Here is a 288,358-nt window from a genome sequence, read left to right as displayed (position 1 = left end):
GTGCACAGCCTTTCAGCGCTTTCTGGGCGGCCCTTCAGTGAAGCACCCAGGGACAAGGCGACAATGCCAGGTTGGGCTCCAGAGACCCCTGGCTGCAGGCAGGGCAGGGAGAATTACATGGGGGTGCCTAGGTCTCGCCTCCTCAAAATCATCCACCCAGGGCTACGGTCCCCCTGGCCTTCCCCACTCTACACCCCTGCTCCAACCACTACCCCGTCATTCAAAACACAAGCCCACTCACCCCTTTGTGTGTGGCGACACTGTGGGACAGAGGAGGCTTATCTTGGCCCCCAACGTGGGAATTCAATCTGCTATGCCCTTCTTGATAGCCATAGGAGGCTTGAAGCCCCTCCACCCATCAGGAACCAAATCTTAGCCTACTTTGGCAAATGTGGCTACAGGCTGTGCCAGGGGCAGTGCTGATAGAACCGCCAGTGGGCTTCTCTCCTATACACCCCTTGCCCATTTAAGCAGCCAGCAACTGAGGCTCAGCTTGCTTGTTATTGCGCTGGGCTGACTTTACCTTGGCTACAGTGGTTGCCATTATTCAAGGGGCCTGGTAGGAAATTGCCCACCAGGGTAATTGGCAATGACCCAGTGGTTTTGCCTACCTTTATAGCACTTATCACAACTGGTTGGGCATTGGGGAAATCCTTTGTTCTGGATGGAGGGGAGGTTGTAGTCTCCACCTGCCACTCCAAATGCTGGGGTATCCCATTAAAGGGATCCGGGGGGAGTAGCCATGTCTGTGTGCCTAGGCAGGGCCAAGGCTGAAGGCACTCTCCCAAACGATGGTCCCTGCAGGGGTCACCCTATTTGATGTACGTCTTAGGAACCCCCGCCAGGATTGACCACGCATCCCTTCCAGTGGTTGAGCCAGAAGTATTTTGATTGCCCCATGCCTAAGTCATACCTTGTTCATCTGTATCTAGTAAAGTTGTGGCCTGTTTTGACCCAAAGTCCAGTCTTATTGGTTTCTTATTATACAGGTTGGGGTATGGGAAGTTCGATGCCTGGTCCTGCAAGAAGAGTCTACTGGATCTGGCCCGGGGCCCTTCTTGCTTAGCATTCTGTTCTCGCAGTGGTCCACCAGATGCCTGCAGGAAGCCAGGATTTGAGCGCAAGAGCACTCCCCACCAACTGTGGCTTCCAGCAACTGGTATTCAGAAGTATTGCTCTCTCCAGCTGTGGAGACAGAGCACAGCCATCATGGATAACTGCTCTCATTAGCCCTCTCCTCCACGAAGGTTGCAGGTTCAGTCCCTGGCATTTTCAGGTAGGGCTTGCAGAGACCCCTCTCTGAAACCCTGCAGAGATGCTGACAGTCAGCTTAGACAGCAGAGTCGTACCTTGCACCTCGAATGCCTTGCTACTCGAATGTTTTGGCTCCCAAACTCCACAAACCCAGAAGTGAGTGTTCCAGTTTGTGAACATTCTTTGGAACCTGAACGTCTGACACGGCTTCTGTGGCTTCTGATACAGTGCAGGAAGCTCCTGAAGTATACCTGAAGGAGCATCTCCACCCTCTTCGTTCAGCTATTGACCTTGTTTAGAAACTCGAACCCGGATAATAGAAAATTGGCAACCAGTGCATCTCTGAGCAGCGTAACATGTTGTCCCCAGTAGCTGCTCCTGTGTGGCGTCTGGCTGCTGATTTCTACTAGTTTTATCAACTCTGTTTATAAGGTTTAGCCTCACGCAAAAACCAAAACATAACTCATGGTGGTTATAGGGTATATGCTGGGGGGGTTGCCACACCTCCCTCCCCATTTTGTCATATTTCACTATCCTCATTGTGGCTCAACAGACTGTTTGGGGGGGATCCTTTCTCCTTCTAGGGTTCTTTTCTACAGATCTGCTCTGCTTCTGCACAATCGTGCTGGTTGAAACCTCTGTCTCATGAGGGCAAGGTGCTATTTTGGCTGCATAAGCAAGGACGGATAACTGGAAACTGGAAAGAGAGGGAACATGGTTTTTTAATTTGCTTTTATTGCAAGGGACAAGCTGGTATAATCATGGAACATTTTGCGATGGCTTATTCTTTCGATCCACATGTTTTGGTGAAGAGGCAGAAGGTGTCTCTAACTGGGTATCAAGCGGCAATCCAGTGGCTCTTAAAAGATCTTGGGTAAGCAGGACTCCTCCATCAGTCTAACCTTTTTGAAAACAAAGCAAAATATACAGCAGTTATTTCCATTTCACCTGGAATCAGATGTCAAAATGATGAAGATAGGAAGGCGGAGCCTTGCAGGCAATGAATGAGCTAAGGCAATCAACAATAAGTATTGAAAGGAAATATGAACTCCTTTGGACAAGAACAAATACGTTTCTGAGCACAATTCAAAGTGTTGGTGCTGACCTTTAAGGCTCTAAACGGCCTTGGCCCAGTATACCTGAAGAAGCATCTCCACCCTCATCATTCAGCCCGGATACTGAGGTCCAGCGCCGAGGGCCTTCTGGAGATTCCCTCCCTGCAAGAAGTGAGGTAACAGGGAACCAGGCAGAGGGCCTTCTCGGTGGTGGCGCCCGCCCTGTGGAACGCCCTCCCAACAGATGACAAGGAAATAAACAACTATCTGACTTTTAGAAGACATCTGAAGGCTGCCCTGTTTAGGGAAGTTTTTATGTTTGATGTTTCATCGTGCTTTTAATAATCGGTTGGGAGCCACCCAGAGTGGTTTGGGAAACCCTGCCAGATGGGCAAGGTATAAATAACAAATTGTTGTTGTTGTTCTTTTCTTGTCATGGTTTTCTGTATATATTTGTATTGTTCTAGAAAAGATCCCCAGCTCATCTGAGAGCTGAACAAAAACAAAAAATTACCATTGAAGGAAAATGGACGATATAGGCAATATAAACAGGCAAAAGAAAAGAAAAGTGAGGCATGCCTAGGACTCTACTGTCAGATTCTGATGAAGAAATGAGGACAGATTCCAGTTACAGAATCAAGTCTGAGATATTGACATGAGTTTTCAGAATGAAGGATGAAAAGAGTTAGTTATATGAGGAATATGGGGAAATCCTGGTACTAAATTTGAGTCGGATCTTTTCTCTTTTGCTCTATGGGAAAGCAAAGAATGGCACCATGATTTAAAGGATATGTTAATAAGTTGTGGAATGTAAGGCAGATGGCAATTCCATCAGCCCTACAAGGCCAGTGGAAGTGATGATATTCCAGCTGAACTATTTAAAATTTTTTAAAATGATGCTGTTAAGGTGTTACACTCAATATGCCAGCAAGTTTGGAGAACTCACCCATGGCCAGTGGATTGGAGAAGATCAGTCTACATCCCAATCCCAAAGAAGGGCAGTGCCAATGAATGCTCCAACTACCGCACAATTGCACTCATTTCACACGCTAGCAAGGTTATGCTTAAAATTCTACAAGGAAGGCTCAAGCAGTATGTGGACCAAGAACTCCCAGAAGTGCAAGCTGGATTTCGAAGGGGCAGAGGAACCAGAGACCAAATTGCAAACCTGCGCTGGATTATGGAGAAAGCTAGAGAGTTCCAGAAAGACATCTACTTCTGCTTCATTGACTATGCAAAAGCCTTTGACTGTGTCGACCACAGCAAACTATGGCAAGTTCGTAAAGAAATGGGAGTGCCTGATCACCTCATCTGTCTCCTGAGAAATCTCTGTGTGGGACAAGAAGCTACAGTTAGAACTGGATATGGAACAACTGATTCAAAGCTGGTTCAAAACTGGGAAAGGAGTACGACAAGGTTGTATATTGTCTCCCTGCTTATTTAACTTATATGCAGAATTCATCATGTGAAAGGCTGGGCTGGATGAATCCCAAGCTGGAATTAAGATTGCTGGAAGAAATATCAACAATCTCAGATATGCAGATGACACAACCTTGATGGCAGAAAGTGAGAGGGAATTAAATAACCTTTTAATGAGGGTGAAAGTGGAGAGTGCAAAATATGGTCTGAAGCTCAAAATAAAATAAAAAACTGGTCCCATCACCTCCTGGCAAATAGAAGGGGAAGAAATGGAGGCAGTGAGAGATTTTACTTTCTTGGGCTCCATGATCACTGCAGATGGTGACAGCAGTCATGAAATTAAAAGACGCCTGCTTCTTGGGAGAAAAGCAATGACAAACCTAGACAGCATCTTAAAAAGCAGAGACATCACCTTGCCAACAAAGGTCCGTATAGTTAAAGCTATGGTTTTCCCAGTAGTGATGTATGGAAGTGAGAGCTGGACCATAAAGAAGGCTGATCGCCAAAGAATTGATGCTTTTGAATTACGGTGCTGGAGGAGACTCTTGAGAGTCCCATGGACTGCAAGAAGATCAAACCTTTCCATTCTGAAGGAAATCAGCCCTGAGTGCTCACTGGAAGGACAGATCGTGAAGCTGAGATTCCAATACTTTGGCCACCTCAGGAGAAGAGAAGACTCCCTGGAGAAGACCCTGATGTTGGGAAAGATGGAGGGCACAAGGAGAAGGGGACGACAGAGGGCGAGATGGTTGGACAGTGTACTCGAAGCTACCAGCATGAATTTGACCAAACTGCGGGAGGCAGTGGAAGACAGGAGTGCCTGGTGTGCTCTGGTCCATGGGATCACGAAGAGTCGGACACGACTAAAAGACTAAACAACAACAACATCAGCCCTACATGTTAAGTATATCTGAGCAAGGGCTACAACACTAGAAGATAAGAAGAGGCTGTAATATTTGCAAAAGGAGATGGGGAAAAACTCAGGTGTGTTTCCTTGGCTGTAAGTCCCATTGTGGTTCACAGAAATGAGTCATTAGTCAAGTGATTGTGGAGAGAAGCCTGAAGACCCTGAAATCAGAGGCTGCTTGACATGCTCAGCCTGGAGGGTTTGGGCCGTGGATGCTATTTGTGAGATTACGCTTACCTCTGGCAGGTTCTTCAATCTCTCATTTGGGGAACCGAGATTACTTCTATTTACAACACTTCATGTTCACCCACCCCTTGCATTTTCCAATCTGAGTCATGTGGAGACATGTCATAGGCAAAGACCCCCTTCAGCTTTGCATTCTTCTTTAGTCTGTGGTGTCTTCTGGGGTTCTTGACTCTGTGGTGTCTCCTGGGGTTCTTGACTCTGTGGTTTCTCCTGGGCTTCTTGACTCTGTGCTGTCTCCTGGTCTTCTTGACTCTGTGGTGTCTCCTTAGAAAATCCTGCACAACGAGAGAGAGAAAATATCACTGTACACTGCAGAAAGCAAAATGTTATAGGTTAGAAAGGCTGTTCCAGATGAACCAGCCCAGACTCTGTGATCACCATCTGAGGCCCTTCTTAATTTGCACCCTCCACGAGAGGTCTGGAGGGTGGTAACATGGGACTGGGCTTTTATCTGCTGGTCCGTGTTTGCAGAATGCTCTCCCCAAGGAGGCTCACCAGGACTCAACCCAGGTTCGGTGCACCCTGGTTTGATTCCAAATGTAAGCAAGCTAGACTCTCTCTCTGTTGTATCTACAACAGATATAAATCTTCTGGAGCTGAAACTCTTCCCCCAGAGTACTTGCAGGCCAAAATTGCTTACAAACAGGCACAGAAGTCAGCCAAGCATGAATGGCAGCTAAGACGTTGGCAAGCGCTGATTGCTGCCTCTAAGCTTCGCAGCTCTCGTGGTTTTTGGAATTTAATCAACAAAAGATCGAGGAAATACCCATTGACGGTTATACCAGCCCCGACATGGGAACAATTTCTAAGAAAATATTTCTCCCAGACAGTTAACTCTAACATTCATTCTGATACTCTTTCATGTCACTTGCCCATATGGCCAGATACTGACCCGGAGGAAATAGTTGAATTAATTGCTAAACTGAAAACTGATAAAGCCCCAGGGCCCGATCTGATCCCGGCGGAAGCTATTAAACAACACCCAGCATGGTGGGCCAAAATTCTTGCAAAAATCTTTGATGCAATTAATGCCACGGGCCATATACCCAGATCATGGAAGGAGTCCATCATAATTCCGATATATAAAAAAGGACCACCAGAGGACCCAGGAAACTATCGTAATATCAGTTTATTATCAATCATCGGAAAAATCTATACTCGCTTCCTGCTAACCAGACTAACCCAATGGGCCGAAGATTCCAATCTGATAGGCCATGAACAGGCCGGGTTTAGACCAAATCGTGCTTCTATTGACCATGCAATAATTCTATATCATTTGGCGCGGAAGTATTCTTCCCCCACTCATGGTCTTCTATGTGCCGCTTTTATAGACCTGAAGGCGGCTTTTGACAGTATCTCTAGAGAGCTGCTATGGGAAAAATTGGCAAAGTGGGGCATAGATAAAAGGCTGTTGTGGCTTATGATCAAATTACATGAAGGGACGGCCGCTAGGGTGAGGTTAACACCTGAGGGCGATCTCACAAACTCAGTACCAATAAATAAGGGGGTACGACAAGGGTGCATCCTTGCCCCCTATCTCTTTAACCTCTATATTAGTGACATGAGAACTCCCCTAGTTGAGGCCCAAACCACCATTCATGCACCTAGGCTTGCAGACTATCGCTGCCCCTTACTATTGTACGCTGACGATGCGGTGATCCTCTCATATTCAAGAATCGGTTTGAGGAGGGCCTTTAAGATCTTCGCGTTATATTGCCAAACAAATTTACTTACTATTAACCACTCCAAATCTAAAGTTCTAATTTTTTCCAGGAGTCGTAAATTGTATAGGTGGGAACTCGAGGGGAAGCCAATTGAACAAGTCTACAAATTTCAATATCTAGGAATTTACTTCCAGCATAATATGGGATGGAAAGCGCATATCACATACTTACAAAATAAGGGCAAAGCCCTTATCTACGCTCTATTACGCTTTTTCTTTACAGAGGGGGCTATGCATATTCCATCTGCCCTAAAAGTTTATAGTGCAAAAGTGGTTGCAACTATGGCCTATGCGGTCCCTTTATGGGGCGCTTTTGTAAACCTCATGCCTCTGGTGACATTGCAAAATCTTTTTCTCAGACGCCTTTTGAAACTACCCTCCTGTGTAAGCAACTCGGCTATTCGCCTAGAACTTAAGACCCCCTCCTTAGAGATCCTGATGTGGAGACATGCCTTTAATTACTGGCTGTCCCTTTGGCATAAATTGCCCCATTACCATCTTATTCAGTGCCTTTGGAGAGATGAATTCACCAGCCCATGGGCAACAAAAATCCATTCCAAAATGTTGTCTTATGGAATCTCTCCTTCCGATATACTAAAATTAGATCTAATTACTGCAAAAAAGGTCATCAAACAAAGATTGGAGGAGGTTGATTTGCAACAAAATCTTACTACAGGTGGAGGTACATGTTCCCCGATAAATCAGGGCATTACATTTATGTCCCAGATACCTCAATATCTGTCTACCTTATCGGTTGCGTCGCATAGATTCGCTTTTGTTAGAGCCAGATTTAATGTGTTCCCCTCAAATGTGCTGAGCAATAGATTTTCCAACGGTAAAACCTCTGTTTTATGCGCATGTGACAACAAATCAATAGAATCCCTTTATCATATCTTGTTTAATTTTCCTTTATATATTGTTCCTCGATCAAGGATTCTGAGTTCAATCATTTTGGAAACTGTTGCTAAACCACCTGAATTACATCTAGCCTACCTACTCCAAGACATTGACTCTTATAGAACATTACAGGTTGCCAGATTCCTGAATTCAGTTCTTTCATATAAAAGACTTCATGGAATGCTGCATGACTATTAAAAATCTAGTAAACTTTATCCACCATCTTTATATTCAAGGCCACAATATGGTACATCTAGAGATTGAATGTAACGTGAAGGTGATTATGCGTTGAAATATTTTAGTTGATATTTTAGAATGTAAAATGCTATTTTATTTATTGATTGGTTTTACCTTGTGGGCTTATAGCCGAATAAAGTATTATCTATCTATCTATCTATCTCACCAGGAGACATCATTACATATATTTGTGCACCAAGCCAAAGCTTTCCTTTATAACCAGGCCTTTGACCTTGAACTAACAAATTTGATAATACAATAAAATAAGGAAGTGTTTATAGTTCTGAGTAGTGCTCTCCTCTCCATTCCATTCTCCCTCCCCAGTTTTACACCCACACACCCATACACACCCCTTTACAGACCTCTTTAGGATATGGGATTATTTGAAGGGGGGCTGTCCCTAACATTTACTGAGGTTTTCCCTGCCCTAAAGCTTCTTGGAACTACTGCAAATTTTAAGGCGCTCCTCAACCCTTGTTGATATGTCCCTCTTCTGCTTGTGTGCTGTTGCTTTGAACAATGCAGGGAATCCCGCACTTGAGCTCTCCAGTAAGGATCTACAAATGTTTAGCTGAAATCTAAACTCCTGTAACTTAGGCCAGTTATAGATCTAATTTCTCCCTCCAGGGCAGCAGAAAACAAACATTTCCAGCCTTTCATGGAGCGCACCAGCATCAACCCAGTATCTCCAGGCTGTGGCTCTTTCCCTGAGAGCCACTGTCAGTTAGTGTAGACAGTTTTAAGCTAGATGGACCAGTGGTCTGACTTGGTAGAAGGCAGATGGTAGAAGGCAGTTAAAAGTACTGAGTTGTTCTCAAAACCTTTGACTAGTGCTGTTTCCCAGCCCCACTATGCAGGACCTGAAGACAACTGCCTTCTTCTTTATCACTTACCAGATGTAGCCAGGAGCAGCAAAGACAGAATAGCCAAACATAGCTGGAGGATCTTTATGGCTCTGTTAGGATAGACGGTGCAGGGCCACAGGCCAGCAGGTTGTCAGGGGAGAGCCTATCGATCCATATTTGTAGGATCCTTGGCGAACTGTTTCCTTCCACTTCCTTGCAAAGTCCAGCAGTCACCATGCCCTGAAGGATAGTGAGGCTGCATGTTCTGCCATCAGCACACTGTCTTCCCCAGAATGACATGTAGAGATGGCCCATTGTGAGACCTGGAGGTTGCAAAGACATGAAGAACCACCCAGTTATTGAGTACCTACTTTTAGAACAAAAGCCTGTGTACTGGAAGAGGCAAAGGTCACCAGTGTCAAAGCAATGATTCTTCAAGATCAACATCATTGGACTGGTCATGTTGTTCAGCTGCTTGATTAGTGGTCAACAAAATAGGTTTAAAGATTCTCTGAAGGCAAATCCAAAAATAAGTAGTATAAACACCAAAAAAGGGGAAACACTGGTCTGTGAGCACTCCAATTGGAGAATAGCCTTTATCAAAGGTATTATGGTCTTTGAAGACGCTCAAACTCAGGACAAAGGGAAGAAACATGCTATGAAGAAGGCACGCTTGGCAAACCCTCACCATGATCAACTCCCACCTGGAAACCTATGTCCCCACTGTGGAAGGACACGTGGATCCAGAATTGGCCTCCACAATCACTGACAGACTCACTGTTAAGACCGTGTTTATGGAAGACAATCTTACTTGGCTACGAGTGATCGCCAAAGAGGAAGGAGGAGGAGGAGGCTGTTAGATCCATGGCTGAATTGCAATAGGCCAATAAGGACCTTTCACTCTCAATTGTTTAATGGGGCAGCAAAAAGCCTTTTGCCTCTCCGCTCCCCCTTCTATTCTAAATTATATGCCTAAAATAAAGGAAAGCTTGGGAGGAACCAGGAGTGGGATTTTGTGTAGAAAGACAATGAACTCCACTCATTTCAGATACCGAAACCCAGTTCCTGTGGGTGGGTTATGTTCACATGAGCTCCTTGAAGCACCTTGGAACACAGTGGCATTGCGTCTTTGGTTGGCACCCGGGGCAGGACCAGCGGCTTCACAGAGGGTGGACAAAACATAATGTGCCAGCCCAACCCTTGCCACTTCTGCTGGGAGGGCTTGGAGCACAGAGGTTTCATGGGGCCATGCTGCAATGCTCTTGCCCAGAACAGCCCAGTCGACCATCACGAACTTTGGCGTACACATCCTTCCAGCACTTGCTGGGCGGCCTTTCAGTGAAGCACCCAGAGGCAAGGTGACAAGGCCAGGTCGGGCTCCAGAACCCAAAGACCCCTGGCTGCAGGCAGGGCAGGGCAGGGAGAATTGCCTGGTTCTCGCCTCCTCAAAATCATCTACCCAGGGCTACATTCTCCCTGGCCTTCCCCACTCTACACCCCTGCTCCAACCGCTATCCATTCAGAACACAAGCCTGCTCACCCCTTTGTGTGCAGCAGCATTGTGGGAAAGAGAAGTGAAAGGTCGTTATTAGTCTATTGCAAATCAGCCATGGATCTAATAGTCTTCTTCTTCTTCTTTGGCGATCACTCATAGCTGGGTAAAATTGTCTTCCATAAACTCGGTATTAACAGTGGAGGCCAATTCTGGATCCTACTTTTTTTAGATTTGCCTTCAGAGAGTCTTTAAACCTCTTTTGTTGTCCACCAGCATTACACTTCCCATTTTTAAGTTGGGAATAGAGTAGTTGCTTTGGAAGATGATAATTAAGCACAACAATATGACCAGTCCAATGATACTGATGTGGAAGAATCATTGCTTTGACACTGTTCACTCATGAGACAGAGGTTTCAACCAGCATGGCTGTGCAGAAGCAAAGCAGATCTTTAGAAAAGAACCCTAGAAGGTGGAAGGATCCCCCAAAACAGTCTGTTGAGCCACAATGAGGATAACGAAATATGACAAAATGGGAAGGGAGGACTTCCGGTCAGCGCCAGCAGATGAATGGCGGATTCCCTCCGAGCTCCGGAGGGAATCGGCTTCGTGGAGACAGGGTGTGGCCGCTGCGGCGAAGCGGAGACCTGAAAAAATCACAGGCGGTGAAGCCTGTGAGCTTGGAGGCTCGGCGGGCTCCATTTGCGCCCCCCCGATGTGAAAGAGCCTTTTTAAAGGCTCTGGAACGGAAAGGGGGTGTGTGGCGCGGAGCTGAGAGCCGTCTACCTTCTTCGCGGAGTGAAGCCGCAAGCCATAGCCGGAGAGCGCTGATTCCTTTCTGGACAATTGGAAGCTAAAACAACTACCCGTGAGTAGGACTAAGTAAATATTTGGAAGAAAATCCTATTAAATTCGGCCGAAACGGGAAAGGTACAAACAGGAAGTCTGCCTTTCCGGTCTTGTAAATAGATCAAAGCAAAGAGACTGTAAAGCTGTAACTTTGAAAGACGTTATTAAAGACTTAAAATCCAGCACCAAAAAGGCGATCCCCCCCCCCCTGTTTGCAGGGACAGAGGGGTGAAATTGAGTAACATTCATCCTGCAAGAAAAAAAAAGGAGAAAAGGTTTATCTGCTGTCTCTAAAACCTGGGAACAGACTGCCTATGAGAGGGAAGCCGTTTATTGGGATGAACTGTCAACACTTTAAGGCTAAAGAATTCTGACTTAACTCTGAAAGAAAGTTACAGTGTCTCCAGTACTGTTACTAAAAGTAACTTATTTAGGACATTGAAAGTGTGACTTTTAAGAGATATTGGAGACTTATAAGGATTATTTGTTTGGAAAGTTACAAAGTGAAATTGGAAGTGTATCCCCCTAGAGGAGACTATGTTGCAATAACAACTAAGCCAACAAGTAACTAAGCTGTGGAAAATTCCTCTTCAAAATAAATTTCTTCAGGCGTGTGATTGACCTTGGGTTGTGCTTGAGAGTGTTATGGCAGATGGAAAAGGGAAGATAGAGCTGACACAGAAAAAGACCACTAGGTCTGGTAGACAATACAAGACAGATATCACACACCAGAGAAGGCCTTCAACATCCGGAGCAGCAGGCACAGCAGGAGCTGCTGCTTTGCAAGTAAGGCCAAAAGCTATGTCATCTGAAGAGTTACTAGCTCAAGCACTTGGCAAGATTGATGCATCTTTGGAAAAATTAGCTAACCAGGTTGCAGAGACAAATAAACAAGTAGCTGAGGCCTCAGCAAAAATTGATTTGAACACTACAAGTATTAATGAACTGGGAAAGAAGGTAAATTCTAATACACAGTCCATCGAAAAATTATTGGAGGAATCGGCCTCGACTCGAAAGATAGCAGAGGAAGCCAAGGAAATTGCAACCGTTGTTCAAGAAAAGATACCACCGGTATATAAGAAATTAGAAGAACATGACCTGACATTGACTATGATAGAATTACAGAGAAAGGAGAGAAATCTGAGAATCAGAGGAGCATCTGAAAGCGAGAAAGATAATCTGATAGATTTCCTTACAAAGGAACTAACAGACTTTTGGCAACAGGACCTGGGGAAAGAAGAATTCAAGATAGTGAGTGCATTTAGACTTGGTAAAAGACAAGGAAAGAATAAGGCAAGAGATTGTTTGATTACCTTAAGAACAAAAGAAGAAAGAGACAAAATTTTAAATTTGCACTACCAAAGAACGCTGGAAATTGAAGATACATTGTGGAGATCTTTAAGGATATACCTAAATATATTTTGGATGTAAGGGCCTACTACAGAGACTTGGTGGCTCTACTGAGAAGAAATAAAATACTCTTCAGGTGGGAATTTCCCCAAGGTTTGTCTTTCAAATACAGAGGAAAGAAAGTAAGAATAAGGACAGTAAACGATAAAGACAAGTTTTTGAAAGATCACGAGGAGAACTTACAGAAGGAAGTGGAGTCTGGCGAGGAGCCATACGCATCAGGAAAAGGAATTTTAGATATAGCAAACTTATCATTTGGATTTCCTAGTCCAGGGAAAGACAAACCACCAACAGAAGAAGAACAACAACTTGGAGCAGTTGGAGGGAAAACTAAGTAATGTATAATGGCGTTGCAACTCTTAAGTTGGAATTGTAATGGACTTAACTCCCCTCGAAAGAGAAAAGGTGTTTTTCATATTTTAAGAAAAGAGCAATTGGACTTGATATGTTTACAGGAAACACATGTAATGAGGCTTCACAGGAAAATATTTATCAATAAAAGATTGGGACAAGAGTTTATTTCGTCTGACAAGGTCAAAAAGAGAGGAGTGGTGATATATGCAAAGGAGAAATTTTCACCGAAACTAATCTTTAAAGATGAACAAGGAAGATATTTGGCAATTGAAATTCAACTTCAAGGAGAGAAATTTTTGATTGTAGGGGTATATGCACCGAACGAGGGGAAATCTGAATTTTTTAAGAAGTTGCATGAGACTCTTTTGGACTATATGGACTACAATATAATCCTGATGGGGGATATGAATGGAGTTGTATCTACAAACATGGACAAGGCACAAAAACAGGTAGTTACTAAAGATGGTAGACTACCAAAAACTTTCTTTGAAATGACTGACAATATGGACTTGATTGACATTTGGAGAACTAAGAACCCCCTGGAGAGAGAGGGAACTTTTTTCTCTGAAGTCAAGATGACATGGACTAGAATTGACCAAATTTGGATTACTAGAGGAATGGCACCAAAGATAAAAAAAGTGGAAATCTGCCCTAAAACCTGCTCTGACCATAATGCTGTAAAGATGGAGATGAAGCAAACAACAACCGGCACCTTTAGATGGAGGATGAATGATGCCCTATTTAGAGATGAAGAAGTATACAGGAAGGCCCAAAAAACTTTGAAAGACTATTTTGAAATAAATATGCCAACAAATGTTGAAAAAAGAGTAATTTGGGACGCAAGTAAAGCTGTGATGAGAGGGTTTTTGATACAGCAGAATGAGAAAAAAGATAAAATTCTGGAAAAAATAAAAGAAGGGGAGAAAAAATTGAGAGGAAAGCCAAAGTCGCAGGAGATTTTGAGAGAAATAAAACTTTATCAAGTACAATATATGGAACTGATGAATCAGGAAACAGAATGGAAAATTAAACAAATGAAACAGAAGACATTTGAATCAGCGAACAAATGTGGGAAACTTCTGGCTTGGCAACTGAAAAAAAGACAAAAATTAAATACCATCACAAATTTGGAAGTAGAAGGAAAAGATATACATAATCCAAATGAGATTAGAAATTGCTTCCAGAAGTACTTCAAACAACTATATGCACAAGGGCCACAGAATGAAATGGACATTGATTGTTTTTTGAAAACAAATGGATTACAAAAAATCTCACAAGAAAGTAAATTAATGCTGAACTGTAAAATATCAGACCAGGAGATAGAAGGTGCCATTCAAAATATGCAATTAGGCAAGTCTCCAGGACCGGATGGGCTGACCTCCAGATATTATAGATCTTTGAAAGGGTGGCTACTACAACCTTTGAAGGAAGTCTGCAATGAGATTTTGGAAGGAAGAAGGGCACCAGAATCGTGGAAAGAGGCTTATATTACACTAATACCGAAAACGGAAACTGAAAAGAATCAACTTAAGAACTACCGTCCGATATCCTTACTAAATGTGGATTACAAAATCTTTGCTGATATTTTGGCCAAGAGATTGAAAAAAGTTTTGATGGAAGAGATTCATAAGGACCAAGCGGGCTTTCTCCCGGGAAGACATTTGTCTGACAATTTGAGGAACGTAATTGATATTTTGGAAAAATTAGAAGTGAATATAAACACCAAAGCAGTTCTGATATTTGTGGACGCGGAGAAAGCCTTTGACAATATTTCTTGGAGTTTTATGAAAAAGAACTTACAGGGTATGGGGGTAGGCCAAGGTTTTGAGAATGGTATAGGTGCAATATACTCTGAACCAAAGGCCAAATTAATTGTAAATAATGTGGTTACGGAACAATTTAAGATAGAGAAAGGGACACGACAGGGATGCCCAATTTCCCCATTGCTTTTTATTTCGGTCCTGGAGGTCCTGCTGAACATGATTAGAAGGGACCGGTTGGTTAAAGGTATACAGGTCGGAGCTAAACAGTATAAACTGAGAGCATTTGCAGATGACCTAGTTTTGACCTTACAGGAGCCTGAATCTAGTACTAAAAGAGTTTTAGAACTAATTCAAGAATTTGGCCAAGTGGCAGGATTTAAACTGAATAAGTCGAAAACTAAGGTTTTAGAGAAAAACCTAACACCGATTGAAAGAGAGAAGTATCAGAATGAAACAGGTTTAACTGTTGTGAATAAAGTGAAATACCTGGGGATCAATATGACAGCTAAAAATGGGAATTTGTTTAAAGATAACTATGAAAAATGTTGGATGGAAGTGAAAAAAGACTTAGAAATTTGGTCAAATTTGAAGCTTTCCTTGTTGGGTCGAATCGCAGTTATAAAGATGAATGTATTGCCTAGAATGTTGTTTTTGTTTCAAACATTACAAATTGTGGACAAGATGGACTGTTTCAAGAAGTGGCAGAAAGACATTTCTAAATTTGTCTGGCAGGGCAAGAAGCCAAGAATAAAATTTAAGATATTAACTGATGCAAAAGAAGGGGTGGATTTGCCCTGCCAGACCTTAAACTTTATTATGAATCAGCAGTGCTTTGCTGGCTGAAAGATTGGCTACTTCTTGAGAACACAGACATTTTGGATTTAGAAGGTTTTAACAATGTTTTTGGGTGGCATGCATATTTGTGGTATGACAAGGTTAAAGCACATAAGGCATTTAAAAACCATATTGTCAGGGGAGCATTGTTTAATGTTTGGGCAAGATACAAAGACTTATTGGAAAATAAAACTCCAAGGTGGTTGTCACCAATGGAAGCAAAAGCTCAGAAAAAGCTCAATATGGAGGCCAAATGGCCGAAATATTGGGAGATTTTGGAACAAGAAGGAGATAGATGGAAACTTCAGAGTTTTGAGAAATTAAAAAATAAAGTGCGAGACTGGTTACATTATTTTCAGATAATGGAGGCTTATAATTTGGACAATAAAATTGGCTTCAAGGTGGAAAAAAATCCAAACTAGAAACAGAACTGTTAGAACCCAAAACTAAGATTTTGTCAAAAATGTATAACTTGCTGTTGAAATGGAACACTCAGGATGAGTCACTTAAATCTGCTATGATTAAATGGGCACAAGATGTTGGACATAACATTATGTTTGCTGACTGGGAACAGTTGTGGACCACAGGTATGAAATTTACGGCATGTAATGCCTTAAGAGAAAATATTATGAAAATGATATACAGGTGGTACATGACCCCAGTCAAGCTTGCAAAAATTTATCATTTGCCCGATAATAAATGTTGGAAATGTAAAGAAAATGAAGGTACATTTTTTCACCTTTGGTGGACATGCCCTAGGATTAAGGCTTTCTGGGAAATGATTTATAATGAATTGAAAAAGGTATTTAAATATACCTTTGTGAAGAAACCAGAGGCCTTTCTCTTGGACATGGTCGGCCAATTGGTGTTAAAAAAGGATAGAACTTTTTTATGTATGCTACAACAGCAGCAAGAATACTCATCGCAAAGTATTGGAAGACGCAAGATCTACCCACTCTGGAAGAATGGCAGACGAAGTTGATTGACTTTATGGGATTGGCAGAAATGACTGGCAGAATCCGTGACCAGGGAGAAGAGTCGGCAGAAGAAGAATGGAAGAAATTCAAGGACTACTCACAAAAATATTGTAATATTAATGAATGTTGAGTGATGTTGGATTGAAATTAAGTGGTTTCTAGCTGTAATGGTACACAAGAATATGAAAAAATGGTCCTTTTTTTTCTTTGTATATAAGTAAGAGTTTAAGCTACAATAATTTAAGAAGATGGATAGAAAATAAGGGGTTTAATTGTAATGCTAGGAGATAAGGATTTGCTGGATAAACAATTTGAACTGGAATACAAGAAGGGGAGGCATGAGGAGGTCAGGGAAACATGTTATTGAAAAATAAGTTATGAACTTTATGTGTTTTTATTATTTTTTCTTTTTAATTTTTCTTTGTTTGTATAAAATGGAAAATTCTAATAAATATCTTATAAAAAAAACCAAAATGGGAAGGGAGGTGTGGCAACCCCCCTAGCATGTACCCTATAACCACCACAGGTTATGTTTTGGTTTTTGCGTGAGGCTAAACCTTATAAACAGAGTTGATAAAACTAGTAGAAATCAGCAGCCAGACGTCACACAGGAGCAGCTACTGGGGACAACATGTTACGCTGCTCAGAGATGCACTGGTTGCCAATTTTCTATTATCCAGGTTCGAGGTTCTAAACAAGGTCTATAGCTGAATGAAGAGGGTGGAGAAGCTCCTTCAGGTGTACTTGGGCCAAGGCTGTTGAGATTATTAAAAATCTTTCTAGACAGTGGTTTTCTTTAAAAAAACAACAACCAAGCATGACAGTAAACAATTTGCAACATTATAGTCACTTTGATAACAGTAAACCTGAATTGATTTGAAAGCATTTATAAACCAGTTAACATTTTAAAAATCTGTAAGCAGCACACAATATTAAAAGCAAAGAATGCCATTAAAACAGCAATATATCCTACATCTTCCATAAACACAGTATTAACAGTGAGACCGTCAGTGATGGTGGAGGCCAATTCTGGATCCACATGTCCTTCCACAGTGGGGACACTGGTTTCCAGGAGGGAGTTGATCATGGTGAGGGTTATCAAGCGTGCCTTCCTCGTAGCACGTTTCTTCCCTTTGTCCTGAGTTCGTGCATCTTAAAAGACCATGTTACCTTTGATTAAGACTGTTCTCCAATTGAAGTGCTCACAGCCCAGTGTTTCCCATTTTTCAGCGATCGCACTGGTGACCTTGCCTCTTCCAGTACACAGGCTTTAGTTCTAACAGTAGGTTCTCAGTGACTCATCTGGGTGCTTCTTCCAGTCTTTGTGTCCTCCAGATCTCACAATGGGCCAAAACCTCTAATCTTTCCATCTCTACATGTCGTTCTCGGGAAGACAGTGTGCTGATGGCTGAACCAGCAGCCCCACTTTCCTTCAGGGCATGGTGACGACTTGCTGGACTTTGCAAGGAAGTGGGAGGAAACAGCTTCCCAAAGATCCTGCAAATATGGATCACTCGGCTCTCCCCTGACAACCTTCTGGCCTGTGGCCCTGCACCCAGTCTCACTGCACCGTTTATCCTAACAGAGCCATGAAGATCCTCCAGCTATGTTTGGCTATTCTGTCTTTGCTGCTCCTGGCTACGTATGGTAGTGATAAAGAAGGCAGTTGTCTTCAGGTCCTGCACAGTGGGGCTGGGAAACAACACTATTCAAAGGTTTTGAGAACAGCTCAGTCCTTTTAACCCTTCTGCTTTCTACCAAATGAAGTTCCAAGGTGCTTCAAGGTGCCCATGTGAACATAACCCACTCCCAGGAATTGGGTTTCAGTATCTGAACTGAGTGGAGTTCATTGTCTTTCGACACAAAAATCCCACTCCTGGTTCCTCCCAAGCTTTCCTTTATTTTAGGCATATAATTTAGAATAGAAGGGGGAGCGGAGGGGCAAAAGGCTTTTTGCTGCCCCATTAAACAATTGAGAGTCAAAGGTCCTTATCAGTCTACAGCAATTAAGCCATAGATCTAACAGCCTCCTCCTCCTCCTTCTTCCTCTTTGGCGATCACTCGTAGCCAAGTAAGATTGTCTTCCATAAGCACGGTATTAACAGTGAGTCTGTCAGTGATTGTGGAGGCCAATTCTGGATCCACGTGTCCTTCCACAGTGGGGACATAGGTTTCCAGCTGGGAGTTGATCATGGTGAAGGTTTGCCAAGCGTGTCTTCCTCATAGCATGTTTCTTCACTTTGTCCTGAGTTTGAGCGTCTTCAAAGACCATGATACCTATGATAAAGGCTGTTCTCCAACTGGAGTGCATACAGCCCAGCGTGTCCCATTTTTCTGTGTTTATACTACTTTTTTTTTGGATTTGCCTTCAGAGCATCTTTAAACCTCTTTTATTGACCACTAATCAAGCAGCTGAACAACATGACCAGTCCAATGATGCTGATCTTGAAGAATCATTCCTTTGACACTGGTGACCTTTGCCTCTTCCAGTACACAGGCTTTAGTTCTAACAGTAGTTGCTCAGTGACTCATCTGGGTGCTTCTTCCTGTCTTTGCGTCCTCCGGGTCTCACAATGGGCCAAAACCTCCAATCTTTCCATCTCTACATGTCATTCTGGGGAAGACAGTGTGCTGATGGCTGAACCAGCAGCCCTACTTTCCTTCAGGGCATGGTGACGACTTGCTGGACTTTGCAAGGAAGTGGGAGGAAACAGCTTCCCAAGGATCCTACAAATATGGATCACTCAGCTCTCCCCTGACAACCTTCTGGCCTGTGGCCCTGCACCCAGTCTCACTGCACCGTCTATCCTAACAGAGCCATGAAGATCCTCCAGCTATGTTTGGCTATTCTGTCTTTGCTGCTCCTGGCTACGTCTGGTAAGTGATACAGAAGAAGGCGGTTGTCTTCAGGTCCTGCTTATTGGGGCTGGGAAACAGCACTATTCAAAGGTTTTGAGAACAGCTCAGTCCTTTTAACCCTTCTGCCACTTGTCCACCTAGCTTAATACTGTTTATACCAACTGACTGTGGCTCTCAAGGAAAGAGCCACAGCCTGGAGATACTGGGTTGATGCTGGTCTGCTCCATGAAAGGGTGGAAATGTTTGCTTTCTGCTGCCCTGGAGGGAGAAATTAGATCTAACTGGCTTTAGTTATAGGAGTGTAGATTTCAGCAAAACATTTGCAGATCCTTACTGGAGAGCTCAAGTGCTGGATTCCCTGCATTGTTCAAAGCAACAGCACTCAAGCAGAAGAGGGACATATCAACAAGGGTTGAGGAGCAGCTTAAGATTTGCAGCAGCTCCAAGAAGCTTTAGGGCAGGGAAAACCTCAGTAAATGTTAGGGACAGCCCCCCTTCAAATAATCCCATATCCTAAAGAGGTCTGTAAAGGGGTGTGTGTGGGTGTGTGGGTGCGTGCATGTAAAACTGGGGAGGGAAAATGGAGTGGAGAGAAAAGCACTACTCAGAACTATAAACACTTCCTTATTTTATTGTATTATCAAATTTGTTAGTTCAAGGTCAAAGGCCTGGTTATAAAGCAAAGCTTTGGCTTGGTGCACAAATATATGCAATGATGGCTCCAGGTGTGCCACCTTGGGGAGAGCATTCCGCAAACAGGGACCAGCAGATAAAAGCCCAATCTCTTGTTACCACCCTCCAGACCTCTCGTGGAGGGTGCAAATGAAGAACGGCCTCAGATGGTGATCAAAGGGTCTGGGCCGGTTCCTCTGGAACAGGTTTCTCAACCTGTGGGTCTCCAGATGTTGTTGAACTACGTCTCACATCACCCCTAGCTAACAAGGCCAGAGCTCAGGGAAGATGGGAATTGTAGTCCAACAACATCTGGGGACCCACAGGTTGGGAAGCGCTGAGAGAGAGGAAGACCTGGAGGTATTGCAACCCTGAGCCATTTAAGCCTTCATAAGTCAAAACCAGAACATTGAATTGGGGCTGGAAATTAATCGGTAGCCAGTGCAGTTGGGCCAGGAATGGTGTAATATGCTTGGGCCCTCTTGGCCAGGTGAGCAACCAGGCCACCAAATTCTACATCAGCTAAAGTTTCCAAACTGTCTTCTGAGGCAGCCTACATATAACGTGTTGCAATATTCTTGAAGGTCCCATTTCTATGGATTCCAAAGCAGGGATGGAGAACATGTGTCAGGGACTGGCTGGACGAGGAGGAGTGGTGTTGAGGTGCCAGCTGGGAAGCCCCAAATGGAAATCCCAGAGGAGGAAGGCTCACAGCCTGGGGACTGGTGGTGGGACACTGAGGAGAGGTCAGAGGGAGAAGATTGGGAGGAGGTGCAGGATGCCGAAGGGGCAACCAGGTTTAGTGAGCAGGAGAAACCTGTGACAGGGAGCAGTTCAGACTCCAAGGCTGAAGCAGAGGAGGGGTCGTGGTGAAGAGGTTGCTGAAGAATGCTGGGATTCTTTGTCTCAAGCTACGACAAGCTTCCCTCCTCACTGGTCTCCAAGAAGGTGCAGGACAATGAGTATGGCAAATGGTTGAAGGAACTCGAGGTGGGAGTTGGAATGCCACTGTATCCTGATGTGCCAGTGAACTTGTACCCCCCTTTTCTTCCTCTTCTGAATTTTCTTTGCCTTCTGAAAACCCATAATATTACTTTTCTCTCTGCAGTGTACAGTGATATTTTCTCTCTCTCTCTCTTTGTGCAGGATTTGCCCAGGAGACACCACAGAGTAGGGAAGCATGCAAGGCTCAAGGTGGTAGTTGCTTACCTCGTACGTGCATCAATTTTCCTGAGATTGGAAGCTGCGGGGGGAAGATTAAGTGTTGCAAAGAAAAGTAATCTTGATTTGGCAAACAAGAGATCAAACATATTGCCAGAGGTAAGCGTAATCTCAGAAACAGCATCCACTGCCCAAACCCTCCAGGCTGAGCATGTCAAGGAGCCTCTGATTTCAGGGTCTTCAGGCTTCTCTCCACAGTCGCTTGACTAATGACTCATTTCTGTGAACCACAATGGGACTTACAGCCAAGGAAACACACTTGGGTTTTGCCCCATATCCTTTTGCAATTACTAAAGCCTCTTCTTATCTTCTAGTGTTGTAGCTCTTGGTCAGATATACATAAAATGTAGGGCCAATGGAATTGCCATAGGCCTTACATTCCGCAACTTATTAACATATCCTTTAAATCATGGTGCCATTCTTTGCTTTCCCATAGAGCAAAAGAGAAAAGGTCCGACTCAAATTTAGTACCAGGATTTCCCCATATTCCTCACATAACTCCTTTCATCCTTCATTCTGAAAACTCATGTCAATATCTTTAAAGAGTTTGTACAGTCGCAGACTTGATTCTGTAACTGGAATCTGTCCTCATTTGTTCATCAGAATCTGACAGTAGAGTCCTAGGCATGCCTCATTTTTCTTTTCTTTTGCCTGTTTATATTGCCTATATCTTCCATTTTCCTTCATTCATCATTTTTTGTTGTTGTTCAGTTCTCAGATGAGCTGGGGATCTTTTCTAGAACAATACAAATATATACAGAAAACCATGACAAGAAAAGAACAACAACAACAATTTGTTATTTATACCTCGCCCATCTGGCGGGGTTTCCCAAACCACTCTGGGTGGCTCCCAAGCGATTATTAAAAGCACGATGAAACATCAAACATAAAAACTTCCCTAAACAGGGCAGCCTTCAGATGTCTTCTAAAAGTCAGATAGTTGTTTATTTCCTTGTCATCTGTTGGGAGGGCGTTCCACAGGGCGGGCGCCACCACTGAAAAGGCCCTCTGCCTGGTTCCCTGTTACCTCACTTCTTGCAGGGAGGGAATCTCCAGAAGGCCCTCGGAGCTGGACCTCAGCGTCCTGGCTGAATGATGAGGGTGGAGATGCTCCTTCAGGTATAGTGGGCCAAGGCCGTTTAGGGCCTTAAAGGTCAGCACCGACACTTTGAATTGTGCTCAGAAACGTTTTTGTTCTTGTCCACAGGAGTTTACATTTCCCTGAAATACTTGTTATTGATTGCCTTAGCTCATTCATTGCCTGCAATGCTCCGCCTTCCTATGTTCATCATTTTGACATCTGATTCCAGGTGAAATGGAAATAACTGCTTTATATTTTGCTTTGTTCTCAAACAGGTTAGACTGATGGAGGAGTCCTGCTTACCCAAGATCTTTTAAGAGCCACTGGATTGCTGCTTCATCCCCAGCTAGAGACGCCTTCTGCTTCTTCACCAAAGCATCTGGATTGAAAGAATAAGCCATCGTAAAATGTTCCATGATTATACCAGCTTGTCCCTTGCAATAAAAGCAAATTAAAAAACCACGTTCCCTCTCTTTCCAGTTTCCAGTTATCCATCCTTGCTTATGCAGCCAAAATAGCACCTTGCCCTCATGAGACAGAGGTTTCAACCAGCACAATTGTGCAGAAGCAGAGCAGATCTGTAGAAAAGAACCCTAGAAGGAGAAAGGATTCTCCCAAAACAGTCTGTTGAGCCACAGTGAGGATAGTGAAATATGACAAAATGGGAAGGGAGGTGTGGCAACCCCTCCAGCATATACCCTATAACCACCACGGGTTATGTTTTGGTTTTTCCGTGAGGCTAAACCTTGTAAACAGTGTTGATAAAACTAGTAGAAATCAGCAGCCAGACGCCACACAGAAGCAGCTACTGGGGACAACATGTTACGCTGCTCTGAGATGCACTGGTTGCCAATTTTCTATTATCCGGGTTCGAGTTTCTAAACAAGGTCTATAGCTGAATGAAGAGGGTGGAGATGCTCCTTCAGGTATACTGGGCCAAGGCCATTGAGATTATTAAAACTCTTTCTAGACAGCATGCAGAATGCTGGAGAAGAGGACGAACTGGGGAGGTAGCAGGTGGAAGGGGCTGGGGGTAAAGGGTGCATTTGCAGTGCTGTGGATGAACAAGATGGAGCACTGGGATGAAAGAAAGGGGTTGTGGGTAAGGGGGATGGAGATTTTGGAGGGTAGTCATGTCTGTGGTAAGTGGCTGAGGGAGGTTGAAAGGAAAGACTGGAATGGAAGGAGAGTGTTTATGACACTTTTAGGCAATGCTTAGCTAAATGGACTCAATATGAGGTAGCTTCCTATCTTCTAAAACACACACCCTACCTCTGGCCTCCTTTGGAAAAACATGGCGGGTCTCAGACACCCAGAGATGGAAACCCTCCCATAGTAACTTGATATATTTCAGAAGTCATTGCTGGAAAGGATATTGGAGACAGCCTGGTCCAACCTTCAGCTCAGGGAAGAATCTCCATCACAGGTTGGAACTGCAGCATCCTTAAGAGATGACTATTCAGCCTCTGCTTATACCTCTTGGGCTTGCCGATCAGATCGGCGGTTTGAATCCCCGTGACGAGGTGAGCTCCAGTTGCTCTGCCCCAGCTCTTGCCAAGCTAGCAGCTTAAAAGCATACCAGTGCAAGTAGATAAATAGGTACCGCTGCGGCGGGAAGGTAAATGGCGTTTCTGTGCTCTCTGGTTTCGGTCACAGTGTTCCGTTGCACCAAAAGCAGTTTAGTTATGCTGGCCACATGACTCGGAAAGCTGTCTGTGGGCAAACACCTTCTCCCTCAGCCTGAAAGCGAGATGAGAGCTGCAACCCCATAGTCGCCTTTGACTGGACTTAACCATCCAGATGTCCTTTACCTTTTACCTTTTACCTGTACCTCTAGTAGAGAAGACCTCCTACATCAGACTGATCAACACAAAACCTCCTTGCATGTAGAATACTAGCTTTCAGAAAGGAAGGCTACAGAATGATGGGAACTGCAGCCACATTGGCTACTCCAGGTTTTGGATGTCTTGAAAAACACTAAAGCATTCTGCAGCTGCCAATTACGTATCTGTTTTTCTCTTTGGCTTGATGGTATTCCAATCTTTGGATTAATTTGTAGTTTGAAACCCCCTTTGCTTCATCTTCAAAGTGCCTAATGTACACTATGAGCCTATTCATTTTTTCAGTTTGTGTTTTAAATCTCCAAACTTTTTTGTTGTTGCTACACTGTATATTCCTGCTCTATTGCTTGTTTTAAATACTTCTATTTAATTTCTTTTAAAAAAACCCACATTGTCCTAAGATAGGTAGGCAATTTTTGTTTTGTAAGAATAAGGAAATGCTGAGAGAGGAAAGAGGCAACTTGAAACTGTCCTTAACGTTTGTGGTCTGTAGCTGGGATGCTGTCTTTGTGGAAACTGCTCTGACTGACAGACTGTAGCAATACCTTTCCAACGGCCTTTGATTTTGGCAAGTTTCCCTTCAACCGCTCCCGGTGTCACAACGTCCCAAGGATCCTATAAATATTGAAACCTCTGTCTTGCCCTGGAAACCTTTGAGACTTGGCCTTGTTTGTAAGACTGAATCCAGCTTTCCCGCATTGCTCCATCCCAGCTGAGTCATGAAGATCCTCCAGTTGTGCATGGCAGTTCTCTCTTTGCTGCTCCTGTCCTCCTCAGGTAAGGGAGAGGGACACTTGTCAGCCAATGGGAAGGGGAAGAGGAATCAAGATGTTGTTCTGTGGCCCTGCAAAGGGAACAAGCGTTTCTCTCTAACTTTTATACCATAGAAGGAAAGTGGCTTGGTCCTTCCATCAGAAATGGGTTTCCCCAGAAGCTGCACCCTGCACCATCCGCTGCAACTCCCATTGCACACTTGCGCAGAACTGTAGCAGCTTCTGCTCTGTTTTGAGATTTCTAAACCATTAAGCTGCTTGTAAATGCTTTTAAATAAATAAAATAAATAAAAATAGCTAGAGATGTTTCTTTAGTAGACACTGACAGCCAGATGATACTTGCTTGAACTAGCACTGGTGGCCTTCTAGCTAAATTTCAGGCAGAGGCATGGCCCAGTCCGTGATCTACCTGGCTCAATACAGTCTACACATCTGGCAGTGGCTCTCTGGGGTGCTAGGCAAGAGTCTCCCTGCAATATACTCAGAGTCGCAAAGTGATTTCATGCTCTTTATTCAGCTCATAGTGGTGAGGAGGAATGAATGAAAGTCCCCTCAAGGTATCTGCTTTATATACATTATTTACACAATGGGCTGCACATGATTGGCTAATTCCGGAATTCTACTGTAAGCCAATCAGGTTGTGGATTCACTTCTATCTGGAGCATGATTGGGTGGTTCCTGCCAACCAATCATACTGCTGCATTGTTCTAGGACCAATCAGACTGCTGCATTCTGAATCCTATTGTTCTAGGACCAATCAGAACACTGCCTTTTGGATCCTATTGTTCTAGGACCAATCAGACTGCTGCAGTTTGGATCCTATTCAACTCAATACATAACACCCCTCCCCTCTAAGTTCCAGTCCTGCCCAGGAGGTCGCATTCATAGTCCTCAAGGTACGCCGGCGGCCTACGTGTGCGTTGCGGCCTGGGGTGTTCCCTGGCCCGGGGTTCAGGTTCTGGCTCGTGTTCCAAGGATGCTGGCTGTGATGGGGCTGTATGGTCTGGCGCAACTGGCTCGCTCAGTCGTGGTTCTGGTTCCAGTGTCCTTTCGGCCTCACGGGTCCTCTCTGTATTTACTGATTCTGCCTCTCCTGCTTGCCCCTGCTGCTCTATGGGCCTCACTGCCCCACTGTTCCCTTGGGACTCCTCTGACCTGTCCTCCTCCTCCTGGTTTTCTCCCGGGAATCGTCGCCGTATCTGGTCGCAGTGGCGGCGCCAGCATTGCCCCCCATCTGTTAGCACCTCGTACGACACGGGGCCAGTGACCCTGGTGACTGTGGCGGGTACCCATGCAGGGCCTGCCCCAAAATTCTTTGCATACACTGGGTCCTGGGCCTCAAAGGTCCGGGGGTTCCTGCCTTCCCCCACCACTACCTCATCCTGAGCTCTATCGGGGTGAAGGCGGTCCAATCTGATTGCAAGGCGCTGACCCATTAGTAGTTCAGCGAGGCTCCGGCCAGTCATTGAGCTGGGGGTGCTGTGCTAGAAGGAATGTGGCAAGGCGGTACTCCCAATCCCTTTGCGTCATGCGGCAAAGGGTGTCCTTGGTGGTCCGCACCATGCGTTCTGCTTGGCCATTGGTGGCAGGGTGGAATGGCGCCGAACGGATGTGGCGGATGGCGTTCTGCGCTGTGAAGGTTTGGAATTCTCCTGACGTAAATGCAGTCCCATTGTCTGAGACGAGAGTGTCAGGGAGCCCGTGGGTTGCAATCAGCCTGCGTAGTACCCGGATGGCTGCAGACGTAGAAGTGGACGGTACCAGTGCGACTTCCAGCCATTTGGTGTAGGAGTCCACCACTATGAAGAATGTTTTCCCCTGAAAGGGGCCAGCGAAGTCCACATGCAGGCGTGACCATGGTGCTCGGGCGGACTCCCAGGACTGGACTGGGGCCCTTGGGGGATCTGGGCGGGATTCTTGGCAGGCCTGGCAGTGTTTGACCCAGGCCTCTATCTCTCTGTCGATCCCCGGGCACCACACATAACTCCTGGCAAGGGCCTTCATTCTTACTACCCCTGGGTGTGTCTCGTGTAGGGCTGTGAGGACCCTTTTGCGGAGGGGCTGGGGAACAACGACCCTGCTTCCCCATAACAGGCACCCCTTGTGGGCCGACAGTTCATGTTTGCGGGTTGTGTAGCCGGCGAATTCTGGCCCGGGGCTGCTGCTGGGCCATCCCCTCCACACCCAGTCCAGGACCCGGGAGATGACCCTATCTTTCTTGGAATGGTGTGCAACTTCTTGTGCCTGAATGGGACGGTCGGGAAGCAGCTCCAGGCTCATAAACTCTTGTGCAGGTGCTGGGTCGGGGCCTGTTTCCGGTAGTGGTAGCCTGCTGAGGGCGTCCGCATGGCCCATCGCCTTCCCAGGGCGGTGAATCAGTGCATACTGGTAGCTGGCAAGGAAAATTGACCACCTGAGGACGCGAGGAGACAGCACTTGGGGGGTCTGCTTTTCAGGGGCAAACAAGCCAAGCAACGGCTTGTGGTCAGTCACCACGGTGAAGGGCCGCCCGTACAAGAAATCATGGAATTTTTTTACTCCCTTCACGATTGCCAGACCCTCCTTGTCGATTTGCGAGTAGTTCCGCTCGGTTGCGTTGAGTGTCTGGGAAAAGTATGCCACCGGTACCTCTCTTCCATCCGGGAGTTGGTGTCCCAGGACAGCGCCAATGCCATAGGGCGAGGCGTCGCATGCTAGCACCACTGGCAGCCTCTCGTCGAAGTGTGCCAAGACCGAGTTTGAGACAAGCAAGTCCTTGACTGCCTGGAATGCGGCCTCCTGGTGCTGGCCCCACACCCAAGGGGCCCACTTGTCCAGGAGTCTGTGTAGGGGCTCCGCTACCGCCGCCTTGTGGGGAAGGAAGGAATGGTAAAAGTTCAATAGTCCCAAGAAGGCCTGAAGTTCAGTCTTGTTCTTGGGCGCTGGGGCATCACAAATGGCCCGTACCTTGTCCCCAGTTGGGTGGACCCCTTCTGCGTCCACCATAAATCCCAGAAAGTCCACCTGAGGCACTCCTAGTAGACATTTTTCCCGCTTCACCTTGAGACCCGCCGTCTGGAAATGGTGCAGAACGGTGTGGAGGCGGTCCTCAAACTCCTCTGGTGTGGGCCCGGCAATCAACACATCATCAAAGAAGGGGGTGACACCAGGAATCCCTTTAAGGAGAGAGTCCATTAGATTCTGGAATATGCCTGGTGCCACGCTGACACCGAATTGCAGCCGCTTTACCCTGAACGCTCCTCTGTGCGTCACAATCGTCTGTGCCTCTGCTGTGGCCTCATCTACTGGCAGCTGTTGATATGCTTGGGCCAGGTCCAGCTTGCCAAAAATTTTCGACCCAGCCAGGGTAGCAAGGACATGGCTGACCACTGGCACTGGGTATGCATGGGCCGCGAGGGCCTTGTTTATGGTACATTTGTAGTCTGCACAGATGCGGACCGAACCATTAGGCTTGACGGGTGTGACGATTGGGGTTTCCCAGGGGGCATTAGGCACCGGCTCCAGCACTCCTTGCTCCACGAGTCGGTCCAATTCCTCGTCTATACGGGGTTTCAGGGCGAACGGGACCCGGCGGGCCTTGAGCCTGACCGGTCGTACTGCGGGGTCAAGCTGTAGAGCAATGGGGGGGCCCGTATACTGTCCCAATTTCCCATCGAAAACCCCTGGAAATTCCTTGCATATGGCATCCACGTCCACTTGTAAGGTAGTGTGGTTCACCCCGGTGACGGCTAGCCCCAGTGGTCCAAACCATGCCAATCCCAGTAAGCTAATGTAGGGGCCCTTGACCACAAGGAAGTCCAGTTGCCGCCTCCGCCCTCGGTACTGCACCCTGAAGGTCCCCACCCCCATTGTGGGGACCTTACGTCTCTGGAAGTCCCGGAGGGTGAATGGGGCTGGCCTGAGTTTGGGACCCCCAGTAGGACACAGTTTCCTTAAGGTCCTTGCCGAGATTATGGATAGAGTTGAACCCGTGTCAAGCTCCATGCGGCATGGGGCCCCCTCTATCTGTACCTCTACATAAATTTTCTCTACGTTGGGGTGGGGCAACTGGTATACCTGGAAGTCCGTGAGCTTCGTCGAGTTGCCTTGGTGCGTTGGGCCCCGGGACCTGGGGCTCTTGGATTGGTCATCTGGTGTCGGGTGGGCCGAGCCCGACACACCCGGGCGATGTGTCCCAATTTTCTGCACTGCCTGCACTCTGCGTTGTGGAAACGGCAGGTCCTCCTCTCGTGACTTTCTCCATAGCTTGCGCAGTTCCCTCCTTCTCGTCGAGGCAGCTGTGGTATGTGGGCTGCTTGAGTGCGCTGCTGTACTCGGTGCACCTCCTCCCTGTTGGATCCTGAGTCGTCGGTGAGGTCTTCGTGGTGGACCCTCGGTTGGGACGGCTGGCTCGGCCGTGCCTCTTGCGTCGACCTCTCGGCAGCTTCCGTTGCCAGGGCCTCCTCCAGAGCGACCTGGAACGTTAGGTCCTTCTTAGCATAGAGGCGTCGTTGCAGCTTCTCATCCTTCAGGCCACCGACGAGGCGGTCCCGAAGCATGTTCTCCAGCTCTGAGAAGTTGCAGAACCGGGCGGCTTGGCGGAGAGAGGTCACAAACCCAGTTATGGTTTCCCCAGGAGCTTGCCGCTTTGCGTAGAAGGCATTTCGACGAGCCACCACTGAGGGCTGTGGCGAAAAGTGCCCCTTCAGCTGTTCCATTATTGTTTTGTATGGGACAGTAGCAACGTCTTCAGGCGCAAGGAGAGCCCGGGCGATTTCAAATGTCTCCTCTCCGCAGACGCTGAAGAATATTGCCCTCTTCTTGGCGTCTTCTTCATCGGTGACCCCTTTGGCTTCTAGGAGGAAGGTGAAACGGGAGGCGTACGCTTCCCAGTCTCCAGATGCTGGGTTGAACGGCGAGAAGCTGCTGTCGGTTGCCATTCTGAGTTCCTTGTGTCCCGGAGCTGAAGCCTGGATACACGGTGCGAGGCAGCGGTGCGGCAGGTGGCGGTGCTGCGGTGCTGTGTGTGGCAGTCAGCTCAGCAGGATCCCACCTTCGTCGCCAGTGAAATATACTCAGAGTCGCAAAGTGATTTCATGCTCTTTATTCAGCTCATAGTGGTGAGGAGGAATGAATGGAAGTCCCCTCAAAGCATCTGCTTTATATACATTATTTACACAATGGGCTGCACATGATTGGCTAATTCCGGAATTCTACTGTAAGCCAATCAGGTTGTGGATTCACTTCTATCTGGAGCATGATTGGGTGGTTCCTGCCAACCAATCATACTGCTGCATTGTTCTAGGACCAATCAGACTGCTGCATTCTGAATCCTATTGTTCTAGGACCAATCAGACTGCTGCCTTTTGGATCCTATTGTTCTAGGACCAATCAGACTGCTGCAGTTTGGATCCTATTCAACTCAGTACATAACACTCCCCAAACCCTCCTTGGAGATGATGAGTTGATGCTTGGCTGTTTCACCAAAGAGGGAAAATACTTGCTCTCTGCTGCCCCAGAGGGCAGGACTATTTGGATCAAGTGATGCATAGGTTTCAGTTGAACATTAGAAAAACCTTCCTGATGGTAAGAGCAGCTGTGGTGGGCTCTCGCTCACTGAAGAGCCATCTGTTGGGGGAAGCTCATGTTCTGGATTCTCTGCATTGTTCACAGGGTGGAGTAGATGACCCAGTGACGCCCTCCATCCTCTCCTATAAACCAATAGGAAACTCACTTGGAATCCTGGTTTCCATGAAGGCAAAACAATGCCATCCTTGCACAAAAGGGATGCTTGGGGGAGGACCTCAAGCACAGCAGATATGAAAAAAAATCTTAAGGGTGAGGGACTCAGGAAACCTTCTCCCACCCAAAAAAGTAGCCCACAGACTAATGAGGCCCATTGTCTATTTGTGGGGGTGGGGACTGGAGAGGAGGGTGCATGGAATGGTGTACCAGGGATGAGGGCATGGCCAGCTGAGACCATGAAAAGGAGCACTCTGAACTATAAGCACTTCGTTGAAGGTCCCATTTCTGATGAAGTGATTCTGAAGCAGGAATGGGGAGCAACTTCAGCTAATGGCTGAGAGGTGCTGGGAGTGGAACACCCCAACATCCAGAGAGTCGCGGAATCCCCCATTCCTGAACTTGTGCCCCCCTTCTTCCTCTTTTGAATTTCCTCTCCTCTCCCCAGTGGACAGTAACCTATTTTTCTTCCTCTGTGTAGGATCTGCCCAGCTAACAGCAGGGAATAGTCAACAATGCGGTGGTGTTTGCAGATTTAGAGGTTGTATCTATCCCTTCATTCAGAGGGGGAGATGTGGAATTCTGAGGATATGTTGCGTAAGGTAACTTCAGCTCACCAGACAAGAGATCAAATGAGTAGCCAGAATGTAAGTGTCATCAAAGTTTTTTTGATGTTTGCTAGACTTAACCAGATGTTTCTTTAGATGTCTGAAGGCAGACCTTTTAAGGGAAGCTTTTAATGTTTAATAGAATATTTTATTTTAATATTTTGTTGGAAGCCGCCCAGATGGGCGGGGTTGTTGTTGTTTTGTCGTTTAGTCGTGTCCGACTCTTCGTGACCCCCTGGACCAGAGCACGCCAGGCACTCCTGTCTTCCACTGCCTCCCACAGTTTGGTCAGACTCATGTTGGTAGCTTCGAGAACACTGTCCAACCATCTCGTCCTCTGTCGTCTCCTTCTCCTTGTGCCCTCCATCTTTCCCAGCATCAGGGTCTTTTCCAGGGAGTCTTCTCTTCTCATGAGGTGGCCAAAGTATTGGAGCCTCAGCTTCACGATCTGTCCTTCCAGTGAGCACTCGGGGCTGATTTCCTTAAGAATGGATACGTTTGATCTTCTTGCAGTCCATGGGACTCTCAAGAGTCTCCTCCAGCACCATAATTCAAAAGCATCAATTCTTCGGTGATCAGCCTTCTTCTTTCTTTTTTCCATTTTATTTTATTTATGCAACAAGAAAAACAACAACAACAACAACAAAACACAAATACCAAATTACACACAAATTACAAAAATAACCATAGACACAAAATTTTCTTAGCAAACAATAAAACATCTATTGGTCTTAACACTAAAGACCCAACCTCCCGTCTATTCCATATTTCAAATTCATATTACTCATTGCCAATACACATTTTTTTCATAATTAAACTTATTCTCAATAAATCTAATTTCTTATATCTACCTTGCAACTATTACTGAAGTTCCTCGAATGCTGCAACAGAATTTAAACTACTATATTTATTTTTCAGATATTCTTTGAAAACCTCCCATTTAGAAACAAATTCCTGTTTTGATTTATTCTTTATTTTTTCTGATAAACCATCTAATTCGGCATATTCTGTCAGCTTTTGAATCCAATCTTGCGCAGAGGGGACCTCATCACTCTTCCACTTTCCTGTGATCAAAACTCTTGCTGCCGCTGTCGCATATAAAAAGATAACCTTCCTCTTTTGTGGAATATCCAAATCTGTTATTCCGAGGAGGCAGGCCTCTGGTTTTTTATTGAAAGAGATCTTTAGCATTTTTTGCAGTTCTGCATGTATACTCTCCCAGAATACCTGTATTTTCCTACATATCCACCACATATGGTAGAATGTTCCTGAGTCTCCGCATCTCCAACAATTACTTGACACATTTTTATACATTTTTGAAAGTTTCCATGGTGTTAGATACCAACGATGTTGCATTTTCTGAAAGTTCTCTCTAATCGTGTAACAATTTGTAAATTTCCAATTGATCTTCCATAAATTTTCCCATTGGGCCATGGTTATTGAATGGCCAAAATCCTGGGACCACCTCACCATTGCCACTGTTACCTCCTCCTCCTTGACTGTCCAGTCAAGGAGGAGTCAGTAAGTTTTGGAAAGAGTTTTTCTTTTAGAATTTACAAGATCAGATTCGGATCAGGAAGTTTCTGTTGAGAACCCCTTTTGTTTGTCAGATTTAAATTTTTCAAATAGCTGATGGTATTGGAACCAGTCTGAAATGTGTTCTCTTATTTCCTCAAAGTTTTTAAATTTTATTTGGTTATCTTCATTTTTTAGAAGTATTTTATATGTTGGCCAGCTTTCCTGAGTATTTTTCCGTTTTACTGCTATGGCTTCTACAGGAGAAGTCCACCACGGGACTTTAGGCTCCATCAGGTCTTTATATTTTTCCCATACAGCAAAGAGTGACTTTCTTATTATATGGTTGGTAAAATTTTTATGAATTTTCGCTTTTCCATATATTAGGTAGGCGTGCCATCCCCAACGGTTGTCAAAACCTTCCAGGTCCAGGAGGTCTGGATCCTGCAACGTGCACCAATCTTTTAGCCAGGTGAAGCAGGCTGCCTCGTAGTAAAGTTTTAGGTCGGGTAGGGAAAAGCCTCCTCTCTCTTTTATGTCTGTTGAGATCAGGTGTTTAATCCTAGGTTTCTTCCCTTCCCACAGGAATTTGGAAATTTCTCTTTGCCATATCTTGAGACAACCTGCTTCGCCCAGTATTGGAATCATTTGAAATAAAAAGATTAATTTTGGAAGCACATTCATCTTTATAATGGAAATCCTACCCAGAAATGTTAATTTTAGTTTACTCCAGGTTACCAAGTTTTTTCTAATCTCTAACCAAGTTTTGGTGTAGTTATCCTGAAATAAGTTTATGTTCTTGGGGGTGATCCAAATACCCAAGTATTTCGCTTTTGAAGAGATTTTCAGGCCCAATATTTTTTCTAAGTCATCCTTTTCTTCTGTGGTTACATTTTTAACAAGCATTTTTGTTTTTGTTATATTCAGCTTAAAGCCTGCCACTTCTCCAAATTCTTTAATCAATTCCAGCACTCTTTTCAGACTTTCTTTAGGGTTTTCAGTCATAACAAGTAAATCGTACGCAAAAGCTTTAATTTTATATGTTTTGTTTCCCAGAGTGATACCTTTAAGAAGCTGATTGTTCAAGACTTCCATCACCAAGATAAATATCAGTGGTGATAGCGGGCAGCCCTGTCTGGTTCCCTTGTTTATTTTGCACTCCTCAGTAATTCTTCCGTTGATGATCAATTTTGCATATTGTTCCGAATAGATGGCATTTATTCCTTTACAAATATTTTCTCCCAGTCCGATTTCTTCCATTAATTTTTTCATAAACTTCCAGGACACGTTGTCAAAAGCCTTTTCAGCGTCCACCAACATAATAGCTGCTGGTTTATCAATTTTAATATCCAAATATTCTAATACATTAATCACACATCTAATATTGGATTGCATAAATCGTCTGGGAAGAAATCCGGTTTGATCTTTATGAATTATCTCTTTCAGCACCATTTTTAATCTATTTGCAAGAATGTCTGCGAATATCTTGTAATCGTTATTTAGCAGTGCAATGGGTCTGTAATTGGCCATGTTTGAGGCATCTGTTCCCTGTTTGTGGATAAGAGTAATAAAGCTGTCCTTCCAGGTTTTCGGTAGCTTTCCATTTGCCAGAAGATTATTCATTAGGTCTTTCATGGGAAGAAATAATGCTTGCTCTAACTTTTTATAGTAATTAGCTGGGAGACCATCTGGGCCCGGTGTCTTTCCTAATTTTGATCTCTGTATAGCTTGTTGCGCCTCCATAGCTGTTATTGGTGAATTCAAGATTTCAGTTTTTTCCTTAGGTATTATTGGTAGTTTATTTTTGCCCAAATAATCCATTATTTTTTCTAGAGTCTCTGGATCTTCTTTATATAGTTTTCCGAAAAAACTAGGAAAGTTTTTACTAATTTCCTTCGGTTCTTGAATCCATTTGTCTTCAATTTTAATTTTATTGATAATTCTATCTTCCTTTTTCTTCTTTAATTGCCAGGCCAGAAGTTTGCCAGGTTTATTTGCAAACTCAAAATTTCTATGTCTCAACCATTTTATCTTCCATTCTATCTCTTCATTTATTATCATGGAGAATTGCGTCTGTAAAATTTTTATACTTTGCTTAATTAGTTCATCCTCTGGTTTTTGGAAAAGGATCCTTTCCTTTTTTCTAATTTCCTCCCAGATCTCCATTTTCTTCTTCTCCTTTATTTTCCTTTGGAATGCGTTTTGTTGGATAAAGAAGCCTCTTATGACGGCTTTACCCGCGTCCCAAACCGTCTCTAGATCTACTACTTGATTTAAATTAAACTTAAAATACTCTTCTAAGATTTGTTTGGCCTTCTGTACAGTTTTTTCCTCGTTTAGCATACTCTCATTAAGTTGCCACCTTTTAACCTTTTCTTATTTTCCTTTAAAGTTAACCCAGACTGCGCTGTGATCTGAAATTGTCCTTGGATGGATTTCTGCTTTTGTAATATTATTTAATAAATCCATTGTTGTCCAGATCGCGTTGATTCGTCCCGCCGATTTATGTGGCTCTGAATAATGTGTAAATTCTTTCTCTGTTGGATTCTTAAACCTCCAAGCGTCAAACAAATTCAGGAGTTCTATTAATTGGAAAAATGTAGTTGGGAGTTTGTTCTGCCTCTTTTCTTTCTTCTTTATTGTTCTGTCCATGTTTGGATTGACTACTCCATTAAAATCTCCTAATAATATAATCCCCCCCCCTAAATATTCTATGACTTTTTCTTCTAGGAATTGATAGAATTCGGATTTTCTTTCATTTGGTGCATAAATTCCAATAACTATCACTTTTTCATTATTGATCTCAACCTCTATAATCACTGTTCAACCTTTTTCATCATTGTAAAGCAGTTTTGGCTCCAGCTGAGGTTTTACATAGATTACCACCCCTCTCTTTTTTTCTTTACTTGATGCAATAAACTCAAGCCCCAATCTTTTATCTATTAATACTCTTTTATGTTTTTCCGCTACATGGGTTTCTTGCAGACAGATTAGATCATATTTTTGCTTAACCAGAATATGTTCCACCTTGTTCCTTTTTGATTTTTCATTTAAACCATTTACGTTCCAAGTAATAAATTTACAATCCGTACTTTATTTCTTATGATACGTCAACGGGTTTTAAAAAAACAACACACATTCAAGGTCTCAGTATACATTTAATAAATTCCCTTCTTAGATCTGTCTCCTAACTCTCAACTGTTTGTTCAATTTCCTCTGATTCTCCCAACAATTGCCTTTTTCCTCCGAGCTCCTTCCGGTACTTTCTCCAGAACTTGTCTGCATCTAATGCTGACAAGCACTTTCTACATTTCCCTTTAAAGAAAAAGGAGATGCCTTCAGGGTACTCCCACCTATAGTCCGCTGCCTTTGCCTTTAGTGCCTCGGCCAGAGGTCTGTAAGCTTCTCTCTTTTTTATCAACCGATTTGGGATAATCTTGTGGACGATAATATCATTTCCTTCCGATTGGAATTTCTTCTTGTTACTAGCTTGTAAAATTCTATTTCTGAAATCCATAGAGTTAAAAGAGACTAAACAGTCAGCCGGCCAGTTATTTGCTTTTGCTACATTAGATTTGACTCTGAATGCTTTTTCTATTTTTTTGTGCTACTTCTGCTTCTTCTAGGTCTAACCAAGCTGCTAGCTCTTTTGAGATTTTTTTCTCAATTATTTCCTCTGCGTCCTCTGTTAGTCCTCTGAATCTTAGGGTATTCTCCCTTCTCTGCACTTGCAACATCGCAATAGAGTCCAAAGTTGAATCCTGCTGCGCTTTCAGATCTGCTGTTTCTTTCCTTATCTTATCACATTCCCTTTTCAACTCTCTATTTTCATTTTGTATTTTTTTTCTGAGCCTCCTCTAGGTTCTGTGTTTTACCTTTAAGGTCTAGCACTATTTTCGTCAATTCTGAATTTTTTTGTACTAAATTGTTGACCTGAGTTGATAACTCAGCTGCTATTTTCACATTTTCATCTGTTTTAACTCCCATTGAAATAAGTTTTTCTTCTGTCTTGGAGCCTCAGCTTCAGGATCTGTCCTTCCAGTGAGCACTCAGGGCTGATTTCCTTCAGAATGAAGAGGTTTGATTTTCTTGCAGTCCATGGGACTCTCAAGAGTCTCCTCCAGCACCATAATTCAAAAGCACCAATTCTTTGGCGATCAGCCTTCTTTATGGTCCAGCTCTCACTTCCATACATCACTACTGGGAAAACCATGGCTTTAACTATACGGACCTTTGTTGGCAAGGTGATGTCTCTGCTTTTTAAGATGCTGTCTAGGTTTGCCATCGCCTTTCTCCCAAGGAGCAGGCGTCTTTTAATTTCATGACTGCTGTCACCATCTGCAGTGATCATGGAGCCCAAGAAAGTAAAATCTTTCACTGCCTCCATTTCTTCCCCTTCTATTTGCCAGGAGGTGATGGGCCCAGTGGCCATGATATTCGTTTTTTTGATGTTGAGCTTCAGACCATATTTTGCACTCTCCTCTTTCACCCTCATTAAAAGGTTCTTTAATTCCTCCTCACTTTCTGCCATCAAGGTTGTGTCATCTGCATATCTGAGGTTGTTGATATTTCTTCCAGCAATCTTAATTCCGGCTAGGGATCCAGCCCAGCCTTTCGCATGATGAATTCTGCATATAAGTTAAATAAGCAGGGGGACAATATACAGCCTTGCCGTACTCCTTTCCCAATTTTGAACCAATCAGTTGTTCCATATCCAGTTCTAACTGTAGCTTCTTGTCCCACATAGAGATTTCTCAGGAGACAGATGAGGTGATCAGGCACTCCCATTTCTTTAAGAACTTGCCATAGTTTGCTGTGGTCGACACAGTCAAAGGCTTTTGCATAGTCAATGAAGCAGAAGTAGATGTTTTTCTGGAACTCTCTAGCTTTCTCCATAATCCAGCGCATATTTGCAATTTGGTCTCTGGTTCCTCTGCCTCTTCTAAATCCAGCTTGCATTTCTGGGAGTTCTTGGTCCACATACTGCTTAAGCCTGCCTTGTAGAATTTTAAGCATAACCTTGCTAGCATGTGAAATGAGTGCAATTGTGCGGTAGTTGGAGCATTCATTGGCACTTCCCTTCTTTGGGATTGGGATGTAGACTGATCTTCTCCAATCCTCTGGCCACTGCTGAGTTTTCCAAATTTGCTGGCATATTGAGTGTAGCACCTTAACAGCATCTTCTTTTAAAATTTTAAATAGTTCAGCTGGAATATCATCACTTCCATTGGCCTTGTTATTAGCAATGCTTTCTAAGGCCCATTTGACTTCACTCTCCAGGATGTCTGGCTCAAGGTCGGCAACCACACTACCTGGGGTATACGAGACATCCATTTCTTTCTGGTATAGTTCCTCTGTGTATTCTTGCCACCTCTTCTTGATGTCTTCTGCTTCTGTTAGGTCCTTTCCACTTTTGTCTTTTATTATGGAAATCTTTGTACGAAATGTTCCTTTCATATCTCCAATTTTCTTGAACAGATCTCTGGTTTTTCCCATTCTATTGTTTTCCTCTATTTCTTTGCATTGCTCGTTTAAGAAGGCCTTCTTGTATCTCCTTGCTTTTTTTTGGAAATCTGCATTCAATTTCCTGTATCTTTCACTATCTCCCTCACATTTTGCTTGCCTTCTCTCCCCCGCTATTTGTAAGGTCTCGTTGGACAGCCACTTTGCTTTCTTGCATTTCCTTTTCATTGGGATGGTTTTAGTTGCTGCCTCTTGTATAATGTTACGAGCCTCCGTCCATAGTTCTTCAGGTACTCTGTCCACCAAATCTAAATCCTTAAACCTGTTCCTCACTTCCACTGTGTATTCATAAGGGATTTGACTTAGATTGTATCTTACCGGCCCAGTGGTTTTTCCTACTTTCTTCAGTTTAAGCTTGAATTTTGCTATAAGAAGCTGATGATCTGAGCCACAGTCAGCTCCAGGTCTTGTTTTTGCTGACTGTATAGAGCGTCTCCATCTTTGGCTGCAGAGAATATAATCAATCTGATTTCGATGCTGCCCATCTGGTGATGTCCATGTGTAGAGTCGTCTCTTGTGTTGTTGGAAAATAGTGTTTGTGATGACCAGCTTGTTCTCTTGGCAGAACTCTATTAGCCTTTGCCCTGCTTCGTTTTGAACTCCAAGGCCAAACTTGCCAGTTGTTCCTGTTATCTCTTGACTCCCTACTTTAGCATTCCAATCCCCTATAATGAGAAGAACATCCTTCTTTGGTGTCATTTCTATAAGGTGTTGTAAATCTTCATAGAACTGGTCAATTTCAGTTTCTTCAGCACCAGTGGTTGGTGCATAAACTTGGATTACTGTGATGTTAAAAGGTCTGCGTTGGATTCGTGTCGAGATCATTCTATCATTTTTGAGATTACATCCCAGTACAGCTTTCGCCACTCTTTTCTTGACTATGAGGGCCACTCCATTTCTTTTACGGGTTTCTTGCCCACAGTAGTAGATGTGATGGTCATCTGAACTGAATTCGCCCATTCCCGTCCATTTTAGTTCACTGATGCCCAGGATGTCAATATTTATTCTTGCCATCTCATTTTTTACCACATCCAACTTACCAAGGTTCATGGTTCTTACATTCTAGGTTTCTATGCAATATTTTTCTTTACAGCATTGGACTTTCCTTTCGCTTCCAGGCATATCCGCAACTGAGCGTCCTTTCGGCTTTGGCCCAGCCGCTTCATCAGCTCTGAATCTACTTGTACTTGTCCTCCGCTCTTCCTCAGTAGGATGTTGGACGCCTTCCGACCTGAGGGGCTCATCTTCCAGCATCATAACTTTTATATGCCTGTTGTCTTTGTCCATGGAGTTTTCTTGGCAGGGATACTGGAGTGGCTTGCCGGTTCCTGCTCCAGGTGGATCACGTTTGGTCAAAACTCTCCACTATGACCTGTCCATCTTGGGTGGCCTTGCACAACATAGCTCATAGCTTCTCTGTGTTATTCAAGCCCCATCGCCACGGCAAGGCAGTGATCCATGAAGGGGATGGGCGGGGTATGAATATTATTATTATTATTATTATTATTATTATTATTATTATTATTATTATTATTATATTGTGTAAAGTATGCCTGTTTGCATGCATTATTGTTGGCCCATCAAAAAGAGTTTCCCCAGGGCAACTTCCCAATGGCAATAAAAGATGATCCATAAAGGGAGAAAATATTAAAATGGTTTGTAGTGCAAGTGCTGCCTCTGAAATGGGAGTAACTCTGGTATTTTTCTTTTCCAGATTTTTCGGGAAGGAATGATTGCTGCCTGCTTACCCAGGATCCTTTGAAAAATGGGAGATGTTCCCTCACCTTGAGAGCCACTGGATCCTGCTTAATCCCTTGCTGGAGACGCCTTCTGCTTATTCCCCAAAGCATCCAGATAAAAATTAATAAATGAAGACTTCAGAAAAATTCCATCAATTGTATGAGCTTATTCCTTGCAATAAAAGCAAAATAAAGCACTCCATCCCCTCTGTTTCCTATTTTCAGGAACGAGTGCTGTTGCTTTTGAAGCCAAAATGGCACTTTTCACCTACGGGGAGGAATCGCCCCAAACAGCTCCAAGAGAAGGACTGAATGACAAGGAGGAGAAGAAAGGAGGAAGGAATGGGAATTAAGGAGAAGCAATTTTGTTCACTTTTAAAGGCAATCCAACCTTATTTGCACTTTCTGAAGCAGCAGGTGAACTGAAACAGAATGTGAATACAGTGGTACCTCAGGTTAATTCGTTCTGGAGGTCCCTACTTAACCTGAAACTGTTCTCTTTTTTAAAAAAATAATTTTTATTAACTGGCCAATCACATCAAATTAAATCACATCACATAGATTCCAAATTACAAAGCCAAATTTTTAAATTTTGTTGGGGGAACCCATACTTCAAGATCCAAAGGGGGATTCAGATCATCTTCTTATTACTGAGTTAATGTCCAAATCAGTCCCAATCAGTCCAAACAAAATTCATAATTCTATTCAGTCTTATCTTGGTGTTTCCACATCATATCTTGTTCATATAATTTCTATTTTTCCTTTACGATCTCTTCTGTTAGTCTCCTTAAGCTGATAAGCAAAATAATAATCCTGTGTGGATTTCCCGTTCCTCCACTAAGTCCAGATGGTTTCCATATATCTCCTTCGTAGATAACATCGCTCTTTCCATCATAAATTTGGCATTTTTCGCTCTTGAGTCCCACCGAGACGTATGTAAACACCTCTATTTCTCTCTTTCTCCTCCCAGACCCAAGAGCTCCAACAATGCCTCCCAAAATGGCGACGGCATTTTTAACTGCGTCATTCCAAAACTCTTAGCTTTCCAGCTTCGTCTTGAAACATTGCTTTGGTTCGAAAGTTTATCTCCACACAGCCTTAAATCCACAGCTTAAGTCCTTAGTTCCTGACTCATTTGGGGAGGGGATTCTTGTTAAATCACATAATGAAAGGCAGGTTTTTTTACCCCCTCCCCCCTCAAGTCATACCGTATCTTGACGTATCTTCTCATATTTTATTCTTGTCTTGTTATCAGAGATCTCTTCAGTCAGCAGTCTTTACTCCCCTTTTTCCTTGAAGCATGTGCAATTTATCTCGTCCAAATTGTTTCTTTTGAAGATGCTTGCAACTAGCAGCGCGAATCAGGGACGGCGTCGAGGAGTGCCGAAATCCCACAGGAGGGCTTTGTGCCTAGTGCCCCCACCCCCACAAATTCGGGGGTGGTATAGGGCACAGCAGGCAAGGGCCGTCCCCCCCACCATCCTGGGGGGGTTAAGGAGGCTAATTAAACCTGAAACTGTTCTTAACCTGAAGCACCACTTTAGCTAATGGGGCCTCCTGCTGCTGCCGTACCACTGGAGCACGATTTCTGTTCTCTTCCTGAAGCAAAGTTCTTAACCTGAAGCACTATTTCTGGGTTAGCAGAGTCTGTAACCTGAAGGGTATGTAACCTGAAGCGTATGTAGCCTGAGGTACCACTGTACTCTGTGCTCTGAATTTTTCAGTGCAGTTCTCCAACCACACAACTTGGGGGGAAATGCGTGCAATTGGGGAAAGTGTGCCTAAGTATGCATATATTAATGAAAACAAATGTGCATTATATCGGGGAAAATTTCTATATCGGGGAATATTTATTTGCAGAAATATGTCTTTTGGGCAAGGTTTCATACAAACAGGAAATTGCCACTGAAATGTTGACTTATTTATTTTTATTTAAAAAACACAAATTTATGTGGAAATGCGGAGAACTGGATTTAAGATTGGAAAAATGAGAAGCCAAGAGAAACCACAAGGGAGAGATTCTCCCATCCCTAGAAGGAAGGGATGAAAGGGAAAGTCCTAGAGACGGGCATGGCTGGCTTGTTGGAGCAGAGAACAAAGGCACCTCCCCATAGCAACATTTTATTTTGCACGTTGGTCATGAAATCTCTAACCCACTCTTCTTCTCTTATATACGCTGGAGTATGGAGAAAGTAGGAAGCAAACAGCGGAGTCTCTCCCAATGCTTGGAAAATGTTCTTGCTTTCTGTTTCTTTACACTTCCAAGCCACAGTTTCTGGGTTCTCCAGTAAGGGCTGACAAAGACTTCCTTGGCCCAAGGTAGATGATAGCCAGCTTGCTGATATTTGTAGTTTTGCCTTCCTTCCAAGAGGTGGAGTCAGAGAATCGCTTTCCTTTGCGAAAAAGGCAGAAGCAGAAGGAAAGGAAAGGTTCTCCTTTGGTGGGTGCATTTCAGTAAACGGTAAAAAAAGAGAAAAAGAGACACAGGGACAGAGAGAAAGCAGGGGAGCGCTGGGGTCTGGTTTTATTCTCTGTGTTACTCAGAGATGTTTAACTTGAACAACAACGAGTCTTTTAAAGGCTTGAGTTGTTAATATGGCATAAGCCAGGCTTCCCCAAGCTAGTGGCCTGGGTGGGCCTTATCATCCAGGAATTTATTTATATAATAATAATTTTATAATAATTTATTATTTATACCCGGCCCATCGTGCTTGGTTTTTCCCAGCCACTATTGGCGGCTCCCAACAGAATATTAAAAATACGATAAAAGACCACACATTAAAAGCTTCCCTAAACAGAGCTGCCTTCAGATGTCTTCTAAAAGTCAGATAGGTCTTTATTTCCTTGTCATCTGATGGGAGGGCGTTCCATAGGACGGACACCACCACTGAGGAGGCCCTCTGCCTGGTTCCCTGCAACCTCACTTCTCGCAGGGAGGGAACTGCCAGAAGACCCTCAGAGCTGGACCTCAGTGTCTGGGCTGAACGATGGGGGTGGAGAAGCTCCTTCAGGTATACTGGGACAAGGCCATTTATATTATTAAAAGTGCAGGTAGGTAGCCGTGTTGGTCTGCCGGAGTCAAAACAAAATAAAAAAATTCCTTCCAGTAGCACCTTAGAGACCAACTTAGTTTGTCATTGGTATGAGCTTTTGTGTGCATGGACACTTCTTCAGATAGAAGAAGACACATCTTCAGTATTGAAGGAAGGCATTTTTTTATTTTACTTATATTATTAAAAATCTTTATAGACAGTGGTTTGTTTTTTTAAAAAAACAGCAACAACCAAGCAACACAGGAAACAATTTACAACATTAGAGTGACTTTGATAAAAGCAAACCTGAATTGATTTGAAAGCATTTATAAACCACTTAACATTTTTAGAATCTGTAAGCAGCACACAATATTCAAAACAACTAATGCCATTAAAACAGCAATACATCATAAATTAAGTACCTAATACATACTAAATTAAGTACAATTAAGTACCAGTATAAAAAGATCTTTTGGGGGGGGGGGAGTGAAATGAAATGTAACAAAGCAAAGCAAGCAAAACAAAATCATGGGATTCCAGGAGAGAAAGAAAGGGTTTTTTTAAACACAAATGCCTCAAAGCTGAATTAAAAATATGTGAAAAACAAGGGGAAAATGAGAAAAAACAGTCAAATGGGGGGAAACCCCATAAAATGTTGTCTTATGCGAACAATTTCAACGTGATCCATGGATTGACTATTCAGCCAACCATTTGATTTAATCTAATGGTATTTTTTAAAAAGCATTTTACTAGAAGGCAACAGTTTATCTGATAAACCTGAATTTCGGCATCTTGTCAAAGATATTATTGTTCTTTGTTGCCTACCCTAAGATGGTTAAACAATGTGACCTTTTTACGATGAAAATTACTTACTAGTTCTATTGTGTTGTCTGGGAATATAGGAACAAAGGACACTGATCATGTTGGATCGATCTATCTAACTCAGTACAGTCGTTCCTTGTTGTCATACTAAATCCATTCCGGAAGTCTGTTCGACTTCCAAAACATTCGGAAACCAAGGTGCTGAAGCATATCAACCTACCTTCACTTGCTTCTCTCCGAATCCTACATTGTCATACTGTTTTCTCAGAGCATCCTCATCCCACTCCTGCCTTTAGAACCTTGGGAAAGCAGCCAATGAAAACAGAGTGACGCTGCCTTACAATTTTATTCTATAGTAAGAGATATAGCAGTATCCTGTACCTCCTGTGAAATATGCCCATTCCTCCTGACCCCATCTTATCTTCACAACAACCTCAAGGGTAACAACAACAACAACAACAATAATAATAATAATAATAATTTTATTCCTTGCATCCCACCCATCCGACCAGGTTGCCCCAGACTCTTGGGGCGGCTTCCAACAAATTTATTGCACCATTCCCCCACTGAGCTCAAGGCACTGTACATGGCTGATCCCCAGCTGATATCCTCACAATGTGCTGGCTGGGTTGAGAGATGGCGACTGTCCCAAGGTCCCCCTAATGTGCTTCATGGCTGGGCAGAGATTGCAACCTGGATCTCTGCAGCCCTCGCTTCTCATCACCATGACACAGTAGCTCTGGCAGAGAATGTGCGTGGTCCAAAGTCATCTGGTAAGTTTCATGGCCATGTGTGGATTAGAACTCAGGCCTTCCTGGTCTAAAGCACCCTGCCCATAGATCACCATGCCCTTGTGATCTCTGGAAAGTATAAATAAAGATAGTACATTAAAGTCCTAATAAAAACTCGAAAAAGAAAAAGAAAAAAACTGGAAAGAGAGGGAACACGACTTTTTAATTTGCTTTTATTGAAAGGGGCAAGCTGGTATAATCATGGAACATTTTACGATGGCTTATTCTTTCGATCCAGATGCTTTGGTGAAGAAGCAGAAGGTGTCTCTAACTGGGTATCAAGCGGCAATCCAGTGGCTCTTAAAAGATCTTGGGTAAGCAGGCCTCCTCCATCAGTCTAACCTGTTTGAAAACAAAGCAAAATATACAGCAGTTATTTCCATTTCACCTGGAATCAGATGTCAAAATGAAGAACATAGGAAGGTGGAGCATTGCAGGGAATGAATGAGCTAAGGCAATCAACAATGAGTATTGAAGGGAAATGTAAACTCCTGTGGACAAGAATAAAGATCTTGTCATGGTTTTCTGTATATATTTCTATTGTTCTAGTGCATGTCCAGCTCATCTGAGAACTGAAAAACACTACAAATGACAAATGAAGGAAAATGGAAGATCTAGACAAAATAAACAAGTAAAAGAAAAGAAAAGAAAAGAAAAGGGAGACATGCCTAGGACTCTACTGTCAGATTCTGATGAACAAATGAGGACAGATTCCAGTTACAGAATCAACTCTGAGTCTGAACAAACCCTTTAGAGATATTAACATGAGTGGAACACGCTCCCATCAGATGTCAAGGAGATAAACAACTATGTGACATTTAGAAGACATTTGAAGGCAGCCCTGTTTGGGAAGTTTTTAATGACTGATTTTTTGATGTATTTTTAATCTTTTATTGGAAGCCACCCAGAGTGGCTGGGGAATAAATTATTATTATTATTATTATTATTATTATTATTATTATTATTATTATTAAAATGGAGGATTACAGAGATCTTCCTTAGTAAAAAAGAGAACCAAAAGAAGCCAAAATTACAGTGGTATCTCAAGTTACAAACGCTTCAGGTTACAAACTCCGCTAACCTGGAAGAGTTACCTCGAGTTGAGAACTTTGCCCCAGGATGAGAATGGAAATCGTGTGCCGGTGGTGCAGCGGCAGATAGAGGCCCCATTAGCGAAAGAACGCCTCTAGTTGAGAACAGTTTCAGGTTAAGAACAGACCTCCGGAACGAATTAAGTTCGTAACTCGAGGTACCACTGTACAGATCTAAAAGAAAAGGGAGACACGCCTAGGACCAGTGCTTTTTTGTGGGGTGGGGTGCCGCAGGGGTACAGGTACCCCTAAACATTTTTGTTGACATGCTTTCTGCGAATAAGCAAAGCCTCTTCCAGCCACAGGAAGAGGTGTCTTGGGATCTGGCGTGATCGTCTATGCCATTTCCATGGCCTCCTCCAGCAGCAACAGCAAAGGCAGGAGGGGGGAGAGGCGCAGCCCGGGTTTCCTTGCCGCTACGGGAACCAATCACAAAGCAGAGCCTTCCCCGTAGCTTCTTCCCCCTTCCCTCAAGGCCCATTTGCGCCTGGAAAACTCCGCAGGGCTGTCCTGGAAGCACTGTGTAGCTGCAGCTATAGACGAATTTTAAAAGAAACATTGAAAGATGCAACACCAGTTTCCCATGTGGTTTCCCCCTCCCGCGCACACAACAAAACGTCGTAACAAACGGCAAGGTGCTCATGCTGTTTTTGCATGTGGGTCTTATTAGCGTTTTGAAAGCTGCCCTACACTCGTTATAGGTGAACTGTCAGCTGTGTAATATGAGGTAATGCATGTCCATTTACTGTATTTATTTTCTGTTAAAGCTATGGTTTTCCCAGTAGTGATGTATGGAAGTGAGAGCTGGACCATAAAGAAGGCTGATCGCTGAAGAACTGATGCTTTTGAATTATGGTGCTGGAGGAGACTCTTGAGAGTCCCATGAACTGCAAGAAGATCAAACCTATCCATTCTGAAGGAAATCAGCCCTGAGTGCTCAATGGAAGGACAGATCCTGAAGCTGGGGCTCCAATCCTTTGGCCACCTTAAGCGAAGAGGAGACTCCCTGGAAAAGACCCTGATGTTGGGAAAGACTGAGTGCACAAGGAGAAGGGGACGACAGAGGATAAGATGGTGGGACAGTGTTCTCGAAGCTACCAGCATGAGCTTGACCAAACTGTGGGAGGCAGTGGAAGACAGGAGTGCCTGGCGTGCTCTGGTCCATGGGGTCATGAAGAGTCGGACATGACTAAACGACTATACAACAACATTTGAACTATAAAATAGTGATTTTCTTGAGTCAACATGAGAGTACCCCTAAACATTTTTTAAGAAAAACCCGCGCGGCCTAGGACTCTACTGTCAGAGTCTAATGAACAAATGATGGCAGATCCCAATTACAGAATCAACTCTGAGACTCTACAAACTCTTTTAGAGATATTAACATGGGTTTTCAAAATGTTCAAAAGAGTTAGTTGTGTGAGGAATATGGGGAAATCCTAGTACTAAATTTGAGTTGGACCTTGAAGCAAAGAATGGCACCATGATTTAAATGATATGTTAATGAACTGAGGAATGCAATACATATGGCAATTTCATCAGCCCTACATGTTAAGTATATGTGAGCAAGGGCTACAACACTAGAAGATAAGAAGAGGCTGTAGCATTTGCAAAAGGAGATGGGGAAAAACTCAGGTGTGTTTCCTTGGCTGTAAATCCCATTGTGGTTCACAGAAATGAGTCATTAGTAAAGGGCCTGAAGACCCTGAAATCAGAGGCTCCTTGAAATGCTCAGCCTGGAGGGTTTGGGCCGTGGATGCTATTTGTGAAATTATGCTTATGTCTCATAGCTTGTTTGATCTCTTGTTTGGCAAAACGAGATTACTTTTTGCAACACTTCATCTTCCCCTCACAGCTTCCGATCTCAGTAAGATGGAGACACGTCACAAGTACACATTTACCACCTTCAGCCTTGCAGGCTTCCTTACTCTTTGGTGTCTCCCAGGCAAATCCTGCACAAAAAGAGAGAGAAAATATCACTGTTCACTGCAGAGAGCAAAGTAAGGTTATGAGTTTTCAGGGGGCAAAGAAAATTCAGAAGAGGAAGGAAAAGGGGGTACAAGTTCACTGGCACCTCAGGGTACGGTGGCATTCCAGCTCCCAACTCCAACCATTGACCACACATATTGTCTGAGCTGGAGTCAGATGCCGGTCATCACAAAGAAACAGTTGTCAGTGAAGTTTAATTTTTATTCAAGGAATCGGCATACAACTCAAGTCACACGTCCCAGTAACTCTTGTCCCTACTGAGCAGTTACCAGGACTGAAGGTCCCTGTCTTCCACTCCTTCGAACGCTCCTCCTCTTCCAAACATCTCCCAAGCCTTATCTAAAGTCGTCTGCCCACCTCTGACCTCTGTTCTGCTTTTCTCAGTGCCCTGCACATTATTGGGGACCAGTGGTCAGGGGATCTTGTCACAACCGGAAAGGGAGACTCCAGGCATTCTTCAGCAGCCTCTTCACCACCACCCCTCCTCTGCTTCAGCCTTGGAGTGTGAACTGCTCCCTGTCACAGGTTTGTCCTGCTCACTAAACCCTGTTGCCCCTTTGGCACACTGCACCTCCTCCCAATCTTCTCCCTCTGAACTTTCCTCAGTATCCCACCAACAATCCCCGGGCTCTGAGCCTTCTTCCTCTTGGATTTGCATTTGGGGGTTCCCAGATGTCACCTCAACACCACTCCTCCTCGTCCAGCCAGTCCCTGACACATGATCTCCATCCCTGCTTTGGAATCCATTGAAATGGGACCTTCAAGATTACTGCAACACATTATACGTAGGCTGCCTCCAAAGACAGTTTGGAAACTAACTGATGCAGAATTTGCTGGTCTGGTTGCTCACCTGGCCAAGACGGCCCAAGCATATTATACCATTCTTGGCCCAACTGCACTGGCTACCAGTTAATTTCCAGCCCCAATTCAATGTTCTGGTTTTGACTTATGAAGCCTTAAATGGCTCAGGGCTGCAAGACCTCAAGGTCTGCCTCTCTCCAGATGAACCAGCCCAGACACTATGATCATCATCTAAGGCCCTTCTTCATTTGCCCCCTCCATGTGAGGTCTGGAGGGTGGTAACACGAGAATGGCCCTTTCTGTGGTGCCTCCCTGTTTGTGGAATGCTCTCCCCAAGGAGGATCACCTGGAGCCATCATTACATATATTTGTGCAGCACGTCAAAACTTTCCTTTATAACCAGGCCTTTGACCTTGAACTAACAAATTCAATAATAAAACAAAATAAGAAAGTGTTTATAGTTCTGAGTAGTGCTCTCCTCTCCATTCCATTCTCCCACCCCAGTTTCTCTCTCTCTCTCTCTCTCTCTCTCTCTCTCTCTCTCTCTCTCTCTCACACACACACACACACACACACCACTGTCAGTTAGTTTACACATTATTAAGCTAGGTGGACCAGTGGTTTGACTTGGTAGAAAGCAGAAGGGTTAAAATACTGAGCTGTTCTCAAAACCTTTGAATAGTGCTGTTTCCCAGCCCCACTATGCAGGACCTGAAGAGAACCGCCTTCTTCTGTATCACTTACCAGACGTAGCCAGGAGCAGCAAAGACAGAATAGCCAAACATAGCTGGAGGATCTTCATGGCGCTGTTAGGATAGACGGTGCAGTGAGACTCGGTGCAGGGCCACAGGCCAGGAGGTTGTCAGGAGAGAGACGAGTGATCCATATTTGCAGGATCTTTGGGAAGCTGTTTCCTCCCACTTCCTTGCAAAGTCCAGCAAGTCGTCACCATGCCCTGAAGGAAAGTGGGGCTGCTGGTTCAGCAATCAGCACACTGTCTTCCCCAGAATGACATGTAGAGATGGAAAGATTAGAGGTTTTGGCCCATTGTGAGACGTGGAGGACGCTAAAACCGGAAGAAGCACCCAGGTGAGTCACTGAGCACCTACTGTTAGAACTAAAGGCAGTGTACTGGAAGAGGCAAAGGTCACCAGTGTGATCACCGAAAAATGGGAAACACTGGGCTGTGAGCACTCCAAGTAGGATCTTCATGGCTCTCTTATGATAGACGGTAGAGGGCCACAGGCCAGAAGGTTGTCAGGGGAGAGCCGAGTAATTCATATTTGTAGGATCTTTGGGATGCTGTTTCCTCCCACTTCCTTGCAAAGTCTAGCAAGTCATCACCATGCCCTGAAGGAAAGTAGGGCTGCTGGTTCAGCCATCAGCACACTGTCTTCCCCAGAACGACATGTAGAGATGGAAAGATTAGAGGTTTTGGCCCATTGTGAGACGTGGAGGACGCTAAAACCGGAAGAAGCACCCAGGTGAGTCACTGAGCACCTACTGTTAGAACTAAAGGCAGTGTGATCACCAAAAATTGTGAAACACTTGGCTGTGAGCACTCCAATGGGAGAACAGCCTTTACCAAAGGCCTCATGGGCTTTGAAAACTCTTAAACTCATGCCTAAAATAAAGTTATGCTTGTGGGAACCTGTGGGGGAGGGGACCAGGGGCTGCACAGATGGTGAACAAAACATAATGTGCCAACCCAACCATTGCCACTTCTGCTGGGTGGGCTTGGAGCACAGAGGTTTAATGGGGCCACTCTGCAATGTCTGCCAATGCAGAGGGCACTCCAGTCGGCTGACATGACCCTTGGCACACACACCCTTCCAGTGCTGGCCAGGCAGCCATTCAGTGAGGCGCCCAGGGCCAAGGCAACAAGGCCAGACTGCGTTCTGGAGCCTAGAGACCCCCAGCTGCAGGCAGGTTGGGGATTCTTACATGGGGGTGCCTGGCTCTCCCCTCCTCAAATTTATGCACCCAGGGCTATGGCCCCCCTGGCCTTCCCCACTCTACAGCCCTACTCCAACCACTACCCATTCATTCAGAACACAAAACCCATCCCCCACCCCACCCCCCGACTTCCCTCAGTTCCAGTCTTTGGTTTCTCCAATAATGCTATTTTCTGCATGTTACAGAGTTGTATAAATCCTCCAACTATTTAGCTAATTATTATCAGTAAAAAAATAAATAAATGTGGATGTTTATTCAAAACCTGCCAAGGAGTCCAGTTCGTTTTGTTGTGTCTTCAAATACTTTGTGAAAGGTTCCCTTTCATCCTTAAAGTCACAGTTATCCTTGTCCCGTAGCTTATGTGTCAATTTTGCCAGTTCTGCATAGTTCATCAATTTTTCTTGCCATGATTCTTTAGTTGGGATTTCTTCAGTCTTCCATCCTTGTGCTATCAGAATTCTCGCTCCCGTTGTCGCATACATGAAGATGTTTTTCAACTTTTTTGGCAGGTCTTTCCCTACAATCCGCAACAAAAATGCCTCGGGTTTTTTAACAAATGTTAAATGCTCAATGGTCTCTTATTATACGGGTTTGCTGGAGGAGACTCTTGAGAGTCCCATGGACTGCAAGAAGATAAAACCTATCCATTCTTTAGGAAATCAGACCTGAGTGCTCACGAGAAGGACAGATCCTGAAGCTGAGGCTCCAATACTTTGACCACCTCATGAGAAGAGAAGACTCCCTGGAAAAGACCCTGATGTTGAGAAAGATGGAGGGCACAAGGAGAAGGGGACGACAGAGGACAAGATGGTGGGACAGTGTTCTCGAAGCTACCAGCATGAGTTTGACCAAACTGTGGGAGGCAGTGGAAGACAGAAGTGCCTGTCATGCTCTGGTCCATGGAGTCATGAAGAGTCGGACACGACTAAATGACTAAACAACAACAACAACATTATACGGGTTGGGGTATGGGGAGTTCGATGCCTGGTCCTGCAAGAAGAGTCTACTGGATCTGGCCATCTAGCATTCTATTCTCACAGTGGTCAACCAGATGCCTGCAGGAAGCCAGGATTTGAGTGCAAGAGCACTCCACCAACTGTGGCTTCCAGCAACTGGTATTCAGAAGTATTGCTCTCTCCAACTGTGGAGACAGAGCACAGCCATCAGGGATAACTGCTCTCATTAGCCCTCTCCTCCACGAAGGTTGTAGGCTCAGTCCTTGGCATCTCCAGGTAGGGCTTGGAGAGACCCCTGGAGAGATGCTGACAGTCATCTTAGACAGCAGAGTCGTACCTTGGATCTCGAATGCCTTGCTACTCAAATGTTTCGGCTCTCGAAGAAACCAGAGGCCTTTCTCCTGGGCATGGTTGGCCAATTGGTGCCAAAGAAGGACACAACTTTCTTTATGTACGCTACAACAGCAGCAAGAATACTTATTGCAAAGTATTGGAAGACACAAGATCTACCCACCCTGGAAGAATGGCAGATGAAGGTGATGGACTATATGGAACTGGCGGAAATGACTGGCAGAATCCGAGACCAGGGAGAAGAGTCGGTGGAAGAAGATTGGAAGAAATTTAAAGACTATTTACAGAAATACTGTAAAATTAATGAATGTTAGAATGATGTTGGAATGAAGTTAAGCGGTTTTAGCAGTAATGTTACAAAGGAGTATGTAAAAATGGATTGTTAACAGGTGAGAATGTAAAGTTATAATATATTAAGATAAAGGATTAAGATAAAAACAAAGAGGGAAAGGATTTGCTGAATTAACTAACTGAACTGGAATACAAAAAAGGGAGGTGTGAGGAGGTCAGGGAAACAAGTAAATGAAAGACAAGACATGGAAAGATTGATTTGTTTTTAATTGTTTTTATTTTTCTGTATTTTGTATTTTTTGTTTCTTTTTTGTTTCTTTTTCTTATTTTTGTAATCTTTTCTGAAACTTTAATAAATATCATTAAAAAAAAAAATCAAATGTTTTGGCTCTCGAACACCTCAAACCGGGAAGTGAGTGTTCCGGTTTGTGAACATTCTTTGGAACCTGAACGTCTGACACGGCTTCCGTGGCTTCCGATTGAGTGCAGGAAGCTCCTGCAGCCAATCGGAAGCCATGCCTTCATTGTCAAATGTTTTGGGTAGTCGAACGGACTTCCGGAATGCATTTGGTTCGACAACAAGGTACGACTGTACTGAGTCAGATAGACCCATCTGATATGATCAGTGTCCTTTGCTCCTATGCTCTGTAGTAAGTAATTTTCATCATAAAATGGTACCATTGTTTAACCATCTTACGGTAGGTAACAATAATATCTTTGACAAGATGCAGAAATTCTGGTTTGTCAGATAAACTGTTGCCCTCTAGTAAAATGCTTTTTAAAAAATGCCATAAGATTAAATCAAATGGTTGCCTGCATAGTCAATCTATGTATTAGCAAAAATATGTTGAAATTGTTCACATAAAGCTTTGCCAACCTAAGTTCTTGCCTCTAGGTTATTTTAAGACAAAGTTTTATGGGAGGGGGTACCCCTCGGACTGTTTCTTTCCTCATTTTTGTATAGTATTTGGCATATTTTTAATTCAGCTTTGAGGCATTTTTTGCTTGATAAAACCCTTTTCTTCATCTCCTGGAATCCCACGATGTTTTGTTTGACCCCCCCCCCACTTTTTATACTGCTACTTAATTATTTTTTGGAAAAATTGCTGTTTTAATGGCATTATTTGCTTTTAGTATGGTGTGCTGCTTACAGATGTTTAAAATGTTAAGTGGTTTATAAATGCTTTTAAAATCAATTCAAGTTTGCTTTTATCAAAGTGACTCTAATGTAAATTGTTTACTGTCATGTGGGTTTTTTAAAAAAATAAAAAAGCAAACCACTGTCTAGAAATATTTTTAATAGCAAACAAACAAATTCCTGGATGATGAGGCCCACCCAGGCCACTAGCTTGGGGAAGGCTGTTTTTTGCCATATTAAGAACTCAAGCCTTTAAAATAATCATTGCTTTTCAAGTTAAACATCTCTGAGTAACACAGAGAATAAAACCAGACCCCAGAGCTCCCTTGCTTTCTCTCTGTCCCTGTGTCTCTTTTTCTCTTTTTTTACCGTTTACTGAAATGCACCCACCAAAGGAGAACCTTTCCTTTCCTTCTGCTTCTGCCTTTTTCGCAAAGGAAAGCGAGTCTCTGACTCCACCTCTTGGAAGGAAGGCAAAACTACAAATATCAGCAAGCTGGCTATCATCTACCTTGGGCCAAGGAAGTCTTTGTCAGCCCTTACTGGAGAGCCCAGAAACTGTGGCTTGGAAGTGTAAAGAAACAGAAAGCAAGAACATTTTCCAAGCATTGGGAGAGACTCCACTGTTTGCTTCCTACTTTCTCCATACTCCAGCGTATATAAGAGAAGAAGAGTGGGTTAGAGATTTCATGACCAACATGCAAAATAAAATGTTGCTATGGGGAGGTGCCTTTGTTCTCTGCTCCAACAAGCCAGCCATGCCCGTCTCTAGGACTTTCCCTTTCATCCCTTCCTTCTAGGGATGGGAGAATCTCTCCCTTGTGGTTTCTCTTGGCTTCTCATTTTTCCAATCTTAAATCCAGTTCTCCGCATTTCCACATAAATTTGTGTTTTTTAAATAAAAATAAATAAATCAACATTTCAGTGGCAATTTCCTGTTTGTATGAAACTTTGCCCAAAATTCATATTTCTGCAAATAAATATTCCCCAATATAGAACTATTCCCCGATATAATGCATTTTTGTTTTCATTAATATATGCATACTTAGGCACACTTTCCCCAATTGTACACATTTTCCCCCAAGTTGTGTGGTGGGAGAACTGCACTGAAAAATTCAGAGCACAGAGTACAGTGGTACCTCAGGCTACATACGCTTCAGGTTACATACCCTTCAGGTTACAGACTCCGCTAACCCAGAAATAGTGCTTCAGGTTAAGAACTTTGCTTCAGGATGAGAACAGAAATGGTGCTCCAGCGGCACGGCAGCAGCAGGAGGCCCCATTAGATAAAGTAGTGCTTCAGGTTAAGAACGGTTTCAGGTTAAGTAGGGACCTCCAGAACGAATTAAGTTCTTAACCTGAGGTACCACTGTATTCACATTCTGTTTCAGTTCACCTGTTGCTTCAGAAAGTGCAAATAAGGTTGGATTGCCTTTAAAAGTGAATAAAATTGCTTCTCCTTAATTCCCATTCCCTCCTCCTTTCTTCTCCTCCTTGTCATTCAGTCCTTCTCTTGGAGCTGTTTGGGGGGATTCCTCCCCGTAGGTGAAAAGTGCCATTTTGGCTTCAAAAGCAACAGCACTCATTCCTGAAAATAGGAAACAGAGGGGATGGAGTGCTTTATTTTGCTTTTATTGCAAGGAATAAGCTCATACAATTGATGGAATTTTTCTGAAGTCTTCATTTATTAATTTTTATTTGGATGCTTTGGGGAATAAGCAGAAGGCGTCTCCAGCAAGGGATTAAGCAGGATCCAGTGGCTCTCAAGGTGAGGGAACATCTCCCATTTTTCAAAGGATCCTGGGTAAGCAGGCAGCAATCATTCCTTCCTGAAAAATCTGGAAAAGACAAATACCAGAGTTACTCCCATTTCACCTAGAATCAGATGTCGAAATCGAAAAGAGAGTAAAGGAAGGTGAAGCACTCAGAAGAATATGAACTGATGGTACGGGGAATCAATGGGCCAAAACAATTAAAGGAAAGTAGTGAAAGGAAATGGGACGCAGGTGGCGCTGTGGATTAAACCACAGAGCCTAGGGCTTGCCGACCAGAAGGTCGGCAGTTCGAATCCCCGCAATGGGGTGAGCTCCCGTTGCTTGGTCCCTGCTCCTGCCAACCTAGCAGTTCGAAAGCACATCAAAGTGCAAGTAGATAAATAGGTACCACTCTGGCGGGAAGGCAAATGGCATTTCCGTGCGCTGCTCTGGTTCGCCAGAAGTGGCTTAGTCATGCTGGCCACATGACCCGGAAGCTGTACCCTGGCTCACTCGGCCAATAAAGAGAGATGAGAGCCGCAACCCCAGAGTCGGCCACGACTGGACCTAATGGTCAGGGGTCCCTTTACCTTTACTGACAATGAACTTTGAAACAAGAAGATATTGTATTGGTTTTTTGGTATCTATTGCACGGACAGGTGGAGAACACCCGACCCTGGGCAACACTCGCATGGAATAATGACTCAAGACAACGTGTTATGGGATTAAAATTTGGTCACAACTTTATGAAAACTTCAGATGTAGGGAGACCTTGGCATTTATCCCTCCCAGTCCCCGGCTGGGGATCTGGGGAACATCAGGGTTATCCAGAATATGTGGGGATTGGGCTGGCTCTGGAGAACGTCTGTTCAAGCAGAGAGCCCACCCCCCATTTCGCCACTGACGCAGGGGAGAGCAATGACAACCTCTTGGCGTATGGCCAATGCCTCCCCTCAAAACAACCCCTTTAATGGGGAACCCTGGATCACTGCCACAAGGGGGGGCGTGGGTCACCGATTCAGGGCCCCTCCCCCATATAGGGAAGAGAAACTAAAGGATTCCGCCCAAGACCTGAAACTGCCAAAGTTGTGACGTTTTGCTACGGGAAAGGCAAAACCTGCCAATGCAGGAAAATTCCTTTCCGGCCCTTCAACAGCGACCATAACGTAGCAGCACCTGCGTACTGGTGAAGAAGATTTTAACCTGCAAAAGAAGGCTTAACTAAGGGAGGGCAGGGTGGGAGAAGCTCTGAAGCCGACTGAGAACTCCCAGGTAAGTTCCGCCCACTGTTGTGTGGGCTGGTCGATCCCTCCCCTCACCTGGCCAGCTCTCTCCTGGGAACGCCCCCCCTAGCCAGGATTCGGTATCTGGCAGAGACAGGCAGCTACCTCCAGGCGTCCAGCTTGGGGGTGCGATATATCCAGGCTGTACTGCTGGGAGCCGCATGGGATCGGGTGGGGGGAGGATGACTGTGTGCGACAGTGCAAAAGGGGCCCCCACATTTTGGTGTGGGGAGCGGTCATTTATATAGCGCAGGGCAGGTCCCACCTCAACTTGGCACAATAGCAAAACAGAACTGAATGGGAAGTGGAGGATTGAAGATATGGGAATTAAAGGTGAAGGGTAAAGGGACCCCTGACCATTAGGTCCAGTCGTGGCCGACTCTGGGGTTGCAGCGCTCATCTTGCTTTATTGGCCGAGGGAGCCGGATTGCAGCTTCCGGGTCATGTGGCCAGCATGACTAAGCCGCTTCCGGCGAACCAAAGCAGCGCATGGAAACGCCGTTTACCTTCCCGCCGGAGTGGTACCTATTGATCTACTTGCACTTTTATGTGCTTTCGAACTGCTAGGTTGGCAGGAGCAGGGACTGAGCAACAGGAGCTCACCCCGTCACGGGGATTTGAACCGCCACCCTTCTGATCGGCAAGTCCTAGGCTCTGTGGTTTAACCCACAGCGCCACCCGCGTCCCGCTATATGGGCATTGGGAGTAGGTTAAATAGAATTAGGATCATAGGCCTAAAAGAAAAAGTAGAAGGGGAAGTTTTAGGATGTTATTTCCAAGATTTCCTAGTAGTGTAAACTCAATATACTATGCCAGCACCCTGCACTGGTTGCAGATAAGAAATTGGGCAGGTGGGGTTGCTAGATTGAGGTTAGTGGGACAGGGAGACATTTCCCCCAATAGACGGGTCTCCACAATCTTTTAGCTGTTTTTTTATCTGAGGAATTGTTTTTAACAGATCCCGTTCGCAATCAGAGGTACCACTGTATCTTATAGCTCTATGGAGCTATATAGGATTGCTGCCAGAGACAGCACTTGAACTACAAACCATTTTAATATTTTGGTGTAGTGGTTAAGAGCGGTGGACTCATAATCTGGTGAACTGGGTTCGATTCCTGGCTCCTCCACATGCAGCTGCTGGGTGACCTTGGGCTAGTCACACTTCTCTGAAGTCTCTCAGCCCCACTCACCTCACAGAGTGTTTGTTGTGGGGGAGGAAGGGAAAGGAGAATGTTAGCCGCTTTGAGACTCCTTAGGGTAGTGATAAAGTGGGATATCAAATCCAAACTCTTCTTCTCTTCTTCTTCTTTATGGATCAAATTTTATTGCCATTTGGAAGTTGCCCTGGGGAAAGTCTTTTTGATGGGCCAACTATAAATCTTAGAATAATGCATACAAACATGCATACTTTACACAATACCGTAATAATAATAATAATAATAATAATAATAATAATAATAATAATTTATTATTTATACCCCTCCCATCTGGCTGGGTTTCCCCAGCAGCCACTCTGGGCACCTTCCAACAAAATATTAAAATAAAATATTCTATTAAACATTCAAAGCTTCCCTAAACAGGGCTGCCTTCAGACATCTAAAGAAACTTCTGGTTAAGTCTAGCAAGCATCAAAAAAACTTTGATGACACATATTCTGGCTACTCATTTGATCTCTTGTCTGGTAAGCTGAAGTTACCTTATGCAACATCTCCTCAGCCATCCACATTTCCCAAACTCAATGTTGGGTGAGCGACACTTTCTAAATCTGCAACGACCACCGGAGGCTCTGCATTGATGACCATTAACTGGTGATAGCTGGGCAGATCCTACACAGAGGAAGAAAAATAGGTTACTGTCCACTGGGGAGAGGAGAGGAAATTCAGAAGAGGAAGAAAGGGAGGCACAAGTTCAGGAATGGGGGATTCCGCAACTCTCTGGATGTTGGGGCGCCAGCACCTCTCATTAGCTGAAGTTGCTCCCCATTCCTGCTTCAGAATCACTTCATCAGAAATGGGACCTTCAACGAAGTGCTTATAGTTCAGAGTGCTCCTTTTCATGGTCTCAGCTGGCCATGCCCTCATCCCTGGTACACCATTCCATGCACCCTCCTCTCCAGTCCCCACCCCCACAAATAGACAATGGGCCTCATTAGTCTGTGGGCTACTTTTTTGGGTGGGAGAAGGTTTCCTGAGTCCCTCACCCTTAAGTTTTTTTTTGAATATCTGGTGTGCTTGAGGTCCTCCCCCAAGCATCCCTTTTGTGCAAGGATGGCGTTGTTTTGCCCACATGGAGACCAGGATTCCGATTGAGTTTCCTATTGGTTTATAGGAGAGGATGGAGGGCGTCACTGGGTCATCTACTCCACCCTGTGAACAATGCAGAGAATCCAGAATGTGAGCTTCCCCCAACAGATGGCTCTTCCGTGAGCGAGAGCCCACCACAGCTGCTCTTACCATCAGGAAGGTTTTTCTAATGTTCAACTGAAACCTATGCATCACTTGATCCAAATAGTCCTGCCCTCTGGGGCAGCAGAGAGCAAGTATTTTCCCTCTTCTGTGGAACAGCCAAGCATCAACTCATCATCTCCAAGGAGGGTTTGGGGAGACTCTTGCCTAGCACCCCAGAGAGCCACTGCCAGTCAGTGTAGACTGTACTGAGCCAGGTAGATCACGGACTAGGCCATGCCTCTGCCTGAAATTTAGCTAGAAGGCTACCAGTGCTAGTTCAAGCAAGTATCATCTGGCTGTCAGTGTCTACTAAAGAAACATCTCTAGCTATTTTTATTTATTTTATTTATATAAAAGCATTTGTAAGCTGCTTAACAGTTTAGAAATCTCGAAACGGAACACAAGCTGCTACAGTTCTGCACGAGTGTGCAATGGGAGTTGCAGCGCATGATGCAGGGTGCAGCTTCTGGAGAAACCCATTTCTGATGGAAGGACCAAGCCAGTTTCCTTCTATGGTATAAAAGTTAGAGAGAAACGCTTGTTCCCTTTGCAGGGCCACAGAACAACGTCTTGATTCCTCTTCCCCTTCCCACTGGCTGACAAGTGTCCCTCTCCCTTACCTGAGGAAGACAGGAGCAGCAAAGAGAGAACTGCCAGGCACAATTGGAGGATCTTCATGACTCAGCTGGGATGGAGCAATGCGGGAAAGCTGGATTCAGTCTTACAAAAAGGCCAAGTCTCAAAGGTTTCCAGGGCAAGACAGAGCTTTCAATATTTATAGGATCCTTGGGACGTTGTGACACCGGGAGCGGTTGAAGGGAAACTTGCCGAAATCAAAGGCCGTTGGAAAGGTATTGCTACAGTCTGTCAGTCAGAGCAGTGTCCACAAAGACAGCATCCCAGCTACAGACCACAAACGTTAAGGACAGTTTCAAGTTGCCTCTTTCCTCTCTCAGCATTTCCTCATTCTTACAAAACAAAAACTGCCTACCTATCTTAGGACAATGTGGAGGTTTTGTTAATTTTTAAATAGAAGTATTTAAAACAAGCAATAGAGCAGGAATGTACAGTGTAGCAACAACAAAAAAGTTTGGAGATTTAAAACACAAACCGAAAAAATGAATAGGCTCACAGTGTACATTAGGCACTCTGAAGATGAAGCAAAGGGGGTTTCAAATTACAAATTAATCCAAAGATTAGAGAAAAACAGATAATTGGCTGCTGCAGAATGCTTTAGTGTTTTTCAAGACATCCAAAACCTGGAGTAGCCAATGTGGCTGCAGTTCCCATCATTCTGTAGCCTTCCTTTCTGAAAGCTGGTATTCTACATGCAAGGAGGTTTTGTGTTGACAGTTGATCAGTCTGATGTGGGAGGTCTTCTCTACTAGAGGTATAGGTAAAAGGTAAAAGACCTCTGGACGGTTGGGTCCAGTCAAAGGTGACTATGGGGTTGCGGCGCTCATCTCGCTTTCAGGCCAAGGGAGCCAGTGTTTGCCCACAGACAGCTTTCCGAGTCATGTGGCCAGCATAACTAAACTGCTATTGGTGCAACGGAAGACTGTAACAGAAACCAGAGAGCACAGAAACTCCATTTACCTTCCCACTGCCGTGGTACCTATTTATCTACTTGCACTGGTTTGCTTTTGAGCTGCTAGGTTGGCAAGAGCTAGGGCAGAGCAATGGGAGCTCACCTCGTCACGGGGATTTGAACCACCGATCTGATCGGCAAGCCCAAGAGGTATAACCAGAGGCTGAATAGTTTTCTCTTAAGGATGCTGCAGTTCCAACCTGTGCTGGAGATTCTTCCCTGAGCTTAAGGTTGGACCAGGCTGCCTCCAATATCCTTTCCAGCAATGACTTCTGAACAGTGGCGTAGCGTGGGGGGTGCAGGGGGGGCCGGCCGCACCGGGCGCAACATCTGGGGTTAGGGCAAATCCACGGGTTAGGGGGCGCAAATCCACGGGTTAGGGGGCGCAAATTACTTGCCTTGCCCCGGCTGCTGACAACCCACGCTACGCCACTGCTTCTGAAATATATCAAGTTACTATGGGAGGGTTTCCATCTCTGGGTGTTTGAGAACTGCCATGTTTTTCCAAAGGATTCCAGAGGTAGGGCGTGTGTTTTAGAAGATAAGAAGCTACCTCATATTGAGTCCATTTAGCTAAGCATTGCCTAGAAGTGTTATAAACACTCTCCTTCCATTCCAGTCTTTCCTTTCAACCTCCCTCAGCCACCTACCACAGACATGACTAGCCTCCAGAATCTCCGTCCCCCTGACCCACAACCCCTTTCTTTCATCCCAGTGCTCCATCTTGCTCATCCACAGCACTGCAAATGCACCCTTTACCCCCAGCCCCTTCCACCTGCTACCTCCCTAGTTCCTCCTCTTCTGCCCTACGTCACCATCATTGGGGACCTAACATTACCACACACCTCTCTCCCTCTCTCCCCCTCCAAATGCCCCCTAGTGAGGTCCACCTGCCCTCCCAAGTTCCTTCTCTTTTCCTCCTGCCAATCACCAGAGGGCTAGAAAGGTCGTAGCAACCTGCCCTCATTTGCTTCTCTCTCAATCCTGCATTGTCACACTGTTTTCTTAGAGCATCCTCATCCCACTCCTGCCTTTAGAACCTTGGGAAAGCAGACAATGAAAACAAAGTGACGCCGACTTACAATTTTATTCTATAGTAAGAGATACAGATATACTGCACCTCCTACGAAGTTTGCGCTCTCCTGCTGACCCCATTTTAACTTCACAACAACTTCATGAGATAAACCTAATTACTACTACTACTACTTAATTTGTATCCCACCCATCTGACTGGGTTGCCCCAGCCTCTCAGGGCAGCTTCCAACAAATTTATTGCACCTTTCCTCCAATGGGCTCAAGGCTGATCCACAGCTGATATCCTCACAACAACAGAGTGTGCTGGCTGGGTTGAGAGATGGTGACTGTCCCAAGGTCACCCCAATGTGCTTCATGGCTGGGCAGAGATTGCAGCCTGGATCTCTGCAGCCCTCGCTTCTCATCACCATGACACAGTAGCTATGGCAGAGAATGTGCATGGTGTAAAATCATCTAGTAAGTTTCATGGGCATGTGTGGATTAGAACTCAGGCCTTCCTGGTCTAAAGCACCCTGGCCATAGATCACCATGCCCTTATGGTGTAATGGAATAAACATTGCAGTGTTCCTGTGTGGGGTGTGACGTTGGAGATCCCTTGGAAATTTCAGCTGGATCAACCTGGTGGCCTTCAACTGTGTTGGATGGCAGCTCCCTTCAGCCCCAGCCAGCATGGCCTGGAGATAACAGTTGCTGTAGTGCAACAACAACAAATTCTGGAGAGTGCACCAGGTTGGCAAAGACAAAAATGTCAAGAGGGTATTGTTTTGGGTGGACCTCTAAATTAGCAAAGGATTTCTTGGAGCTGATATGTAATGAAATGAAGAAAATGCTTAAAAAGACCAGAAATCTTCTTATTAGGAATATTAGGTATGGGTGTCCCCACATTTTTATTTCTCTACAGAACCATGGCAGCGGAAATGGTTTACTCTCAGAAATAGAGAGAGAAAATAATACTAACAGAGGAGGAGCGGCAGGTGAAAATGATGGAATATATGGAATTAGGAAAGCCAACTAACAGAATAAGGGCTCAAGAAGAAGGAATCTTTAAGGAAGGATGAAAAATGTTTTCAGAATAACTGAACAATTATCTTAAATCAGTTAAAAGGTTAGCAGGGTTGGAGTAAATTCAGTAGATGTAAGTATTGAAGTTATAGGGAGCAAGGAGAAAATAAAACACAAAGAGTAATTAGAATATGCAGTTGTAATTCATAAATAAATGAAATCGTGGAAGAGGAGAAGTCAATGATTATTAATGGTTATATTGATTGAAATGAAAAAAAATGTAATGGAAAGTATAAATAAAAATATTACATTAAAGTCCTAATAAAACTCAAAAAAGAAAAAAGTGGATATTGTTCAGGAGTTGTTGCTGGGGCAAGATTCATCTTCCGAGGTGCTTTTTTTGTCCTTAATCTGGGTTCAATTCTTCTTTCTCTATTGCCAGAACTTACTGTCAATTTTCTGTGGAGATTTGTTAATATGAACTGTTTCCATTGTTTCGTTTAAATTTTGTAATGCCCTGTAACTGTTAGTGTAGTCTGCAAAACGGCTTGATGTTGCAAGGAACTTTAAATTTTGTAATGCCCTGCAGCCGTTAGTGTTTTCTGCAAGATGGTTTGATGTTGTGAGGAACTTTGATCACACCAATAAGGGATGATTATCCCCTGTGGATTTGTCTAATTCATTTTTAAAGGCTTCCAGGCTGGTGGTCATCACAGTGACTTGTGGCAATGAATGGAGTGCTGTGACTATTCACTGGATGAAAATGGACTTCCCTTTTGTCTGTCCTGAACCCCCCACCATTCCCCAACATCCAGCTTCATTCAGTCCCCATTGGGTTCTTATATTATGGGAGAGGGAGAGAACATTATGGGAGAGGGGTGCTCAGTCCTCCTCATTGGCCTATTTTTTGGGGTCCTCCCTCCCTCCCTTCAGGGTTTGCTTTCTGATGATAGCAAGGCAATATTATTCAAGCAAAGACACCCATGCCTGAAAAACAGACATTGAGGAAATGGAGTTTTTGAATTTGCTTTTATTGCAAGGAATAATCTCATATACTCAATGTGCAAGCTCATGATGCTTGGGTGAAGAGGGTCAGGGCTGCTGGGGAGTGGGCCACAGCCAACAGAATGGCTGGGGCAGGTTCCACAGGGTGTGTGTGTGTGTGCGCGCGCGTGCGCGTGCTGGAACACCCGATCTTGGTGATCACGGGTAGGAGGAGGAGTTATGCTAATTCCAGACCATGTCATTACTGAGGAGGCAGGTTTAGTCATTGTTTGAAGTCTATTCCTGCCTCCGGGTCGGTCTTGGCCGGATGGATACTGGAATCAATAAGGGAGACCCACATGACCTGAAGGTGCTGCTGTGCAATGCCAGGTCAATGATGAATAAGACCACTACCATCCACGACCTGATTGTGGATGGAGGACTTGACCTGGCATGTGTGACAGAGACCTGGTTGGATGAAGCAGATGGGCCTGTCCTTGCCGCTGCTTGCCCACCAGGTTTCTCTTACGCACAGCAACCCAGGTCATGTGGGCGTGGGTGGGGGTTGCAGTGATTTTTAGGAAGTCATTAGTCTGCACCAGGCGTCCTATTGGGAAGACCCAGTTTTCTGAGTGCATGTTCTGGAAGTTGGGCAATAGGAGCAGTACAGGATTCCTTTTGGTGTACCGACCTCCCCGCTGCACCAAGGATTCCCTGCCCAAGCTGCTTCAGGTCGTGGCGGATGTGCTACTGGAGACACCTAGTTTGGTTGTCCATGGGGATTTCAACATACAGATCTGCTGCACTTATGTTTCAGAAGGAGACAGCTTAGATCAAATGAAAAGGGCAATCTTCACCTGTCTCCTCCTCCTCCTTCTCCTCTTCCTAACTCATCACCACCATATCTCTCAGACACCTTTTTCAAACAGGACTCATATTTTAATACTGGAGGGGCTGTGCTTCTCTGCTCCCTCCACCTGCCATGTCCACCCTGCACCCCATCATAATTGGCCAGCCTGTCCTTCCCTTTCTCTTTTCCACCCTAGAAGATGACAAACTCCCCTTTCTCCTTCCCAACCCTGTTTCTGAAGCAGCTTCACTCTTCTGTTTAAAACCCTCTGGAGTCGCTGTCAGTATGGCTGTAGATTGGGGGTGATGGCATTTCCAGATCAGAAACATCCAAAGGGCAATGGGTTGGGGTCTAGCCCTGGTACTTTCATGCCAAAGGTGCTTGGATCTGAATGTGGGATACCTTACATGGAATATATGGGACCGAATCCTGAGCTATTTAAGCAAGGTAGAGGGGAGATTTTCTGTGCCTCTGCACAACCATGCCTGCTGACACCTCCTTCTCATACAAGAAGTGAAGCATGCATGACTAAATTAGTTATAGAGAAACTAAAGCCTGTAATTGTAGTCATCAGAAACTCAAGGACTACCCAGAATAAAAGGCTCTATATTGCATCAAAAAACCTTTCCCACTAATTAGACGCTACATGCGCCAAATTTCTTGAGAGACTTGTGGAAGAGACAAATCTAAATTTTATTTTTAAAAACATATTCTGTAAAATTAATAATAATAATAATAATAATAATAATAATAATAATAATTTATTTATATCCCACCCTCCCCAGCTGAAGCCGGGCTCAGAGCAGCTAACAACAGTAAAATTATACAGCATTCTAAAATCAATTTATTGTAAAATCAGTTCAAATCAAATTAATGGCAACCATTGGGCTAGAGTTCTGTGAGGATTACCAAAGGAGGGGGTCAGGCTGTGCCTTGGCCAAAGGCCTGGTGGAACAGCTCTGTCTTGCAGGCCCTGTGGAAAGACGTCAAGTCCCGCAGAGCCCTAGTCTCTTGTGACAGAGTGTTCCACCAGATTGGAGCCACAGCCGAAAAAGCCCTGGCTCTAGTTGAGGCCAGCTCTGTGGCCTGGGACCACCAAGGTGCTTTTGTTTGAAGACTGTAAGGTCCTCCGTGGGACAGACCAGGAAAGGCGGTCCCATAGGTACAAGGGTCCTGGGCCGTAAAGGGCTTTAAAGGTTAAAATTCCATAAAATCCAACAAAACTGAGAAAAAAAGAGGCTAACTTTGGTTTTCCTTACCAGTTTTACATGCAATGCAGTTTTCCATATATTGCTGCACATTAATGGTCAATATGTGAACCAAACGCGAGCCATCCTTTGAAAGGCAGTTCTCCCTCCAAGTAATGTGTTTATAAAATGTACAGGGAAAAGAATAACTTCATGAATTGGAAGACACAAGATCTACCCACCCTGGAAGAATGGCAGATGAAGGTGATGGACTATATGGAACTGGCGGAAATGACTGGCAGAATCCGAGACAAGGGAGAAGAGTCGGTGGAAGAAGACTGGAAAAAGTTTAAAGATTACTTACAGAAATATTGCAAAATTAATGAATGTTAGAATGATGTTGGATAAAAGTTAAGTGGTTTTTAGCTGTAATGCTATAAAGGAATATGAAAAAATGGATTATTAACAGGTAAAAATTTAATGTTATAATACTTTATGATTAAAGACTAAGATAAACAAAGAGGGAAAGGATTTGCTGAACTAACAAATTGAATTGGAATACAAAAAAGGGAGGTGTGAGGAGGTCCAGGAAACAAGCAAATGAAAGATAAGTAATGGAAAGATTGAATTGTTTTTAACTATTTTTATTTTGTATTTTTCTTTTTTCTTTTTGTAATAATTTGAAAATCTCAATAAATATCTTTTTTTTAAAAAAAGAAAAACTTCATGAAAATAGCATGAAAATATGGGTTATATTAGGGGAAATTGCATAGCAATGAAGGGCGTAATAGGGAAAATTCAGCAACACAGTGCATATTTCCCCTAATAGACACACTTTTGTTGGCAATTTTGTCCGATATATACATTTTTATGCAAAGAATTCCCACTAAAGAGATTTCCACTAAAGAAACATCTCTAGCGAGAAAAGTGAGCTTCCTTTGCAAGGCCACAGAAGAGCAACTGGACACCTCTCCTTCTTGCGCCCCACAATTGGCTGGCAGGTGTCCCTCTGTCTTCTTCCTCTCCATCCCTTACCTGGGCAAGCCAGGAGCAGCAAAGAGAGAACTGCCAAGCACAGGTGAAGGATCTTCAGGGCTTCCTGACGTGGCAAAGCTGAATGCCAGCTTGTAGGCCAATTGGAGCCCCAAAGGTTGCCAAGAGAGGGCAGGGAGGGAGAGGGAGATTAAATAATTGTAATTTCTTTGGGACGTTGTGTCTTAGGCTGACATGGAAGAGAAGATGGCCAAAATCACATGCCTCTCCCTTCAGTCTGGTAGTCATAGCAGTTTTCACCGAAGTGAGATCCCAGTTACAGATCACAAACATTCCTTTCCCTTTTCAACCTAGAAGATGACCAAGTCCCCTTTCCCCTTCCCACCCCTGTTTCTGAAGCCGTTTCCCCTACCCGGTCCAGCAACACTCAAGGCTGCAATCCTCCCTTAATATACCTGGGCGCATGCCCCATGGAAACCAACAGGAGTTCCTTCTGAGTGGGCCTGTTTTAGGACTGCACTTTAAGATGCCACAACCAGAGATGGCACTCCTGCCTAAACCACTGTCCATACAAATACTTTCCTTAAGTCACGTAAGCCAAGCAGGGTCCCAGGGAAGGCAGCAAGGCCACCAGGAGGAGAGGGCCAGGGATGTGCAGCCAGGCAACGACCTTAAACATCTTGGAGACCTTCTTGGCTGTGAGTCCTGGAAGCTCTGCTGCTTGCTCACAGGCCTTTTCCCACCTGGGTTCATTTAGCCCAGCTGCTAGTTACTCTGCAAAGTCCCAGAGCAAAAGTCTGCAACCTCAGATTCTTTTTTTATTTATTTTAGTGAAGGCGTTTGGAACTGAATGTGGGACACTTTGCATGGAATATATGGGACCGAATCCTCAGCTATTCAAGCAAGGTGGGGTAAAGAAAATCGCAGTGAGCAAATGCCCAGCAGCTATTAAAGCTTCAGGATGGACAATTATATCGATCCTTTATCCAATGAGAAAAACAATGGATGAAACTGCATATTAATCTAAGCATGCAAATAAAGTGTGGTTTAAGGATTGGACCAAGAGGAATTGGCAAAACCTCACAGAGCAAAGCAACCAAAGACAGGGCTGATCCCAGAGCCGGACAAGCCTTGAGGCAGGTGAGGACGCTGCTTCAGGTGGCAGAAGCCCCCAACCAGGCAGAATGCCCATGGGTGCCCCTCCTGCCCTGCTGCTTCTGCCAGTGGAAGAGAAGCACCAGCATCATCAGCACTGATTTTGGGCTGCCATTTGGGGGAATAAGGGATGTGCCGCCCTAGGCTGATTCTGCCATAGGTGTCTTTTGCAATGGACAAAGTATGAAAACAACTGGCTGCGCAACAAATTAAGCTTGCAATCAAAGGACGATGTATTCAGGGACCACTCAAGTAATTGATGCCTTGTGTAACAAATGGAACAGGTAGCTAGTACTCACTGCTCTATGAAAATGACATTCTGTGTAATAAAAAGGTTGCATTAGAGATACTTTGTACTGCCAGTGGTTGTTTAATTAATGAAAAACATAATTAAGACAACTGTAAATCTTGCAGGCTGTATAACCAACCTATATAATGACTATAATGAGTTTTATTTTGGTTATTTCTGTTTCTGAAGAAATAGAATGGCTCTAAGGCACAGTAGGGAGAAAGAGAGGAGAAATGAGTTTGTACTGATGAGGTTTTTTCATAATGGAGGATATAAAAAAGGTTTAATGGAAAAGTCAAATGGATTTTAACCGTGGATAAATGTTGTATTAAAGAGGTTAAATTGGAATCAGATAAATTATCATCAACTTGTAAAGAAACCTATTGATCATCATAAACCTTTTCCAAGTTATATGTAATTAAGCTATCTTCTCAGTTCACTGGGTCCCTTAGCCTAAATCCAAGAATGGATGTCCATTCAGGGTGGTAGCCTAAAGCTACTCAGATCATTCCTCAAAATGATCTGTCCAGAAAATGCTGTGAGAGGGGCAGGGCATGCGGAGGAGAAATGATCACCTGCTCTGGCCACCTGTTTGAATCTCATTTGCCAAGATGAATCTCCCTTCTGTAAAAATTGTACAATGGTGGAAAGCTCCCAATGTCAGTGAAGCCAGCAGGACACAAGAACGGGAGTTTGTCCCAGCCCAGGAGGAAACAGGAAGTTTATTTACTGGCTGGACAAACATCCCTTCTCATGTGTAAACATGTCCACTCTAGGAATGTTGTATTTGACTGCTTTGTGTTTCACACCCCACATACCCCTTCTCAGGCAATACAACATGCACAAACATAAATAACTTTATTCAACCACCCAGAGTCCCAGCTTGACATGTAGGTTCTGGAAACTCTCTTGGCAGGGGTTTCGTCAGGATGTCAGCAGTCATCTCCTTGGTGCGGCAGTAAGACAGTTCCACAAGTCCGTCCTGGATCATCTCACGTACATCATGGTACTTCACGCCAATATGTTTTTTCCTCACATAGAACTTCTCACTCTGTGTCAGCTTCAGGCAACTCTGATTGTCCTCTAGCAAGCTGACAGGTTCCTTTCTCACCAACCCAAAGTCCTTGATGAGTCGATCGAGCCAGGCAACCTCTCTGCATGCATCTGTCGCTGCAATGTACTCTGATTCTGTGGAAGACAATGCTACACAGCTCTGTTTATAACTACCCCATGCAACAGGTCCATCCCCAAACATAAAAACAAATCCACCTGTGGATTTATACTGAGCATTGTCCCCAGCCCAATCCGCATCAGTAAACCCAACCAACTTAGGGTTTCTGACAGCTGGTAACCTTAACTTACAATTCATGGTACCCTTCAAATACCGCACCACCCTTTTTACACCTGCCCAATCATGCTCAGTGGGAGAATTCACTTTTCTACTAAAAATCCCCACAGCATTTGCTAAGTCAGGTCTACATGTGGTAACTAGATACAAGAGTTTACCAATTGCCGACCTGTATTCACTGTTGTCTGGCAACAGCTTTGAATCCTGCTGATTCTTCAAGAAGTTCGTGGTCATGGGTATTGCAGCCGGGTGTGCATCTTGCATCTGCGGATCTTTTTTCTCTGATTGAGAAGAAATGAGCCATCTTCTTCTTAAAAGATTTAACTATGTGGTTTTTTTTTTGGGGGGGGCTATTCAGTGCCTTTTTATTCTTATTAGGTATTTTGTGGTATTACTGTATACTGTAACTTGAACAATAGGTTTCTTTACAAGTTGGTGATCATTTTTTCCACCTTCGCCGCATCAAGCAGTTGGTCCCTTACCTTTCCCACCCCGACCTGGCCACAGTGATCCATGCGATGGTCATATCCAGGCTTGACTACTGTAATTCTCTCTAAGCGGGGCTGCCCTTGAAGCTGTCCCAGAAACTCCAGCGGGTGCAGAATGCTGCAACGAGGCTCCTCACGGGGTCCCTGCCATGGGAGCATATTCACCCAGTGCTTTTCCAGCTGCATTGGCTCCCGGTGCAGTACAGGGTCAGATTTAAGGTGCTGCTTTTGACCTTTAAAGCCCTTCACGGCCTAGAACCATCGTACCTACAGGACCGCCTCTCCCGGTCTGCCCCACGGAGAGCCTCAAGGTCCATAAATAGCAACACCCTAGTGGTCCCGGGCCCTAAGTAAGTTAGATTGGCTTCAACCAGAGCCAGGGCCTTCTCAACTCTGGCTCCGGCCTGGTGGAACGCTCTGCCTCATGAGACCAGGGCCCTGCAGGATCTGATTTCTTTCCGCAGGGCCTGTAAGACAGAGTTGTTCTGCCTGGCCTTTGGCTTGGAGCCAATTTGATTCCCTCACTCTCTTTCTTTTTTTTTCTTTCCTTCTCCTCCTGCGTTGAGGCTACATTTTATTTTAATGTTGTAATATTTTAATGTTGTATTTTAATTTTGTTTTTAAGTTGTAAACATTCAACTTGTTTTTATTATTGCTTGTAAGCCGCTCTAAGCCCGGCCTTGGCTGGGGAGGGTGGGGTATAAATAAAAAATTATTATTATTATTATTATTATTAATATTAATATTTATCTGATTCCAGTTTAACCTCCTTTAATATAGCATTTCTCTGCTGTTAAAATCCATTAGAGTTTTCCATTAAAACTTTATTATTTCCTCCATTATGTAAAAACTGCATCGATACAAACTCATCTCTCCTCCCTCCCTCTTCCCTCCCTTCCGTGTCTTAGAGCCATTCTATTCCTTCAGAAACAGAAATAACTAAAACAATACTCATTATAGTCATCATATAGGTGGGTTATACAGCCTGCAACATTTACAGTTGTCTTAATTAGGTTTTTCATTAATTAAACAACCACTGGCAGTACAAAGTATCTCTAATGCAACCTTTTTATTACACAGAATGTCATTTTCATAGAGCAGTGAGTACCAGCTACCTGTTCCATTCGTTACACAAATTACTTAAGTGGTCCCTGAATACATCGTCCTTTGATTGCAAGCTTAATTGGTTGCGCAGCCAGCTGTTTTCATACTTTGTCCATTGCAAAAGACACCTATGGCAGAATCAGCCTAGGGCGGCACTTCCCGTATTGCCCCAAATGGCAGCCCAAAATCAGTGCTGATGATGCTGGTGCTTCTCCTCCACTGGCAGAAGCAGCAGGGCAGGAGGGGCACCCATGGGCATTGTGCCTGGTTGGGGGCTTCTGTCACCTGGAGCAGCATCCTCACCTGCCTCAAGGCTCTGGGATCAGCCCTGTCTTTGATTGCTTTGCTCTGTGAAGTTTTGCCAGTTCCTCTTGGTCCAATCCTTCAGTCACATGGTATTTGATTGTTTAGATTAATTGCAGTTTCATCTATTGTTTATCTCATTGGATAAGGGATCACCATAACTGTCCATCCTAAAACTTCAATAGCTGCTGGACATTTGCTCACTGTGATTTTCTCCCCTCCATCTTGTTTGAATAGCTGAGAATTAAAAGATAAACCTAAAGGGACCCTGACAGTTAAGTCCAGTTGCGAACGACTCTGGGATTGCGGCGGTCATCTCGCTATACTGGTCGAGGGAGCCGACGTTTGTCCGCAGACAGTTTTTCCGGGTCATGTGACCAGCATGACTAAGCTGCTTCTGGTGAAATCAGAGCAGTGCACGGAAACACCGTTTACCTTCCCTCCGGAGTGGTACCTATTTATCTACTTGCACTTTGATGTGCTTTCGAACTGCTAGGTTGCCAGGAGCTGAGACCGAACAACGGGAGCTCGCCCCGTCACGGGAATTTGAACCACCGACATTTTGATCGGCAAGCCCAAGGCTCAGTGGTTTAGACCACAGCGCCAACTGTGTCCCTTAGCTGAGTATTAGGTCCATGCAAAGTGTCCCACATTCAGTCCCACATGAAAGCACCAGGCCTGAGCATGAAAGCTCAAATGAAACCTCAAAGCAGAGAAGGTTAACTCATTGGCCTTTGAATTTTTCTGATGTGGAGATCCCTGATCTTTAGTCACAAATAATAGCAACTCCATGGAGCGCAGGACAGAAGAGCGAAGCGGCTTCAGAAACAGGGTTGGGAAGGGGGAAAGGGGGCTTAGTCATCTTCTAGGGTGGAAAGGAGAAAGGAAAGGACAGGTTGGCCAATTATTATGAGGTGCAGAGTGGACATGGCAGGTGTAGCAAGCAGAGAAGCAGACCCCCTCATGTTTGAAAATATTTTTGTAAGTGGCTTTGAGTCTAGTTAGAAAAAGGTGTCTGAGAAATAGGATGATGATGATGATTGCAAGAATATATTATCTCTCGCAGCACTCTTGGACAATCCCCTGCAGCCCCCCTGGGGAAACAGATGCTCTCTTGATCCTATAACAAATGCGTCGGGGAGGCTGATGGCCCAATTGGCCATGGAAAACGATCTGTGCATCGCGAATGGTAACATCACTCCCGTGTCCTCGCAGCAGTTAACGTGCATCACTTCCCGGGGAACCAGTGTTGTCGACTACATTTTATTGATGCCGGAGCTATTCTCAATCTCTACAAAAATGGAAGTGGCTGAATATTTTGGTGGTGACCACCTTCCATTGACTCTATTGTTAAACCTAATAGAGCCATTTTCAGCCCCCTCAAACTATAGTTTCACGGCACAAAGCCACCCTGTATACAAAACAAAGAAATGGACAAGCCTCAGTTCCTCTCTTGCCCTGGACATACAAAAATCATTTGATATGTATGTAGTTCCTTCTGACCCAATTCTGCCCGCTGACCAATATCGGAAATTAATTGATGCTTTCTGAACAACTTACACAACCACCACCTCGCCTACCCACCAACGCCTCTTCTCTGAATCACCTTGGTTTGACAAGGAATGTAAAGCCCTAAGAAGGCGAATTAGGAAAATTGTCAGAATCATCAAATTTTCCAACGACCCCCAAACCCATGCAAAGTTCAGAGATATTAAAAGGACATACAGAAACATGATTCATTGTAAGAAACAGCAGCACATCCTTGAGGCTTGGTCCACTCTTCGTTCGGCTGTAGAGAGGCATGACTCCCGCTCCTTCTGGCGCTTAGTTAGACCTTCGACACCACTCAATTCAGCTACCCAGATTTCCGCTGATGAATGGATTGCCTACTATTCAACCAGTTTCGCTTCTCCAAATCATCTTACGGATCTCCTTCACCCCCCGTCAGACTTCTGTTCCTGTTCTCTTAGTCCCACTTCTTCAATAAACTTTACCCCAACTCGCATCTTCAACATCATAATGTCCATGCGAAGGAATAAGGCCCCCGGCCCAGACATGGTCCCGTTGGACCTTTTCCTGACTGATCCTCTTTGGTGGAGCGAACAGCTGACTCCTGTATTCACCGCTATCTCCTCCGCCCTAGACATCCCCGACTCCTGGAGAGAAGCTATAATAGTTCCGATCTTCAAAGGCGGCCAGCCAAACATCCCTAGGAACTATCGCCCCATCAGTTTATTATCTATCCCGGGGAAAATATTTGCCGCTGTTTTACTGTTTCTTTCATGGGTCCAGGAGAGGAACATTCTACCGGTAGAACAGATTGGCTTCCGAAAGTCAGCATCAACCATGGACCACTGTCTAACTCTTTATCACCTTACCAGTAAATACTCCGCACCAAGGCAAGGCCACCTATTTGCCGCTTTCATGGACCTGGAGGCCGCCTTTGATTCCATTCCTAGGCAGAGATTATGGTCCAAACTTGCACATCTGGGAATTGATCTGCACCTCCTCTCCCTAATTATTTCCCTTTATTCAAACACCACAGCTTGCGTCCGAAGTGGTCCCAACGGCTCCCTTACCACTCCATTCCCAACGGCCAAGGGCGTCCGACAAGGTTGTCTCTTGGCCCCTTTACTGTTTAATCTCTATCTTCATGATGCAATTTCCCCTTTGAAATTAGCAACTAAGTATCCTCCTCACTTAGCAGGTCACCCCGTTGCCTCCCTTTTCTATGCAGATGATGCCGTCATCTTATCCAGAACAGCTGCGGACCTGGCAAATGCAGTTAATGCATTTATTGCCTATTGTAAGGCGGAAGCTCTTAATATTAATTATAAAAAATCGAAAGTCCTTCACTTCACTCGTTCCCGCAAACTCAAGCTGGAGCCGCTTAAGATCACAGGTGGCTACTTAGAAAAGGTAAAAGCCTTTAAATATCTAGGCTTAATATTCACTTATAATCTCTCCTGGACCACCCATCTACAATCTGCCTTTCTCGCCGCAACCACGACTTCCAATGCCATTGTCCGATTTTACCACCAGAAGGGCGGCAAACACCTTCCAGCAGCAATTCAAATATTCAATGCCAAAGTTGTTCCTAAATTATTATATGGCTGTGAAGTATGGACTACAGCAATATCAGGTAACTTGGATCGCCCACTTCATATGTTCCTGAGATCTCTTTCCGGTGTCCTGAGATGCGCCTCAGGTGCAGCCCTACGACTTGAGTTCGCCCAGCCCTCAATTGTAAAACGAGCATGGAGTCGAGCCATTTCCTATAGCTCCCATCTACTAGCATCGGATGCTCGAATTAGAGGTGGTTTTTCCAATCTGATCCTAAGAGATATTCATAATTCCCCTTGGAAAACTACAATTAACCTCAAACTCCGCTCTCTTTCCAATCTGAATTGCAAAACTGGTCTTAAATTAGAGTGTATCAGTCCGGCGGCCCTACCTTCAATTAAAAAGAAGCTATAGCAACTTGACTTCTCTAACACAGCTGCCGATGCAAGAGGGCCGTGTTCAGGCCTAGCCCTAGCTATTCCTCCCCCTGAAGGGATCCCTCTATACTGCTTCACAATTTCTTCGGAGGCTAAGCGAAGGGCCTTTACCTGTGCCCGTCTCAACTGTTTTCCTACAGCAATTCTGTCGGGTCGTTATTCCAGAGTCCCCATCGCAAACAGAACATGCACCTGTAATGACACAGCTCTGGAGACTATGGAACATGTAATGTTCTTCTGTCCCAACTGGACAGATGAAAGATCTCGGTTTTTAACTCCTCTCATGAACAAGCTTCATCTCCCAATCCAGCCTTGGATAGTGTCCCTTTTTTTGCAGGATTCTGATTGTTGGATTACCGAGATGACAGCTAACTTCCTGCTCAGTGTGATGAAGAGGAAAGCGGCACTAACTTCTTTTTAACACCACAGCTGCAGTCGTTACGCTGCACAATCGAACGAAGTTCCAAGTAGCTTTATTGTACAAGGTCAATGGAGCTAGGACAAATCTGAGGAGCTGAAGGACCCCTTTAACGATCCTCCTCTACCCTCAGCAGTTTTTTGTCTTTCTGTTTTTGTATTATCGGTCACTCGATGTTTTAAATCTCTTGTCGCTTCTGTTATCTCTTTTTCTTTCTTTCTTTCTTTCTTTCTTTCTTTCTTTCTTTCTTTCTTTCTTTCTTCCTTCCTTCCTTCCTTCCTTCCATCCTTCCTTCCTTCCTTCCTTCCTTCCTTCCTTCCTTCCTTCCCTGTAAGTATTTGCCCAGGACGATATCTACCTTTACCTCCCCACCCCCATTTTATGTTGTTATTTCTATGTATATCATGCTATGGCCACACGGCTAATGCAATAAAATCTATTGATTGCAAGAATGAGAAAAAGGACAAGAGAGCATGTGAAGATTGCCCTTCCTTCAAGTAAGCAAAGAGTCCATCATTTCACCTTTGAAATCTCCTTGCCCTGCATGTCCCACTCAACCTCTTCAATCAGTGGACTTGAATTTTCTTTTTCTTTTTTTGGAAGAACTGTTTGAAGCTATTACTACTAACAGTGCTATTTCCTGGGGGGGGGGGGATGCAGCGGTAATGCATACCCCTAAACATTTTGTGAATCTAAGTTTGGCCAGATTGAGGAGCAATATTTCAATATGAGTAGGAAAATGAGAGTAACCCTAAACATTTTTTAGGGGGGAAAGCATGGGCTACTACTAAGAATAATCATTCTGGGAGGTGAGCATGTGAAAAGTGCCCTTCCTTCACGTAACCGCAAGGGTCCAGCAATGCGATGGGGACAGGTGAGGGGTGAGTCATTTACCTGAGGGATACATCCCCCTAGCACTGCCTATGTGGGGCATTGCATTCTCAGCATAAATGTTTCGTTTGATTCAAGCTATCTCGCTCTGAAACATGAATACAGCACATCTGAATGTTTGTGATCTTACTTCTGTGGAAACTGCTATGACTGACCGAATGCAGGAATGCCTTTCCAGAGGCACGTGATTTTGGCAACATTCTCGTCCACGTCAGCCTAAGTCACAACGTCCCAAAGAAATTAAAATTATGCAATCTGCTTCTCCCTCCCAGCCCTCTCTTGGCAAGCTTTGGGGCTCCATTTGGCTTAAAAGCTGGCTTTGCCTGGCTTTGCCACCACAATTCATCCTGAGCCATGAAGATCCTTCACCTGTGCTTGGCAGTTCTCTCTTTGCTGCTCCTGGCTTCCACAGGTAAGGGATGGAGAGGAAGAAGGCAGTGGGACACATGCCAGTCATTTGTGGGGTGGAAGAGGGAGAGGAGTACAGTGGCTGTTCTGTGGGCTTGCAAAGGAAGCTCACTTTTCTTGCTAGAGACATTTCTTTAGTGGTAAAATTAGCATAAAAATGTATATATCAGACAAAATTGCCTACAAAGGTGCATCTATTAGGGGATATATGCCCTGTGTTGCTGAATTTCCCCCATTACGCTCATAATTGCTATACAATTTCCCCTGTTATAACCTATATTTTCATGCTATTGTCATGAAATTACACTTTTTCATGTACATTTTTTAAACACGTTACTTGGAGGGAGAGCTGCCTTTCAGAGGACGGCTGTGCTTTGATGTTCACATGTTGACTTCATTATGGCAGAGTAATATAAGGAAAAGGGGACGTGAGTGGCCCTGTGGTTTAAACTACTGAGCCTCTTGGGCTTGCTGATCAGAAGGTTGGTGGTTTGAATCCCCACGACGGGGTGAGCTCCCATTGCTCGGTCCCTGGTCCTGCCAACCTAGCAATTCGAAAGCACATCAAAGTGCAAGTAGATAAATAGGTACCGCTCCGGTGGGAAGGTAAACAGCGTTTCGGTGTGCTGCTCTGTTTCGCCTGCAGCAGCTTAGTCATGCTGGCCACGTGACCCGGAAGCTGTCTGTGTTCAAACGCCGGCTCCCAGAGTTGTCTGCAACTGGAATTAACTGTCAAAACAGTCCTTTACCTTTTTATTAATATATGGAAAATGGCATCGCATGTAAAACTGGTGAGGAAAAACAAAAGCAGCCTCTTCTTTTCTCAGTTTGGTTAGATTTTATGCAATTCTATGCAAATTTATGGAATACGTTTTAGAAAATAAAATTTTGATTTGTCTTTTCCACAGGTCTGCCAATAAATTTGGGGTATAAAGTTTCTAATTAGTGGGAAATGTTTCTTGATGTAATATAGAGCCTTTTATTCTGGGTAGTCCTTGGGGCTCTGATGGCTTCAGTTCCAGGCGTTAGTTTCTCTATAACGTATAAGCCATGTGTGCCTCACTTCTTGCTGTCGTGTTTCGTAGACTGACACCCTCCACTCATGAGCAAATATCTGGATAAGCAGATTGACCATTTCTTCTTGTGAATGTAGCAAGGGTGGTAAACACCAGTGGCCAGTGGCAGGGGTGGGGTGGGAGGTAGGAGTTGGGATTCCACAGCACCCAGAGCGTCACAGAGCCACTCCTGTTCAAAGGGCTGTGGTGTTGTTCCTCTCTTTCATTCTATTGTGATTTAACTTCCTTCTCCCCACTTATGTTTGTTTCTCTCTTTGCACAGGATCTGCACAGGACCAGGAAATTAAGACTAGGATTCAATGCTATAAAGCCAATGCTATTTGCTTCCCTCTACCTTGTCCCAATAATAAAACGATTGGAATGTGTAGTCATCATCATTACTGTTGCAAAAGGTAATTTCAGCTTACCAAAAGAGAATTACACCTCCTGCCCCTCTCCCATTACCCCCTGGATTGATCATTTTAAGTACCCAATGCAGAGTCCCCTAAACTGATCATCCTTTGCCTGCAAGCACAAGTGCTCCATTGCAAAAATAAAAATAAAAATACCTATGCCAGAATCAGCCAAGGGTGGCACATCCCATTTTGCCGCTTGATGCAAAATGCTAATTGCTGCTTTGCCATTCTGCCAGCACGGCTCCTAAGCCCATCTACCTGCTCCTCCTGCCATGGCCTGATCTGCCGCTGACACACACCATACCCTGTTGGTTGCAGGCACAGAAGCGGCACAACCATTCTTGCCCATTTTAAGCAAGATGGTGCTGAGTTCTTTCACCATAGGCAGAACCAGCGGGGCAGGAGGGGCACCAATGGGTTTGTTGTCTGAGGGGCTTCTGCCAGCAGAAGCAGGGTCCTCACCTGCCTCATGGCTGGTCCAGCTGTCTTTGGCCCCTTTGCCCTGTGAGCTTATGCCAGTTCTCCTTTGCCAAATCCCTAAACCACACCAGATGGGCACATTTAATTTGTTGTGCAGCTTCATCCATTGTTTATCTCAGGGCCTAAGGGATGTCTATTCTGCAGCTGTAACAGATGCTGGGCACTTACTCTGTGTGGTGTCCTGCCCTCCACCATTTAAGATTACCTCAGTATCACATGCCGTACATTCCATGCAAATCTCCCACTTTCAATTCCAAGCAGATTCATTATTATTTTATCTTTTAAGGAAAGAACCTGAGGCAGTAGACTTTTGTCTTGGGTGCATACAGAGAAATTAGCAACTGGACTGAATGAACCCAAGGGTGCCAGTTCTCCCGTGTTTCTCAAAACACTCTCACAAAATGGGGTGCAAGCTTCTTGTTTCCCCAGAACTCTTCCTCAGGGTCACAAAGACAACAAATCCCTGCTGTGCATAACATCCAGTCTGCAGGAGAATATTGGAGACCTTGCAAGCTCACTCACTATTCCGTGACATATTTAATTGTACCTAGAAAAGAAAGTCCCCCAGCGGTAAGGATGTCTCAAAGACTGCATTCAATTCTCATCGAAAGGGGAATCTATGTAATTCATAGTTTCTGGAAATGAAAAACTGAAACAGACCTATCCCTACCCAATGGTTTATTATCATGAAAACTTTCTTGTGGTCCAACATGCCTTGCTTTCTATTTTTGTGTCTCAAACATGGTCACTTTGCTATGAAACTGAGTTAACTGTTGTCTTTTTGTTGCTGGTTTCTATGTTTTAGACCGGGGGAGTGATAGATGCCTTTGAAAAGTGGAAGATGCTCCCTCTCTTTGAGAGCTGCTGGATCCCGCTTCATCCCCAGCTAGGGACTTCTTCTCCAAAGCATCCAGATTGAAAAAAGCAACATTTTCAAGGCTTACCTGAGCTTGTGCCTTGCAATAAAAGCAGATCCAAAAGCCTTTTCCCTCTGTTTTTCATTTCTAAGCATGAGTGTTCTTGCTAGTGAAGCCAAAAGGGCACCTTACGTCCATGAGAAGGAGGTGTCAGCAAGCATGGTTTGTGGAGAGGCCCAAAACGTCATAAGAAAGGAAGACTAAAAGGGGATGAGGATCTCTCTATACAGTCTAGCGAGTAGGACTGGGCCACAATGTGGAAAATGGAGAGTGGTAAAATATGGAGGGTGGAATGGGAGGGAGAAGAAGAAGTTTCCTTTTAAATAGGAACCAATCTGAGTTGTACCCTTTGAAAAAGTATGCCAGTTGAAATTTAGTCATCCTTCCAAATTCACAGGTCTCTGAATTTTGGGGTTATTGAACTGACCAGACCAGATCTGGAAGTTTCCTCTTATAGATTCTAGGCCCCTCCAGCTAAAGGATTACAGGATGGGAAGTAGCCCAGGCTTTTACAGAAATTAGCCCCACAAAGCCCACTCATTACAGTATATTGGGCATAATTGCATGCACATGTGCCTACCTGGAAGAATTCTTCATCCTAGGATCCCATGGCTTCCAGTTGGGTGAGATAAGAGAAGGCACATCCATTCCTCTCTATGGCAACAGAGCTCACTCTTTTAAGATGTGAATGGTGGGTACTTAGCTGAATGGCTATATACCTCCAGACATAATTTTATTGGAGTGGTGCCTTTCCATAGTTCATACCATGCTTGAGGTGGCTTGCAAGATGGAAAATAATAATAATTACAACATAAGAATTTAGTCTTAAATCATTCAAAAACACACAAACTGAACAAATTAGACATGATTTATAGGATCCGAAATAAAGATACTAAAAGGTTTGCTTCTGGAGATCTGCAGACATCCTGACTACACTTAAGATGGGTGGGGTGTAAATACAGTGGTGTAGCCTTATTAGACTTTACCGATTGGTGGGCTCTGCGTTGCTCCCGGACAGGAGGAAGGAAGTCAAATGACACCGAGGGTTGGTTCAGAGAAAGCGTTCTTTATTTCTGCTCTCCGGAAAAGCAGAAAGGCACTTGCGTGGTCAGTCCACAGCATGTCCAAAGAAATGAGAAATTTCATGCAGTATATATATCCTCCAGGCACCCTCTCCCTCCTTCCCCGGGAATCCAACCACGTCAGCCTATACACGCAGGTTGACATCACATACGTGTTGAGAGAGTCAGAACTTACAGGGTTAAGAAGTTCTGAGTGACGCTTCACATTCCTAGAGGTGTGTTTAGAACACGGAAGTGGGAGTGGTCAGTATCTCTGAGAGAGAGAGAGAGAGAGAGAGAGAGACACGCAGTTTGCGACGTACCGGGAAGATGAGCTGTATGTCACCGGGAGATTTACGATTTGTTGTTTTTGTACGAGATTAAAGCTACTTGTAAGCTAAGGAAGACACCGAGCGTCTGCCTGAGTTATTGAGCACACAGAGGCTTGTTTCTGACACTGTGCTAAGCTCTGCTAACTGGTAAAGCTGGAAGCCCGGAGGGAGCAGAGGCGCCACGGAAGCGTGTGGACTCCAAATGGGGCAAGCTGCCAGTAAAGGTTCCCAAAGGTTATGGGTATCTGCTGACGCTGTGAAGCAAGCCAAGTTCGTGCCGGTGTGTGCTGTGTGATCTCCTGCCAAGGAAGAGGGCAGTGGAGAAAAAGCCGAAAAGCCGAGACGCTGAGAGGAAAGCCAGCCAGCTGGGGAGCTGTGCCTTTGATCGTGAGACAAGGAGCTCGCTGGGAGGTGCTGTGCTGTACCGGGTGCCGGGAGCTACTACTGGTCGTAAGTAAGCTGGGCCCCGGGGGAGAAGATGGCAGACAGCCATGAGTCGCGTGCAGTCCTTTTGAAGAGATGGACGGGAAGGAGCCCTGGGTCGAGTGGCAGGCACTGATGAAAGTGGGAGCCAGACCAGAGGGGGCTAGGAGCCAGCCTGAGGGACGCCCAGAAGAAGGGGCCAGATGCTGCACAGACGCTGCAGAAGCTGGGGATCGCCCAGAGAGTCCAGGAGGGGCTGTGGGTCGCCCAGGAAGCCCAAGGGGGGCTGGAGCCGTGTCAGGAAGCTGCTGCGATGCTTTGACACGCCAACGTGATGGGCAGCCGTGTGCTGGAAAGCAGCTGAAAGCTGGGAAGAGGAAAGCAGTGGCTAGCTGTTCCTCTGGAAGATATGCACCCAAGTTTGGGGGTGCAGGCCAGAAAGGCCAGTCCAAGGGTCTTGAGTGCCAGGCTGTTTGGCAGGAGCTGGAGAAGGTTTGCAGAGAAACCACAGAGCTGGAAGCCAAAGGCCACGTCCCCAAGCCTCAATGCAGAAAAGCCTCAAGGAGAGCTGCTGGCAAGAGTGGGGGGGCACTGACGTCCAAAGGCAAGTTTGAAAAGTTTTCCATTCGTTGCTGTTTTGTTTGCGGTTCTCCGGAGCACCTGCGCTGAAGCTGTCCACAGCGAGACAAAGGGCAGGAAAGTCCCAAGGACATTTCCCATGGGAACCAGCCCGGGAGAAGAGGCCAGCGTGGAAAGTCCCAGGGTCGGCCGGAAGGGGAAGGAGGCGCTTATCAGATGTTTGCGTCGATGGCTGTTTTGAAAGACTCCTGTAAAGGCCCTAAGGAGGGGGGCAGAAGGAACTCTGTTGCAAAGGCAACGAAGGACAATGTGTTACGTTGGGTCGTTGACTCTGCTGCAAATAGACATCTTGTGCCTGAGTCACCTGATGCCCAGTTAAAAAACTGCAGAGCTGTTTCAGCTGAGAAAACAGTGTGTTTTGCTGATGGGTCACAAAGGCTTGTAAAAAAGTCTGGGAATGTTTACCTTGTTTTCCTACAGGCGCAGCTGGAAGTCTACGTGACGCCGGGACTGAATTGTTGTCTTTTGTCTGTACCGTGTCTTTTACAGGAGGGGTATATGGTTTGTTTTGAGAACAATGTCTGTACAATTTCCAGAGGGGGGAAGCAACTGGTACGTGTTGAGAAAAATCAGAACAACCTCTTTGTTCTGGAAACAATACCTCTGGAGGAAAAGGGAGTGGGGAACACTCATGTTTCATGTGCATGCGTGTGGCACAAGAGGATTGCACATGGGTCTTGTGATGACTTGCAGATGTTATCAGAATGCACCAAAGGGTGCAAGGTAAGAGAATGTGGTGCAACACTAAATTGCAGGGCTTGTAGAAAAGCCAAGAACAAGGGATGCAGTTATCCCAGGGTAGAGAGGGTAACCACAAAGCCTTTTGAGCTTGTGCACGCAGACCTGTTTGGGCCTATGCCTCAGCCAAGTCTGGGCAAAGCCAGGCATCTGCTGATTTTGATCGATGATTTTACTAGGAACTCCTGGTCTTTTTCTCTGCGAACGCAGGAGGAAGCAACGCAACTGATCAAAGATTGGGTTGCGGCAGTGGAACAGAGGTTCTCCACCAAGGTGCAAGGTTTCCAGTGTGACCGTGGTTCAGAGGTCACTGGGTCTGCTCTAAAGAGTTTCTTTCGCCAGAGGGGGATACGTCACAAGGTGACTTCGCCTCAGAAGAGTGGCGTGGCAGAGCTGAGGAGTAGAGCTCTGGTCCAAGTTTCAGAAGTCCTATTGAGTGACTCTGGGTTGCCTCACAGTTTCTGGGGGGAGGCAGTAAAAACGGCCAATTTCACGATGAACAGGTGCTACAATGCAGTGGTAGGTGACACCCCATATTTCTTGCTCAACGGACAGAAGCCGCAGGTGCATTTCTTCCGTTCGTTTGGTTGCAGGGCCATGGTGCCTGTACCAAAGTGGTTGCAGCAAGAGGGTGGTCCAAGGTACCAGGAAATGATCTTCTGTGGGTATGAACCCGCGACAAAGGGGTGGAGATTTGCGTACCCAGAAGGTGATCAGACCAAGCTTCTGGTCAGTAAGCATGCTGAGTTCAAAGAACAGCAGGAAAGTAGCTCAAGGCGCAAAGTCAGCCATGACATTGTCTCAGATTGTTTGTCTGAATCTGAGGAGGAGGGAGAGCCAGGTAATGGTGATCTGGTCGATGATCAGGATCAGGACCAGGGGGAGGCGTCTCCACAGGTTGTGAAAGGAGTGTCCAAGAGTGAGCCCTCATCTCCTGTTAGAGTGATGGAGAAAGCTCACAGACGGGTCAAGTCAGAGGGGGAGGAGTCTGATGAAGAAGACGCTCTTGCTGGCCCCAGTGGGTCAGGAGAAGAACTCCAGTTTGTGCCCAGGCGGTCTTCACGGGCAACAAAGGGAATTCCACCTGAGAGGTTTCAAGTCACAAATGCGTGGGTTGGTCTAGCACAGTGCGAACCAGAGATTTGTGAGGAGACTCAACAGGCAGGTGGGAAGGTGTGGGACACACAGAGGTCTGTAAAGGTGTGTTCACAAGTCCTCTCAGAATGTGATGCGAGAGGGGGTGTTGAGAGAGTCAGAACTTACAGGGTTAAGAAGTTCTGAGTGACGCTTCACATTCCTAGAGGTGTGTTTAGAACACGGAAGTGGGAGTGGTCAGTATCTCTGAGAGAGAGAGAGAGAGAGACACACGCAGTTTGCGACGTACCGGGAAGATGAGCTGTATGTCACCGGGAGATTTACGATTTGTTGTTTTTGTACGAGATTAAAGCTACTTGTAAGCTAAGGAAGACACCGAGCGTCTGCCTGAGTTATTGAGCACACAGAGGCTTGTTTCTGACGCTGTGCTAAGCTCTGCTAACTGGTAAAGCTGGAAGCCCGGAGGGAGCAGAGGCGCCACGGAAGCGTGTGGACTCCAAATGGGGCAAGCTGCCAGTAAAGGTTCCCAAAATACGTTCCTGCTCCGGTATTTTTAACCATAAAAGGGTATTCCTTCCTGTACTTCTGACCATAAAAGGGTATTTCTGTTCTTATACTCTTAACTTGGAGCAAGAGGTCACCAACTCCAAGAACACACTCTGGCGCTGTTCCCGGACTAGGTCTGTGCATCGTTGTGGTCTTTGTGGGCAGGATGTAAGATAAGGCCCAGAGTGTCATCCCTGTTCCACTTTGGAATGGACAAGGCCATCCGTCATTACCAGCCTTCATAGACTGATAAGGGAGAGAACTTTGAGCACTTGTTTATACAGCTGGGTTTTGGCTCAAGAGCTCAAGTTAAAGCATTTTAGCTAAGGAAAAATGGGGATTTTGGTGCAGTTTCAAACTGCCTGCACAGTCAGTTTTGGGTTTGGGAAACCCATTCCTTCAGTGGTACCTCTAGTTACAAACTTAATTCGTTCTGGCGATCCATTCTTAACCTGAAACTGTTCTTTTTTTAAAATAAAGATATTTATTAAGATTTTCCACCATAATACAATAAAAAATCAAAATAGGAAAAAACACACAAAAGAAAAAAGTTTAAAAACACATAGAGTTCACAATCCTTATTTTCTATAACATATTTCCCTGACTTCCCCACACCTCCCCCTCTTGCATTCCAGTTCAAATTGTTGGTTCGACAAGTTCTTATCCCTATTTTTAAACCTTTTTATATTTAGTTCATTTAAAGAAGCCAATTTTGCCTTATAAACTTCATATTTATACATCATTGCTTATTCTTTAAACCTTTTTCTAAGGTCGGCCTAAGTTCCCTTCCACGATTTCCCCAATTTTCATACAAATATCCAAACAAAACAAAACAAAACAAAAACACAGGTTAAATTATACACCCTTTGGATTCCCAGACTCCACCCCCCCTTTCCCGGTTTCAATCCCGAACAAACGTCCATCAGCAATCTACTATCAGCCTGGAGATCTCACGTCCGAGGCTCTTAATTCTCTCTCAATTCCTCTCTGCCGGGTTTTTTTATAGTCCTTGGTATTAAACACCAAATCTCGGAGAAGCTCTAGCCCAATAAGGCCCATGTTTCTTCCAGCCAGACCTCCATATTTAAAAGTGGAGCCTGAATCTTGTTTCTTACTCCTTTCAAGTCCAAATGTCCCCAAAGCTCCACCTTCCACCTTAATCAATTTTGTAATCCTTAGGTCTTCAGATCTCCACATGAGGAGATCCCTCCATTCTTCAGTTTCCAATTCAAACCAGATTTTCTCCATCAAGTTCTTATTTTCCTTTGTAACCATCATGTCAGGCCTCTGGCCCTCCTTTGTATTCGGCAACATTACAGCTCCTCCTTCCTTTTCCTCAGGAACAACATATATCTCTTTCTCCTCACTCTCAAATCTCTCAAGTTTCTCTTCTTGTCCAGCTGCATAAGCCTCCTGAGTCAAATCCTTATCAAATTCAATGAATTTGTTTACTGTTAAGTCCAGAGTTGCAACATTTGTAGCCAAAACATCAACTTGGCCTTGTAGCTTTCCCAAGAGAACAAAGACTCTGTCCAACTTAGCTTGAATTTTCCCTCCTTCAGCCATTCTTGTAATGTCCCAAAAACCCCCCAGAGGGATTTTGGTTACTTAGTATTCCTTCCAGTTCAAATCCAAAAATCAAATTAGTTTGTATCAGTTCTTCCTTATTTTCAACAAAGTATAATCAAATTGTAACAGATATAGCCAGCAGAAGCAGTAGAAACAAAGTTCTCTTTTTCCGTCTTGACAGCTAATTTGACAGCTGTCAAATTCTTCGATACCTTTTCAACAGGCTCTCTCGCGGATCACTCCCGGGTTCGAGGGAGGGTGGCACCTCATCCCAAAATTAGCTCTTATCCTCCAGTACAATTACTTGAAGTGCCAAATCGTGAAGTTAATGTCTTTTGCCCGATAAAAAGAAAGGATTCTCTCGACCTTAGTTAGCAGGTCCTTGTTTTAGGTTGTTTACAGGACGGGGAGACGGACTTCCTGTTTACGCCTTCCCCGATCGTGCCTAATTCAAAAAAGATTTTCTTTGCAAATCCAAATTCCGTACTACTCACAAGTTGTTGTTTTAAAGTCCAATTCACAAGAAGAAGTCAGCGCTCTCCGGCCATGGCAGCGCGGCTTCACTCCGCAGGAGAAGCAGTCGACTCTCAGCACCGCGCCACTCACCCCGTCCCCCGTTCCGTAGCCTTTAAAAAGGCTCCTTCGCGGGTCGGGGGGGCGCTAATGGTGCCCGCCGAGTCACCAAGTTCACAGGCTTCACCGCCTGTGATTTCTAAGGGTCCCCGCGTCGCCGCGGCGGCAAGACCCAACGCGTATGAAGCCGATTCCCTCCGGAGCTCGGAGGGAATCCGCCATTAGCTGATGGCGCTAACCCGGAAGTCGAAACTGTTCTTAACTAGAGGTGTGCTTTCGCTAATGGGGCCTCTTGCTGCCGCTGCGCTGCCGGCACACAATTTCCATTCTCATCCCGGGGCAAAGTTCTCAACTCGTGGTAACTCTTCCAGGTTAGCGAAGTTTGTAACCAGAAATGTTTCTAACCTGAGGCGTTTGTAACTGGAGGTACCACTGTAGTAAAATTATTATTCATAATAAAACAGGATGTCCCTATTTTCATGGAAGGAATTTGGGAGGATTTCTTGAGAACAGCAAGGGACCCTATATGGAGAAAGCAATGGGGAGACTCCATCTGTTTCTCTTCTTCTAAGAATCACAACTATAATTCAGTGTCCCCAACTCTTCCCCCTTGTGTCCTGCCCTGAAGGCCACAGCCTGCTGGCCTCTCTTGCCCATCTGTGCTCTGGCTGGCCTGTTTCTCCTTTGATCTCCTAGCGTAGAGTTTGGAGGTGACTTCTAATCCTAAAGTCCAAGAGAGAGAAGTGTAAGGAGGAGCAGGAAGATGTAAAACAGGGTGAAAGCTAAGATGTATCAGCCTAAACAACAAAGAGATTCAGAGGTCCGCTGAGAGTGGAGGAACCACACCACTCTAAGGGTGAATCTACACACAGGGGGAGAGATGTCGGGAAATCTACTGTTGAGAAGTGGAACTGTTATTTTTTCAACTCTGAAGCACATTTTTTTAACCTCTGAAGCACATCTTTCATATGATGTATATGCTGTTCTTGATTCTCTGAATAAATCAAAATGTTATCAAAACAGTCCACCAGGACTCTGAGTATGTAGCTGATGAAATCTTAGAACGTTGCTGCTCCTGACTGAAATGTTATCTCCCTCTCTCCCCCTGCCTTCTCTTGGCAACCTTTGGGGCTCCATTTGGCTTAAAAGCTGCCATTCAGCTTTGCCACGTCAACTCATCCTGAACCATGAAGATCCTTCATCTATGCTTGGCAGTTCTCTCTTTGCTGCTCCTGGCTTCCCCAGGATTTTTAGGAAGTTGTTAGTCTGCACCAGGCCTCCTATTGTGAAGACCCAGTTTTCTGAGTTCATGTTCTGGGAGTTGTGCAATAGGGGCAGTACAGGATTCCTTTTGGTGTACTGACCTCCCCGCTGCACCAAGGATTCCCTGCCTGAGCTACTTCCTGGAGACACCTAGTTTGGTTGTCCTAGGGGATTTTAACATCCAGATCTGCCGCAGTCATGTTTCAGAACGAAATAGCTTGGATCAAATGAAAATTTTATGAGGAGGATACAATGCCCAGGGGATTTATCCCTCAGGTTAATAACTCACGCTTCACCTGTTCCCACCAGATTGCTGGATCCTTGCAGTTACCTGAAGGAAGAGCATTTTCACAGGCTCATATCCCAAAATTATTATTAGTTGTAGTCATAATAGCATCAAACAGTTCTTCAAAAAAAAATCCAAGTCGACCAATTGAGGAGGTTGAGTGGGCACATGCAGGGCAAGGAGATTTCAAAGGTGAATTGATGGACTCTTCAGCTTACTTGAAGGAAGCGCAATTTTCACATGTCTCCTCCTTCTCCTCTTCCTAACACACCGCCACCATATCTCTCAGACACCTTTTTCAAACAGGACTCAAGACAACTTAAAAAATAATTCAAAACTGGAGGGGCTCTTCTTCTCTGCTTCCTCCACCTGCCATTTCCCACTCTGCACCCCATAATAATTGGCCAGCCTGTCCTTCCCTTTCTCCTTTCCACCCTAGAAGATGACAAATCCCCCTTTCTCCTTCCCAACCCTGTTTCTGAAGCCGCTTCACTCTTCTGTTCAAAACCCCCTGGAGTCTCTGTCGGTATGGCTGTAGATCAGGGGTGATGGCATCTCCAGATCAGAAACATCCAAAGGGCAATGGGTCAGTGTCCAGTCCTGGTACTTTCATGCCAAAGGTGCTTGGAATTGAATGTGGGACACTTCACATGAAATATATGGGACCGGATCCTCAGCTATCTAAACAAGGTGGAGGGGGAACGTTTTGTGCCTCTGCACAACCATGCCTGCTAACACCTCCTTCTCATGGGCGTAAGGTCCCATTTAGGCTTCAATAGCAAGGGCGCTCGTGCTTGAAAATAAACAAGAGAAGTAATAGGGCTTTTGGATCTGCTTTTATTGCAAGGCACAACTCATGTAAGCCTGGAAAATGTTGCTTTTTTATAATCTGGATGCTTTGGGGAAGACGTCTCTAGCTGGGGATGAAGCGGGATCCAGCGGATCTCAAAAAGAGAGGGAGCATCTTCCATTTTTCAAAGTCAGCCATTTCTTATCTACGTCTGCAACATAAAAACCAGCAACAAAAAGACAACAGTTAACTCCGTTTCATAGCAAGGTGACTATGTTTGAGACATGAAAATACAAAGCAAGCCATGTTGGTCCATAAGAAGCATTTCTTCAACAAAAACAAATCTATATTGTGGCCATAGACCAGCATAAGGAGGGAGAGATACAATCATTTAAAATCTTTTTCAAAAAATGTTTTGAAAAACTAAAATAAGTTAAAACTTATAAGATTCTATAAGAATCCAAAAGAAGATAAGAGAACATTAGACAAGTCCGTAAGAGCAGAAAAGGTTAGTAGTATATAGGACTACAGCTATCAGTCTACCAAGCACTCTAATACGAGTCCTCATTATATCTAGTTTGTGGTACAGGTCATCATCCGACCAATTTTGAGCACTGCTGTGCAGAATCTGGCAACGATGTCCGTTGCAGCAGGGTTTGTATCTGAAGGCAGCAGGGAGTTACTGAATTGTCCTGTGCACTGGCAATAACAGTTGAGGTCCTGGCTAGATCCAATTGGCGCTCAGTGTCTACAACATTTCTCCCCCTGTTTGTTGATTCATCCTTAGAGCGGTGTGGTTCCTCCACTCGCAGAGGACCTCTGAATCTCTTTGTTGTTTAGGCTGATACACCTTAGCTTTCACCCTGTTTTACATCTTCCTCCTCCTCACACTTCTCTGTCTTGGAGTTTCAAAGGAGAAGCAGGCCGGCCAGAGCACAGATGGGCAAGAGAGGCCAGCAGGCTGTGGCCTTCAGAGCAGGACACAAGTGGGAAGAGTTGGGGACACTGAATTATAGTTGTGATTCTTGGAAGAAGAGAAACAGATGGAGTCTCCCCATTGCTTTCTCCATATAGGGACCCTTGGTGTTCTTAAGAAATCTTCCCAAATTTCTTCCATGAAAATAGGGACATCCTGTTTTATTATGAATAATAATTTTACTATTTATACCCCACCCATCTTAAGTGTACTCAGGATGTCTGCAGAACTCCAGAAACATACTTTTTAGTACCTTTATTTCAGATCCTATAGTTTATGTGTAATTTGTTCAGTTTGTGTGTTTTTGAATGATTTAAGACCACATTTCATATGTTGTAATTATGTTGCCCCCCTCATCTTGCAAGCCACCTTAAGCATGGTATGAACTATGGAAAGGCAGCACTCCAATAAAACTATGTCTGGAGGTATACAGTGGTACCTTGGTTCTCAAACGCCTTGGTAGCCAAACAACTTGGAACCTAAACACTGCAAACCCAAAAATAAGTGTTCCAATTTGCAAACGTTTTTCGGAATCTGAATGTGCTCCATTTTGAGTGTTACGCTTGCATTACGAGTGTTATGCTGAGGACTGTCTGTTTTTCCTATTTATTTTCCCTTTTTGTTTTTGTGGCTCTTTTGTGTATTGTTTTTCTGACTGTTTGGAACCCAGTTCAGCCACTGATTGATTGATTGTGGGTTTGCAGTACATTGTTGATTGTTTTCACGTTATGGGTCAATGGTCTCATTAGATAGTAAAATTCATGTTAAATTGATGTTTTAGGGGTTGTTTTTAAAAGTCTGGAATGGATTGATCCATTTTGCATTAATTTCTATGGGAAAGCACACCTTAGTTTTGGAACGCTTTGGTTTTGGAACGCACTTTAAGAACGGATTAAGTTTGAGAACCAAGGTACCACTGTATAGCCATTCAGCTAAGTACCCACCATTCACATCTTAAAAGAGTGAGCTCTGTTGCCATAGAGAGGAATGGATGTGCCTTCTCTTATCTCACCCAACTGGAAGCCATGGGATCCTAGGATGAAGAATTCTTCCTGGTAGGCACATGTGCATGCAATTATGCCTAATATACTGTAATGAGTGGGCTTTGTGGAGCTAGTTTCTGTAAAAGCCTGGGCTACTTCCCATCCTGTAATCCTGTGGCTGGAGGGGCCTAGAATCTATAAGAGGAAACTTCCAGATCTGGTCTGGTCAGTTTAATAACCCCAAAATTCAGAGACCTGTGAATTTGGAAGGATGACTATATTTCAATTGGCATACTTTTTAAATGAACGCAACTCAGTTTGATTACTATTTAAAGGGAAACTGAACAGAATTTCTTCTCCCTCTTGTACCACCCTCCATATTTTGTCACTCTTCATTTTCCACATTGTGGCCCAGTCCACCTCACTAGACTATTTTGAGGGATCCTCACCCCCTCTTAGTCTTCCTTTCTAGTCTTTCCTTTGCTGTTTTGGGCCTCTCCACAAGCCATGCCTGCTGAAACCTCCGTCTCATGGATGTAAGGTGACATTTTGGCTTCAGTAGCAAGAACACTCATGCTTAGAAATGAAAAACAGAGGAGAAAAGGCTTTTGGATCTGCTTTTATTGCAAGGCACAAGCTCAGGTAAGCCTTGAAAATGTTGCTTTTTTCAATCTGGATGCTTTGGAGAAGAAGTCCCTAGCTGGGGATGAAGCGGGATCCAGCAGCTCTCAAAGAGAGGGAGCATCTTCCACTTTTCAAAGGCATCTATCACTCCCCCGGTCTAAAACATAGAAACCAGCAACAAAAAGACAACAGTTAACTCAGTTTCATAGCAAAGTGACCATGTTTGAGACGTGAAAACAGAAAGCAAGGCATGTTGGACCACAAGAAAGATTTCATGATAATAAACCATTGGGTAGGCATAGGTCTGTTTCAGTTTTTCATTTCCAGGAACTATGAATTACATAGATTCACCTTTCGATGAGAATTAAATGCAGTCTCTCAGACACCCCTACCCCTGGGGTACTTTTTTTTTTTTTAGTTATAATTAAATATGTCACAGAATAGTGAGTGAGCTTTCAAGGTCTCCAATATTCTCCTGCAGACTGGATGTTATGCACAGCAGGGATTTGTTGTCTTTGTGGCCCTGAGGAAGAGTTCTGGGTTAACAGGAAGCTTGCTCACCATTTTGTGACAATGTTTTGAGAAACACGGGAGAACTGGCACCCTGGGGTTCATTCCGTCCAGTTGCTAATTTCTCTGCCAGGACCCAAGACAAAAGTCTACTGCCTCAGGTTCTTTCTTTAAAAGATAAAATAATAATGAATCTGCTTGGAATTGAAAGTGGGAGATTTGCCTGGAATGTATGGGATGTGAAACTGAGGTAATCTTTAATGGTGGAGGGCAGGACACCACACAGAGTAAGTGCCCAGCATCTGTTAAAGCTGCAGAATAGACATCCCTTAGGCACTGAGATAAACAATGGATGAAGCTCCACAACAAATTAAATGTGCCCATCTGGTGTGGTTTAGGGATTTGGCAAAGGAGATCTGGCATAAGCTCAGAGGGCAAAGGGGCCAAAGACAGCTGGACCAGCCATGAGGCAGGTGAGGACCCTGCTTCTGGTGGCAGAAGCCCCTCAGACAATAAACCCATTGGTGCCCCTCCTGCCCCACTGGTTCTGCCTATGGTGAAAGAACTCAGCACCATCTTGCTTAAAATGGGCAACAATGGCAGTGCCGCTTCTGTGCCTGCAATCAACGGGGTATGGTGTGTGTCAGCGGCAGATCAGGCCATGGCAGGAGGAGCAGGTAGATGGGCTTAGGAGCCGTGCTGGCAGGATGGCAAAGCAGCAATTACCGTTTTGCATCAAGTGGCAAAATGGGATGTTCCACACTTGGCTGATTCTGGCATAGGCATTTTTATTTTTCCAATGGAGCAATTGTGCTTGCAGGCAAAGGATGATCAGTTTAGGGGACTCTGCATTGGGTACTTAAAATGATCAATCCAGAGGGTAATGGGAGAAGAGCAGGAGGTGTAATTTTCTTTTGGTAAGCTGAAATTACCTTTTGCAACAGATATAACCAATAATACAGCTTCCAATCCTTTTATAACCATTGGGACAACGTCCAAAGCAAGTACCATTGACACTATGGCATTGCAAAATATTCTTAGGTTCCTGGTACTGTGCAGATCCTGTGCAAAGAGAGAAACAAACATAAGTGGGGAGAAGGAAGTTAAATCACAATAAGATGAAAGAGAGGAACAACTCCACAGCCCTTTGAACAAGAGAGGCTCTGTGACGCTCTGGGTGCTGTGGCATCCCAACTCCTACCCCCCACCCCACCCCTGCCACTGGCCACTGGTGTTTACCACCCTTGCTACATTCACAAGAAGAAATGGTCAATCTGCTTATCCAGATATTTGCTCATGAGTGGAGGGTGTCAGTCTACGAAACACGACAGCAAGAAGTGAGGCACACATGGCTTATAAGTTATAGAGAAACTAAAGCCTGGAACTGTAAGCCATCAGAGCCCCAAGGACTACCCAGAATAAAAGGCTCTATATTACATCAAGAAACATTTCCCACTAATTAGAAACTTTATACCCCCAATTTTTTGGCAGACCTGTGGAAGAGACAAATTAAAATATTATTTTGTAAAACATATTCCATACATTTGAATAGAATTCCATAAAATCTAACCAAACTGAGAAGAGGCTACTTTTGTTTTTCCTTACCAGTTTTACATGCAATGCCATTTTCCATATTTTTAAAAAAAGGTAAAGGACTGTTTTGACAGGTAAGTCCAGTTGCAGACAGCTCTGGGGTTGCGGCACTCATCCCGCATTTCAGGCTGAGGGAGCTGGGATTTGACCACAGACAGCTTCTGGGTCATGTGGCCAGCATGACCAAGCTGCTGCAGGCGAAACAGAGCAGCACACCGAAACGCTGTTTACCTTCCCACCGGAGTGGTACCTATTTATCTACTTGCACTTTGATGTGCTTTCGAATTGCTAGGTTGGCAGGAGCTGGGATCGAGCAATGGAAGCTCACCCTGTCGCGGGGATTCAAACCGCCGACCTTTTGATCGGCAAGCCCAAGAGGCTCAGTAGTTTAAACCACAGGGCCACCCACGTCCCTTTTTCCTTATATTACTCTGCCATAATGAAGTCAACATGTGAACATCAAAGCACAGCCGTCCTCTGAAAGGCAGCTCTCCCTCCAAGTAACGTGTTTAAAAAATGTACATGAAAAAGTGTAATTTCATGACAATAGCATGAAAATATAGGTTATAACAGGGGAAATTGTATAGCAATTATGAGCGTAATGGGGGAAATTCAGCGACACAGTGCATATATCCCCTAATAGATGCACCTTTGTAGGCAATTTTGTCTGATATATACATTTTTATGCAAAATTTACCACTAAAGAAATGTCTCTAGAAAGAAAAGTGAGCTTCCTTTGCAAGGCCACAGAACAGCAGCTGTACTCCTCTCCCTCTTCCACCCCATAATAGGCTGGCAGGTTTCCCTCTGACTTCTTCCTCTCCATCCCTTACCTGGGGAAGCCAGGAGCAGCAAAGAGAGAACTGCCAAGCCCAGGTGAAGGATCTTCATGGCTCAGGATGAATTGTGGTGGCAAAGCCAGGCAAAGCCAGCTTTTAAGCTAAATGGAGCCCCAAAGCTTGCCAAGAGAGGGCAGGTAGGGAAAAGTAGATTGCATAATTGTAATTTCTTTGGGACGTTGTGACTTAGGCTGACGTGGAAGAGAACGTTGCCAAAATCACGTTCCTCTGCAATGCCATTCCTGCATTCTGTCAGTCATAGCAATTTCCACACAAGATCACAAACATTCAGATGTGCTGTATTCATGTTTCAGAGGGAGATAGCTTGAATCAAACGAAAAATTTATGATGAGGATTCACTGCCCCACATAGGCAGTTCTAGGGGGATATATCCCTCAGGTAAATGACTCACCCCTCACCTGTCCCCATCGCATTGCTGGACCCTTGTGGTTACATGACGGAAGGGCACTTTTCACATGCTCACCTCCCAGAATGATTATTCTTAGTAGTAGCCCGTGCTTCCCCCCCCCCCCAAAAAATGTTTAGGGTTCCTCTCATTTTCCTACTCATATTGAAATACTGCTCCTCAATCTGGCCAAACTTAGATTCACAAAATGTTTAGGGGTATGCGCACTCCTGCATCCCCCCCAGGAGATAGCACTGGTAATAGTAATAGCTTCAAACAGTTCTTCCAAAAAAAAAAGAAAAAGAAAGAAAATTCAAGTCCACTGATTGAAGAGGTTGAGTGGGACATGCAGGGCAAGGAGATTTCAAAGGTGAAATGATGGACTCTTGTGCTTACTTGAAGGAAAGGCAATCTTAACATGCTCTCTTGTCCTTTTTCTCATTCTTGCAATCATCATCATCATCATCCTATTTCTCAAAAAACCTTTTTCTAACTAGATTCAAAGCCACTTACAAAAATATTTTCAAACATGAGGGGCTTAGCTTCTCTGCTTGCTACACCTGCCATGTCCACTCTGCACCCCATAATAATTGGCCAACGTGTCTTTTCCTTTCTCCTTTCCACCCTAGAAGATGACTAAGCCCCCTTTTCCCCTTCCCAACCCTGTTTCTGAAGCCACTTCACTCTTCTGTCCTGTGCTCCCTGGAGTCGCTGTTATTTGTGGCTAAAGATCCGGGGTGATGGGATCTCGAGAACAGAAACATCCAAAGGCCGATGAGTTAACCTTCTCTGCTTTGAGGTTTCATTTGAGCTTTCATGCTCAGGCCTGGTGCTTTCATGTGGGACTGAATGTGGGACACTTTGCATGGACCTAATACTCAACTAAGGGACACAGTTGGCGCTGTGGTCTAAACCACTGAGCCTTGGGCTTGCCGATCAAAACGTCGGTGGTTCAAATTCCCGTGACGGGGTGAGCTCCCGTTGTTCGGTCTCAGCTCCTGGCCACCTAGCAGTTCGAAAGCACGTCAAAGTGCAAGTAGATGAATAGGTACCACTCTGGTGGGAAGGTAAATGGTGTTTCTGTGCACTGCTCTGGTTTTGCCAGAAGCAGCTTAGTCATGCTGGCCACATGACCCGGAAAAACTGTCTGCAGACAAACGTCAGATCCCTCGACCAGTATAGCGAGATGACCGCCGCAATCCCAGAGTCGTTCGCAACTGGACTTAACTGTCAGGGTCCCTTTAGGTTTACCTTTTAATTCTCAGCTATTCAAACAAGATGGAGGGGAGAAAATCACAGTGAGCAAATGCCCAGCAGCTATTGAAGTTTTAGGATGGACAGTTATGGTGATCCCTTATCCAATGAGATAAACAATGGATGAAACTGCATATTAATCTAAGCATGCAAATAAAGTGTGACTTAAGGATTGGACCAAGAGGAACTTGCAAAACCTCCCAGAGCAAAGCAACCAAAGACAGGGCTGATCCCAGAGCTGGACAAGCCTTGAGGCAGGTGAGGACGCTGCTTCAGGTGGCAGAAGCCCCCAACCAGGCAGAATGCCCAAGGGTGCCCCTCCTGCCCTGCTGCTTCTGCCAGTGGTGGAGAAGCATCAACATCATCAGCACTTATTTTGGACAAGGTCACTGCCATTTGGGGGAATAAGGGATGTGCCGCCCTAGGCTGATTCTGCCATAGGTGTCTTTTGCAATGGACAAAGTATGAAAACAACCAGCTGTGCAACCAATTAAGCTTGCAATCAAAGGACGATGTATTCAGGGACTACTTAAGTAATTCATGCTTTGTGTAACAAATGGAACAGGTAGCTGGTACTCACTGCTCTTTTAGAATGACATTCTGTGTAATAAAATTGTTACATTAGAGATACTTTGTACTGCCAGTGCAATTAATCTAAACAATCAAATACCATGTGATTGAAGAATTTGATTAAGAGGAATTCGCAAAACTTCACAGAGCAAAGCAACCAAAGACAGGGCTGATCCCAGAGCCTTGAGGCAGGTGAGGATGCTGCTCCAGGTGGCAGAAGCCCTCAACCAGGCACAATGCCCATGGGTGCCCCTCGTGCCCTGCTGCTTCTGCCAGTGGAGGAGAAGCACCAGTATCATCAGCACTGATTTTGGGCTGCCATTTGGGGCAAAACGGGAAGTGCCGCCCTAGGCTGATTCTGCCATAGGTGTCTTTTGCAATGGACAAAGTATGAAAACAGCTGGCTGCGCAACAAATTAAGCTTGCAATCAAAGGACAATGTATTCAGGGACCACTCAAGTAATTGATGCCTTGTGTAACAAATGGAACAGGTAGCTGGTACTCACTGCTCTATGAAAATGACATTCTTTGTAATAAAAAGGTTGCATTAGAGATACTTTGTACTGCCAGTGGTTGTTTAATTAATGAAAAACATAATTAAGACAACTGTAAATGTTGCAGGCTGTATAACCCACCTATATGATGACTATAATGAGTATTGTTTTAGTTATTTCTGTTTCTGAAGGAATAGAATGGCTCTAAGACACGGAAGGGAGGGAAGAGGGAGGGAGAAGAGATGAGTTTGTATCGATGCAGTTTTTACATAATGGAGGAAATAAAAAAGTTTTAATGGAAAACTCTAATGGATTTTAACAGCAGACAAATGCTATATTAAAGGAGGTTAAACTGGAATCAGATAAATAATAATAATAATAATAATAATAATAATAATAATAATAATAATAATATTTTTTTATTTATACCCCACCCTCCCCAGCCAAGGCCGGGTTCAGAGCGGCTTACAAGCAATAATAAAAACAAGTTGAATGTTTACAACTTAAAAACAAAATTAAAATACAACATTAAAATATTACAACATTAAAATAAAATGTAGCCTCAACGCAGGAGGAGAAGGAAAGAAAAAAAAAGAAAGAGGGGGAGGGAATCAAATTGGCTCCAAGCCAAAGGCCAGGTGGAACAACTCTGTCTTACAGGCCCTGCGGAAAGAAATCGGATCCTGCAGGGCCCTGGTCTCATGAGGCAGAGCGTTCCACCAGGCAGGAGCCAGAGTTGAGAAGGCCCTGGCTCTGGTTGAAGCCAATCTAACTTACTTAGGGCCCGGGACCACTAGGGTGTTGCTATTTATGGACCTTGAGGCTCTCCGTGGGGCATACCGGGAGAGGCGGTCTCGTAGGTACGAGGGTCCTAGGCCGTGAAGGGCTTTAAAGGTCAAAAGCAGCACCTTAAATCTGACCCTGTACTCCACCGGGAGCCAGTGCAGCTGGAAAAGCACTGGGTGAATATGCTCCCATGGCAGAGACCCCGTGAGGAGCCTCGCTGCAGCATTCTGCACCCTCTGGAGTTTCTGGGACAGCTTCAAGGGCAGCCCAGTGTAGAGCGAATTACAGTAGTCAAGCCTGGAGATGACCATCGCATGGATCACTGTGGCCAGGTCAGGGCGGGAAAGGTAAGGGACCAACTGCTTGATGCGGCGAAGGTGGAAAAAATGATCAGCTGGGGAGAGTGGGATATAAATAAATTATTATTATTATTATTATTATTATTATTATTATTATTATTATTAATTTTACGGAATACTTTTTAAAAATAAAATTTAGATTTGTCTCTTCCACAAGTCTCTCAAGAAATTTGGCGCATGTAGCGTCTAATTAGTGGGAAAGGTTTTTTGATGCAATATAGAGCCTTTTATTCTGGGTAGTCCTTGAGTTTCTGATGACTACAATTACAGGCTTTAGTTTCTCTATAACTAATTTAGTCATGCATGCTTCACTTCTTGTATGAGAAGGAGGTGTCAGCAGGCATGGTTGTGCAGAGGCACAAAAAATCTCCCCTCTACCTTGTTTAAATAGCTCAGGATTCGGTCCCATATATTCCATGTAAGGTATCCCACATGCAGATCCAAGCACCTTTGGCATGAAAGTACCAGGACTAGACCCTAACCCATTGTCCTTTGGATCTTGATGATCTGGAGATGCCATCACCCCCAATCTACAGCCATACTGACAGCGACTCCAGAGGGTTTTAAACAGAAGAGTGAATGCAAGTCTCCTACATTCAATTCCAAGCAGCTTCATTATTATTTTATTTTTTTAAAGAAATAACCTGAGGCAGTAGGCTTTTGTCTTGGGTGCATACAGAAAAATTAGCAACTGGACTGAAGGGACCCCAGGGTGCCAGTACCTCCTGTGTTTCTCAAAACACTGTCACAAAATGGTGTGCAAGCTTCCTCCTTCCCCAGAACTCTTCCTCAGGGCCACAAAGACAACAAATCCCTGCCATGCATAACATCCAGTCTGCAGGAGAAGTTTGGAGACCTTGAAAGCTCGCTCACTATTCTGTGGCATTTGTAATTGCTCCTAGGCAACACTTTCCCCCAGGGGTACATTTTCAGTTTCTGAAAATGAAAAACTGAAACTGAGACCTATCCCAACCCAATGGTTATGAGAGCCAAAGCTCTCTTAAAACAACGTGTTGTAGACACTGAGCGCCATCTGGATCTAGCCAGGACCCCAACTGTTATTGCCAGTGCACAGGACAATTCAATAACTCCCTGCTGCCTTCAGATACAAACCCTGCTGCAACGGATATCGTTGCCAAATTCTGCACAGCAGTGCTCAAAATTCATCAGATGATGACCTGTACCACAAACTAGATATAATGAGGACTCGTATTAGAGTGCTTGGTAGACTGATAGCCGTAGTCCTATATACTACTAACCTTTTCTGCTCTTCCGGACTTGTCTAATGTTCTCTTATCTTCTTTTGGATTCTTATAGAATCTTATAAGTTTTAACTTATTTTAGTTTTTTTAAACATTTTTTTGAAAAAGATTTTAAATGATTGTATCCCTCCCTCCTTATGCTGGTCTATGCCCACAATATAGATTTGTTTTTGTTGAAGAAATGCTTCTTATGGACCAACATGGCTTGCTTTGTATTTTCATGTCTCAAACATAGTCACCTTGCTATGAAACGGAGTTAACTGTTGTCTTTTTGTTGCTGGTTTTTATGTTGCAGACGTAGATAAGAAATGGCTGACTTTGAAAAATGGAAGATGCTCCCTCTCTTTTTGAGATCCGCTGGATCCCGCTTCATCCCCAGCTAGGGACTTCTTCCCCAAAGCATCCAGATTATAAAAAAGCAACATATTCAAGGCTTACATGAGCTTGTGCCTTGCAATAAAAGCAGATCCAAAAGCCCTATTACTTCTCTTGTTTATTTTCAAGCACGAGCGCCATTGCTATTGAAGCCAAAATGGGACCTTACGCCCATGAGAAGGAGGTGTTAGCAGGCATGGTTGTGCAGAGGCACAAAACGTTTTCCCTCCACCTTGTTTAGATAGCTGAGGATCCGGTCCCATATATTTCATGTAAAGTGTCCCACATTCAATTCCAAGCACCTTTGGCATGAAAGTACCAGGACTGGACACTGACCCATTGCCCTTTGGATGTTTCTGATCTGGAGATGCCATCACCCCTGATCTACAGCCATACTGACAGAGACTCCAGGGGGTTTTGAACAGAAGAGTGAAGTGGCTTCAGAAACAGGGTTGGGAAGGAGAAAGGGGGATTTGTCATCTTCTAGGGTGGAAAGGAGAAAGGGAAGGACAGGCTGGCCAATTATTATGGGGTGCAGAGTGGGAAATGGCAGGTGGAGGAAGCAGAGAAGAAGAGCCCCTCCAGTTTTGAATTATTTTTTAAGTTGTCTTGACTCCTGTTTGAAAAAGGTGTCTGAGAGATATGGTGGTGGTGAGTTAGGAAGAGGAGGAGGAGGAGGAGGAGGAGGAGGAGGAGGAGACAAGTGAAAATTGCCCTTCCTTCAAGTAAGCTGAAGAGTCCATCAATTCACCTTTGAAATCTCCTTGCCCTGCATGTGCCCACTCAACCTCTTCAATTGGTCGACTTGGATTTTTTTTTTTAAGAACTGTTTGATGCTATTATGACTACAACTAATAATAATTTTGGGATATGAGCCTGTGAAAATGCTCTTCCTTCAGGTAACTGCAAGGATCCAGCAATCTGGTGGGAACAGGTGAAGCGTGAGTTATTTACCTGAGGGATAAATCCCCTGGCATTGTATCCTCCTCATAAAATTTTCATTTGATCCAAGCTATTTCGTTCTGAAACATAACTGCGGCAGATCTGGATGTTAAAATCCCCTAGGACAACCAAACTAGGTGTCTCCAGGAAGCAGCTCAGGCAGGGAATCCTTGGTGCAGCGGGGAGGTCAGTACACCAAAAGGAATCCTGTACTGCCCCTATTGCACAACTCCCAGAACATGAAATCAGAAAACGGGGTCTTCACAATAGGACGCCTGGTGCAGACTAACGACTTCCTAAAAATCCTGGGGAAGCCAGGAGCAGCAAAGAGAGAACTGCCAAGCATAGGTGAAGGATCTTCATGGTTCAGGATGAGTTGACGTGGCAAAGCTGAATGCCAGCTTTTAAGCCAAATGGAGCCCCAACGGTTGCCAAGAGAAGGCAGGGGGAGAGAGGGAGATAACATTTCAGTCAGGAGCAGCCACGTTCTAAGATTTCATCAGCTACATACTCAGAGTCCTGTGGACTGTTTTGATAACATTTTGATTTATTCAGAGAATCAAGAACAGCATATACATCATATGAAAGATGTGCTTCAGAGGTTGAAAAAATGTGCTTCAGAGTTGAAAAAATAACAGTTCCACTTCTCAACAGTAGATTTCCCGACATCTCTCCCCCTGTGTGTAGATTCACCCTTAGAGTGGTGTGGTTCCTCCACTCTCAGTGGACCTCTGAATCTCTTCGTTGTTTAGGCTGATACATCTTAGCTTTCACCCTGTTTTACATCTTCCTGCTCCTCCTCACACTTCTCTCTCTTGGACTTTAGGATTAGAAGTCACCTCCAAACTCTACGCTAGGAGATCAAAGGAGAAACAGGCCAGTCAGAGCACAGATGGGCAAGAGAGGCCAGCAGGCTGTGGCCTTCAGGGCAGGACACAAGGGGGAAGAGTTGGGGACACTGAATTATAGTTGTGATTCTTGGAAGAAGAGAAACAGATGGAGTCTCCCCATTGCTTTCTCCATATAGGGTCCCTTGCTGTTCTCTAGAAATCCTCCCAAATTCCTTCCATGAAAATAGGGACATCCTGTTTTATTATGAATAATAATTTTACTACAGTGGTACCTCCAGTTACAAACGCCTCAGGTTAGAAACATTTCTGGTTACAAACTTCGCTAACCTGGAAGAGTTACCACGAGTTGAGAACTTTGCCCCGGGATGAGAATGGAAATCGTGTGCTGGCAGCGCAGCGGCAGCAAGAGGCCAAATTAGCGAAAGCACACCTCTAGTTAAGAACAGTTTCAGGTTAAGAATGGATCGCCAGAACGAATTAAGTTTGTAACTAGAGGTACCACTGAAGGAATGGGTTTCCCAAACCCAAAACTGACTGTGCAGGCAGTTTGAAACTGCACCAAAATCCCTATTTTTCCTTAGCTAAAATGCTTTAACTTGAGCTCTTGAGCCAAAACCCAGCTGTATAAACAAATGCTCAAAGTTCTCTCCCTTATCAGTCTATGAAGGCTGGTAATGACGGATGGCTTTGTCCATTCCAAAGTGGAACAGGGATGACACTCTGGGCCTTATCTTACATCCTGACCACAAAGACCACAAAGATGCACAGACCCAGTCTGGGAACAGCGCCAGAGTGTGTTCTTGGAGTTGGTGACCTCTTGCTCCAAGTTAAGAGTATAAGAACAGAAATACCCTTTTATGGTCAGAAGTACAGGAAGGAATACCCTTTTATGGTTAAAAATACCGGAGCAGGAGCATATGTGATGTCAACCTGCGTGTATAGGCTGACGTGGTTGGATTCCTGGGGAAGGAGGGAGAGGGTGCCTGGAGGATATATATACTGCATGAAATTTCTCATTTCTTTGGACTTGCTGTGGACTGACCACGCAAGTGCCTTTCTGCTTTTCCGGAGAGCAGAAATAAAGAACTCTTTCTCTGAACCAACCCTCGGTGTCATTTGACTTCCTTCCTCCTTTCCGGGAGCAACGCAGAGCCCACCAATCAGTAAAGTCAAATAAGGCTACACCACTGTATTTACACCCCACCCATCTTAAGTGTAGTCAGGATGTCTGCAGATCTCCAGAAGCAAACCTTTTAGTATCTTTATTTCGGATCCTATAAATCATGTCTAATTTGTTCAGTTTGTGTGTTTTTGAATGATTTAAGACTAAATTCTTATGTTGTAATTATTATTATTTTCCATATTGCAAGCCACCTCAAGCATGGTATGAACTATGGAAAGGCACCACTCCAATAAAATTATGTCTGGAGGTATATAGCCATTCAGCTAAGTACCCACCATTCACATCTTAAAAGAGTGAGCTCTGTTGCCATAGATAGGAATGGATGTGCATTCTCTTATCTCACCCAACTGGAAGCCATGGGATCCTAGGATGAAGAATTCTTCCAGGTAGGCACATGTGCATGCAATTATGCCCAATATACTGTAATGAGTGGGCTTTGTGGGGCTAGTTTCTGTAAAAGCCTGGGCTACTTCCCATCCTGTAATCCTTTAGCTGGAGGGGCCTAGAATCTATAAGAGGAAACTTCCAGATCTGGTCTGGTCAGTTCAATAACCCCAAAATTCAGAGACCTGTGAATTTGGAAGGATGACTAAATTTCAACTGGCATACTTTTTCAAAGAGTACAACTCAGATTGGTTCCTATTTAAAAGGAAACTTCTTCTTCTCCCTCCCATTCCACCCTCCATATTTTACCACTCTTCATTTTCCACATTGTGGCCCAGTCCTACTCGCTAGACTGTATAGAGAGATCCTCATCCCCTTTTAGTCTTCCTTTCTTATGACGTTTTGGGCCTCTCCACAAACCATACTTGCTGACACCTCCTTCTCATGGACGTAAGGTGCCATTTTGGCTTCACTACCAAGAACACTCATGCTTAGAAATGAAAAACAGAGGGAAAAGGCTTTTGGATCTGCTTTTATTGCAAGGCACAAGCTCAGGTAAGCCTTGAAAATGTTGCTTTTTCAATCTGGATGCTTTGGAGAAGAAGTCCCTAGCTGGGGATGAAGCGGGATCCAGCAGCTCTCAAAAAGAGGGAGCATCTTCCACTTTTCAAAGGCATCTATCACTCCTCCTGTCTAAAACACAGAAACCAGCAACAAAAAGACAAGAGTTAACTCAGTTTCATAGCAAAGTGACCATGTCTGAGACACAAAAATACAAAGCAAGGCATGTTGGACCACAAGAAAGTTTTCATGATAATAAACCATTGGGTAGGGATAGGTCTGTTTCAGTTTTTCATTTCCAGAAACTATGAATTACATAGATTCCCCTTTCGATGAGAATTGAATGCACTCTCTGAGACATCCTTACCGCTGGGGGACTTTCTTTTCTAGGTACAATTAAATATGTCACAGAATCGTGAGTGAGCTTGCAAGGTCTCCAATATTCTCCTGCAGACTGGATGTTATGCACGGCAGGGATTTCTTGTCTTTGTGGCCCTGAGGAAGCGTTCTGGGGAAACAGAAAGCTTGCACCCCATTTTGTGAGAGTGTTTTGAGAAACACGGGAGAACTGGCACCCTTGGGTTCATTCAGTCCAGTTGCTAATTTCTCTGTATGCACCCAAGACAAAAGTCTACTGCCTCAGGTTCTTTCTTTAAAAGATAAAATAATAATGAATCTGCTTGGAATTGAAAGTGGGAGATTTGCATGGAATGTATGGGTTGTGATACTGAGGTAATCTTAAATGGTGGAGGGCAGGACACCACACAGAGTAAGAGCCCAGCATCTGTTAAAGCTGCAGAATAGACATCCCTTAGGCACTGAGATAAACAATGGATGAAGCTGCACAACAAATTAAATGTGCCCATCTGGTGTGGTTTAGGGATTTGGCAAAGGAGATCTGGCATAAGCTCACAGGGCAAAGGGGCCAAAGACAGCTGGACCAGCCATGAGGCAGGTGAGGACCCTGCTTCTGGTGGCAGAAGCCCCTCAGACAAAAAACCCATTGGTGCCCCTCCAGCCCCACTGGTTCTGCCTGTGGCGAAAGAACTCAGCACCATCTTGCTTAAAATGGGCAACAATGGTAGTGCCGCTTCTGTGCCTGCAACCAACAGGGTATGGTGTGTGTCAGCGGCAGATCAGGCCATGGCAGGAGGAGCAGGTAGATGGGCTTAGGAGCCGTGCTGGCAGAATGGCAAAGCAGCAATTAGCATTTTGCATCAATCGGCAAAATGGGATGTGCCACCCTTGGCTCATTCTGGCATAGGTATTTTTATTTTTGCAATGGAGCAATTGTGCTTGCAGGCAAAGGGTGATCAGTTTAGGGGACTCTGCATTGGGTACTTAAAATGATCAATCCAGAGGGTAATGGGAGAGGGGTAGGAGGTGTAATTTTCTTTTGGTAAGCTGAAATTACCTTTTGCAACAGATATAACCAAACATACAGCTTCCAATCTTTTTATGATTATCGGGACAACGTCCAGGCAAGCAAATACCATTGGCATTATGGCATTGGAAAACATTCTTATGTTTCTGGTACTGTGCAGATCCTGTGCAAAGAGAGAAACAAACATAAGTGGGGAGAAGGAAGTTAAATCACAATAGAATGAAAGAGAGGAACAACTCCACAGCCCTTTGAACAGGAGTGGCTCTGTGACGCTCTGGGTGCTGTGGCATCCCAACTCCTACCTCCCACCCCACCCCTTGCCACTGGCCATTGGTGTTTACCACCCTTGCTACATTCACAAGAAGAAATGGTCAATCTGCTTATCCAGCTATTTGCTCATGAGTGGAGGGTGTCAGTCTACGAAACACGACAGCAAGAAGTGAGGCACACATGGCTTATACGTTATAGAGAATCTAAAGCCTGTAACTGAAGCCATCAGAGCCCCAAGAACTACCCAGAATAAAAGACTGTATACTACATCAAGAAAATTTCCCCACTAATTAGAAACTATATACCCCAAATTTATTGGCAGACCTGTGGAAGAGACAAATCAAAATTTTATTTTGTAAAACATATGCCATAAATTTGCATAGAATTCCATTAGATCTAACCAAACTGAGCAAAGAAGAGGCTACTTTTGATTTTCCTTACCAGTTTTACATGCCGTGCCATTTTCCATATATTTAAAAAAAGGTAAAGGACTGTTTTGACAGTTAATTCCAGTTGCAGAGAACTCTGGGGTTGTGCGCTCATCCCGCTTTACAGGCTGAGGGAGCCGGCGTTTGACCACAGACAGCTTCCGGGTCACGTGGCCAGCATGACTAAGCTGTTTTCCTTCCTGCCAGAGCGGTACTTATTTATCTACTTGACTTTGATGTGCTTTCGAATTGCTAGGTTGGCAGGAGCTGGGACCGAGCAATGGGAGCTCACCCCGTCGTGGGGATTCAAACCGCCAACCTTCTGATCGCTAAGCCCAAGAGGCTCAGTGGTTTAAACCACAGGGCCACTCACGTCCCCTTTTCCTTATATTAGTGTGCCATAATGAAGTCAACATGTGAACATCAAAGCACAGCTGTCCTCTGAAAGGCAGGTCTCCCTCCAAGTAATGTGTTTAAAAAATGTACATGAAAAAGTGTAATTTCATGACAATAGCATGAAAATATAGGTTATAACAGGGGAAATTGCATAGCAATGATGAGCATAATGGGGGAAATTCAGCAACACAGTGCATATTTTCCCCTAGTAGACACACTTTGGTAGGCAATTTTGTCGGATATATACATTTTTATGCAAAGAATTCCCACTAAAGAGATTACCACTAAAGAAACGTCTCTAGAAAGAAAAGTGAGCTTCCTTTGCAAGGCCACAGAAAAGCAACTGTACTCCTCTCCCTCTTCCACCCCATAATAGGCTGGCAGGTGTCCCTCTGTTTTCTTCCTCTCCATCCCTTACCTGGGGAAGCCAGGAGCATCAAACAGAGAACTGCCAAGCACAGGTGAAGGATCTTCATGGCTCAGGATGAATTGTGGTGGCAAAGCCCAATGCCGGCTTTTAAGCCAAATGGAGCCCCAAAGCTTGCCAAGAGAGGGCTGGGAGGGAGAAGTAGATTGCATAATTTTATTTCTTTGGGACGTTGTGACTTAGGCTGACGTGGACGAGAATGTTGCCAAAATCACGTGCCTCTGGAAAGGCATTCCTGCATTCTGTCAGTCAAAGCAGTTTCCACACAAGATCAGAAACATTCAGATGTGCTGTATTCATGTTTCAGAGGGAGATAGCTTGAATCAAATGAAACATTTATGAGAAGGATGCAATGCCCCACATAGGCAGTGCTAGGGGGATGTATCCCTCAGGTAAATGACTCACCCCTCACCTGTCCCCAAAACATTGCTGGACCCTTGCGGTTACGTGAAGGAAGGGCAGTTTTCACATGCTCGTCTCCTACAATGATTATTCTTAGTAGTAGCCTGTGCTTCCCCCCCCCAAAAAATGTTTAGGGTTACTCTCATTTTCCTACTCATGTTGAAATACTGCTCCTCAATCTTGCCAAACTTAGATCCACAAAATGTTTAGGGGTATGCGTGCCCCTGCATCCCCCCCCAGAAATAGCACTCGTAGTAGTAATAGCTTCAAACAGTTCTTCCAAAAAAAGAGAGATTCAAGTCCACTGATTGAAGAGGTTGAGTGGAACATGCAGGGCAAGGAGATTTCAAAGGTGAAATGATGGACTCTTTGCTTACTTGAAGGAAAGGCGATCTTCACATGCTCTCTTATCCTACTCCTTATCCTTCTTGCAGTCATCATCATCCTATTTCTCAGACACCTTTTTCTAACTAGACTCAAAGCAACTTACAAAAATATTTTCAAACATGAGGGGCTCTGCTTCTCTGCTTGCTACACCTGCCATGTCCACTCTGCACCCCATAATAATTGGCCAACCTGTCCTTTCCTTTCTCCTTTCCACCCTTGAAGATGACTAAGCCCCCTTTCCCCCTTCCCAACCCTGTTTCTGAAGCTGCTTCACTCTTCTGTCCTGCGCTCCTTGGAGTCACTGTTATTTGTGACTAAAGATCAGGGGTGATGGGATCTCCAGAACAGAAACATCCAAAGGCCGATGAGTTAACCTTCTCTGCTTTGAGGTTTCATTTGAGCTTTCATGCTCAGGCCTGGTGCTTTCATGCGCAAGGTGCTTGAAACTGAATGTGGAACCCTTTGCATGGAATACATGGAACCTAATCCTCAGCTAACAGACGTGGGTGCGCTGTGGTCTAAACCACTGAGCCTTGGGCTTGCCAATCAAAACGTCAGCAGTTTGAATCCCCATTACATGGTGAGCTCCCGTTGTTCGGTCCCAGCTCCTGGCAACCTAGCAGTTCGAAAGCACACCAAAAAATGCAAGTAGATAAATAGGTACCGCACCTGCGGGAAGGTAAAAGGTGTTTCCGTGCACTGTTCTGATTTCACCAGAAGCGGCTTAGTCATGCTGGCCACATGACGTTGAAAAACTGTCTGCGGACAAATGTAGGCTCCCTCAGGCAGTAAAGCAAGGTGAGCTCAGCAACTCCAGGGTCGTCCGCGACTGGACTTAACTGTCAAGGGTCCTTTACCTTTTAATCCTCAGCTATTCAAACAAGATGGAGGGGAGAAGATCACACTGAGCAAATGTCCAGCAGCTATTGAAGTTTTAGGATGGACAGTTATGGTAATCCCTTTCCACTGAGATAAACAATAGATGAAACTGCATATTAATCTAAACAATCAAATACCATGTGATTGAAGAATTCGACTAAGAAGAATTGGCAAAACCTCACAGAGCAAAGCAACCAAAGACAGGGCTGATCCCAGAGCCGAACAAGCCTTGAGGCAGGTGAGGACGCTGCTTCAGGTGACAGAAGCCCCCAACCAGGCACAATGCCCATGGGTGCCTCTCCTGCCCTGCTGCTTCTGCCAGTGGAGGAGAAGCACCAGTATCATCAGCACTGTTATTGGAAAAGATCACAGCCATTTGGGGCAATACGGGATGTGCTGCCGTAGGCTGATTCTGCCATAGGTGTCTTTTGCAATGGACAAAGTATGGAAACAACTGGCTGCGCAACCAATTAAGCTTGCAATCACAGGACGATGTATTCAGGGACCACTTAAGTAATTGATGCTTTGTGTAACGAATGGAACAGGTAGCTAGTACTCACTGCTCTATCAAAATGACATTCTGTGTAATAAAAAGGTTGCATTAGAGATACGTTGTACTACCAGTGGTTGTTTAATTAATGAAAAACCTAATTAAGACAACTGTAAATCTTGCAGGCTGTATAATCAACCTACATAATGACTATAATGAGTTTTGTTTTGGTTAATTCTGTTTCTGAAGGAACAGAATGGCTCTAAGACACAGAATGGAGGGAAGAGGCAGGGAGGAGAGATGAGTTTGTATTGATGCAGTTTTTATATAATGGAGGAAATAATAAAGGTTTAATGGAAAACTCAAATGGATATAGCAGAAAAATGCTATATTAAAGGAAGTTAAACTGGAATCAGATAAATGATCATCAACTTGTAAAGAAACCTATGGTTCATGTTAGCAGGCATCATAAAAGTTTTACGTAATGAAACTATTTTCTCAGTTCACTGGCTCACTATGCCTAAATCCGAGAAGGGATGTCCATTTAGGGTGGTAGCCTAAAGCTGCTCAGATCAGAGGCTCCTGAAAATGATTGATCCAAAAAATGCTACAAGAGGGGCATGGTGCAGGGAGGAGAAATGATACTTTCCTCTGTACACTTGTTTGATTCTCCTTTGCTAAGCTGAAGTTCCCTTCTGCAACAATTATACAGTGGTGGACAGCTCCCAATATCAGTGAAGACAGCAGGACAAACGAATGGGAGGCAGATACAATCAGTTTGTGATAGGCCATATCCTGTGTAGAGGGAGCACAAATACCATGGTCCACAAGTACAAGGAAAGTTCATTGAGAAGAGGAAGAAACGGAGGCACAACTTCATAGCCAACCCCCCTAAAATAAATCTTGGCTGCACCCATGCTTCCCATATTTTTAATTTGTTTGGAATATTTTGACTTAGGCTGACATGGAGGAGAATGTTGCCAAAATCACATCCTTGTGGGAAGACATTGCTGAAATCTGGTAGTCATAGCAGTTTCCACAGAAGTAAGATCCCAACTACAGATCGCAAACATTCGGATCTGCTGCATTCATGTTTCACAAGGAGATAGCTTGGATCAAACAAAAAGTTTATGAGGAGGATAGGCAGTGCCAGGGGGATGTATCCCTCAGGTCAATAACTCACCCCTCACCTGTTCCCATCACATTGATGGACTCTTGCGGTTACCTGAAGGAAGCGCACCTTTCACAATAACAATTGGCCAACCTGTCCATTCCCTTCTCCTTTACACCATAGAGGATGACTAAGCCATTTACTTACTTACTTACTGTGGCGACCACACAGGGCCCCCGGACGTTTGACGGTCTATTGACCCTGTGCCACCACTGTGATTGCTTTCTTCGCCTCCACCCCCCCGCTTCTCATGGGGACACACGGAGTCCAGACAGTTGTTAACATTAACAAATAATCAAGTTTATTTTTAAATGCAGGAACAAGCGTATGGTTTCAGTTTATTTTTCTCTTGTCAGTTTCTTAATCTTAGTTCCTAACAACTCCAAACTGATTATTCCCAACTATCTATCTGACTCCACCTGACAATTCCTCTCACAATACATCTCTACCAACCCACACCTAATCCTCCCTCTTCCTTCTTCAACTCCCAAACCTCAACTGACTTTCAAAGCCTCCCACTCTAACTTTTACTCCCCCCTTGCATTCTCACTGGCCAATCACATCACACTCATTTTAACCCTTTCCTATGACGCATCCTAGGAGGCAAACGCCACATTCCTCCCCCCTTAAGAAGATTGACTCAGGAAGGATAACTTAACCTAGTTATTCTCCTGATCAATCAGCAGTACATCTTTATGGCAAATAAACATTTCCTAACCTGTCATTTCACCCTTCACATCACACCTAACATTTGTACATCAAATACTGTGTTCTGGTAAAATATACATATATACAAAAACCTGCTACATCTTAAGCATTCACTTAACTTTCAATTGCAGGTCTTCTGGATAAGGCGTCTGCAACGGTGTTCAGGGTCCCTTTCACATTTTTAACCGTAAAATTAAAGTCTTGCAGTGATAGGGCCCACCTCATCAGCTTACTGTTGGTCTTCATGGTTCTCAGCCACAGCAAGGGTGAATGGTCAGTACATAAAGTAAAAGTTCGGCCCCAGATGTACGGCTTCAGTTTCTGTAATGCCCACACGATGGCAAGGCATTCCTTCTCGATGGTCGAATAATGTCTTTCCCTTGGTAGTAGTTTCTTGCTTATGAAGGTGATGGGATGCAGGTCGTCCTTCTCTCCCTGTTGGCACAGCACGGCCCCGATCCCGGCATTAGATGCATCGGTGAAGACGGTGAACTCACGATCATAATCAGGAGCAACAAGGACTGGATTTGATGTCAAGGCGCTTTTTAAGGCGTCAAACGCCTGCTGACATGCTGCTGTCCAGTTAACCTTGTCTGGCTCCTTCTTCTGCGTTAGGTTAGATAAAGGCACTGCTATCTCGCTAAATTTCGGAATAAATTTGCGATAATAACCGGCTAGTCCTAGGAAAGCTCTGACTTTCTTCTTGGAGGTAGGGGTAGGCCAGTTTGAAATGGCTTCTACCTTTGTCTCTAAAAGTTTCATCACTCCTCCTCCCACCATGTGTCCCAGGTATTGAATAGTCAAGCCCCCTATCTGGCATCTGCTAGCTATGATGGTTAAGCCCGCCTCTTTAATTCGCTGTAGCACTATCCCTAAGTGCTCTTTGTGTTTCTCCCAAGTTGGACTGTACACAGCCATATCGTCCAGATAAGCAACTGTGAACTCTCTTAATCCGTTCAGGATTTTGTCCACCAATCGCTGAAAAGTTGCTGGCGCATTCTTTAAGCCAAAGGGCATTACTTTAAACTCAAACAGCCCTAAGGGACTTCTGAACGCAGTTTTCTCCTGGTCCCTAGGGTCCATTTCTACTTGATAGTACCCCTTTGTTAAGTCTAGGCAGGTGATGTAATGACACTGGCCTATAGCTTCGATCAGGTCATCTAAACGCGGCATTGGATATGCATCTGCTTTAGTGACATGGTTCAGCTTCCTATAATCCAGGCAAAATCTAATAGATCCATCAGGTTTGTCTAATAACACTATGGGTGCCGCCCAGCGGCTTTCCGAAGGGGTTATCATCCCTGCCTTCAGCATCGCCCTTACCTCATTGTTAACTTTCCCCACATACTCTCCAGTTATTCTGTAGGGGTTGACAGGAATAGGCTTAGCATCCCCAGTGTCGATATGATGTATAACTCCTTTAGCTCTACCTGGAGTGTTATTGAAAATGTCTTTAAAATCTTGTAGGTTCTGCTTAACCTCCACCTGCTGATTAAGGGTTAATGTAGGAGCTCTCTTTATTTCTTGTAGATTGCACAGTTGCTCCCCTCCCCCTTCCCAGCATGTTATATCGGCTTCATCTGATTTGTCTGCCTCAAAACAATTAACTAAATCAGCATCTTCTTTCTGTTCTTGGGCAAAACTATGTTTTTGGCTTTTTACAAAAGGGACTAGCAGGGCTTGGTTTTCTCCCCTCAGAGTTCTGTTCCTCAGCTCTGTCTCCTTGGGTAACAGTAGCATTCCCCTCAGCATCGGGTGACTGTTGACCCCCCTTGGAGCGAGTAACTACAAAAGAACTCTGTACATGCTCTAAGAGATCCCATCCGATCAGCACAGTAGTAGGAATCTCCTCAGAAATAGCAACCTGACACTTCCCTGACCAATCTTGGAATTTAATATGGATTTCTGCAACTGGTAATACCTCAGGGTATTTAGAAATTCCTTTTAATTTCATAACTTTCCCTGGAATTATTTTGGTGGTGAGGCATCTGATCATAGCCTGCATTTTTAATCAAGGCTTATATTTTGATCAGATTCCTGTATTCTAAAAATGACCTTAAAGAAATATATTTGTAAATGTTTGTATCTCTCATGCCAGGCAGAAACCATACTCTGGCAGCTGTTTATCTTCTTGATCAAGGGCCCCCCTGATCTATAGCAGTGTCTCAGGGTTGTAAAAGGAAATTACAGGCTGGGAACAAAAGGTCACACTGACCATACAAATTATAGAATCATAGAAGAGTTGGAATAGACCATGAGGGCCATTGGGTCCGGACCCCTGCCAGACAGAGAGACGCCATCGGAGCACTCCTGACGTATGGTTGTCGAGCCTTTGCTTAATGACCTCCAAAGAAGGAGATCTTTCATTGATAATGTGTGGGGAGATGAACAAAAAGATATGTTCAGATAAAATTAGCCATCATCTGTTTTGGAGTGAATAGGGCAATAGGGCAAAAGATGAAATGTTAGTTAAGGCGCCTAGTCTAGGGCAAAAGGTTGGTAATTAAGGTGCCTGGTCGAGGTAAATGTAAGATATATGACTACTTATTTGCCAATTATAAATAGAAGGAAATATAGCTCTTTGTCTCCCATAAAAGGTAATAGGAAATGGGTGTATCTTTTATGATTGGTTCTAGCAAACAGCCAATAGGAATTTTAACCAGGCTGATTGGACAGAGGCAGCCAAAGGAGGAGCAAGGGGGCTGAGCTGAGGGAATATAAGTGCTGGCCATAATGGCAGAAGGGCAGGCCAGAGCTTGGTAACCATATACCACTGTGCCTCTTATTTATTTGTCCGACAAATAAATTATTTTAATTTCTCTATTGCTGCGTTGAATATTTCATTCCAGCTAAGCGTTAACCACAAGCAGGGTGCTACATTTTATGGTGCCTCTGTGACTCGGATAAGTGGTCTGCTGGAACGCAGCCCCTTCGCCTTACTGGGCAGGGTACAAGAGGGAGGACCACTGACTGCTTACCCAGCGCGCACTGGAACATTTTTCCAGGGGAACGCAGAAGTCTCGTCTGTCTGATACCCTGCCCACCGACGGCGACGGACCGGGGGGAACCAGAGAAATAAACTGGGAACCAGCTAAGGGTAAGTGCACAAAGGGTTTGGCCCTCCAATTAATTAGGAGGAAGAGAAGTCCTGATCAAACTTCTGCGTCTCAGTAAGGGGAAACTGAGTACGCTACATGGCTGGGTACATCAGATGGTGATCTGGTGTAGGGAAAAGGGAAAGGTTGGGAGGTAGAGTGTGGTGAAGTATCCAGTGCATTGTATGTGTGAGAAAGTACAATCTGTAAGTGTGGAGTGGGTACTACTTTGTTTCTCAGTAAGGCGAGTGTGTGAGTGACTGAGTGGATACTTCACAGGCCCATATAATGGGAGTTGGAGGTTCAAAGGGGGGAAATACACCTCTTGAATGTATGTTAAATAATTTTAAGAAAGCCTTCTCAGGGGCATATGGAGTCAAAATGACGCCAGAGCGCTTGAGAACGTTATGTGAATTAGAGTGGCCGAAACAAAATACTGAATGGCCATCTCAGGGAACCTTTGATATAAATTTAGTAAGCAAACTTTGGACTAACATCGCCAAAGAAACTGGAGGGTGCCCAGAACAATTTTCATATATAGATTCTTGGCTGAGCACATTAAATAAAAATCCTCCATGGATAAGGGAATGCAAAGTCCAACGATGCAAATTATTGGCTGTAAAAGCCGAAGCTAGGAAAGGAATCTTGCCAAATAAACTCAAACCCATTTTTGAGGGACCAGAGGAAGAGGTGCTTCCACCTCCACCCTATGCTCCACATCGAAGGGAGCCTAATCCAAATACTCCACCAGTTGTAACCCCAAGGCAAGAAAGTGGAACGAATAATGGGGGTGGAGTCACAGAACTTGATTCCTTGATAGATTATGATAAATATCTTCAGGAGGCATTGGAGTTCTATAATAAAGCCCAAGCAGAAGTGGTTATTCCACCTGTGAGTCCCAGTAGAACTCCATCTACAGTCTCCTTTAGTGGAACAACTAATTGCCCACCCCAAACCCCTGTACATCCAAATCCTAGAGAATTATTACAGGAGTTACAGGGAGACCTTGATCGGTCAGCAAGCAATACAGCAAGGCGTATAAAGCTGCTAAAAGAACGCCTTGGGACAGATACCATCCCCTATGATTTGAGGCCCCTAGAGCAAAGCGAAGAGAAAGGTCACGTAGTAGCCCCTCTTAGAAGAGTATTTGATGCACTTGAGGAGCCTGTGCTGGTTAACGGGCAACCCGGACCACGGCCACCTCGAACTTCGACCCTCCAGTACATTCCATTCACAACTACGGATCTGATGAATTGGAAAACACACACCCCATCTTTCGCAGAAAAACCTCAGGCTATGATGGACTTGGTGACTTCAATAGTAAATACTCATAGTCCTACTTGGACAGATTGCCGCCAACTCCTGAATACTCTGTTCACCACTGAGGAAAGAAGAGACATAATTGAAAAGGCACAGATATATTTGCGTGAGCAAGCCAGAGTGGGAAATATTTTTAATATTGACCGTCATCTCCAGGATAACTTTCCTTTGGAAGATCCTAATTGGGATCCAAACAATGCAATTCACCTGGCCAGGCTTACCACCTACCGCCAGACGCTCGTGCAAGGTATCCGCAGGGCATGCCAGAAGCCCACTAATATGTCTAAAGTCTCAGAAGTAGAACAGAAACCTAATGAGAGTCCGGGAGACTTTTTAGAGAGGCTGCAGGAAGCCTATCGTATATGGACTCCTTTTGACCCTGAAGCCCCTGAAAACAGCAGAATGATTACTGCTACATTTGTGGCCCAGTGTGCTTCTGATATTCGTAAGAAAATTCAGAAATCAGAAGGATGGGAAGGGATGCTGATGAGCCAAATTATGGCCATTGCACGCCGAGTTTATCGGAATAGGGATGAGGCTGAGAAACAAGAGAAGAAGAAGTGTCATAAGGAAAATATGATAATGCTGGCCACAGCAGTGATGTGTTACCCATAACACTGTTTCGTGTTCGGTGTGCACCCACAAAAGACTTAAGTTGTCACCTTTTGAGCTCCTGTATGGGAGGCCACCCTCCTTTGTTCAGGATATTCCAGCTGACCTCAAACAAATAGGAGACTATGTGACACAGGGACAAGTGCAATCTCTCTCCCGTGTTGTTTTTTGTTTCTCTTAACAGGTGGGCCCTCAGCGCACGCCGTGCAGCATTGCCGAGCCGATTCATCAGTTCCAGGCTGGCGATAGCTATGGGTGAAAGAGTGGAAACGCGATCCACTTGCACCTAAGTGGCGTGGACCTTACACCGTCTTGCTCTCTACTCCAACAGCGGTGAAGGTAGCTGAGGTGACCCCCTGGATTCATCACTCCCGTTTGAAGAAGTCCGAAGGCAGTTGGATGTGCAAAGGTGACCCCTCTAATCCTTTAAAACTGACTCTCTCCAAAAACCCCTGTATCTAGCCCTACGGGGAACGGGCTAGGTCACGGGCAACATTAGACGACCGGCCTGCTGCAGCCACAACCTGGAAGCTGGCTGACCTGCGCACGCCTGAAGCTTGAGGAGCATCTGAACCAGCAATTGTGAACGGGAAGATTCTCTTATACAATTGATTGACTGCCCCCCCCTGTGGAACAAATTATCAGAGATATTACTCATTGGGGATCCTTGGGACATATGTTTTGGTCTTGGTGGTTCCCCATTTCTGTCACTGGAGGAATTATATTGGGGCTAATATTTTTTTGTTATCACAATAAGGTAATCTTTTGTGGAAGGAATGCATATACTAGACATCAACATGATTTTATTATTAATCCTGATCCCTTGGGAAGGGGAAGGGTCCTTGAATTTGAGCAAATTTGCTAAATATGGATTCCGCCATGACCACAATATGTGGGTAGGCTTAGCTGAGATGGTAGCCAATGTTACAAATAGGACCAATTGTCTTGTTTGCTCTCTTGGGCCAGATGATTCAGAGGGAGGTATGCCCTTATTACCAATACCATTAAATGCCATTGGTATGGTAAGCGAAATGCCACAACAAACAGAAGTACAGAATTTCCCCGGATGGAACTCAACTAAACCAATACGAGTTATACCTGTACAAGGGGAATTCTGTGTACATAAATCATCAGAGGCAGCTGATTCTACCATGATAGGCTCTTCTCATTGCCACTATACTTGGGATTATATTAAGAATAGTCAAACCTGGGCAAATGGTACTACCTATCGAACTCGGAATACCTTGCCCTGTGCACCTCCTTTTATTCATGCATGGAAAATGGTGTGGAACATAACTATGACAGAAAAAGGCAATCTAACATACTGCACTGTGAGCTCTATGCCCCTTTTGATATTTCGCCTTATGCACTCCACGTACCAAAAACCTCAGACCCGATGGTTGTGGTGGATATGTGGAGAATGGGCATACAAGAAACTCCCTTCCAAATGGAGTAGGACTTGTTTCCTGGGATGGGTATTACCACCAATGTGGATTATGCCCACTAGTTCAGCCAAGCGTACACGAAGAAACGCTGATATTTCTCATATAGCAGGAGGAAGTACCCAAAGTTGGAGCGATACTGATGATTGGCCACCAGAGCGCATTATAGCCTATTATGAACCTGCCTCCTGGAATCCTGATGAGCTCATACAAGGGGCTCGGGATCCTATTTATAATCTAAACAGAATAATTCGATTGCAAGCAGTAGTGGAACTTGTAACCAATGCAACGGCCCAGAGTTTGAGACTTATTGCACAACAGTTGGATGAAAGTAGAGCCGCCATTTTGCAGCTGAAAATGGGAATGGATTATGTACTTGCCAGGCAGGGAGGCCTATGTGGAGTCTTGAACTTGACAGGGAATGCCTGTTGCTTTAACATTTCTGATAATGGTGAGGCAATCCGTGTGTTGGCCACAAAGATGGAGAATATAGCACATGTCCCAGTACAAACATGGGAAGGATGGGATATGGGATGGCTCACCAATTGGTGATACTATTGTCTTGCTTGTTTTTCTTGACGGTAGTAGTAATGGTTTTGTGTATGGTGCCATGTATCATTTCATGTTTTAGAAGTACAATTAGCAAGATGATTTCAAATGAAACTCTACCTCATATCATGGCCCTATACAGAGCTTTACCTCAGGAATATGATGAAGGTCAAGCTATCAAGGACACTTGGGAAGGTCCTTGAGCTTGAAAGGGGGGAATGAGGCATCTGATCATAGCCTGCATTTTTAATCAAGGCTTATATTTTGATCAGATTCCTGTATTCTAAAAATGACCTTAAAGAAATATATTTGTAAATGTTTGTATCTCTCATGCCAGGCAGAAACCATACTCTGGCAGCTGTTTATCTTCTTGATCAAGGGCCCCCCTGATCTATAGCAGTGTCTCAGGGTTGTAAAAGGAAATTACAGGCTGGGAACAAAAGGTCACACTGACCATACAAATTATAGAATCATAGAAGAGTTGGAATAGACCATGAGGGCCATTGGGTCCGGACCCCTGCCAGACAGAGAGACGCCATCGGAGCACTCCTGACGTATGGTTGTCGAGCCTTTGCTTAATGACCTCCAAAGAAGGAGATCTTTCATTGATAATGTGTGGGGAGATGAACAAAAAGATATGTTCAGATAAAATTAGCCATCATCTGTTTTGGAGTGAATAGGGCAATAGGGCAAAAGATGAAATGTTAGTTAAGGCGCCTAGTCTAGGGCAAAAGGTTGGTAATTAAGGTGCCTGGTCGAGGTAAATGTAAGATATATGACTACTTATTTGCCAATTATAAATAGAAGGAAATATAGCTCTTTGTCTCCCATAAAAGGTAATAGGAAATGGGTGTATCTTTTATGATTGGTTCTAGCAAACAGCCAATAGGAATTTTAACCAGGCTGATTGGACAGAGGCAGCCAAAGGAGGAGCAAGGGGGCTGAGCTGAGGGAATATAAGTGCTGGCCATAATGGCAGAAGGGCAGGCCAGAGCTTGGTAACCATATACCACTGTGCCTCTTATTTATTTGTCCGACAAATAAATTATTTTAATTTCTCTATTGCTGCGTTGAATATTTCATTCCAGCTAAGCGTTAACCACAAGCAGGGTGCTACAGTGGGACAGATGATCTCTGGGTGGACAATAGTGACTTGAGACCCGGTGTCTTTTAACCCCAGAAATCTCTTCTCTTCAATCCAAATATCTTCCCCAGCATTTTTAAAAAGAAGATTATCTTGTTTTATAGCATAGCAATGTGCCACTTTAGCCTCCACTACTTCTGCAGGCTTCGGCCTATCCTGACTAGCTTGGCTCTCCTCAGCTTCTTTGATACAAAAGGTTCTTCTCTGAGGGCTTATATTACCAGACTTTTCTCCTCCAGATCTACAATTAAATCTTTTGTGGCCAAATTTTCGACATTCCCAGCATTGAACTTCTTTGGGATTTCTATAGTTTGTTTTCCACCCTTTCTCCTCAGTGAGACTGGCGTGGGCTTGGGCCTTGTCATTTTGCCCTTTTGACAATGGCCTATCTCCCTTGTCTTTCTCTGAAGAGGGGTTTCCCTTTGCTTGTTGGAATTTATTTCTGTTAGTCCCCCACACTTTCCCACCAAAACTTGGTTCATCAAACCTATGGTCCCTTATTTTGTTTATTTGGTCAGCTAAGTTAGCGGCTTCTTGAAGTGATTGAGGGTGTCCTTCCTTTATAAGATATTTTAATCGGTCTCCGACATTTGAGAATAAATTACAGCTAATGACCCACTGATCCTGGCTCTAAGGATCGTCATCTTGTCCTCATCTTTCACTTGAAAGTCTTGACAAGCTCTTTCAAATGGTATAATGAAAGCCTCAGGGCAATCTTTTTCCTTAAACTCAGGAAAGCGCTTTAAATCTACCTTCACTTGAGTTGGACTACTGGTGCTATTACTATTATTTTGATTCTCCATAGCTGCTAATTCCAGTTTCCTCATTTCCAACTGAAATTGCATTCTTTCGCTCTCACTTTCAGCCCTAATTCTTTCGCTCTCCTTCTCAGCCTTAAGTCTTTCACTCTCCTTCTCAGCCTTAAGTCTTTCGCTCTCAGCTTTAATTCTTTCTATTTCTTGTGCAGATCTAATCTTTTCTAATTCCAATTTATATTCTTGTTCTAACTTCCATTTTACAAATCCTTCAGTGAATTTTGGATATTCTGCCTCAGGTTTGATATTAGTTACATTTTCTAAACTCTGCTCTACTCTCTGAGGATTTCCATTCTCCTCTCCTTCAGAGCTTTCATAAGTTGTTTCCCTCACAGGGTTTCTTATCTTTTTGGGTGGCATATTGTGTGAGTGAGAATTATCAATAAATTAACAAAATACGGGAAATTTCCTCTCAGTACTGTTCTTTCTGGCTAGGCTTCTCTCAAGACTCTGGTCCCAAAGGTCTGCTATGGGTTTTCTCTCTAACCCTTCAAGCTCTACTTCCTCTGACCACGAGCCTAAACCCTCTACCAGAACAGACTTTGAGCTCTCTTTCTCTTTGTTATCTTGACTTCGCTGATCAGAAGGTCGGTGGTTCGAATCCCTGCAACGGGATGAGCTCCCATTGCTCAGTCCCTGCTCCTGTCAACCTAGCATTTCTAATACACGTCAAAGAGAAGTAGATAAATAGGTACCACTCTGGCGGAAAGGTAAACGGTGTTTCCGTGCGCTGCTCTGGTTCGCCAGAAGCAGCTTAGTCTTGCTGGCCACATGACTCGGAAGCTGTATGCCGCCTCCCTCGGCCAATAAAGCGAGATGAGCGCCACAGCCCCAGAGTCGGCCACGACTGGACGTAATGGTCATGGGTCCCTTTACCTTAAGTAAGTAAGTAAGTAAGTAAGTAAGTAAGTAAGTAAATGGCTTAGTCATCCTCTACGGTGGAAAGGAGAAGGAAAAGGACAGGCTGGCCAATTATTGTTGTGAAAGGTGCCCTTCGTTCAGGTAACCGCAAGGGTCCAGCCAAGATTTATTTTAGGGGGGCCTATGAAGTTGTGCCTCCGTTTCATGCTCTTCTGAATGAACTTTCCTTTCACTTGTGGACCATGGTATTTGTTCTCCCTCTACACAGGATTTGGCCTGTTACAAACCGATTATATCTGCCTCCTGTTGATGATGTCCTGCTGTCTTCACTGACATTGGGAGCTGTCCACCACTGTATAATTGTTGCAGAAGGGAACTTCTGCTTGGCGAATGAGAATCAAACAAGTGTAGGGAGGAAAGTATCATTTCTCCTCCCCACGCCCTGCCCCTCTTGTAGCATTTTTTGGATCAATCATTTTCAGGAGCCTCTGATCTGAGTAGCTTTAGGCTACCACCCTAAATGAACATCCCTTCTCGGATTTAGGCAAAGGGAGCCAGTGAACTGAGAAAATAGTTTCATTACGTAAAACTTGGAAAACTTTTATGATGCCTGCTAACATGAACAACAGGTTTCTTTACAAGTTGATGATCATTTATCTGATTCCTGTTTAACCTCCTTTAATATAGCATTTGTCTGCTATATCCATTTGAATTTTCCATTAGAACTTTATAATTTCATCCATTATGTAAAAACTGCATCGATACAAACTCATCTCTCCTCCCTCCCTCTTCCCATCCATGTCTTAGAGCCATTCTATTCCCTCAGAAACAGAATTAACCAAAACAAAACTCATTATAGTCATTATGTAGGTTGATTATACAGCCTGCAAGATTTACAGTTGTCTTAATTAGGTTTTTCATTAATTAAACAACCACTGGTAGTACAACGTATCTCTAATGCAACCTTTTTATTACACAGAATGTCATTTTCATAGAGCAGTGAGTACCAGCTACCTGTTCCATTAGTTACACAAAGCATCAATTACTTAAGTGGTCCCTGAATACATCGTCCTGTGATTGCAAGCTTAATTGGTTGTGCAGCCAGTTGTTTTCATATTTTGTCCATTGCAAAAGACACCTATGGCAGAATCAGCCTAGGGCGGCACTTCCCGTTTTGCCCCAAATGGCAGCCCAAAATCAGTGCTGATGATACTGGTGCTTCTCCTCCACTGGCAGAAGCAGCAGGGCAGGAGGGGCACAAATGGGCGTTGTGCCTGGTTGGGGGCTTCTGCCACCTGAAGCAGCATCCTCACCTGCCTCAAGGCTCTGGGATCAGCCCTGTCTTTGATTGCTTTGCTCTGTGAAGTTTTGCGAATTCCTCTTAATCAAATTCTTCAATCACATGGTATTTGATTGTTTAGATTAATTGCAGTTTCATCTATTGTTTATCTCAGTGGAAAGAGATCACCATAACTGTCCATCCTAAAACTTCAATATCTGCTGGACATTTGCTCAGTGTGATCTTCTCCCCTCCATCTTGTTTGAATAGCTGAGGATTAAAAGGTACAGGACCCTTGACAGTTAAGTCCAGTCGCAGACGACTCTGGAGTTGCGGCGTTCATCTTGCTTTACTGGTTGAGGGAGCCTACATTTGTCCGCAGACAGTTTTTTTGCGTCATGTGGCCAGCATGACTAACCCGCTTCTGGTGAAATCAGAGCAGTGCACGGAAACACCGTTTACCTTCCCACCGGAGTGGTACCTATTTATCTACTTGCACTTTGACGTGCTTTCGAACTGCTAGGTTGGCAGCAGCAGGGACCAAGCAACGGGAGCTCACCCTGTAACGGGGATTAGAATTCCCAACATTTTGATTGGCAAGTCCAAGGCTCAGTGGTTTAGACCACAGCGCCACCTGCGTCCGTTAGCTGAGGATTAGGTTCCATGTATTCCATGCAAAATGTCCCACATTCAGTTCCAAGCACCTTGCGCATGAAAGCACCAGGCCTGAGCATGAAATGAAATGAAATCTCAAAGCAGAGAAGGTTAACTCATAGGCCTTTGGATGTTTCTGATCTGGAGATCCCATCACCCATGATCTTTAGCCAAAAATAACAGCGACTCCATGGAGCGCAGGACAGAAGAGTGAAGCAGCTTCAGAAACAGGGTTGGGAAGGGGGAAAGGGGGCTTAGTCATCTCCTAGGGTGGAAAGGAGAAAGGAAAGGACAGGTTGGCCAATTATTATGGGGTACAGAGTGGACATGGCATATGGAGCAAGCAGAGAAGCAGAGCCCCTCATGTTTGAAAATATTTTGTAAGTTGCTTTGAGTCTAGTTAGAAAAAGGTGTTTGTGAAAAAGGATGGACTTGAATCTTTATTTATTTATTTTTTTGAAGAACTGTTTGAAGCTATTACTACTAGTAGTGCTATTTCCTGGGGGGATGCAGGCGTGCGCATACCCCTAAACATTTTGTGAATCTAAGTTTGGCCAGATTGAGGAGCAGTATTTCAATATGAGTAGGAAAATGAGAGTACCCCTAAACATTTTTTAGGGGGGGGGGAAGCACTGATTACTACTAAGAATAATCATTGTGGGAGGCGAGCATGTGAAAAGTGTCCTTCCTTCCGCTAATTGCAAAGGTTCAGCAATGCAATGGGGACAGGTGAGGGGTGAGTCATTTACCTGGGGGATACATCCCCCGGGCACTGCCTATATTGGGCATTGCATCCTCAGCATAAATGTTTTGTTTGATTCAAGCTATCTCGCTCTGAAATATGAATACAGCACACCTGAATGTTTGTGATCTTCTGTGGAAACTGCTATGACTGACCGAATGCAGTAGTGCCTTTCCAGAGGCACGTGATTTTGGCAACATTCTCGTCCACGTCAGCCTAAGTCACAACGTCCCAAAGAAATTAAAATTATGCAATCTGCTTCTCCCTCCCAGCCCTCTCTTGGCAACCTTCGGGGCTCCATTTGACTGAAAAGCCGGCATTTGGCTTTGCCACCACAATTCATCCTGAGCCATGAAGATCCTTCACCTGTGCTTGGCAGTTCTCTCTTTGCTGCTCCTGGCTTCCCCAGGTAAGGGATGGAGAGGAAGAAGACAGAGGGACACCTGCCAGCCTATTATGGGGTGGAAGAGGGAGAGGAGTACAGTTGCTGTTCTGTGGCCTTGCAAAGGAAGCTCACTTTTCTTTCTAGAGACGTTTCTTTAGTGGTAATATCTTTTGTGGGAATTCTTTGCATAAAAATGTATATATCTGACAACATTGCCTACCAAAGTGTGTCTATTAGGGAAAATATGCACTGTGTTGCTGAATTTCCCCCATTATGCCCAAAACTGCTATGCAATTTCCCCTATTATAACCTATATTTTCATGCTATTGTCATGAAATTACACTTTTTCAGGTACATTTTTTAAACACATTACTTGGAGGGAGAGCTGATTTTCAGAGGACAACTGTGCTTTGATGTTCACATGTTGACTTCATTATGGCACAGTAATATAAGGAAAAAAGGAGGTGGGTGGCCCTGTGGTTTAAACCACTGAGCCTCTTCGGCTTGCCGACCAGAAGGTTGGCGGTTTGAATCCCCACGACGGGGTGAGCTCCCATTGCTCGGTCGCAGCTCCTGCCAACCTAGCAATTCAAAAGCACATCAAAGTGCAAGTAGATAAATAGGTACCGCTCTGGCGGGAATGTAAACGGTGATTCTGTGTGCTGCTCTGGTTCACGAGAAGCAGCTTAGTCATGCTGGCCACGTGACCCGGAAGCTGTCTGTGGTCAAACGCCGGCTCCCTCAGCCTGTAAAGCGGGATGAGCGCACAACCCCAGAGTTGTCTGCAACTGGAATTAACTGTCAAAACCGTCTTTTACCTTTTTTTAAATATATGGAAAATGGCACCGCATGTAAAACTGGTAAGGAAAAACAAAAGTAGCCTCTCCTTTGCTCAGTTTGGTTAGATTTTATGGAATTCTATGCAAATTTATGGCATATGTTTTACAAAATAAAATTTTGATTTGTCTCTTCCACAGTTCTGCCAATAAATTTGGGGTATATAGTTTCTAATTAGTGGGGAAATTTTCTTGATGTAATATAGAGCCTTTTGTTCTGGGTAGTCCTTGGGGCTCTGATGGCTTCAGTTCCAGGCTTTAGTTTCTCTATAACGTATAAGCCATGTGTGCCTCACTTCTTGTTGTCATGTTTCGTAGACTGACACCCTCCACTCATGAGCAAATATCTGGATAAGCAGATTGACCATTTCTTCTTGTGAATGTAGAAAGGGTGGTAAACACCAATGGCCAGTGGCATAGGTGGGGGTGGGGGGTAGGCGTTGGGATGCCACAGCACCCAGAGCCTCACAGAACCTCTCTTGTTCAAAGGGCTATGGAGTTGTTCCTCTCTTTCAACCAGTTGTGAATTAACTTCCTTCTCCCCACTTATGTTTGTTTCTCTCTTTGCACAGGATCAGCAGATGAGGGACCTACCGATGCTGTTGAATGCGGTCAAGCCAAAGGTCTTTGCTACCGTAAACGTTGTCCCAATAATTATGAAATGGTAACCAACCTGAGTGGCACTCTTTTAAAAAGTATGCCAACTGAAATATAGTCATCCTTCAAAAACCACAGGTGTCTGAATTTTGGGATTACTGAACAGACCAGATCAGACCAGGATGACTATATTTCAACTGGCAAACTTTTTAAAAGAGTGCAACTCAGGTTGGTTACCATTTAAATGGAAGCAGAACTGAACTTCTTCTCCCTCTCATTCCACCCTCCATATTTTGTCACTCTTCATTTTCCACATTGTGTCCCAGTCCTCCTCACTAGACTGTTTTGGGGGATCCTCACCCCCTTTTAGTCTTCCTTTCTAATGACGTTTTAGGCCTCTCCACAAACCATGCCTGCTAACACCTCCTTCTCATGGACGTAAGGTGCCATTTTGGCTTCTTACTAGCAAGAACACTCATGCTTAGAAATGAAAAACAGAGGAAAAAAGGCTTTTGGATCTGCTTTTATTGCAAGGCACAAGCTCAAGTAAGCCTTGAAACTGTTGCTTTTTTCAATCTGGATGCTTTGGAGAAGAAGTCCCTAGCTGGGGATCAAGCGGGATCCAGCGGCTCTCAAATAGAGGGAGCATCTTCCACTTTTCAAAGGCATCTATCACTCCTCCCGTCTAAAACATAGAAACCAGCAACAAAAAGACAACAGTTAGTTTCATAGCAAAGTGACCATGTTTGAGACAAGAAAATACAAAGCAAGCGATGTTGGACTATAAGAAACATTTCATGATAATAAACCATTGGGTAGGGATAGGTCTGTCTCAGTTTTTTATTTCCAGAAACTATGAATTACATAGATTCACCTTTCGATGAGAATTAAATGCAGTCTCTCAGAAACTCCTACCCCTGGGGGACTTTCTTTTTTAATTATAATTAAATATGTCACAGAATAGTGAGTGAGCTTGCAAGGTCTCCAATATTCTCCTGCAGACTGGATGTTATGCACGGCAGGGATTTGTTGTCTTTGTGGCCCTGAGGAAGAGTTCTGGGTTAACAGGAAGCTTGCTCACCATTTTGTGACAATGTTTTGAGAAACACGGGAGAACTGGCACCCTGGGGTTTGTTCAGTCCAGTTGCTAATTTCTCTGCAATGACCCAAGGCAAAAGCCTACTGCCTCAGGTTCTTTCTTTAAAAGATAAAATAAGAATGAAGCTGCTTGGAATTAAAAGTGGGAGATTTGCATGGAATGTATGGGATGTGAAACTGAGGTAATCTTAAATGGTGGAGGGCAGAACACCACACAGAGTAAGTGCCCAGCATCTGTTAAAGCTGCAGAATAGACATCTCTTAGGCACTGAGATAAACAATGGATAAAGCTGCACAACAAATTAAATGTGCCCATCTGGTGTGGGTTAGGGATTTGGCAAAGGAGATCTGGCATAAGGTCAGAGGGCAAAGGGGCCAAAGACAGCTGGACCAGCCATGAGGCAGGTGAGGACCCTGCTTCTGCTGGCAGAACCCCCTCAGACAGTAAACCCATTGGTGCCCCTCCTGCCCCGCTGGTTCTGCCTACAGTGAAAGAACTCAGCACCATCTTGCTTAAAATGGGCAACAATGGTAGTGCCGCTTCTGTGCCTGCAACCAACAGGGTATGGTGTGTGTCAGCGGCAGATCAGGCCATGGCAGGAGGAGCAGGTAGATGGGCTTAGGAGCCGTGCCGGCAGAATGGCAAAGCAGCAATTAGCATTTTGCATCAAGCGGCAAAATGGGACCCTTGGCTCATTCTGGCATAGGTATTTTTATTTCTATTTTTGCAATGGAGCAATTTAGCTTGCAGGCAAAGGATGATCAGTTTAGGGGACTCTGCATTGGGTACTTAAAATGATCAATCCAGTGGGTAATGGGAGAAGGGCAGGAGGTGTAATTCTCTTTTGGTAAGCTGAAATTACCTTTTGCAACAGAAATAATTATGAAGACACCTTCCAATCTGTTTATAATTATTGGAACAAGGTATAGGGTAGCAAACACCATTGGCCCTAATGCATTGCTTAGTATTCTTAGGTTCCTGGTACTGTGCAGATCCTGTGCAAAGAGAGAAACAAACATAAGTGGGGAGAAGGAAGTTAAATCACAATAGAATGAAAGAGAGGAACAACTCCACAGCCCTTTGAACAGGAGTGGCTCTGTGACGCTCTGGGTGCTGTGGCATCCCAACTCCTACCCCCCACCCCACCCCTTACCACTGGCCACTGGTGTTTACCACCCTTGCTACATTCACAAGAAGAAATGGTCAATCTGCTTATCCAGATATTTGCTCATGAGTGGAGGGTGTCAGTCTACGAAACACGACAGCAAGAAGTGAGGCACACATGGCTTATACGTTATAGAGAATCTAAAGCCTGTAACTGAAGCCATCAGAGCCCCAAGGACTACCCAGAATAAAAGGCTGTATACTACCTCAAGAAACATTTCCCACTAATTAGAAACTTTATACCCCCAATTTTTTGGCAGACCTGTGGAAGAGACAAATCAAAATATTATTTTCTAAAACGTATTCCATAAATTTGCATAGAATTGCATAAAATCTAACCAAACTGAGAAAAGAAGAGGCTGCTTTTGTTTTTCCTTACCAGTTTTACATGTGATGCCATTTTCCTTATATTAATAAAAAGGTAAAGGACTGTTTTGACAGTTAATTCCAGTTGCAGACAACTCTGGGAGCCGGCGTTTGACCACAGACAGCTTCCGGGTCATGTGGCCAGCATGACTAAGCTGCTTCTCGTGAACCAGAGCAGCACACGGAAACGCCGTTTCCCTTCCCGCCGGAGCTGTACCTATTTTTCTACTTGCACTTTGATGTGCTTTCGAATTGCTAGGTTGGCAGGACCAGGGACCGAGCTATGGGAGCTCACCCCGTCGTGGGGATTCAAACCACCAACCTTCTGGTCGGCAAGCCCAAGAGGCTCAGTGGTTTAAACCACAGGGCCACCCACGTCCTTTTTTCCTTATATTACTGTGCCATAATGAAGTCAACATGTGAACATCAAAGCACAGTTGTCCTCTGAAAGGCAGCTCTCCCTCCAAGTAACGTGTTTAAAAAATGTACATGAAAAAGTGTAATTTCATGACAATAGCATGAAAATATAGGTTATAACAGGGGAAACTGCATAGCAATTATGGGCATAATGGGGGAAATTCAGCAACACAGTGCATATATCCCCTAATAGATACACCCTTGTAGGCAGTTTTGCCTGATATATACATTTTTATGCTAATTTTACCACTAAAGAAATGTCTCTAGCAAGAAAAGTGAGCTTCCTTTGCAAGCCCACAGAACAGCCACTGTACTCCTCTCCCTCTTCCACCCCACAAATGACTGGCATGTGTCCCTCTGTCTTCTTCCTCTCCATCCCTTACCTGGGGAAGCCAGGAGCAGCAAAGAGAGAACTGCCAAGCACAGGTGAAGGATCTTCATGGCTCAGGATGAATTGTGGTGGCAAAGCCAGGCAAAGCCAGCTTTTAAGCCAAATGGAGCCCCAAAGGTTGCCAAGAGAGGGCTGGGGAGAAGCAGATTGCATAATTTTAATTTCTTTGGGACGTTGTGACTTAGGCTGACGTGGACGAGAATGTTGGCAAAATCACGTACCTCTGGAAAGGCATTCCTGCATTCTGTCAGTCATAGCAGTTTCCACACAAGATCACAAACATTCAGGTGTGCTGTATTCATGTTTCAGAGGGAGATAGCTTAAATCAAATGAAACATTTATGAGGAGGATGCAATGCCCCACATAGGCAGTGCTAGAGGGATGTATCCCTCAGGTAAATGACTCACCCCTCACCTGTCCCCACCACATTGCTGGACCCTTGCAATTACCTGAAGGAAGGGGACTTTTCACATGCTCACCTCCCACAATGATTATTCTTAATCTGGCCAAACTTAGATTCACAAAATGTTTAGGGGTATGCGTTACCCCTGCATCCCCCCAGGAAATAGCACTGGTAGTAGTAATAGCTTCAAACAGTTCTTCCAAAAAAGAGAGATTCAAGTCCACCGATTGAAGAGGTCGAGTGGGACATGCAGGGCAAGGAGATTTCAAAGGTGAAATGATGGACTCTTTGCTTTCTTGAAGGAAAGGCAATCTTCACATGCTCTCTTGTCCTTTTTCTCATTCTTGCAATCATCATCATCAGCCTTTTTCACAAACACCTTTTTCTAACTAGACTCAAAGCAACTTACAAAAATATTTTCAAACATGAGGGGCTCTGCTTCTCTGCTTGCTACACCTGCCATGTCCACTCTGCACCCCATAATAATTGGCCAACCTGTCCTTTCCTTTCTCCTTTCCACCCTTGAAGATGACTAAGCCCCCTTTCCCCCTTCCCAACCCTGTTTCTGAAGCTGCTTCACTCTTCTGTCCTGCGCTCCTTGTTATTTGTGACTAAAGATCCGGGGTGATGGGATCTCCAGAACAGAAACATCCAAAGGCCGATGAATTAACCTTCTCTGCTTTGAGGTTTCATTTGAGCTTTCATGCTCAGGCCTGGTGCTTTCATGCACAAGGTGCTTGAAACTGAATGTGGAACCGTTTGCAAGGAATATATGGAACCTAATCCTCAGCTAACAGAGTCGGGTGCACTGTGGTCTAAACCACTGAGACTTAGGCTTGCCAATCAAAATGTCGGCAGTTCAAATCCCTGTTACATGGTGAGCTCCTGTTGTTCGGTCCCAGCTCCTGGCAACCTAGCAGTTCGAAAGCACACCAAAAAATGAAAGTAGATAAATAGGTACCGCTCCTGCGGGAAGGTAATGAGGCATATGGTAGCCATATAATCAGTTATCAGTAATCAATATATTCATATATGCTCACACATAATCAGGGCTTACAGTATTTTATAATCCATTTTGAATCAAAGGGAAACTGTGCCTTAGCTAACTGCATATTGCTTGAAACAGCAAAATTAGGAGCCGACCTTTCCCCTACAAACATCCGTGTACCCTGGACATGGGCAAGACGTGAATCAGAGATTCTGGTACAAAATCCCCTCAGATACAGGCTAAATGAATCCACAGAACAGGAAGAGCAAAACCGCAAAATCTCCAAACTCCCTGTCCTGTCATAACTAGGGAAGAGGTTAGACAGAGCGTCACTGCGAGCATCGGAAAGCAGAACTAGAACTCCGTGCTTGACCAGTGCTTGATCAGGAGCTGGTAGCATGGCAAGAAGCTTGCTAATTGGCTAACTTTTGCTGACGATATCGTGACTGTCTCATGGTTGTCTCATGATCTATGATTTGCTGTGATCTGCTCAGGTATAAGACCTCTGGATTTCTGTCAATCGGGGTCCCAGTTCCTTTTGGAAGAGATTCCAAACTGGGTCCTTATTGCCTGGCAATAAACTTCACCTTCTTATTCTCCATTGCTGAGTCTGCCTGATCCTTATTTAACACCAAGCAAGTTCCTGCTTACGTTCACGTGCTTCATTTGGTGCCGTGCTCGGATCATACAGGCCAGTAGGGTATTTTTTTTTACCCAAAAAGAGCCTTGCCCAGCTCTTGGGCGGGGGGACACGTCGGGGGACCTTGTTTCACCTCCCGGCGCCAATCGGACATCATTTCCGAAGGAGAGAGGCAACCGCCTTCGGCGTGGACTCCCGTCAGGAGCGAAAGCAACAACCGAGGGAGAATCTGAACGTGAGCCAACAGGAAAGGCGCGCCACGAAAGGAACTCACGGTGTGTAAAGATAATAATGAGTGCTTGATCACCACTCTGAGCGATCCATCAGTAACCTCCCGTTAAAGGGGAAAGGATCCCAAAAGGGAAGGGAGGAGAAGCTGGGTCAGCCAAGGAGGAATAAGGTTCTGCAGAAAAAGGTTTGGGGAGAGAAAAAACAGCTGTGGGGTGTGTGTGAGATTTTAAAAAGTGTTGTGTGTGTTTTTTGCCAAGTGTTTTCGCCGCAAGCAAAGGGGGGCGAAAGGGCTGTGTGTATGATCGAATGAAAGAGCGTCCCGGGACTTGTGGTTGAATGAGTAAGGACTGTGTTAAAAAGGAAGAGTGTTGAAGAAAAAAAAAAGGGATTGTGAGTAATCGGAGAAGGGCTTTAGGAAAGTGAGGGGAAGTGTGCTGTGGGTTTCCGAGAAGGGATGTTCATTTAGGGTGGTAGCCTAAAGCTACTCAGATCAGAGGCTCCTGAAAATGATTGATCCAAAAAATGCTACAAGAGGGGCATGGTGCGGGGAGGAGAAATGATACTTTCCTCTGGACACTTGTTTGATTCTCTTTGGCCAAGCAGAAGTTCCCTTCTGCAACAATTATACAGTGGTGGACAGCTCCCAATGTCAGTGAAGACAGCAGGAGATCATCAACAGGAGGCAGATATAATCGGTTTGTAACAAGCCAAATCCTGTGTAGAGGGAGAACAAATACCATGGTCCACAAGTGAAAGGAAAGTTCATTCAGAAGAGCATGAAACGGAGGCACAACTTCATAGGCCCCCCTAAAATAAATCTTGGCTGGACCCTTGCGGATACCTGAACGAAGGGCACCTTTCACAACAATAATTGGCCAGCCTGTCCTTTTCCTTCTCCTTTCCACCGTAGAGGATGACTAAGCCATTTACTTACTTACTTACTTACTTAAGGTAAAGGGACCCCTGACCATTACATCCAGTCGTGGCCGACTCTGGGGCTGTGGCGCTCATCTCGCTTTATTGGCCGAGAGAGGCGGCATACAGCTTCCGGGTCATGTGGCCAGCATGACTAAGCCGCTTCTGGCGAACCAGAGCAGCGCACGGAAACACCGTTTACCTTTCCGCCAGAGTGGTACCTATTTATCTACTTCTCTTTGACGTGCTTTAGAAATGCTAGGTTGGCAGGAGCAGGGACCGAGCAATGGGAGCTCATCCCGTTGCAGGGATTCGAACCACCGACCTTCTGATCAGCGAAGCCAAGATAACAAAGAGAAAGAGAGCTCAAAGTCTGTTCTGGTAGAGGGTTTAGGCTCGTGGTCAGAGGAAGTAGAGCTTGAAGGGTTAGAGAGAAAACCCATAGCAGACCTTTGGGACCAGAGTCTTGAGAGAAGCCTAGCCAGAAAGAACAGTACTGAGAGGAAATTTCCCGTATTTTGCTAATTTATTGATAATTCTCACTCACACAATATGCCACCCAAAAAGATAAGAAACCCTGTGAGGGAAACAACTTATGAAAGCTCTGAAGGAGAGGACAATGGAAATCCTCAGAGAGTAGAGCAGAGTTTAGAAAATGTAACTAATATCAAACCTGAGGCAGGAGATCCAAAATTCACTGAAGGATTTGTAAAATGGAAGTTAGAACAAGAATATAAATTGGAATTAGAAAAGATTAGATCTGCACAAGAAATAGAAAGAATTAAAGCTGAGAGCGAAAGACTTAAGGCTGAGAAGGAGAGTGAAAGACTTAAGGCTGAGAAGGAGAGTGAAAGACTTAAGGCTGACCAGGAGAGTGAAAGAATTAGGGCTGAAAGTGAGAGTGAAAGAATGCAATTTCAGTTGGAAATGAGGAAACTGGAATTAGCAGCTATGGAGAATCAAAATAATAGTAATAGCACCAGTAGTCCAACTCAAGTGAAGGTAGATTTAAAGCGCTTTCCTGAGTTTAAGGAAAAAGATTGCCCTGAGGCTTTCATTATACCATTTGAAAGAGCTTGTCAAGACTTTCAAGTGAAAGATGAGGACAAGATGATGATACTTAGAGCCAGGATCAGTGGGTCATTAGCTGTAATTTATTCTCAAATGTCGGAGACCGATTAAAATATCTTATAAAGGAAGGACACCCTCAATCACTTCAAGAAGCGCTAACTTAGCTGACCAAATAAACAAAATAAGGGACCATAGGTTTGATGAACTAAGTTTTGGTGGGAAAGTGTGGGGCACTAACAGAAATAAATTCCAACAAGCAAAGGGAAACCCCTCTTCAGAGAAAGACAAGGGAGATAGGCCATTGTCAAAAGGGCAAAATGACAAGGCCCAAGCCCACGCCAGTCTCACTGAGGAGAAAGGGTGGAAAACAAACTATAGAAATCCCAAAGAAGTTCAATGCTGGGGATGTCGAAAATTTGGCCACAAAAGATTTAATTGTAGATCTGGAGGAGAAAAGTCTGGTAATATAAGCCCTCAGAGAAGAACCTTTTGTATCAAAGAAGCTGAGGAGAGCCAAGCTAGTCAGGATAGGCCGAAGCCTGCTGAAGTAGTGGAGGCTAAAGTGGCACATTGCTATGCTATAAAACAAGATAATCTTCTTTTAAAAAATGCTGGGGAAGATATTTGGATTGAAGGGAAGAGATTTCTGGGGTTAAAAGACACCGGGTCTCAAGTCACTATTGTCCACCCAGAGATCATCTGTCCCACCAAAATAATTCCAGGGAAAGTTATGAAATTAAAAGGAATTTCTAAATACCCTGAGGTATTACCAGTTGCAGAAATCCATATTAAATTCCAAGATTGGTCAGGGAAGTGTCAGGTTGCTATTTCTGAGGAGATTCCTACTACTGTGCTGATCGGATGGGATCTCTTAAAGCATGTACAGAGTTCTTTTGTAGTTACTCGCTCCAAGGGGGGTCAACAGTCACCCGATGCTGAGGGGAATGCTACTGTTACCCAAGGAGACAGAGCTGAGGAACAGAACTCTGAGGGGAGAAAACCAAGCCCTGCTAGTCCCTTTTGTAAAAAGCCAAAAACATAGTTTTGCCCAAGAACAGAAAGAAGATGCTGATTTAGTTAATTGTTTTGAGGCAGACAAATCAGATGAAGCCGATATAACATGCTGGGAAGGGAGAGGGGAGCAACTGTGCAATCTACACGAAATAAAGATAGCTCCTACATTAACCCTTAATCAGCAGGTGGAGGTTAAGCAGAACCTACAAGATTTTAAAGACATTTTCAATAACACTCCAGGTAGAGCTAAAGGAGTTATACATCATATCGACACTGGGGATGCTAAGCCTATTCCTGTCAACCCCTACAGAATAACTGGAGAGTATGTGGGGAAAGTTAGCAATGAGGTAAGGGCGATGCTGAAGGCAGGGATGATAACCCCTTCGGAAAGCCGCTGGGCGGCACCCATAGTGTTATTAGACAAACCTGATGGATCTATTAGATTTTGCCTGGATTATAGGAAGCTGAACCATGTCACTAAAGCAGATGCATATCCAATGCAGCGTTTAGATGACCTGATCGAAGCTATAGGCCAGTGTCATTACATCACCTGCCTAGACTTAACAAAGTGGTACTATCAAGTAGAAATGGACCCTAGGGACCAGGAGAAAACTGCGTTCAGAAGTCCCTTAGAGCTGTTTGAGTTTAAAGTAATGGCCTTTGGCTTAAAGAATGCGCCAGCAACTTTTCAGCGATTGGTGGACAAAATCCTGAACGGATTAAGAGAGTTCACAGTTGCTTATTTGGACGATATGGCTGTGTACAGTCCAACTTGGGAGAAACACAAAGAGCACTTAGGGATAGTGCTACAGCGAATTAAAGAGGCGGACTTAACCATCATAGCTAGCAAATGCCAGATAGGGGGCTTGACTATTCAATACCTGGGACACATGGTGGGAGGAGGAGTGATGAAACTTTTAGAGACAAAGGTAGAAGCCATTTCAAACTGGCCTACCCCTACCTCCAAGAAGAAAGTCAGAGCTTTCCTAGGACTAGCCGGTTATTATCGCAAATTTATTCCGAAATTTAGGGAGATAGCAGTGCCTTTATCTGACCTAACGCAGAAGAAGGAGCCAGACAAGGTTAACTGGACAGCAGCATGTCAGCAGGTGTTTGACGCCTTAAAAAGCGCCTTGACATCAAATCCAGTCCTTGTTGCTCCTGATTATGATCGTGAGTTCACCGTCTTCACCGATGCATCTAATGCCGGGATCGGGGCCGTGCTGTGCCAACAGGGAGAGAAGGACGACCTGCATCCCATCACCTTCATAAGCAAGAAACTACTACCAAGGGAAAGACATTATTCGACCATCGAGAAGGAATGCCTTGCCATCGTGTGGGCATTACAGAAACTGAAGCCGTACATCTGGGGCCGAACTTTTACTTTATGTACTGACCATTCACCCTTGCTGTGGCTGAGAACCATGAAGACCAACAGTAAGCTGATGAGGTGGGCCCTATCACTGCAAGACTTTAATTTTACGGTTAAAAATGTGAAAGGGACCCTGAACACCGTTGCAGACGCCTTATCCAGAAGACCTGCAATTGAAAGTTAAGTGAATGCTTAAGATGTAGCAGGTTTTTGTATATATGTGTATTTTACCAGAACACAGTATTTGATGTACAAATGTTAGGTGTGATGTGAAGAGTGAAATGACAGGTTAGGAAATGTTTATTTGCCATAAAGATGTACTGCTGATTGATCAGGAGAATAACTAGGTTAAGTTATCCCTCCTAAGTCAATCTTCTTAAGGGGGGAGGAATGTGGCGTTTGCCTCCTAGGATGCGTCATAGGAAAGGGTTAAAATGAGTGTGATGTGATTGGCCAGTGAGAATGCAAGGGGGGAGTAAAAGTTAGAGTGGGAGACTTTGAAAGTCAGTTGAGGTTTGGGAGTTGAAGAAGGAAGAGGGAGGATTAGGTGTGGGTTGGTAGAGATGTATTGTGAGAGGAATTGTCAGGTGGAGTCAGATAGATAGTTGGGAATAATCAGTTTGGAGTTGTTAGGAACTAAGATTAAGAAACTGACAAGAGAAAAATAAACTGAAACCATACGCTTGTTCCTGCATTTAAAAATAAACTTGATTATTTGTTAATGTTAACAACTGTCTGGACTCTGTGTGTCCCCATGAGAAGCGGGGGGGTGGAGGCGAAGAAAGCAATCACAGTGGTGGCACAGGGTCAATAGACCGTCAAACGTCCAGGGGCCCTGTGTGATCGCCACAGTAAGTAAGTAAGTAAATGGCTTAGTCATCCTCTATGGTGTAAAGGAGAAGGGAATGGACAGGTTGGCCAATTGTTATTGTGAAAGGTGCCCTTCCTTCAGGTAACCGCAAGGATCCAGCAATGTGATGGGAACAGGTGAGGGGTGAGTTATTGACCTGAGGGATACATCCCCCTGGCACTGCCTATCCTCCTCATAAACTTTTTGTTTGATCCAAGCTATCTCCTTGTGAAACATGAATGAAGCAGATCCGAATGTTTGCGATCTGTAGTTGGGATCTTACTTCTGTGGAAACTGCTATGACTACCAGATTTCAGCAATATCTTCCCACAAGCATGTGATTTTGGAAACATTCTCCTCCATGTCAGCCTAAGTCAAAATGTTCTAAACAAATTAAAAATATGGGAAGCATGGGTGCAGCCAAGATTTATTTTAGGGGGGTTGGCTATGAAGTTGTGCCTCCGTTTCTTCCTCTTCTCAATGAACTTTCCTTGTACTTGTGGACCATGGTATATGTGCTCCCTCTACATAGGATATGGCCTGTCACAAACTGATTGTATCTGCCTCCCATTCGTTTGTCCTGCTGTCTTCACTGACATTGGGAGCTGTCCACCGCTGTATAATTGTTGCAGAACGGAACTTCAGCTTAGCAAAGGAGAATCAAACAAGTGTCCAGAGGAAAGTATCACTTCTCCTCCCCGCACCATGCCCCTCTTGTAGCATTTTTTGGATCAATCATTTTCAGGAGCCTCTGATCTGAGCAGCTTTAGGCTACCACCCTAAATGGACATCTCTTCTCGGATTTAGGCATAGTGAGCCAGTGAACTGAGAAAATAGTTTCATTACGTAAAACTTTTATGATGCCTGCTAACATGAACCATAGGTTTCTTTACAAGTTGATGATCATTTATCTGATTCCAGTTTAACCTCCTTTAATATAGCATTTTTCTGCTATATCCATTTGAGTTTTCCATTAAACCTTTATTATTTCCTCCATTATATAAAAACTGCATCAATACAAACTCATCTCTCCTCCCTCCCTCTTCCCATCCATGTCTTAGAGCCATTCTATTCCTTCAGAAACAGAATTAACCAAAACAAAACTCTTTATAGTCATTATGTAGGTTGATTATACAGCCTGCAAGATTTACAGTTGTCTTAATTAGGTTTTTCATTAATTAAACAACCACTGGTAGTACAGCGTATCTCTAATGCAACCTTTTTATTACACAGAATGTCATTCTAAAAGAGCAGTGAGTACCAGCTACCTGTTCCATTAGTTACACAAAGCATCAATTACTTAAGTGGTCCCTGAATACATCGTCCTGTGATTGCAAGTTTAATTGGTAGCACAGCCAGTTGTTTTCATACTTTGTCCATTGCAAAAGACACCTATGGCAGAATCAGCCTAGGGCGGCACTTCCCGTTTTGCCCCAAATGGCAGCCCAAAATCAGTGCTGATGATACTGGTGCTTCTCCTCCACTGGCAGAAGCAGCAGGGCAGGAGGGGCACCCAGGGGCATTCTGCCTGGTTGGGGGCTTCTGCCACCTGGAGCAGCGTCCTCACCTGCCTCAAGGCTCTGGGATCAGCCCTGTCTTTGGTTGCTTTGCTCTGTGAGGTTTTGCCAATTCTTCTTGGTCAAATTCTTCAATCACATGGTATTTGATTGTTTAGATTAATATGCAGTTTCATCTATTGTTTATCTCAGTGGAAAGGGATCACCATAACTGTCCATCCTAAAACTTCAATATCTGCTGGACATTTGCTCAGTGTGATCTTCTCCCCTCCATCTTGTTTGAATAGCTGAGGATTAAAAGGTACAGGACCCTTGACAGTTAAGTCCAGTCGCAGACGACTCTGGAGTTGCGGAGTTCTTCTTGCTTTACTGGTTGAGGGAGCCTACGTTTGTCCGCAGACAGTTTTTTTGCGTCATGTGGCCAGCATGACCAACCCGCTTCTGGTGAAATCAGAGCAGTGCACGGAAACACCGTTTACCTTCCTGCCGGAGTGGTACCTATTTATCTACTTGCACTTTGACGTGCTTTCGAACTGCTAGGTTGGCAGCAGCAGGGACCAAGCAACGGGAGCTCACCCTGTAACGGGGATTAGAATTCCCAACATTTTGATTGGCAAGTCCAAGGCTCAGTGGTTTAGACCACAGCGGCACCTGCGTCCGTTAGCTGAGGATTAGGTTCCATGTATTCCATGCAAAATGTCCCACATTCAGGTCCAAGCACCTTGCGCATGAAAGCACCAGGCCTGAGCATGAAATGAAATGAAACCTCAAAGCAGAGAAGGTTAACTCATAGGCCTTTGGATGTTTCTGATCTGGAGATCCCATCACCCATGATCTTTAGCCAAAAATAACAGCGACTCCATGGAGCGCAGGACAGAAGAGTGAAGCAGCTTCAGAAACAGGGTTGGGAAGGGGGAAAGGGGGCTTAGTCATCTCCTAGGGTGGAAAGGAGAAAGGAAAGGACAGGTTGGCCAATTATTATGGGGTGCAGAGTGGACATGGCATATGGAGCAAGCAGAGAAGCAGAGCCCCTCATGTTTGAAAATATTTTTGTAAGTTGCTTTGAGTCTAGTTAGAAAAAGGTGTTTGAGAAAAAGGATGGACTTGAATCTTTATTTTTTTTTTTAAGAACTGTTTGAAGCTATTACTACTACCAGTGCTATTTCCTGGGGGGATGCAGGCGTGCGCATACCCCTAAACATTTTGTGAATCTAAGTTTGGCCAGATTGAGGAGCAGTATTTCAATATAAGTAGGAAAATGAGAGTACCCCTAAACATTTTTTAGGGAGGAAAAGCACTGATTACTACTAAGAATAATCATTGCGGGAGGCGAGCATGTGAAAAGTGTCCTTCCTTCTGCTAATTGCAAAGGTTCAGCAATGCAATGGGGACAGGTGAGGGGTGAGTCATTTACCTGGGGGATACATCCCCCGGGCACTGCCTATATGGGGCATTGCATCCTCAGCATAAATGTTTCGTTTGATTCAAGCTATCTCGCTCTGAAACATGAATACAGCACATCTGAATGTTTGTGATCTTACTTCTGTGGAAACTGCTATGACTGACCGAATGCAGGAGTGCCTTTCCAGAGGCACGTGATTTTGGCAACATTCTCGTCCACGTCAGCCTAAGTCACAACGTCCCAAAGAAATTAAAATTATGTAATCTGCTTCTCCCTCCCAGCCCTCTCTTGGCAACCTTCGGGGCTCCATTTGACTGAAAAGACGGCATTTGGCTTTGCCACCACAATTCATCCTGAGCCATGAAGATCCTTCACCTGTGCTTGGCAGTTCTCTCTTTGCTGCTCCTGGCTTCCCCAGGTAAGGGATGGAGAGGAAGAAGGCAGAGGGACACCTGCCAGCCTATTATGGGGTGGAAGAGGGAGAGGAGTACAGTTGCTTTTCTGTGGCCTTGCAAAGGAAGCTCACTTTTCTTTCTAGAGACGTTTCTTTAGTGGTAATCTCTTTTGTGGTAATTATTTGCATTAAAATGTATATATCTGACAACATTGCCTACCAAAGTGTGTCTACTAGGGAAAATATGCACTGTGTTGCTGAATTTCCCCGATTATGCCCAAAACTGCTATGCAATTTCCCCGATTACAACCTATATTTTCATGCTATTGTCATGAAATTACACTTTTTCAGGTACATTTTTTGAACACATTACTTGGAGGGAGAGCTGATTTTCAGAGGACAACTGTGCTTTGATGTTCACATGTTGACTTCATTATGGCACAGTAATATAAGGAAAAAAAGGAGGTGGGTGGCCCTGTGGTTTAAACCACTGAGCCTCTTGGGCTTGCCGACCAGAAGGTTGGCGGTTTGAATCCCCACGACGGGGTGAGCTCCCATAGCTCGATCCCAGCTCCTGCCAACCTAGCAATTCAAAAGCACATCAAAGTGCAAGTAGATAAATAGGTACCGCTCTGGCGGGAATGTAAACGGTGATTCTGTGTGCTGCTCTGGTTCACGAGAAGCATCTTAGTCATGCTGGCCACGTGACCCGGAAGCTGTCTGTGGTCAAACGCCGGCTCCCTCAGCCTGTAAAGCGGGATGAGCGCACAACCCCAGAGTTGTCTGCAACTGGAATTAACTGTCAAAACAGTCCTTTATCTTTTTTTAAATATATGGAAAATGGCACCGCATGCAAAACTGGTAAGGAAAAACAAAAGTAGCCTCTTCTTTGCTCAGTTTGGTTATATTTTATGGAATTCTATGCAAATTTATGGCATATGTTTTACAAAATAAAATTTTGATTTGTCTCTTCCACAGGTCTGCCAATAAATTTGGGGTATATAGTTTCTAATTAGTGGGGAAATTTTCTTGATGTAATATAGAGCCTTTTATTCTGGGTAGTCCTAGGGGCTCTGATGGCTTCAGTTCCAGGCTTTAGTTTCTCTATAACGTATAAGCCATGTGTGCCTCACTTCTTGCTGTCGTGTTTCGTGGACTGACACCCTCCACTCATGAGCAAATATCTGGATAAGCAGATTGACCATTTCTTCTTGTGAATGTAGAAAGGGTGGTAAACACCAATGGCCAGTGGCAGAGGTGGGGGTGGGGGTAGGAGTTGGGATGCCACAGCACCCAGAGCCTCACAGAACCTCTCTTGTTCAAAGGGCTATGGAGTTGTTCCTCTCTTTCATCCAGTTGTGAATTAACTTCCTTCTCCCCACTTATGTTTGTCCCTCTATTTGCACAGGATCAGCAGATGAGGGACCTACCGATGCTGTTGAATGCGGTCAAGCCAAAGGTCTTTGCTACCGTAAACGTTGTCCCAATAATTATGAAAGAATTGGAAGGTGCTACTTTTTGCCTAACTGTTGCAGAAGGTAATTTCAGCTTACCAAAAGAGAATTACACCTCCTGCCCCTCTCCCATTACCCTCTGGATTGATCATTTTAAGTACCCAATGCAGAGTCCCCTAAACTGATCATCCTTTGCCTGCAAGCTCAATTGCTCCATTGCAAAAATAAAAATAAAAATACCTATGCCAGAATCAGCCAAGGGTGGCACATCCCATTTTGCCGCTTGATGCAAAATGGTAATTGCTGCTTTGCCGATCTGCCGGCACGGCTCCTCAGCCCATCTACCTGCTCCTCCTGCCATGGCCTGATCTGCCGCTGACACACACCATACCCTGTTGGTTGCAGGCACAGAAGCGGCACTACCATTGTTGCCCATTTTAAGCAAGATGGTGCCGAGTTCTTTCACCATAGGCAGAACCAGCGGGGCAGGAGGGGCACCAATGGGTTTATTGTCTGAGGGGCTTCTGCCACCAGAAGCAGGGTCCTCACCTGCCTCATGGCTGGTCCAGCTGTCTTTAGCCCTGTGAGCTTATGCCAGTTCTCCTTTCACAAATCCCTAAACCACAACGGATGGGCACATTTAATTTGTTGTGCAGCTTCATCCATTGTTTATCTCAGTGCCTAAGGGATGTCTATTCTGCAGCTTTAACAGATGCTGGGCACTTACTCAGTGTGGTGTCCTGCCCTCCACCGTCTAAGATTACCTCAGTTTCACATCCCATACATTCCAGGCAAATCTCCCACTTTCAATTCCAAGCAGATTCATTATTATTTTATCTTTTAAAGAAAGAACCTGAGGCAGTAGACTTTTGTCTTGGGTGCATACAGAGAAATTAGCAACTGGAGTGAAGGAATCCCAGGGTGCCAGTATCTCTCGTGTTTCTCAAAACATTGTCACAAACTGGTGAGCAAGCTTACTGTTTCCCCAAAACTCTTCCTCAGGGCCACAAAGACAACAAATCCCTGCCGTGCATAACATCCAGTCTGCAGGAGAATATTGGAGACCTTGAAAGCTCCCTCACTATTCTGTGACATATTTAATTGTACCTAGAAAAGAAAGTCCCCCAGGGGTAGCGGTGTCTGAGACACTGCATTTAATTCTCATCGAAAGGTGAATCTATGTAATTCATAGTTTCTGGAAAAGAAAAACTGAAACAGACCTATCCCTACCCAATGGCTTATTATCATGAAATCTTTCTTATAGTCCAACATCGCTTGCTTTGTATTTTCTTGTCTCAAACATGGTCACTTTGCTATGAAACTGAGTTAACTGTTGTCTTTTTGTTGCTGGTTTCTATGTTTTAGACGGGAGGAGTGATAGATGCCTTTGAAAAGTGGAAGATGCTCCCTCTCTTTGAGAGCCGCTGGATCCCGCTTGATCCCCAGTTAGGGACTTCTTCTCCAAAGCATCCAGATTGAAAAAAGCAACAGTTTCAAGGCTTACCTGAGCTTGTGCCTTGCAATAAAAGCAGATCCAAAAGCCTTTTCTCCTCTGTTTTTCATTTCTAAGCATGGGTGTTCTTGCTAGTGAAGCCAAAATGGCACCTTACGTCCATGAGAAGGAGGTTTCAGCAGGCATGGTTGTGCAGAGGCCTAAGACGTCATTACAAAGGAAAACTAAAAGGGGGTGAGGATCTCTCAAAACAGTCTGGCGAGTAGGACTAGACCACAATGTGGAAAATGAAGAGTGACAAAATATGGGGGGTGGAATGAGAGGGAGAAGAAATTCTGTTCAGTTTCCCTTTAAATGATAACCAATCTGAGTTGCACTCTTTGAAAAAGTATGCCAATTGAAATATAGTCATCCTTCAAAACCCACAGGTGTCTGAATTTTGGAATTATTGAACAGACCAGACGAGATCTGGAAGCTTCTTCTTATAGATTCTAGGCCCCTCCAGCTACAGGATTACAGGATGGGAAGTAGTCCAGGCTTTTACAGAAACTAGCTCCACCAAGCCCACTCATTATTATTAATATTATGCATAATTGCATGCACATGTGCTTACCAAGAAGAATTCTTCATCCTAGCATCCCATGGCATACAGTCTGGTGAGATAAGAAAATGCAAACAATAACAATAACAATAAAACAATAACAATAATTTATTATTTATACCAGACCCATCTGACTGGGTTTCCACAGCTACTCTGGGTGGCTTCCAACAGAATATTAAACTACAATAACCTATTAAACATTAAAAACTTCCCTAAACAAGGCTGCCTTCAGATTTCTTCTAAAAGTTTGGTAGCTGTTTTTCTCTTTGACATCTGGTGGGAGGGCGTTCCACAGTGCGGGTGCCACTACCGAGAAGGCCCTCCGCCTGGTTTCCTGTAACTTGGCTTCCCATAGCGAGGGAACTGCCAGAAGGCCCTCAGCACTGGACCTCAGTGTCCGGGCAGAACGATGGGGTGGAGATGCTCCTTTAGGTATACTTCACTGAGGCCATTTAGGGCTTTAAAGGTCAGCACCAACACTTTGAATTGTGTTTGGAAATGTACTGGGAGCCAGTGTAGGTCTTTCAAGACCAGTGTTATATGATTTTGGCGGCCGCTCCCATTCACCAGTCTAGTTGCCGCATTCTGGATTAGTTGTAGTTTCCGGATCACCTTCAAAGGTAGCCCCACATAGAGCACATTGCAGTAGTCCAAGCAAGAGATAACTAGAGCATGCACCACTCTGGTGAGACAGTCTATGGCCAGCTAGGGTCTCAGCCTGCGTACCAGATTCTTGGGCAAGGTGATTGAGAGAGTGGTTGCTGAACAATTCCAGGCATGCCATTTGGATCCCTTCCAGTCAGGATTCAGGCCTCATCATGGGACTGAAACTGCCTTGGTCACAATGGTCTAGGATCTCCGGCGGGCTAGGGACAAAGGTGAGAGCTGTTTCCTAGTTCTCCTGGATCTCTCAATGGCTTTTGACACCATCGACCATAAGATCCTTCTGGACCGTCTAGAGGGGCTGGGAGCTGGGGGCACTGTTATACAGTGGTTCTGCTCCTTCCTCCTGGGCAGTGTTCAGAAAGTGGTGGGGCTGAATGAGTGTTCAGACCCCTGAGCTCTCACTTGTGGGGTGTCTCAGGGTTCTGTCCTCTCACCCATGCTTTTCAACATCTACATGCAGCCGCTGGGAGGGATCATCAGGGGGTTTGGGCTGGGTGTTCATCAGTATGCGGATGATACCCAGCTCTAGCTCTCTTTCAAATCAGAACCAGTGAAGGCAGTGAAGGTCCTGTGTGAGTGTCTAGAGGCGGTTGGAGGATGGATGGCGGCTAGCAGATTGAGGTTGAATCCTGACAAGACAGAATTACTGTTTTGGGGGGACAGGAGGCGAGCAGGTGTGGATGACTCCCTGGTCCTGAATGGGGTAACCGTACCCCTGAAGGAACAGGTGTGCAGCCTGGGAGTCATTCTGGACTCACAGCTGTCCATGGAGGAGCCAGTCAATTCTGTGTCCAGGGCAGCTGTATATCAGCTCCATCTGGTACGCAGGCTGAGACCCTAGCTGGCCATAGACTGTCTCACCAGAGTGGTGCATGCTCTGCTTATCTCTTGCTTGGACTACTGCAATGCGTTCTGTGTGGGGCTACCTTTGAAGGTGATTTGGAAACTTCAACTAATCCAGAATGCGGCAGCTAGACTGGTGACTGGGAGCGGCTGCCGAAACCATTTAACACTGGTCTTGAAAGACCTACACTGGCTCCCAGTACATTTCCAAGCACAATTCAAAGTGTTGGTGTTGACCTTTAAAGCCCTAAACAGCCTTGGTTCAGTATACCTAAAGGACCGTCTCCACCCCCATCGTTCTGCCCGGACACTGAGGTCCAGTGCTGAGGGCCTTCTGGCGGTTCCCTCACTGCGAGAAGCCAAGTTACAGGGAACCAGGCGGAGGGCCTTCTCGGTAGTGGCACCTGCCCTGTGGAACGCCCTCCCACCAGATGTCAAAGAGAAAAACAACTACCAAACATTTAGAAGACATCTGAAGGAAGCCTTGATTAGGGAAGTTTTTAATGTTTAATAGGTTATTACATTTTTATTTTCTGTTGGAAGCCGCATAGAGTGGCTGGGGGAACCCAGTCAGATGGGATGGGTATAAATAATAAATTATTATTATTATTATTATTATTATTATTATTATTAGTAGTAGTAGTAGTAGTAGTATTTGCATTCTCTTATCTCACCAGACTGGGTGCCATGGGATCCTAGGATGAAGAATTCTTCCTGGTAGGCACATGTGCATGCAATTATGCCTAATATACTATAATGAGTGGGCTTGGTGGAGCTAATTTCTGCAAAAGCCTGGGCTACTTCCTGTGACGTTAACATATGAGAGTGCTGGAGGTGAAATAGTTAAACAGGTTACCCTATCAGAACACAGGGGGGTGGTGTCAGAGGGATTATAAAACCCTAATAACTAGAGCATGCACCACTCTGGTGAGACAGTCTATGGCCAGCTAGGGTCTCAGCCTGCGTACCAGATAGAGCTGATATACAGCTGCCCTGGACACAGAATTGACCGGCTCCTCCATGGACAGCTGTGAGTCCAGAATGACTCCCAGGCTGCACACCTGGTCCTTCAGGGGTACGGTTACCCCATTCAGGACCAGGGAGTCATCCACACCTGCTCGCCTCCTGTCCCCCCAAAACAGTAATTCTGTCTTGTCAGGATTCAACCTCAATCTGTTAGCCTGGGCTACTTCCTGTGACGTTAACATATGAAAGTGCTGGAGGTGAAATAGTTAAACAGGTTACCCAATCAGAACCCAGGGGGGTGGTGTCAGAGGGATTATAAAACCAGCTCCGGGAGGGGCAAAGGGAGGAGTTCATTGGGAGTGGGGTGGTTGGTGGGAGTGGGAGTGATTTGGGATAGAGTCTGTGGGTAGGTTGAGTTAGTGTAGTGAAATAAGGAAGACAAGTAAATATTTGAGAGGTGGTTTAGTGAGTGAGAGCAGGTAGCAGAAGTTATAGGTCTGGATAGGCACCCCATGACTGTAATTCACTGAGACCGTTTATGAAACCACACGCTTGTTAAACTGCAATAAATAAACAGAAGTTTATGTTCCAACTTAACCCTGACTGGACTCAGTATTTTACCAGGTAGGGCCTGGGTGGTGGTGGCAAGAAATAAAGTGGTGGAACAGGGATCAATAGATGGTGAAATGTCCGGGGACCCTGTGTGATCGCCACACTTCCCAACCTGCAATCCTGTGGGGGGAGGGGGCAAGAATCTATAAGAGGAAGCTTCCAGACCTGGTCTGGTCAGTTCAATAATCCCAAAATTCAGACACCTGTGGGTTTTGAAGGATGACTATATTTCAACTGGCAAACTTTTTAAAAGAGTGCAACTCAGGTTGGTTACCATTTAAATGGAAGCAGAACTGAACTTCTTCTCCCTCTCATTCCACCCCCCATATTTTGTCACTCTTCATTTTCCACATTGTGGCCCAGTCCTCCTCACTAGACTGTTTTGGGGGGATCTTCACCCCCTTTTAGTCTTCCTTTCTAATGACGTTTTGGGCCTCTCCACAAACCATGCCTGCTAACACCTCCTTCTCATGGACGTAAGGTGCCATTTTGGCTTCTTACTAGCAATAACACTCATGCTTAGAAATGAAAACAGAGGAAAAAAGGCTTTTGGATCTGCTTTTATTGCAAGGCACAAGCTCAAGTAAGCCTTGAAACTGTTGCTTTTTTCAATCTGGATGCTTTGGAGAAGAAGTCCCTAGCTGGGGATCAAGCGGGATCCAGCGGCTCTCAAATAGAGGGAGCATCTTCCAATTTCCAAAGGCATCTATCACTCCTCCCGTCTAAAATGTAGAAACCAGCAACAGAAAGACAAGAGTTAACTCAGTTTCATAGCAAAGTGACCATGTTTGAGACACGAAAATACAAAGCAAGGCATGTTGGACCACGAGAAACATTTCATGATAATAACCCATTGGATAGGGATCTGTCTCAATTTCAGTTTTTCGTTTTCAGAAACTATGAATCGCGGAGATTTACCTTTCAATGAGAACTGAATCCAATTTCTGGCCCATTCTTACCCCTGTAGGACTTTGTTTTCTAGGGGCAATTAAAAATAACAAGAAATAGTGAGCGAGCTTTCAGGGTCTCCAAAATTCTCCTGCAGACTGGATGTTATGCCTGACAGGAATTTGTTGTCTTTGTGGCCCTGAGGAAGAGTTCTGGGTTAACAGGAAGCCTGCTCACAATGTTGTGACAATGTTTTGAGAAACATGGGAGAACTGGCGCCCTGGGGTTCGTTCAGTCCAGTTGCAAATTTCTCTGCAATGACCCAGGACAAAATTCCTTCTTTCAAATTCTTTATATCTAAAAGACATGGCTGATTGCAGAGCTGGACCAGCCATGAGGTAGGCGGAGACCTCCAGGTATCCCACCTGAGGGAAGGCAAAGCCAAGCCTATGCTGATGGAGCCGCTCCAGATCTAGGGGCTGCACGCGTCCACGCAAAGGGCGCCCCCCGTTTTAAGCGGGGAGCGGTCATTGTGGCCCTAAGGAAGAGATCTGGGGAAATAGGAAGCTTGCTCACAATTTTGTGACAATGTTTTGAGAAACACGGGAGAACTGGCACCCTGGGGTTCATTCCGTCCAGTTGCTAATTTCTCTGTATGCACCCAAGACAAAAGTTTACTGCCTCAGGTTCTTTCTTTAAAAGAGAAAATAATAATGAATCTGCTGGAAATTGAAAGTGGGAGATTTGCCTGGAATGTATGGGATGTGAAACTGAGGTAATCTTAGACGGTGGAGGGCAGGACACCACACAGAGTATGTGCCCAGCATCTGTTAAAGCTGCAGAATAGACATCCCTTAGGCACTGAGATAAACAATGGATGAAGCTGCAGAACAAATTAAATGTGCCCATCCGGTGTGGTTTAGGGATTTGGCAAAGGAGAACTGGCATGAGCTCAGAGGGCAAAGGGGCCAAAGACAGCTGGACCAGCCATGAAGCAGGAGAGGATCCTGCTTCTGGTGGCAGAAGCCCCTCAGACAACGAACCCATTGGTGCCCCTCCTGCCCCGCTGGTTCTGCCAGTGGTGAAAGAACGCGGCACATCTTGCTCAAAATGGGCAAAAATGGTAGCGCCGCTTCTGTGCCTGCAACCAACAGGGTATGGTGTGTGTCAGCGGCAGATCAGGCCATGGCAGGAGGAGCAGGTAGATGGGCTTAGGAGCCGTGCCGGCAGAATGGCAAAGCAGCAATTAGCATTTTGCATCAAGCGGCAAAATGGGATGTGCCACCCTTGGCTCATTCTGGCATAGGTATTTTTATTTTTATTTTTGCAATGGAGCAATTGAGCTTGCAGGCAAAGGATGATCAGTTTAGGGGACTCTGCATTGGGTACTTAAAATGATCAATCCAGAGGGTAATGGGAGAGGGGCAGGAGGTGTAATTCTCTTTTGGTAAGCTGAAATTACCTTCTGCAACAGTTAGGCAAAAAGTAGCACCTTCCAATTCTTTCATAATTATTGGGACAACGTTTAAGGTAGCAAAGACCTTTGGCTTGACCGCATTCAACAGCATTGGTAGGTCTCTCATCTGCTGATCCTGTGCAAATAGAGAGACAAACATAAGTGGGGAGAAGGAAGTTAATTCACAACTGGATGAAAGAGAGGAACAACACCATAGCCCTTTGAACAAGAGAGGTTCTGTGAGGCTCTGGGTGCTGTGGGATCCCAACTCCTACCTCCACCCCCACCCCTGCCACTGGCCATTGGTGTTTACCACCCTTTCTACATTCACAAGAAGAAATGGTCAATCTGCTTATCCAGATATTTGCTCATGAGTGGAGGGTGTCAGTCCACGAAACACGACAGCAAGAAGTGAGGCACACATGGCTTATACATTATAGAGAATCTAAAGCCTGTAACTGAAGCCATCTGAGCCCCAAGAACTACCCAGAATAAAAGGCTCTATATTACATCAGGAAACATTTCCCGCTAATTAGAAACTTTATACCCCAAATTTATTGGCAGACCTGTGGAAGAGACAAATCAAAATTTTATTTTGTAAAACATATGCCATAAATTTGCATAGAATTCCATAAAATCTAACCAAACTGAGCAAAGAAGAGGCTACTTTTGTTTTTCCTTACCAGTTTTACATGCGGTGCCATTTTCCATATATTTAAAAAAAGGTAAAGGACGGTTTTGACAGTTAATTCCAGTTGCAGACAACTCTGGGGTTGTGCGCTCATCCCGCTTTACAGGCTGAGGGAGCCGGCGTTTGACCACAGACAGCTTCCGGGTCACGTGGCCAGCATGACTAAGCTGCTTCTTGTGAACCAGAGCAGCACACAGAATCACCGTTTACATTCCCACCAGAGCGGTACCTATTTATCTACTTGCACTTTGATGTGCTTTTGAATTGCTAGGTTGGCAGGAGCTGGGATCGAGCAATGGGAGCTCACCCCGTCGTGGGGATTCAAACCGCCAACCTTCTGGTTGGCAAGCCCAAGAGGCTCAGTGGTTTAAACCACAGGGCCACCCACCTCCTTTTTTCCTTATATTACTGTGCCATAATGAAGTCAACATGTGAACATCAAAGCACAGTTGTCCTCTGAAAATCAGCTCTCCCTCCAAGTAATGTGTTCAAAAAATGTACCTGAAAAAGTGTAATTTCATGACAATAGCATGAAAATATAGGATATAATAGGAGAAACTGCATAGCAGTTTTGGGCATAATGGGGGAAATTCAGCAACACAGTGCATATTTTCCCTAGTAGACACACTTTGGTAGGCAATGTTGTCGGATATATACATTTTAATGCAAATAATTACCACAAAAGATATTACCACTAAAGAAACGTCTCTAGAAAGAAAAGTGAGCTTCCTTTGCAAGGCCACAGAACAGCCACTGTACTCCTCTCCCTCTTCCACCCCATAATAGGCTGGCAGGTGTCTCTCTGCCTTCTTCCTCTCCATCCCTTACCTGGGGAAGCCAGGAGCAGCAAAGAGAGAACTGCCAAGCACAGGTGAAGGATCTTCATGGCTCAGGATGAATTGTGGTGGCAAAGCCAAATGCCGTCTTTTCAGTCAAATGGAGCCCCGAAGGTTGCCAAGAGAGGGCTGGGAGGGAGAAGAAGATTTCATAATTGTAATTTCTTTGGGACGATGTGACTTAGGCTGACGTGGACGAGAATGTTGCCAAAATCACGTGCCTCTGGAAAGGCATTCCTGCATTCGGTCAGTCATAGCAGTTTCCACAGAAGTAAGATCACAAACATTCAGATGTGCTGTATTCATGTTTCAGAGCGAGATAGCTTGAATCAAACAAAACATTTATGCTGAGGATGCAATGCCCCATATAGGCAGTGCCCGCGGGATGTATCCCCCAGGTAAATGACTCACCTCTCACCTGTCCCCATTGCATTGCTGAACCTTTGCAATTAGCGGAAGGAAGGACACTTTTCACATGCTCGCCTCCCACAATGATTATTCTTAGTAGTAATCAGTGCTTTTCCTCCCTAAAAAATGTTTAGGTTTACTCTCATTTTCCTACTCATATTGAAATACTGCTCCTCAATCTGGCCAAACCTAGATTCACAAAATGTTTAGGGGTATGCGCACGCCTGCATCCCCCCAGGAAATAGCACTACTAGTAGTAATAGCTTCAAACAGTTTAAAAAAAAAAATAAAGATTCAAGTCCATCCTTTTTCTCAAACACCTTTTTCTAACTAGACTCAAAGAAACTTGCAAAAATATTTTCAAACATGACAGGCTCTGCTTCTCTGCTTGCTACACCTGCCATGTCCACTCTGCACCCCATAATAACTGGCCAACCTGTCCTTTCCTTTCTCCTTTCCACCCTAGGAGATGACTAAGCCCCCTTTCCCCCTTCCCAACCCTGTTTCTGAAGCTGCTTCACTCTTCTGTCCTGCGCTCCATGGAGTCGCTGTTATTTTTGGCTAAAGATCATGGGTGATGGGATCTCCAGATCAGAAACATCCAAAGGCCTATGAGTTAACCTTCTCTGCTTTGAGGTTTCATTTCATTTCATGCTCAGGCCTGGTGCTTTCATGCGCAAGGTGCTTGGACCTGAATGTGGGACATTTTGCATGGAATACATGGAACCTAATCCTCAGCTAACGGACGCAGGTGCCGCTGTGGTCTAAACCACTGAGCCTTGGACTTGCCAATCAAAATGTTGGGAATTCTAATCCCCGTTACAGGGTGAGCTCCCGTTGCTTGGTCCCTGCTGCTGCCAACCTAGCAGTTCGAAAGCACGTCAAAGTGCAAGTAGATAAATAGGTACCACTCCGGCGGGAAGGTAAACGGTGTTTCCGTGCACTGCTCTGATTTCACCAGAAGCGGGTTGGTCATGCTGGCCACATGACGCAAAAAAACTGTCTGCGGACAAACGTAGGCTCCCTCAACCAGTAAAGCAAGAAAAACTCCGCAACTCCAGAGTCATCTGCGACTGGACTTAACTGTCAAGGGTCCTGTACCTTTTAATCCTCAGCTATTCAAACAAGATGGAGGGGAGAAGATCACACTGAGCAAATGTCCAGCAGATATTGAAGTTTTAGGATGGACAGTTATGGTGATCCCTTTCCACTGAGATAAACAATAGATGAAACTGCATATTAATCTAAACAATCAAATACCATGTGATTGAAGAATTCGACCAAGAAGAATTGGCAAAACCTCACAGAGCAAAGCAACCAAAGACAGGGCTGGTCCCAGAGCCTTGAGGCAGGTGAGGACGCTGCTCCAGGTGGCAGAAGCCCCCAACCAGGCAGAATGCCCATGGGTGCCCCTCCTGCCCTGCTGCTTCTGCCAGTGGAGAAGAAGCACCAGTATCATCAGCACTGATTTTGGGCTGCCATTTGGGGCAAAACGGGAAGTGCCGCCCTAGGCTGATTCTGCCATAGGTGTCTTTTGCAATGGACAAAGTATGAAAACAACTGGCTGCGCTACCAATTAAACTTGCAATCACAGGACGATGTATTCAGGGACCACTTAAGTAATTGATGCTTTGTGTAACTAATGGAACAGGTAGCTGGTACTCACTGCTCTTTTAGAATGACATTCTGTGTAATAAAAAGGTTGCATTAGAGATACGCTGTACTACCAGTGGTTGTTTAATTAATAAAAAACGTAATTAAGACAACTGTAAATCTTGCAGGCTGTATAATCAACCTACATAATGACTATAATGAGTTTTGTTTTGGTTAATTCTGTTTCTGAAGGAATAGAATGGCTCTAAGACATGGATGGGAAGAGGGAGGGAGGAGAGATGAGTTTGTATCGATGCAGTTTTTACATAATGGATGAAATAATAAAGTTCTAATGGAAAACTCAAATGGATATAGCAGAAAAATGCTATATTAAAGGAGGTTAAACTGGAATCAGATAAATGATCATCAACTTGTAAAGAAACCTATGGTTCATGTTAGCAGGCATCATAAAAGTTTTACGTAATGAAACTATTTTCTCAGTTCACTGGCTCCCTATGCCTAAATCCGAGAAGGGATGTCCATTTAGGGTGGTAGCCTAAAGCTACTCAGATCAGAGGCTCCTGAAAATGATTGATCCAAAAAATGCTACAAGAGGGGCATGGTGCGGGGAGGAGAAATGATACTTTCCTCTGGGCACTTGTTTGATTCTCCATTGCTAAGCTGAAGTTCCCTTCTGCAACAATTATACAGTGGTGGACAGCTCCCAATGTCAGTGAAGACAGCAGGAGAAACGAATGGGAGGCAGATACAATCAGTTTGTGACAGGCCAAATCCTGTGTAGAGGGAGCACAAATACCATGGTCCACAAGTAAAAGGAAAGTTCATTGAGAAGAGGAAGAAACGGAGGCACAACTTCATAGCCAACCCCCCTAAAATAAATCTTGGCTGCACCCATGCTTCCCATATTTTTAATTTGTTTGGAATATTTTGACTTAGGCTGACATGGAGGAGAATGTTGCCAAAATCACATGCTTGTGGGAAGATATTGCTGAAATCTGGTAGTCATAGCAGTTTCCACAGAAGTAAGATCCCAACTACTGATCGCAAACATTCAGATCTGCTGCATTCATGTTTCACAAGGAGATAGCTTGGATCAAACAAAAAGTTTATGAGGAGGATAGGCAGTTCCAGGGGTATGTATCCCTCAGGTAAATAACTCACCCCTCACCTGTTCCCATCACATTGCTGGATCCTTGCGGTTACCTGAAGGAAGGGCACCTTTCACAATAACAATTGGCCAACTTGTCCATTCCCTTCTCCTTTACACCATAGAGGATGACTAAGCCATTTACTTACTTACTTACTGTGGCGATCACACAGGGCCCCTGGACGTTTGACGGTCTATTGACCCTGTGCCACCACTGTGATTGCTTTCTTCGCCTCCACCCCCCCGCTTCTCATGGGGACACACAGAGTCCAGACAGTTGTTAACATTAACAAATAATCAAGTTTATTTTTAAATGCAGGAACAAGCGTATGGTTTCAGTTTATTTTTCTCTTGTCAGTTTCTTAATCTTAGTTCCTAACAACTCCAAACTGATTATTCCCAACTATCTATCTGACTCCACCTGACAATTCCTCTCACAATACATCTCTACCAACCCACACCTAATCCTCCCTCTTCCTTCTTCAACTCCCAAACCTCAACTGACTTTCAAAGCCTCCCACTCTAACTTTTACTCCCCCCTTGCATTCTCACTGGCCAATCACATCACACTCATTTTAACCCTTTCCTTTTTTTATAGAATGTTTATTGAAATTTTCAAAAAATTTAAAGAAAAACAAAAAAACAAGGGAAAAAAACAAAAAGATAGATAGATAGATAGATTCTTTATTGTCATTACACACGTGCAACATTGCACAAGTGCAACGAAATTGGATGCCATCCCTTAAAAACAACAAAAGCAAAACAACAACAACAACCCACAAACCACATTCCAGCCACACCCACACCCACACCCATCAATCTCCCAAGTCACACTATCGAGTTACAGCATTCAAAAGGGCCACAGCTCTCGGGTAGAAACTGTTTTTCAGTCTATTTGTCCTTGACTTGATGTTTCTATATCTCCTGCCAGACGGCAGTAGTGCAAACAGACTGTATCCCGGGTGAGATGAATCCTGCAGGATGTTGTTTGCTTTCCTAAGACAACGGGAACCGTACAATTCTTCCAAGGATGGGAGAGGTTGACCAATAATCCTTTGTGCTGTGGTTATGACCTTCTGGAGCACCTTCCTCTCCCTAGCTGTACAACTGGAGAACCAAGCACAAATACAGTATGTAAGAATGCTCTCTATGGAGCCTCGGTAGAAGGACACCAGCAGTCTCTCACTCAGATTGTTCTTCTTTAAAAGTCTGAGGAAATAAATTCTCTGCTGGGCCTTCTTCACCAGAGCAGTGGTATTTGCGCTCCAAGTCATGCCCTGATCGATAGTTACTCCCAAAAACCTGAATTCCGCCACCCTCTCCACCCGTTCCCCATTGATATGCAAGGGCTGAATGTCCGCCTTTTTTTTCCTGTAATCCACCACTAATTCCTTGGTCTTAGCCGTATTAAGAGCCAGATTGTTCTCTCCACACCAAACACAGAGCCGCTCCACCTCGTCCCGATAGGCGGACTCATCCCCTCCTGAAATGAGCCCTACCACCGTAGTGTCATCAGCAAACTTGATGATTTTGTTGCTGGAATAGATGGCTGTACAGTCATACGTATAGAGAGCATAGAGCAGGGGACTCAACACACAACCCTGTGGTGAGCCGGTGTTAAGGCTAAGGGCTGTGGACATATGTGACCCTACTCTAACCCTCTGAGAACGTTCTGACAAAAAATCCAAAACCCAGAGACAGGTGGAGTTGGAGAGTCCAATCGCCTCTAGCTTGGACACCAGTCTATGGGGGAGAATAGTGTTAAAAGCTGAGCTAAAATCCACAAACAGCAGCCTCACATAACTCCCCGGCTGCTCCAGATGGGACAGAGCAGCATGGAGAGTGGTGGTGATAGCGTCCTCTGTGGATCTATTTGCCCTGTATGCAAACTGGTAGTTGTCAAAAGTTGATGGAAGACAGGAAATAATATGACGGCGCACCAGTTTCTCAAAACACTTCATGATGATTGGAGTCAGTGCAACTGGTCTGTAGTCGTTCAAACTACTGATTGTGGATTTTTTGGGCAGAGGGACAATAGTTGACGACTTCAGGCAGGGTGGGACAATAGACTGGTGTAAGGACTTGTTGAAGATCTTAGTAAAGACCCTCGCCAGCTGATCCGCACAGCCCTTCAACACCTTTCCAGTGATGCCATCAGGTCCAGCCGCCTTCCTCGGATTCACCATCCTCAATACCTTTCTCACCTCATGCTCCTCTACCGTGAATGAGGGGCCCCTAAGGGCTGGTGGCTGTAATACCGGCGTCTCAGGTGGCTCCTTCTCGAAGCGAGCAAAGAAGAGGTTAAGCTCCTCCGCCAGCAAAGGGTCACCGTCGACAGCACCAAGGTTAGGTTTGTAGTTGGTAATGTGCTGAATCCCCTGCCACATCTGTCTTGTGTTGTTGCTCCTTAAATTATCCTCAATCCTCAGCCTATAATCCCGTTTTGCCTGTCGAATACCCCTCTTCAAGTTTGCTCTTGCCACACTGTAAAGCTGCACCTCGCCTGACCTGAAAGCCCTGTTCCTTTCCCGCAACAGGCCCTGGACCTCTCTATTCATCCAGGGTTTCTGATTGGGATAAAACCGGATGGATTTGTTTACTGTGACAGTGTCTGTGCAGTGATTGATATAGCACAGAACTGCCGCCGTGTGCTCCTCCAGGTCTGAACGATCGAAAATATCCCAATTAGTTCTCTCAAAACAGTCCTGCAGCTGGTGAATAGCACCTTCAGGCCAGATTTTAACAGATTTTAATATTGTGGGAGCCCGTTTCCTGAGTGGGATATATGCTGGTACCAGGAACAAAGACATATGGTCGGACTGGCCCAAGTGTGGCAGCTGTAAAGCCCTATAGCCGTGATTTACATTCGAATAAACTTTATCTAGTGTCTTGTCCCCTCTTGTGGGACATTTCACATGCTGATAGAGCGTTGGGAGCACTGTTTTAAGTTCTACATGGTTGAAGTCTCCCGCAATGATGTGCACAGCTTCAGGATACTTGTCTTGCTGGCTGCTGATAAGGCTCTGCAGGCGTCCCAAAGCCAAGTTGGCATTGGCATCTGGTGGCACGTACACACCAGTTAACATAACAGCTGTAAACTCCCTAGGGAGATAGGCTGGTCTACATTTAACAGCCACATATTCCAAATCCGGTGAACAGTGACTGCCCACAGTCTTAGAATTATTGGACCAGCATTTGTTCACATATACGCACAGCCCCCCTCCTCTAGTTTTTCCGAAGTCCATGCCTCGGTCATGACGATGTACCACCCAGCCTTCCAACTGAATAGCTGTGTCTGGTATGGACGGTTGAAGCCATGTCTCAATGACAAATAAAACGCAGCAATCTTTTACAAGGCTGTTCTTTGCTGCCTGCAACCTCAATTCATCCATCTTGTTGGCAAGAGATCTCACATTGGCAAGAAATATGCTGGGGAGTGGTGGTTTAGATGGACTCCTCTGTAATCTTACCAGGACGCCAGCCCGACAACCCCGCCTTTGCCTCCTGTCTCTACGCCGCCTTCGCCTCCTCCCTGGAGGCATAGTAATCCATGGAGAGCCCGGCGGCCTGGCTACTCCCACCGGAACGTTATCTAGGCGAAAATAATCAGCTCTTACAGCTTGTTCACACTGTAATCCGACCTTCAGAAGTTCCTGCCTGCTGTAAATCTTTCTTGCCCGGTCAGACATACTCGGACCAAGTAAAAATAATAAAAACAAAACAAAACGCTAAGGGAGAGCACTAAGCCGCAGCGTCTATGCGCGCCGCCATTTGCAAAAAGATGTACACACATATAGTTACAATCCTTTCTTTCAATAACATATTTCCTTGACTTCCCCACATCTCCCCTTCTTGTATTCCAATTCAGTTTTTAATTCAACAAGTTCCTATCCCCAAATTTTACCTTATTATATTTAAATCCTTTTAATTAACCAATTTTAACATAAACCTCAATCTTTATGCATCAAAACTTATTCTTAATACCTTTTTCTAAAGTCGACCCCAATTCCATTTCACGAATTCCCCATTTTAGTCTAAGTAGCAAAACAAAATATTTACAAGAAAAAAACAAAATATATTTGTACCGCCTTTGGATACCCAAAACCCCACTCCCCGCCTTTCCTGGTTTCAATCTCCAACCGATGTCCATCAATCTATCTGGTGTCAGCCTGGTGACCTCACATCCGAGGCCCTTAAATCTCTCTCCTTTCCTTTCTGCCGGTTTTTTTGATAGTCCTTTATAATAAGCACCCAATCTCGGAGAAGCTCTGTCCCAATAAGGTCCATATTTCTTCCTGCCAGGCCTCCATATTTAGAATTGTAATCCAAATCTTGTTTTTTACTTCATTTAAGTCCAAGTGTCCCAGAAACTCTTACTTCCACTTTAATCAGGTTTGTCTTTTCCTTTATATCCATCTTTACAGGCCTTTGGCTCTCTTTAATCCTATGCAGCATTATAGCTCCTCCTTCCTTTCCCTCTAAATTGTCATGTGTATCTTCTCCCACTTTCTCAAGTTTCTCAAATTTCTTTTCTTGTTCAGCTGCAAGAGTTTTTAGCTCAGATGCAAAGTCTTTTTGTTCTGGTACAGAGGCTTGAGTCAAGTCCCTTCCAATTTCCGCAAGTTTATTTGCTTTTTCATTCAATGTTGTAACATTTCTAGCCAAAACAATGCTTTGTTCTTGAAATTTTCCCAGACGAAGAAAGATCTTCTCCAGTTCAATCTGTATTTTTCCACTTACAGCCATTCTGTAATATCCCATAGCCCCCTCTAGGGGAGTACTGGCTACTTAGTATTCCTTCCAGTTCTAATCCAAAAGTCCTTTATTTTCCTTTGTTTTCGACAATTTGTTACCTAAATGTAACAAATATAACCAGCCGAGGCAATAGAAACAAAGTTCTCTCTCTTTTTTTTCCTCCCAGCTTTGACAGCTAGTTTGACAGCTGTCAAAGTCTTCTATATCTCTTCAACAGGTTCCCTCACGGATCGCTCCCGGGTCCTGGGGGGGGGGGGCTGGCAATTCCACTCTCAAAATTAACTCTTATCCTCCAGCACATTCACTTATACTGCCAAAACGTGAAATTAATTACTTTTAATTTCTCACGAAGAAGATGTTCTTTTCAACCTTAGTTATCTAGTCCTTGCTTTAAAATGTTTACAAATGGGGGAGACGGACTTCCTCTTTGCGCCCTCCCTGCTCGTGCCGAATCACAAAGGAGATTTTTAATATCCAATTTCCGTATTACTCACGGGTTGTTACTTTTAGTCCAAATGTTCAAAGGAAGAAGTCAGCGCTCTCCAACCATGGCATGCGGCTTCGCTTCGCGGAGACGGGTAGACAGCTCTCAGCTCCGCGCCGCTCACCCCCGGTCTGTTCCGGAGCCTTTAAAAAGGCTCCTTTGCAGCGGGGGGGGACGCAAATGGAGCCCGCCGAGCCTTCAGTTCACAGGCTTCCCCGCCTGTGATTTTTTTCGGGTCCCCGCTTCGCCGTAGCGGTAGAACCCTAACTCCACGAAGCAGATTTCCTCCGGAGATCGGAGGAAATCCGCCATTACAGTTGCTGGCGCTGACCGGAAGTCCTCCATTTTAACCCTTTCCTATGACGCATCCTAGGAGGCAAACGCCACATTCCTCCCCCCCTTAAGAAGATTGACTCAGGAGGGATAACTTAACCTAGTTATTCTCCTGATCAATCAGCAGTACATCTTTATGGCAAATAAACATTTCCTAACCTGTCATTTCACCCTTCACATCACACCTAACATTTGTACATCAAATACTGTGTTCTGGTAAAATATACATATATACAAAAACCTGCTACATCTTAAGCATTCACTTAACTTTCAATTGCAGGTCTTCTGGATAAGGCGTCTGCAACGGTGTTCAGGGTCCCTTTCACATTTTTAACCGTAAAATTAAAGTCTTGCAGTGATAGGGCCCACCTCATCAGCTTACTGTTGGTCTTCATGGTTCTCAGCCACAGCAAGGGTGAATGGTCAGTACATAAAGTAAAAGTTCGGCCCCAGATGTACGGCTTCAGTTTCTGTAATGCCCACACGATGGCAAGGCATTCCTTCTCGATGGTCGAATAATGTCTTTCCCTTGGTAGTAGTTTCTTGCTTATGAAGGTGATGGGATGCAGGTCGTCCTTCTCTCCCTGTTGGCACAGCACGGCCCCGATCCCGGCATTAGATGCATCGGTGAAGACGGTGAACTCACGATCATAATCAGGAGCAACAAGGACTGGATTTGATGTCAAGGCGCTTTTTAAGGCGTCAAACGCCTGCTGACATGCTGCTGTCCAGTTAACCTTGTCTGGCTTCTTCTTCTGCGTTAGGTCGGATAAAGGCACTGCTATCTCGCTACATTTCGGAATAAATTTGCGATAATAACCGGCTAGTCCTAGGAAAGCTCTGACTTTCTTCTTGGAGGTAGGGGTAGGCCAGTTTGAAATGGCTTCTACCTTTGTCTCTAAAAGTTTCATCACTCCTCCTCCCACCATGTGTCCCAGGTATTGAATAGTCAAGCCCCCTATCTGGCATCTGCTAGCTATGATGGTTAAGCCCGCCTCTTTAATTCGCTGTAGCACTATCCCTAAGTGCTCTTTGTGTTTCTCCCAAGTTGGACTGTACACAGCCATATCGTCCAAATAAGCAACTGTGAACTCTCTTAATCCGTTCAGGATTTTGTCCACCAATCGCTGAAAAGTTGCTGGCGCATTCTTTAAGCCAAAGGGCATTACTTTAAACTCAAACAGCCCTAAGGGACTTCTGAACGCAGTTTTCTCCTGGTCCCTAGGGTCCATTTCTACTTGATAGTACCCCTTTGTTAAGTCTAGGCAGGTGATGTAATGACACTGGCCTATAGCTTCGATCAGGTCATCTAAACGCGGCATTGGATATGCATCTGCTTTAGTGACATGGTTCAGCTTCCTATAATCCAGGCAAAATCTAATAGATCCATCAGGTTTGTCTAATAACACTATGGGTGCCGCCCAGCGGCTTTTCGAAGGGGTTATCATCCCTGCCTTCAGCATCGCCCTTACCTCATTGCTAACTTTCCCCACATACTCTCCAGTTATTCTGTAGGGGTTGACAGCAATAGGCTTAGCATCCCCAGTGTCGATATGATGTATAACTCCTTTAGCTCTACCTGGAGTGTTACTGAAAATGTCTTTAAAATCTTGTAGGATCTCCTTAACCTCCACCTGCTGATTAAGGGTTAATGTAGGAGCTATCTTTATTTCTTGTAGATTGCACAGTTGCTCCCCTCTCCCTTCCCAGCATGTTATATCGGCTTCATCTGATTTGTCTGCCTCAAAACAATTAACTAAATCAGCATCTTCTTTCTGTTCTTGGGCAAAACTATGTTTTTGGCTTTTTACAAAAGGGACTAGCAGGGCTTGGTTTTCTCCCCTCAGAGTTCTGTTCCTCAGCTCTGTCTCCTTGGGTAACAGTAGCATTCCCCTCAGCATTGGGTGACTGTTGACCCCCCTTGGAGCGAGTAACTACAAAAGAACTCTGTACATGCTCTAAGAGATCCCATCCGATCAGCACAGTAGTAGGAATCTCCTCAGAAATAGCAACCTGACACTTCCCTGACCAATCTTGGAATTTAATATGGATTTCTGCAACTGGTAATACCTCAGGGTGTTTAGAAATTCCTTTTAATTTCATAACTTTCCCTGGAATTATTTTGGTGGGACAGATGATCTCTGGGTGGACAATAGTGACTTGAGACCCGGTGTCTTTTAACCCCAGAAATCTCTTCCCTTCCATCCAAATATCTTCCCCAGCATTTTTTAAAAGAAGATTATCTTGTTTTATAGCATAGCAATGTGCCATTTTAGCCTCCACTACTTCTGCAGGCTTCGGCCTATCCTGACTAGCTTGGCTCTCCTCAGCTTCTTTGATACAAAAGGTTCTTCTCTGAGGGCTTATATTACCAGACTTTTCTCCTCCAGATCTACAATTAAATCTTTTGTGGCCAAATTTTCGACATCCCCAGCATTGAACTTCTTTGGGATTTGTATAGTTTGTTTTCCACCCTTTCTCCTCAGTGAGACTGGCGTGGGCTTGGGCCTTGTCATTTTGCCCTTTTGACAATAGCCTATCTCCCTTGTCTTTCTCTGAAGAGGGGTTTCCCTTTGCTTGTTGTGTAGGGAGCTGATTGCTTATAGAGCTTTTACTTATAGTGTCCACTTATATTACTTATAGAATGTTTACTTATATTGTTTTGGCAGTGCTAAGTGAGTTGCAGCAGTTTGGAGGGAAAAAGTTTTTGCTCTCCCTAGACTGAGGAGGAGAAGCTTCGAGAAACGCTTCTCTTGCCCTAATTACCCATATAAGGAAATAAGGCCATGGCCTAACTGTCAAACTGTGGAGGAAGCACCTGCATGGCCCCCTCCTGTTGTCACCCCACATCACACCACCTCTGAACACGAGGCACCCATGCCCCTCTGCACCAATCTGGCAGAAGGCCACGAGGCACCCATGCCCCCCTTAAACCAATCAGGAACAGACACACAAGCTGATCACGAGCCATATGCAACAATGTATGGGGAACCAGGGTGGGGTGTAAGTATAAATGTTGTTGCCTGAAGTTATGTGATGCAGCCAGTTTTCAGAAGTTATTCTGCTGGTTGCCTGCGTGCAGCATTATCAAATAAACCTCTTTTCTTCGAACTTACGTTTCCTTGGAACCTTTGTTACTCTCCGCGACCCGGGGTTGGCGGGCCCTTGGATCCCAAGGTAGCAAGGCAAAGGCTACAGCTTGGGGGCTCGTCCGGGATAAGGCCCCCACCCCACAGGGGTCCGGAGGGCCAGGCCCGACCGTGGTGAACAGCCAGGACCGGCGTCTGCAACCTCCAGCGCGCACCCTGCCAGTTCGTGGGGGGAGATCGCTACACCGTACCTGCGTGGAGACACCCGGTTGGGGAAGAAAAGAGGACAGCCGGCGAGGGAGTGGTCCGCAGCGGAACAGGTGAGCCCTGAGGGAATTAAAATAGGGCAAGAGGTCTGATCAACCTCAACTGGCCGTGGCAGTAAGGTGCCGCCAGTAGGGTAAGGGAAAAAGGGAGAAGGGGATTTTGTATTGTGAAGTGTGGAGAGTGCAGGATACTCCAGTGAACGGATGAATGTGTGAGTGGCCGGGGCTTAGCGTCCCCTTGGTCAAGCGTGTGTAGGTCCGTGCGGTTCTTGGCAGCGCGAGCTCGTCCAAGCCACGGTCTGTAGCGAATCCCGTGTGTTTGAGGAAAAAACCCTGTATAGGAGCGGAGTATCCTGTTAGAAATGGGGTCTGCAGGCAGCAAAGGTACCCCCTTGCAGTGTTTCCTGGACAATTGGAAAGCAGCCACGAAGGATGATGATTGGGGCTTTAAGCTGAAAAAGGAGCGGCTCAGGACCCTATGTGAGGTAGACTGGCCCACCCAGGGAACAGGATGGCCATCAGAGGGGACATTCGACCTGCAACTGATAGACCCCCTGTGGCGGAACATAATTAAGATCCATCCAGACCAAATTCCTTTCATTTCTACCTGGAAGAGAAATACAGAGAACAACCCACCCTGGCTAAGGAATTGCCGAACATCTATTGGGCGAAGTGCCCGAGTATGTGCAGTAAAAGAAAAACCAAAGCCCCCTGTCCTCCAGGATCCTGAAGAAGAGGAAGGAGGGATACTGAGGCCTCCTCCCCCGTATGCCCCGCCGATAGCACCCCCAGCGCAACCAGCCCTGGCCCCGCAGGGACCTACACCACAAGCAGCGGGAGGGGCGCCAGGAGGGGGAAGCCCAGAGGAGCAGGGAGGTCCGAAGGATGAGGACGAGGAAGAGAGTGATGAACAATTTAGAGAAAGGCTTGAGGAACGTATCAGGAAAGGGAATAGATGGTCGAAGCGGGATGATGAGAAGGTGAGGAGAGATGTTGAACCATGGCAGAATGAGATGGATGTGTCACCACACTTACTGACGGCGGCAACGTGTACTTCAGGACAGATGAAGAGGGAGCAAAGAGCCCTGTTAAATGCATGGGAAAGGGCAAAGGCGCATGAGGCAAGGAAGGAATTAAAGGAAAAAGTAGAAAAGCTAGCCCCTCTACGCCGAGTTTATGACCCACCGGGACCCCCGGGACCAAACGGGGAGCTAGCACCGCGGACATATACCGTCCAACATGTCCCTTTTACTAGTTCTGATGTGTGCAACTGGCGCAACCAAAATCCCTCTTTTGAGGAGAATCCAGCAAAGATTATAAAGTTATTTGAGGGGATTTTTAAGACATATAATCCCACTTATGATGACGTCCAGTACCTCCTGGACTCACTGCTAACTACAGAAGAAACCAGGAGGGTCCATGCGGAGGCGAGGACACATTTAAGGGCTAATGGGGCAGGGGATGACAACATAGACCAGACATATCCATCCACCACCCCAAATTGGAACTACCAGGAGGTGGGAGGTCAGAATGCCCTGAATACCTATCGCCAACATGTTCTGACTGGGATGAGGAGAGCCTCCCGAAAACCCACCAACTTGATGAAGGTTAGGGAGGTGGTCCAGAAGCCTGAGGAACCTCCTGGGGCATTTTTGGAGCGATTGAAGGAGGCATACAGGCAGTACACTCCCTTAGACCCAGACGATGGTGCAAATGCCCCTATCGTAAAGGCAGCCTTTGTGGCTCAGGCGGCGCCTGATATTCGCCGAAAAATCCAGAAAAACGAGGGGTTCATGGGTCACACCCTAGAATGGATGTTGGAAATAGCGCAGACCACTTATAACCAGAGAGAGGAGGAAGCTCAGAAGAAGAAGGAAAAATACCAAGCAAAGAAATTGATGGCGCTCCAGGCAGGAACCCCAACAGGAGGAAGCACCCGGGGAGGAGGGCGAGCCCGACTAGGTCGAAACCAGTGCGCCATTTGCAAGCAGGATGGGCACTGGAAGCGAGAATGCCCCCAAGCAAATTCTAAAGGAAGGGGCCAAGGAAGAGGAAACCCAATGAACCCCGCAGCTGAGTCTTGGGTACCCGGGAGGGGAAGAGGTCGTGGGCAGGGACGTCCTTGGCAGCCACCTACCCCAGGAGGACCTGCAGGAGCCATGAGTCTCCAAGAGGACCAGTATTAGGACAGACCGGGCCCAACTGACTTAGGTTCCCGTGAGCCCACGGTCAAAATGAAAACAGGGAACCGGACTTTTTCTTTCCTGATTGACACGGGAGCTGCCCACTCGGTGTTGCCCACAGCTATATCCAAACCAACCCAACAAGCAATCACCATTGTAGGGGCCACGGGCGAAACACAAAAGGCACCATTCCTGCAACCTGTCATATGCAAACTGGGAGGACACACAGTCCAGCATAAGTTTCTCTACATCCCCGAGTGCCCCATTCCACTGTTGGGTCGGGACATGTTAACCAAACTACAAGCCCAGATTGCCTTTTCCCCCAATGGAAAGGTTGTTATGAACACCGGTCCTGTGGGAGAACTTTCTCTAGAAGTCCCTTTGAGGGAACACTGGAGGTTGATGATGGTAAAAGAAGAGGAGGGCCAGATCCCAGAGATAATTTTGCAGGAAGCAAAACCCCGCGTATGGGCTGAAGACAATCCACCGGGCATGGCTAAAAATATCCCCCCCATTATTGTGAAACCCAAGCCCTTCGCAAACCCTGTGGCAGTAAACCAATACCCCATCCCACGAGCAGCTGCAGAAGGGGTATGGACCCATTTGGACCGGCTACTGCAGTATGGAATTTTAAAACCCTGCCAATCCCAGTGGAACACACCCTTATTACCAGTAAAGAAGGAAGGAGGGGGATATAGACCAGTTCAGGATCTGAGGCTGGTGAACCAGGCTGTGGAGACCCTCCACCCGAATGTGCCAAACCCATATACTTTGCTCAGCCTTATACCACCCACTGCACAGTATTTTACTGTACTGGACTTGAAGGATGCGTTCTTTTGCTGCCGCCTAGCGGAAGAAAGCCAGCCCATGTTTGCCTTTCAGTGGACTGACCCGGGAACTGGCACCAAAGTACAGTATACTTGGACCAGGCTTCCCCAAGGTTTCAAGAACTCACCCACCCTTTTTGGGGTAGCCTTGGCATCAGACCTAGCAAACTTCCCCACCAACCCCACCAGGGTTTTGTTGCAATACGTAGATGACCTTTTATTGGCGTGTTCTGACGAGAACACGTGTCTAAAAGCCACAAAGGAGCTGTTAAATCACTTGGCAGAGGCCGGATACCGTGTCTCAAAGAAAAAGGCTCAAATTTGTCAGCCTACCGTCAAGTATTTGGGGTTTGATATATCCCACCAGCAACGCAAGTTAAGGGATGAAAGGAAGCAAGCTATACTCCAAATACCAGAGCCTAAAACCCGCCGGGAACTCCGCGGATTTTTGGGATCTGCAGGGTTTTGCAGAATATGGATACCTAACTATAGTAGCATTGCTCGGCCCTTGCATGAATCCACAAGAGGAACGGAGAAAGACCCATTTGTTTGGGGACCTGAACAACAGCAGGCCTTCCAGGACCTCAAAGCTGCATTACAACAGGCCCCAGCACTTGGCATCCCCAACCCCGAGAAGCCTTTTACCTTGTATACAGACGAGGATCAGGGGATAGCCAAGGGAGTGTTGTGCCAAAGGCTGGGAAGCTGGCAGCAGCCCGTTGTATATTTATCAGAACGACTGACCCCAACGGAACAGGGATTGCCCCCTTGCATGAGGGCAGTAGTGGCCGTGGCTACCCTGCTGGAGAAGGCAGACAAGTTTACATTTGGACAAGACACCATTTGTGTGACACCCCATGCAGTCCCAGCTCTGCTTGATATGAAAGGCACTTATTTTCTGTCCCAAGCGAAGATGAGAAAGTGTCAGGTGCTGCTATTGAATCCACGCTTAAAGTTCCAAGTTACTGCAGCTCTTAACCCAGCAACCTTACTACCGGTTGGAGAAGGTGAGGAGCCGACCCACGATTGTGTGGAAGTCATGGATGAAGTGTACTCTAGCAGACCTGATTTGAAGGATAAGGCCAACCCTCACTGGTCCACCTGGTTTGTAGATGGAAGTAGCTTTGTGGAAAATGGCCAGCGAAAAGCAGGATATGCCGTAGTAGCCTTAGAAGACCAGGTTATTGAGGCGAAGCCCCTTCCTCCTGGCACCTCAGCGCAACTGGCAGAAATAACAGCACTCACTAGGGCCTTGTGTCTAGCAAAGGGGAAGAAGATCAACATATATACGGACTCCAAATACGCTTTTCTGACTTTGCATGCCCACGGGGCGCTGTGGAAAGAGCGAGGTTTGCTCACCTCTAAGGGAAGTCCGGTAGCACACCCCCAAGAGCTCTTGGACCTTTTGGATGCCGTCTGGGAACCGGAAGCAGTGGCAGTAGTACATTGTTATGGGCATAAGACTGGACCGGGTGAAGAAGCCAGAGGCAACCGGTTGGCAGACAAGGTAGCGAAAGAGGCAGCCCGGGAATCACCTCCAGCACCGTTTATTGGAGCCTTGGTTCCTGAAGCAATTCTGGACACCGCAGCGAAGCCCCGTTATTCCGATGCGGAGGAAGCTTCAGCTAAAGAGGAAGGATTGCAAGCCTCCACAGAAGGCTGGTACCTCACCCCTGATGACCGAATATAGGTACCAACTTCCCTGTCTCGTCAGATCGTCCAGCGATATCATGAGTCCACCCACACAGGGCCGGATGCCACCACTCAACAATTGGGGAAGTGTTTCTATATATCTAATCTCTATCAATTAGCTGCCCAAGTATCCAGAGGGTGCATTTTGTGCCAGAAGAATAATCCAAGGACAGGACCTTTGGTCCCCCCAGGAACCCAACACACCGGAAGTGCCCCTATGGAAGATCTTGTGGTGGACTTTACAGAACTACCCCGATGTGGACTTTACCGCTATATGTTAGTGGCAGTGTGCACCTATACTGGATGGGTTGAGGCATGGCCCACCAAATCCGAGCGGTCCAGCGAAGTGACTCGATGCCTCCTGAAAGAAATTATACCCCGTTATGGCCTACCCAGGTCCATTGGATCTGATAATGGACCAGCATTTGTTCACTCAGTGTTGCAGGAACTGGCTAAAGCCCTACAAATCAACTGGAAACTACACACCGCCTATAGGCCTCAGAGTTCTGGGAAAGTAGAAAGAATGAACAGGACATTGAAAAACCAGTTGTCCAAACTCACTCAGGAAACTGGCTCTAATTGGGTGTCCATGTTGCCCCTAGCCTTGTTAAGGGTCAGGAGCCTACCTCAGAAACGCACCCATTTGTCACCTTTTGAGGTAATGTTTGGAAGGCCAGTTCCTTAGGTTAGGATGATATCGCCAAGCGCGAGCAGAGATGTCCAGTTAGAAAACTATGTGCAATCACTCTCCCGAGTTTTCTCTTCTCTTAATAGGTGGACCCAGGCTCGCACGCCATGCGTTTTAACCGAGCCCCTGCATCAGTTTGAGCCAGGCGACGAGGTGTGGATCAAGGACTGGGCCCAGGCACCCCTGCAACCGTGCTGGAAAGGCCCGCATACCGTACTGATATCCACCCCCACCGCTGTTAAAGTCGCCGGCATCACCCCGTGGGTCCACCACACCCGTGTTAAGAAGGTTCTGCCTAACTGGACAGCTACATCGAATCCTGACGATCCTCTGAAGCTGACCATCTCCAGGAAGGCACTGGACGACCGCCCTGCTGATACCACTCCGGACGCTGGTATCTCCACGCACGGCTGAAGAAGTGGATGGGAGGGGCGCCCGCGGGCAGCGTCCCCAACGCACCTGTGTTGGACACAAAACCCCCAGAGAACATCCTGCCCCATGCAAGAGCAAGGTGCTGTATAGCTGTAGTTTGGAGCAGAGATTCCCCTGTGGAGATTTTGTCTCCCTTTTCAAGTAAGATACGGGTGGCAGTCTTTTCTTGCGGGTGTGCGGCTTGCTATTTTCCCTCCCCACTCCTCCAACCTAGAGAATCTCTCCCGCCAGGTCATTTGAGCCACGTACACCCTCCTGGAGTTTCTGGTCAATACTGTTACAGTTTGGGGCCCAATTCTTAGAATATTTTCCACAATGTTTGACTTGTGGAGGCAGTGGGAATGGTGGATAGGAGGGCTTCTTCTTGCCCTGGTTATTTGGATGTTTGTTTATTTCTGCTGGCATGAGCGTCACCGGTTCTGTGGGAGGAAGCGGTCAGCCCCCATTCCCTTGACCCTCCTGTTACTGGCCCTACTTGGGTTGGGTCTGGGAGATGATACACCTATACGGAAGACCGGACGGTCAGAGCCCTACCATCAAATTTGGAAAAACAATACATACATTGGGGATATAAACCGTTTTGCATCTGCCCTCAATCTCTCTGAGTGCTGGGTATGTATGCACATTCCCCCACAGTCCAAAAGACCTGGCTTGCTACTACATGGGCTCCCGATAAACGCTTCCTATTATGTTAATAATACTTTACAAGACAAACGAACAAGTTCACCCCCTGTATTTCTTTCTTTGGCAGAGCAAGCATCACATTGCTTTGTGTTTAATTCTAAATCTGGCCCCTTTTTGGGAAAATACCCATTTTGCAACCGCACCTACAACTATGTTAATACCACAGCAGCCTGGAACCATTCGGCCCCTTGCACCAAAGCACCTCAAGAGGTGCAGGCCCTATGTAATGACTCTGTGGCCGCCAGAAGGGGGGAGGATTTTAGCGGATGGTTCACTTGGATGAAAAGGCGCAGGAGATCCATGTCCCTGCTCCAACCTGATTTGTGGTTATTTTGTGGCACAAGGGCCTACAAAGAAATCCCTGTTGCCTTCTTTGGGACCTGCACTTTGGGGGTAGTCATACCCCTGGTGTATAAAATGAACAAGCTCCCAGCGGTCCGTTTGCGCAACAAAAGGGAAGTAAAATCACCTATTACCCGCTATACCAACACTGCCATCTCTAGAGGCATTTTACCCTCTTTTGGTTCTGCCATGAACTACCGTGATTTGCACAGGCTTGCAAATTGGACTGAGGCCCTGTTCAATTCCACTATTAAATCCTTGAGACTTATCAATGAGGAACTATCTAATCTGAGAGAAGTATCTCTCCAGAACCGATATGCTTTGGATATTATTCTTGCGTCCAAAGGAGGGGTTTGTGCACTAATTCATTCACATTGCTGTATGTACATTTCTGACCAATCAGTAAACATTTCTGCAACCATAGACCAGATGGAACAAATGGTGGCTCGAAATCCCTTGAAACCCTCTGATACTGGGGATCCCTGGGGATGGTTGTACTCCTGGCTGCCTGATGGCAGCTGGCTTCGTCATGTTATGGTTTTAGTTGCTGGACCTGTTTTAATCTTATTGCTTCTCTGCTTCTGTACCCCCTGCTTGCTACAGTGTTTGCAACAAATGGTACACCGTGTTACATCTCAGCTCCTAGGTCCAAAGGTGATTGCTTTCATGCGAGGGTATCACAGTGTGCCTATGGATGCGCCAAATGGCGATCCAGAAGAAGAGGAGGGATTGTAGGGAGCTGATTGCTTATAGAGCTTTTACTTATAGTGTCCACTTATATTACTTATAGAATGTTTACTTATATTGTTTTGGCAGTGCTAAGTGAGTTGCAGCAGTTTGGAGGGAAAAAGTTTTTGCGCTCCCTAGACTGAGGAGGAGAAGCTTCGAGAAACGCTTCTCTTGCCCTAATTACCCATATAAGGAAATAAGGCCATGGCCTAACTGTCAAACTGTGGAGGAAGCACCTGCATGGCCCCCTCCTGTTGTCACCCCACATCACACCACCTCTGAACACGAGGCACCCATGCCCCTCTGCACCAATCTGGCAGAAGGCCACGAGGCACCCATGCCCCCCTTAAACCAATCAGGAACAGACACACAAGCTGATCACGAGCCATATGCAACAATGTATGGGGAACCAGGGTGGGGTGTAAGTATAAATGTTGTTGCCTGAAGTTATGTGACGCAGCCAGTTTTCAGAAGTTATTCTGCTGGTTGCCTGCGTGCAGCATTATCAAATAAACCTCTTTTCTTCGAACTTACGTTTCCTTGGAACCTTTGTTACTCTCCGCGACCCGGGGTTGGCGGGCCCTTGGATCCCAAGGTAGCAAGGCAAAGGCTACACCTGGAATTTATTTCTGTTAGTCCCCCACGCTTTCCCACCAAAACTTGGTTCATCAAACCTATGGTCCCTTATTTTGTTTATTTGGTCAGCTAAGTTAGCGGCTTCTTGAAGTGATTGAGGGTGTCCTTCCTTTATAAGATATTTTAATCGGTCTCCGACATTTGAGAATAAATTACAGCTAATGACCCACTGATCCTGGCTCTAAGGATCGTCATCTTGTCCTCATCTTTCACTTGAAAGTCTTGACAAGCTCTTTCAAATGGTATAATGAAAGCCTCAGGGCAATCTTTTTCCTTAAACTCAGGAAAGCGCTTTAAATCTACCTTCACTTGAGTTGGACTACTGGTGCTATTACTATTATTTTGATTCTCCATAGCTGCTAATTCCAGTTTCCTCATTTCCAACTGAAATTGCATTCTTTCGCTCTCACTTTCAGCCCTAATTCTTTCACTCTCCTGCTCAGCCTTAAGTCTTTCACTCTCCTGGTCAGCCATAAGTCTTTCACTCTCCTTCTCAGCCTTAAGTCTTTCGCTCTCAGCTTTAATTCTTTCTATTTCTTGTGCAGATCTAATATTTTCTAATTCCAATTCATATTCTTGCTCTAACTTCCATTTTACAAATCCTTCAGTGAATTTTGGATCTCCTGCCTCAGGTTTGATATTAGTTACATTTTCTAAACTCTGCTCTACTCTCTGAGGATTTCCATTGTCCTCTCCTTCAGAGCTTTCATAAGTTGTTTCCCTCACAGGGTTTCTTATCTTTTTGGGTGGCATATTGTGTGAGTGAGAATTATCAATAAATTAACAAAATACGGGAAATTTCCTCTCAGTACTGTTCTTTCTGGCTAGGCTTCTCTCAAGACTCTGGTCCCAAAGGTCTGCTATGGGTTTTCTCTCTCACCCTTCAAGCTCTACTTCCTCTGACCACGAGCCTAAACCCTCTACCAGAACAGACTTTGAGCTCTCTTTCTCTTTGTTATCTTGACTTCGCTGATCAGAAGGTCGGTGGTTCGAATCCCTGCAACGGGATGAGCTCCCATTGCTCGGTCCCTGCTCCTGTCAACCTAGCATTTCTAATACACGTCAAAGAGAAGTAGATAAATAGGTACCACTCTGGCGGAAAGGTAAACGGTGTTTCCGTGCGCTGCTCTGGTTCGCCAGAAGCAGCTTAGTCATGCTGGCCACATGACTCGGAAGCTGTATGCCGCCTCCCTCGGCCAATAAAGCGAGATGAGCGCCACAGCCCCAGAGTCGGCCACGACTGGACGTAATGGTCATGGGTCCCTTTACCTTAAGTAAGTAAGTAAGTAAGTAAGTAAGTAAATGGCTTAGTCATCCTCTACGGTGGAAAGGAGAAGGAAAAGGACAGGCTGGCCAATTATTGTTGTGAAAGGTGCCCTTCGTTCAGGTAACCGCAAGGGTCCAGCCAAGATTTATTTTAGGGGGGCCTATGAAGTTGTGCCTCCGTTTCATGCTCTTCTGAATGAACTTTCCTTTCACTTGTGGACCATGGTATTTGTTCTCCCTCTACACAGGATTTGGCCTGTTACAAACCGATTATATCTGCCTCCTGTTGATGATGTCCTGCTGTCTTCACTGACATTGGGAGCTGTCCACCACTGTATAATTGTTGCAGAAGGGAACTTCTGCTTGGCGAATGAGAATCAAACAAGTGTAGGGAGGAAAGTATCATTTCTCCTCCCCACGCCCTGCCCCTCTTGTAGCATTTTTTGGATCAATCATTTTCAGGAGCCTCTGATCTGAGTAGCTTTAGGCTACCACCCTAAATGAACATCCCTTCTCGGATTTAGGCAAAGGGAGCCAGTGAACTGAGAAAATAGTTTCATTACGTAAAACTTGGAAAACTTTTATGATGCCTGCTAACATGAACAACAGGTTTCTTTACAAGTTGATGATCATTTATCTGATTCCAGTTTAACCTCCTTTAATATAGCATTTGTCTGCTATATCCATTTGAATTTTCCATTAGAACTTTATAATTTCATCCATTATGTAAAAACTGCATCGATACAAACTCATCTCTCCTCCCTCCCTCTTCCCATCCATGTCTTAGAGCCATTCTATTCCCTCAGAAACAGAATTAACCAAAACAAAACTCATTATAGTCATTATGTAGGTTGATTATACAGCCTGCAAGATTTACAGTTGTCTTAATTAGGTTTTTCATTAATTAAACAACCACTGGTAGTACAACGTATCTCTAATGCAACCTTTTTATTACACAGAATGTCATTTTCATACAGCAGTGAGTACCAGCTACCTGTTCCATTAGTTACACAAAGCATCAATTACTTAAGTGGTCCCTGAATACATCGTCCTGTGATTGCAAGCTTAATTGGTTGTGCAGCCAGTTGTTTTCATATTTTGTCCATTGCAAAATATGGCAGAATCAGCCTAGGGCGGCACTTCCCGTTTTGCCCCAAATGGCAGCCCAAAATCAGTGCTGATGATACTGGTGCTTCTTCTCCACTGGCAGAAGCAGCAGGGCAGGAGGGGCACCCAGGGGCATTCTGCCTGGTTGGGGGCTTCTGTCACCTGGAGCAGCATCCTCACCTGCCTCAAGGCTCTGGGATCAGCCCTGTCTTTGATTGCTTTGCTCTGTGAAGTTTTGTGAATTCCTCTTAATCAAATTCTTCAATCACATGGTATTTGATTGTTTAGATTAATTGCAGTTTCATCTATTGTTTATCTCAGTGGAAAGAGATCACCATAACTGTCCATCCTAAAACTTCAATATCTGCTGGACATTTGCTCAGTGTGATCTTCTCCCCTCCATCTTGTTTGAATAGCTGAGGATTAAAAGGTACAGGAACCTTGACAGTTAGGTCCAGTCGCAGACGACTCTGGAGTTGCGGCGTTCATCTTGCTTTACTGGTTGAGGGAGCCTACATTTGTCCGCAGACAGTTTTTTTGCGTCATGTGGCCAGCATGACCAACCCGCTTCTGGTGAAATCAGAGCAGTGCACGGAAACACCGTTTACCTTCCCGCCGGAGTGGTACCTATTTATCTACTTGCACTTTGACGTGCTTTCGAACTGCTAGGTTGGCAGCAGCAGGGACCAAGCAACGGGAGCTCACCCTGTAACGGCTAGTCTAGATGTATTCAAGTCTCCAGGGCCAGATGAACTGCATCCAAGAGTATTAAAAGAACTGGCAGATGTGATTTCAGAACCACTGGCAGTCATCTTTGAGAATTCCTGGAGAACAGGCGAAGTCCCGGCAGACTGGAGGAGGGCAAATGTTGTCCCTATTTTCAAAAAGGGGGAAAGAGAGGACCCAAATAATTACCGCCCAGTCAGTCTGACATCAATACCAGGGAAGATTCTGGAGCAGATCATTAAGCAAACAGTCTGTGAGCACCTAGAAAGGAATGCTGTGATCACCAATAGTCAGCATGGATTTCTGAAAAATAAGTCATGTCAGACGAACCTGATCTCGTTTTTTGACAGAATTACAAGCCTGGTAGATGAAGGGAACGCAGTGGATGTAGCCTACCTGGATTTCAGCAAGGCATTTGACAAGGTGCCCCATGATATTCTTGTAAAGAAGCTGGTAAAATGCGGTCTTGACTATGCTACCACTCAGTGGATTTGTAACTGGCTGACTGACCGAACCCAAAGGGTGCTCATCAATGGTTCCTCTTCATCCTGGAGAAGAGTGACTAGTGGGGTGCCACAGGGTTCTGTCTTGGGCCCGGTCTTATTCAACGTCTTTATCAACGACTTGGATGATGGACTCAAGGGCATCCTGATCAAATTTGCAGATGACACCAAACTGGGAGGGGTGGCTAACACCCCAGAGGACAGGATCACACTTCAAAACGACCTTGACAGATTAGAGAACTGGGCCAAAACAAACAAGATGAATTTTAACAGGGAGAAATGTAAAGTATTGCACTTGGGCAAAAAAAATGAGAGGCACAAATACAAGATGGGTGACACCTGGCTTGAGAGCAGTACATGTGAAAAGGATCTAGGAGTCTTGGTTGACCACAAACTTGACATGAGCCAACAGTGTGACGTGGCAGCTAAAAAAGCCAATGCAATTCTGGGCTGCATCAATAGGAGTATAGCATCTAGATCAAGGGAAGTAATAGTGCCACTGTATTCTGCTCTGGTCAGACCTCACCTGGAGTACTGTGTCCAGTTCTGGGCACCACAGTTCAAGAAGGACACTGACAAACTGGAACGTGTCCAGAGGAGGGCAACCAAAATGGTCAAAGGCCTGGAAACGATGCCTTATGAGGAACGGCTAAGGGAGCTGGGCATGTTTAGCCTGGAAAAGAGGAAGTTAAGGGGTGATATGATAGCCATGTTCAAATATATAAAAGGATGTCACATAGAGGAGGGAGAAAGGTTGTTTTCTGCTGCTCCAGAGAAGCGGACACGGAGCAATGGATCCAAACTACAAGAAAGAAGATTCCACCTAAACATTAGGAAGAACTTCCTGACAGTAAGAGCTGTTCGACAGTGGAATTTGCTGCCAAGGAGTGTGGTGGAGTCTCCTTCTTTGGAGGTCTTTAAGCAGAGGCTTGACAACCATATGTCAGGAGTGCTCTGATGGTGTTTCCTGCTTGGCAGGGGGTTGGACTCGATGGCCCTTGTGGTCTCTTCCAACTCTATGATTCTATGATTCTATGACCCTTGACAGTTAAGTCCAGTAGAGGATGACCCTGGAGTTGCTGAGCTCACCGTGCTTTACTGCCTGAGGGAGCCTACATTTGTCCGCAGACAGTTTTTTTGCATCATGTGGCCAGCATGACCAACCCGTTTCTGGTGAAATCAGAGCAGTGCACGGAAACACCGTTTACCTTCCCGCCGGAGTGGTACCTATTTATCTACTTGCACTTTGACGTGCTTTCGAACTGCTAGGTTGGCAGCAGCAGGGACCAAGCAATGGGAGCTCACCCTGTAACGGGGATTAGAATTCCCAACATTTTGATTGGCAAGTCCAAGGCTCAGTGGTTTAGACCACAGCGCCACCTGCGTCCGTTAGCTGAGGATTAGGTTCCATGTATTCCATGCAAAATGTCCCACATTCAGTTCCAAGCACCTTGCGCATGAAAGCACCAGGCCTGAGCATGAAATGAAATGAAACCTCAAAGCAGAGAAGGTTAACTCATAGGCCTTTGGATGTTTCTGATCTGGAGATCCCATCACCCATGATCTTTAGCCAAAAATAACAGCGACTCCATGGAGCGCAGGACAGAAGAGTGAAGCAGCTTCAGAAACAGGGTTGGGAAGGGGGAAAGGGAGCTTAGTCATCTCCTAGGGTGGAAAGGAGAAAGGAAAGGACAGGTTGGCCAATTATTATGGGGTACAGAGTGGACATGGCATATGGAGCAAGCAGAGAAGCAGAGCCCCTCATGTTTGAAAATATTTTTGTAAGTTGCTTTGAGTCTAGTTAGAAAAAGGTGTTTAAGAAATAGGATGGACTTGAATCTTTATTTTATTTTTTTTTTGAAGAACTGTTTGAAGCTATTACTACTAGTAGTGCTATTTCCTGGGGGGATGCAGGCGTGCGCATACCCCTAAACATTTTGTGAATCTAAGTTTGGCCAGATTGAGGAGCAGTATTTCAATATGAGTAGGAAAATGAGAGTACCCCTAAACATTTTTTAGGGGGGGAAAGCACTGATTACTACTAAGAATAATCATTGTGGGAGGCGAGCATGTGAAAAGTGTCCTTCCTTCCGCTAATTGCAAAGGTTCAGCAATGCAATGGGGACAGGTGAGGGGTGAGTCATTTACCTGGGGGATACATCCCGCGGGCACTGCCTATATGGGGCATTGCATCCTCAGCATAAATGTTTTGTTTGATTCAAGCTATCTCGCTCTGAAATATGAATACAGCACACCTGAATGTTTGTGATCTTCTGTGGAAACTGCTATGACTGACCGAATGCAGGAGTGCCTTTCCAGAGGCACGTGATTTTGGCAACATTCTCGTCCACGTCAGCCTAAGTCACAACGTCCCAAAGAAATTACAATTATGCAATCTGCTTCTCCCTCCCAGCCCTCTCTTGGCAAGCTTTGGGGTCTCCATTTGACTGAAAAGACGGCATTTGGCTTTGCCACCACAATTCATCCTGAGCCATGAAGATCCTTCACCTGTGCTTGGCAGTTCTCTCTTTGCTGCTCCTGGCTTCCCCAGGTAAGGGATGGAGAGGAAGAAGGCAGAGGGACACCTGCCAGCCTATTATGGGGTGGAAGAGGGAGAGGAGTACAGTTGCTGTTCTGTGGCCTTGCAAAGGAAGCTCACTTTTCTTTCTAGAGACGTTTCTTTAGTGGTAATCTCTTTCGTGGGAATTCTTTGCATAAAAATGTATATATCCGACAACATTGCCTACCAAAGTGTGTCTACTAGGGAAAATATGCACTGTGTTGCTGAATTTCCCCCATTATGCCCAAAACTGCTATGCAATTTCCCCTATTACAACCTATATTTTCATGCTATTGTCATGAAATTACACTTTTTCAGGTACATTTTTTAAACACATTACTTGGAGGGAGAGGTGATTTTCAGAGGACAACTGTGCTTTGATGTTCACATGTTGACTTCATTATGGCACAGTAATATAAGGAAAAAAGGAGGTGGGTGGCCCTGTGGTTTAAACCACTGAGCCTCTTCGGCTTGCCGACCAGAAGGTTGGCTGTTTGAATCCCCACGACGGGGTGAGCTCCCATTGCTCGGTCGCAGCTCCTGCCAACCTAGCAATTCAAAAGCACATCAAAGTGCAAGTAGATAAATAGGTACCGCTCTGGCGGGAATGTAAACGGTGATTCTGTGTGCTGCTCTGGTTCACCAGAAGCAGCTTAGTCATGCTGGCCACGTGACCCGGAAGCTGTCTGTGGTCAAACGCCAGCTCCCTCAGCCTGTAAAGCGGGATGAGCGCACAACCCCAAAGTTGTCTGCAACTGGAATTAACTGTCAATACAGTCCTTTACCTTTTTTTAAATATATGGAAAATGGCACCGCATGTAAAACTGGTAAGGAAAAACAAAAGTAGCCTCTCCTTTGCTCAGTTTGGTTAGATTTTATGGAATTCTATGCAAATTTATGGCATATGTTTTACAAAATAAAATTTTGATTTGTCTCTTCCACAGTTCTGCCAATAAATTTGGGGTATATAGTTTCTAATTAGTGGGGAAATTTTCTTGATGTAATATAGAGCCTTTTGTTCTGGGTAGTCCTTGGGGCTCTGATGGCTTCAGTTCCAGGCTTTAGTTTCTCTATAACGTATAAGCCATGTGTGCCTCACTTCTTGTTGTCATGTTTCGTAGACTGACACCCTCCACTCATGAGCAAATATCTGGATAAGCAGATTGACCATTTCTTCTTGTGAATGTAGAAAGGGTGGTAAACACCAATGGCCAGTGGCAGAGGTGGGGGTGGGGGGTAGGTGTTGGGATGCCACAGCACCCAGAGCCTCACAGAACCTCTCTTGTTCAAAGGGCTATGGAGTTGTTCCTCTCTTTCAACCAGTTGTGAATTAACTTCCTTCTCCCCACTTATGTTTGTTTCTCTCTTTGCACAGGATCAGCAGATGAGGGACCTACCGATGCTGTTGAATGCGGTCAAGCCAAAGGTCTTTGCTACCGTAAACGTTGTCCCAATAAGTATGAAATGGTAACCAACCTGAGTGGCACTCTTTTAAAAAGTATGCCAACTGAAATATAGTCATCCTTCAAAACCCACAGGTGTCTGAATTTTGGGATTACTGAACAGACCAGATCAGACCAGGATGACAATATTTCAACTGGCAAACTTTTTAAAAGAGTGCAACTCAGGTTGGTTACCATTTAAATGGAAGCAGAACTGAACTTCTTCTCCCTCTCATTCCACCCTCCATATTTTGTCACTCTTCATTTTCCACATTGTGTCCCAGTCCTCCTCACTAGACTGTTTTGGGGGATCCTCACCCCCTTTTAGTCTTCCTTTCTAATGACGTTTTAGGCCTCTCCACAAACCATGCCTGCTAACACCTCCTTCTCATGGACGTAAGGTGCCATTTTGGCTTCTTACTAGCAATAAACTCATGCTTAGAAATGAAAAACAGAGGAAAAAAGGCTTTTGGATCTGCTTTTATTGCAAGGCACAAGCTCAAGTAAGCCTTGAAACTGTTGCTTTTTTCAATCTGGATGCTTTGGAGAAGAAGTCCCTAGCTGGGGATCAAGCGGGATCCAGCGGCTCTCAAAGAGAGGGAACATCTTCCACTTTTCAAAGGCATCTATCACTCCTCCCGTCTAAAACATAGAAACCAGCAACAAAAAGACAACAGTTAGTTTCATAGCAAAGTGACCATGTTTGAGACAAGAAAATACAAAGCAAGCGATGTTGGACTATAAGAAACATTTCATGATAATAAACCATTGGGTAGGGATAGGTCTGTCTCAGTTTTTTATTTCCAGAAACTATGAATTACATAGATTCACCTTTCGATGAGAATTAAATGCAGTCTCTCAGAAACTCCTACCCCTGGGGGACTTTCTTTTTTAATTATAATTAAATATGTCACAGAATAGTGAGGGAGCTTGCAAGGTCTCCAATATTCTCCTGCAGACTGGATGTTATGCACGGCAGGGATTTGTTGTCTTTGTGGCCCTGAGGAAGAGTTCTGGGTTAACAGGAAGCTTGCTCACCATTTTGTGACAATGTTTTGAGAAACACGGGAGAACTGGCACCCTGGGGTTTGTTCAGTCCAGTTGCTAATTTCTCTGCAATGACCCAAGGCAAAAGCCTACTGCCTCAGGTTCTTTCTTTAAAAGATAAAATAAGAATGAAGCTGCTTGGAATTAAAAGTGGGAGATTTGCATGGAATGTATGGGATGTGAAACTGAGGTAATCTTAAATGGTGGAGGGCAGGACACCACACAGAGTAAGTGCCCAGCATCTGTTAAAGCTGCAGAATAGACATCTCTTAGGCACTGAGATAAACAATGGATAAAGCTGCACAACAAATTAAATGTGCCCATCTGGTGTGGTTTAGGGATTTGGCAAAGGAGATCTGGCATAAGCTTACAGGGCAAAGGGGCCAAAGACAGCTGGACCAGCCATGAGGCAGGTGAGGACCCTGCTTCTGCTGGCAGAAGCCCCTCAGACAATAAACCCATTGGTGCCCCTCCTGCCCCGCTGGTTCTGCCTATGGTGAAAGAACTCAGCACCATCTTGCTTAAAATGGGCAACAATGGTAGTGCCGCTTCTGTGCCTGCAACCAACAGGGTATGGTGTGTGTCAGCGGCAGATCAGGCCATGGCAGGAGGAGCAGGTAGATGGGCTTAGGAGCCGTGCTGGCAGAATGGCAAAGCAGCAATTAGCATTTTGCATCAATCGGCAAAATGGGATGTTCCACCCTTGGCTGATTCTGGCATAGGTATTTTTATTTTTCCAATGGAGCAATTGTGCTTGCAGGCAAAGGATGATCAGTTTAGGGGACTCTGCATTGGGTACTTAAAATGATCAATCCAGGGGGTAATGGGAGAAGGGCAGGAGGTGTAATTCTCTTTTGGTAAGCTGAAATTACCTTTTGCAACAGGGATAACTATAAATACACCTTCCAATCCTTTTATAATCATTGGGACAACGTACAGGGTAGCAAGTACCATTCACACTATGGCATTGCAAAGCATTCTTAGTTTCCTGGTCCTGTGCAGATCCTGTGCAAAGAGAGAAACAAACATAAGTGGGGAGAAGGAAGTTAATTCACAACTGGATGAAAGAGAGGAACAACTCCATAGCTCTTTGAACACGAGTGGCTCTGTGACGCTCTGGGTGCTGTGGCATCCCAACTCCTACCTCCCACCCCACCCCTTGCCACTGGCCACTGGTGTTTACCACCCTTGCTACATTTACAAGAAGAAATGGTCAATTTGCTTATCCAGATATTTGCTCATCAAGAAACATTTCCCACTAATTAGGAACTTTATACCCAAAATTTATTGGCAGACCTGTGGAAGAGACAAATCAAAATTTTACTTTCTAAAACGTATTCCATAAATTTGCATAGAATTCCATAAAATCTAACCAAACTGAGAAAAGAAGAGGCTGCTTTTGTTTTCCTTACCAGTTTTACATGCGATGCCATTTAATTCCAGTTGCAGACAACTCTGGGAGCCGGCGTTTGACCACAGACAACTTCCGAGTCACGTGGCCAGCATGAGTAAGCTGCTTCTGGTGAACCAGAGCAGCACACAGAAACGCCGTTTACCTTCCAACCAGTAGCTATTTATCTACTTGCACTTTGATGTGCTTTTGAACTGCTAGGTTGGCAGGAGCAGGGACCAAGCAACAGGAGCTCACCCCGTCGCGGGGACTCAAACCGCCAACCTTCTGATCGGCAAGCCCAAGAGGCTCAGTGGTTTAAACTACAGGGTCACCCATGTCCTTTTTTCCATATATTACTCTGCCATAATGAAGACAATATGTGAACATCAAAGAATAGCCTTCCTTTGAAAGGCAGCTCTACCTCCAAGTAATGTGTTTAAAAAATGTACCTGAAAAAGTGTAATTTCATGACAATAGCATGAAAATATAGGTTATAATAGGGGAAATTGCATAGCAGTTTTGGGCATAATGGGGGAAATTCAGCAACACAGTGCATATTTTCCCTAGTAGACACACTTTGGTAGGCAATGTTGTCGGATATATATACATTTTAATGCAAATAATTACCACAAAAGATATTACCACTAAAGAAACATCTCTAGAAAGAAAAGTGAGCTTCCTTTGCAAGGCCACAGAACAGCAGCTGTACTCCTCTCCTTCTTCCACCCCATAATAGGCTGGCAGGTGTCCCTCTGCCTTCTTCCTCTCCATCCCTTACCTGGGGAAGCCAGGAGCAGCAAAGAGAGAACTGCCAAGCAGAGGTGAAGGATCTTCATGGCTCAGGATGAATTGTGGTGGCAAAGCCAGGCAAAGCCAGCTTTTAAGCCAAATGGAGCCCCAAAGCTTGCCAAGAGAGGGCTGGGAGGGAGAAGTAGATTGCATAATTTTAATTTCTTTGGGATGTTGTGACTTAGGCTGACGTGGACGAGAACGTTGCCAAAATCACGTGCCTCTGGAAAGGCACTCCTGCATTCTGTCAGTCATAGCAGTTTCCACAGAAGATCACAAACATTCAGGTGTGCTCTATTCATGTTTCAGAGTGAGATAGCTTGAATCAAATGAAACATTTATGAGGAGGATGCCCCACATAGGCAGTGCTAGGGGGGATGTATCCCTCAGGTAAATGACACACCCCTCACCTGTCCCCACCACATTGCTGGACCCTTGCGGTTAACTGAAGGAAGGGGACTTTTGTTAGGATATTTCCGTTCCACCTTAAAAGGGAGCAGGATGTTTGTGTCACAGCCTGCGTGTTTCCTGTTCACAGGATGTTTATGTTTGTCTGTTCCTTTCGTTTTCCTCTGTTTTGCCTGAGCAGTCGGAGCAGACGGTCATGTTTTCTTTGTTCTGACCAACGCCAAATAAACTGTAAATATGCTGTCCTGCTGTGCAACTTTTGCTGTGTGAATTCTGCTGTTAAGAGTGTGCACTAAGCCAGAGGCTTAGTGTCGCTAAATTGCTGATACTGCGTGACTACGGGAGGTCGATGGAACGTCTGGCACCGAGCTTGGGGGCTCAGATGGACATTATCTCCCTGGCAGTATCCCAACAACAGGTTTCGGGCCCAGATTCACGGCACTTGCAGGAGAGTAAGACTGCGACAGACTGCTGAGGTATGTGTGGGAAAAGCGAAAGCAGAGGCTTTTCTGTTTGCCGCGGAATACGTCTTTGATGTCCGGCAAAGACTAATTGGCCTGGGAGCCGAGCCAGAGGCCTCAAGATTTATGAGGAGCCAAGATAAGGAGTCTCTGAAGTGAAGTAGACTCACGGCTGAAATAAATAGCTGAAATGGATCTTTTACAATCCTCTGAAGCTGCTCCGTGTCCACTAAAGCTAAATGGCCACAAATATCAGACCTGGGCAAGGTACTGTGAGGGCCAGATGAGAAGGCTTGGTGTGTGGAATACTATTTCTGAGGACCCCCCAGCCCCTGTGACAGATGAATGGAGGGCACAGGACTCGAAAGCCATGGGGATAATTTTGCTCTCAGTAGCTCCTGAAGAGTTAATCACCCTGGCTGGCAAGGCCAGTGCCCGTGAGATGTGGGACGGGCTTAGAGCCTGTCATCTCCGACAAGAGGCTGGGTCTGTGTTGCTTTATTTCAGAAAGCTGCACAGGAAGCGTTTGGAGCCAGGGGAAGACCTTAGAGCCCACGTTTTACATTTGCAGCATCTCTGACAGGAATTGACTCAGAGAGGTTTCAATATGCCTGAGTCACTGTTTGCAATTCTCATCCTGGACTCCCTGGATGAAAGCTATCATGCCGTGTCAAGTCAGCTGGCGACCCTCCCTGCGCAAGACCTCACTGCTACAAAGGTCTTGGTGACTTTGCAAAACGAATACGACAGGAGAAATGCAGCTGAATCGGCTTGTGCGCTTCAGGGGGAGCAATGTGGGACAGCATTCCAGCCTCCAGGGGGAGCCAGAGCGTTGGCAGCTGTGAAGTGCTGGAACTGTGGGAACCAAGTTCATACTCAGAAGTTTTGTCGAAAGACTGGAAATAAACAAAGGAAAAAGCCTGCAGATGGCCCGAAGCAGAAGGGGAGTGGAAGGCCAGGGAAAAACAAGGCTATGTTTGCTGGCACAGCTCCACCAAAGGCTAAAGGCACGTCTGATGGCCAGGAGCAGGGGGGCAAGCTGCAAAAGCCCACGCCAGTGGAAAACAAAGTTTTGTTTGCTGGCACTGCTTCACCAAAGGCAAAAGCCAAAGCCAGGTTTATTGTGGATTCAGGGTGCACGCGCCATCTCACCAAAGACCGCCATCTGTTCATCTCCTTCACACCTCAAGATGGAGAGATCCACCTGGCTGATGGAAGGACTTTGAAAGCTGCAGGAGTTGGGACTGTGAAACTTGCAAGTCTGCATACTACCATCAGAGATGTACTTTTTGTTCCAGGAGCTGCGGACAATTTGCTTAGTGTCCCACAGCTGAATGGGCGTGGTTTTGAAATTACATTCAAGAGGACTGTCTGTGTCATCAGAAAAGGCAAAGAGGACTTTTTGCATGCAAAGTTGTTGGATGGTTTGTTCTGTCTAACTTATGATGACAATGCTGTTATATCTAATGCTGATTCTTGTTGTGTTGCACAAACTAACAAGGTTCTTCATGCAGGATGCATTCACGATGCACATAGAAGATTTTGTCACCTCTCTTGGCAAGCGCTAGCCAAGATGCCTGAGTTGGTTGAAGGTTTGGACATCAAACCTTGTAAATTTCACATGAAATGTGTATCTTGTGCAGAGAACAAGGTGAAGGTTGCTCCAAAAGGCAAGGAGTCTAGCAGGCAGGCTTCCAAACCCTACCAGCTAGTTCACGCAGACCTGGTTGGGCCTCTAGCGCCCTCTTTGGGAGGAGCAAGGTACTTCATGGTTCTAATTGATTCTTTTTCCAGGTACATTCATGTGTTTATGCTCGAGCAGAAATCGCAAGCATTTCCTAGGTTCAAGGCATTCTGTGCTTGGTTGGAGAATGCTCATGGTAAACGTATTGGCTGTCTGTTTACTGATCGGGGCGGGGAGTTCACTTCTCAGCAGTTTGAAGCTTTCCTGACTGAGAAGGGAATCCAGCATGACTTGTCAACGCCTAGATCGCCATGGATGAATGGGCTTGCGGAGAGAGCAAATCAAACGTTGCTGCAAGGAATAAAAACCTTGTTGCATGATGCCAACCTCCCTGAGAAGTTTTGGGGGGAGGCTCTCTCGAATTTTGTTTACACTTTTAATCGCAGACTGTCATCACCTATTGGCTGCACTCCCTATGAGAAAATGTTTGGTAAGAAACCTAACACCAAGCACTTGAGAATCTTTGGTTCTGACATGTGGGTACACACCCCACAAAGCAACAAGCTTGGGAAGCGTGGGGCACATGGTTTGTTCATGGGGTACGATAAAGGTGCATACAGAGTATGGATGACTAACTCTAAACCCATAAAGTTCACAAGGAGTGTTGAGTACAATCCTAAGTGGGGGGAAAATGTGGGAATTTTCCAGAGTTACCCAGAGGAGGATGAAGGTGATGTGAAGAAAGCAGATCATGCTGAGAAAGCTGAGGAAACTGAGGATGATGATGATGATGATGATCAGAGTTCGGATTCCAGTTCAGTGGGCGGCGCTGCTGCTGCTGTCAGTGACAGTGATGACACAGCAGACTACAAGAGCGCAAAGGCCTCAGTCAGACCATCTGATGCGTCTGACAATGAACTGGAAGAGCCACTGTTCACCATTGGTCACTTTTCTCCTAAGAAGGAGGAGATGAGTCCAGAAGACTTGCGTCTAGTTCGCAGGTCTGAAAGGGCGACCAAAGGCAAACCTCCAAAGAGATTTGCTGATGAGTTTGCTAAGACAGCAACTGCTGTTCTTAGTAGCTCAGAGAAGGTGTGGGAACCTTCAAGCTTCAAAGAGGTCCAGGAGTTAACCTCTAAAGATGCTGAGCCTTGGCTTAATGCCATGAAGGCTGAAGTTGATTCCTTGAACAGGAACCAGACTTGGGAGCTGGTACCGGTAGTCCCAGGGATGAGACTGGTTGGCAGCAAATGGGTCTTCAAGGCCAAGACAGACCAAAATGGCAAGGTTGTCAGACACAAAGCCAGATTGGTTGCCAGAGGTTTTTCACAGGTACCAGGGCAGGATTACCACGAGACCTACTCACCCACGGTCAAATATGAGAGCATTCGGCTGATGCTCAAGATCGCTGCGGAGGAGAAACTGCATGTTTCCCATCATGACATAAATACAGCTTTTTTGTACGGAATTTTGGGGGAGGAGCTGTACATGCTTCCACCTGACGGGATGCAGATACAGAAGGGAATGGTCTGTAAACTGCGGAAATCCTTATATGGTCTCAAGCAGAGTGCCAGGTGTTGGAACACAAAACTCACTGAAAAGTTGCTTTCTCTAGGTTTTCACCAGGGCAAAGCTGATCCGTGTGTGTTTGTCAAGGAGGAGGGGCAAAACAAACTGTATTGTTTATGTTTTGTTGATGATCTTCTGATGTTTTGGAAGAATCAGGCTTTCTACCAAAGCACCCTAGCTCAGCTGAAGGAGCACTTTGACATGAAGGATCTTGGTGAGGTATCCAACTATCTTTCTCTGCAGGTGGAGAGGGACCAAGCAGGTAATTTTCTGGTACACCAAACACAGAAAATTGCTGATGTATTAACCAGGTTGAATTTGGTTGATGCAAACCCAGCAGACACACCGATGGTGACAGGTTACCAGGTAGACAGTACTGCTGAAGCGTTTTCTGACACAACGCTGTACAGATGCATTCTAGGCAAGTTGAATTTCATTGCTAGATGTTCAAGACCTGACATTGCTGTAAGCACTAACCTGCTTAGCAGACATGCTAACAATCCTACTGTTCAGGATTGGAAAGCTCTGAAGCGCATAGCCCGGTATTTGAAAGGGACTATGCACTACAGGCTGAGGTTCACCAGTCAGAAGACTGGAGGTCTTGAAATCTTTGCAGATGCAAGTTTTGGAAGTGACACCACGGATGGTACAAGCACTTCTGGAGTATGCTACATGTACAACCACTGCCTGTTTGACTGGTTGTGCAAAAAGCAGACGACAGTTAGCCTAAGTTCCTGTGAAGCAGAACTCAATGCTCTGTCATTTTCACTCATGGATTGTGAATGGTTGATGCAACTGTTTAAGGACATTGGGGTTTCTGTGAAATGTCCTATACAAGTGTATCAAGACAATAGATCTTGTTTGGCTTTGCTGAACTCGGAGAGTTGCAAGCAAAGGACCAAGTACTTGCAGATTAAGCTACATCGTGCAAGAGAGTGTATTCAGAAAGGACTCATTCAGGTGTCCTACATGCCAGGAAATGAAATTCCTGCTGATCTGTTGTCTAAGGTTGTTAACAGAGAACAACTTAAGGTTTACGTACAAAGGTTGCAATTGGGTTGAACCACAGGTACTACAGGTTACACGGAAAGGGGGAGGATGTTAGGATATTTCCGTTCCACCTTAAAAGGGAGCAGGATGTTTGTGTCACAGCCTGCGTGTTTCCTGTTCACAGGATGTTTATGTTTGTCTGTTCCTTTCGTTTTCCTCTGTTTTGCCTGAGCAGTCGGAGCAGACGGTCATGTTTTCTTTGTTCTGACCAACGCCAAATAAACTGTAAATATGCTGTCCTGCTGTGCAACTTTTGCTGTGTGAATTCTGCTGTTAAGAGTGTGCACTAAGCCAGAGGCTTAGTGTCGCTAAATTGCTGATACTGCGTGACTACGGGAGGTCGATGGAACGTCCGGCACCAAGCTTGGGGGCTCAGATGGACATTATCTCCCTGGCAGTATCCCAACAACTTTCACATGCTCATCTCCTACAATGATTATTCTTAGTAGTAGCCCGTGCTTTCCCCCCCTAAAAAATGTTTAGGGTTACTCTCATTTTCCTACTCATATTGAAATACTGCTCCTCAATCTGGCCAAACTTAGATTCACTAAATGTTTAGGGGTATGCGGACCCCTGCATCCCCCCCCCCCCCGGAAATAGCACTCGTAGTAGTAATAGCTTCAAACAGTTCTTCTGTCATCAAGGTGAAATGATGGACTCTTTGCTTACTTAAAGGAAAGGCGATCTTCACATGCACCCCTGTCCTTCTTTTCATCATCATCATCCTATTTCTTAAACACCTTTTTCTAACTAGACTCAAAGCAACTTACAAAAATATTTTCAAACAGGAGGTGCTCTGCTTCTCTGCTTGCTCCACCTGCCATGTCCCACTCTGCACCCCATCATAACTGGCCATCCTGTCCTTTCCTTTCTCCTTTCCACCCTAGAAGATGACTAAGCCCCCTTTTCCCCTTCCCAACCCCATTTCTGAAGCTGCTTCACTCTTCTGTCCTGCGCTCCATGGAGTTGCTGTTATTTGTGGCTAAAGATCAGGGGTGATGGGATCTCCAGATCAGAAACATCCAAAGGCCAATGAGTTAACCTTCTCTGCTTTGAGGTTTCATTTGAGCTTTCATGCTCAGGCCTGGTGCTTTCATGCGCAAGTTGCTTGGAACTGAATGTGGAACACTTTGCAAGGAATATATGGAACCTAATCCTCAGCTAACGGACGCAGGTGGCGCTGTGGTCTAAACCACTGAGCCTTGGGCTTGCCAATCAAAATGTTGGCAATTCAAATCCCCGTTACAGGGTGAGCTCCCGTTGCTCGGTCCCTGCTCCTGGCAACCTAGCAGTTCGGAAGCACGTCAAAGTGCAAGTAGATAAATAGGTACCGCTCCGCTTAAAGGTAAATGCCGTTTCTGTGTGCTGCTTTGATGTCGCCAGAAGCGGCTTAGTCATGCTGGCCACATGACCCAGAAAAACTGTCTGTGGACAAATGTCGGCTCCCTCGGCCAGTAAAGCGAGATGACCGCCGCAACCCCAGAGTCGTCCGCGACTGGAGTTAACTGTCAGGGTCCCTTTACCTTTACCTTTTAATTCTCAGCTATTCAAACAAGATGGAGGGGAGAAGATCACAGTGAGCAAATGCCCAGCAGCTATTGAAGTTTGAGGATGGGCAGTTATGATGATCCCTTTCCCCAGAGATAAACAATATATGAAACTGCATATTAATGTAAACAATCAAATACCATGTGATTGAAGGATTCGACCAAGAAGAATTGGCAAAACCTCACAGAACAAAGCAACCAAAGACAAGACTGATCCCAGAGCCAGACAAGCCTTGAGGCAGGTGAGGATGCTGCTTCAGGTGGCAGAAGCCCTCAACCAGGCACAATGCCCATGGGTGCCCCTCCTGCCCTGCTGGTTCTGCCAGTGGAAGAGAAGCACCAGCATCATCAGCACTAATTTTGGACAAAATCCCTGCCATTTGGGGCAATACGGGAAGTGCCGCCCTAGGCTGATTCTGCCATAGGTGTCTTTTGCAATGGACAAAGTATGAAAACAACTGGCTGCGCAACAAATTAAGCTTGCAATCAAAGGACAATGTATTCAGGGACCACTTAAGTAATTGATGCTTTGTGTAACTAATGGAACAGGTAGCTGGTACTCACTGCTGTATGAAAATGACATTCTGTGTAATAAAAAGGTTGCATTAGAGATACTTTGTACTTCCAGTGGTTGTTTAATTAATGAAAAACCTAATTAAGACAACTGTAAATCTTGCAGGCTGTATAATCAACCTACATAATGACTATAATGAGTTTTGTTTTTGTTTTTTATGTTTCTGATGGAGTAGAATGGCTCTAAGACATGGAAGATGGAGGGTGGAGAGATGAGTGTGTAGCAATGAAGTTTTTCCATAATGGGGGATATAATAAAATTTTGATGGAAAATGCTGTTGTTGTTTAGTCGTGTCCGACTCTTCGTGTCCCCATGAACCAGAGCACGCCAGGCACTTCTGTCTTCCACTGCCTCCCGCAGTTTGGTCAGACTCATGTTGTAGCTTCAAGAACATTGTCCAACCATCTCATCCTCTGCCGTCCCCTTCTTCTTGTGCCCTCAATCTTTCCCATGTTTCATGTTAGCAGGCATCATAAAACATTTCCAAGTTTTAAGTAATGAAACTATTTTCTCAGTTCACTGGCTCCCTTTGTCTAAATCCGAGAAGGGATGTCCATTTAGGGTGGTAGCCTAAAGCTACTCAGATCAGAGGCTCCTCAAAATGATCGATCCAAAAAACGCTACAAGAGGGGCAGGGCGTGGGGAGGAGAAATGATACTTTCCTCTGGACACTTGTTTGATTCTCATTCGCCAAGCAGAATTTCCCTTCTGCAACAATTATACAGTGGTGGACAGATCCCAATGTCAGTGAAGACAGCAGGGCACATAAACAGGAGGCAGATGCAATCAGTTTGTGACAGGCCAAATCCTGTGTAGAGGAAGAACAAATACCATGGTCCACAAGTGAAAGGAAAGTTCTTTTAAGAAAAGAATGAAACAGAGGCACAACTTCATAGGCGCCCCCTAAAATAAATCTTGGCTGCACCCATGCTTCCCATAATTGTAATTTCTTTGGGACGTTGTGACTTAGGCTGACATGGAAGAGAATGTTGTCAAAATCACATGCTTGTGGGAAGATATTGCTGAAATCTGGTAGTCTTAGCTGTTTCCACAGAAGTAAGATCCCAATTACAGATCACAAACATTCAGATCTGCTGCATTCATGTTTCACAAGGAGATAGCTTGGATCAAAAAAAAGTTTATGAGGAGGATAGGCAGCGCCAGGGGGATGTATCCCTCAGGTAAATAACTCACCCCTCACCTGTCCCCATCAGATTGCTGGACCCTTGCGGTTACGTGAAGGAAGGGCACCTTTCACAATAATATTGGCCAACCTGTCCTTTCCCTTCTCCTTTCTGCCATAGAGGATGACTAAGCCATTTACTTACTTGCTTGCTTACTTACTTATTTCATATACTGCTTTATATCTGGGGGTCTCAGGGCAGTTCACAGAATAAAATTAAGATAAAAGGTAAAGGTACCCCTGCCCGTACGGGCCAGTCGTGTCCGACTCTAGGGTTGTGCGCTCATTTCACTTAAGAGGCCGGGAGCCAGCGCCGTCCAAAGACACTTCCGGGTCACGTGGCCAGCGTGACGAAGCTGCTCTGGCGAGCCAGCACCAGTGCAGCACACGGAAACGCCGTTTGCCTTCCCGCTATAAAGCTGTACCTATTTATCTACTTGCACTTAGGGGTGCTTTCGAACCGCTAGGTGGGCAGGAGCTGGGACCGAAAGACGGGAGCTCACCCCGCCGCGGGGATTCGAACCACCGACAATACGATTGGCAAGTCCTAGGCACTGAGGTTTTACCCACAGCGCCACCTGCGTACCTAAAATTAAGATTTGTTGTTGTTGTTGTTGTTTAGTCGTTTAGTCATGTCCGACTCTTCGTGACCCCATGGACCAGAGCACGCCAGGCACCTCTGTCCTCCACTACCTCCGGCAGTTTGGTCAAACTCATGCTGGTAACCTCGAAAACACTATCCAACCATCTCATCCTCTGTCGCCCCCTTCTCCTTGTGCCCTCCATCTTTCCCAGCATCAGTGTCTTCTCCAGGGAGTCTTCTCTTCTCATGAGGTGGCCAAAGTACTGGAGCCTCAGCTTCACGATCTGTCCTTCCAGTGAGCACTCAGGGCTGATTTCATTAAGAATGGATGCATTTGATCTTCTTGCAGTCCATGGGACTCTCAAGAGTCTTCTCCAGCACCATAATTCAAAAGCATCAATTCTTCGGCGATCAGCCTTCTTTATGGTCCAGCTCTCACTTCCATACATCACTACTGGGAAAACCATGGCTTTAACTATACGGACCTTTGTTGGCAAGGTGACGTCTCTACTTCTCAAGATGCTGTCTAGGCCTGTCATTGCCCTTCTCCCAAGAAGCAGGCGTCTTTTAATTTCGTGGCTGCTGTCACCATCTGCAGTGATCATGGAGCCCAAGAAAGTAAAATCTCTCACTGCCTCCATTTCTTCCCCTTCTATTTGCCAGGAGGTGATGGGACCAGTGGCCATGATCTTCGTTTTTTTGATGTTGAGCTTCAGACCATATTTTGCACTCTCCTCTTTCACCCTCATTAAAAGGTTCTTTAATTCCTCCTCACTTTCTGCCATCAAGGTTGTGTCATCTGCATATCTGAGGTTGTTGATATTTCTTCCGGCAATCTTAATTCCAGCTTGGGATTCATCCAGCCCAGCCTTTCGCATGATGTATTCTGCGTATAAATTAAATAAGCAGGGAGACAAAATACAGCCTTGTCGTACGCCTTTCCCAATTTTGAACCAATCAGTTGTTCCATATCCAGTTCTAACTGTAGCTTCTTGTCCCACATAGAGATTTCTCAGGAGACAGATGAGGTGATCAGGCACTCCCATTTCTTTAAGAACTTGCCATAGTTTGCTGTGGTCGACACAGTCAAAGGCTTTTGCATAGTCAATGAAGCAGAAGTAGATGTCTTTCTGGAACTCTCTAGCTTTCTCCATAATCCAGCGCATGTTTGCAATTTGGTCTCTGGTTCCTCTGCCTCTTCTAAATCCAGCTTACACTTCTGGGAGTTCTCGATCCACATACTGTCCACCAAAAAACCACATAGTCAAATATAAAATGCAAATAATTAACAGAAGAGTAAAATATTATTTCAAGCTGGCTGACACGTCATTAGAAAACAGCCCAGACCCTCCATCTCCCAGAACCCAGAGGGACTTAAAAGTAGGAAAGCAAAGACTTTGAAGACAGAGGACACTTAGCGGAACCGGTAGAGGAGATGATGTTGATGGTGACAAACGAGGAAGTGGGAGAGACAAGAGGTAGAGATTCACTGGGGACAACATCATATCCATATCCAGCAGGCCCCCATCCCAAAGAACAAGATGGAGTTGCAGCGTTCCTGGGACTGCTGAACTTTTATAACATGTTCCTGCCCCACAAAGCCATTGTGGCTGAGCCTCTTCACCGACTCCTCAGCACAAAGACACCTTGGTCCTGGGGTCATCGAGAGATGGCGGCCTTCAACGCGGTCAAGGCCCTCCTTTCATTGGACAGTGTGCTGATACAGTACACTGAAGCCAGGCCGCTGGTCCTTGCCTGCGCCACCTCACCTTTTGGCATCGGCACTATCCTTAGCCACCGTTTTCCAGACGGAAGAGAAGCACCGCTCGCCTATTTTTCCAGGACGCTATCTCTGACTGAACGGAATTAAAGCCAGCTCGACAAGGAGGCACTGGCACTTGTGGCTGGAGTGAAGAGGTTCCATGAATACTTCTACGGCAGGACTTTTGACCTCATCACTGACCACATGCCACTCCTGGGCCTCCTCGCCGGTGATCGTCCAACTCCACCGGTCCTCTCACCGCGCATGCTGCGATGGACTGTTTTCCTGGCTGCCTACCAATACCGGCTTGTCCATCGCCCGGGGAAATCGATGGGCCATGCCGACGCCCTCAGCCGTTGCCCTCTTCCAGCCTTTGTGGAAGACCCGGCTCCTGCTTCATCGCTCCTCCTGATTGAGGATCTTCCGGCAGCGCCTGTATCGGCTGCCTCTGTGGCCTCCCCATCTGCCGAGGATCGCACCATCAGCCGTGTGCTCAACTGGATGTGGAGGGGGTGGCCTCAAGGGCCTTTTTCATTGGAGTTCCTGCCGTTCGCAACCAGACAACATGAACTCTCAGCTCATCACGGCTATCTGCTGTGGGGAGACCACGTCGTGATTCCCCAAAGACTCCCATCAACGTGTCCTGGAGGCTCTGCACGTTGGCCACCCGGAAATCGTCAAAATGAAGGCGTTGGCTCGGTGTTACGTCTGGTGGCCTAACATGGATGATGCCATCACTGCCTGGGTTTCTGCCTGCCAAGCGTGCCAAGAATCAAGGCCTGCGCCACCGGCAGCTAAGGGACACACCTGGGAGACGCCCAAGACACCCTGGTCGAGGGTGCACATCAATCTGGCTGGTCCCTTTTCACCTTTATGGTAGTGGTGGACGCCTATTCCAAATGGCTGGAGGTGGCCCTGATGCCTTCCACCACTACCGAGGCCATCATCCGGGTGCTGCGAGGCCTCTTTGCGACGCATGGGTATCCTGATGTCCTTGACCACAGTTCACCTCAGGCACTTTTGAGCGGTATCTTTTGGGACTGGGCATCTGCCATGCCCTAACGGCACCATTTCATCCACCCAGCAACGAGCAAGCAGAGAGAATGGTGCGCTCGGCAAAAGAGGCACTGGTGTGCCTGGACCAGGGAGACTGGCATGAGCGGGTCGCCGAATACTTGTTCGTACAACACATCACCCCTCATGTGGCCACAGGGCAGAGTCCTGCCGAACTGCTTATGGGCTGCTGCCTCAGGTCCCCGCTCGCCCTGCTGCACCTGGACTTTGCCGTGGCCAAACCCCCAGGCTGTGCCAACATGCCACGGTTATTTGTTCCAGTAAACCAGGTCTTTGCCCGGAACTTTGTGTGGGACATTCCTTGGGTGCCAGCCACAGTAGTGGGAGTCACTGGACCTCGTTCGTACCAGGTGGCTCTCGAAGACGGACCCTTGTGGCGCCGGCACATAGACCAGCTTAGGCGCAGGGTTGGGGACTTGGACACTACCGTGGTGCCCCCAACTGCGCTTGTGGCTTGGGAACAGACACTTACAGATGGTGAGGCTCTGTGGAGTTTGGAACTGACAGGGTCAGAACTCCGAGGTGTCCTGTATCTGGGAGGAGGAGGAGGAGTAGAAGGAGGAGCTTGTCGCAGAGCAGTGAGTCACAGAGTCTCTCTGCGTTCAGACTTACTTTCACTTCTCACTGAGCAGCCGCTCGGCACAGAGGCTGCGTGTGTGCTTTTGGAGCACGGCTGAGAATGCCTCCAAGTTCCGATGGAGGAGACTGATTTATGGCTTGTAAATAAACGCTTCTAGAGATAAGAACCGAACTGTCTCTGGACTTGATTTATCCCTTATCTCACACGGACCCAGGACTGCTGCGACTCTGCTCTCCTGCCAGGTCAGCTTCTGAACAGAGCTGCGCAAAGGAAGCGTGACTGGACGCAGGGGTTTTATTTTCGCAAAGGTTATGGAAGTACGTGTTTCCTGACAAGTGTGAGAAGGGAGAAGGCTGCCAGCGTCGATTTGCTGTGATCTCCTGCCAGGAGATGCTGGAGAGAGAAGCCAAGAGCCAGGAGGGACGGCTGCTTCGAGAGTCCGGCTTGCTGGCAAACTTGTGAGTACGCTGAAGCCCCGGGGGGAGGAAGATGGCTGCTGCTCAGGAACAGCAAGGCCATGAGAGCTACCCCGGTGAGAGGCTGAATGGGGCCAACTGGGAGGCCTGGTCAAGAAGAGCAAGGGGGTGGTTTGTGGCCACAGGGCTCTGGAGTCCAGTCCAGAAGGAGCCGGCCCCACCCATGCTTGCTGATGCTTTGCTGAGTGAGAGAGAGCAGAGAGAGCTCTGCATCTTGAAAGCAAGTGTGGACGCTTTGCTGTTGCCCCACCTGGAGGGCGTTAAATCAGCTCAGGCCGCTTGGCAGGTGCTGAGGAGTCTGTGCGAAAGCTCAGCAGGAGCCAAGTGCCGGGAGGAAGCCGAGGGCCAAGGGAGCAAGCCTCAGGCTGAAGTGAGAGCCAGACCAGAGGGGGCTGTTCCGGGAAGCTGTTTCTATGCTTCGACACGTCTGTGTGATGGTGCTGGAGAGAAGCTGAGAGCTGTGGAAGAGGGCACAGGCTGTGCCCCAAGACGGAGTGGGGGGGCAGGCCAGGCAGGCCATTCCAAGAGCTCTGAGAAAGTGAAAGGCTTCGAAAGTTGTTTGTGCTTTGAGACGACGTCCAACAGCGCTGGGAAGCATCCGCTAGAGGCCCAGGCTGTCAAGGACACCGGCCGGCGTGGAATGTCAACAAAGCAGGTTCCCAGGGCCGGTTCCCAGCAAAGACATGGGAAAGCAGCAGGCCAGGAGAAAAACAAAGACAAGGCGTCTTATCACCTCACAGCTGCGATGGCGTCTCTGAGAAAAGGCAAAAGCCTCAGTCGGGGGGAGGCTGTGGCCATGGCAACCGATGGGAACGTGAGCAACGGCATGGCATCTTTGGAAAACAGCCAGAGACACTCTTTATCTCTCGTTGTGGATTCCGGAGCCTCGCATTGTCTGGTGACCTCCAGAGGGCTCCTGAGGAACTGCAAGACAGTTAAAACTGGACGCTATGTTACCTTAGCAGATGGGTCTCAAAGACCACTGACTGAATCTGGGTTTCTTTATTGTTCTTTTATAGATCATTGGGTGCAAGCTTTTGTGGTACCAGAGCTTGCCCACTCTCTGCTAAGTGTGCCAGCTCTTATGGCTGCTGGATTTGATGTTCTGTTTTCTAACAATGTATGTTCCTTCTACAGGGATGGGAAGAAGATCCACAGTGTCCAGAGAAGAGGCACGCTCTTTCTGGTCGAGATGCCCATTGAAGATGGGGCTGGTGGGAAAATGGGGCTGGTGGAAAATGGGGCTAGTGGAGAGTCCATTGACGATGCCCAAGGGCAGTGTGCAAATGTCCCACCACACCAAGATTGCATACACTTATGGCACCGGAGGTTTGGACACGTAGGGTGGTCATATGTGAAGAAGGCCACAGGCAACACCATTGGGTGCAAGTTCAAAGCATGTGGCAAATACCTAGATTGTCAAGCCTGTAAGCAATCTAAGGTCACAACATGCTCATACCCCAGGTCTGAGAGGAGAACCAGTAAACCCTTTGAACTTGTGCATGCAGATTTGTCGGGCCCCATGCAGACACCTTCTCTAGCTGGATCTAACTGGGTTTTGGTTTTGGTTGACGATTTTTCTAAACATTCATGGCTTTTTGCGCTGCAACAGAAGTCAGAGGCGGCTGCACTGATCAGGGATTGGATCACAGCAGTAGAGCTACGGTTCTCTACCAAGGTGATTTCCTTTCAATCTGATTGAGGGGGGGAGTTCACAGGTTCTGCGCTGCAATTGTTCTTCAGGCAGAAGGGTATCAGTCATCGACTGACGGCCCCCCACTCTCCGCAACAGAATGGGGTTGCAGAGAGAAAATCTCGCACGCTACAGGAGTCAGCGAATGCTATGTTGGCAGACTCAGGTCTGCCACAGCGCTTTTGGGCTGAGAGTTACAGGACAGCATGTTTCTTGCAGAATAGAGTGTTCAATTCCAGTGTAGGGGACACACCGTACTTTCTGCTTCATCGGAAACAGCCCAAAGTACATTTTCTGCGCACTTTTGGGTCCACGGCCTGGGTTCTCATTCCAAAGGCCATGCGCAGAAAAGGTGAGCCAAGATCCAGGAAAATGATCTTTGTAGGCTATGAGCCGGGTTCAAAGGCGTGGCGCTTCGCATACCCTACTGGCAACCAGTCCAAGCTGCTTATTAGCGGCAGTGCTGAGTTTTGCGAGCAGAGTGGGTGGAAGCGTCTTCACGGGAATCCAGATGTTCTGGTAGACTCAGATGAGGAAGAGGAGGAGGGCGAGGCTGAACCTGTTGCTGAGATGCACAGTCCACAGCCACAGAGTCCAGAGCCGGGATCTCCAAGGGAGAGGCTCCGTGTCTCTCCAAAGGGAAGTCCCAGGACCCCTCCACAGGTCGCTGTCAAGTCTGAGCCAAGAAGGGAACCATCCTCGCCAGCAGAACCAGCTGTTCGCCCTAAACGGCGCAGCAGGTCAGAGGGGGATGATTCTGACATAGAGGATAGTAGGGTTGATCCAGGTGAATCAGGCGCAGTTCCAGAATTCACGCTGAGGAGGTCAGCAAGATCAACCAAAGGGAAGCCACCTGAAAGGTATGAAGCCACGAGTGTCTGGGTTGGTGTGGCTAGATGTGAACCTGAATCCTTTGAGGATGTTCAGAAGTTGCCTCGGGAAGAAGCCAGCAAATGGCATGAGGCGATGCAGAAGGAGATGAATTCAATGAAGTCTCTTGGAGTGTTCTCACTCACACAGCTGCCGGCTAACCAGCAAGCTGTGGGCTGCAGATGGGTTTACCGACTTAAACCCACAGAAGCAGGAGAACCACAGTACAAAGCGAGGTTAGTGGCACGTGGATTTACACAGAGACACGGAGTTCACTTCACAGAGGTCTATTCGCCGACCTCAAGGGCGGAGACTTTGAGAACGCTTTTGGCAATAGCAGCACAGAGAGGCTGGAAGGTGAACCATTTTGATGTAGATGTCGCTTACCTGAACTCAGATCTCCAGGAGGAGTTGTACATGCTTCCTCCTCCAGGGTTCGAAGTCAGTGAGCCAGGCGTCGTGTGGCGGTTGCACAAATCCATCTATGGATTACGCCAATCTGCCAGGAATTGGAATATGTGCCTACATGAAGCCTTAGAAAAGCTAGGTTTTAAGAGATCTCTTGCAGACAGTTGTCTTTACATTAGAGATTCAGGCTTGAAACAGCAAGTAGCCCAGGTGTTTGTTGATGACATCTTGTTGATGACAAGGACAGGTGAACAGGTGGAGAAGTTTGCTAAGGAGCTTGGAAAGCGGTTCAAGCTGAAGCAACTTGGAGATGTCAAGTCCTATCTAGGCGTAGAGATCACAAGAGCAAGTGATGGAAGTTTTTTGCTTCGCCAGAAAGGTAAGATTGAGCAGTTGCTTGAGGAGTTCAGGATGTCTGATTGTGCAGGTGCCAGATCACCCATGGAGACTGGGTACGTGAAGGAGTGTCAGCAAGTAGAACGCGTGGTGTTCGAAAATACTGAACTCTTTCAGTCAGCTCTGGGTAGTCTGTTGTATCTGTCACAGTGGAGCAGACCAGACATAGCGTTTGCTGTCAATCTGCTCAGTAGAGAGGCTTCAAGTCCTAGTGTGCAGGCCTGGAATGGTGTTAAGCGGGTGCTACGCTACCTGCAAGATACCAAAGACTTTTGCCTCAAGATGTCAGCTGAGGGTGATGTCAAGCTGACTGCCTGGGTGGATTCGGATTGGGCTAACCTTGAGGACCGCAAATCAGTGTCAGGCCTAGTGGTGAAGTTTGGGGACTCAGTGATTGGGTGGAGGTCCCGGAAGCAAAGTCTCATAGCGCTTTCATCTACTGAAGCTGAGTTCAGTGCACTATCAGAGGTTTGCAGAGAACTGGAGTTCTATGTGTGTTTGGTCGAGGAAATCTGTGGAGAGGATTGTCTGCCCGTTGTGGTGCATGAAGACAATCAACCATGCCTCAAATTAGCTGAGACAGGGCAATTCAAGGCGAGGACCAAACATTTGGACATACGTTTCCGGAATGTATGTCAGAGCGTTCATGAGGGGCTAGTTGCTCTGAAATACTGTCCCTCAACCAAGAACCTCGCTGATGGTTTCACAAAACCATTAACCTTCCAGAAGCACGAGGAGTTCTGTGAGGGTCTGTGTATGGGGAAAGCATTGTTGGCTATTGTCCCCAGATGCAGGACAAGAGGGGGTGTGGAGTTTGGAACTGACAGGGTCAGAACTCCGAGGTGTCCTGTATCTGGGAGGAGGAGGAGGAGTAGAAGGAGGAGCTTGTCGCAGAGCAGTGAGTCACAGAGTCTCTCTGCGTTCAGACTTACTTTCACTTCTCACTGAGCAGCCGCTCGGCACAGAGGCTGCGTGTGTGCTTTTGGAGCACGGCTGAGAATGCCTCCAAGTTCCGATGGAGGAGACTGATTTATGGCTTGTAAATAAACGCTTCTAGAGATAAGAACCGAACTGTCTCTGGACTTGATTTATCCCTTATCTCACACGGACCCAGGACTGCTGCGACTCTGCTCTCCTGCCAGGTCAGCTTCTGAACAGAGCTGCGCAAAGGAAGCGTGACTGGACGCAGGGGTTTTATTTTCGCAAAGGCTCCACCTACACCTCTCTCGCAAACTGCCAGCGTGGAGCCGAACCAAGCCACTTCAGAGGGTCTGCCAGACTTACCACAGACTCAGAGCACTGCCGTGCCTGACATTCCGCCAACTCCACTTGCGGAGGTTCCACCCACAGCAGCAAATCCAGGGGACTTGGTTTCAACACCACCTAGGGTCACACCGCAGCCTCAGCAAGAATTGGGTGCCCCCCCCCGGACTTGGTTACCAGTCCCCGGCGGTCTGGCAGAGTTTCCAAGCACCCAACTTAGTTAAAGGACTATGTTGTTGGGCATGTATCACTGTTGGTCTAAGTATGTGAAATGTAACCGATATGCTTTTGTGCCTAATTGAACCATTATGTGTAGTGCTGTATATAAGGAAACCATTACGATTATAACTAACGCCTTAACTCGGTGGGGAGGGGTGTTATGTACTGAAGTTCTCACCCTGGGCCAGCAGGGGGATACTGTAGATAGTTATGCAAATGAAGGATCGAAAGTGACGTTCAGTGATTGGATAGTTTTAGAAAGTTGCTACAGTTACGTTGTTCTGGAGCTCTATATAAGTAGGCTGACTGAGCTCTTCAGCTCAGTTCTGTTCTGGCCTCTGAATAAACAAGAGGAAGAAGAAGAAGAGTTTGGATTTGATATCCCGCCTTTCACTCCCTTTAAGGAGTCTCAAAGCGGCTAACATTCTCCTTTCCCTTCCTCCCCCACAAAAACACTCTGTGAGGTGAGTGGGGCTGAGAGACTTCAGAGAAGTGTGACTGGCCCAAGGTCACCCAGCAGCTGCATGTGGAGGAGCGGAGACGCGAACCCGGTTACCCAGATTACGAGACTACCGCTGTTAACCACTACACCACACTGGCTCTCAAGCTGTTTGAAGAATCGCTGTGTCATCTGATATGTTCGCCCACAACTTAACAGTATTCTCCTGTTAATTATTTGCATTTTGTATTTGACTATGTGTGGTTTTTTTGGGTGGGGGTATTGAGTTGCTTTTTATTTTAATTAGGTATTATGTGGTATTATATCTTAATTTTATTCTGTGAACTGCACTAACACCCCCAGTTATAAAGCGGTATATTAAATAAGTAAGTAAGTAAGTGATGCGGGTGGCGCTGTAAGGGACGCGGGTGGCGCTGTGGGTTAAACCACAGAGCCTAGGACCTTAAGTAAGTAAGTAAGTAAGTAAGTAAGTAAGTAAGTAAATAGCTTAGTCATCCTCTACAGTGGAAAGGAGAAGGGAAAGGACAGGCTGGCCAATTATTATTGTGAAAGGTGCCCTTTGTTCAGGTAACTGCAAGGGTCCAGCAATGTGATGGGAACAGGTGAGGGGTGAGTTATTGACCTGAGGGATACATCCCCCTGGAACTGCCTATCCTCCTCATAAACTTTTTGTTTGATCCAAGCTATCTCCTTGTGAAACATGAATGCAGCAGATCTGAATGTTTGCGATTTGTAGTTGGGATCTAACTTCTGTGGAAACTGCTATGACTACCAAATTTCAGCAATATCTTCCCACAAGCATGTGATTTTGACAACATTCTCTTCCATGTCAGTCTAAATCAAAACGTCCCAAAGAAATTAAAATAATGGGAAGCATGGGTGCAGCCAAGATTTATTTTAGGGGGGCCTATGAAGTTGTGCCTCCGTTTCTTCCTCTTCTGAATGAACTTTCCTTTTACTTGTGGACCATGGTATTTGTGCTCCCTCTACACAGAATTTGGCCTGTCACAAACTGGTTGTATCTGCCTCCCATTCATTTGTCCTGCTGTCTTCACTGACATTGGGAGCTGTCCACCACTGTATAATTGTTGCAGAAGGGAAATTCTGCTTGGCGAATGAGAATCAAACAAGTGTAGGGAGGAAAGTATCATTTCTCCTCCCCACGCCCTGCCCCTCTTGTAGCATTTTTTGGATCGATCATTTTTTGGAGCCTCTGATCTGAGTAGCTTTAGGCTACCACCCCAAATGGACATCCCTTCTCGGATTTAGTCAAAGGGAGTCAGTGAACAGAGAAAATAGTTTCATTACGTAAAACTTGGAAAACTTTTATGATGCCTGCTAACATGAACAATAGGTTTCTTTACAAGTTAATGATCATTTATTTGCTTCCAGTTTAACCTCCTTTAATATAGCATTTGTCTGCTATATCCATTTGAGTTTTCCATTAAAACTTTATTATTTCATCCATTATGTAAAAACTGCATCAAAACAAACACATCTTTCCTCCCTCCCTCTTCCCTCCCTTCCGTGTCTTAGAGCCATTCTATTTTTTTTTAAAATATTTTTATTCGAGAATTTTTTCCATATAAACATAACATACATAAACATACAAAGACAAAAACAAAACAAAAAACATGTACCATTTCATATCCTAATTTCTTGTACCTTTCTTCCCCGACTTCCTCATGCCTCCCTTTTCTGTATTCCAAATTCTTATCGATTACTCAGCAAATCTTCCCTTATTTTAATTTAGATTTAAACTAATCTTCCTTATTCTCCTTGTCTTAACCATTGCTAATAGTAACCATTTACTTTCCAGTCCAACATCATTCTAACTTTCATTAACTTTGTAATATTTCTTTAAATAGTCCTTGAATTTTTTCCATTCTTCTTGCGCTGCTTCTCTTCCCTGGTTTCGGATTCTGCTCGTCATTTCTGCCAAGCCCATGTAGTCTATCACCTTCATCTGCCATTCTTCCAGTGTGGGTAGCTCTTGCGTCTTCCAGTACTTCGCAATGAGTATTCTAGCTGCTGTTGTAGCATACATAAAGAAAGTTATATCCGTCTTTAACACCCCTTGGCCGACAATGCCCAAGAGAAAGGCCTCTGGTTTCTTGGAGAAAGTATATTTAAATACCTTTTTAAGTTCATTATAGATCATTTCCCAGAATGCCTTAATCTTCGGGCAAGTCCACCAAAGATGAAAAAATGTACCTTCAGTTTCTTTACATTTCCAACATTTATTGTCAGGCAAATGGTAAATCTTTGCAAGCTTGACTGGGGTTATGTACCACCTATATATCATTTTCATAATATTTTCTCTTAAGGCATTACATGCCGTAAATTTCATCCCGGTGGTCCACAACTTTTCCCAATCAGCAAACAAAATATTATGACCAATGTCCTGAGCCCATTTAATCATGGCTGATTTAACCGTTTCATCTTGTGTATTCCATTTCAGCAGCAAATTGTACATTTTTGACAAGTTCTTAGTACTGGGTTCTAACAGTTCTGTCTCCAATTTTGATTTTTCCACCTGGAAGCCAATTTTACTGTCCAGTTTAAACGCTTCATTTATTTGATGATAGTGCAACCAATCTCTCACCTTCCCTTTTAATTTCTCAAAGCTCTGCAATCTCAGTTTGTCCCCTTCCTTTTCCAAAATTTCCCAGTATCTTGGCCACTTGGACTCCATATTTAACTTTTTAACTGCCTTAGCTTCCATTGGCGACAGCCACCTTGGAGTTTTATTTTCCAGCAAGTCTTTATATCTAACCCAGACATTTAATAGAGTCGGACACGACTAAACAACAACAGCATTTTCCATCAAAATTTTATTATATTCCCCATTATGGAAAAACTTCATTGCTACACACTCATCTCTCCACCCTCCATCTTCCATGTCTTAGAGCCATTCTATTCCCTCAGAAACAGAATTAACCAAAACAAAACTCATTATAGTCATTATGTAGGTTGATTATACAGCCTGCAAGATTTACAGTTGTCTTAATTATGTTTTTCATTAATTAAACAACCACTGGAAGTACAAAGTATCTCTAATGCAACCTTTTTATTACACAGAATGTCATTTTCATAGAGCAGTGAGTACTAGCTACCTGTTCCATTCGTTACACAAAGCATCAGTTACTTAAGTGGTCCCTGAATACATCGTCCTGTGATTGCAAGCTGAATTGGTTGCGCAGCCAGCTGTTTTCGTAATTTGTCCATTGCAAAAGACACCTATGGCAGAATCAGCCTAGGGCGGCACTTCCCGTATTGCCCCAAATGGCAGCCCAAAATCAGTGCTGATGATGCTGGTGCTTCTCTTCCACTGGCAGAAGCAGCAGGGCAGGAGGGGCACCCATGGGCATTGTGCCTGGTTGGGGGCTTCTGCCACCTGGAGCAGCATCCTCACCTGCCTCAAAGCTTGTCCGGCTCTGGGATCAGCCCTGTCTTTGGTTGCTTTGCTCTGGGAGGTTTTGCCAAATCTTCTTCGTCGAATCCTTCAATCACATGGTATTTGATTGTTTAGATTAATATGCAGTTTCATATATTGTTTATCTCAGGGGAAGGGATCACCATAACTGTTCATCCTCAAACTTCAATAGCTGCTGGGCATTTGCTCACTGTGATCTTCTCCCCTCCATCTTGTTTGAATAGCTGAGGACTAAAAGGTAAATGTAAAAGATCCCTGACAGTTAAGTCCAGTTAAAAAAGGAAAAAGGATGATGATGATGATTGCAAGAATGAGAAAAAGGAGAAGAGAGCATGTGAAGATTGCCCTTCCTTCAAGTAAGCAAAGAGTCCTTCATTTCACCTTTGAAATCTCCTTGCCCTGCACGTCCCACTCAACCTCTTCAATCAGTGGACTTGAATTTTCTTTTTTTTTTGAAGAACTGTTACGCATACCCCTAAACATTTTGTGAATCTAAGTTTTGCCAGATTGAGGAGCAGTATTTCAATATGAGTAGGAAAATGAGAGTAACCCTAAACATTTTTTAGGAGGGGGAAGCACGGGCTACTACTAAGAATAATCATTGTAGGAGGCGAGCAAGTGAAAACTGCCCTTCCTTCACGTAACCGCAAGGGTCCAGCAATGCGATGGGGACAGGTGAGGGGTGTGTCATTTACCTGAGGGATACATCCCCCTAGCACTGCCTATGTGGGGCATTGCATCCTCCTCATAAATATTTCATTTGATTCAAGCTATCTCGCTCTGAAACATAAATATAGCACACCTGAATGTTTGTGATCTTCAGTGGAAACTGCTATGACTGACAGAATGCAGGAATGGCATTGCAGAGGCACGTGATTTTGTCAACATTCTCGACCACGTCAGCCTAAGTCACAACGTCCCAAAGAAATTAAAATTATGCAATCTGCCTACCTGCCCTCTCTTGGCAAGCTTTGGGGCTCCATTTGGCTTAAAAGCTGGCTTTGCCTGGCTTTGCCACCACAATTCATCCTGAGCCATGAAGATCCTTCACCTGTGCTTCGCAGTTCTCTGTTTGCTGCTCCTGGCTTCCCCAGGTAAGGGATGGAGAGGAAGAAGACAGAGGGACACCTGCCAGCCGATTGTTTTGCGAAGAGGGAGAGGAGTACAGTTGCTGTTCTGTGGGCTTGCAAAGGAAGCTCACTTTTCTTTCTAGAGACGTTTCTTTAGTGGTAATCTCTTTAGTGGGAATTCTTTGCATAAAAATGTATATATCTGACAACATTGCCTACAAAGGTGCATCTATTAGGGGATATATGCACTGCTTTGCTGAATTTCCCCCATTATGCCCATAACTGCTATGCAATTTCCCCTATGATAACCTATATTTTCATGCTATTGTCATGAAATTACACTTTTTCAGGTACATTTTTTAAACACATTACATTACTTGGAGGGAGAGCTGCCTTTCAGAGGACGGCTGTGCTTTGATGTTCACATGTTGACTTCATTATGGCAGAGTAATATAAGGAAAAAGGGACGTGGGTGGCCCTCTGATTTAAACTACTGAGCCTCTTGGGCTTGCCGATCAGAAGGTTGGCGGTTTGAATCCCCACGACGGGGTGAGCTCCCATTGCTCGGTCGCAGCTCCTGCCAACCTAGCAATTTGAAAGCACATCAAAGTGCAAGTAGATAAATAGGTACCGCTCTGGTGGGAAGGTAAACAGCGTTTTTTGTGTGCTGGTCTGGTTCGCCAGAAGCAGCTTAGTCATGCTGGCCACATGTCTGCAGACAAACGCCGGCCCCCTCGGCTTTTGAGCGAGATAAGCACGCAACCCCAGAGTTGTCTGCAACTGGACTTAACTGTCAAAAAAGTCCTTTACCTTTTTTTAATATATGGAAAATGGCATCACATGTAAAACTGGTAAGGAAAAACAAAAGCAGCCTCTTCTTTTCTCAGTTTGGTTAGATTTTATGGAATTCTATGCAAATTTATGGAATATCTTTTACAAAATAAAATTTTGAGTTTTCTCTTCCACTGGTCTGCCAATAAATTTGGGGTATATAGTATCCAATTTGTGGAAAAAAAATCTTTTTTAAAATAACTTTTATTTTGCTTTAAACAGGTACATATAAATATAGACAACCAAAATTACAAAGGAAAATTCCTTAATAGTAATGGGGGGAAAAAACTTTTAAAACTACAAAAAATATCAAAGTACATGACACAGAACATAAGCAACTATGGAAAAGATAAAAGAAAAGAAAAAAGAAAAAAAGAAAAAGAAAAAGGAAGATGAGCCAAAGCAGGAAGGCTCATCTATTGTACACTTCCATCAAGCTCACAACAGATCATTATTCTTATCAATTATCTCTATCTGCGTTCCAAAGGAATCCCTCATCTTGGTATCAGGGAACATTTCTCTATGTGGCATCATTCTAAACATAGCCAGATCTTTCTTGCTGAACCCTTGTCCCCTAAATAATTATTTAAACATTCCCATTCTTCCTTCACCAATTTTTTAGGTTTATCTCTTATTGCATCTGTCAGCTTTGCGAGCTCCAAGTACTCGCACAATTTGACTACCCATTCCTCTTTAGTGGGTGTATTTTTATCTTTCCAGTGTTTTGCCACTATAACCCTTGCTGCTGACGTTGCATACATAAATAGCCTAGTTTTGTTTTTGGGAATGTTATCTGAAACCATTCCTAGTAAAAATTCTTCCGGTTTCTTGCTAAGTGTAGTTTTTATCAATCTCTTTATCTCTTCATAAATCATATTCCAAAATCTTTGTATCTCTAGACAGGACCACCACATATGGTAGTATGTTCCTATCTGTTCCTTACATTGCCAGCACTTTGTTATTGTTTGAGTTATTTATTTTTGCAAGTTTTACAGGGGTCAGGTACATAGTACATTTTCATAAGATTTTCCCTAATAAGGAAACAAGCCGTGAATTTTATATTTTTAGTCCATAATTCGTTCCAAATATTGGGTTTGATCATATGTCCCAGGTCCCTCTCCCATTTTACTGGTAATTTCTTTGATATCTTCCTCCTTTCTTTGCCAATTCAAAAGTAGTTTGTACATTGTAGAAAGTATCTTTTGATTATTATATAAAATATCCTTCTCCAGATAGGATTTTTTTTGTCAAATCATTTGGTTCTTTTATCCTTTTCAAGGGCGGCTTTTAATTGATAGTACTGCAGCCAGGTTATTCCCTTCTGTTTCAATTCGCTTAGGCCCTTTATTTTCGGATCGCTACTTGTTTCCTCTACTAAGTCCTTATGTTAGCCAATCGCTGTTCATATTTATCCTTTGAACATAGATTCCATTGGTGACAGCCACCATGGTGTTTTGGTTACTACTGATTTTTTACTCCTCTCCCATACTTCATATAATGCCCTTCTCACAATATGATTTAAAAATCCTTTGTGGGATTTAACCTTGTCATACCCTATGTAGCCATGCCACCCATACACAATATCCCATCCCTCCAGATCTAGGACTTCCGTGTTTTTAATTAATATCCAGTCCTTAATCCATGTCCAGCACGCTGCCTCAAAGTACAGTTTAAGGTCAGGGACCGCAAAGCCTCCTTTTTCCTTCAACTCTGTTAGTCGCTTAAATTTTATGTGTGGTTTTTTCCCTTGCCAAATAAACTTGGCAAGGTCTTTCTGCCATTCCTTAAAACACTTTATGCCTCTAATTATAGGAATGTTTGGAACATAAAAATCATCTTTGGCAATACCATCATTTTAACTGTGGATATTCTTCCCCACAGGGACAAATTCAATTTTCCCCAAGTCTCTAATTCTTTTTTTATTTCCTTCCACTTCTTCTCATAATTGTCTTTATATAAGTGTCAGGGAACTGCCATCGGGAGAACTGGAGAGGAAGAGACTCACAGAGGCTGGCAGAGACTTGTCAGCTGAGGAGGGAACCAGCAGGGGGAGAGAGGCAGTTCCAAGGGATAGTGAGTCGGAAGGAGGACTCAGAGACAATTCCAGCGAGAACAGCGAGGAGGTTTCAGGAGCTCCTATAGGGACACCCACTCCGCACCGGAAATTGTCGCGTAGAGAGTCCAGACGACGTGTTTCCGTTAAGGAGCTTTTATGCTGGAAGAAATTCCGTAAACGCCCACTGTCGGATTCTGCCAGCGACTGACGGAGCCATGTTTAGGGGCTCCGTTACAGACAGTGGTTTGTGGACTTAGCCAAACACTGAGGGATTAGTAACTTTACGCACAAGCAGCTCAACATCCCATCACAGCAATCCGACAGTCCCTGAAAGCAGCTTGTGCAGAGAAAGCATCATGAACAACCCAGCCGGAACCGGAGCTGCAGGAGGAGCTGGAGCCAGTCCGAGCCTGGAAGAAAGGTACCGGGTGTTGGAGGTCCAGCTAGCGCTGCAAACGGCGAGGCTCGATGAGAGGAGGGCTCAGGATGCAGAAAGGGCAAAGGCCCCCCCACAAGGAAGAAAGATGCCAGGATTGGTGCAGAAGTTTGGGGGGGATCCCAGGAACTATCAAGCCTTTAGGACAGAGATGCAGTATGCTCTTAATCTGCAGTTTGATGACTTTCCCGACGAGGAATCGCGAGTGGGGTTTGTGGTTAGCCATCTCGAAGGACAGGCGAGAGACTGGGTTAGACCCCTGATGGCAAGGCATGATGAAGTCTTGAAAGACGCACAGAAGTTTTTTCGCGCCATGGACCTGATGTTTTCCAGCGAGATTGAACAGGGAGTGGTGCGCAGACAGTTGATGGCTTGTAAACAGGGGAGCCGATCTGTCCGTGAGTACTGGACTGAGTTTACTATGCTGATACACAGATTGGGGTGGGATCTGTCAGCGGAACCCATTCAAATGCTTTTTGAAGAGGGACTTTCTTCGGCTGTGAAAGATGAACTTTCCCGGGCGCCCAGGGCGGAGTCTATGGACCAGCTGACCAAATCAGCGCTGACCATTGGAGCACGCCAGGAGGCTAGAGTCTTGGAGAAGCGGGAAGGGAAAGGGGAGCGTTGGAGGGATTTCCGCATTCCAGAGATTCCGGAGCCAACTTTCCCGCCCGCAGAGCCGATGGAAGTGGGAACAGCGCACGCGCGGGCAGTTTCAAATCCCAGTGAAGGGCGGAAGAAGGAGGGGAAGAGCCCCAAGAAATGTTATCTCTGCCAGCAGCCAGGTCATTTTGCCAGGGTCTGTCCACAAAGAAAGGAATGGCAAGGGATGGCAGGAGCTGTTGGGGGAAAGGAGGAGGAAGGGCAGGACCAAGTAAAAGCCAGCGCCTGACTGCCACCCTCAGGGCACAGCAGTCAGGCGAAGGAGCAGTAAAAGTGCCCATGCCTGAACCTCCGAGACCAGCCCTAGTGATAGAGGTGTTGCTAGAGCTGCCAAACGGACATCCCTTAAAGATAAGGGCGCTATTGGACTCAGGCAGCTCCTGTAATTTTATGAGCAAGGAGTTTGCAGCAGAACACCAGATACAGACTATCCCTTTAAGCAACCCCTTGCAGGTGACCACGATCGATGGGAGAGAGCTGTTGGGAGGAGAAGTCAGCTTACAGACCGTCCCAATGGTAATGAGGGTAGCCAGGCACACCGAAAGAATAGCGTTCAATGTGGCCACCTTGGGAGGGGCTCCCATTATTTTGGGGATGAGCTGGCTAGCGTTGCATGATCCGCTAGTGGGCTGGCATCAGAGAGTGGTCTCCTTTGGGTCAGCACATTGCCTAGAACATTGCAAAGAGGGCAAGGCTCCAGAAGGGGCAAGAGCCTTTCTAGCAGGAACAGAAGTAACGGACAAAAGAAAAGTTCCCAAACAATACGCTGACCTGAGCCAGGTCTTCAGCGAAAGGGAAGCAGACAAACTACCACCGCATAGACCCTTTGACTGCCAGATCAATCTAGTCCCTGGAGCCCAGCTCCCTGTGGGCAAGCTGTATGCCATGTCAGACAGGGAAATGCAGGAGTTGAGGGAGTTTATTGACAAAAACCTGAAGAGAGGTTTCATCAGAGAGTCCAGAGCGGTGGGGGGCAGCCCAGTGTTTTTTGTGGACAAAAAACACACGGATAAACCGAGATTGGTCGTGGACTACCGGAGCCTAAATGCCGTGTCGGAACCAGTGGCTTTCCCTATGCCCAGGATTGATGACATTTTGACCAGGGTGAGGAAGGGAAAGATTTTTACTAAACTGGACCTGAGGGGGGCATACAACCTGATACGGATAAGGGAGGGGGATGAATGGAAGACAACAATGTTCACCCCTCTAGGGGCTTTCGAATATGTCGTTATGCCTTTTGGATTACAAGCAGGCTCAGCATGTTTTCAATCGTTCATGAACCACGTCCTGGGACCTCTGCTCTACAAGAATTGTGTGGCCTTCCTAGATGACGTATTAGTCTATTCAGAGAATGAGGAGCAGCATGTAAAGGACGTCAGAGAAGTGTTGAGCCGACTGCAAGCAAACCAACTGTGGGTGAAATTGGAGAAGTGTCAGTTTCACACCAAGGAGGTGGAATTCCTGGGGTACCGCTTGTCAGACAAGGGATTAGCCATGGATCCAGGCAAGGTCCAAGCGGTACTGGAATGGAAGACACCGAAAACGAAAAAGGATGTGCAAAGATTCTTAGGGTTTGGGAACTTTTATCGGAAGTTCATCAAGAACTTTGCCCACTTAACGGCTCCCATCACGGACTGTCTCAGCAGCAAGAAGAAGTTTGTTTGGACGGCGGAAGCGGAGCAAGCATTCGAAGAATTGAAAAAGGCCTTCGCTTCGGAAGAACAGCTCCTACATGTGGATTTACAAAAACCCATGAGAGTGGAAACTGACGCATCAGACCGGGCGGTGGGGGCGGTCCTTCTTCAGCCGGGGAAGGATAAGTCGGAGTGGAGACCGTATGCCTTCTTCTCACGGAAGTTAAACAAATCCGAGAGGAACTACACGGTATATGACCGAGAACTACTCGCCATTCACGAAGCGTTCCGGAAATGGAGACACTTACTAATTGGTGCACAACACAAGGTGCAAGTATGCACAGACCACAAGAATTTAGAGTACTGGAGAACGGCACGAGTGCTCAACCAACGGCAAGTGAGATGGGCACAGGAGTTCTCCAAATTTTATTTTGAAATTTGCTATGTGCCAGGCCCAGAAAACGTCAGGGCGGACGCTCTCTCACGCAAACCAGAGTATTTGGAGGGGGAGGGAGCACCCGAAGAGAGACATATCATCCCAGAGGACCGCTGGGTGTGTGGGGCGGCGTTGGTGGGGCAAAGGGAACTGGTAGAGGAGACGCAGAATGATGAATACGCCCAGAATAAGCTCCGAGGTCTAAGGAGGGAGGGAGAAAACTCCGGAGGTTTTGAAGAAAGAAACGGGGCATTGTATTACAAAGGGGCACTATATATACCCGAAGGGGAATTGAGAGGGAGAGTACTCAAACAGCTGCACGACAACCCCACAGCAGGGCATTTTGGGCAACACAAAACCATGTGGTTGGTTACTAGGGAATTTTGGTGGCCCAGGGTGAGGGAAGATGTAAGGGAGTATGTAAGAGGGTGTGACCAATGCCAGCGAGCCAAGGGAGAAAGGCGGGCGCCGGCGGGGTTATTAGAACCGTTGCCCACACCAGAAAGGCCATGGGAGGCGGTATCGATAGATTTTATGACTGATCTGCCGAAATCCAAGGGGAAAACCGCCATACTGGTCGTAGTAGACCTGTTAACTAAGATGGGCCACTTTGTAGCGTGCTCACATGCAGTCACGGCGGAAGAGACAGCTAAATTGTTTGTAGAACATATTTTTAGACTGCATGGCGCCCCCTTGAGGTTGATCTCAGACCGGGGCAAACAATTCACGTCCAGGTTCTGGAGGAAGCTCATGAGCTTACTGCACGTGGAGGTCAATTTTTCGACTGCCCGGCACCCAGAAACCAACGGGCAGGCGGAAAGAGCAAACGGTATCCTCCAACAATACCTGAGGTGTTATGTCAATGACAGAGAGAACGATTGGGTGGAAAAGTTGGCGCTGGCGGAATTTGCCTACAATAATGCGGAGAATGTGTCCACCGGGATGAGCCCCTTTTTGGCTAATTATGGGTGCCACCCCAGGGCATTTCCAGGGGGAGGAGGGGAGAGATGGAGCGTCCCAGCCGCCGAACAGTTTGTAGAAGAAATGGAAGCGATCCATCGTCAACTCCAATTCAACTTAGAAAGGGCCGAGGAACAATATAAGAAGCAGGCAGACAAGAACAGAAGGGAAGGTGAAACCATAAGGGTGGGGGATCAGGTGTGGCTGTCAACCCAAGGATTGCCGTTCAAGGGGGGTTGTAAGAAATTGAGACCCAAAAGATTGGGACCATTTGAGGTCGTTCAACAGGTTAACCCAGTGGCTTTCAGGCTCCGGTTACCGAACCACATGAAACTGCACCCAGTATTCCACAGGTCATTGCTGTCACCGTATAGGGGGGGAAATGAAGGGGTTTTCCCACGGGGACCAGTCTTAGAAGAGAGGGAAAGCAGCAACCATGTGGCGGAAATCCTCGACTCCAGGTGGAAGGGTCATCAGGTGGAGTATTTGGTGGCGTGGGAAGGGGAACCGGAGTCAGAAAACATCTGGGTGATGGCAGAGGAAGTCAATGACGAGGTCTTGATTGAAGCGTTCCATCAAAGGTTCCCCAGGAAACCTCAGTCAGTAGCGAGGTTCCGGAGGGAGTACTTTGGCACCACCGACGAGGAGGAGGAATTGGAAGGATTCACGGGGTCTGAGTTGGAAGAAGGAGTAGATTCCGATGAGGATGGGTACTTAGAAACCCTAAACAGCAACCGGTGGAGGAAAATGTTCGAGACTTCGGAAGATGAGGGAAGTTCTTTCAGGGGTTTTGCTCCCTCGCCTCCCGCAGTGGAGGGGAAAGGAGGGGGTGAAGGGGGCCCTGGAGGGGAGGTGGATGTCAGGGAACTGCCATCGGGAGAACTGGAAAGGAAGAGACTCACAGAGGCTGGCAGAGACTTGTCAGCTGAGGAGGGAACCAGCAGGGGGAGAGAGGCAGTTCCAAGGGATAGTGAGTCGGAAGGAGGACTCAGAGACAATTCCAGCGAGAACAGCGAGGAGGTTTCAGGAGCTCCTATAGGGACACCCACTCCGCGCCGGAAATTGTCGCGTAGAGAGTCCAGACGACGTGTTTCCGTTAAGGAGCTTTTATGCTGGAAGAAATTCTGTAAACGCCCACTGTCGGATTCTGCCAGCGACTGACGGAGCCATGTTTAGGGGCTCCGTTACAGACAGTGGTTTGTGGACTTAGCCAAACACTGAGGGATTAGTAACTTTACGCACAAGCAGCTCAACATCCCATCACAATAAGTTTCGATCCTTATTGGTGATCCAAACCCCCAAATAATTTACCTTATTGGCTACCTTTAAACCTGTTGTATTTTCCAGTTCCTCTTGTTCCAAATTATGCAAATTTTTCGTTAATAATTTGGATTTTCCTTTATTCAGTTTGAACCCAGAGACGTTCCCAAATTCTTCCAGTTTTGCAAGCGTTTTTTGGATACTTTCCACTGGGTTTTCAGTGGTTACGATTACATCATCGGCAAAGGCTTTAATTTTGTAGTATCAAGTTCCTAGATTAATTCCTCTTATATTTTTATCCTTTCTTATTGCTATTAAAAGTGGTTCCAAGGTGGCAATAAAAAGAAGTGGGGAGAGAGGGCACCCCTGTCTAGTCCCCCTTTCGATGCTGAACGCTTCAGTGATCTCGTTATTTATTAGCAATTTTGCTTTTTGGTTATCATATATCGCCCTAATTCCATTAATTATTTTCTCCCCTATGTCCAGACCTTTGAAAGTTTCCAATAGGAAATTCCATGACACTCTATCAAAAGCTTTTGCTGCATCAACCAATAACATGGCCATCTTTTTACTTGGTTTCATTTCCACATATTCCAACAGGTCAATTATTATTCTTGTATTGTCTTTTATATGTCTATCCGGTAGGAAGCCCGCCTGGTCTCTGCTGATTATTTGTTTAGAGTCTTTTTTAATCTATTAGCCATCACCCCAGCGTAGATTTTATAGTCTGTATTCAACAGGGAGACTGGTCTATAATTGTTCATGTCTCTCAACTCCACTCCCTGTTTCGGGATTAGAGTGATGAGTGCTTCTTTCCATGATTGTGGTATATCTTTCCCTCCCAGTATATTATTCATTATTCTTTGTAATATAGGGAGGGATACTTCTTCCAGGTTCTTATAGTACATTAATGTGATTCCGTCAAGACCTGGCGATTTGCCACTCTTCATTTTTTTTTATTACTTGTGCTATTTCATCTATTTCTATATTGGAGTTTAGGGCCTCAACTTCTTTTTCAATTCTTGGTAATTTATTTTGTTGTAAATGTTCTTCCATTTTATTAACCTCTAATTGTTCTTGTTTATACAAATCTTTATAAAAGTTTGAGAATTTTATTTTTATTTTTACTGGGTCTGTTAAAAATTCTTGATGTAGTATATAGCCTTTTATTCTGGGTAGTCCTTGGGGCTCTGATGGCTTCAATTACAAGCTTTGTTGTTTAGTCGTTTAGTCGTGTCCGGCTCTTCGTGACCCCATGGACCAGAGCATGCCAGGCACTCCTGTCTTCCACTGTCTCCCGCAGTTTGGTCAGACTTTAGTTTAGTTTAGTTTAGTTACAGGCTTTAGTTTCTCTATAACGTATAAGCCATGTATGCCTCACTTCTTGCTGTCGTGTTTCGTGGACTGACACCCTTCACTCATGAGCAAATATCTGGATAAGCACATCTACTATTTCTTCTTGTGAATGTAGCAAGGGTGGTAAACACCAGTGGCCAGTGGCAGGGGTGGGGGTGAGGGGTAGGAGTTGGGATGCCACAGCACCCAGAGCGTCACAGAGCCACTCCTGTTCAAAGGGCTGTGGAGTTGTTCCTCTCTTTCATCCTATTGTGAATTAACTTCCTTCTCCCAAGTGGACAGTTATGTTTGTTTCTCTCTTTCCACAGGATCTGCACGTGGTCCACCTACCAATCCTTTTCATTGCCATAAAGCCAAAGGTTCTTGCTTCCCTAAACGTTGTCCCGATACTCATGAAAAAATTGGAAAGTGTTTATCTAGTATGCTCTGTTGCAAAAGGTAATTTCAGCTTACCAAAAGAGAATTACACTTCCTGCCCCTCTCCCATTACCCTCTGGATTGATCATTTTAAGTACCCAATGCAGAGTCCCCTAAACTGATCATTCTTTGCCTGCAAGCACAATTGCTCCATTGCAAAAATAAAAATATAAATACCTATGCCAGAATCAGCCAAGGGTGGCACACCCCATATTGCCGCTTGATGCAAAATGCTAATTGCTGCTTTGCCATTCTGCCGGCACTGCTCCTAAGCCCATCTACCTGCTTCTCCTGCCATGGCCTGATCTGCTGCTGACACACACCATACCCTGTTGGTTGCAGGCACAGAAGCGGCACAACCATTCTTGCCCGTTTTAAGCAAGGTGGTGCCGAGTTCTTTCACCACAAGCAGAACCAGCGGGGCAGGAGGGGCACCAATGGGTTTGTTGTCTGAGGGGCTTCTGCCAGCAGAAGCAGGGTCCTCACCTGCCTCATGGCTGGTCCAGCTGTCTTTGGCCCCTTTGCCCTGTGAGCTTATGCCAGATCTCCTTTGCCAAATCCCTAAACCACACCGTATGGGCACATTTAATTTGTTGTGCAGCTTCATCCATTGTTTATCTCAGTGCCTAAGGGATGTCTATTCTGCAGCTTTAACAGATGCTGGGCACTTACTCTGTGTGGTGTCCTGCCCTCCACCATTTAAGATTACCTCAGTTTCACATCCCATACATTCCATGCAAATCTCCCACTTTTAATTCCAAGCAGCTTCATTCTTATTTTATATTTTAAAGAAAGAACCTGAGGCAGTAGACTTTTGTTTTGGGTGCATACAGAGAAATTAGCAACTGGACTGAATGAACCCCAGGGTGCCAGTACCTCCCGTGTTACTCAAAACATTGTCACAAAATTGTGAGCAAGCTTCCTGTTTCCCCAGAACTCTTCCTCAGGGCCACAAAGACAAGAAATCCCTCCCATGCATAACATCCAGTCTGCAGGAGAATATTGGAGACCTTGCAAGCTCCCTCACTATTCTGTGACATATTTAATTGTACCTAGAAAAGAAAGTCCCCCAAGGGTAAGGATGGGCAAGAGATTGGATTCAATTCTCATTGAAAGGTGAATCTATGTAATTCATAGTTACTGGAAATGAAAAACTGAAACAGACCTATCCCTACCCAATGGCTTATTATCATGAAAACTTTCTTGTGGTCCAACATGCCTTGTTTGTATTTTCGTGTCTCAAACATGGTCGCTTTGCTATGAAACTGAGTTAACTGTTGTCTTTTTGTTGCTGATTTCTACATTTTAGACGGGAGGAGTGATAGATGCCCTTGAAAAGTGGAAGATGATCCCTCTCTTTGAGAGCTGCTGGATCCCGCTTCATCCCCAGCTGGGGACTTCTTCTCCAAAGCATCCAGATTGAAAAAAAGCAACATTTTCAAGGCTTACCTGAGCTTGTGCCTTGCAATAAAAGCAGATCCAAAAGCCTTTTCCCTCTGTTTTTCATTTCTAAGCATGAGTGTTCTTGCTACTGAAGCCAAAATGGCACCTTACATCCATGAGAAGGAGGTGTCAGCTGCATACTGATGAACACCCAGCCCAAACCCCCTGATGATCTCTCCCAGCTGCTGCATGTAGATGTTGAAAACATTTGCCCTCAGATCTGTGGACCAGACCCAGAGGCAGGGATAGTCCTCAAACAACGACTAAACCTGCCTCTTCGGTAATGACATAGTCTGGTCTTAGCGTAACTTCTCATCCTACCCCTAATCACTGAGATCGGTTCTCCCAGTGCACACACCCCCCCCCCCCGTGGAACCTGCCACAGCCATTTTGTTGGATGCTCTGCCCCCGCCACTTAATGGATCCAAATGGTTTCCAAAGAGTGGTAGGGGATGCTTTATCTCATGTTGATGGCCTTTCAGCTGATTCCCTGGTGGCCCACTGGAATGTGGCCTTAACCAGGGCTATTGACTGTTTGGCTCCCAAGCGCCCTCTCCGATTGCATGGTTTTCCACAGATCTGAGGGCAACGATACAATCGCTGAGATGGCTAGAGCGCCAGTGGCGGATAAGTTATTCGGAAGCTGACTGGACACGGGTTAGAGCTCAATGTCGAGCCTACCAAGTGGCGGTAGCGATGGCAAAGAGGACTTTCTTCACCGCCTCTATTGTATGTGCAGAAAACAGCAGCAGGAAACTCTTTCATGTGGTTTGCAATTCAGCGGAACCACCTGCTACATCAGGGCCCAGTACGGGCCACATGATCTCCTGCAATGATTTTGCAAAGATTTTTGCAGATAAAGTCACTCAGATTCAAGAAGATGTAGACTCCACCATGGGAGCAGGTCCAGGGCGGGAGAGTGCTAGATTCCAGTCTAGTCAAGTTGCGTGGGATCAATTCCAGTTTGTTACCTCTGAGGATATGGACAGGCTGCTTGGACGAGTGAAACCAACCACCTGTCTCATTGATCCTTGCCCATCCTGGCTTATAAAAGCTAGCCGGGAAGGGCTGGGCGATGGACTTCGTGGGGTGGTGAATGCTTCTCTCTGTGAGGGAGCCTTCCCAGACCTGCTGAAAGAGGTGGTTATGAAACCGCTTCTTAAAAAACCACCTTTAGATGCTGCCAATATGGCCAACTATTATCCAGTCTGAAATCTTCCATTCTTGGGCAAGGTGTTTGAGAGAGTGGTTGCTGAACAACTCCAGGCATGCCTGGAAGAAGCAGACCATTTGGATCCCTTCCAGTCAGGATTCAGGCCTCATCTTGGGACTGAAACGGCCTTGGTCGCACAGGTCTGTGATCTCCGGCGGGCTAGGGACAAAGGTGGGAGCTGTTTCCTAGTTCTCCTGGATGTCTCAGTGGCTTTTGACACCATCAACCATAACATATGTCTGGACCATCTCAAGGGGCTGGGAGCTGGGGGCACTGTTATACAGTGGCTCCGCTCCTTCCTCCTGGGCCGTGTTCAGAAAGTGGTGGGGGGGGGATGAGTGTTCAGACCCTGAGGTCTCACTTGTGGGGTGCCTCAGGGTTGTGTCCTCTCCCCCATGCTTTTCAGCATCTACATGCAGCCGCTGGGAGAGATCATCAGGGGGTTTGGGCTGGGTGTTCATCAGAATGCGGATGATACCCAGCTCTAACTCTCTTTCAAATCAGAACCAGTGAAGGTCCTGTGTGAGTGTCTGGAGACGGTTGGAGGATGGATGGTGGCTAACAGATTGAGGTTGAATCCTGACAAGACAGAAGTACTGTTTTAGGAGGGACAGAAGATGGGCAGGTGTGCAAGACTCCCTAGTCCTGAATGGGGTAACCGTGCCCTGAAGGACCAGGTGTGCAGCCTGGGAGTCATTCTGGACTGACAGCTGTGCATGGAGGAGCAGGTCAATTCTGTGTCCAGGGCAGCTGTTTACCAGCTCCATCTGGTATGCAGGCTGAGACCCTAGCTGGCCATAGACTGTCTCACCAGAGTGGTGCATGCTCTACTTATCTCTCACTTGGACTACTGCAGTGCGTTCTGTGTGGGGCTACCTTTGAAGGTGATCTGGAAACTACAACTAATCCAGAATGCAGCAGCTAGACTGGTGACTGGGAGCAGCTGCCAAAACCATTTAACACTGGTCTTGAAAGACCTACACTGGCTCCCAGTACATTTCCAAGCACAATTCAAAGTGTTGGTGTTGACCTTTAAAGCCCTAAACAGCCTTGGTCCAGTCTACCTAAAGGAGCGTCTCCACCCCCATCGTTCTGCCCGGACACTGAGGTCCAGCTCCGAGGGCCTTCTGGTGGTTCCCTCACTGCGATAAGCCAAGTTACAGGGAAACAGGCGGAGGGCCTTCTCGGTAGTGGCACCTGCCCTGTGGAATGCCCTCCCACCAGATGTCAAAGAGAAAAACAACTACCAAACTTTTAGAAGACCTCTGAAGGCAGCCTTGTTTAGGGAAGTTTTTAATGTTTAATAGGTTATTGCATCTTAATATTCTGTTGGAAGCCGCCCAGAGTGGCTGGGGGAACCCAGCCAGTGGGGTGGGGTATAAATAATAAATTATTGTTATTGTTATTTTTATTCTTATTGTTATTATTTGCATTCTCTTATCTCACCAGACTGGGTGCCATGGGATCCTAGGATGAATAATTCTTCCTGGTAGGCACATGTGCATGCAATTATGCCTAATATAATGAGTGGGCTAGGTGGAGCTAATTTCTGCAAAAGCCTGGGCTATTTCCTGTGACGTTAACATATGAGAGTGCTGGAGATGAAATAGTTAAACATGTTACCCAATCAGAACCCAGGGGGTGGAGTCAGAGGGACTATAAAACCAGCTCTGGGAGGGGCGAAGGGAGGAGTTTGTTGGGAGGTTGGTTGGATTGGAAGTGAATTGGGATAGTCTGTGGGTAGGTTGAATTAGTGAGGCGAAATAAGCTGAGTCAGGGACAGTTAGAAGCCAGGAAGACAAGTAAATATCTGAGAGGTGGTTTAGTGAGTAAGAGCAGGTAGCAGAAATTATAGGTCTCGATAGGCACCCCATGATTGTAATTCACTGAGACCGTTTATGAAACCACACGCTTGTTAAACTGCAATAAATAAACAGAAGTTTATGTTCCAACTTAACCCTGACTGGACTCAGTATTTTACCAGGTAGGACCTGTGTGGTGGCAGCGAGAAAAAAACTGGTGGCACAGGGATCACTAGACGGTGAAACGTTCAGGAACCCTGTGTGATCACCACACTTCCCAACCTGCGATCCTGTGGGGGGAGGGGGCAAGGATCTATAAGAGGACGCTTCCAGACCTGGTCTGGTCAGTTCAATAATCCCAAATTCAGACACCTTGGATTTTGAAGGATGACTATATGTCAATTGGCAAACTTTTTCAAAGAGTGCAACTCAGATTAGTTCCCATTTAAAGGGAATCTGAACAGAATTTCATCTCCCTCCCATTCCACCCCCCATATTTTGTCACTCTTCATTTTCCACATTTTGGCCCAGTCCTCCTCACTAGACTGTTTTGGGGGACCTTCACCCCCTTTTAGCCTTCCTTTCTAATGACGTTTTGGGCCTCTCCACAAACCATGCCTGCTGACACCTCCTTCTCATGGATGTAAGGTGCCATTTTTACTTCATTAGCAATAACACTCATGCTTAGAAATGAAAAACAGAGGGGAAAGGGCTTTTGGATCTGCTTTTATTGCAAGGCACAAGCTCAAGTAAGCCTTGAAACTGTTGCTTTTTTCAGTCTGGATGCTTTGGAGAAGAAGTCCCTAGCTGGGGATCAAGCGGGATCCAGCGGCTCTCAAAGAGAGGGAGCATCTTCCACTTTTCAAAGGCATCTATCACTCCTCCCGTCTAAAACATAGAAACCAGCAACAAAAAGACAACAGTTAGTTTCATAGCAAAGTGACCATGTTTGAGACAAGAAAATACAAAGCAAGCCATGTTGGACCACAAGAAAGATTTCATGATAATAAACCATTGGGTAGGGATAGGTCTGCTTCAGTTTTTCATTTCCAGAAATTATGAATTACAAAGATTCACCTTTCGATGAGAATTAAATGCAGTCTCTCAGACACCCCTACCCCTGAGGGACTTTCTTTTCTAGGTACAATTAAATAAGTCACAGAATAGTGAGGGAGCTTGCAAGGTCTCCAATATTCTCCTGCAGACTGGATGTTATGCACGGCAGGGATTTGTTGCCTTTGTGGCCCTGAGGAAGAGTTCTGGGGAAATAGGAAGCTTGCTCACAATTTTGTGACAATGTTTTGAGAAAAAACATTTGCCTGGAATGTATGGGGTGTGGGAGATTTGCCTGGAATGTATGGGATGTGAAACTGAGGTAATCTTAAATGGTGGAGGGCAGGACACCACACAGAGTATGTGCCTAGCATCTGTTAAAGCTGCAGAATAGACATCCCTTAGGCACTGAGATAAACAATGGATGAAGCTGCACAACAAATTAAATGTGCCCATACGGTGTGGTTTAGGGATTTGGCAAAGGAGATCTGGCATAAGCTCACAGGGCAAAGGGGCCAAAGACAGCTGGACCAGCCATGAGGCAGGTGACGACCCTGCTTCTGCTGGCAGAAGCCCCTCAGACAACAAACCCATTGGTGCCCCTCCTGCCCCGCTGGTTCTGCCTGTGGGGAAAGCACTCAGACCATCTTGCTTAAAATGGGCAACAATGGTAGCGCCGCTTCTGTGCCTGCAATCAACAGGGTATGGTGTGTCTCAGCGGCAGATCAGGCCATGGCAGGAGGAGCAGGTAGATGGGCTTAGGAGCCGTGCCGGCAGAATGGCAAAGCAGCAATTAGCATTTTGCATCAAGCGGCAATATGGGATGTGCCACCCTTGGCTGATTCTGGCATAGGTATTTTTATTTTTATTTTTGCAATGGAGCAATTGAGCTTGCAGGCAAAGGATGATCAGTTTAGGGGACTCTGCATTGGGTACTTAAAATGATCAATCCAGAGGGTAATGGGAGAAGGGCAGGAGGTGTAATTCTCTTTTGGTAAGCTGAAATTACCTTTTGCAACAGGGATAACTAGGAAAACACTCTCCAATCTTTTCATGAGTATCGGGACAACTCATAGGGTAGCAACCACCACCTTTGGTGTTAAGGCATTTCTTAGCCTTCTGGTACTGTGCAGATCCTGTGCAAAGAGAGAAACAAACATAAGTGGGGAGAAGGAAGTTAATTCACAACTGGATGAAAGAGAGGAACAACACCACAGCCCTTTGAACAGGAGTGGCTCTGTGACGCTCTGGGTGCCGTGGCATCCCAACTCCAACCCCCCACCCCCAGCCCTGCCACTGGCCACTGGTGTTTACCACCCTTGCTACATTCACAAGAAGAAAAGGTAAATCTGCTTCTCCAGATATTTGCTCATGAGTGGAGGGTGTCAGTCCACGAAACACGACAGCAAGAAGTGAGGCACACATGGCTTATACATTATATAGAAACTAAAGCCTGGAACTGAAGCCATCAGAGCCCCAAGGACTACCCAGAATAAAAGGCTGTATACTACATCAAGAAACATTTCCCACTAATTAGAAACTTTATACCCCAATTTTTTTGGCAGACCTGTGGAAGAGACAAATCAAAATTTTATTTTGTAAAACATATTCCATAAATCTGCAGACAATTCCATAAAATATAACCAAACTGAGAAAAGAAGAGGCTACTTTTGTTTTTCCTTACCAGTTTTACATGTGATGCCATTTTCCATATATGAAAAGAAAGGTAAAGGACTGTTTTGACAGTTAAGTCCAGTTGCAGACAACTCTGGGGTTGTGCGCTCATCCCGCTTTACAGGCTGAGGGAGCCGGCGTTTGACCAGAGACAGCTTCCAGGTCATGTGGCCAGCATGACTAAGCTGTTTACCTTCCCGCCAGAGCGGTACCTACTTATCTACTTAACTTTGATGTGCTTTCGAATTGCTTGGTTGGCAGGAGCTGCGACCGAGCAATGGGAGCTCACCCCGTCGTGGGGATTCAAACCGCCAACCTTCTGATCGGCAAGCCCAAGAGGCTCAGTAGTTTAAACCACAGGGCCACTCACGTACCCTTTTCCTTATATTACTGTGCCATAATGAAGTCAACATGTGAACATCAAAGCACAGCCGTCCTCTGAAAGGCAGCTCTCCCTCCAAGTAATGTAATGTGTTTAAAAAATGTACCTGAAAAAGTGTAATTTCATGACAATAGCATGAAAATATAGGTTATCATAGGGGAAATTGCATAGCAGTTATGGGCATAATGGGGGAAATTCAGCAAAGCAGTGCATATATCCCCTAATAGATGCACCTTTGTAGGCAATGTTGTCAGATATATACATTTTTATGCAAAGAATTCCCACTAAAGAGATTACCACTAAAGAAACGTCTCTAGAAAGAAAAGTGAGCTTCCTTTGCAAGGCCACAGAACAGCAACTGTACTCCTCTCCCTCTTCCACCCCAAAATAGGCTGGCAGGTGTCCCTCTGTCTTCTTCCTCTCCATCCCTTACCTGGGGAAGCCAGGAGCAGCAAACAGAGAACTGCGAAGCACAGGTGAAGGATCTTCATGGCTCAGGATGAATTGTGGTGGCAAAGCCAGGCAAAGCCAGCTTTTAAGCCAAATGGAGCCCCAAAGCTTGCCAAGAGAGGGCTGGGAGGGAGAAGTAGATTGCATAATTTTAATTTCTTTGGGACGTTGTGACTTAGGCTGACGTGGACGAGAACGTTGCCAAAATCACGTGCCTCTGGAAAGGCATTCCTGCATTCAGTCAGTCATAGCAGTTTCCACAGAAGTAAAATCACAAACATTCAAATGTGCTGTATTCATGTTTCAGAGCGAGATACCTTGAATCAAATGAAACATTTATGAGGAGGATGCAATGCCCCACATAGGCAGTGCTAGGGGGATGTATCCCTCAGGTAAATGACTCACCCCTCACCTGTCCCCATCAGATTGCTGGACCCTTGCGGCTACGTGAAGGAAGGGCAGTTTTCACTTGCTCGCCTCCTACAATGATTATTCTTAGTAGTAGCCCGTGCTTCCCCCTCCTAAAAAATGTTTAGGGTTACTCTCATTTTCCTACTCATATTGAAATACTGCTCCTCAATCTGGCAAAACTTAGATTCACAAAATGTTTAGGGGTATGCGTAACAGTTCTTCAAAAAAAAAAAAGAAAATTCAAGTCCACTGATTGAAGAGGTTGAGTGGGACGTGCAGGGCAAGGAGATTTCCAAGGTGAAATGATGGACTCTTGTGCTTACTTGAGAGCCAGTATGGTGTAGTGGTTAAGAGCGGTAGTCTAGTAATCTGGGGAACCGGGTTCGTGTCTCCGCTCCTCCACATGCAGCTGCTGGGTGACCTTGGGCCAGTCACACTTCTCTCAGCCCCACTCACCCCACAGAGTGTTTGTTGTGGGGGAGGAAGGGAAAGGAGAATGTTAGCCGCTTTGAGACTCTTTAAAGGGAGTGAAAGGCGGGATATCAAATCCAAACTCTTCTCTTCTTCTTCTCTTACTTGAAGGAAGGACAATCTTCACCTGCTCTCTTGTCCTTTTTCTCATTCTTGGAATCATCATCATCATCCTTTTTCCCAAACACCTTTTTCTAACTAGACTCAATGGAACTTACAAAAATATTTTCAAACAGGAGGGGCTCTGCTTTTCTGCTTGCTCCACCTGCCATGTCCACTCTGCACCCCATCATAATTGGCCAAACTGTCCTTTTCTTTCTCCTTTCCACCCTTGAAGATGACTAAGCCCCCTTTCCCCCTTCCCAACCCTGTTTCTGAAGCTGCTTTACTCTTCTGTCCTGCGCTCCATGGAGTCGCTGTTATTTGTGGCTAAAGATCAGGGGTGATGGGATCTCCAGAACAGAAACATCCAAAGGCCAATGAGTTAACCTTCTCTGCTTTGAGGTTTCATTGGTGCTTTCATGCGCAAGGTGCTTGGAATTGAATGTGGAACACTTTGCAAGGAATATATGGAACCTAATCCTCAGCTAACGGACGCAGGTGGCGCTGTGGTCTAAACCACTGAGCCTTGGGCTTGCCAATCAAAATGTTGGCAATTCAAATCCCCGTTACAGGGTGAGCTCCCGTTGCTCGGTCCCTGCTCCTGGCAACCTAGCAGTTCGGAAGAACGTCAAAGTGCAAGTAGATAAATAGGTACCGCTCCGGCTTAAAGGTAAACAGTGTTTCTGTGCACTGTTCTGATTTCACCAGAAGCAGCTTAGTCATGCTGGCCACATGAACCAGAAAAACTGTCTGCGGACAAATGTCGGCTCCCTCGGCCAGTAAAGCGAGATGACCGCCGCAACCCCAGAGTCGTCCACGACTGGAGTTAACTGTCAGGGTCCCTTTACCTTTACCTTTTAATTCTCAGCTATTCAAACAAGATGGAGGGGAGAAGATCACAGTGAGCAAATGCCCAGCAGCTATTGAAGTTTGAGGATGGGCAGTTATGGTGATCCCTTATCCATTGAGATAAACAATAGATGAAACTGCATATTAATCTAAACAATCAAATACCATGTGATTGAAGGATTCGACCAAGAAGAATTGGCAAAACCTCACAGAACAAAGCAACCAAAGACAAGACTGATCCCAGAGCCAGACAAGCCTTGAGGCAGGTGAGGATGCTGCTTCAGGTGGCAGAAGCCCTCAACCAGGCACAATGCCCATGGGTGCCCCTCCTGCCCTGCTGCTTCTGCCAGTGGAAGAGAAGCACCAGCATCATCAGCACTGATTTTGGACAAGATCACTGCCATTTGGGGCAATACGGGAAGTGCCGCCCTAGGCTGATTCTGCCATAGGTGTCTTTTGCAATGGACAAATTATGAAAACAACTGGCTGCGCAACCAATTAAGCTTGCAATCAAAGGACGATGTATTCAGGGACCACTTAAATAATTGATGCTTTGTGTAACAAATGGAACTGGTAGCTGGTACTCACTGCTGTATGAAAATGACATTCTGTGTAATAAAAAGGTTGCATTGGAGATACTCTGTACTGCCAGTGTTTGTTTAATTAATGAAAAACATAATTAAGACAACTGTAAATCTTGCAGGCTGTATAATCAACCTACATAATGACTATAATGAGTTTTGTTTTGGTTAATTCTGTTTCTGAGGGAATAGAATGGCTCTAAGACACGGAAGGGGGGGAAGAGGGAGGGAGGAGAGATGTGTTTGTATCAATGCAGTTTTTACATAATGGAGGAAATCATAAAGTTTTTGACAACATTTCTTGGAGCTTTATGTTGAAGAACCTCCGGGGGATGGGGGTAGGCCAAGGGTTTGAGAATGGTATAGGTGCAATTTACTCTGAACAGAAAGCAAAATTAATTGTAAATAATGTGGTTACAGAAGAGTTCAAGATAGAAAAAGGGACACGACAGGGATGCCCTATCTCTCCATTACTTTTTATATCGGTCCTGGAGGTGTTGCTTAATATGATTAGGAAGGACCAGCTGGTTAAAGGGATTCAGGTCGGAGCTAAACAATACAAATTCAGAGCATTTGCAGATGACCTAGTACTTACATTGCAAGAGCCAGAAGCTAGTACGAAAAGAGTTTTGGAAATAATCCAAGAGTTTGGTCAATTGGCAGGATTCAAATTGAATAAGTCAAAAACAAAGGTACTGGAGAAAAATCTAACACAGGTGGAAAAAGAAAGGTTTCAGAATGAGACAGGGTTGACTGTGGTTAAAAAAGTGAAATATTTGGGTATAAACATGACAGCTAAGAATGTGAATTTATTTAAAGATAATTATGAAAAAACTTGGACAGAAGTGAAAAAAGATTTGGAGATTTGGTCAAATTTAAAGCTTTCCTTGTTAGGTCGAATTGCAGTTATAAAGATGAATGTATTGCCAAGAATGTTGTTTTTGTTTCAAACATTGCAAATAATGGATAAAATGGACTGTTTCAAGAAGTGGCAAAAAGACATATCTAAATTTGTCTGGCAGGGCAAAAAGCCCAGAATTAAATTTAAGATATTAACGGATTCAAAGGAAAGAGGGGGGTTTGCCCTGCCAGACTTTAAACTTTACTATGAAGCGGCAGCTTTCTGCTGGCTGAAAGAATGGCTGCTTCTTGAAAACACAGACATTTTGGATTTGGAAGGTTTTAATAACATTTTTGGGTGGCATGCATACTTGTGGTATGACAAGGTTAAAGCGCATAAAAGTTTTAAAAATCATATTGTCAGAAAAGCACTATTAAATGTTTGGGTCAGATATAAAGATTTGCTGGAAAATAAAACTCCAAGGTGGCTGTCGCCTATGGAAGCTAAGGCAGTTAAAAAGTTAAACATGGAGTCCAAGTGGCCAAGATACTGGGAAATTCTGGAAAAGGAAGGGGATAAAATGAGATTGCAGAGTTTTGAGAAACTAAAAGGGAAGGTGCGAGATTGGTTGCACTATCATCAAATAAACGAGGCGTTTAAACTGGATAGTAAAATTGGCTTCCAGGTGGAAAAATCAAAATTGGAGACAGAACTGCTAGAACCCAGTACTAAGAATTTGTCAAAAATGTACAATTTGCTGCTGAAATGGAATACAGAAGAGGAAACGGTTAAATCAGCTATGATTAAATGGGCTCAGGACATTGGTCATAATATTTTGTTTGCTGATTGGGAAAAGTTGTGGACCACCGGGATGAAATTTACGGCATGTAATGCCTTAAGAGAAAATATTATGAAAATGATATATAGGTGGTACATAACCCCAGTCAAGCTTGCAAAGATTTACCATTTGCCTGACAATAAATGTTGGAAATGTAAAGAAAAGGATGGTACATTCTTTCACCTTTGGTGGACGTGCCCGAAGATTAAGGCATTCTGGGAAATGATCTACAATGAACTTAAAAAGGTATTTAAATATACTTTCACCAAGAAACCAGAGGCCTTTCTCTTGGGTATTGTCGGCCAGGGGGTGTTAAAGACGGATATAACTTTTTTTATGTATGCTACCACAGCAGCTAGAATACTTATTGCAAAGTACTGGAAGACGCAAGATCTACCCACACTGGAAGAGTGGCAGATGAAGGTGATAGACTACATGGGTCTGGCAGAAATGACGAGCAGAATCCGAAACCAGGGAAAAGAAGCGGCGGAAGAAGAATGGAAAAAATTTAAGGACTATTTAAAGAAACATTGCAAAATTAATGACAGTTAGAATGATGTTGGACTAAAGTAAAAGGTTACTATTAGCAAAGGTTATGACAAGGAGAAAAAGGATGATTAGCTTAAATTCATAGTAAAATAAGGGAAGATTTGCTGAACAATTGAAAAGAAATTCGAATACAGAAATGGGAGGCATGGGGAAGTCGAAGAAGTAAGGTTTAAGAAATTAGGACATGAAAGGGTACATGTTTTTCTGTTTTGTCTTGTTTTTTGTTTGTTTATGTATGTTTTGTTTGTATGAATATAAAAACTGTTTAATAAAAAATATTTAAAAAAAAAAAGAGATGTGTTTGTATCAATGCAGTTTTTACATAATGGAGGAAATCATAAAGTTTTAATGGAAAACTCAAATGGATTTTAACAGCGGACAAATCCTATATTTAAGGAGGTTAAACTGCCTGGCGTGCTCTGGTCCATGGGGTCACGAAGAGTCGAACACGACTAAACGACTAAACAACAACAACAAACTGGAATCAGATAAATGACCATCAACTTGTAAAGAAACCTATTGTTCATGTTAGCAGGCATCATAAAAGTTTTCCAAGTTTTACGTAATGAAACTGTTTTCTCAGTTCACTGGCTCCCTTTGCCTTAATCCGAGAAGGGATGTCCATTTAGGGTGGTAGCCTAAAGCTACTCAGATCAGAGGCTCCTCAAAATGATCGATTCAAAAAATGCTACAAAGAGGGGCAGGGCGTGGGGAGGAGAAATGATACTTTCCTCCCTACACTTGTTTGATTCTCATTTACTAAGCTGAAGTTCCCTTCTGCAACAATTATACAGTGGTGGACAGCTCCCAATGTCAGTGAAGACAGCAGGACAAACGAACGGGAGGCAGATACAATCAGTTTGTGACAGGCCAAATCCTGTGTAGAGGGAGAACAAATACGATGGTCCACAAGTAATAGTGAGTAATAGTGCCACTGTATTCTGCTCTGGTCAGACCTCACCTGGAGTACTGTGTCCAGTTCTGGGCACCACAGTTTCCACAGGCCTGGAAACGATGCCTTATGAGGAACGGCTAAGGGAGTTGGGCATGTTTAGCCTGGAGAAGAGGAGGTTAAGGGGTTAAGGGGTGATATGATAGCCATGTTCAAATATATAAAAGGATGTCACATAGAGGAGGGAGAAAGGTTGTTTTCTGCTGCTCCAGAGAAGCGGACACAGAGCAATGGATCCAAACTACAAGAAAGAAGATTCCACCTAAACATTAGGAAGAACTTCCTGACAGTAAGAGCTGTTTGACAGTGGCATTTGCTGCCAAGGAGTGTGGTGGAGTCTCCTTCTTTGGAGGTCTTTAAGCAGAGGCTTAACAACCATATGTCAGGAGTGCTCTGATGGTGTTTCCTGCTTGGCAGGGGGTTGGACTTGATGGCCCTTGTGGTCTATTCCAACTCTATGATTCTATGATTCTATGATTCTAAGTGAAAGGAAAGTTCATTCAGAAGAGCATGAAACGGAGGCACAACTTCATAGGCCCCCCTAAAATAAATCTTGGCTGCACCCATGCTTCCCATAATTGTAATTTCTTTGGGACTTTGGGATTTAGGGTGACATGGAAGAGAATGTTGCCAAAATCACATGCTTGTGGGAAGATATTGCTGAAATCTGGTAGTCATAGCAGTTTCCACAGAAGTAAGATGGCAACTACAGATCGCAAACATTCAGATCTGCTGCATTAATGTTTCACAAGGAGATAGCTTGGATAAAGCAAAAAGTTTATGAGGAGGATGCAGTGCCCTGCATAGTCAGTGCCAGGGGGATGTATCCCTCAGGTAAATAACTCACCCCTCACCTGTTTCCATCACATTGCTGGACCCTTGTAGTTACCTGAAGGAAGGGCACCTTTCACAATAATAATTGGCCAACCTGTCCTTTCCCTTCTCCTTTCTATCACAGAGGATGACTAAGCCATTTTATTATTATTTGTTTGTTTGTTTGTTTATTATACCGCTTTATAACTGGATGTATAGTCAGCTTCGGGAATTTGTTTAATTCTGCCTCTGCCCTTGAGATTTCGGCATTTTGATAATTGTCCTTGCCAGTTATCAGTGTTGGGAGGCTGCCCCCGGCAGGTCCTGCGCAGTCTGTCATGAGTTATAACTTAACCGGCAACTAATGTTGACTTGGGGCAATCTGTCAGGACGCTGTCAGCAGCTCCTTGCTGTTTCCCCAGGAATCCATAGAAACAAGGAATCCTTTTTTATTTCAGACCTTACAGAGAGAGGGTATAGGACCCAGCCTCTTGGATAATGATGTTGTCCCCAGTGAATCTCTACCTCACGTCTCTCCCACTTCCTAGTTTGTCATCATCAACATCATCTCCTCTACGGGTACCGCTAAGTGCCCTCTGTCTTTGAAGCCTTTTCTCTCCTACTTTTAAGTCCCGCCGGGTTCTGGGAGATGGAGCGTCTGGAATTTTTTCTAATGACAACGTGTCAGCCAGCTTGAAATAATATTGTATTTGTTATGTACTGAAGTTCTCATCCTGGGCCAGCAGGGGGATACTGTAGATAGTTATGCAAATGAAGGATCAAAAGTGACGTTCAGTGATTGGATAGTTTTAGAAAGTTGCTACAGTTACGTTGTTCTGGAGCTCTACATAAGCAGGCTGACTGAGCTCTTCAGCTCAGTTCTGTTCTGGCCTCTGAATAATCAAGAGCTGTTTGAAGATTCGCTGTGTCGTCTGATATGTTCGCCCACAACTTAACACTGGCGACGAGGATGGGATCGATGGACATCAGAGCACAGCCAGATGCGGCCACCCTCTGAACTGAGCTGAATCACTGAGCTGAATCTCTGAGCGAAATCACTGAACAGAACCAATTCAGAGCTGACTGTTCTGGCTAGAGCACTGTGTTCCATCCATCGCCCTTCACGCCGGCATCGGAATCATGGCTTCACTTGTGCCTCTACTGCCGTTTGTGCCAACCTCTGAATCATGGGACTCCTACCTCGCTCGGTTCGACTGCTACCTCCAAGCCAACGAGCTGACAGAAGTATCAAAGGAATGGAAGCGGGGCATATTCCTCAGCCTCTGTGGGCCTGAGATGTTTGAGACGGCCCGAGCATTGGTTGCGCCTGAAGCAGTACAGGCAACAACATGGGACACGATTCAAGAGAAGCTCCGCAACCACTACACGCCAAAGCCATCCAAGATTGCTGCCCGCCATGCATTCTACCACCAGAACCAGTCAGAGGGGGAGTCAATTAACAACTACACTGCCGCCCTCCGACAAGCTGCAATGCACTGCGAGTTCCGAGACTTAGACGATGCCCTGATGGATCAAATCGTCTGTGGGGTCTGGGACATCCGTCTGCAATGGCGTCTCCTCGCCAAGCCAGACCTCACCCTACAGGAAGCCATTGAGGAGGCCGTGGCCTCGGAAGCTGCCAAACGCTCCGCCCAGGAGATACGCAAGGCCAGCAGCCTGCGTCTTGCTAGGAAGCCAGTTCCAGTGCATCATGAAGAGGCCAGCAGTGATGAGGCATCCTCCAGTGAAGACGATGACGTGCACCAGACAAAGCGGGAGTGCAGGACGTTCCAAAAGAAGTCCAAGGGCCAATCGGAATGTGCCGGCTGCGGAGTCAACCATTCCCGTGCCAAGTGTCGATCCAGAGATGCCATCTGGCAGAAGTGTTCCAGAAGGGGCCACCTCACTAAGGTCTGCCGATCGGCTCCATCTGACACCCCCCCTCACCGACTCGCAAGTCCAAGTCTTCACACCAGTCCACCAAGGAAAGCTGTTTCGCTCTCACCAACTGCCGCTGCCTGTCTGGAACCACGATTATCCAAACTGACTCGCCTACGTGATGCAAGCTGGACGTCACGGTGCTCACTGAAGGAGCTCCATGTGACATAGAGATTGACAACGGGCCTGCCCTGTCCATCGTGTCTTGGAGCACCATCAAAAGACTGGTACCCAGAGTGTTCAAAAGGCAACTCGACTCTCACTGTGTACACCTGAGAGACTACCAGGGAAACAACATTCCCGTGGTAGGAGTTTTCGGGCCTGCTCCGACTGGTGGTGGTCGAAGGTCAGCGGCCAAGCCTCCTAGGGTTTGATGCCCTCGGCCTGGAAGTCACCAGCATCAACTGCATCTCTAATGCAGAGACTGAGGGTCTGGTCAAAGACTTTGCCGAGGTTTTTGATGGCACTTTGGGGCAATATACAGATACGCCCATCTCCTTTAGCCTTGATCCACAATTCGCCCCCATGAAGCTAAAGCTACGCTGGGTTCCCTTTGCTCTCAAGGCTAAGGTGGACAAACAACTGGACAAGCTGATCGCCCAAGGAGTTTTGGAGCCGGTTGACCATGCCAAGTGGGAAACCCCCATCATCACGCCTGTCAAGCCAGATGGGTCGGTGAGAATCTGCGCTGACTACAAGTGCACGATCAACAAGGCACTTCAGCAGCACGCTTATCTGGTTCTTGTTGTCCAACACCTGCTGCATTCCCTGGGTGAGGGTAAGGCCTTCGCTAAGCTGGACCTTGCCCAAGCCTATCAACAACTGCCCGTCGATGATGCCACTGCTGAAGCCCAGACGATCGTCACCCACCGAGGGGCATTCCGTTGCCGCCAGTTGCAGTTCAGGGTGAGTGTGGCTCAAGGCATCTTCCAAAGCCTTATGGAGCGTCTCCTGCAAGGGCTTCCAGGCATGGTACCATATTTTGATGACGTCTTGGTGTCCGCAGACTCACACCAGCAGCTGTTCGAGCGCCACCATGCCGTGCTGACCAGGTTCCAGGAGGCTGGGCTCAAGGTAAAGAGGGAGAAGTGCCAGATCGCCATTCCACAGGTGGAGGTCCTGGACTATCTTATCGACACCTCCGGCCTTCACCCGACCACATCCAAGATCTGCGCTATCCAGCAGGCCCCCACCCCAAAGAACAAGATGGAGTTGCAGGTGTTCCTGGGACTGCTGAACTTTTATAACATGTTCCTGCCCCACAAAGCCACGGTGGCTGAGCCTCTTCACCGACTCCTCAGCACAAAGACACCTTGGTCCTGGGGTCATCGGGAGATGGTGGCCTTCAACGCGGTCAAGGCCCTCCTTTCATTGGACAGTGTGCTGGTACAGTACAGTGAAGCCAGGCCACTGGTCCTTGTCTGCATCGCCTCACCTTTTGGCATCAGCACTGTCCTTATTCACCGTTTTCCAGACGGAAGAGAAGCACCGCTCGCCTACTTTTCCAGGTTATCTCTGACTGAACGGAATTACAGCCAGCTCGATAAGGAGGCACTGGCACTTGTGGCTGGAGTGAAGAGGTTCCATGAATACCTCTACGGCAGGACTTTTGACCTCATCACTGACCACAAGCCACTCCTGGGCCTCCTCGCCGGTAATTGTCCAACTCCACCGGTCCTCTTGCCGCGCATGCTGCGATGGACTATTTTCCTGGCTGCCTACCACTACCGGCTCATCCATCACCCGGGGAAATCGATGGGCCATGCTGACGCCCTCAGCCGTTGCCCTCTTCCAGCGTTTGTGGAAGACCCGGCTCCTGCTTCATCGCTCCTCCTGATTGAGGATCTTCCAGCAGCGCCTGTATCGGCTGCCACTGTGGCCTCCGCATCTGCCCAGGATCACACCATCAGCCATGTGCTCAACTGGGTGTGGAGGGGGTGGCCTCAAGGGCCTTTTGCATCGGAGTTCCAGCCGTTCGCAACCAGACAACATGAACTCTCAGCTCATCGTGGCTGTCTGCTGTGGGGAGACCGCGTCGTGATTCCCCAAAGACTCCGTCAACGTGTCCTGGAGGCTCTGCACGTTGGCCACCCGGGAATTGTCAAAATGAAGGCGTTGGCTTGGTGTTACGTCTGGTGGCCTAACATGGATGATGCTATCACTGCTTGGGTTTCTGCCTGTCAAGCGTGCCAAGAATCAAGGCCTGCGCCACCGGCAGCTAAGGGACACACCTGGGAGACGCCCAAGACACCCTGGTCGAGGGTGCACATCGATCTGGCCGGTCCCTTTCACGGCCGGACCTTTATGGTAGTGGTGGACGCCTATTCCAAATGGCTGGAGGTGGCCCTGATGCCCTCCACCACTACCGAGGCCGTCATCCGGGTGCTGCGAGGCCTCTTTGCGACGCATGGGTGTCCTGATGTCCTTGTCTCCGAAAGCGGACTGCAATTCATGTCAGGCACTTTTGAGCGGTATCTTTTGGGACTGGGCATCCGCCATGCCCTAACAGCACCATTTCATCCATCCAGCAACGGGCAAGCAGAGGGAATGGTGCTCTCGGCAAAAGAGGCACTGGACTGGGGAGACTGGCACAAGCGGGTCACCGAATACTTGTTCGTACAACACATCACCCCTCATGCGGCCACAGGGCAGAGTCCTGCCGAAATGCTTATGGGCCGCTGCCTCAGGTCCCCACTCACCCGGCTGCACCCGGACTTTGCCGTGGCCAAACCCCCAGGCTGTGCCAATGCGCCACGGTAATTTGTTCCAGGAAACCAGGTCTTTGCCTGGAACTTTGTGGGGAACATTCCTTGGGTGCCAGCCACAGTAGTGGGAGTCACTGGACCTCGTTCGTACCAGGTGGCACTCGAAGACGGATGCTTGTGGTGCTGGCACATAGACCAGCTTAGGCGCAGGGTTGGGGTCTTGGACACTACCGTGGTGCCCCCAACTGCGCTTGTGGCTTGGGAACAGACACTTACAGATGGTGAGGCTCCACCTACACCTCTCTCGCAAACTGCCGGCGTGGAGCCGAACCAAGCCACTTCAGAGGGTCTGCCAGACTTACCACAGACTCAGAGCACTGCCGTGCCTGACATTCCGCCAACTCCACTTGCGGAGGTTCCACCCACAGCAGCAAATCCAGGGGACTTGGTTTCAACGCCACCTAGGGTCACACCGCAGCCTCAGCAAGAATTGGGTGCCCCCCCCCGGACTTGGTTACCAGTCCCCGGCGGTCTGGCAGAGTTTCCAAGCACCCAACTTAGTTAAAGGGCTATGTTGTTGGACATGTATCACTGTTGGTCTAAGTATGTGAAATGTAACCGATATGCTTTTGTGCCTAATTGAACCATTAAGTGTAGTGGAATGTACCATTAAGTGTAGTGGAAACCATTACGATTGTAACTAACGCCTTATCTCGGTGGGGAGGGGTGTTATGTACTGAAGTTCTCACCCTGGGCCAGCAGGGGGATACTGTAGATAGTTACGCAAATGAAGGATCGAAAGTGACGTTCAGTGATTGGATAGTTTTAGAAAGTTGCTACAGTTACGTTGTTCTGGAGCTCTATATAAGTAGGCTGACTGAGCTCTTCAGCTCAGTTCTGTTCTGGCCTCTGAATGAACAAGAGCTGTTTGAAGAATCGCTGTGTCTTCTGATATGTTCGCCCATGATACGGAAGGGGGGGGGCATGCCTTCTTCACCTTCTTCTTCGCTACAATATACCCATTTATTTCCGAGTCCAATTGTCAATGTCAAAAGGGACTAAAATCTATAAAATTCATAGAAAATCAACGTGCCAATTTGCTCAATTTCTCTAGGACTCCATGACACCTCCCCTGTCCTCCATAATCCCTCAAGCGAGGTGTCACGTACTCTCAGGAAGACCCTAATCCTGTCAAATCACTCTGCCAAGCCTTTCCTCCGGGCAATGCCAGGTGGCAGACTATGCATACATGGACCATTGTCTTCTCATCACCGGTACTCAGGATGTGCTTATCTGCGCATATCTCCAGCTCTGCATATTCCCCCTCCCTCCTCCACATGTTAATCCTGTGTAACCCAACCTCTTCTTAATGTATTCATGATGTAACTGTGATGTATTTTGCACTGTATTCTGGGACATGGAGGGAAGTTTTAAAAGTTCATGTCACCCCTTTCTCGCTGTTCAATCTTGCCTTGAACCTGTTGCGCAATAAACTTGGATCTTCTGCAGCTTGCTCCTGTCTCTGGCTGAGCTCATTTTCCTCCGCAGGGACCCGCGGACTTAGTCCGACAAGCTGGGTGGCAGAGCAGCCTCGCACCCAGATGTGGTCATGCTGGCCACATGACCCGGAAGCTGTATGCCGGCTCCCTTGGCCAATAAAGCGAAATGAGCGCCGCAAACCCAGAGTCGGCCACAGCTTGACCTAATGGTCAGGGGTCCCTTTACCTTAAGTAAGTAAGTAAGTAAGTAAGTAAGTAAGTAAGTAAATGGCTTGGTCATCCTCTATGGTGTAAAGGAGAAGGGAATGGACAGGTTGGCCAATTATTATTGTGAAAGGTGTGCTTCCTTCAGGTAACCGCAAGAGTCCAGCAATGTGATGGGTGTTGGGATACTGCCAGGGAGATAAGATCCATCTGAGCCCCAAGCTCGGATGCCGGACGATCCATCGACCTCCCGTAGTCAGGCAATATCAGCAATTCAGCGACACTAAGCCTCTGGCTTAGAGCACACTCTTTCAGCAGAATTCACACAACAGAAGTTGCACAGCATGAGAGCAGAACTGCATATTTACAGTTTTATTCAGCGTAGGTCAGAACAAAGAAATCATGACCGTCTCCTCCGACTGCTCAGGCAAGACAGCCAAAATCGAAAAGAACATATAGCATAAACATCCTGTGAGACAGGAAATACGCAGGGTGTTACACAAACATCCTGCTGCCTTTTAAGGTGGAACGGAAATATCCTAACATCCTCCCCCTTTCCGTGTAACCTGTAGTACCTGTGGTTCAACCCAATTGCAACCTTTGTGCGTAAACCTTAAGTTGTTCTCTGTTAACAACCTTAGACAACAGATCAGCAGGAATTTCATTTCCTGGCATGTAGGACACCTGAATTAGTCCTTTCTGAATACACTCCCTTGCACGATGTAGCTTAATCTGCAAGTACTTGGTCCTTTGCTTGCAACTCTCCGAGTTCAGCAAAGCCAAACAAGATCTATTGTCTTGATACACTTGTATAGGACATTTCACAGAAACCCCAATGTCCTTAAACAGTTGCATCAACCATTCACAATCCATGAGTGAAAATGACAGAGCATTGAGTTCTGCTTCACAGGAACTTAGGCTAACTGTCGTCTGCTTTTTGCACAACCAGTCAAACAGGCAGTGGTTGTACATGTAGCATACTCCAGAAGTGCTTGTACCATCCGTGGTGTCACTTCCAAAACTTGCATCTGCAAAGATTTCAAGACCTCCAGTCTTCTGACTGGTGAACCTCAGCCTGTAGTGCATAGTCCCTTTCAAATACCGGGCTATGCGCTTCAGAGCTTTCCAATCCTGAACAGTAGGATTGTTAGCATGTCTGCTAAGCAGGTTAGTGCTTACAGCAATGTCAGGTCTTGAACATCTAGCAATGAAATTCAACTTGCCTAGAATGCATCTGTACAGCGTTGTGTCAGAAAACGCTTCAGCAGTACTGTCTACCTGGTAACCTGTCACCATCGGTGTGTCTGCTGGGTTTGCATCAACCAAATTCAACCTGGTTAATACATCAGCAATTTTCTGTGTTTGATGTACCAGAAAATTACCTGCTTGGTCCCTCTCCACCTGCAGAGAAAGATAGTTGGATACCTCACCAAGATCCTTCATGTCAAAGTGCTCCTTCAGCTGAGCTAGGGTGCTTTGGTAAAAAGCCTGATTCTTCCAAAACATCAGAAGATCATCAACAAAACATAAACAATACAGTTTGTTTTGCCCCTCCTCCTTGACAAACACACACGGATCAGCTTTGCCCTGGTGAAAACCTAGAGAAAGCAACGTTTCAGTGAGTTTTGTGTTCCAACACCTGGCACTCTGCTTGAGACCATACAAGGATTTCCGCAGTTTACAGACCATTCCCTTCTGTATCTGCATCCCGTCAGGTGGAAGCATGTATAGCTCCTCCCCCAAAATCCCGTACAAAAAAGCTGTATTTATGTCATGATGGGAAACACGCAGTTTCTCCTCCGCAGCGATCTTGAGCATCAGCCGAATGCTCTCATATTTGACCGTGGGTGAGTAGGTCTCGTGGTAATCCTGCCCTGGTACCTGTGAAAAACCTCTGGCAACCAATCTGGCTTTGTGTCTGACAACCTTGCCATTCTGGTCTGTCTTGGCCTTGAAGACCCATTTGCTGCCAACCAGTCTCATCCCTGGGACTACCGGTACCAGCTCCCAAGTTTGGTTCCTGTTCAAGGAATCAACTTCAGCCTTCATGGCATTAAGCCAAGGCTCAGCATCTTTAGAGGTTAACTCCTGGACCTCTTTGAAGCTTGAAGGTTCCCACACCTTCTCTGAGCTACTAAGAACAGCAGTTGCTGTCTTAGCAAACTCATCAGCAAATCTCTTTGGAGGTTTGCCTTTGGTTGCCCTTTCAGACCTGCGAACTAGACGCAAGTCTTCTGGACTCATCTCCTCCTTCTTAGGAGAAAAGTGACCAATGGTGAACAGTGGTTCTTCCAGTTCATTGTCAGACTCATCAGACGGTCTGACTGAGGCCTTTGCGCTCTTGTAGTCTGCTGTGTCATCACTGTCACTGACAGCAGCAGCAGCGCCGCCCACTGAACTGGAATCCGAACTCTGATCATCATCATCATCATCATCATCCTCAGTTTCCTCAGCTTTCTCAGCATGATCTGCTTTTTCTGATGACACAGATAGTCCTCTTGAAGGAAACTTCAAAACCACGCCCAGTCAGCTGTGGTACACTAATCAAATTGTCCACAGCTCCTGGAACAAAAAGTACATTACTAATGGTCGTATTCAGACTTGCAAGTTTCACAGTTCCAACTCCTGTAGCTTGCAAAGTCCTTCCATCAGCCAGCTGGACCTCTCCATCTTGAGGTGTGAAGGAGATGAACAGATGGCGGTCTTTGGTGAGATGGCGCGTCGCCGCAGAGTCAACAATAAACCTGGCCTTCCCCTTCGAAGCAGATTTGCTGGGAAACAAAACCTTGTTTTCCACCAGCGTGGGCTTTTGCAGCTTGCCTTTAGCCTTTGGTGAAGCTGTGCCAGCAAACATAGCCGTGTTTTCCACTGGCGAGGGCTTTTGCAACTTGCCCCCCTGCTCCTGGCCATCAGACGTGCCTTTAGCCTTTGGTGGAGCTGTGCCAGCTAACATAGCCTTGTTTTCCACTGGCGTGGGCTTTTGCAACTTGCCCCCCTGCTCCTGGCCACCTGCAAGCATCTTGCTCTGTTTACGTCTGGTCTTCCGGCCTCTGCAAAGGCTCTGACCTTGGTTCCCACGAGAAACAGAGCTCTCAGCTGCCGACTCCTTGGCTCCCTCTGGAGGCTGGAATGCTGCCTGGGATGACATCACAGTCAGCTCCCCCTGCAGCTTGCAATCGGTGCCCTCAGCATCCCTGCATTCATTAGCATTCTGGGAAACAGCCAGGACCTCCGATGCATTCAAACACTGGGCTGGGATTATTGGCTGGTGGGCCTTTTTCAAAGCATCCCACATGTCACGTGCCGTGAGATTTCCAGCAAGCGTCTTTATTTCCTCCAGAGAGACGGATAAGACAATAACATCCATGGCCTTCGAATCCTGGCCCTGCCATTTCTCTGTCCGAGGAACTGGAGTGGCCTCAAATACAGTATGCCAGACTCCAAACTGACGCAGCAAACTCTCACACCATCTTGCCCAGGTCTCATAATTGTCCCGATTTAACTTTGGACACTCAACAGCTTCAGAGGCTTGGAATAACTCCATTCCAACGCCAGCCGTGAGCCTTTATGCCTCCAAAGACTTCTTATCTTGGCAGCTCATAAATCACGATGCCTCTGGCCCGGCTCCCAGGCCAATTAATTGTGCCGGACATCAAAGACTTCTTCCGCGGCAACGAAAAGCCTTTACTTTCGCTTTTCCCACATACCTTTCAGCAGTCTGTTGCTGTTTTACTCTCCTGCAAGTGCCGTGAATCTGGGCCCGAAACCTGTTGTTGGGATACTGCCAGGGAGATAAGATCCATCTGAGCCCCAAGCTCGGATGCCGGACGATCCATCGACCTCCCGTAGTCAGGCAATATCAGCAATTCAGCGACACTAAGCCTCTGGCTTAGAGCACACTCTTTCAGCAGAATTCACACAACAGAAGTTGCACAGCATGAGAGCAGAACTGCATATTTACAGTTTTATTCAGCGTAGGTCAGAACAAAGAAATCATGACCGTCTCCTCCGACTGCTCAGGCAAGACAGCCAAAATCGAAAAGAACATATAGCATAAACATCCTGTGAGACAGGAAATACGCAGGGTGTTACACAAACATCCTGCTGCCTTTTAAGGTGGAACGGAAATATCCTAACATCGGGAACAGGTGAGTGGTGAGTTTTTGACCTGAGGGATACATCCCCCTGGCACTGCCTATCCTCCTCATAAACTTTTTGTTTGATCCAAGCTATCTCCTTGTGAAACATGAATGAAGCAGATCCGAATGTTTGCGATTTGTAGTTGGGATCTAACTTCTGTGGAAACTGCTATGACTACCAGATTTCAGCAAAATCTTCCCACAAGCATGTGATTTTGGCAACGTTCTCTTCTATGTCAGCCTAAGTCAAAACGTCCAAAAGATATTAAAATGAAGGGAAGCATGGGTGCAGCCAAGATTTATTTTAGGGGGGCCTATGAAGTTGTGCCTCCGTTTCATGCTCTTCTGAATGAACTTTCCTTTCACTTGTGGACCATGGTATTTGTGCTCCCTCTACACAGAATTTGGCCTGTCACAAACTGATTGTATCTGCCTCCTGTTCTTGTGTCCTGCTGTCTTCACTGACATTGGGAGCTGTCCACCACTGTATAATTGTTGCAGAAGGGAACTTCAGCTTAGTAAATGAGAATCAAACAAGTGTAGGGAGTAAGTATCATTTCTCCTCCCCACGCCCTGCCCCTCTTGTAGCATTTTTTGGATCGATCATTTTTTGGAGCCTCTGATCTGAGTAGCTTTAGGCTACCACCCTAAATGGACATCCCTTCTCGGATTTAGGCAAAGGGAGGCAGTGAACTGAGAAAATAGTTTCATTACGTAAAACTTGGAAAACTTTTATGATGCCTGCTAACATGAACAATAGGTTTCTTTACAAGTTAATGATCATTTATTTGCTTCCAGTTTAACCTCCTTTAATATAGCATTTGTCTGCTGTATCCATTTGAGTTTTCCATTAAAACTTTATTATTTCATCCATTATGTAAAAACTGCATTGATACAAACACATCTCTCCTCCCTCCCTCTTCCCTCCCTTCCATGTCTTAGAGCCATTCTATTCCTTCAGAAACAGAATTAACCAAAACAAAACTCATTATAGTCATTATGTAGGTTGATTATACAGCCTGCAAGATTTACAGTTGTCTTAATTATGTTTTTCATTAATTAAACAACCAGTGGCAGTACAACGTATCTCTAATGCAACCTTTTTATTACACAGAATGTCATTTTCATAGAGCAGTGAGTACCAGCTACCTGTTCCATTAGTTACACAAAGCATCAATTACTTAAGTGGTCCCTGAATACATCGTCCTGTGATTGCAAGCTTAATTGGTTGCGCAGCCAGTTGTTTTCATAATTTGTCCATTGCAAAAGACACCTATGGCAGAATCAGCCTAGGGCGGCACATCTCGTATTGCCCCAAATGGCAGGGATTTTGTCCAAAATCAGTGCTGATTATGCTGGTGCTTCTCCTCCACTGGCAGAAGCAGCAGGACAGGAGGGGCACCCATGGGCATTCTGCCTGGTTGGGGGCTTCTGCCACCTGGAGCAGCATCCTCACCTGCCTCAAGGCTTGTCCGGCTCTGGGATCAGCCTTGTCTTTGGTTGTTTTACTCTGTGAGGTTTTGCCAATTCTTCTTGGTCCAATCCTTAAATCACACTTTATTTGCATGCTTAGATTAATATGCAGTTTCATCCATTGTTTATCTCATTGGATAAGGGATCACCATAACTGTCCATCCTAAAACTTCAATAGCTGCTGGGCATTTGCTCACTGTGATTTTCTCCCCTCCATCTTGTTTGAATAGCTGAGAATTAAAAGGTAAACCTAAAGGGACCCTGACAGTTAAGTCCAGTTGCGAACGACTCTGGGATTGCGGCGGTCATCTCGCTATACTGGTCGAGGGAGCCGATGTTTGTCCGCAGACAGTTTTTCTGGGTCATGTGACCAGCATGACTAAGCTGCTTCTGGCGAAACCAGAGCAGTGCACAGAAACACCATTTACCTTCACACCAGAGTGGTACCTATTCATCTACTTGCACTTTGATGTGCTTTCGAACTGCGAGGTTGCCAGGAGCTGAGACCGAACAACGGGAGCTCACCCTGTCATGGGAATTTGAACCACCAACGTTTTGATCGGCAAGCCCAAGGCTCAGTGGTTTAGACCACAGCGCCAACCGTGTCCCTTAGCTGAGTATTAGGTCCATGCAAAGTGTCCCACATTCAGTCCCACATGAAAGCACCAGGCCTGAGCATGAAAGCTCAAATGAAACCTCAAAGCAAAGAAGGTTAACTCATCGGCCTTTGGATGTTTCTGTTCTGGAGATCCCATCACCCCTGATCTTTAGCCACAAATAAGAGCGACTCCATGGAGCGCAGGACAGAAGAGTGAAGTGGCTTCAGAAACAGGGTTGGGAAGGGGGAAAGGGGGCTTAGTCATCTTCTAGGGTGGAAAGGAGAAAGGAAAAGACACGTTGGCCAATTATTATGAGGTGCAGAGTGGACATGGCAGGTGTAACAAGCAGAGAAGCAGAGCCCCTCATGTTTGAAAATATTTTTGTAAGTTGCTTTGAGTCTAGTTAGAAAAAGGTGTTTGCGAAAAAGGATGATGATGATGATTGCAAGAATGAGAAAAAGGACAAGAGAGCATGTGAAGATTGCCCTTCCTTCAAGTAAGCAAAGAGTCCATCATTTCACCTTTGAAATCTCCTTGCCCTGCACGTCCCACTCAACCTCTTCAATCAGTGGACTTGAATCTCTCTTTTTTTGGAAGAACTGTTTGAAGCTATTACTACTACCAGTGCTATTTCCTGGGGGGATGCAGGGGTAACGCATACCCCTAAACATTTTGTGAATCTAAGTTTGGCCAGATTGAGGAGCAGTATTTCAATATGAGTAGGAAAATGAGAGTAACCCTAAACATTTTTAGGGGGGGGGGGAAGCATGGGCAACTACTAAGAATAATCATTATGGGAGGTGAGCATGTGAAAACTGCCCTTCCTTCACGTAACCGCAAGGGTCCAGCAATGCGATGGGGACAGGTGAGGGTGTGTCATTTACCTGAGGGATACATCCCCCTAGCACTGCCTATGTGGGGCATTGCATCCTCCTCATAAATATTTCATTTGATTCAAGCTATCTCGCTCTGTAACATAAATATAGCACACCTGAATATTTGTGATCTTCAGTGGAAACTGCTATGACTGACAGAATGCAGGAATGGCATTGCAGAGGCACGTGATTTTGTCAACATTCTCGACCACGTCAGCCTAAGTCACAACGTCCCAAAGAAATTAAAATTATGCAATCTGCTTCTCCCTCCCTGCCCTCTCTTGGCAAGCTTTGGGGCTCCATTTGGCTTAAAAGCTGGCTTTGCCACCACAATTCATCTTGAGCCATGAAGATCCTTCACCTGTGCTTCGCAGTTCTCTGTTTGCTGCTCCTGGCTTCCCCAGGTAAGGGATGGAGAGGAAGAAGACAGAGGGAAACCTGCCAGCCTATTTTGGGGTGGAAGAGGGAGAGGAGTACAGTTGCTGTTCTGTGGCCTTGCAAAGGAAGCTCACTTTTCTTTCTAGAGACGTTTCTTTAGTGGTAATCTCTTTAGTGGGAATTCTTTGCATAAAAATGTATATATCTGACAAAATTGCCTACCAAAGTGTGTCTACTAGGGAAAATATGCACTGTGTTGCTGAATTTCCCCCATTATGCCCATAACTGCTATGCAATTTCCCCTATTATAACCTATATTTTCATGCTATTGTCATGAAATTACACTTTTTCAGGTACATTTTTTAAACACATTACTTGGAGGGAGAGCTGCCTTTCAGAGGACGGCTGTGCTTTGATGTTCACATGTTGTCTTCATTATGCCACAGTAATATAAGGAAAAAAGGACATGGGTGGCCCTGTGGTTTAAACTACTGAGCCTCTTGGGCTTGCCGATCAGAAGGTTGGCGGTTTGAATCCCCACGACGGGCTGAGCTCCCATTGCTCGGTCACAGCTCCTGCCAACCTAGCAATTCAAAAGCACATCAAAGTCAAGTAAATAAATAGGTACCGCTCTGGCGGGAAGGTAAACAGCTTAGTCATGCTGGCCACATGACCTGGAAGCTGTCTCTGGTCAAACGCCTGCTCCCTCAGCCTGTAAAGCGGGATGAGCGCACAACCCCAGAGTTGTCTGCAACTGGACTTAACTGTCAAAACAGTCCTTTACCTTTTTTTAATATATGGAAAATGGCTTTGCATGTAAAACTGGTAAGGAAAAACAAAAGTAGCCTCTTCTTTTCTCAGTTGGGTTAGATTTTATGGAATTCTATGCAAATTTATGGAATATGTTTTACAAAATATTTTGATTTGTCTCTTCCACAGGTCTGCCAATAAATTTGGGGTATATAGTTTCTAATTAGTGGGAAACGTTTCTTGATGTAATTTAGAGCCTTTTATTCTGGGTAGTCCTTGGGGCTCTGATGGCTTCAGTTCCAGGCTTTAGTTTCTCTATAACTTATAAGCCATGTGTGCCTCACTTCTTGCTGTCCTGTTTCATGGACTGACACCTTCCACTCATGAGCAAATATCTGGAGAAGCAGATTTACCTTTTCTTCTTGTGAATATAGCAAGGGTGGTAAACACCAGTGGCCAGTGGCAGGGAGGCTGGGGTGGGGGGGTAGGAGTTGGGATGCCACGGCACCCAGAGAGTCACAGAGCCACTCCTGTTCAAAGGGCTGTGGAGTTGTTCCTCTCTTTCATTCTATTGTGATTTAACTTCCTTGTCCCCACTTATGTTTGTTTCTCTCTTTGCACAGGATCTGCACAGTACCAGGAACCTAGGAATAAGAGGCAATGCCATAATGCCAATGGTACTTGCTACCCTCTACTTTGTCCCGATAATTCTAAACAGATTGGAAGGTGTAGTCATTATTATCCCTGTTGCAAAAGGTAATTTCAGCTTACCAAAAGAGAATTACACCTCCTGCCCTTCTCCCATTACCCTCTGGATTGATCATTTTAAGTACCCAATGCAGAGTCCCCTAAACTGATCACCCTTTGCCTGCAAGCACAATTGCTCCATTGGAAAAATAAAAATACCTATGCCAGAATCAGCCAAGGGTGGAACATCCCATTTTGCCGATTGATGCAAAATGCTAATTGCTGCTTTGCCATTCTGCCATCACGGCTCCTAAGCCCATCTACCTGCTCCTCCTGCCATGGCCTGATCTGCCGCTGACACACACCATACCCTGTTGGTTGCAGGCACAGAAGCGGCACTACCATTGTTGCCCATTTTAAGCAAGATGGTGCTGAGTTCTTTCACCATAGGCAGAACCAGCGGGGCAGGAGGGGCACCAATGGGTTTGTTGTCTGAGGGGCTTCTGCCAGCAGAAGCAGGGTCTTCACCTGCCTCATGGCTGGTCCAGCTGTCTTTGGCCCCTTTGCCCTGTGAGCTTATGCCAGATCTCCTTTGCCAAATCCCTAAACCACACCGTATGGGCACATTTAATTTGTTGTGCAGCTTCATCCATTGTTTATCTCAGTGCCTAAGGGATGTCTATTCTGCAGCTTTAACAGATGCTGGGCACTTACTCTGTGTGGTGTCCTGCCCTCCACCATTTAAGATTACCTCAGTTTCACATCCCACACATTCCATGCAAATCTCCCAGTTTCAATTCCAAGCAGCTTCATTCTTATTTTATCTTTTAAAGAAAAAACCTGAGGCAGTAGACTTTTGTCTTGGGTCCTGGCAGAGAAATTAGCAACTGGACTGTATGAACCCCAGGGTGCCAGTTCTCCCGTGGTTCTCAAAACATTGTCACAAAATTGTGAGCAAGCTTCCTGTTTCCCCAGAACTCTTCCTCAGGGCCACAAAGACAACAAATCCCTGCCGTGCATAACATCCAGTCTGCAGGAGAATATTGGAGACCTTGCAAGCTCACTCACTATTCTGTGACATATTTAATTATAACTAAAAAAGAAAGTCCCCCAGGGGTAGGGGTGTCTGAGAGACTGCATTTAATTCTCATCGAAAGGTGAATCTATGTAATTCATAGTTTCTGGAAATAAAAAACTGAGACAGACCTATCCCTACCCAATGGTTTATTATCATGAAATCTTTCTTGTGGTCCAACATGCCTTGCTTTGTGTTTTCATGTCTCAAACATGGTCACTTTGCTATGAAACTGAGTTAACTGTTGTCTTTTTGTTGCTGGTTTCTGTGTTTTAGACAGGAGGAGTGATAGATGCCTTTGAAAAGTGGAAGATGCTCCCTCTCTTTGAGAGCCGCTGGATCCCGCTTGATCCCCAGCTCGGGACTTCTTCTCCAAAGCATCCAGATTGAAAAAGCAACATTTTCAAGGCTCACATGAGCTTGTGCCTTGCAATAAAAGCAGATCCAAAAGCCTTTTTCCCTCTGTTTTTCATTTCTAAGCATGAGTGTTATTGCTAGTGCAGCCAAAAGGGCACCTTACGTCCATGAGAAGGAGGTATTAGCAGGCATGGTTTGTGGAGAGGCCTAAAACGTCATTAGAAAGGAAGACTAAAAGGGGGTGAGGATCCCCCAAAACAATCTAGTGAGGAGGACTGGGACACAATGTGGAAAATGAAGAGTCACAAAACATGGGGGGTGGAATGAGAGGAGAGGAAGTTCAGTTCTGCTTCCATTTAAATGGTAACCAACCTGAGTGGCACTCTTTTAAAAAGCATGCCAATTGAAATATAGTCATTCTTCAAAATCCACAGGTGTCTGAAATTTGGGATTATTGAACTGACCAGACCAGGTCTGGCAGCTTCCTCTTATAGATTCTTGCCCCCCCCCTCACGTTCCCAGACGTTTCACTGTCTATTGATCCCTGTGCTATCATTTTATTTCTCGCTGCCTCCACACAGGCCCTACCTGGTCCAGTCAGGGTTAAGTTGGAACATAAACTTCTGTTTTTTTATTGCAATTTAACAAGCGTGTGGTTTCATAAATCGTCTAACTCACTAAAATACCTCTCAGATATTTACTTGTCTTCCTAACTCCTAACTGTTCCTGACTCAGCTTCTCTTGCTACACTAACTCAACCTGCCCACAGACTCTATCCCATTTCACCCCCACTCTGCCATCCATCTCCAACCACCTCTAGACACTCACAAAGGACCTTCACTGACTTCATAACCGCCTCTTTCAGCAGGTCTGGGAAGGCTCCCTCACAGAGAGAAGCATTCACCACCCCACGAAGTCCATCGCCCAACCCTTGCCGGCTAGCTTTTATAAGCCAGGATGGGCAAGGATCAATGAGACAGGTGGTTGGTTTCACTCGTCCAAGCAGCCTGTCCATATCCTCAGAGGTAACAGATTGGAATTGATCCCACGCAACTTGACTAGACAGGACTCTAGCACTCTCTTGCCCTGGCCCTTCTCCCATGGTGGAGTCTACCTCTTCTTGAATCTGAGTGACTTTATCTGCAAAAAACTTTGCAAAATCATTGCAGGAGATCATGTGGCCCGTACTGGGCCCTGATGTAGCAGGTGGTTCTGCTGAATTGCATTTGGATCCATTAAGTGGTGGGGGTAGACCATCCAACAAAATGGCTGTGGCAGGTTCCACGGGGGGCGGGGGGGATGCACTGGGAGAACCGATCTCAGTGATTAGGGGTAGGATGAGAAGTTACGCTAAGACCAGACTATGTCATTACCGAAGAGGCAGGTTTAGTCGTTGTTTGAGGACTATCCCTGTCTCCGGGTCTGGTCCACAGATCTGAGGGCAAATGTTTTCAACATCTACATGCAGCAGCTGGGAGAGATCATCAGGGGGTTTGGGCTGGGTGTTCACCAGTATGCGGATGATACCCAGCTCTAGCTCTCTTTCAAATCAGAACCAGTGAAGGCGGTGAAGGTCCTGTGTGAGTGTCTGGAGGCGGTTGGAGGATGGATGGCGGCTAACAGATTGAGGTTGAATCCTGACAAGACAGAAGTACTGCTTTTGGGGGACAGGAGGCGGGCAGGTGTGGAAGACTCCCAGGTCCTGAATGGGGTAACCGTGCCCCTGAAGGACCAGGTGTGCAGCCTGGGAATCATTCTGGACTCACAGTTGTCCATGGAGGAGCAGGTCAATTCTGTGTCCAGGGCAGCTGTTTACCAGCTCCATCTGGTACGCAGGCTGAGACCCTAGCTGGCCATAGACTGTCTCACCAGAGTGGTGCGTGCTCTACTTATCTCTCACTTGGGCTACTGCAATGCGTTCTGTGTGGGGCTACCTTTGAAGGTGATCTGGAAACTACAACTAATCCAGAATGCGGCAGCTAGACTGGTTACTGGGAGCGGCTGCCGAAACCATTTAACACTGGTCTTGAAAGACCTACATTGGCTCCCAGTACATTTCCAAGCACAATTCAAAGTGTTGGTGTTGACCTTTAAAGCCCTAAACACCCTTGGTTCAGTATACCTAAAGGAGCGTCTCCACCCCCATCGTTCTGCCCGGACACTGAGGTCCAGTGCTGAGGGCCTTCTGGCGGTTCCCTCACTGCTAGAATCCAAGTTACAGGGAACCAGGTGGAGGACCTTCTCGGTAGTGGCACCTGCCCTGTGGAACACCCTCCCACCAGATGTCAAAGAGAAAAACAACTACCAAACATTTAGAAGACATCTGAAGGCAGCCTTGATTAGGGAAGTTTTTAATGTTTAATAGGTTATTGCATTTTAATATTCTGTTGGAAGCCGCCCAGAGTGGCTGGGGGAACCCAGCCAGAGGGGTGGGGTATAAATCATAAATTATTGTTATTGCTATTGTTATTGTTATTATTTGCATTCTCTTATCTCACCAGACTGGGTGCCATGGGATCCTAGGATGAAGAATTCTTCCTGGTAGGCACATGTGCATGCAATTATGCCTAATATACTGTAATGAGTGGGCTTGGTGGAGCTAATTTCTGCAAAAGCCTGGGCTACTTCTTGTGACATTAACATATGAGAGTGCTGGAGGTGAAATAGTTAAACAGGTTACCCTATCAGAACTCGGGGGGGTGGAGTCAGAGGGACTATAAAACCAGCTCTGGGAGGGGCAAAGGGAGGAGTTCATTGGGAGTGGGGTGGTTGGTGGGAGTAGGAGTGAATTGGGATAGAGTCTATGGGTAGGTTGAGTTAGTGTAGTGAAATAAGGAAGACAAGTAAATATCTGAGAGGTGGTTTAGTGAGTGAGAGCAGGTAGCAGAAGTTATAGGTTTGGATAGGCACCCCATGATTGTAATTCACTGAGACCGTTTATGAAACCACGCGCTTGTTAAACTGCAATAAATAAACAGAAGTTTATGTTCCAACTTAACCCTGACTGGACTCAGTATTTTACCAGGTAGGCCCTGGGTGGTGGTGGCAAGAAATAAAGTGGTGGCACAGGGATCAATAGATGGTGAAATGTCCGGGGACCCTGTGTGATCGCCACACTTCCCAACCTGCAATACTGTGGGGGGAGGGGGCAAGAATCCATAAGAGGAAACTTCCAGACCTGGTCTGGTCAGTTCAATAATCCCAAAATTCAGACACCTGTGGGTTTTGAAGGATGACTATATTTCAACTGGCAAACTTTTTAAAAGAGTGCAACTCAGGTTGGTTACCATTTAAATGGAAGCAGAACTGAACTTCTTCTCCCTCTCATTCCACCCTCCATATTTTGTCACTCTTCATGTTCCACATTGTGTCCCAGTCCTCCTCACTAGACTGTTTTGGGGGATCTTCACCCCCTTTTAGTCTTCCTTTCTAATGACGTTTTGGGCCTCTCCACAAACCATGCCTGCTAACACCTCCTTCTCATGGACGTAAGGTGCCATTTTGGCTTCTTACTAGCAATAACACTCATGCTTAGAAATGAAAACAGAGGAGAAAAGGCTTTTGGATCTGCTTTTATTGCAAGGCACAAGCTCAAGTAAGCCTTGAAACTGTTGCTTTTTTCAATCTGGATGCTTTGGAGAAGAAGTCCCTAGCTGGGGATCAAGCGGGATCCAGCGGCTCTCAAAGAGAGGGAGCATCTTCCACTTTCCAAAGGCATCTATCACTCCTCCCGTCTAAAATGTAGAAACCAGCAACAAAAAGACAAGAGTTAACTCAGTTTCATAGCAAAGTGACCATGTTTGAGACACGAAAATACAAAGCAAGGCATGTTGGACCACGAGAAACATTTCATGATAATAACCCATTGGGTAGGTTTCAGTTTTTTGTTTTCAGAAACTATGAATCACGGAGATTTACCTTTCAATGAGAACTGAATCCAATTTCTGGCCCATTCTTACCCCTGTAGGACTTTGTTTTCTAGGGGCATTTAAAAATAACAAGAAATAGTGAGCGAGCTTTCAGGGTCTCCAAAATTCTCCTGCAGACTGGATGTTATGCCTGACAGGAATTTGTTGTCTTTGTGGCCCTGAGGAAGAGTTCTGGGTTAACAGGAAGCCTGCTCACAATGTTGTGACAATGTTTTGAGAAACACGGGAGAACTGGCACCCTGGGGTTCATTCAGTCCAGTTGCAAATTTCTCTGCAATGACCCAGGACAAAATTCCTTCTTTCAAATTCTTTATATCTAAAAGACATGGCTGATTGCAGAGCTGGACCAGCCATGAGGCAGGTGAGGACCGTGCTTCAGGTGATAGATGCCCTGTAGACAACACACTCCTTGATCCCCCTCCTGCCCCACTGGCTCTTCCAGTGGTGAAGCACCACAGCACCATCTTGCTTAAAATTTGCAACGATGGCTGTCCTGGTTCTCTGCCAATGAGGATAGATTGTGTGGCAGTGGCAGAGCAGGCCATAGCAGCAGGAGCAGTAAGATACGGTGTGGTTTAGGGATTTGGCAAAGGAGATCTGGCATAAGCTCACAGGGCAAGGGGGCTAAAGACAGCTGGACCAGCCATGAGGCAGGTGAGGACCCTGCTTCTGGTGGCAGAAGCCCCTCAGACAAAAAACCCATTGGTGCCCCTCCTGCCCCGCTGGTTCTGCCTATGGTGAAAGAACTCAGCACCACCTTGCTTAAAATGGGCAACAATGGTAGTGCCGCTTCTGCGCCTGCGACCAACAGGGTATGGTGTGTGTCAGCGGCAGATCAGGCCATGGCAGGAGGAGCAGGTAAATTGGGTCAGGAGCGTTGCCAGCAGCATGGCAAAGAAGCAATTCTTACTTCGCCTCAAGCGGCAAAATGGGATATGCTGCCCTTGGCTGATTCTGCCATAGATTTTTTTGTCCTTGTTTTGCAATGGAGCAATTGAGCTTGCAGGCAAAGGATGGTCAACTTAGGGGACTCTGCATTTGGTACGTGGAGCAATTAACTATTTAGGTAAACGATGCTTTGGGTAATTAATGGAGCAGGTAGCTGGTACTCATTGACCTATGAAAGCAATATATGTAATTAACAAATTGGATATAAGAGGGTTGTGATGGAAAAGTCTAATGGATTTTAACAGCGGATGAATCCTACGTTAAAGGATGCTAAACTGGAATCAGACAGATTATTGTAAACATGCAGACTGATCAATAGTTAATTGTGACAAGCCATCCTAAAGTTTTCCAGGTTGTACGTAATGAAACTAATTTCTTCGTTCTGTGGGTCCCTTAGCCTCAGTCTGAGAAGGGGTGTCAATTAAGGGTGGCAGCCACCCAAAGCAGAGGCGCCAAATAACAATAATAACAATAATAACAATAATAACAATAATAACAATAATAACAATAATAACAATAATAACAATAATAACAATAATTTATTATTTATACCTCACCCATCTGGCTGGGCTTCCCCAGGACTCTGGGTGGCTTCCAACAAAATAATAAAATACAATAATGCATCGAACATTAAAATAAAATGAAATGAAATGAAATGAAATAATGAAATGAAATGAAATGAAATGAAATGAAATGAAATGAAAAAATGATCAATCCAGAGGCTGAAGGGAGAGGGGCAGGAGGTGTAAATCTCCTTTGGCAAGAAGAAATTACCTTCTGCAACAGAACAGATCATCATCACACATTCCAATGTATTGAGAATTATCAGGACAACCTCCACTTATGCAAATACCGTCGCTATTTTCACACTCGTCATAATTGTTAACTTCATCATCTTGTGCAGATCCTGTGCAAAGAGAGAAACAAACGTAAGTGTGGAGAAGGAAGATAATTCACAATAGGCATAAAGAAAGCCACAACTCCATAGCTCTTTGAACAGGAGTGGCTCTGTGACTCTCTGGGTGCTGCAGCATCCTAACTCCTACCCCCCCAACCCGCCACTGGCCACTCCTGTTCACCCCCTTTCTATATTCACAAGAAGAAATGGTAAATGTAGTTATACAGATATTTGCTTGTAAGTGGAGGATGTCAACCTATGAAACAGGAGAGCAAGAAGTGAGGTACACATGGCTTATAAGTTATAGAGAATCTAAAACCTGTAACTGAAGCCATCAGAGTCCTAAGGACTACCCAGAATAAAAGGCTCTCTATTACATCAAGAAAACTTCCCCACTAATTAGACACGACATATGCCAAATTTAGTGAAAGACCCGTGGAAGAGACAGATCAAAATTTTTAAAACGTATTCCATAGAATTGCATGGAATTCCATAAAATCTAACCAAACTGAGAAAAGAGGTGGCTCCTTTTGTTTTTCCTTACCACTTTTACATGTGATGCACCATAATAAAGTTAACATGTGAACATCAAAGCACAGCCATCCTTTGAAAGGCAGTTCTCCCTTCAAGTAATGTTTTTTTAAAAATGTGTCTGCTCAACTGCACATGAAAAAGTGTAACTTCATGAAAACAGAATGAAAATAAAGGTTATATTAGGGGAGATTGCACAGCCATGATGGACATAATGGGGTAAATTCAGCAACACAGTGCATGTTTTCCCTAATAGACACACTTTGGTAGGCGATTTTGTCAGATATATACATTTTTATGCAAAGAATTCCCACGAAAGAGATTACCACTGAAGAAATGTCTCTAGAAAGAAAAGTGAGCTTCCTTGCAAGGCCACAGAACAGCAACTGTACTCCTCTCCCTCTTCCACCCCACAAATGACTGGCAGGTGTCCCTCTGTCTTCTTCCTCTCCATCCCTTACCTGGGGAAGCCAGGAGCAGCAAAGAGAGAACTGCCAAGCCCAGGTGAAGGATCTTCATGGCTCAGGATGAATTGTGGTGGCAAAGCCAGGCAAAGCCAGCTTTTAAGCTAAATGGAGCCCAAAAGCTTGCCAAGAGAGGGCAGGTAGGGAGAAGAAGATTTCATAATTGTAAGTTCTTTGGGACGTTGTGACTTAGACTGACGTGGACGAGAATGTTGCCAAAATCACGTGCCTCTGGAAAAGCACTCCTGCATTCGGTCAGCCATAGCAGTTTCCACAGAAGTAAAATCACAAACATTCAGATGTGCTGTATTCATGTTTCAGAGCGAGATAACTTGAATCAAATTAAACACTTATGAGGAGGATGCAATGCCCCACATAGGCAGTGCTAGGGGGAAGTATCCCTCAGGTAAATGACTCACCCCTCACCTGTCCCCATCACATTGCTGGACCCTTGCGGTTACGTGAAGGAAGGGCAGTTTTCACATGCTTGCCTCCCACAATGATTATTCTTAGTAGTAGCCTGTGCATTCCTCCCCCCAAAAATGTTTAGGGTTACTCTCATTTTCCTACTCATATTGAAATACTGCTCCTCAATCTGGCCAAACTTAGATTCACAAAATGTTTAGGGGTATGCGGACCCCTGCACCCCCCCCCCCCAGGAAATAGCACAGGTAGTAGTCATAGCTTCAAACAGTTCTTCCAGAAAAAAAGATTCAAGTCCATTGATTGAATAGGTTGAGTGGGACATGCAGGGCAAGGAGATTTCAAAGGCGCAGTTGGAGGTGACTTAAAGTAATTACATCATGGCACTGCAAATATTAAGCTGGAATATTAATGGGATGAATTCCCCCGAGAAAAGACGAAGAGTCTTTCATTTATTAAAAAAGGAACAATTGGACTTGATTTGCCTACAAGAAACACATGTGATAAGGTTACATAGGAAAATATTGGTAAATAAAAGATTTTATTTTTATTTTTGCAATGGAGGAATTGAGCTTGCAGGCAAAGGATGATTAAGAGACTCTGCATTGGGTACTTAAAATGATCAATCCATAGGGTAATGGGAGAGGGGCAGGAGGTGTAATTCTCTTTTGGTGAGCTGAAATTACCTTCTGCACCTATACCATTTTCACAACCTTGACCAACCCCCATCCCCTGTAAATTTTTCTTCATAAAACTCCAAGAAATGTTGTCAAAAGCTTTCTCCGCATCCACAAATATCAAAACTGCTTTGGTATTAATATTCACTTGTAACTTTTCTAAAATGTTAATTATGTTCCTCGTGTTATCAGACAAGTGTCTACCCAGGAGAAAGCCAGCTTGATCTAATACCTTTTTTAGTCTCTTAGCCAAGATGTCTGCAAAGATTTTATAGTCCACATTAAGCAAAGATATGGGGCGGTAATTCTTAAGCTGTGTCTTCTCAGACTCTGTTTTCGGTATAAGTGTAATATAAGCTTCCTTCCACGACTCTGGTGCCCTTTTCCCTTCCAGTATTCCATTACACACTTCCATTAAAGGCTGTATTATCGAAGACACTGATGCTGGGAAAGATGGAGGGCACAAGGAGAAGGGGGCGACAGAGGACGACATGGTTGGATAGTGTTTTCGAGGTTACCAGCATGAGTTTGACCAAACTGCAGGAGGTAGTGGAGGACAGAGGTGCCTGGTGTGCTCTGGTCCATGGGGTCACGAAGAGTCGGACACGACTAAACGACTAAACAACAACAAGATCTTGAAGTCAAACCGTCCGGTCCTGGGGATTTACCCAATTGCATATTCTGGATGGCCCCTTCTATCTCTTGCTCCGTTATTTTATAATTCAACATTAACTTATTTTCTTGAGAGATTTTTTGTAGTCCATTTATTTTCAAAAAACTGTCTATATCCATTTGTTTCTGAGTTTCCTGTGTATATAGTTGTTTAAAATACCTCTGAAAACACTTTCTGATCTCCGCTGGATTCTGTATGTTTTTCCCTTCTACATCCAAATTTGTAATAGTGTTAAGTTTCTGTCTTTTTTTCATTTGCCAAGCCAGTAGTTTACCACATTTGTTTGCCAATTCAAATGTCTTTTGTCTCATCTGTTTAATTTTCCATTCTATTTCTTGATTTATCATTTTCATATATTGTACTTGATGTAACTTTATCTCTTTCAAAATCTCCTGCGATTTTGGCTTCGCTCTCAGTTTCTTCTCTCCTTCCTTTATTTTCTCCAAGATCTTGTCTTTTTTCTCATTTTGGACTCTCTTTTGGATCGCATTCTGTTGTATCAAGAATCCTCTCATGACCGCTTTACTTGCGTCCCAAATTATTCTTTTTTCTACAGTGGTATTCATATTTATCTCAAAATAGTCTCTCAAAGTTTTGGGGGCCTTCTTGGTCACTTCTTTGTTCCTAAACAATGTGTCATTCATCCTCCACCTGAAGGAACCAGTTGGTGTTAATTTCAATTCCATCTTTACAGCATTATGGTCGGAGCACATTTTGGGGCATATTTCCGCCTTTCTAGTCTTTGGAGCCAGCCCTCTAGTTATCCAAATTTGGTCAGTTCTTGTCCATGTCATTTTGGCCTCAGAAAAGAAGGTTCCCTCTCTTCCCAAAGGGTTTTTAATTCTCCAAATATCAACTAAGTCCATATTGTCAGTCATATCAAAGAAAGTCTTTGGCAATCTACCATCCTTAGTAACTACCTGTCTCTGTGCTTTATCCATATTTGTAGACACTACTCCATTCATATCCCCCATCAAAATCATATTGTAGTCCATATAGTCCATCAGAGTCTCATGTAGCTTCTTAAAGAATTCCGATTTTCCCTCATTTGGTGCATAAATACCTAATATCAAAAACTTCTCTCCTTGCTTTGTGTAACTAATGGAACAGGTAGCTGGTACTCACTGCTCTTTGAAAATGACATTCTGTGTAATAAAAAGGTTGCATTAGAGATACGTTGTACTACCAGTGGTTGTTTAAATAATGAGAAACCTAATTAAGACAACTGTAAATCTTGCAGGCTGCATAATCAACCTTGTTGTTGTTTAGTCGTTTAGTCGTGTCCGACTCTTCATGACCCCATGGACCAGAGCACGCCAGGCACTCCTGTCTTCCACTGCCTCCCGCAGTTTGGTCAGATTCATATTTGTAGCTTCCACCTACATAATCAACCTACATAATGACTATAATGAGTTTTGTTTTGGTTAATTCTGTTTCTGAAGGAATAGAATGGCTCTAAGACACAGAAGGGAGGGAAGAGGAAGGGAGAAGAGATGAGTTTGTATCGATGCAGTTTTTACGTAATGGATGAAATAATAAAGTTTTAATGGAAAACTCAAATGGATATAGCAGACAAATGCTATATTAAAGGCACGTGATTTTGACAACGTTCTCTTCCACGTCAGCCTAAATCACAACATCCCAAAGAAATTACAATTATGAAATCTTCTTCTCCCTACCTGCCCTCTCTTGGCAAGCTTTGGGGCTCCATTTGGCTTAAAAGCAGGCTTTGCCTGGCTTTCCCACCACAATTCATCCTGAGCCATGAAGATCCTTCACCTGTGCTTGGCAGTTCTCTCTTTGCTGCTCCTGGCTTCCCCAGGTAAGGGATGGAGAGGAAGAAGACAGAGGGACACATGTCAGCCGATTGTTTTGCGGAAGAGGGAGAGGAGTACAGTTGCTGTTCTGTGGCCTTGCAAAGGAAGCTCACTTTTCTTTCTAGAGACGTTTCTTTAGTGGTAATCTCTTTTGTGGTAATTATTTGCATAAAAATGTATATATCTGACAAAATTGCCTACCAAAGTGTGTCTACTAGGGAAAATATGCACTGTGTTGCTGAATTTCCCCCATTATGCCCTTAACACCTATGCAATTTCCCCTATTATATCCTATATTTTCATGCTATTGTCATGAAATTACACTTTTTCAGGTACATTTTTTAAACACATTACATTACTTGGAGGGAGAGGTGATTTTCAGAGGACAACTGTGCTTTAATGTTCACATGTTGACTTCATTATGCCACAGTAATATAAGGAAAAAGGGACGTGGGTGGCCCTGTGGTTTAAACCACTGAGCCTCTTGGGCTTGCCGATCAGAAGGTTGGCGGTTTGAATCCCCACGACGGGGTGACCTCCCATTGCTCGGTCACAGCTCCTGCCAACCTAGCAATTCAAAAGCACATCAAAGTCAAGTAAATAAATAGGTACCGCTCTGGTGGGAAGGTAAACAGCTTAGTCATGCTGGCCACATGACCTGGAAGCTGTCTCTGGTCAAACGCCTGCTCCCTCAGCCTGTAAAGCGGGATGAGCGCACAACCCCAGAGTTGTCTGCAACTGGACTTAACTGTCAAAACAGTCCTTTACCTTTTTTTAAATATATGGAAAATGGCATCGAATGTAAAACTGGTAAGGAAAAACAAAAGTAGCCTCTTCTTTTCTCAGTTTGGTTAGATTTTATGGAATTCTATGCAGATTTATGGAATATTTTTTACAAAATAAAATTTTGATTTGTCTCTTCCACAGGTCTGTCAATAAATTTCGGGTATATAGTATCTAATTAGTGGGGAAATGCTTCTTGAGGTAATATAGAGCCTTTTATTCTGGGTAGTCCTTGGGGCTCTGATGGCTTCAGTTCCAGGCTTTAGTTTCTCTATAACGTATAAGCCATGTGTGCCTCACTTCTTGCTATCGTGTTTCATGGACTGACACCTTCCACTCATGAGCAAATAGCTGGATAAGCAGATTTACCATTTCTTCTTGTGAATATAGCAAGGGTGGTAAACACCAGTGGCCAGTGGCAGGGAGGCTGGGGTGGGGGGGTAGGAGTTGGGGTGCCAGAGCACCCAGAGAGTCACAGAGCCACTCCTGTTCAAAGGGCTGAGGAGTTGTTCCTCTCTTTCATCCTATTGTGAATTAACTTCCTTCTCCCCACTTATGTTTGTTTCTCTCTTTGCACAGGATCAGCAGATGAGCGACCTATCAATGCTGTTGAATGCGGTCAAGCCAAAGGTCTTTGCTACCATAAACGTTGTCCCAATAATTATGAAAGAATTGGAAGGTGCTACTTTTCGCCTAACTGTTGCAGAAGGTAATTTCAGCTCACCAAAAGAGAATTACACCTCCTGCCCCTCTCCCATTACCCTATGGATTGATCATTTTAAGTACCCAATGCAGAGTCTCTTAAATTGATCATCCTTTGCCTGCAAGCTCAATTGCTCCATTGCAAAAATAAAAATAAAAATAAAAATACCTATGCCAGAATGAGCCAAGGGTGGCACATCCCATTTTGCCGCTTGATGCAAAATGCTAATTGCTGCTTTGCCATTCTGCCAGCACGGCTCCTCAGCCCATCTACCTGCTCCTCCTGCCATGGCCTGATCTGCCGCTGACACACACCATACCCCGTTGATTGTAGGCACAGAAGCGGCACTACCATTGTTGCCCATTTTAAGCAAGATGGTGCCGAGTTATTTCACCATAGGCAGAACCAGCGGGGCAGGAGGGGCACCAATGGGTTTATTGTCTGAGGGGCTTCTGCCAGCAGAAGCAGGGTCCTCACCTGCCTCATGGCTGGTCCAGCTGTCTTTGACCCCTTTGCCCTCTGAGCTTATGCCAGATCTCCTTTGCCAAATCCCTAAACCACACCAGATGGGCACATTTAATTTGTTGTGCAGTTTCATCCATTGTTTATCTCAGTGCCTAAGGGATGTCTATTCTGCAGCTTTAACAGATGCTGGGCACTTACTCTGTGTGGTGTCCTGCCCTCCACCATTTAAGATTACCTCAGTTTCACATCCCATACATTCCATGCAAACCTCCCAGTTTCAATTCCAAGCAGCTTCATTCTTATTTTATCTTTTAAAGAAAGAACCTGAGGCAGTAGACTTTTGTCTTGGGTGCATACAGAGAAATTAGCAACTGGACTGAATGAACCCAAGGGTGCCAGTTCTCCCGTGTTTCTCAAAACATTGTCACAAAATTGTGAGCAAGCTTCCTGTTTCCCCAGAACTCTTCCTCAGGGCCACAAAGACAAGAAATCCCTGCCGTGCATAACATCCAGTCTGCAGGAGAATATTGGAGACCTTGCAAGCTCACTCACTATTCTGTGACATATTTATTTATAACTAAAAAAGAAAGTCCCCCAGGGGTAGGAGTTTCTGAGAGACTGCATTTAATTCTCATCGAAAGGTGAATCTATGTAATTCATAGTTTCTGGAAATAAAAAACTGAGACAGACCTATCCCTACCCAATGGTTTATTATCATGGAATCTTTCTTGTGGTCCAACATGCCTTGCTTTGTGTTTTCATGTCTCAAACATGGTCACTTTGCTATGAAACTGAGTTAACTGTTGTCTTTTTGTTGCTGGTTTCTGTGTTTTAGACGGGAGGAGTGATAGATGCCTTTGAAAAGTGGAAGATGCTCCCTCTCTTTGAGAGCCGCTGGATCCCGCTTGATCCCCAGCTAGGGACTTCTTCTCCAAAGCATCCAGATTGAAAAAGCAACATTTTCAAGGCTCACATGAGCTTGTGCCTTGCAATAAAAGCAGATCCAAAAGCCTTTTTTCCTCTGTTTTTCATTTCTAAGCATGAGTGTTATTGCTAGTGAAGCCAAAAGGGCACCTTACGTCCATGAGAAGGAGGTGTTAGCAGGCATGGTTTGTGGAGAGGCCTAAAACGTCATTAGAAAGGAAGACTAAAAGGGGGTGAGGATCCCCCAAAACAATCTAGTGAGGAGGACTGGGACACAATGTGGAAAATGAAGAGTCACAAAACATGGGGGGTGGAATGAGAGGAGAGGAAGTTCAGTTCTGCTTCCATTTAAATGGTAACCAACCTGAGTGGCACTCTTTTAAAAAGCATGCCAATTGAAATATAGTCATTCTTCAAAATCCACAGGTGTCTGAAATTTGGGATTATTGAACTGACCAGACCAGGTCTGGCAGCTTCCTCTTATAGATTCTTGCCCCCCCCTCACGTTCCCAGACGTTTCACTGTCTATTGATCCCTGTGCTATCATTTTATTTCTCGCTGCCTCCACACAGGCCCTACCTGGTCCAGTCAGGGTTAAGTTGGAACATAAACCTCTGTTTTTTTATTGCAATTTAACAAGCGTGTGGTTTCATAAATCGTCTAACTCACTAAAATACCTCTCAGATATTTACTTGTCTTCCTAACTCCTAACTGTTCCTGACTCAGCTTCTCTTGCTACACTAACTCAACCTGCCCACAGACTCTATCCCATTTCACCCCCACTCTGCCATCCATCTCCAACCACCTCTAGACACTCACAAAGGACCTTCACTGACTTCATAACCGCCTCTTTCAGCAGGTCTGGGAAGGCTCCCTCACAGAGAGAAGCATTCACCACCCCACGAAGTCCATCGCCCAACCCTTGCCGGCTAGCTTTTATAAGCCAGGATGGGCAAGGATCAATGAGACAGGTGGTTGGTTTCACTCGTCCAAGCAGCCTGTCCATATCCTCAGAGGTAACAGATTGGAATTGATCCCACGCAACTTGACTAGACAGGACTCTAGCACTCTCTCGCCCTGGCCCTTCTCCCATGGTGGAGTCTACCTCTTCTTGAATCTGAGTGACTTTATCTGCAAAAAACTTTGCAAAATCATTGCAGGAGATCATGTGGCCCGTACTGGGCCCTGATGTAGCAGGTGGTTCTGCTGAATTGCATTTGGATCCATTAAGTGGCGGGGGTAGACCATCCAACAAAATGGCTGTGGGGGGGGGGATGCACTGGGAGAACCGATCTCAGTGATTAGGGGTAGGATGAGAAGTTACGCTAAGACCAGACTATGTCATTACCGAAGAGGCAGGTTTAGTCGTTGTTTGAGGACTATCCCTGTCTCCGGGTCTGGTCCACAGATCTGAGGGCAAATGTTTTCAACATCTACATGCAGCAGCTGGGAGAGATCATCAGGGGGTTTGGGCTGGGTGTTCACCAGTATGCGGATGATACCCAGCTCTAGCTCTCTTTCAAATCAGAACCAGTGAAGGCGGTGAAGGTCCTGTGTGAGTGTCTGGAGGCGGTTGGAGGATGGATGGCGGCTAACAGATTGAGGTTGAATCCTGACAAGACAGAAGTACTGCTTTTGGGGGACAGGAGGCGGGCAGGTGTGGAAGACTCCCAGGTCCTGAATGGGGTAACCGTGCCCCTGAAGGACCAGGTGTGCAGCCTGGGAATCATTCTGGACTCACAGTTGTCCATGGAGGAGCAGGTCAATTCTGTGTCCAGGGCAGCTGTTTACCAGCTCCATCTGGTACGCAGGCTGAGACCCTAGCTGGCCATAGACTGTCTCACCAGAGTGGTGCGTGCTCTACTTATCTCTCACTTGGGCTACTGCAATGCGTTCTGTGTGGGGCTACCTTTGAAGGTGATCTGGAAACTACAACTAATCCAGAATGCGGCAGCTAGACTGGTTACTGGGAGCGGCTGCCGAAACCATTTAACACTGGTCTTGAAAGACCTACATTGGCTCCCAGTACATTTCCAAGCACAATTCAAAGTGTTGGTGTTGACCTTTAAAGCCCTAAACACCCTTGGTTCAGTATACCTAAAGGAGCGTCTCCACCCCCATCGTTCTGCCCGGACACTGAGGTCCAGTGCTGAGGGCCTTCTGGCGGTTCCCTCACTGCGAGAATCCAAGTTACAGGGAACCAGGTGGAGGACCTTCTCGGTAGTGGCACCTGCCCTGTGGAACACCCTCCCACCAGATGTCAAAGAGAAAAACAACTACCAAACATTTAGAAGACATCTGAAGGCAGCCTTGATTAGGGAAGTTTTTAATGTTTAATAGGTTATTGCATTTTAATATTCTGTTGGAAGCCGCCCAGAGTGGCTGGGGGAACCCAGCCAGAGGGGTGGGGTATAAATCATAAATTATTGTTATTGCTATTGTTATTGTTATTATTTGCATTCTCTTATCTCACCAGACTGGGTGCCATGGGATCCTAGGATGAAGAATTCTTCCTGGTAGGCACATGTGCATGCAATTATGCCTAATATACTGTAATGAGTGGGCTTGGTGGAGCTAATTTCTGCAAAAGCCTGGGCTACTTCTTGTGACATTAACATATGAGAGTGCTGGAGGTGAAATAGTTAAACAGGTTACCCTATCAGAACTCGGGGGGGGTGGAGTCAGAGGGACTATAAAACCAGCTCTGGGAGGGGCAAAGGGAGGAGTTCATTGGGAGTGGGGTGGTTGGTGGGAGTAGGAGTGAATTGGGATAGAGTCTATGGGTAGGTTGAGTTAGTGTAGTGAAATAAGGAAGACAAGTAAATATCTGAGAGGTGGTTTAGTGAGTGAGAGCAGGTAGCAGAAGTTATAGGTCTGGTTAGGCACCCCATGATTGTAATTCACTGAGACCGTTTATGAAACCACGCGCTTGTTAAACTGCAATAAATAAACAGAAGTTTATGTTCCAACTTAACCCTGACTGGACTCAGTATTTTACCAGGTAGGCCCTGGGTGGTGGTGGCAAGAAATAAAGTGGTGGCACAGGGATCAATAGATGGTGAAATGTCCGGGGACCCTGTGTGATCGCCACACTTCCCAACCTGCAATACTGTGGGGGGAGGGGGCAAGAATCCATAAGAGGAAACTTCCAGACCTGGTCTGGTCAGTTCAATAATCCCAAAATTCAGACACCTGTGGGTTTTGAAGGATGACTATATTTCAACTGGCAAACTTTTTAAAAGAGTGCAACTCAGGTTGGTTACCATTTAAATGGAAGCAGAACTGAACTTCTTCTCCCTCTCATTCCACCCTCCATATTTTGTCACTCTTCATTTTCCACATTGTGTCCCAGTCCTCCTCACTAGACTGTTTTGGGGGATCTTCACCCCCTTTTAGTCTTCCTTTCTAATGACGTTTTGGGCCTCTCCACAAACCATGCCTGCTAACACCTCCTTCTCATGGACGTAAGGTGCCATTTTGGCTTCTTACTAGCAATAACACTCATGCTTAGAAATGAAAACAGAGGAGAAAAGGCTTTTGGATCTGCTTTTATTGCAAGGCACAAGCTCAAGTAAGCCTTGAAACTGTTGCTTTTTCAATCTGGATGCTTTGGAGAAGAAGTCCCTAGCTGGGGATCAAGCGGGATCCAGCGGCTCTCAAAGAGAGGGAGCATCTTCCACTTTCCAAAGGCATCTATCACTCCTCCCGTCTAAAATGTAGAAACCAGCAACAAAAAGACAAGAGTTAACTCAGTTTCATAGCAAAGTGACCATGTTTGAGACACGAAAATACAAAGCAAGGCATGTTGGACCACGAGAAACATTTCATGATAATAACCCATTGGGTAGGGATCTGTCTCAATTTCAGTTTTTTGTTTTCAGAAACTATGAATCACGGAGATTTACCTTTCAATGAGAACTGAATCCAATTTCTGGCCCATTCTTACCCCTGTAGGACTTTGTTTTCTAGGGGCATTTAAAAATAACAAGAAATAGTGAGCGAGCTTTCAGGGTCTCCAAAATTCTCCTGCAGACTGGATGTTATGCCTGACAGGAATTTGTGGCCCTGAGGAAGAGTTCTGGGTTAACAGGAAGCCTGCTCACAATGTTGTGACAATGTTTTGAGAAACACGGGAGAACTGGCGCCCTGGGGTTCGTTCAGTCCAGTTGCAAATTTCTCTGCAACGACCCAGGACAAAATTCCTTCTTTCAAATTCTTTATATCTAAAAGACATCACTGATTGCAGAGCTGGACCAGCCATGAGGCAGGTGAGGACCCTGCTTCAGGTGATAATAATAATAATAATAATAATAATAATAATAATAATAATAATAATAATTTATTATTTATACCCCGCCCATCTGGCTGGGCCTCCCCAGCCACTCTGGGCGGCTTCCATAGAAACCAAAACTACAGTAAAATATCACACGTTAAAAACTTCCCTGAACAGGGCTGCCTTAAGATGTCTTCTGAATGTCAGGTAGTTGTTTATCACTTTGACAAACAATAAATGCCCTGTAGACAACACACTCCTTGATCCCCCTCCTGCCCCACTGGCTCTCCCAGTGGTGAAGCACCACAGCACCATCTTGCTTAAAATTTGCAACGAAGGCTTTGCTGCTTCTCTGCCAATGAGGATAGATTGTGTGGCAGTGGCAGATCAGGCCATAGCAGCAGGAGCAGGTAAATTGGGTCAGGAGCGTTGCCAGCAGCATGGCAAAGAAGCAATTCTTACTTCGCCTCAAGCGGCAAAATGGGATATGCCGCCCATGGCTGATTCTACCATAGATTTTTTTGTCCTTGTTTTGCAATGGAGCAATCGAGCTTGCAGGCAAAGGATGGTCAACTTAGGGGACTCTGCATTTGCTACGTGGAGCAATTAACTATTTAGGTAAACGATGCTTTGGGTAATTAATGGAGCAGGTAGCTGGTACTCATTGACCTATGAAAGTAATATATGTAATTAACAAATTGGATATAAGAGGGTTGTGATGGAAAAGTCTAATGGATTTTAACAGCGGATGAATGCTACGTTAAAGGATGCTAAACTGGAATCAGACAGATTATTGTAAACATGCAGACTGATCAATAGTTAATTGTGACAAGCCATCCTAAAGTTTTCCAGGTTGTACATAATGAAACTAATTTCTTAGTTCTGTGGGTCCCTTAGCCTCAGTCTGAGAAGGGGTGTTAATTTAGGGTGGCAGCCACCCAAATCAGAGGCTCCTAATAATAATAATAATAATAATAATAATAATAATAATAATAATAATAATAAAAATAGTAATAACAATAATTTATTATTTATACCTCACCCATCTGGCTGGGCTTCCCCAGCACTCTAGGTGGCTTCCAACAAAATAATAAAATACAATAATGCATCAAACATTAAAATGAAATGAAATGAAATAATGAAATGAAATGAAAAAATGATCAATCCAGAGGCTGAAGGGAGAGGGGCAGGAGGTGTAATTCTCCTTTGGCAAGAATAAATTACCTTCTGCAACAGAACAGATCATCATCACACATTCCAATGTATTGAGAATTATATGGACAACCTCCACTTATGCAAATACCAGAGCTCCTTTCACACTCGTCATAATTGTTAAGTTCATTGTCTTGTGCAGATCCTGTGCAAAGAGAGAAACAAACGTAAGTGTGGAGAAGGAAGTTAATTCACAATAGGCAGAAAGAAAGCCACAAAATCCTTTCGCTTTACGCATTGCCTACCATTGTTAGGTTCATCGTCTTGTGCAGATCCTGTGCAAAGAGAGAAACAAACGTAAGTGTGGAGAAGGAAGATAATTCACAATAGGCAGAAAGAAAGCCACAAAATCCTTTCGCTTTACGCATTGCCTACCATTGTTAGGTTCATCGTCTTGTGCAGATCCTGTGCAAAGAGAGAAACAAACGTAAGTGTGGAGAAGGAAGATAATTCACAATAGGCAGAAAGAAAGCCACAAAATCCTTTCGCTTTACGCATTGCCTACCATTGTTAGGTTCATCGTCTTGTGCAGATCCCGTGCAAAGAGAGAAACAAACGTAAGTGTGAAGAAGGAAGTTAATTCACAATAGGCAGAAAGAAAGCCACAAAATCCTTTGGCTTTACGCATTGCCTACCATTGTTAGGTTCATCGTCTTGTGCAGATCCTGTGCAAAGAGAGAAACAAACATAAGAGGGGAGAAGGAAGTTAATTCACAAAAGGATGAAAGAGAGGAACAACTCCACAGCCCTTTGAACAGGAGTGGCTCTGTGACTCTCTGGGTGCTGTGGCATCCCCACTCCCACCCCTACCCCCACCCCTGCCACTGGCCACTGGTGTTTACCACCCTTGCTAAATTCACAAGAAGAAAGGGTAAATGTGCTTATCCAGCTATTTGCTCATGAGTGGAGGGTGTCAGTCTATGAAACACGACAGCAAGACGTGAGGCACACATGGCTTATAAGTTATGGAGAAACTAAACTCCAAGGACTACCCAGAATAAAAGGCTGTATATTACATCAGGAAAACTTCCCCACTAATTAGACACGACATATGCCAAATTTAGTGAAAGACCTGTGGAAGAGGCAAATTGAAATTTTTAAAACGTATTCCATAGAATTGCATAGAATTCCATAAAATCTAACCAAACTGAGAAAAGAGGTGGCTACTTTTGTTTTTCCTTACCACTTTTACATGTCATGCACCATAATAAAGTTAGCATGTGAACATCAAAGCACAGCCATCCTTTGAAAGGCAGTTCTCCCTTCAAGTAATGTTTTTTGAAAAATGTGTCTACTCAACTTCACATGAAAAAGTGTCACTTCATGAAAACAGAATGAAAATAAAGGTTATATTAGGGGAGATTGCAAAGCAATGATGGGCATAATGGGAGAAATTCAGCAACACAGTGCATATTTTCCCTAATAGACACACTTTGGTAGGCGATTTTGTCAGATATATACATTTTTATGCAAAGAATTCCCACGAAAGATATTACCACTGAAGAAACGTCTCTAGAAAGAAAAGTGAGCTTCCTTTGCAAGGCCACAGAACAGCAACTGTACTCCTCTCCCTCATCCACCCCACAAATGACTGGCAGGTGTCCCTCTGTTTTCTTCCTCTCCATCCCTTACCTGGGGAAGCCAGGAGCAGCAAAGAGAGAACTGCCAAGCAGAGGTGAAGGATCTTCATGGCTCAGGATGAATTGTGGTGGCAAAGCCAGGCAAAGCCAGCTTTTAAGCTAAATGGAGCCCCAAAGCTTGCCAAGACAGGGCAGGTAGGGAGAAGAAGATTTCATAATTGTAATTTCTTTGGGACGTTGTGACTTAGGCTGACGTGGAAGACAACGTTGCCAAAATCACATGCCTCTGGAATGGCATTCCTGCATTCGGTCAGTCATAGCAGTTTCCACAGAAGATCACAAACATTCTGTTGTGCTGTATTCATGTTTCAGAGCGAGATAGCTTGAATCAAACGAAACATTTATGCTGAGGATGCAATGCCCCACATAGGCAGTGCCTGGGGGGTGTATCCCTCAGGTAAATGACTCACCCCTCACCTGTCCCCACCGCATTGCTGGACCCTTGCGGTTATCTGAAGGAAGGTCACTTTTCACATGCTCTCCTCCCACAATGATTATTCTTTTTTTAAATTACTTTTTTATTCAAAAGTAAAACAAAACATATTATCCAGAAACATATCATCCTTATTTTCCCTCTTTTTCCTCCCCCCCTCCTTCCCCCCACAGATCCCACCCCCCGACTTCCCTCAGTTTCAGTCTTTGATTTCTCTAAAAATGCTGTTTTCTGCATGTTACACAGTTGTATAGATCCTCAAACAATTTAAGTAATAATTATCAATAAAAAGTTTGTGAATGTTTATTCAAAACCAGCCAAGGAATCCAGTTCGCTTTGTTGCGTCTTCAAATACTTTGTAAAGGGTTCCCATTCATCTTTAAAGTCACAGTTATCCTTGTCTCATAGCTTGTATGACAGTTTTGCCAGTTCTGCATAGTCCATCAATTTTTCTTGCCATGCTTCTTTAATTGGGGTTTCTTCAGTCTTCCATCCTTGTGCTATTAAAACTCTCATGGCCGTTGTCGCATACATGAAGATGTTTTTCACAATGATTATTCTTAGTAGTAGTCTGCTTTTTTCAAAAAAAAATTAATCATATTGAAATAATGCCCCTCAATGAGGCCAAACGTAGATTCACAAAATGTTTAGGGGTATGCGTACCCCTGCGACACCCCAGGAAATCGTGTCCTCCAAATCATGGAGAGCCACGTGTTGTGGTGAGATCACCAAACTGCCTTCTTGTTGCAGGGGCGGGCCCGTTTCGATGACCTCCTTGCTTCATTGGTCGCCCCTTTATTACTGGGCCAGCGGATCTCCCTCCCTCCCTATAATTTTAGGTTGCGTTTTTGATCTTGCTATGCCTGTCTAGGGGTCTTCTGTTTTTGGAGCAGGGGCCCGGTGGGAATTTTGCCACTTGGCTGATTGGCTGGTGCCATTTGGTTTTTGCCTACCGTGTATCAAATTGTCACAAATTTGTAAGGTTGGCGGTTAGGCATTGGTTCATTGTTTGGTGGAGGGGATTGTGGATTGGCTGTGCCTGCCCCTCAATTTTGTTGCTGCTGCTGGGGAATTCCGTTAAAGGAATCCAGGGGCTCGATTTGCTCTGTCCGATCCCCTCTCAGGGGCAGGGCCATGCCAGAGTTCCTGGGAACATCTGGTGGAAATCTGCCTCTGTGCTCCCACAGTATGTTTTCCCTTACTGACTTCTGGAGGTTCCAGTTGTCAGTCCAGTTCCTGCCAGTGCAGGTTCAGGTAGACCGAACCAATGCCTAAGCAACCCCTCACATGTTGTAAACAATAAAGTTGTGGCCAAATTAATGCCAAAAACCCTAAACAAATATTCTGTTCCCTGTGTGATTTATTTTGGAGGTGGTTTGGGGGGTCTGCACACGCAAAAAGCACTGGTAGTAGTAATAGCTTCAAAGAGTTCCTCAAAAAGAAAAGATCCAAGTCAATCGATTGAAAAGGTTGAGTGGGACATGCAGGGCAAGGAGATTTCAAAGGTGAAATGATGGACTCTTTGCTTAGTTGAAGGAAGGGCCATCTTCACATGCTCTCTTGTCCTTTTTCTCATTCTTGCAATCATCCTATTTCTCAGACACCTCTTCCAGACAAGACTCAAGGCAACTTACAAAAATATTTTCAAACAGGAGGGGCTCTGCTTCTCTGCTTGCTACACCTGCCATGTCCACTCTGCACCCCATCATAACTGGCCAACCTGGCCTTTCCTTTCTCCTTTCCACCCTTGAAGATGACTAAGCCCCCTTTCCCCCTTCCCAACCTTGTTTCTGAAGCCGCTTCGCTCTTCTGTCCTGCGCTCCATGGAGTCACTGTTATTTGTGGCTAAAGATCAGGGATCTCCAGATCAGAAAAATTCAAAGGCCAATGAGTTAACCTTCTCTGCTTTGAGGTTTTATTTGAGCTTTCATGCTCGGGCCTGGTGTTTCACGCGCAAGGTGATTGGAACTGAATGTGGAACACTTTGCAAGGAATATATGGAACCTAATCCTCAGCTAACGGACGCGGGTGGCCCTGTGGTCTAAACCACTGAGCCTTCGGCTTGCTCCAGGTGGCAGAAGCCCCCAACCAGGCACAATGCCCATGGGTGCCCCTCCTGCCCTGCTGCTTCTGCCAGTGGAAGAGAAGCACCAGCATCATCAGCACTAATTTTGGACAAGATCACTGCCATTTGGGGCAATACGGGATGTGCCACCCTAAGCTGATTCTGCCATAGGTGTCTTTTGCAATGGACAAAGTATGAAAACAACTGGCTGCACAACCAATTAAGCTTGCAATCAAAGGACGGTGTATTCAGGGACCACTTAAGTAATTGATGCTTTGTGTAATGAATGGAACAGGTAGCTGGTACTCACTGCTCTATGAAAATGACATTCTGTGTAATAAAAAGGTTGCATTAGAGATACTTTGTACTGCCAGTGGTTGTTTAATTAATGAAAAGCACAATTAATACAACTGTAAATCTTGCAGGCTGCCTAATCAACCTACATAATGACTATAATGAGTTTTGTTTTGGTTATTTCTGTTTCTGAAGGAATATAATGGCTTTAAGACATGGGTGGGAATTAAGAAAGAGGATCAGACACAGTCTGTTTTTCCTAAATCTTTATAACATTTCTGCTAAAGTCACATAAATTCATTCCAACATCATTCTAACATTCATTAATTTTGCAGTGTTTCTGTAAATAGTCTTTAAATTTCTTCCAGTCTTCTTCCACCAACTCTTCTCCCTGGTCTCGGATTCTGCCAGTCATTTCTGCCAGTTCCATATAGTCCATCACCTTCATCTGCCATTCTTCCAGGGTGGGTAGATCTTGTGTCTTCCAATACTTTGCAATAAGTATTCTTGCTGCTGTTGTAGCATACATAAAGAAAGTATGCTACCTTCTTTGGCACCAATTGGCCGACCATGCCCAGGAGAAAGGCCTCTGGTTTCTTCAGAAAGGTATATTTAAATACCTTTTTCATTTCATTATAGATCGTCTCCCAGAAAGCCTTAATCCTTGGGCATGTCCACCAGAGGTGAAAGAATGTACCTTCAGTTTCTTTACATTTCCAACATTTATTATCGGGCAAATGATAAATTTTCGCAAGCTTGACTGGTGTCATGTACCACCTGTATATCATTTTCATTATATTCTCTCTTAAGGCATTGCATGCCGTGAACTTCATACCTGTGGTCCATAACTGTTCCCAGTCAGCCATCATGATATTGTGTCCAACATCTTGTGCCCATTTAATCATAGCAGATTTCACCGTTTCATCCTGAGTATTCCATTTCAACAGCAAGTTATACATTCTTGACAAATTCTTAGTTTTGGGATCTAACAGTTCTGTTTCCAATTTTGATTTTTCCACCTGGAAGCCAATTTTTTTATCTAAATTGTATGCCTCCATTCTCTGATAATAGTGAAGCCAATCTCGCACTCTATTTTTTAATTTTTCAAAACTCTGCAGTTTTAATCTGTCTCCCTCTTGTTCCAGAATTTCCCAATATTTCGGCCATTTGGCCTCCATATTGAGCTTTTTCTGAGCTTTCGCTTCCATTGGTGACAGCTACCTTGGGGTTTTATTTTCAAGCAAATCCTTGTATCTTATCCAAACATTAAACAGTGCTTTTCTGACAATATGATTTTTAAATGCTTTATGTGCTTTGACCTTATCATACCACAAATATGGATGCCACCTGTCAGGGAACTGCCATCGGAACTAGAGGAGGAGGCAAGGCTCCACAGCGATGCTGGAGAAGGGCCAAGCAGGGAGAGAGGCAGCTCTCCGGCTGGGGAAGAAAATCAGCGTAACACCAGGGATAGAGGGGGGCCGATGGGGGAAGCAGAGAGGAAGCTCCAGGACTCCTCGCATGAGACCAGCGAGGAGAGCACGGGTCCTCCGCTGCCCACACCCACCGTGCGCAGAAGACTTCCGCGCAGGGAGAGTAGGCGGCGACTTGGCGTCAAAGAACTTCTTTGCTGGAAGAGGTTCAAGAAACGCCCACTGACGGATTCTGCTAGCGACTGAACAGCCACGGAGAGAATGGCTGTCCAGACAGAAAAGGTTTAACCAGGCAACCTAGCCCAGAGCGGCGGTAACTTACGCACGAGCAACCCCTAAAACCATTACACCACCCAAAAATGTTGTTAAAACCTTCTAAATCCAACACATCCGTGTTCTCAAGATGCATCCATTCTCTCAGCCAGCAAAAAGCGGCTGATTCATAATAAAGTTTTAAGTCTGGCAGGGCAAATCCACCTCTTTCCTTAGCGTCGGTTAATATCTTAAATTTTATTCGAGGTTTCTTGCCCTGCCAGACAAATCTAGAGATATCTCTCTGCCACGTCTTGAAACACTCCGTTTTATCTAATATTTGCAATGTTTGAAACAAAAACAACATCCTTGGCAATACATTCATCTTTATCGCAGCAATTCGGCCTAGCAATGATAACTTCAGGTTTGACCATATTTCTAGATCCTTTTTCACTTCCCTCCAACATTTTTCATAGTTATCCTTAAACAGATTCACATTCTTGGCAGTCATGTTAACCCCTAGGTATTTCACTTTCTTAACCAATGTTAACCCTGTCTCCTTCTGAAACTTTTCTCTCTCCATCACTGTTAGATTTTTCTCTAAGACTTTAGTTTTCATCTTATTCAACTTAAATCCCGCTACTTGTCCAAATTCTTGAATCAATTCCAGTACTCTTTTAGTACTAGATTCTGGCTCCTGTAGTGTCAATACCAAATCGTCAGCAAATGCTTTCAGTTTGTACTGTTTAGCTCCAACTTGTATACCTTTAACTGTTTGGTCCCTTCTGATCATGTTTAGAAGAACCTCCAGGACCGATATAAAAAGCAATGGAGAGATTGGGCAACCTTGTCGTGTTCCTTTCTCTATCTTAAATTCTTCCGTCACCACATTATTCACAATTAATTTGGTCTTTTGTTCTGAATAAATTGCACCTATACCATTTTCAAAACCTTGACCAACCCCCATCCCCTGTAAATTTTTCTTCATAAAACTCCAAGAAATGTTGTCAAAAGCTTTCTCCGCATCCACAAATATCAAAACTGCTTTGGTATTAATATTCACTTGTAACTTTTCTAAAATGTTAATTATGTTCCTCGTGTTATCAGACAAGTGTCTACCCGGGAGAAAGCCAGCTTGGTCTTTATGGATTTCTTCTACTAATACTTTTTTTAGTCTTAGCCAAGATGTCTGCAAAGATTTTATAGTCCACATTAAGCAAAGATATGGGGCGGTAATTCTTAAGCAGTGTCTTCTCAGACTCTGTTGTCGGTATAAGTGTAATATAAGCTTCCTTCCACGACTCTGGTGCCTTTTTCCCTTCCAGTATTCCATTACACACTTCCATTAAAGGCTGTATTATCCAATCTTTCAAGGTTCTGTAATATCTTGAAGTCAAACCGTCCGGTCCTGGGGATTTACCCAATTGCATATTCTGGATGGCCCCTTCTATCTCTTGCTCCGTTATTTTATAATTCAACATTAACTTATTTTCTTGAGAGATTTTTTGTAGTCCATTTATTTTCAAAAAACTGTCTATATCCATTTGTTTCTGAGTTTCCTGTGTATATAGTTGTTTAAAATACCTCTGAAAACACTTTCTGATCTCCGCTGGATTCTGTATGTTTTTCCCTTCTACATCCAAATTTGTAATAGTGTTAAGTTTCTGTCTTTTTTTCATTTGCCAAGCCAGTAGTTTACCACATTTGTTTGCCGATTCAAATGTCTTTTGTCTCATCTGTTTAATTTTCCATTCTATTTCTTGATTTATCATTTTCATATATTGTACTTGATGTAACTTTATTTCTTTCAAAATCTCCTGCGATTTTGGCTTCGCTCTCAGTTTCTTCTCTCCTTCCTTTATTTTCTCCAAGATCTTGTCTTTTTTCTCATTTTGGACTCTCTTTTGGATCGCATTCTGTTGTATCAAGAATCCTCTCATGACCGCTTTACTTGCGTCCCAAATTATTCTTTTTTCTACAGTGGTATTCATATTTATCTCAAAATAGTCTCTCAAAGTTTTGGGGGCCTTCTTGGTCACTTCTTTGTTCCTAAACAATGTGTCATTCATCCTCCACCTGAAGGAACCAGTTGGTGTTAATTTCAATTCCATCTTTACAGCATTATGGTCGGAGCACATTTTGGGGCATATTTCCGCCTTTCTAGTCTTTGGAGCCAGCCCTCTAGTTATCCAAATTTGGTCAGTTCTTGTCCATGTCATTTTGGCCTCAGAGAAGAAGGTTCCCTCTCTTCCCAAAGGGTTTTTAATTCTCCAAATATCAACAAAGTCCATATTGTCAGTCATATCAAAGAAAGTCTTTGGCAATCTACCATCCTTAGTAACTACCTGTCTCTGTGCTTTATCCATATTTGTAGACACTACTCCATTCATATCCCCCATCAAAATCATATTGTAGTCCATATAGTCCATCAGAGTCTCATGTAGCTTCTTAAAGAATTCCGATTTCCCCTCATTTGGTGCATAAATACCTAATATCAAAAACTTCTCTCCTTGCGATTGGATTTCAATTGCTACAAATCTTCCTTGATCATCTTTAAAAAGAAATTTCGGTGATAGGCTTTCCTTTGCATAAAGTACTACTCCTCTTTTTTTTACTTTGTCTGATGAAATAAATTCCTGTCCCAATCTTTTATTTACCAATATTTTCCTATGTAGCCTTATCACATGTGTTTCTTGTAGGCAAATCAAGTCCAATTGTTCCTTTTTTAATACATGAAAGACTCTTCATCTTTTCTCGGGGGAATTCATCCCATTAATATTCCAGCTTAATATTTGCAGTGCCATGATGTAATTACTTTAAGTCACCTCGAACTGCGCCTTTGAAATCTCCTTGCCCTGCATGTCCCACTCAACCTATTCAATCAATGGACTTGAATCTTTTTTTCTGGAAGAACTGTTTGAAGCTATTACTACTACCTGTGCTATTTCCTGGGGGGGATGCAGGGGTCCGCATACCCCTAAACATTTTGTGAATCTAAGTTTTGCCAGATTGAGGAGCAGTATTTGAATATGAGTAGGAAAATGAGAGTAATCCTAAACATTTTTGGGGGGAGGAATGCACGGGCTACTACTAAGAATAATCATTGTGGGAGGCGAGCATGTGAAAACTGCCGTTCCTTCACATAACCGCAAGGGTCCAGCAATGTGGTGGGGACAGGTGAGGGGTGAGTCATTTAACTGAGAGATACATCCCCCTAGCACTGCCTATGTGGGGCATTGCATCCTCCTCATAAGTGTTTAATTTGATTCAAGCTATCTTGCTCTGAAACATGAATACAGAACATCTGAATGTTTGTGATTTTACTTCTGTGGAAACTGCTATGGCTGACCGAATGCAGGAGTGCTTTTCCAGAGGCACGTGATTTTGGCAACGTTCTCGTTCACGTCAGTCTAAGTCACAACGTCCCAAAGAAATTACAATTATGAAATCTTCTTCTCCCTACCTGCCCTCTCTTGGCAAGCTTTGGGGCTCCATTTAGCTTAAAAGCTGGCTTTGCCACCACAATTCATCCTGAGCCATGAAGATCCTTCACCTGTGCTTGGCAGTTCTCTCTTTGCTGCTCCTGGCTTCCCCACGTAAGGAATGGAGAGGAAGAAGTCAGAGGGACACCTGCCAGCCTATTATGGGGTGGAAGAGGGAGAGGAGTACAGTTGCTGTTCTGTGGCCTTGCAAAGGAAGCTCACTTTTCTTCCTAGAGATGTTTCTTTAGTGGTAATCTCTTTAGTGGGAATTCTTTGCATAAAAATGTATATATATGACAAAATTGCCTACCAAAGTGTGTCTACTAGGGAAAATATGCACCGTGTTGCTGAATTTCCCCCATTATGCCCATCATTGCTATACAATTTCCCCTATTATAACCTATATTTTCATGCTATTGTCATGAAATTACACTTTTTCATGTACATTTTTTAAACACATTACTTGGAGGGAGAGCTGACTTTCAGAGGACAGCTGTGCTTTGATGTTCACATGTTGTCTTCATTATGGCAGAGTAATATAAGGAAAAAGGGACGTGGGTGGCCCTGTGGTTTAAACCACTGAGCCTCATGGGCTTGGCGATCAGGAGGTTGGCGGTTTGAATCCCCACGACGGGGTGACCTCCCATTGCTCGGTCACAGCTCCTGCCAACCTAGCAATTCGAAAGCACATCAAAGTCAAGTAGATAAATAAGTACCGCTCTGGTGGGAAGGTAAGCAGCTTAGTCATGCTGGCCACATGACCCGGAAGCTGTCTCTGGTCAAACGCCTGCTCCCTCAGCCTGTAAAGCGGGATGAGCGCACAACCCCAGAGTTGTCTGCAACTGGAATTAACTGTCAAAACAGTCCTTTACCTTTTTTTTTAATATATGGAAAATGGCATCACATGTAAAACTGGTAAGGAAAAACAAAAGTAGCCTCTTCTTTTCTCAGTTGGGTTAGATTTTATGGAATTCTATGCAGATTTATGGAATATTTTTTACAAAATAAAATTTTGATTTGTCTCTTCCACAGGTCTGCCAATAAATTTGGGGTATAAAGTTTCTAATTAGTGGGGAAATGCTTCTTGAGGTAATATAGAGCCTTTTATTCTGGGTAGTCCTTGGGGCTCTGATGGCTTCAGTTCCAGGCTTTAGTTTCTCTATAACGTATAAGCCATGTGTGCCTCACTTCTTGCTGTCGTGTTTCATGGACTGACACCCTCCACTCATGAGCAAATATCTGGATAAGCACATCTACTATTTCTTCTTGTGAATGTAGCAAGGGTGGTAAACACCAGTGGCCAGTGGTAAGGGGTGGGGGTGAGGGGTAGGAGTTGGGATGCCACAGCACCCAGAGAGTCACAGAGCCACTCCTGTTCAAAGGGCTGTGGAGTTGTTCCTCTCTTTCATTCTATTGTGAATTAACTTCCTTCTCCCCACTTATGTTTGTTTCTCTCTTTGAACAGGATCTGCACAGTACCAGGAACCTAAGAATGCTAGGCAATGCTATAGGGCCAATGGTATTTGCTTCCCTCTAACTTGTCCCGGTAATTCTAAAAGGATTGGAAGCTGTGCTCATAATCATTTCTGTTGCAAATGGTAATTTCAGCTTACACCTCCTACCCCTCTCCCATTACCCCCTGGATTGATCATTTTAAGTACCCAATGCAGAGTCCCCTAAACTGATCATCCTTTGCCTGCAAGCACAATTGCTCCATTGGAAATATAAAAATAAAAATACCTATGCCAGAATCAGCCAAGTGTGGAACATCCCATTTTGCCACTTGATGCAAAACGGTAATTGCTGCTTTGCCATTCTGCCAGCACGGCTCCTAAGCCCATCTACCTGCTCCTCCTGCCATGGCCTGATCTGCCGCTGACACACACCATACCCCGTTGATTGCAGGCACAGAAGCGGCACTGCCATTGTTGCCCATTTTGAGCAAGATGTGCCGGGTTCTTTCACCACAGGCAGATCCAGCGGGGCAGGAGGGGCACCAATGGGTTTGTTGTCTGAGGGGCTTCTGCCACCAGAAGCAGGATCCTCTCCTGCCTCATGGCTGGTCCAGCTGTCTTTGGCCCCTTTGTCCTGTGAGCTTATGCCAGTTCTCCTTTGCCAAATCCCTAAACCACACCGGATGGGCACATTTAATTTATTGTGCACCTTCACCCATTGTTAATCTCATTGTGTGGTGTCCTGCCCTCCACCATTTAAGATTACCTCAGTTTCACATCCCATACATTCCAGGCAAATTTCCCACTTTCTTTTTTTTTTTTTTTTAAATAATATTTATTAAAATTTTTCAAAAATACAAAAAATATCACTTTACGGGACTCCCCCCTTCCCCCACCCCTACCATATTCCCCTTTCATATTGTTGGCCAAACAAGTTCCCCATTCAAATTGAAACTTAATTTGTTTTACCCTTAATAATAATAAAAAAAAAAAAAAGAAAAAAAACCCAGTGTTCTTTCCCCAAGACCCACCCCATGTCATTCCACAATTTCCATTTTTTAATAAAAGAAGCACCCCAGATAATAGAAACAGAAAAGGTAGAAAATAAAAAAAATATAATGAATAATAGACCAATTCAGCAAAAAATAACAAAGTTGGCAAGCCTTTGGAGTTTTAGTTCTCCCCCCCCTGTCTCCGGTTTAATTTCCCCCTGACCATCAACCCCTAGTGTCTGCCTGGAATTCTTAAGGCCATAAATCACAACTTTTCCCCAACTCCTTGCTGGCTATTTCTTTTTAAAATTAAAAATAAATTTTTTTGAAAATCAAAATTATTATTATTATCATTATTTTTCAAAACTTTAACTTCAGTCTTTAATAAAACTGTAATAGAACTCCCTCCATTGTTCTTTCCAGGTTGTAGTCTAATTTCCCTTTGTTCCGCTGCTAAAACGTTGTAATTCGAAAGTTTGGTAAGTCTGCAGGGATGGTTGTTATTCAGGGGCAAAACCTTACGTTCAGTCCCTTCCTTTCTTCAATAGAAAAATCTATTGTCTCCTTTAAAAAAACAAAAAAGAAAACACCCTGAAGACGAGATGTTATTTCCGTTTTGCAGCTTTCCCAGAAGATAACCAGTCCTGTAAAGTTCCATTGGTGTTTTTCCACTTTCCCAATCCTTGTAATGTCCCGAAGCTCCTCAAGGGGGATTGTTGTGACTTTGTTTCCTCTAATCCAAAAGTCAATTTGTTATCCATATTCGCCATTTTGTATCCAAATTTTAACAAGTTGTATCAAATTGTATCAAATTTAACCAGCCAAGTTCTCATAATAAAATCCACTCCGCTTTTCGACTTTGACATCTATTTTGACAGCTGTCAAAATCTCCGACTCCTTTCACCAGGCTCTCTCTTCAGTCGCCCCGGTTCCCAGGGGGGGGGGTTGCGTTTCCCTTCTCCAGTTCCTCCTCCAGCACAGTTCTTGTAGTTCCCCATCGTGAAATTTTGGATTTTTATCAGCAATGCAAGCCTTTTTGGGTCTTGGTTTCCCCGTCCTTGTTTTGGAAAGTTTACAATAGGGAGGGGACTGACTTCCTTTTTGGATCCCCCCCGCTCGTATCCAATTCGAAAAAAAAAAAAAATTTTTTTTCCTCCTTTTGAGCCCGGTTTCCAAATTTACTCACGGGTTGTTGTTGAAAAGTCCGAATTTTCAATGGAAGAAGTCAGCGCTCTCCGCCGGATGGCATGCGGCTTCGCTCAGCAGGGGAAGCAGAAAACTCAAGGCACCACGCTTCTCCCCGGCACCCGATCCGTAGCCTTTAAAAAGGCTCCTTCACGAGTCGGGAGGGCGCTAACGGTGCAAGCCGAGTCTCCATGTCCACGGCCTCCGTGGCCGTGGTTTCTAAGGGTCCCCGCATCGCCGGTGCGGTAGAACCCAGCCCCTGCCGAGCAGACTCCCTCCGGAGCTCGGAGGGAGTCCGCCATTCGGCGATGGCGCCAACCCGGAAGTCCCCAAATTTCCCACTTTCAATTCCAAGCAGCCTCATTTTATCTTTTAATGAAAGAACCTGAGGCAGTAGACTTTTGTCTTGGGTCCTGGCAGGGAAATTAGCAACTGGACGGAATGAACCCCAGGGTGCCAGTTCTCCCGTGTTTCTCAAAACATTGTCACAAAATGGTGAGCAAGCTTCCTGTTTCCCCAGAACTCTTCCTCAGGGCCACAAAGACAACACATCCCTGCCATGCATAACATCCAGTCTGCAGGAGAATATTGGAGACCTTGCAAGCTCACTCACTATTCTGTGACATATTTAATTATAACTAAAAAAGAAAGTCCCCCAGGGGTAGGGGTGTCTGAGAGACTGCATTTAATTCTCATCGGAAGGTGAATCTATTTAATTCATAGTTTCTGGAAATAAAAAACTGAGACAGCCCTATCCCTACCCAATGGTTTATTATCATGAAATCTTTCTTGTGGTCCAACATGCCTTGCTTTGTGTTTTCATGTCTCAAACATGGTCACTTTGCTATGAAACTGAGTTAACTCTTGTCTTTTTGTTGCTGGTTTCTGTGTTTTAGACGGGAGGAGTGATAGATGCCTTTGAAAAGTGGAAGATGCTCCCTCTCTTTGAGAGCCGCTGGATCCCGCTTGATCCCCAGCTAGGGACTTCTTCTCCAAAGCATCCAGATTGAAAAAGCAACATTTTCAAGGCTTACATGAGCTTGTGCCTTGCAATAAAAGCAGATCCAAAAGCCCTTTCCCCTCTGTTTTTCATTTTTAAGCATGAATGTTATTGCTAATGAAGTAAAAATGGCACCTCACATCCATGAGAAGGAGGTGTCAGCCGGCATGGTTTGTGGAGAGGCCCAAAACGTCATTAGAAAGGAAGACTAAAAGGGGGTGAGGATTCCCCAAAACAATCTAGTGAGGAGGACTGGGCCAAAATGTGGAAAATGAAGAGTCACAAAACATGGGGGGGTGGAATGAGAGGGAGAAGAAATTCAGTTCTTCCATTTAAATGGTAACCAACCTGAGTGGCACTCTTTTAAAAAGTATGCCAATTGAAATATAGTCATTCTTCAAAATCCACAGGTGTCTGAAATTTCGGATTATTGAACTGACCAGACCAGGTCTGGAAGCTTCCTCTTATAGATTCTTGCCCCCCCCCCCCACGTTCCCAGACGTTTCACTGTCTATTGATCCCTGTGCCATCAGTTTATTTCTCGCTGCCACCACACAGGCCCTACCTGGTACAATACTGAGTCCAGTCAGGGTTAAGTTGGAACATAAACTTCTGTTGATTTATTGCAATTTAACAAGCATGTGGTTTCATAAATGGTCTCACTCACTAAACCACCTCTCAGATATTTACTTCTCTTCCTAACTCCTAACTGTTCCTGACTCAGCTTCTCTTGCTACACTAACTCAACCTGCCCACAGACTCAATCCCATTTCACCCCCACTCTGCCATCCATCTCCAACCACCTCTAGACACTCACACAGGACCTTCACTGACTTCACTTGTTCTTATTTGAAAGAGAGGTAGAGCTGGGTATCATCCGCATACTGATGAACACCCAGCCCAAACCCCCTGATGACCCCTCCCAGCAGCTGCATGTAGATGTTGAAAAGCATGGGGGAGAGGACAGAACCCTGAGACACCCCACAAGTGAGAGCCCAGGGGTCTGAACACTCATCCCCCCCACCACTTTCTGAACACTGCCCAGGAGAAAGGAGCAGAACCACAGTATAAAAGTGCCCCCAGCTCCCAGCCCCTTGAGATGGTCCAGACGTATGTTATGGTTGATGGTGTCAAAAGCCACTGAGAGATCCAGGAGAACTAGGAAACCGCTCCCACCTTTGTCCCTAGCCCGCCGGAGATCCTAGACCATTGTGACCAAGGCAGTTTCAGTCCCAAGATGAGGCCTGAATCCTGACTGGAAGGGATCCAAATGGTCTGCTTCTTCCAGGCATGCCTGGAGTTGTTCAGCAACCACTCTCTCAATCACCTTGCCCAAGAATGGAAGATTTCAGACTGGATGATAGTTGGCCATATTGGCAGCATCTAAAGATGGTTTTTTAAGAAGCGGTTTGACAACCACCTCTTTCAGCAGGTCTGGGAAGGCTCCTTCACAGAGAGAAGCATTCACCACCCCACGAAGTCCATCGCCCAGCCCTTACCGGCTAGCTTTTATAAGCCAGGATGGGCAAGGATCAATGAGACAGGTGGTTGGTTTCACTCGTCCAAGCAGCCTGTCCATATCCTCAGAGGTAACAGACTGGAATTGATCCCACGCAACTTGACTAGACAGGACTCTAGCACTCTCTCGCCCTGGCCCTTCTCCCACGGTGGAGTCTACCTCTTCTTGAATCTGAGTGACTTTATCTGCAAAAAACTTTGCAAAATCATTGCAGGAGATCATGCGGCCCATACTGGGCCCTGATGTAGCAGGTGGTACCGCTGAATTGCAAACCACCTGAAAGAGTCTCCTGCTGCTGTTTTCTGCAGATTCAATAGAGGCAGAGAAGAAAGTCCTCTTTGCCATTGTTACCGCCACTTGGTAGGCTCGACATTGAGCTCTAACCCGTGTCCGGTCAGCTTCAGAATGAGTTATCTGCCACTGGCGCTCTAGCCATCTCAGCGATTGTTTCATTGCCCTCAGATCTGTGGGAAACCATGCAATCAGAGAGGGCACTCTGTAGCCAAACAGCCAATAGCCCTGGTTAACGCCACATTCCAGCGGGCCACCAGGGAATCAGCTGAAAGGCCAACATGAGATAAAGCATCCCCTGCCACTCTCTGGAAACCATTTGGATCCATTTGGATCCATTAAGTGGCGGGGGTAGACCATCCAACAAAATGGCTGTGGCAGGTTCTGGGGGGGGGGGGATGCACTGGGAGAACCGATCTCAGTGATTAGGGGTAGGAGGAGAAGTTACGCTAAGACCAGACTACGTCATTACCGAAGAGGCATGTTTAGTCGTTGTTTGAGGACTATCCCTGCCTCCGGGTCTGGTCCACAGATCTGAGGGCAAATGTTTTCAACATCTACATGCAGCAGCTGGGAGAGATCATCAGGGGGTTTGGGCTGGGTGTTCACCAGTATGCGGATGATACCCAGCTCTAGCTTTCTTTCAAATCAGAACCAGTGAAGGCGGTGAAGGTCCTGTGGAACACCCTCCCACCAGATGTCAAAGAGAAAAACAACTACCAAACATTTAGAAGACATCTGAAGGAAGCCTTGATTAGAGAAGTTTTTAATGTTTAATAGGTTATTGCATTTTAATATTCTCTTGGAAGCCACCCAGAGTGGCTGGGGGAACCCAGCCAGATGGGCAGGGTATAAATAAATTATTATTATTATTATTATTATTATTATTATTATTATTATTATTATTTTATTATTATTATTATTATTATTATTATTTGCATTCTCTTATCTCACCAGACTGGGTGCCATGGGATCCTAGGATGAAGAATTCTTCCTGGTAGGCACATGTGCATGCAATTATGCCTAATATACTGTAATGAGTGGGCTTTGTGGAGCTAATTTCTGCAAAAGCCTGGGCTACTTCTTGTGACATTAACATATGAGAGTGCTGGAGGTGAAATAGTTAAACAGGTTACCCTATCAGAACTCGGGGGGGTGGAGTCAGAGGGACTATAAAACCAGCTCTGGGAGGGGCGAAGGGAGGAGTTCATTGGGAGTGGGGTGGTTGGTGGGAGTAGGAGTGATTTGGGATAGAGTCTGTGGGTAGGTTGAGTTATTGTAGTGAAATAAGGAAGACAAGTAAATATCTGAGAGGTGGTTTAGTGAGTGAGAGCAGGTAGCGGAAGTTATAGGTCTGGATAGGCACCCCATGATTGTAATTCACTAAGACCGTTTATGAAACCACACGCTTGTTAAACTGCAATAAATAAACAGAAGTTTATGTTCCAACTTAACCCTGACTGGACTCAGTATTTTACCAGGTAGGCCCTGGGTGGTGGTGGCAAGAAATAAAGTGGTGGCACAGGGATCAATAGATGGTGAAATGTCCGGGGACCCTGTGTGATCGCCACACTTCCCAACCTGCAATACTGTGGGGGGAGGGGGCAAGAATCCATAAGAGGAAACTTCCAGACCTGGTCTGGTCAGTTCAATAATCCCAAAATTCAGACACCTGTGGGTTTTGAAGGATGACTATATTTCAACTGGCAAACTTTTTAAAAGAGTGCAACTCAGGTTGGTTACCATTTAAATGGAAGCAGAACTGAACTTCTTCTCCCTCTCATTCCACCCTCCATATTTTGTCACTCTTCATGTTCCACATTGTGTCCCAGTCCTCCTCACTAGACTGTTTTGGGGGATCTTCACCCCCTTTTAGTCTTCCTTTCTAATGACGTTTTGGGCCTCTCCACAAACCATGCCTGCTAACACCTCCTTCTCATGGACGTAAGGTGCCATTTTGGCTTCTTACTAGCAAGAACACTCATGCTTAGAAATGAAAAACAGAGGAGAAAAGGCTTTTGGATCTGCTTTTATTGCAAGGCACAAGCTCAAGGAAGCCTTGAAAATGTTGCTTTTTTCAGTCTGGATGCTTTGGAGAAGAAGTCCCTAGCTGGGGATCAAGCGGGATCCAGCGGCTCTCAAAGAGAGGGAGCATCTTCCACTTTTCAAAGGCATCTATCACTCCTCCCGTCTAAAACATAGAAACCAGCAACAAAAAGACAACAGTTAGTTTCATAGCAAAGTGACCATGTTTGAGACAAGAAAATACAAAGCAAGTGATGTTGGACCACGAGAAACATTTCATGATAATAAACCATTGGGTAGGGATAGGTCTGTTTCACTTTTTTGGTTCCAGAAACTATGAATTACATAGATTCACCTTTCGATGAGAATTGAATCCAATCCCTTGCCCATCCTCATCCCTGGGGGACTTCCTTTTATAAGTAAAATTAAATATGTCACAGAATAGTGAGGGAGCTTTCAAGGTCTCCAATATTCTCCTGCAGACTGGATGTTATGCACGGCAGGGATGTGTTGTCTTTGTGGCCCTGAGGAAGAGTTCTGGGGAAACAGGAAGCTTGCTCACAATTTTGTGAGAATGTTTTGAGAAACACGGGAGAACTGGCACCCTGGGGTTCATTCAGTCCAGTTGCAAATTTCTCTGCAATGACCCAGGACAAAATTCCTTCTTTCAAATTCTTTACATCTGAAAGACACAGCTGATTGCAGAGCTGGACCAGCCATGAGGCAGGTGAGGACCGTGCTTCAGGTGATAGATGCCCTGTAGACAACACACTCCTTGATCCCCCTCCTGCCCCACTGGCTCTTCCAGTGGTGAAGCACCACAGCACCATCTTGCTTAAAATTTGCAACGATGGCTGTCCTGGTTCTCTGCCAATGAGGATAGATTGTGTGGCAGTGGCAGAGCAGGCCATAGCAGCAGGAGCAGTAAGATACGGTGTGGTTTAGGGATTTGGCAAAGGAGATCTGGCATAAGCTCACAGGGCAAAGGGGCCAAAGACAGCTGGACCAGCCATGAGGCAGGTGAGGACCCTGCTTCTGGTGGCAGAAGCCCCTCAGACAGTAAACCCATTGGTGCCCCTCCTGCCCCGCTGGTTCTGCCTATGGTGAAAGAACTCGGCACCACCTTGCTTAAAATGGCAAACAATGGTAGTGCCGCTTCTGTGCCTGCAACCAACAGGGTATGGTGTGTGTCAGAGGCAGATCAGGCCATGGCAGGAGGAGCAGGTAGATGGGCTGAGGAGCCGTGCTGGTAGCATGGCAAAGAAGCAATTCTTACTTCGCCTCAAGCGGCAAAATGGGATATGCTGCCCTTGCCTGATTCTGCCATAGATTTTTTTGTCCTTGTTTTGCAATGGAGCAATCGAGCTTGCAGGCAAAGGATGGTCAACTTAGGGGACTCTGCATTTGGTATGTGGAGCAATTAACTATTTAGGTAAACGATGCTTTGGGTAATTAATGGAGCAGGTAGCTGGTACTCATTGACCTATGAAAGTAATATATGTAATTAACAAATTAGATATAAGAGGGTTGTGATGGAAAAGTCTAATGGATTTTAACAGCGGATGAATGCTACGTTAAAGGATGCTAAACTGGAATCAGGCAGATTATTGTAAAAATGCAGACTGATCAATAGTTAATTGTGACAAGCCATCCTAAAGTTTTCCAGGTTGTACGTAATGAAACTAATTTCTTAGTTCTGTGGGTCCCTTAGCCTCAGTCTGAGAAGGGGTGTCAATTTAGGGTGCCAGCCACCCAAAGCAGAGGCGCCTAATAATAATAATAATAATAATAATAATAATAATAATAATAATTAGTAATAACAATAATTTATTATTTATACCTCACCCATCTGGCTGGGCTTCCCCAGGACTCTGGGTGGCTTCCAACAAAATAATAAAATACAATAATGCATCAAACATTAAAATGAAATGAAATGAAATGAAATAATGAAATGAAATGAAAAAATGATCAATCCAGAGGCTGAAGGGAGAGGGGCAGGAGGTGTAATTCTCCTTTGGCAAGAAGAAATTACCTTCTGCAACAGAACACATTATCATCACACATTCCAATGTATTGATAATTATCAGGACAACCTCCACTTATGCAAAAACCGTTGATATTTTCACACTCGTCATAATTGTTAAGTTCATCGTCTTGTGCAGATCCTGTGCAAAGAGAGAAACAAACGTAAGTGTGGAGAAGGAAGATAATTCACAATAGGCAGAAAGAAAGCCACAACTCCATAGCTCTTTGAACCGGAGTGGCTCTGTGACTCTCTGGGTGCTGTGGCATCCTAACTCCTACCCCCCCAACCCGCCACTGGCCACTCCTGTTCACCCCCTTTCTATATTCACAAGAAGAAATGGTAAATGTAGTTATACAGATATTTGCTTGTAAGTGGAGGATGTCAACCTATGAAACAGGAGAGCAAGAAGTGAGGCACACATGGCTTATAAGTTATAGAGAATCTAAAACCTGAAACTGAAGCCATCAGAGTCCTAAGGACTACCCAGAATAAAAGGCTCTCTATTACATCAAGAAAACTTCCCCACTAATTAGACACGACATATGCCAAATTTAGTGAAAGACCCGTGGAAGAGACAAATCAAAATTTTTAAAACGTATTCCATAGAATTGCATGGAATTCCATAAAATCTAACCAAACTGAGAAAAGAGGTGGCTACTTTTGTTTTTCCTTACCACTTTTACATGTGATGCACCATAATAAAGTTAACATGTGAACATCAAAGCACAGCCATCCTTTGAAAGGCAGTTCTCCCTTCAAGTAATGTTTTTTTAAAAATGTGTCTACTCAACTTCACATGAAAAAGTGTAACTTCATGAAAACAGAATGAAAATAAAGGTTATATTAGGGGAGATTGTTCTTTATCTTGCACTGTTTTTATCTTGATTTTCTTTCCTTTATAGTTAAAAGACAGGCCTTGTGGGAACTCCCATCTGAATGGTATGTTGTTCTTCCTCAATAGGGTGACCAAATCCTTGTAGTAGGTCCTCACTTCCAAGATATATTTAGGAATATCTTTTAAAATCTGCACACGAGAATCTTCAATCTCAAGGGCTCTTTGAAAATGTAAATTTAATATCTTATCTCTCTCCTCCTGAGATCTCAGAGTTATCAAGCAGTCTCTTGGGCTCTTTCTGTTCTGTCTCCTACCCAGTCTGAATGCAGTTGTTATCTTGAATTCCTCCTCTTTCAAGCTGTCCTGCCAAAAATCCAGAAATTCTTTTGTAAGATAGTCTATCAAATTGTCCTTTTCACTTTCTGGAATCAATCTTAATCTCAAATTTCTACTTTTCCTCTGTAGTTCCATTAAAGACAGGGCAGCATCATGTTCTTCCAGCTTTTTACAGACTGGTACTAACTTTTCCTGTGCATTTCCTGCAGAAGATTTTGCTTCCTCTGCAGAGGTTTTTGCTTCCTCTGCGATCTTTCTAGTTATCTCATTTTCTTGGACTAATTTATTTATTGTCTCTGTATTCAAGTCCAATTTTGTTGATAATTCAGTCAACCGTTTGGAATTTTCAGTGCTCTGCTTTGTGAGCACTTCCAGAGTTTCATTTATTTTGACTAATGCCTTTGTTATTGTCACTGTATCCATGGAGAGGGTTGTAGCAGCTGCAGTTGGATTTGTAATTGAGCCTCTTCTTTTCTGATCAACTTTACTCTTAGCCCTTGTTATTCTCTCTTCTGTTGGGCCACTCATATCCCAAGGTCGTTCCCACGGGAATTACTTTCAGTTGGAAAATTCCACAAGCCTGTCCCTTACAGTAAAAATAATAACTGTTTTCTTGCAGCCTCTAGAGGGAGCAGTTCAGAGTTCCAAGTACAAAAGTTCCCTTCAGAGGTAACAAAAGTAACAACCAATTGTCCAATATTTTCCAAGTAATATCAAATTGTATCTTTCCAAAGTGCCAAACTTGTGGCAAGTAAGGTCTTTACTTATTGTCAAAAAGCAAAGCTCCAACTTTGTAGCAAGTCTCTGATGACAGTTCTCAATCCCGGTGACTCACTTTCCAAGCAGTCCTCCCCAAGGGTTCAAAACGGCAGAAATTTCCCCTTCTATACTTCTTCCATGCAGGTAAGACAAATCACAAATCTTCCCCCCCTGCCCCTGCCTGCTAAGGGAGGGATTTAAGTCCAATGTCTGAGTCCGTCAATTTTAAAGCTGCTTCCTGTCAAATTGCAGCTTCCTATTTCGTTGCTTTGGTTACATGCAGTCCGAGGAAGGCAGACTTCCTTATTTTTTGCCTTCTCCGTTTTCAGCCAATTTCTGAATATTTTTCTTTTAAAGTTGTTGTTCAGTCTTACTCACGGATATTCCAATTAAATTCCAAATGTCAGGAAGGAATCGGCGCTCTCCGTCAATGGCGACACGGCTTCACTCCACGGGCTGGGTAGCGGCTCTCAGCACCGCGCTCCCCGATGCCGCTCCGGAGCCTTTAAAAAGGCTCCTTTGCAGTGAGGGGGGGCGCTTAAGGTGCCCACCGAGCCTCCTTGCTCTCAGGCTTCGGCGCCTGAGATTTTAGGGGTCCCCGCTTCGCCGTAGCGGTCAGACCCGAACTCGCGAAGCAGCCTCCCTGAGCTCCCTGAGCGGAGCTCAACGGGAGGCGGCCATTAGACGCTGGCGCCGACCGGAAGATAAAAACAGTGCAAGATAAAGAACAATTTCTGACAAGGAACGAGGAGGACCTTTTGAAGGAAACGGTGGAACCTACAGACCTAGAAGATTTACCAGACATTTCAAACCTATCCTTTGGGGCTAAAATACCAACAGAAGAGGATTTGCTTGGAGCAGCTGGAGGAGCAACTAAATAAACAACAAGATGTCTCTGCAAATTCTAAGTTGGAATTGTAACGGACTCAATTTGCCTAGGAAAAGAAGGGAAGTTTTCCATATTCTAAAAAAAGAACAATTGGACTTGATTTGCTTACAAGAAACCCACGTGACTAGAGTACACCGAAAATTACTTATTAACAAAAGATTAGGACAAGAATTTATTTCATCGGACAAAGTGAAGAAAAGAGGAGTGGTGATTTACGCAAAGGAAAAGTTGGCCCCTAAATTAATATTTAAAGATGAACAAGGAAGATATTTGGCAATTGAAATTCAAGTTCAAGGAGAAAAATTATTGATAATAGGAGTTTATGCACCGAATGAAGGGAAGTCAGAATTTTTCAAGAAATTGCATGAGACATTAATGGACTATTTGGATTACAATGTAATTTCATTGGGAGACATGAATGGAGTGGTTTCTACAAATATGGACAAAGCACAAAGACAGGTGATCTCCAAGGATGGGAGACTACCTAAGACCTTTTTTGAAATGACTGACAATATGAACCTGATTGACATTTGGAGAACAAGGAACCCTCTTGAGAGAGAGGGAACTTTCTTTTCTGAGGCAAAAATGACTTGGACTAGAATTGACCAAATATGGGTAACTAGTGGGATGGCATCAAAGATTAAGAAAGTGGAAATCTGCCCAAAGACTTGCTCCGACCATAATGTTGTAAAGATGGAGATGAACCCAACAACAGCTGGTTCCTTTAGATGGAGGATGAATGACTCCCTGTTTAGAGATGAAGAGGTGTATAAAAAGGCCCAGAAAGAGGTAAAGGACTACTTTGAGATAAATCTGAGAACAGAAGTGGAAAAAAGAGTAATTTGGGACGCAAGTAAAGCCGTCATGCGAGGATTTTTAATACAACAGAATGCCATAAAAAGGAAGAGACAGAATGAGAAGAAGGATAAGATCTTGGAAAAGATAAAAGAAGGAGAAAAAAGATTGAGATCTAAACCAAAGTCACATGAAATTTTGAGAGAAATTAAGTTCTACCAGAGACAATATATGGAACTGATGAATCAAGAGATAGAATGGAAAATAAAACAAATGAGACAAAAGACATTTGAATCGGCAGATAAATGTGGGAAACTCCTGGCATGGCAACTGAAGAAGAGACAAAAACAGAATACGGTTACAAATTTAGAAGTGGAGGGAAAGAACATTTATAAACCAAATGAGATTAGAAATTGTTTTCAGAGTTATTTCAGGAGACTTTATGCACAAGGGCCGGTGAATGAGAAAGAAATAGAAGAATTCCTTAAAAAATATGGATTACAAAAAATTTCTGAACAAAGTAAAGTGATTTTGAACCAGAAGATAACTGATCAAGAAATTGAGGGAGCCATTCAAAATATGCAATTGGGAAAATCTCCAGGACCTGATGGACTGACCTCCAGATACTACAAAGCTTTGAAAGAATGGCTTATACAACCGTTGAAGGAGGTCTGTAACGAAATTTTAGAGGGGAAGAAGGCACCAGAATCGTGGAAAGAAGCGTATATTACACTTATACCAAAGTCAGAGACTGAGAAGAATCAGGTTAAGAACTACCGCCCTATATCATTACTTAATGTGGATTACAAAATTTTTGCAGACATTTTGGCAAAAAGATTGAAGAGAGTTTTGGTGGGGGAGATTCATAAAGACCAAGCGGGCTTTCTTCCAGGAAGACATTTGTCAGACAATGTGAGAAACATAATAGATATTATGGAGTTGCTGGAAGTTAATATTAATACTAAGGCAGTATTAATATTTGTGGATGCGGAGAAAGCCTTTGACAATATTTCTTGGAGTTTTATGAAGAAGAATCTCCAAGGGATGGGGGTAGGCCAAGGTTTTGAGAATGGTATAGGTGCAATTTATTCTGAACAAAAAGCAAAACTGATTGTAAATAATGTGGTTACTGAAGAATTTGCTATTGAAAAAGGGACACGACAGGGGTGCCCAATATCCCCATTACTTTTTATATCTGTCTTGGAGGTTTTATTAAACATGATCAGAGGGGACCAGCTGGTTAAAGGGATTCAGGTCGGAGCTAAACAATATAAATTCAGAGCGTTTGCAGATGACCTAGTATTAACTTTACAAGAGCCAGACACTAGTACGAGAAGAGTTTTAGAGCTAATACAAGCATTTGGTCAAGTAGCAGGATTTAAGTTGAACAAACAGAAAACGAAAGTATTGGATAAAAACCTAACAGTTGCTGAAAGAGAGAAGTTCCAGAGTGAAACTGGTTTAATGGTAGCAAAGAAGGTGAAATACCTGGGGATTAATTTGACATCTAAGAATGTGAATTTATTTAAAGATAACTATGAGAAATGTTGGTCAGAAGTTAAGAAAGATTTAGAAGTATGGTCAAATTTGAGACTTTCCTTGTTAGGCCGAATCGCTGTTATTAAGATGAATGTCTTGCCGAGAATGTTGTTTTTGTTTCAAACATTGCAGATTTTGGATAAAATGGATTGTTTCAAGAGGTGGC

At 45.1% G+C, this 288,358-nt stretch overlaps 9 long non-coding RNA genes across 14 annotated transcripts; 3 read left to right on the top strand and 6 right to left on the bottom strand.

Moving 5' to 3' along the window:
• Nucleotides 1-44,616: 44,616 nt before the first annotated feature.
• Nucleotides 44,617-49,247, bottom strand: LOC310760112. Its single transcript, XR_014546782.1, has 3 exons — nt 49,086-49,247; nt 47,377-47,503; nt 44,617-44,802 (listed from the first exon to the last, which is right to left on the bottom strand). It is a non-coding gene; the product is annotated as an uncharacterized lncRNA (long non-coding RNA).
• A 5,402-nt stretch (nt 49,248-54,649) lies between these two features.
• On the bottom strand, nt 54,650-61,627 carry LOC310760373. 3 transcript variants are annotated; one of them, XR_014546935.1, is made up of 3 exons: nt 61,430-61,627; nt 57,767-57,896; nt 54,650-54,871 (listed from the first exon to the last, which is right to left on the bottom strand). It is a non-coding gene; the product is annotated as an uncharacterized lncRNA (long non-coding RNA). The 3 variants fall into 3 exon arrangements; XR_014546936.1 differs by lacking the exon at nt 61,430-61,627 and adding an exon at nt 61,067-61,290; XR_014546937.1 differs by lacking the exon at nt 61,430-61,627 and adding an exon at nt 59,138-59,574.
• Nucleotides 61,628-111,653: 50,026 nt separating this feature from the next.
• Nucleotides 111,654-141,699, top strand: LOC310758845. Its single transcript, XR_014545998.1, has 4 exons — nt 111,654-112,051; nt 138,590-138,726; nt 140,111-140,240; nt 141,522-141,699. It is a non-coding gene; the product is annotated as an uncharacterized lncRNA (long non-coding RNA).
• LOC310758808 lies at nt 124,979-133,323 on the bottom strand. Of its 2 annotated transcripts, XR_014545936.1 has the most exons (4): nt 132,924-133,323; nt 127,898-128,037; nt 126,430-126,562; nt 124,979-125,153 (listed from the first exon to the last, which is right to left on the bottom strand). It is a non-coding gene; the product is annotated as an uncharacterized lncRNA (long non-coding RNA). The 2 variants fall into 2 exon arrangements; XR_014545937.1 differs by lacking the exon at nt 127,898-128,037.
• On the bottom strand, nt 136,835-138,385 carry LOC310758955. Its single transcript, XR_014546130.1, has 2 exons — nt 137,558-138,385; nt 136,835-137,180 (listed from the first exon to the last, which is right to left on the bottom strand). It is a non-coding gene; the product is annotated as an uncharacterized lncRNA (long non-coding RNA).
• Nucleotides 141,700-145,998: 4,299 nt separating the features above from the next.
• On the bottom strand, nt 145,999-149,292 carry LOC310758865. The gene is made up of 3 exons (XR_014546027.1): nt 149,161-149,292; nt 147,648-147,777; nt 145,999-146,019 (listed from the first exon to the last, which is right to left on the bottom strand). It is a non-coding gene; the product is annotated as an uncharacterized lncRNA (long non-coding RNA).
• A 9,509-nt stretch (nt 149,293-158,801) lies between these two features.
• LOC310758797 lies at nt 158,802-277,251 on the top strand. Its single transcript, XR_014545916.1, has 3 exons — nt 158,802-159,972; nt 274,013-274,145; nt 277,075-277,251. It is a non-coding gene; the product is annotated as an uncharacterized lncRNA (long non-coding RNA).
• LOC310758863 lies at nt 177,549-187,141 on the bottom strand. 3 transcript variants are annotated; one of them, XR_014546023.1, is made up of 3 exons: nt 187,012-187,141; nt 179,001-179,133; nt 177,549-177,723 (listed from the first exon to the last, which is right to left on the bottom strand). It is a non-coding gene; the product is annotated as an uncharacterized lncRNA (long non-coding RNA). The 3 variants fall into 3 exon arrangements; XR_014546024.1 differs by lacking the exon at nt 187,012-187,141 and adding an exon at nt 180,300-180,635; XR_014546025.1 differs by lacking the exon at nt 187,012-187,141 and having other exon boundaries at nt 179,001-179,252.
• On the top strand, nt 255,949-257,551 carry LOC310758853. Its single transcript, XR_014546009.1, has 2 exons — nt 255,949-256,080; nt 257,375-257,551. It is a non-coding gene; the product is annotated as an uncharacterized lncRNA (long non-coding RNA).
• Nucleotides 277,252-288,358: the final 11,107 nt, after the last annotated feature.

Source organism: Podarcis filfolensis (assembly GCF_964270895.1).
Source record: "Podarcis filfolensis genome assembly, chromosome: 3".
Classification (NCBI taxonomy): Eukaryota; Metazoa; Chordata; class Lepidosauria; order Squamata; family Lacertidae; genus Podarcis; species Podarcis filfolensis.
Note: the sequence above shows the minus strand (reverse complement) of the source record. Positions and strands in the feature narration are given on the sequence as shown.